Consider the following 288,358-nt stretch of genomic DNA (forward strand, 5'->3'; position numbering starts at 1 on the left):
TTACTGTGCATAAAGGGGACTTAAAACACCAAATCAACCAACTTACTATACAATGCAAGTGTAGGTTGGAATTTATTCTCGGTGAGGCGAGGTACACGACTGAAATCCACCCCTCCCAACTGTAACGTCGATATCCACCACTGGTGTATATTGCATTTTACGAAAGGTGACCGTCTTCACGCTTACCACCATGGTACCTGACCCCTTTCTGTCTCAGTTGCAAAAATAAATTTACAACCGTGATGCAACCTGAGAACACGTACCTTCTGATGATCCTTTGCTGTGTTTTCAAAGTCGTCAAGCGCCTCACTAAAAGTCTACCTTGGTAACCACAACACCATGAAGGTCAACTAAGAGTCAAGGGAAGGAATGAAGAGAAACACTCCAAGAAGAAAATATTCAAGGGTTTTAGTTTTTTTTTAGCAGTTTGTAATATGAGGCAACTGGTTGTGAGATTTTGCGTAACAGCTAAATCGTCTGGGAAGAAATTGTCAAGGACACTTGCCTGCGCTCGCTGATATTTGGTGCTTTTTTTTCTTCCTGGTGAATTGCTGCTGTCGGCACGCAATGTGGTTGATTCCCACTTAATGTTCCTTTGTTTACAAATTTTCAAGAACATCAAGATGGGAAGCGAGTGAGTGGCTTACATTAAGGAAAAATGTGTGTGTCAATGTGGATAGCGTAGAGAGATAGACACACTGGTATTAAGAATTCTACCTTCGGAACTATTTGAAATCAGGTTACATTTTATGTAACACAAGTATTGCTAAAATAACATTAATTTCATATATTGATTGATTGATTGATTTTGTGTTTTAAGTCAACTTTATGCACAGTAAGGCTAATCGGGACTGGACCTACAGTTTAAAGTGGGATCTGAACCACTATGAGCCTCCACCGGGTATCGAAGTCTGGATCCCTTGATTACAAGGCGATGACGCTACCACTGCGCCATCGGGAAGACCTTATGTATTGATTGATTGAAATACATTTTTGGATGCGTCAACACTTGGGTTATTTGCACCCGTCACATTATACCTGCCCAGACCCTTACCGTAACTAAACTCAACATTTTTCAATAACGACAAGCATAGCTATTTAACTCATCTTCAGGCACTCGCGCTAATTTCTGTCACACGAGTGCATTACGACACTCACTATTTTAAATCATACAATTGTACTTCTTCAATAAAGTAGTATTTTCTTTATTTTCGTAATATTTATTAATGCTTCTTACACTAATTCTATTAATCACCAATACTAGTAATCATTGAATAAAATATAAAGGTGACTCTTGGGGATGGAATTGAAGAAAGAACACAAGAGTACTCACGCGTTAAAAAAGTGCAACAAAGACACATTCTCTGCTTTATTCTTCTCTTGCAACTAAACGAGTGACTAATAAAACCAATTATTTAGCATTAACTATGAGGATGAAACAACACACGAATACGTTGGTGGAATCCATTGTTGGGGACGAAGGTTTTTTTAACTTCTAAAAATTATACATTGTTGTACTTTTTACAACAGCGCGAGTGCCGGAAGGTTAAAAGCTTGGGCAGTCAACACACAACAAAACAAAACCCTACAGGGGATTATAATAGCCGTAGGTCAAGACGACAGAACCTCGTTGGCCTGCAAGATTGCGGTTATTGGGGCATACTACGAGGATGTGAGGGCGACGTTTGGTTCAATGCTTACACCCCGAAAGTATGATATATTTATGATACGTGGGAGTGTACATGTATGTTCAGTCTAGAATTAAGTAATTTTAGCTGTAGATTTAAATCTACATGTGCTGCATATACAGGGTGTCCATAAAGTCTTCTCCCATCCTGGGTATGGTGAGAACGGCTGTAAATAGGAAGAAATGGCGAAACACGTGTTCCATGATGTTCAGGGAGAAACGTTTTGAGACCAAACATTCCCTACCCACCTCTCCGCCACAAGGGGTATGCTGAGGTCGACTCAACTTTTTCAAATAGCATTGGATGTCGAAGAATATATCGTTTCATATGCCTTATCATAACAACAATAATACAGCAAATCCGGGCTCTCTACGTAGATCCAATTGACAATTCCGTGAAATCAAATGTGGAACATGACCAGCATTGGACAGGATTTCAACTCCTACAGTAGTAATCCTAGACAACAGTGTTAGCTGAAAAAATGTTCCTACACTGTATCATGATTCGGAGATATCCTGTATCATGATTCGGACCGACATGCAAAATCGCAACTCAAGTCAAATGGTGAAGGAGGCACGTAGTTACATGTGCAATGTCAACTGAAGGCAAAGGGAGGGGGGTGATTACAAGATGTTACAACACGTACACCACTAAAAGTCAAATTGAGCTTACCTACTATTTACAGAAGATGTTCGAAATGAGCCCCATTCACTTCTTTGAAGGAGAATGCAGACGGAGTATCGAACCAGACCAAGTAATCAGAGTTATTACCGCGATGAAGATTCAACAGGACAATTCTGCTTGTGTTCCCATAAGCAAGCAGACCGGACCGCAAAAGTTCGAAGTGACTTTGAAATACTTGAAGTAGAAGAGTTGTAGTGTCGTACACACTGTGTTCTACTAACGTGTTTCCTGTATCTTCCGTTACCATGGTTCTGTTTGTGTGTGTGTTGTGTGTTGGTGGTTAAAGTGTTTGCAACGACGAGAAAAATTAATTGTGCCGGAAGGTCGCGTTCTGGCGCAGACAAAGTAGAAATTATCTTTCTTTTCGGTGAATGTGTCAGAAACTACTGTGCCACTGCTAGACGATTTAACGAATTGTATCCCCAACGCCCTAGTATTGACCATAAGTATGTTTGAGACCTTGTAAAAAAATTCCGTGAAACGCAAAGCGTCAATGACAGGCGATGTCCAGGACAACCTCACATTGATGAGGCAACAGTGTTGGAAGTTAGAGGACGCGTGACTCTAAACCCCGAAACATCTCTCAGACAAATAGAAGAAGCAAGTTACATTCCATGGAGTTCTATCAGTAAGGTGTTAAAATTACACAAATATCATCCTTACAAAATGCAGATAAAGCAAGAACTAGGAGATGGTGATTTCGATAGACGAATTGCGTTCTGCGAAATTATGTGTGACAGGATTGCTAACAACGAGAACTTCTTACACAACATCTGTTTGAGTGACGATTTTTTTTCCTAAATGGCTCTGTTAATAAACAAAATGTTCGAGTATGGGCAGATGTTAATCCCCATGTTGTGAGGGAAGGTCATACGCAAAGACCTGAGAAGGTTAATGTGTGGACAGGTATTTTAGGAAACCACATAATTGGACCCCTATTTCTTAATGCCAATTTAAACGGTAACCTGTACCTGCATATTCTACGTGACACAGTGGATTCCTTGGTAACGGACCTTGTAGAAAACTCAGTGGATGTCAAGGGTTTGCCTGAATTTGATGCGGACAATATCGTTTCTCAGCAAGATGGATGTCCTGCACACTACAGGACTCTAAAGGACAGGATTCTACATGTGACAAACACAATCAAAACATTTTAATTTTAGGCAGATCCTGCATCTGTTTTAGTTTTGGGAAAAGAAAATGTGGGTTGAAATGGTCATCCAAATTCCTGGAAAATTGCGTTCAAATCTATCTTCAGTTATGAAACAAGTGGGGTCATCAGAATTAACATAGCGTGGTTTAAAATTATACTGGCCTGAGAGGACAAGGTATTCACTTTCTACACAAGTATCAACCAGGACATAACAGTGCGGTATAACAGTGAACATTATGTTACTGTTGATCGTTTTACACATAGCTTGAACTTCCAAAGAACATTCAGACATGGTTGAAGCAGCATCGGAACGAACAAATAACACCAATAAGAAATCAATTTAAAAAAAAAAAATAGGACAATATACAGGTTGTCATCTTAACCTTAAAGGAGCAAGATATGTTCCAATTTCCAAGAAAATATGACACTTTACAATCAGACTACTTGAATGTCAAATATGAAAAAAAGTTACATAAGAATTGTAAATTCCTGTTGCAACGTTGACATTTTTTTGTATCCTGAGAGATACAAAGTTCCTTTGTGGAAAATTTTGACAACGTAGAGGATACAACAAGAGAATATATATTTGTTTATATTTATTCACAAAATGAAAATTTGGATTTTGTCTTATTATTATATGCTATTGTCATAAGAAAAATGGCACGGTAGCTCAGTCAGTACGGCATCTCACTACCATGCTAGACGCCCGGTTTCAAACCCCGGCGAGGGAGAACCGGGTTTTTTCCCCACCCGTTCAAGTAGTTCCGGTGCCCACCCAGTATGTTTGTCCTTTTGGGCAGTTTCTACATATACCCCTAGTGCTCTATTTTGTCCTTTTGGGAAGTGTTTGTATCTATCCATCCCTTTGCACCCCATCCCCTCATGATCTAGATATCATCCTATCGGATATTAGTCAGTGAGCAAGTGGTCTCAAAACAAAAGTGGTTGTGGTTCATATTCTATTTGGCGGTGATGGATCATCTTCAAGAGATTGGTAGACACTTTTCCTCCTGTGTTCAATTTTGGTTGAAACATCATTAGTGGTCCATGGCAACTGACTTCCAAATAATGAAACAAGGGGTCAACTAATATAGGATCTCAGTCATTTGCAGTATCTTCACCTTCACTTGAAGACCTTCCCAAGTCAGAAATTCTATATCAGGTGGAATGATACTCATAATTGTTTCTGGCTTCTAAGAGTCTCATAAAACATGCAAAGTTGAAATTTCTAAAAAATATATAATATAATGAATAATTCGAATTTGAAAAGTATTTGTGTACACATGTATGGTAATATACAAAATCTGCCATTTCTGTAAGCATGTCCATAGAGGTGTCAACTCACTATCTTGCCATTAAAGGTTCTGGATTCGAATCCCAGTCAGACACATGTGATCTTTTGAGAGTGGCATTTTCTAAATTGCATCTAATCATGAATCAAATTCAGCACCATAATTAGCCAACATTGTTTCATTTTCCTTAACTTTTCCAACAAATAACAGAAGAGTGAATTATGAAGTAATGGTATCAATTTCTAATGTTTTAGTAATACAGAAAAGCTTATAAATTGTATACCATAAGTTAAATTATGTATAGAATATATTCCCGGATCATAAAATAGAGGTTTTAAGTAACTATTATTGAAAGATAGTGAAAAGATAATATTAAATGTGAACAATATCACATATATGCATTACATGTATCTTCTCGGATACGTTCAATTTGCATTCCCTAAATTTAGCGAAATATAATAGATGCGGCTATATTTTTTATCTCTTATGTTTTACAACACATTTTTGTTAAATATTCAACAAAAAAATAAATGAATATAGTATATGGAAATTGCAAATAAATAAACCTACATACATGCTGCAGCATGCCTTATTGTTGTACGCCATCTTGCAGCAAATAGTATTCAATACTTCCTCATGTGTTCTACAGAAACTCAAAATATTGCACCACTCAGTAATATGAAACTCTACAAGTATCTTGCACTACAACCCATTGCCCCTCCTTCGAGAAATTGCATTAAACTGGCGCTATAGAGGCTTTTATATTATATGTATCTTGAGTTAATGGCGCCCAAGGGCCACAGAAACGTATGGAGGACATCAAAACAAACAACTTTTGTCAGTTACATTTTTCTCTTTGGGGCGTCGTTTCGGCAGTATAGTGGCTCAAAAAAGCCCGTTTTGCTGCCTGAATGATGATAACCCGGTGCAGAAGTTATCAGCAGCATGTCTTGAGTTTTCTTTTAATTCTTGAAGCTCTTATCGGGTCCAATAAATTACAGGAACATGGTGATGGACAATTTGCACGGTAATACTCATGGATCCCACTCTACAACGACAACTACAGTAACAACCTAATGATGAATAAGTAGCAAATATACTGCCATGTTTACAGTTGCAAACTGGAGTATTACATGTCTATGCGGTGCGTAGATAAACACAGTCAACGGAGAGTTTGTTCTACTACTACATATATCACCATTTCTTGTCAATTGTCTCATAATGCCCTGAATATACATTATGTTATCTGTTACTTACCTTTGGAAATTTTAAATCTTTCATCTCTTTTTGTCAACTATTCGGTGTGTCACAGACAACTAGTATCAGATCGAATAAGTGTATAAACTGAACTGTAGATATGAACTTGGCAACGAGATTTGAAAATCCGATATTACCACTTCCTTTTGAATACGTTGTTTTTCTACATCTTTCGTTGGTTCACTTGTTGGGGTTACTGGACGCGTTTCCTTGCTTTGTTTTACGTTACATAATGTGGCTATGTCATTTTTAAAGAATATGTGTGTTCTTGGCAGGCGTGGCACGCACCGCTTCACGACAGGAAATGACTTCTCAAATGCAAGCAAATGTCTTGTTGGGTTACCAGCATTCAGGCGGCGAAATCGGCTTTTCTAAACGACTTTCGCGCCAAAATGACGAACGATCTAGAAAAATGTTACCGACGAAAGTTGTTTGTTTTGATGTCGTCTATACTTTTCTGTGATCCGTTGGCTAGATTAAAATTACACCCTGTACATCTTGTTGAAAATAGATTGACCATCAACTGTTGTCAGCTTCTTGGAAGATACAAAACGTTCAGCTGGGACATCTTTATCATCACCGAAGGGCCGTACTACTGACGTCTTTAAAATGATTATTATTTATTTATTTACATTAATGAACTTAATAGGCTGACGTTTATGTTACATAATGGATAAGAGATACAGGTTTTCATACATGCTTCAGTGAGCGTTATTTGATAGTTTTTCATTACAGTGTTTTTAAATTGCATATAAGACATACAGAATAAATCAATGTTTCTGTTACGCTTTTCAAAGGCATTGTAGAATTTGAATTTGAATTTAAAATTGTGGGTTCGTCAACACTTAGGCTATTTTGCACCCGTCACATTATAAGGGGTCCAGTTCTTACCGTAACTAAAATAGCATAACTGCAATGTCGTGTTACTAAAATATTAAAATATTCTGACTTTCGTTAGTAGCTGAGGCTGTAAAGGGGCACAGGACAACACACACAAAATTATACTGGCCATAGTGCCAGTCGCCAGAGCCTCGTTCGTCTGCACAAAGCAGTCCAGGGTGTATTACTTTTGGGCGTCTTAGCAGAAGGTCGTCCCTTACACCTCTAATGCATTGTAGAGAACACTCATTCTCCAGATAGGGGATTTCTTGACAACGTTTGTTCAAGCTCTATTCAAAAGAAAATATTTGTTCATTAGCTCGTGTCTTATTGTTAGGAGCGCATAATTTAAATTGTGAGATCCAAAGAGGAGAGTGAAGTTCCCCTGTAAATATTTTCCAGAGCAGTAGCAAGTCGCGGACTGTCCTTCGTTCGTCAAGCCTGTGTATTCGGAGCTCGTCTATTAGATTACTGTACGAATCAAATCTGGGATAAGTACCTTCAAGTTTATACTTCATGTAACGTAACATTTACTAGCATTAACAACGTAACATTATTTTGGTAGTCTGTACTTTGTGTCAATGTTCCATACAACAGACCCGAATTCAAGATTTGAGCGTACTAATGAGTAATATAACACCTTAAGTGTTTAGGTGTCTCGAAAGCTTCAGCCCATTCTAATAATGAACCCAATAAGTTTGTAAGCGTCGCATATTACTTTCTTAATATGGTGAGTGAAAGTTAGCTTAGAGTCAAAGTAGATTCCTAGGTCCTTAGCCGTTTCCGATTTTTTAAGATTGATATTATTAATTTTATATTGAAAATTTAAGACCGTTCTTTGTTTAGAACAAGTAACGGAATAGCATTTTCCTGCATTCAAAGAAAGACCGTACACAATCTATTTATAAGGGCTCTCCGATGGTGCAGTGGTAACGTCGTCGCCTAATAATCAATGGGTCACGCGTGCGTGGATCCTAACGGTGACAACTAAGCGCACAGCCCAATTCAAAATTACACGTACCCCGGACGTACGTTCTCGTTCGCCTGCCGGACGAGAGGGCTCTGAAGCTCCAATCTCCCTCGGGGAAAGTGCCGGTCGCCGGCTTCCCAGTTGCATCAAGCTTGGTACCCGAAAAATCTCCGACTCTCTGATACCGAGGTATTTCCTTTTCAGGATTGCCAAAGTTAAGAGAAACTTAGCGAAAGAACGATTTGTCCATCGAAATTGTCTGAAAGTGCAGGATGTCCTTCTTAGGGCTGAAAGCACTCGTCGCTCAACGGCAAAAACGGCCCTTTTGAGGACCAAGAAGCCGAAATCTCCGATATTCCTTAGGGAAAAAGAAAAAACGGGACCAAGTGCAACTGACGATAGAGTTTTTCCCCCTCCTTCTCAGGAGGGGGGGATATCTCGAAAAACCGGTAGCCGAAAACTCAACCGGGGGAGAAAGGAGTGCGTGGACCTGGGCAAAGAAGCGGATGCGGAGGAAAAGGACAGCGGACAGCAAAGGCAGATCAAAACCGACCGGGTTGGTGGCCCTCAAAAGGGCCTTTCCACCCAAAAGTCTGTCGGGGAGTAGTGACCCCCGGCAGCACCCCCCGACTGCTGTGCGCTTTCGGGCGTAGGGGACCATGTGTTCTGTCGCGTCATCGGTTTTTGTTTGGTTTGGCCGGTGATAATTACCCCGACTCGGAAATGGACCTAAGGGGTATAGGCAGGCACATGGGCACAAAGGTGGTTCCCCCGTAGCAGCAGTCACCCACACTGCAATGACGTTAAGCTCTGGGTGTGGTTATTACCGATACCCCGCAAGGGGACAGATTTCAGACCGACCTCGGCCGTCGGACTGGCCCTACGAGAAGTCACTCGCCCCTAAGGCAATGAAAAGCCAATGCTGTCTTAAATCCCGATCTGAAGCAAAAGAAACAATGCCCGGAGAAACAGACGAGTTCTCTCTAACGGACAGACACCCCAAGCAACGACTTCTCCTCTCTTTCACGCAGACGTCTTTGGCAGTTAACTTCCGATGCGGCTTTTTTCGGCTTTAATTCAAAATTCATTTTCGATATTTGTCTCAAATAAGGTTGTAAGTCGGAATGAGTAGGTCCAACTAACACACAGATTTGCAGAGAGCCTTCGGGCTTTACCTACCTGCCCTTCCAAATTCCCGACTCCATCCTCCCCGTAAGGATAGGAACCAATAGGGTGTGTGTTTTTTGCCCCCCTTCAACGTGGGTTTTTTTCACACACCAGTATCTAGATGAAGCTGTTATTCCAAGACATCCGATGTTTTGTCTGCTTGCAGAATTTTATCCTCGGGAGCTTCCCTTCTATTTCTCTTTTTTGTCTCTTGTAGTTTTTTCTGTCTGTCTAATTTTCGCCGTCTGGTAAAAATCCTCTTTCCATAGGGTTGAAACCAGATTTAGTTAAAGTATTCGATGTCCCACGTAGGTAGATTTGCATACTAGTGCATGCCTGCATGGAATGGAGGTTTCCCAGAGGGAGAAATCCGGCTGGACTGGATCTATCCCGAAGGGAAGATTGTACCTAGGCAAAAGACCGAACATGAGGCTATAATGTGCTTGGAGAGTGCATTAGTGTTTCAGGCGAGGTCTGCGCCTTTCGGTATGGTTGCCGGTTGACTTAGGTCGGGCACCACTCACCCCCGGGAGTAGGGCAGTTTAGCCGGTTCACAAACCTCTTTTGAGGAGCTGAAGTGAGGAGCAGTGTTGCCAGCTCCTCACTCGAAAAAATCACCAAGGTTTTTGTTTTTGGGTCTAACCTAACCTAAAGCAAGGAGCTGGCAACCTTGCTTGAGGTATTTTCTCGCAGTGTTGCCAACTCCTCACTCGAAAAAAATCACCAATGTTTTTTTTTGGGTCTAACCTAGCCTAAAGCAAGGAGCTGGCAACCTTGCTTGAGGCTTGCCTTACAGCGCATAAAGCAAGGTTGCCAACCCACTGGTACTTTTGCCATAGCCTTTTACAAGAAAAAAAAGAGAAAGGGAAGAGTTAAACAACCAACAGCTTACCCACAGCCTTTTTTGGTCTAACCTAACCTAAAGCAAGGAGCTGGCAACTTTGCTTGTGCAATCAACCCGGTTGACCGCCCTCAAGTGGAGATCAGCGTTGCCAACTCCTCACTCGAAAAAAAAATCACCAAGATTTTTTTTGGTCTATCCTAACCAAAAGCAAGGAGCTGGCAATTTTGCTTGTGCAATCAACCCGGTTGACCGCCCTCAAGTGGAGATCAGCGTTGCCAACTCCTCACTCGAAAAAAAATCACCAAGATTTTTTTTTGGTCTAACCTAACCTAAAGCAAGGAGCTGGCAACTTTGCTTGAGGCTTGCCTTACAGCGCATAAAGCAATTTTTGCCAACGTGCACACACTGGGCAAGGAGAGCCGGCACTGCTGTAAAAGAGAGAGAGATGGGTGGATGGCAACGCAGTATGTGTGTGCGTATGTGTGTATAATATGTAGCATTATTAACTAGAGTGTGTTGGAAACCCACTTACAACTAAAAAAAAAATAGAGATGCCAACGTTGGTGTAAGATGAAGAGAGAGAGACCCATGGCTGGCAACAGTGGTGAGCGAATGCGCCATATCGTAATTTTCCAACTCCGTATATCGTGACCTTTGTAAACCTCTCTCGGGGGAACGATGTGCCACACACACGCGCGCACACACCTGTATTGTGACGCAAGCAAACAAACAAAATAATAATTGTTGTCTTTTAGGATACCTGGCCCCTATAACCTCGCGAGGGTGCGTGGTGCCCAACACAGTTCTAATGGCCACGGCTAACAAAGTCATGCCTCTGTAGAGTTTCACGTGTTTTTTTTTTCCCCCAAACTTCCATGAAACCCTACAGAGGACCTCCGTAATGCATGCAACGTGTACTAACGACTCTAGTGTTATTTGATGTTGTGATATTTTTGGATATAGAGTTTTATTGTGAGATATAGATAAAAATAATTATGTTTATTATAATATTTTCTTGATGAAGATGAAGAATGTATGTGTGTGTTACAAATAAAGTTGCATGTTTTTTTCTAGTGTGTGTGTATGTGTTTTTGATGTTTCGACAGCATCTGAAACGATAAAAAAGAAATTTTATTGTTAATTTTCACGTGTAAAAACAACAATTTTTTTTTTGTGCAAATTTTCTGATTGTCTCGTGCTATAGTGCAAAAAAGATATTGTAACTGATAACTAATGAAATTGACATTTGTAACTGATCTGAACTAGTGAATTTCGTATTGTGCCATTGTAACTGATTGTGCTAGTGCAGAAAATTTCTTATTGTGCAAGAAAAGATGTTAAAAAACTTGTTAAAACTGCTCCGTGACCCTCTCGTTCTTCACGTCGTAGGCGAAGGACTTCTCTGCAATCAGGATGACACTGCATAGGGTATCCTCGGGCAAGGCATCGTGAAACTCGCAGACGACCTTGATGTTGGTTCGATCGTTGACCACAACCTTCTTTCTCTTAGATGTGTTGATGACGGTCATGGGTCTCCGTGCTTTGAACTCGTTGGGCGTGTAGTACATGTCCACGCTTCCCTCGGTCACGCGTTTGTAAGCCGAGAACGCTTCGTAAAGTTTTAGGTAATCGTCTTTGGTCACGTCGAGGTTGTAATTCTCGCGCGGGAACACTTCGTTGCGTCCATTCTTCAGATAAACGTTCTTGATCTTGCAGTCGTCGAACTTGCTGGAATCTTTTTCCTGATTCTTGTCCCTCCCGGTCTGAAAGAGCACTACGACGAAATCTGGCATGTCGAACTGTATGTTGTTGAACTGCGTCGTCACGTCGAATTCCATGTGACTTCCCGAGGCCATCTTCTGCACGCACTGGTAACCGTGAAAGTGAATCGGCACCTGCGGACTTTTCAAGATCTCCGCTTTGTACTTGAGGGCGTAGTTCGTTTCGTATTCCACCACCGGCATTCTCAATTCCATGCTCCGGATGACGCACTTGGCTGCTTCGGGTAAAGTGTTGGCTATCGGCGTGGTGCCGTCCGGACCCAAAGTAGAGTATCGCATCAGTGCGTCGTTGTCGTTGGCCGCTCTTCGAAACGTAACGCACAGTCCCCCCTTCCACATGATCTCCTTGTAGTCCGAGAAGAAACCAGGCAGCAGACGCATGGGAAAGAGCACCGTGTGACTTTTCGTCGATATTTTGGTCCCGGCTTCGAATCCTCCCGCTTGATAGTACGCTGCGTCCGTTTTGGATAATTTCAACGTTTTAAATTTTTTTACAGGGTTTATTAAAGTACATATTTGAGGAAAAAAAACGCCACCCATATATAAATAAACCCCCTTAAACTAACACTAATTAGAATTATCCTACAAAATTTTTCTCGTAAGGCATTTTTTTTGTAAACACTCTACCACCAACAGATCACATATAAATAAACATACCCCCCCAAAAAAATGCGCTCCATGAAAAGTTGTCCTGTGTGCAAGATAACCATATCAAGCCAAAATTTTGCAAGACATCGTCGCACCTGCGTGCCAGGCAAGCGTGTAACCGCTAAAAAATCATGTCCCAGGTGCGATGAACATATTACCATTAATAATTTGAAGAGGCATATATCATCATGCAAAGTTGTCGTCGGAGCACCTGTTCCACAACCGTCGACCAGCTCGACCAAGAGGAAAGCGGAAGCCGACTCGCCACCATCCGCCAAACGCGTCAAGCCTGTGGCGAAAGCGAACCAGTCTGCTTTCCAGCGTTTGTTAGAGGACTTTGTCATCACTTCGGAGGGCTCATGCGACGTGCGTAGTTTTTTGGAGAACGTGCAAGCCATAATCATTTCCATCCTCGGCGATGCGCTTGCAACGCACTCCACCAAATTCTACGCATCGCTACGTTGCCAGTACAAGAACCCGTCTGACGAAATTTACAGCTTCTGCCACAACACCAAGGCGAAAACGCTGCATCTGGCGGATGTCGACAACCTCGAGGCCATCTACAACCAGTTTGCCGATGAGCTGGTGGCAAAACAGGAGGAACATCAAGCTAAAGGCTCGGGGGGTTCGCTGTGTGGCGAGCCTCACGAACTGTGCGTCAAACTTTGTAAGTTCGTGCCTCTCTCCGCCTCCAGCTACGTCCCCTTACCACCTACCATTGCGGCAAAGAAGGCTGTCCTGAACATTCAGAACAGTGACGCCAAGTGCTTTCTCTGGTCGGTGCTTGCAGCGTTGCACCCTGTCCACTGGAAAAACCAACCACGCCGAGTTAGCCACTACCTACCCTACGAGTCAGAGCTGGAAGTTGCGATGGCTGGGATCGACTACCCGGTGGCGCTTTCGGACATTCGAAAATTCGAGGCTCGTACGCGGTTGGCTATCAACGTTTACGGTCTCACTGACGAAAATGCGGTGTACCCCATCAGGGTGAGCGACGTAAACGTTGATGGTGCGCAGGAAATTCACCTTCTGCTCATCAAGGACGAGACCCATCACCACTACACCCTTATCCGTTCGCTCTCCCGGTTGGTGTCGAGCCAAACAAGCAAACACGAACACCACATAGAAGTTTGTCGCAGGTGCCTGTTCACTTTTGACAATCAAAAACAGCAGGATTATCAGCACATCAAAGGTTCCAACATCGCTGTCGAGAAGCTCGCTCGCCACAAGTTCTACTGTAGTAACAACGAGCCTGGTGTGGCAGTCTTGCCCAAACCTGGCACCGTGGAGCGTTTCCACATCACGGTGCCATGGTGGAGCATCCCGCTATCATCATCGCGGATTTCGAGGCCTTCCTCAAACCCCTGTCCACTTGCGATCCAGATCCCGAAGTTTCCTCCACCACCCCTTACCAACTCCACGAGGCTTCGAGTTATGCATACGTTGTGGTGCGACGTGACCAGCACATCGCCCCCGAGCCCTACGTGTACCGTGGTCCCGACGCAGCCAAACACTTCCTCGAGAGGATGGTTGTCGAGGCCAACGAGATAGGGAAGGTACTGTTGGCCCCCAAGTCTATGCTCCCACTGTCCCCCGACGATCAATGCAGACACGACGAGGCCATCGCTTGCCCTGTCTGCGTCAAGGAGTACACCACCAACAACCGTAAAGTCCAACACCATGATCACTTTAACGGTAGGTATGTTGGTCCATGGTGCAACGGATGCAATTTCATGGCCCGGGACCCGCGCTTCATCCCTGTGTTTTTTCATAATGGCTCGGGATACGACTTCCACCATCTGGTGCCTCACTTTGGCTACGACGACATGCGAATCAACGTCCTGGCGCAGAACGAGGAGCGTTACATTAGCTTGAGCAAGTGGGTGCGAATCTCAGGATCACACTCTACCGTCGAGCTTCGCTTCCTCGACTCCCTGAGGTTCCTCCCGGCCAGCCTCGATGCTCTCGCAGGGAAGCTTAGCGACCTGCAAATGCTCATCACCTCCGGAAACTTTCCGAACTTGGACGCAGGTCTCTTCAAGCGTAAGGGTGTCTATCCCTACGAATACATCACAGACACTTCCAAGTTCGCAGAGACGTCGCTACCTCCTCGAGCAAACTTCTACAGCAAGCTGCGAGGCTCGAACATCATCGACGAGGAATATCACCATGCCCAGTCCATGTGGCGCGAGCTGGGCTGTCGAACTCTCGGGGACTACCACGACGCCTACCTCAGACTTGATGTAACGCTCCTCGCCGACATGTTCCAGACGTTCCGTGCGACCGCCATGAAGATCTACAAGCTGGACCCTGCCTACTTCTACAGTCTCCCCGGACTAGCGTGGTCAGCCATGTTTCTGGTGACGAAGATCGAGCTGGAGCTTCTTTCGGACGTGGACATGGTGCTGTTTGTGGAACGTGCCGTGCGGGGTGGAATGGTCCAGGTGTCGCAGCGACACTCGCGCGCCAACAATCACCACATGGCCACCGGCTACGACCCCTCACAACCGTCCAGCTACATCATGTACACGGACGTCAATAACCTTTAAGGAACACTCCATGATGCAGCCACTCCCTTTTAGAGGCTTCGAGTGGGCTGACCCTTCCAACTTCGACGTCGAAAGCTTCGACGATTCGGAACATGGGTTCTTCGCCGAGGTGGACCTTGAGTTCTCCGAGAAGCTGCAGGATTTGTTCAGCGATCTTCCCCCTGCACCCGAGTTCAAGTGTCCACCCGATTCCAACCAGAAGAAGCTCGTCATGGATTTCGAGTCCAAAGAGCGTTATGTCCTGCACTACCAGAATCTCCGGTGGTTGATGCAGCGAGGGGTCGCGGTCCACGCAGTTCACCACATCCTCAAGTTCGAGCATTCTCCATGGTTGAAGCCATACATCGAGCTCTACTTGAAGTCTGATGTGTATTCAAGCGATAAATATGGGAATGAAATACTTTTTCTTCAATAATTTCAACTTGTAAGGTGGACTTACAAGTCTTATGTGGGCACTACGCCGCTGTTACATGCTGCGATCACACAACGTGATGTAAAATTTGCGTGATCAAGGAAAAGGTGGCAAATATATCATATATAAAGAGTAACGTGTATTAAGTACAGTTTGATATGAGTCACGTGACAAAGAAAGTAAACGAGTAAAGAGTATTTTAAAGAGTATTTTAATCAGTGGCATGCATGCAAGGTAATTGATATTTTTCACCCGGGTCATGCTGATGTATCGAAACGAGTCATTATAATTGTTTCATAAGGTATTGCAGTAATGTGAAATCTCTCTGTGTGTTATATTACTTTATGCTGTAAAATCATTCAGTGTGGTGGTTAGATAAATATATATAAATATTGAAATTTGATTCCTGAGCCAAATTGGTATTTAAATTAATAGCGTAGAAAGGTTATATCTGAAAGTATAAAGGGAGGGAACTTGTTTGCAAAATATTCTTGAATTTGTGATTGTGTTTGCTAATAGTAATGAAGGATGAATAACAAGAAGTACATTTTCTGCTCGTTAAGTTTGTGTTAATTTATCATTGAGTTCAGAAGTGTAACGATGAGTCAGTCATTTGTGGTATATTTAAGTTTTTTACTTTCTTTTTATCTGAATAAATTCATATCTCATAAACCACCACAGTATTGCGATTTCGTTTGTTATCTAGATCTCTGGTGTAATTAGTGACATGGTTCACCTAATTTGATGTGCAATAATCTGAAATTCCTTTTCAGCAAGGGAAGCTCATGTTCGAGTCTGCTCTTCTGGGTTGGGGCGTACTGTAAGCTAGCACCTCCGCCCCTTTTAAGTCAAATATTTGGTCTTCTTTAATTATTCGAATTTCATTTATCAATAAAGATTAGTTTTTCCCCTTGAGACTGCGGGAATTTAAATTAAATGTTCAGCCAAGGGGTGATCTAAAATTCAATCCCAGGGTGATTGATTATTCTTACCGGTTGAGTCAATATATATATATATATATATATATATATATATATATATATATATATATAGTGTTCGACGTTGATTTTTTTTTACTTGAAGCTTTAATGGTATAAGTTCGCGAGAACAATTGCAATGCTGCGTGACCGTGCGTTGCCTGACGGGTGTGTCCAAATTAGAAGGGTTCAGAAATTAGTTAGAGTTTAGGGTTGGGAACATTGTAGAGCGAGTGTATATGGACATATAGGGACGAGGAAGCCTCGTCAGCCTTGTCTCGTCATACTGCAGGTCCAGTCCCGATTAGCCTTACTGTGCATAAAGGGGACTTAAAACACCAAATCAACCAACTTACTATACAATGCAAGTGTAGGTTGGAATTTATTCTCGGTGAGGCGAGGTACACGACTGAAATCCACCCCTCCCAACTGTAACGTCGATATCCACCACTGGTGTATATTGCATTTTACGAAAGGTGACCGTCTTCACGCTTACCACCATGGTACCTGACCCCTTTCTGTCTCAGTTGCAAAAATAAATTTACAACCGTGATGCAACCTGAGAACACGTACCTTCTGATGATCCTTTGCTGTGTTTTCAAAGTCGTCAAGCGCCTCACTAAAAGTCTACCTTGGTAACCACAACACCATGAAGGTCAACTAAGAGTCAAGGGAAGGAATGAAGAGAAACACTCCAAGAAGAAAATATTCAAGGGTTTTAGTTTTTTTTTAGCAGTTTGTAATATGAGGCAACTGGTTGTGAGATTTTGCGTAACAGCTAAATCGTCTGGGAAGAAATTGTCAAGGACACTTGCCTGCGCTCGCTGATATTTGGTGCTTTTTTTTCTTCCTGGTGAATTGCTGCTGTCGGCACGCAATGTGGTTGATTCCCACTTAATGTTCCTTTGTTTACAAATTTTCAAGAACATCAAGATGGGAAGCGAGTGAGTGGCTTACATTAAGGAAAAATGTGTGTGTCAATGTGGATAGCGTAGAGAGATAGACACACTGGTATTAAGAATTCTACCTTCGGAACTATTTGAAATCAGGTTACATTTTATGTAACACAAGTATTGCTAAAATAACATTAATTTCATATATTGATTGATTGATTGATTTTGTGTTTTAAGTCAACTTTATGCACAGTAAGGCTAATCGGGACTGGACCTACAGTTTAAAGTGGGATCTGAACCACTATGAGCCTCCACCGGGTATCGAAGTCTGGATCCCTTGATTACAAGGCGATGACGCTACCACTGCGCCATCGGGAAGACCTTATGTATTGATTGATTGAAATACATTTTTGGATGCGTCAACACTTGGGTTATTTGCACCCGTCACATTATACCTGCCCAGACCCTTACCGTAACTAAACTCAACATTTTTCAATAACGACAAGCATAGCTATTTAACTCATCTTCAGGCACTCGCGCTAATTTCTGTCACACGAGTGCATTACGACACTCACTATTTTAAATCATACAATTGTACTTCTTCAATAAAGTAGTATTTTCTTTATTTTCGTAATATTTATTAATGCTTCTTACACTAATTCTATTAATCACCAATACTAGTAATCATTGAATAAAATATAAAGGTGACTCTTGGGGATGGAATTGAAGAAAGAACACAAGAGTACTCACGCGTTAAAAAAGTGCAACAAAGACACATTCTCTGCTTTATTCTTCTCTTGCAACTAAACGAGTGACTAATAAAACCAATTATTTAGCATTAACTATGAGGATGAAACAACACACGAATACGTTGGTGGAATCCATTGTTGGGGACGAAGGTTTTTTTAACTTCTAAAAATTATACATTGTTGTACTTTTTACAACAGCGCGAGTGCCGGAAGGTTAAAAGCTTGGGCAGTCAACACACAACAAAACAAAACCCTACAGGGGATTATAATAGCCGTAGGTCAAGACGACAGAACCTCGTTGGCCTGCAAGATTGCGGTTATTGGGGCATACTACGAGGATGTGAGGGCGACGTTTGGTTCAATGCTTACACCCCGAAAGTATGATATATTTATGATACGTGGGAGTGTACATGTATGTTCAGTCTAGAATTAAGTAATTTTAGCTGTAGATTTAAATCTACATGTGCTGCATATACAGGGTGTCCATAAAGTCTTCTCCCATCCTGGGTATGGTGAGAACGGCTGTAAATAGGAAGAAATGGCGAAACACGTGTTCCATGATGTTCAGGGAGAAACGTTTTGAGACCAAACATTCCCTACCCACCTCTCCGCCACAAGGGGTATGCTGAGGTCGACTCAACTTTTTCAAATAGCATTGGATGTCGAAGAATATATCGTTTCATATGCCTTATCATAACAACAATAATACAGCAAATCCGGGCTCTCTACGTAGATCCAATTGACAATTCCGTGAAATCAAATGTGGAACATGACCAGCATTGGACAGGATTTCAACTCCTACAGTAGTAATCCTAGACAACAGTGTTAGCTGAAAAAATGTTCCTACACTGTATCATGATTCGGAGATATCCTGTATCATGATTCGGACCGACATGCAAAATCGCAACTCAAGTCAAATGGTGAAGGAGGCACGTAGTTACATGTGCAATGTCAACTGAAGGCAAAGGGAGGGGGGTGATTACAAGATGTTACAACACGTACACCACTAAAAGTCAAATTGAGCTTACCTACTATTTACAGAAGATGTTCGAAATGAGCCCCATTCACTTCTTTGAAGGAGAATGCAGACGGAGTATCGAACCAGACCAAGTAATCAGAGTTATTACCGCGATGAAGATTCAACAGGACAATTCTGCTTGTGTTCCCATAAGCAAGCAGACCGGACCGCAAAAGTTCGAAGTGACTTTGAAATACTTGAAGTAGAAGAGTTGTAGTGTCGTACACACTGTGTTCTACTAACGTGTTTCCTGTATCTTCCGTTACCATGGTTCTGTTTGTGTGTGTGTTGTGTGTTGGTGGTTAAAGTGTTTGCAACGACGAGAAAAATTAATTGTGCCGGAAGGTCGCGTTCTGGCGCAGACAAAGTAGAAATTATCTTTCTTTTCGGTGAATGTGTCAGAAACTACTGTGCCACTGCTAGACGATTTAACGAATTGTATCCCCAACGCCCTAGTATTGACCATAAGTATGTTTGAGACCTTGTAAAAAAATTCCGTGAAACGCAAAGCGTCAATGACAGGCGATGTCCAGGACAACCTCACATTGATGAGGCAACAGTGTTGGAAGTTAGAGGACGCGTGACTCTAAACCCCGAAACATCTCTCAGACAAATAGAAGAAGCAAGTTACATTCCATGGAGTTCTATCAGTAAGGTGTTAAAATTACACAAATATCATCCTTACAAAATGCAGATAAAGCAAGAACTAGGAGATGGTGATTTCGATAGACGAATTGCGTTCTGCGAAATTATGTGTGACAGGATTGCTAACAACGAGAACTTCTTACACAACATCTGTTTGAGTGACGATTTTTTTTCCTAAATGGCTCTGTTAATAAACAAAATGTTCGAGTATGGGCAGATGTTAATCCCCATGTTGTGAGGGAAGGTCATACGCAAAGACCTGAGAAGGTTAATGTGTGGACAGGTATTTTAGGAAACCACATAATTGGACCCCTATTTCTTAATGCCAATTTAAACGGTAACCTGTACCTGCATATTCTACGTGACACAGTGGATTCCTTGGTAACGGACCTTGTAGAAAACTCAGTGGATGTCAAGGGTTTGCCTGAATTTGATGCGGACAATATCGTTTCTCAGCAAGATGGATGTCCTGCACACTACAGGACTCTAAAGGACAGGATTCTACATGTGACAAACACAATCAAAACATTTTAATTTTAGGCAGATCCTGCATCTGTTTTAGTTTTGGGAAAAGAAAATGTGGGTTGAAATGGTCATCCAAATTCCTGGAAAATTGCGTTCAAATCTATCTTCAGTTATGAAACAAGTGGGGTCATCAGAATTAACATAGCGTGGTTTAAAATTATACTGGCCTGAGAGGACAAGGTATTCACTTTCTACACAAGTATCAACCAGGACATAACAGTGCGGTATAACAGTGAACATTATGTTACTGTTGATCGTTTTACACATAGCTTGAACTTCCAAAGAACATTCAGACATGGTTGAAGCAGCATCGGAACGAACAAATAACACCAATAAGAAATCAATTTAAAAAAAAAAAATAGGACAATATACAGGTTGTCATCTTAACCTTAAAGGAGCAAGATATGTTCCAATTTCCAAGAAAATATGACACTTTACAATCAGACTACTTGAATGTCAAATATGAAAAAAAGTTACATAAGAATTGTAAATTCCTGTTGCAACGTTGACATTTTTTTGTATCCTGAGAGATACAAAGTTCCTTTGTGGAAAATTTTGACAACGTAGAGGATACAACAAGAGAATATATATTTGTTTATATTTATTCACAAAATGAAAATTTGGATTTTGTCTTATTATTATATGCTATTGTCATAAGAAAAATGGCACGGTAGCTCAGTCAGTACGGCATCTCACTACCATGCTAGACGCCCGGTTTCAAACCCCGGCGAGGGAGAACCGGGTTTTTTCCCCACCCGTTCAAGTAGTTCCGGTGCCCACCCAGTATGTTTGTCCTTTTGGGCAGTTTCTACATATACCCCTAGTGCTCTATTTTGTCCTTTTGGGAAGTGTTTGTATCTATCCATCCCTTTGCACCCCATCCCCTCATGATCTAGATATCATCCTATCGGATATTAGTCAGTGAGCAAGTGGTCTCAAAACAAAAGTGGTTGTGGTTCATATTCTATTTGGCGGTGATGGATCATCTTCAAGAGATTGGTAGACACTTTTCCTCCTGTGTTCAATTTTGGTTGAAACATCATTAGTGGTCCATGGCAACTGACTTCCAAATAATGAAACAAGGGGTCAACTAATATAGGATCTCAGTCATTTGCAGTATCTTCACCTTCACTTGAAGACCTTCCCAAGTCAGAAATTCTATATCAGGTGGAATGATACTCATAATTGTTTCTGGCTTCTAAGAGTCTCATAAAACATGCAAAGTTGAAATTTCTAAAAAATATATAATATAATGAATAATTCGAATTTGAAAAGTATTTGTGTACACATGTATGGTAATATACAAAATCTGCCATTTCTGTAAGCATGTCCATAGAGGTGTCAACTCACTATCTTGCCATTAAAGGTTCTGGATTCGAATCCCAGTCAGACACATGTGATCTTTTGAGAGTGGCATTTTCTAAATTGCATCTAATCATGAATCAAATTCAGCACCATAATTAGCCAACATTGTTTCATTTTCCTTAACTTTTCCAACAAATAACAGAAGAGTGAATTATGAAGTAATGGTATCAATTTCTAATGTTTTAGTAATACAGAAAAGCTTATAAATTGTATACCATAAGTTAAATTATGTATAGAATATATTCCCGGATCATAAAATAGAGGTTTTAAGTAACTATTATTGAAAGATAGTGAAAAGATAATATTAAATGTGAACAATATCACATATATGCATTACATGTATCTTCTCGGATACGTTCAATTTGCATTCCCTAAATTTAGCGAAATATAATAGATGCGGCTATATTTTTTATCTCTTATGTTTTACAACACATTTTTGTTAAATATTCAACAAAAAAATAAATGAATATAGTATATGGAAATTGCAAATAAATAAACCTACATACATGCTGCAGCATGCCTTATTGTTGTACGCCATCTTGCAGCAAATAGTATTCAATACTTCCTCATGTGTTCTACAGAAACTCAAAATATTGCACCACTCAGTAATATGAAACTCTACAAGTATCTTGCACTACAACCCATTGCCCCTCCTTCGAGAAATTGCATTAAACTGGCGCTATAGAGGCTTTTATATTATATGTATCTTGAGTTAATGGCGCCCAAGGGCCACAGAAACGTATGGAGGACATCAAAACAAACAACTTTTGTCAGTTACATTTTTCTCTTTGGGGCGTCGTTTCGGCAGTATAGTGGCTCAAAAAAGCCCGTTTTGCTGCCTGAATGATGATAACCCGGTGCAGAAGTTATCAGCAGCATGTCTTGAGTTTTCTTTTAATTCTTGAAGCTCTTATCGGGTCCAATAAATTACAGGAACATGGTGATGGACAATTTGCACGGTAATACTCATGGATCCCACTCTACAACGACAACTACAGTAACAACCTAATGATGAATAAGTAGCAAATATACTGCCATGTTTACAGTTGCAAACTGGAGTATTACATGTCTATGCGGTGCGTAGATAAACACAGTCAACGGAGAGTTTGTTCTACTACTACATATATCACCATTTCTTGTCAATTGTCTCATAATGCCCTGAATATACATTATGTTATCTGTTACTTACCTTTGGAAATTTTAAATCTTTCATCTCTTTTTGTCAACTATTCGGTGTGTCACAGACAACTAGTATCAGATCGAATAAGTGTATAAACTGAACTGTAGATATGAACTTGGCAACGAGATTTGAAAATCCGATATTACCACTTCCTTTTGAATACGTTGTTTTTCTACATCTTTCGTTGGTTCACTTGTTGGGGTTACTGGACGCGTTTCCTTGCTTTGTTTTACGTTACATAATGTGGCTATGTCATTTTTAAAGAATATGTGTGTTCTTGGCAGGCGTGGCACGCACCGCTTCACGACAGGAAATGACTTCTCAAATGCAAGCAAATGTCTTGTTGGGTTACCAGCATTCAGGCGGCGAAATCGGCTTTTCTAAACGACTTTCGCGCCAAAATGACGAACGATCTAGAAAAATGTTACCGACGAAAGTTGTTTGTTTTGATGTCGTCTATACTTTTCTGTGATCCGTTGGCTAGATTAAAATTACACCCTGTACATCTTGTTGAAAATAGATTGACCATCAACTGTTGTCAGCTTCTTGGAAGATACAAAACGTTCAGCTGGGACATCTTTATCATCACCGAAGGGCCGTACTACTGACGTCTTTAAAATGATTATTATTTATTTATTTACATTAATGAACTTAATAGGCTGACGTTTATGTTACATAATGGATAAGAGATACAGGTTTTCATACATGCTTCAGTGAGCGTTATTTGATAGTTTTTCATTACAGTGTTTTTAAATTGCATATAAGACATACAGAATAAATCAATGTTTCTGTTACGCTTTTCAAAGGCATTGTAGAATTTGAATTTGAATTTAAAATTGTGGGTTCGTCAACACTTAGGCTATTTTGCACCCGTCACATTATAAGGGGTCCAGTTCTTACCGTAACTAAAATAGCATAACTGCAATGTCGTGTTACTAAAATATTAAAATATTCTGACTTTCGTTAGTAGCTGAGGCTGTAAAGGGGCACAGGACAACACACACAAAATTATACTGGCCATAGTGCCAGTCGCCAGAGCCTCGTTCGTCTGCACAAAGCAGTCCAGGGTGTATTACTTTTGGGCGTCTTAGCAGAAGGTCGTCCCTTACACCTCTAATGCATTGTAGAGAACACTCATTCTCCAGATAGGGGATTTCTTGACAACGTTTGTTCAAGCTCTATTCAAAAGAAAATATTTGTTCATTAGCTCGTGTCTTATTGTTAGGAGCGCATAATTTAAATTGTGAGATCCAAAGAGGAGAGTGAAGTTCCCCTGTAAATATTTTCCAGAGCAGTAGCAAGTCGCGGACTGTCCTTCGTTCGTCAAGCCTGTGTATTCGGAGCTCGTCTATTAGATTACTGTACGAATCAAATCTGGGATAAGTACCTTCAAGTTTATACTTCATGTAACGTAACATTTACTAGCATTAACAACGTAACATTATTTTGGTAGTCTGTACTTTGTGTCAATGTTCCATACAACAGACCCGAATTCAAGATTTGAGCGTACTAATGAGTAATATAACACCTTAAGTGTTTAGGTGTCTCGAAAGCTTCAGCCCATTCTAATAATGAACCCAATAAGTTTGTAAGCGTCGCATATTACTTTCTTAATATGGTGAGTGAAAGTTAGCTTAGAGTCAAAGTAGATTCCTAGGTCCTTAGCCGTTTCCGATTTTTTAAGATTGATATTATTAATTTTATATTGAAAATTTAAGACCGTTCTTTGTTTAGAACAAGTAACGGAATAGCATTTTCCTGCATTCAAAGAAAGACCGTACACAATCTATTTATAAGGGCTCTCCGATGGTGCAGTGGTAACGTCGTCGCCTAATAATCAATGGGTCACGCGTGCGTGGATCCTAACGGTGACAACTAAGCGCACAGCCCAATTCAAAATTACACGTACCCCGGACGTACGTTCTCGTTCGCCTGCCGGACGAGAGGGCTCTGAAGCTCCAATCTCCCTCGGGGAAAGTGCCGGTCGCCGGCTTCCCAGTTGCATCAAGCTTGGTACCCGAAAAATCTCCGACTCTCTGATACCGAGGTATTTCCTTTTCAGGATTGCCAAAGTTAAGAGAAACTTAGCGAAAGAACGATTTGTCCATCGAAATTGTCTGAAAGTGCAGGATGTCCTTCTTAGGGCTGAAAGCACTCGTCGCTCAACGGCAAAAACGGCCCTTTTGAGGACCAAGAAGCCGAAATCTCCGATATTCCTTAGGGAAAAAGAAAAAACGGGACCAAGTGCAACTGACGATAGAGTTTTTCCCCCTCCTTCTCAGGAGGGGGGGATATCTCGAAAAACCGGTAGCCGAAAACTCAACCGGGGGAGAAAGGAGTGCGTGGACCTGGGCAAAGAAGCGGATGCGGAGGAAAAGGACAGCGGACAGCAAAGGCAGATCAAAACCGACCGGGTTGGTGGCCCTCAAAAGGGCCTTTCCACCCAAAAGTCTGTCGGGGAGTAGTGACCCCCGGCAGCACCCCCCGACTGCTGTGCGCTTTCGGGCGTAGGGGACCATGTGTTCTGTCGCGTCATCGGTTTTTGTTTGGTTTGGCCGGTGATAATTACCCCGACTCGGAAATGGACCTAAGGGGTATAGGCAGGCACATGGGCACAAAGGTGGTTCCCCCGTAGCAGCAGTCACCCACACTGCAATGACGTTAAGCTCTGGGTGTGGTTATTACCGATACCCCGCAAGGGGACAGATTTCAGACCGACCTCGGCCGTCGGACTGGCCCTACGAGAAGTCACTCGCCCCTAAGGCAATGAAAAGCCAATGCTGTCTTAAATCCCGATCTGAAGCAAAAGAAACAATGCCCGGAGAAACAGACGAGTTCTCTCTAACGGACAGACACCCCAAGCAACGACTTCTCCTCTCTTTCACGCAGACGTCTTTGGCAGTTAACTTCCGATGCGGCTTTTTTCGGCTTTAATTCAAAATTCATTTTCGATATTTGTCTCAAATAAGGTTGTAAGTCGGAATGAGTAGGTCCAACTAACACACAGATTTGCAGAGAGCCTTCGGGCTTTACCTACCTGCCCTTCCAAATTCCCGACTCCATCCTCCCCGTAAGGATAGGAACCAATAGGGTGTGTGTTTTTTGCCCCCCTTCAACGTGGGTTTTTTTCACACACCAGTATCTAGATGAAGCTGTTATTCCAAGACATCCGATGTTTTGTCTGCTTGCAGAATTTTATCCTCGGGAGCTTCCCTTCTATTTCTCTTTTTTGTCTCTTGTAGTTTTTTCTGTCTGTCTAATTTTCGCCGTCTGGTAAAAATCCTCTTTCCATAGGGTTGAAACCAGATTTAGTTAAAGTATTCGATGTCCCACGTAGGTAGATTTGCATACTAGTGCATGCCTGCATGGAATGGAGGTTTCCCAGAGGGAGAAATCCGGCTGGACTGGATCTATCCCGAAGGGAAGATTGTACCTAGGCAAAAGACCGAACATGAGGCTATAATGTGCTTGGAGAGTGCATTAGTGTTTCAGGCGAGGTCTGCGCCTTTCGGTATGGTTGCCGGTTGACTTAGGTCGGGCACCACTCACCCCCGGGAGTAGGGCAGTTTAGCCGGTTCACAAACCTCTTTTGAGGAGCTGAAGTGAGGAGCAGTGTTGCCAGCTCCTCACTCGAAAAAATCACCAAGGTTTTTGTTTTTGGGTCTAACCTAACCTAAAGCAAGGAGCTGGCAACCTTGCTTGAGGTATTTTCTCGCAGTGTTGCCAACTCCTCACTCGAAAAAAATCACCAATGTTTTTTTTTTGGGTCTAACCTAGCCTAAAGCAAGGAGCTGGCAACCTTGCTTGAGGCTTGCCTTACAGCGCATAAAGCAAGGTTGCCAACCCACTGGTACTTTTGCCATAGCCTTTTACAAGAAAAAAAAAGAGAAAGGGAAGAGTTAAACAACCGACAGCTTACCCACAGCCTTTTTTGGTCTAACCTAACCTAAAGCAAGGAGCTGGCAACTTTGCTTGTGCAATCAACCCGGTTGACCGCCCTCAAGTGGAGATCAGCGTTGCCAACTCCTCACTCGAAAAAAAAATCACCAAGATTTTTTTTGGTCTATCCTAACCAAAAGCAAGGAGCTGGCAATTTTGCTTGTGCAATCAACCCGGTTGACCGCCCTCAAGTGGAGATCAGCGTTGCCAACTCCTCACTCGAAAAAAAATCACCAAGATTTTTTTTTGGTCTAACCTAACCTAAAGCAAGGAGCTGGCAACTTTGCTTGAGGCTTGCCTTACAGCGCATAAAGCAATTTTTGCCAACGTGCACACACTGGGCAAGGAGAGCCGGCACTGCTGTAAAAGAGAGAGAGATGGGTGGATGGCAACGCAGTATGTGTGTGCGTATGTGTGTATAATATGTAGCATTATTAACTAGAGTGTGTTGGAAACCCACTTACAACTAAAAAAAAAAATAGAGATGCCAACGTTGGTGTAAGATGAAGAGAGAGAGACCCATGGCTGGCAACAGTGGTGAGCGAATGCGCCATATCGTAATTTTCCAACTCCGTATATCGTGACCTTTGTAAACCTCTCTCGGGGGAACGATGTGCCACACACACGCGCGCACACACCTGTATTGTGACGCAAGCAAACAAACAAAATAATAATTGTTGTCTTTTAGGATACCTGGCCCCTATAACCTCGCGAGGGTGCGTGGTGCCCAACACAGTTCTAATGGCCACGGCTAACAAAGTCATGCCTCTGTAGAGTTTCACGTGTTTTTTTTTTCCCCCAAACTTCCATGAAACCCTACAGAGGACCTCCGTAATGCATGCAACGTGTACTAACGACTCTAGTGTTATTTGATGTTGTGATATTTTTGGATATAGAGTTTTATTGTGAGATATAGATAAAAATAATTATGTTTATTATAATATTTTCTTGATGAAGATGAAGAATGTATGTGTGTGTTACAAATAAAGTTGCATGTTTTTTTCTAGTGTGTGTGTATGTGTTTTTGATGTTTCGACAGCATCTGAAACGATAAAAAAGAAATTTTATTGTTAATTTTCACGTGTAAAAACAACAATTTTTTTTTTGTGCAAATTTTCTGATTGTCTCGTGCTATAGTGCAAAAAAGATATTGTAACTGATAACTAATGAAATTGACATTTGTAACTGATCTGAACTAGTGAATTTCGTATTGTGCCATTGTAACTGATTGTGCTAGTGCAGAAAATTTCTTATTGTGCAAGAAAAGATGTTAAAAAACTTGTTAAAACTGCTCCGTGACCCTCTCGTTCTTCACGTCGTAGGCGAAGGACTTCTCTGCAATCAGGATGACACTGCATAGGGTATCCTCGGGCAAGGCATCGTGAAACTCGCAGACGACCTTGATGTTGGTTCGATCGTTGACCACAACCTTCTTTCTCTTAGATGTGTTGATGACGGTCATGGGTCTCCGTGCTTTGAACTCGTTGGGCGTGTAGTACATGTCCACGCTTCCCTCGGTCACGCGTTTGTAAGCCGAGAACGCTTCGTAAAGTTTTAGGTAATCGTCTTTGGTCACGTCGAGGTTGTAATTCTCGCGCGGGAACACTTCGTTGCGTCCATTCTTCAGATAAACGTTCTTGATCTTGCAGTCGTCGAACTTGCTGGAATCTTTTTCCTGATTCTTGTCCCTCCCGGTCTGAAAGAGCACTACGACGAAATCTGGCATGTCGAACTGTATGTTGTTGAACTGCGTCGTCACGTCGAATTCCATGTGACTTCCCGAGGCCATCTTCTGCACGCACTGGTAACCGTGAAAGTGAATCGGCACCTGCGGACTTTTCAAGATCTCCGCTTTGTACTTGAGGGCGTAGTTCGTTTCGTATTCCACCACCGGCATTCTCAATTCCATGCTCCGGATGACGCACTTGGCTGCTTCGGGTAAAGTGTTGGCTATCGGCGTGGTGCCGTCCGGACCCAAAGTAGAGTATCGCATCAGTGCGTCGTTGTCGTTGGCCGCTCTTCGAAACGTAACGCGCAGTCCCCCCTTCCACATGATCTCCTTGTAGTCCGAGAAGAAACCAGGCAGCAGACGCATGGGAAAGAGCACCGTGTGACTTTTCGTCGATATTTTGGTCCCGGCTTCGAATCCTCCCGCTTGATAGTACGCTGCGTCCGTTTTGGATAATTTCAACGTTTTAAATTTTTTTACAGGGTTTATTAAAGTACATATTTGAGGAAAAAAAACGCCACCCATATATAAATAAACCCCCTTAAACTAACACTAATTAGAATTATCCTACAAAATTTTTCTCGTAAGGCATTTTTTTTGTAAACACTCTACCACCAACAGATCACATATAAATAAACATACCCCCCCAAAAAAATGCGCTCCATGAAAAGTTGTCCTGTGTGCAAGATAACCATATCAAGCCAAAATTTTGCAAGACATCGTCGCACCTGCGTGCCAGGCAAGCGTGTAACCGCTAAAAAATCATGTCCCAGGTGCGATGAACATATTACCATTAATAATTTGAAGAGGCATATAACATCATGCAAAGTTGTCGTCGGAGCACCTGTTCCACAACCGTCGACCAGCTCGACCAAGAGGAAAGCGGAAGCCGACTCGCCACCATCCGCCAAACGCGTCAAGCCTGTGGCGAAAGCGAACCAGTCTGCTTTCCAGCGTTTGTTAGAGGACTTTGTCATCACTTCGGAGGGCTCATGCGACGTGCGTAGTTTTTTGGAGAACGTGCAAGCCATAATCATTTCCATCCTCGGCGATGCGCTTGCAACGCACTCCACCAAATTCTACGCATCGCTACGTTGCCAGTACAAGAACCCGTCTGACGAAATTTACAGCTTCTGCCACAACACCAAGGCGAAAACGCTGCATCTGGCGGATGTCGACAACCTCGAGGCCATCTACAACCAGTTTGCCGATGAGCTGGTGGCAAAACAGGAGGAACATCAAGCTAAAGGCTCGGGGGGTTCGCTGTGTGGCGAGCCTCACGAACTGTGCGTCAAACTTTGTAAGTTCGTGCCTCTCTCCGCCTCCAGCTACGTCCCCTTACCACCTACCATTGCGGCAAAGAAGGCTGTCCTGAACATTCAGAACAGTGACGCCAAGTGCTTTCTCTGGTCGGTGCTTGCAGCGTTGCACCCTGTCCACTGGAAAAACCAACCACGCCGAGTTAGCCACTACCTACCCTACGAGTCAGAGCTGGAAGTTGCGATGGCTGGGATCGACTACCCGGTGGCGCTTTCGGACATTCGAAAATTCGAGGCTCGTACGCGGTTGGCTATCAACGTTTACGGTCTCACTGACGAAAATGCGGTGTACCCCATCAGGGTGAGCGACGTAAACGTTGATGGTGCGCAGGAAATTCACCTTCTGCTCATCAAGGACGAGACCCATCACCACTACACCCTTATCCGTTCGCTCTCCCGGTTGGTGTCGAGCCAAACAAGCAAACACGAACACCACATAGAAGTTTGTCGCAGGTGCCTGTTCACTTTTGACAATCAAAAACAGCAGGATTATCAGCACATCAAAGGTTCCAACATCGCTGTCGAGAAGCTCGCTCGCCACAAGTTCTACTGTAGTAACAACGAGCCTGGTGTGGCAGTCTTGCCCAAACCTGGCACCGTGGAGCGTTTCCACATCACGGTGCCATGGTGGAGCATCCCGCTATCATCATCGCGGATTTCGAGGCCTTCCTCAAACCCCTGTCCACTTGCGATCCAGATCCCGAAGTTTCCTCCACCACCCCTTACCAACTCCACGAGGCTTCGAGTTATGCATACGTTGTGGTGCGACGTGACCAGCACATCGCCCCCGAGCCCTACGTGTACCGTGGTCCCGACGCAGCCAAACACTTCCTCGAGAGGATGGTTGTCGAGGCCAACGAGATAGGGAAGGTACTGTTGGCCCCCAAGTCTATGCTCCCACTGTCCCCCGACGATCAATGCAGACACGACGAGGCCATCGCTTGCCCTGTCTGCGTCAAGGAGTACACCACCAACAACCGTAAAGTCCAACACCATGATCACTTTAACGGTAGGTATGTTGGTCCATGGTGCAACGGATGCAATTTCATGGCCCGGGACCCGCGCTTCATCCCTGTGTTTTTTCATAATGGCTCGGGATACGACTTCCACCATCTGGTGCCTCACTTTGGCTACGACGACATGCGAATCAACGTCCTGGCGCAGAACGAGGAGCGTTACATTAGCTTGAGCAAGTGGGTGCGAATCTCAGGATCACACTCTACCGTCGAGCTTCGCTTCCTCGACTCCCTGAGGTTCCTCCCGGCCAGCCTCGATGCTCTCGCAGGGAAGCTTAGCGACCTGCAAATGCTCATCACCTCCGGAAACTTTCCGAACTTGGACGCAGGTCTCTTCAAGCGTAAGGGTGTCTATCCCTACGAATACATCACAGACACTTCCAAGTTCGCAGAGACGTCGCTACCTCCTCGAGCAAACTTCTACAGCAAGCTGCGAGGCTCGAACATCATCGACGAGGAATATCACCATGCCCAGTCCATGTGGCGCGAGCTGGGCTGTCGAACTCTCGGGGACTACCACGACGCCTACCTCAGACTTGATGTAACGCTCCTCGCCGACATGTTCCAGACGTTCCGTGCGACCGCCATGAAGATCTACAAGCTGGACCCTGCCTACTTCTACAGTCTCCCCGGACTAGCGTGGTCAGCCATGTTTCTGGTGACGAAGATCGAGCTGGAGCTTCTTTCGGACGTGGACATGGTGCTGTTTGTGGAACGTGCCGTGCGGGGTGGAATGGTCCAGGTGTCGCAGCGACACTCGCGCGCCAACAATCACCACATGGCCACCGGCTACGACCCCTCACAACCGTCCAGCTACATCATGTACACGGACGTCAATAACCTTTAAGGAACACTCCATGATGCAGCCACTCCCTTTTAGAGGCTTCGAGTGGGCTGACCCTTCCAACTTCGACGTCGAAAGCTTCGACGATTCGGAACATGGGTTCTTCGCCGAGGTGGACCTTGAGTTCTCCGAGAAGCTGCAGGATTTGTTCAGCGATCTTCCCCCTGCACCCGAGTTCAAGTGTCCACCCGATTCCAACCAGAAGAAGCTCGTCATGGATTTCGAGTCCAAAGAGCGTTATGTCCTGCACTACCAGAATCTCCGGTGGTTGATGCAGCGAGGGGTCGCGGTCCACGCAGTTCACCACATCCTCAAGTTCGAGCATTCTCCATGGTTGAAGCCATACATCGAGCTCAACACCGAACATCGCACAGTCGCCACTTCTGATTTTGATCGCGATTTCTTCAAGTTAATGAATAATGCGGTGTTTGGCAAAACTATGGAGAATGTACGGAATCGCATGGACATAAAATTGGTAACGAGGAAAGCACAATGTCGCAGGCTCGTAGCAAACCCATTATTTAAATCGAGGACCATTTATAATGAGCAGCTTGCTCTGGTGCATATGAGGAAGAGTGAGGTGAGGCTCGACAAGCCAATTTATGTTGGTGCCTCAGTATTAGACCTGAGCAAGCTGCACATGTTCGAGACGTACTACGACATATTACGTCCACATTATAGCCACAACATCTCGCTTCTCTACACGGACACGGACAGCTTGGTGTACCAAGTCCACTCAGCCGATGCATACAGGGATATAGTCACGGTACCATCTTTGGTCAACCTCTTCGACACCTCGGGCTATCCCCAGCCGAACCAGTACGGCATCCTGCCCCGAAACAAAAAAGTGCCTGGCAAACTCAAAGACGAGAAGGACGGTGATGTAATTCTCGAGTTTGCGGGTCTTCGCGCCAAGGCCTATGCCATCAAAGCCGAGGGCAGCGTTACCAAGAAGGCCAAGGGTGTCGGCAGACAGGTGGTTCGGGAGCATCTCGCATTCGAGGACTTTGTCGATTGCCTCAAGACCAGGTCGTCGGTTCTAAGAGAAGAACAGCGCATCCAGAGCGTCGACCATGTGTTGACCACAAACAAAGTTAGAAAAATTGCCCTGGATCCCAACGACGATAAGAGGTGCGTTCTCGAGTGTGGTATTCACACATTGCCGTGGGGGCACTATCGCTTAGCAGAAAGCAAAACCTGCAACATATGTCCATCTTCAACAGAAGATTCATAAAAACAAAACAAAACAAAAAAAAAAAAAACATTGACTGTCATTACAAGAAACTTTGACTGTATTCTTAAATAACCAGCATGCCTATGAATTTGTTCGGTTTCAAAAAACAGATCATTATGGAAACCATACCAGATCATGAAGTCTTACCTTCCGTGTTACCTAAACTCAACGGTCTGTTGATCATTCACCTCAACAGCATTTGGACGAAACTGAATGACGATGTGGGCAAGATGTTTTATGTTTTTAATAACAATTTACATTTCTACGAAATTCCGATCGACGGGAAACTTCAAATCACCGTGAATCCGGAAAACGCAGGCCAAATCAAAATTTCTACCGGCAAGAACATTTTTCGAATCAAGCACGACAAGATGCTTTCTAACATTACGTACGATGTTTCTGCAGGAGATTATCTTTACGTGGAACTCCTCGGAGATTACGACAAACTTATTCCTCTCTTCGTAGAATTACGAATCGTCTATCCTATTATAAATAACCGTTAACCAAAAATGCCTAACGACATTTTCGGCAACACCAAGCGTGTAGACCACGCAGAAGAGATTCTCATGTTGGACATTCGAGTTAAGAAGTTGAGGACCGATTTGATCGCTTTGCAGGAAACCTTAAACAAAAGTTTAGAGTCGGAAATCGCTACGCTCCAAACGCAATGTCTCGACCCCATTCTGAAAATCGATTCCGAACTGAAAACGCTGATAAAAAATTATGTCGACGTACCTTCTTACGACAGCGTTCAAAATATACAGTTGAGCGTGGATTCGCTTCAAAATGATTTGGCCAAATTACAGCAATTTCAATCGAAAAATGAAGATTTGGAAAAATTGAAACTCGAAATCGAAGAACGAACTTCCGCAATAGAAGAGAATTTCTCCGAACTTCAAACCGTCGTGAGCGATATAGACGCAGAACGCTTGCATGTCGTCGTTTCCAAATTACAAGAAGAATTCACCAGCACGTTGGAAGAAATTAAATCCAAGTTGCAGACTTTGGAAGATACCATGACGAACCTACCATCGTCGGACGAACTGCAGGTCATCGGTAAAAGCGTCGCGAACATAAAAATTAAATTGGAGGCCTATCAAGATTTCGAACACATTCAAACCACCATCGCTACGCTTCAGGCGTCCTTGGAATTGATCAACGAAGAAATTAAAAATATTCACGCTGAAGCGAGAGCGTTGACGAGCATTCAAGACACGTTGAGCACGGTTCAGCAGAAGATCGAATATTTAGAAAATTTGAACGTCGAAACGAATCTCGCTCATTTTCATCACGTACTCGACAACATACAGGGTGACTTGGAATCATTACGGACGAGCGTGCCTTGGAGCGAAGATTTGGAAAAATTGAAAACGGCGGTGACGGCACTATCCGAATCGAGCGACATCAAAAGTTCGTTGAGCGATCTCGAGAGTAAAGTGGCCAATCTCCCCACCTCCAAAGAATTGCACGCTTTGAAAAGAAACATATCTCGAATGCTGAAACGACTGGAAACGGAAACGGCGAACGTGGAAGAGATTCGAGACGAAATTAGTTCGCTGGTGTCGACGCTGCCCACTTCGCAGAGCGTCGCCGATCTTCACACGCAGTTTACAGAGATGCGAAGCATCGTGAACGATCTTACCGAGAAGAGCTCGAAATTGAATCAAGTCGAGAACCTTCAGAATATCGTCGTCAACATCAGAGATCAAGTCGGAGTGCTGGAATCCACGCAGGAATCGACGCTGACCTCTTTCGGTGCCAAGTTGCAAGAACTCAACGAAAACTACAAGCAGTTGAACGTGGAAGTGAAAATCAAACCGTCGTTTTCTGCCGTAGCGGATACCATAATCGAGCATTTGCTGCCCATCGAAAATAAACTCGGACAAGTTCACAGTAATCTGCTCGGCGTCGACACTAAATTCGCTAAACTGCATTCTCTGCAAGCCATCGAAATCAACAGCGTTCCCAATCAACAGAGAATCTCCACGTTCGTCGAAGGTAACAAACTGTACATGTTGCATCCTTATCATCCGTACTACAAGTTTCTCCTCGATGGCACGATTCAGATAAACGAATTTTCGTACTGGTCTCACGGTAGAAAAGTTAGCGTTCCCACCATGACTTTGATATCGAATCGTGGTGTCCAGAAAGCAGGAAACATTCCTCTGGCACGTTGGAACGAAACGCGCAACATATATGAAATACACGAAGACGAAGATCTTACCGTTTTCGACGTGAGTGCCGGCGATAAGCTGATCATTCAAAACACGAACGAAGTGCCACCCTCTTTGAATCCCATCACGCTTGTGCTTCTCTTGAAACGTAATCTCTAAAAAAATGTCTAGGCAAGCCATCGTCGAAGAATTGCATAAACCTGCACGCCGTAACTACGAACGTTTGCCTGTGGTAACCAAGGGCATCGACGACCTCTGGCAAAGCGACCTCGTGGAGATGAGCAGTGGCAATTTGAAAAACGTTCATAAATTGAACAAGGGCAACAAGTACCTTCTCACCGTCATAGACACGTTTTCGAAATTCGCATGGGCTCTACCTTTGAAGGCGAAAACGGGATCGTGCGTCACGGAAGCATTCAAATTAATTTTTCGCGAAAGCGGTGGCAGACGACCACGGTTTCTGCAAACGGACAACGGTAAGGAATTTTACAACGCTGTATTCCAAAAGTTTATTCAAAAACATGACGTTCGACATTATTCGACCTTCAGTCACATCAAAGCCAGCATCGTGGAAAGATTCAATCGAACCTTGAAAACACACATGTGGAAACGATTCACGCTTCGGGGAAATTACAAATGGGTCGACATCCTGCCGGAACTCGTCGACACCTATAATCACACGGTACACAGAACGATAGGCATGAAGCCAGTTGACGTTACCAAGTCCGACGAGCAGCGTTTAATTTCTACAGTTTACTGTCCAAAGTACACTCCCACGACAAAAAAAGCTAAATACAAAATTGGAGACCGGGTGAGGATCAGCAAATTCAAACGCACCTTCGAGAAGGGATTCACAAAAATTGGAGCACGGAACTCTTTACGGTGGTTCGAGTTCTACCCGGAAACCGACACACGTATATAATAAAAGAGAGTAGCGGCGAGATTTTGAAAGAAAGATTTTACGAAGAGGAACTCTCTAAAACGAAACACCCCGACACGTACCTCATCGAGAAAGTATTGCGTAGGAAAGGTGACAAACTGTTTGTCAAATGGCTGGGACTTCCGGAAAAGAGTTGGATCGACGCGGACGAAGTGATCTTGTGAGTACGTGGAACGTGGTGAAGCGTCTACCGGATCCGGAAAGTCAAACGAAGAAAAAGAACGGTGAGTTGCTTCCCGACAGCATCCGCTGTCTGATCGTAGGTCCTTCGGGGTGTGGGAAAACGACACTGCTCGTGGACAATTTTCTCCTCGCACAGAATTGGTTAAATTGGAAAAACAGGCACCTGTACGTGTTCTCGAAAAGTTTGGAGCAATCTAAATACCAGCAACTGATGAAACTGTACGATGGTCTGGACATTGCAACGTTCGCCTCGGAAATAAAACCACTCGACGATTGTCGTGAAAATTCAGTCGTCGTGTTCGACGACGCCATCCTGGAAAATCAAAATGAAATTCGCAACTTTTTCACGCAAGGTCGTCACAAAGGAACGGATTGTTTTTACCTACCTCAAACGTTTTCCAAAATTCCAAAACAGTTAGTGCGCGACAACGCTAATTTCATATGTTTGTTTCGTCAAGATCACACCAACCTCAAGCACGCGTACGATGACTACGTAGGCGGAGACATGAACTACAATCAATTTTCGGAACGCTGCTGCTCTACTTGCTGGAACGGAGACGATTTCGGATTCGCGACGATCGACATGACGAGGAAACCCAACGACGGAAAATACAGAAACAAAATCAACGACTTTCTAAACGTTGCAACGTTGTGAGAAACGACGTATATAAATAACGTCATGACGAAACGAAAAATCGAAGACGAAAATCTCAAGCTTCGCGATTACCTCGCGAAACGCTTCAAAGGTTGGAAATCCGAGAATCGCGGATTCTACGAAGAGAAGAAACGTCAGGATCAACCTGTGATCGATGCCATCAGCGGTCTAGGTAAAGAAATTAAAAGTGTCACGGAACAAAATAAAAATTTGATTAATGAACTCGTACCGCTCGCAGCTAAAAGTTACGCCGTACCCACGCCCATTTCAAGCATTCCTTCGACGCCGTTCGAACTGAAGGATGCACCGGCGCGACGTCGAGCCATAGGCAGCACGTCGTCGTCTTCGGATAAAATCGAGTTGGGACCTTTGGCACGAGACTACCTGAGTACAGGGTAATTCGACAAGGATGAAGTGTTCGGATTGTATCCCAGCATGGAAACCAGCGAAGGCGGCGGTGTGGTGTGGAAGATTGGGAAATCGAAGGTGACCTTCGAAGGCAACGACATTAAAGTCAATTTAGGCGACAAGGATAGTTGGAACAGGTATCCGGGTACGGTGGGACTGTGGGAACTCGTTGCCAAAAAGCAGCCGAAAGATTACACCGACGAAGATTACCAAAGTTACAAGGAAATTCTGATCATGACGGATGCCTTGTACCAGAACAACGACGCCTCGCAGAATAGGGTGAAATCGAGCAGCGGCGAGAAGTACAGGAATCTCATCAAACCGATTTGGAACCAGGTCAAAACAGGCAGCGGCGTCAAACGCTACAACACGTTACCCAAAGAATTCGTTTGGGTGGACGACGTGAGGAAACTCGTGGACCGATTGTTGGTGATAGCCGGCGAAGAGAATGCAGGCAACCGTAATTTCTACAACGAGAAGGTTGGCATCGTGGACATGATCAGCACGAAACTTTCCAACTTCATCGTTAACGACGACAAGGGCATAGGTTACCTAATCAAAATCATCAACACGCTGCCTCCGAAATTTTGGAACGTGGCCGAAGGAAAGGGACTTGTGAACGACATCATCAACAAGTTACCTTTCGAGATGCATCTACCTGGCTACCAGTACTGCGGACCGGGAACCAAACTCGAGAAAAGATTGGAGAGAGGAGACAAGGGTGTGAATCCGTTGGACGCCGCATGCAAAGATCACGACATCGCTTACAACACCACGCAGACGGATCTGGACGCACGTCACAAAGCAGACAAAAAATTGGAACATGTAGCTTTCGAAAGGTTCGTGAGCAGAGACGCATCGCTGGGTGAACGGGTCGCCGCACTGGGTACCACCATCGCCATGAACACGAAACAAAAATTGGGGTGGGGTATATAAATAACATACAGTAAAAAAAACAACATGGCTTGCATAACTGATTTGCCGCACGAACTACTATCTAAAATATTCAAAAAGGTAGTTAACGGAGATGTTAATAAACTTGTGATCATAGCTAAAACGACGCCGGCATTTCACATGGTATGCGAAATAGTTCTCAAGGACCATCTTCGGGAGATCAGCGGCCTGAGGTGCGGTGATCTCAACATTCTGCTTTTGGCCGCAGGGGAAAAATTAAACGATAGGTTAGATGAATTGCACGAGGCAAGGCAGGGAAGAAGACGGTACACAGTAGATTGGTGTAAGTCTAAGCAGGAGACGGAAGATATCATTACGCTCATCATTGCGTTTTCGGAAGCACGGACTTTCTTCCTCTAACACACACAAAAATCTTCGATACAAAAATCTCATGAAAAAAAGTATATATAAATAACACACATCGTGAAAAAAATAAATTTCTCTCTAACACTCTGAAATTTTTCTTTGATATGACGACTGAAAAAATGAGTGATCTCCAAGCATTAAAACAAATGCTAAATTTGTCAGTCGAGTATGTAAAAATTCAGGAATTGGAAGTCGACAAACCTTACACGATAACTTCCGGTTCAATCGTTTCTACCCAGTATGGTCCCAAGGTATGCCTGTTGCTCAACGCACAATACAGTCTATTTTTACCAGATCGATACGCTAACATGTTATCCGACGAGAAGCTATCTATTTTAATCGAGAACAAAACTCGAATCGTGTACAAGGGGACAAAGGAACTTCTTGGCAAGAAAACGAAGCACGTAATAGAATTTGTGTAACGACTGCGAGGCCTTGAAAATATATAAATAACATACCGTAAAAAAACTACACAAGAAAAAATCTCAGAATATATATATAAATAACATACCGTGAAAATAACACATAGAGCATCAACATGAAGCCCAAGGGTGTCGTGTACCAGATACCATATTCGAATCTAAAAAATCTAGGTACCCTCGATGGGTTACTCACCAAGAAACAACGCGAGAAGAAACGTTCTTGCTTGTCGAAAGGGCACGGAATGAAATTACTGCTCAGCACACCTCAATTGAAAAGATTGCAGCGTTCGCGGAAACAGCAAAAGATCGGAGGTTTCATATTCAGCATCCCCGCCATCCTGGCGGCATTGGGGGCCGTTGGAAGTTTGGCCGGCGGAAGTGCCGCCATCGCGAAAACCGTCATCGACTCGAAGAAGAACAAGGCCGAGTTGGAAGAACAGAAACGTCACAACCTGGCCATGGAGAAGAAAAAGGGGGAGGGCGTGATGAAAAAGTTTAAAAAAAAGAAACAGAAGCACTCACCAACCGAGACATTGAATCTCTGATCGAACCGTTACAAATCAAACACTTCAGAGGAGTTTTCATGTCCGACTCGTTACCTTCAAGCGTTAAAAGAAGAGAATGCGGAGTAGTCAACTTGGACGGTCAAGAAAATCCAGGCACGCATTGGATATGTTGCCACAAAAACGACAATGATAAAGCATTCGTTTTCGATTCTTTCGGAGGTGTTCCACCTACAAATTTAATTCATTATCTGAAAACAAACAAAACCTCTATATACTACAACGACGAACGCATTCAAAATTTCGGAGACGTGAACTGCGGTCATCTCTGCCTCTCCGTGCTCGCGTTTCTCTCTAAAATAAATAACCCTACGATCGAGGATTTCCAGAAAGCATTGTGGAACCTCAAACAGCATCACTAGGATGGGCGTGTTCCATCTCACGAGCGAATCTTCAATCTTGAAACTCACGCTGCACGACGACATCGTCTATCCTAAATCCATGGCTCTGCGTGCATTCTACAGCATGTACCTCATACCTAACGTCACGCAGCACAACAACAAAATTAGCGTCGGAAGCGAACATATCGTCGTCACGCCAGGACAATACAATCTTTCCACTTTGCAAGCTCAATTACCCAAAGGCACATACCTTTCTCAAAATTCGGTCACGCACAGAGTGGAAATCCTGTCGGCGACGGAGACCGTGGACCTGGGCACCATGGGAGAACTTTTAGGTTTCGTGAACGACACAAAACTCGAAGCTGGCATCAAGCACGTAGCAACCAACATTCCTAAATTTTTGGCCATAGAGACTCTGAACGTACACTGCAACGTGGCGGAAGGCATGATCACGAAATCTTCGGACGGATTAGGAAGTCACAAGCAGACGGGAATCATAGCCACTTTCAAACCAAGTTCCGAATTCATGGAACCGATCATCTACACGCCCTGTTCGCCGATCTATTTTCCAGTATGTCGCAACCGCATAGACGACATAGAGTTGGTGGTGACGAACGAGAAAGGAGACGTGGTGGATTTCGCAGGTGCAACAACTACTGCCATCGTGGAGATCAACGTATAATAAATAACCATACATAGTGAAAATGGAGCAAATCGAAAGTTACGAATTGCAATCTTTCCCTCCCAACCGTCGCACGTTTGCCAATCTCAACGAAGCGAACAGGGAGATCGAATACGACGTGGACGTAGGCGACGGGTTCATTCATCCTCACAGAGCGGACCTCTACCTTCAATTCGACGTAGTGAAGAAAGAAAGCGGAGACGCGTTTCCTGCAGCAGCAAACTTGATACTCGTGGACAACTTCGTGCCTCACCTGTTCTCCCAGGTGGAGGTGAGGAAACACAACACCGTCATCGACAGAATAGATTATCCAGGCATCACGTCGACGGCGGTGGGAAAGTTGAAATTATCCAAAACGGACGCAGCATACTACCAGGCCGGGGGATTCGAAGCCGGGACCAAAATATCGACGAAAAGTCACACGGTGCTCTTTCCCATGCGTCTGCTGCCTGGTTTCTTCTCGGACTACAAGGAGATCATGTGGAAGGGAGGACTGCGCGTTACGTTTCGAAGAGCGGCCAACGACAACGACGTACTGATGCGATACTCTACTTTGGGTCCGGACGGCACCACGCCGATAGCCAACACTTTACCCGAAGCAGCGAAATGCGTCATCCGGAGCATGGAATTGAGAATGCCGGTGGTGGAATACGAAACGAACTACGCCCTCAAGTACAAAGCGGAGATCTTGAAAAGTCCGCAGGTGCCGATTCACTTTCACGGTTACCAGTGCGTGCAGAAGATGGCGTCGGGAAGTCACATGGAATTCGACGTGACGACGCAGTTCAACAACATACAGTTCGACATGCCAGATTTCGTCGTAGTGCTCTTTCAGACCGGGAGGGACAAGAATCAGGAAAAAGATTCCAGCAAGTTCTACGACTGCAAGATCAAGAACGTTTATCTGAAGAATGGACGCAACGAAGTGTTCCCTCGCGAGAATTACAACCTCGACGTGACCAAAGACGATTACCTCAAACTTTACGAAGCGTTCTCGGCTTACAAACGCGTGACCGAGGGAAGCGTGGACATGTACTACACGCCCAGCGAGTTCAAAGCACGGAGACCCATGACCGTCATCAACACATCTAAGAGAAAGAAGGTTGTGGTCAACGATCGAACCAACATCAAGGTCGTCTGCGAGTTCCACGATGCCTTGCCCGAGGATACCCTATGCAGTGTCATCCTGATTGCAGAGAAGTCCTTCGCCTACAACGTGAAGAACGAGAGGGTCACAGAGCAGTTTTAACAAGTTTTTTAACATCTTTTCTTGCACAATAAGAAATTTTCTGCACTAGCACAATCAGTTACAATGGCACAATACGAATTTCACTAGTTCAGATCAGTTACAAATATCAATTTCATTAGTTATCAGTTACAATATCTTTTTTGTACTATAGCACGAGACAATCAGAAAATTTGCACAAAAAAATTTGTTGTTGTTTTTACACGTGAAAATTAACAATAAAATTTCTTTTTTTATCGTTTCAGATGCTGTCGAAACATCAAAAACACATACACACACACTAGAAAAAAGCATGCAACTTTATTTGTAACACGCACATATTCTCCATCTTCATCAAGAATATATTATAATAAACATAATTATTTTTATCTATATCTCACAATAAAACTCTATATCCAAAAATATCACAACATCAAATAACACTAGAGTCGTTAGTACACGTTGCATGCATTACGGAAGTCCTCTGTAGGGTTTCATAGAAGTTTGGGGGAAAAAAAAACACGTGAAACTCTACAGAGGTGCGGTAATCTATAACCGCAGCCATTAGAACTGTGTTGGGCACCACGCACCCTCGCGAGGTTATAGGGGCCAGGTATCCTAAAAGACAACAATTATTATTTTGTTTGTTTGCTTGCGTCACAATACAGGTGTGTGCGCGCGTGTGTGTGGCACATCGTTCCCCCGAGAGAGGTTTACAAAGGTCACGATATACGGAGTTGGAAAATTACGATATGGCGCATTCGCTCACCACTGTTGCCAGCCACGGGTCTCTCTCTCTTCATCTTACACCAACGTTGGCATCTCTATTTTTTTTTAGTTGTAAGTAAATTGCCAACACACTCTAGTTAATAATGCTACATATTATACACACACACGCACACACATACTGCGTTGCCATCCACCCATCTCTCTCTCTTTTACAGCAGTGCCGGCTCTCCTTGCCCAGTGTGTGCAGGTTGGCAACCTTGCTTTATGCGCTGTAAGGCAAGCCTCAAGCAAAATTGCCACCTCCTTGCTTTAGGTTAGGTTAGACCCAAAAAAAACCTTGGTGATTTTTTTTTTCGAGTGAGGAGTTGGCAACGCTGATCTCCACTTGAGGGCGGTCAACCGGGTTGATTGCACAAGCAAAATTGCCAGCTCCTTGCTTTAGGTTAGGTTAGACCAAAAAAAATCTTGGTGATTTTTTTTTCGAGTGAGGAGTTGGCAACGCTGATCTCCACTTGAGGGCGGTCAACCGGGTTGATTGCACAAGCAAAGTTGCCAGCTCCTTGCTTTAGGTTAGGTTAGACCAAAAAAGGCTGTGGGTAAGCTGTCGGTTGTTTAACTCTTCCCTTTCTCTTTTTTTTTCTTGTAAAAGGCTATGGCAAAAGTACCAGTGGGTTGGCAACCTTGCTTTATGCGCTGTAAGGCAAGCCTCAAGCAAGGTTGCCAGCTCCTTGCTTTAGGCTAGGTTAGACCCAAAAAAAAAACATTGGTGATTTTTTCGAGTGAGGAGTTGGCAACACTGCGAGAAAATACCTCAAGCAAGGTTGCCAGCTCCTTGCTTTAGGTTAGGTTAGACCCAAAAACAAAAACCTTGGTGATTTTTTCGAGTGAGGAGCTGGCAACACTGCTCCTCACTTCAGCTCCTCAAAAGAGGTTTGTGAACCGGCTAAACTGCCCTACTCCCGGGAGCTCCTTTGGGGGCGGGTTTTTTTTCTTTCTTTCTTTTTTTTTTTCGGAGCTTAGTCGACTGTCAGATTCCGACTGCGAAAGACATGGTTCCCAAATCTAGTCTGGATGTTTCCCCTACCGGGATCCAATAGCTTCCTTGAGAAGGGAGGAGAAGAATAAGAAAAGCAGATTACGTACCTACTTTGTCTGCCCCATAAGAGCTTGGTGTGCTACCCTTAGGTCGTGGCGGACCAAGCCCAAGTCTCCTGGGTGCTCCCAGACCTTCCCTTTGTACCTTGCCGTCTCTTGCTACTGACTGGACATACCAAGGAACCGAACCGTTCCCTTGCAGTAGCTGGATTAACTTTGCGGCGTTCTTTCATACCAACACCTTTGTGAAACCGCGGGCCCCTTGGCCCGTCCCTCGCAATTGATTGGACGCATTCGCATGTTGTCCCCAGACGGCGTGGCACGTGACTACTACCAAGGTTCCTATTGGTTACCTTCACTAGTTGGTTCCCCCTTAATTAGATAAGGTTACTAACACTGCCCAGGTACCTCACTGAGAGGAAATAAAAGCGTATGTGCTAAACAGGTTATTTACATGCGTGTATAAATATAAATAAACTTTTACTAGTTGAATTTTGACCTTTGCATACTAAACCCCGCAAGCCCTGAGATACTTTGAGTTCACGTCTTCGGCTGGCTATAAGCTAGCATATATGGGTACACTTTTGCACCGCTTCATGGTGTAGTGTGCAGTGCTCCGGTGCGAACGTTGCATGGTTTCCTGGCAAAGAATTCACACATGAAGGAATTCATGGAGGAATAAACATTGACGGAAACTACAACTAAAATACCTAGAATATGGCAACATTTTAGATTTTGTTTTAGTTGTATAGTTTCTTGTCGTGGGCTTCATGTAATCCACGACACACTAATTTTCGTAGCGGCAAAATGTATTTTTTGGCTTGGGTTCAAGAAACCTGTCTACGTGAGTGGTAGTAAGAAGCATGGCACTTTTGATCCTCATGGAAACAATACTAGCTATTGCGATGATATCAAAAATCCGGATTCTGAGGAACACAGAGACTTGCTTCAATTTGAAAGCATCACTGTGGGTGTTTCTAGCAAGGGTTTATTCGGAATTTCCCACCTGAAGGGGGTGTAAGTTAGTATTTTTGGGGACTGCAAGGGCATGTTTGGAGCTGAAGTGAAGAGAAATTGTGTCTTTGTGAAAATTTTTCGGATGTGTTGTGTAAATTGTGTAGGGATGGGACGATATGTTTAGGGTGAACGAATAAATCACTGAATTCTTGGTTATTGCATTTCAGTGCACGAAATCAAGTGCAGGAAATAAATATAGTGAATATTATTTTAAATAATGATTCGAATGAATGCGGTCTCTCAGGCTCATGATATGTTATACGAGCGCATAAGTAAAAAAAGAAAATACAATAATGTCCGACCAAGACCAAGTAAGAAATTATACATAATTTCATGAAATGAGTAAGATGTCTTAGATGTCAGATCAAATCAAACGTCTAGAGTCAAAAATTGTTAACTAATAAAAATTTCTTCACTCTAGAGGACTTCCCAAATCCGTCCATACCTGTACAGGTATACAACACACCAGTGGCGGCGATTGGGTTCCAAAACTGGTAGTGTGCAGGGGGAAAGTGCCAAAACAAAGAGGGGCAAAATAGGGGAATTCCCTTAGCAGATAAGTTTTAGCATTGTTTGGGAGCACCGCCACTGCGAACACACATAAACAACGTAGGGAAGTAAATATTTTACGATCTACGTGTATCTTAATTGTCACTGTTAACTCCATGTGTGTTTCGAATAAAACAACACTGATGCCTATTATTTTTGTCTCGGTGTTCAACAATGAATCTATTTTGATATTTTCTCATAATAGTGCATCAATAACTTTTATAATGTATTCTGTACTGTGAGATTTTTTTCTCATTTTCACTATTTTGTCCATGAAAAATCCTTTATTGACATATTGCTTATACACCCACTTATGAATTAGTGAAGAAATGTTAGGGATTGTTTCAAATTTAAGTTTGGTATTTCCATTTATATTATTTTTTCTTAATGATTCAAGATGTCTCAGACGTTTAGCCTTGCATGGTGTTTAGGCTATAAAACTCCTTTGCTTCTTGAACCTGACCACTCCTGTCTGCTATAAAAAATTCCCTGCAACAATATTATTACCAACAATGATATTTATTGAAAGATTTTTAAGAGGAAAATAGTTGATAGAAGATGGCTGTAAGGGGTGCTCTTTCCACGTAGTGTACCCAATAGTAAACCTCACTTAAACGTAGTACACTAACAAGGCTCTGTCGACTGGCCCTATGGCCAATATAATTTTGTTTGTGTTGTCCTGTGTTTTGCCCTTATTTGTGCTGAGTGCTCCTTTACAGCCTCAGCTTTTAAGGAAAGTCAGAAGATTTTAATATTTTATGATTTTAATTATGCAACGTGAGAGTTATTATGTGTAACGATAAGGGGCTGGACACCGTATAAAGTGACGGGTGCAAAATAGCCTTAGTGCTGACGCACCCAAAAATTTTAAATTCAAATTATCAAATTATGTATGAGTTGATACAAGAGTATAATGTTATTTGCAGATCATTTAGGAGTAACATTAAGATATATTAGGCTTTTCAGAGTAAATATTTTATTAGAAATATGTGGAAATGAGTCTATTTTGGAAATATCGAACAGAAATTACATACATGTACAAAATATATACTTGTTCTCCATATCATTTATCATATCCATAACTGTGCAAATCTGAAAAACAAGAAAAATGGAATCGTTAAATATACTGAGGTATATTCACAACTGAAACATATATAATATGTTATTTAACAATTGTTACTTCTATTTCCATGGTTCATAATTGATTAATGTTACATATCATACGAAGAATTTATATCTTTAAAGTATGTATATCCAAAACTCATGTGAAGAATTCACATAAAGACGGTCGAATACCTTAACCAGTTTTCTCGTGGACGGTCCTATATTTTCACGAATATTTTGATTTTTTCAAAGTTCAATGTAAACTTCACCAGTCATTTTTCTAGATAACGAAAGAGATCGCATTGCAAATCACGTTCAGGTGTAAAAACCTGGAAGGGAAGCAAGTTTGACAGTATTCTGTTTTCTGTTGAACGATTCATGTGGACGTGGCTACTCGCATATGAATTGAATTGCAATAAATTAAAAAAATATATATATGAAATTGACTTTTTGTTTACTTGCGATTTAATTTGATTGCTATGATTGTTCTAATTAGCTTCGCGTTTCTGCCACTTCGGCTACTAGCCAGATTGAGGATGAGTGATGATATCTTACATATTGATGAAGGGACAGTCATATAGAACAACAATGCCCAGGCGTGGATTCGAACACGGGACACCTGGCGTCGTAGCGCACCGTGCTAAGAACTCTGCCACGGAGTACGGCTTTCACGTACGAACATGAAACGTATGAACATTAGAAAAAATAGACAATTTGTTCAATACTTAACTCACCCGTTAATTTGCCTTCCCTTTGTGCAATGTAATCCTCAATGTCTTCAAATGCTTCTGATTCGTCTAAGAGTCCACCCAAATCCTTTGGTAAAATGGCTGGGTCCAGATGCTCGTGCAATCCTGCTACGTTTCTATAGTGGAAAATGATCTGAAAGATATGCAAGGGAGAAATAATTTTATTTCATGTACTTACTTACTCCATACAGGAGTAATCACGTTAAAGATTCCCAAACATCCATATTAGCCTATGCACAGTCACACATGATATTAAACTTTAAAACAAAGGCTGATTAAATGCTTTGAAATTATGCTTCATGCTTCCCCTCTCATTAAGGTATGTATAGATTTTCAGTTCAGAATATTTAATACCTAATATCAACTAATATCTCTTCTTGTATGTTCCTATAATAGCTTTATGATAAACTAATTTTACCTCTAAGAACATGTTTCAACACTTAATTGAAATAAAAATGTAATTTCATTATTTGATTGATTGATTTAGTTAGTGTTTTATGCATAGAAAGGCTTCCCGGAACTGGAAGTGGAGTTAAAGGTGGGATTCGAACCACTATGTGCCTCCACCTGGTATAAAACCCGGGACTTTTGATTACGAGGCGACGATGCTACTACCACTACAGCATCGGGGAGGCAAGTACTTTCTTTGAATATGGGAGCCTGTTAATTTGGGAAATTCACCCTGAAATGTTCATTTCTTTTGTTTTGGTTATTTTTTACTTCTTTTTATAATTCTTATATTATGTTATATTATATATTTTTTAATTCTCGTGTTTCAATTGATATGTTAATATTCGCTTCATATTCAGCATATTATTAACCTGGTTGTGGTGAAAATGTTCCACATTTAATTTAGGGAATTTCAATTTACTTAATAAAATTACTAATTTGAAAACTTAATTAAGGAATGGGTGTTACTTTTCTCTTCATATAATGTTATCTTCTCGTTTACTATCTAATAATCTGAATGTTCAAGTATACAAAAGTGTAATCTTGACTGTAGTTATATATAGATGTGAAACTTGGTCCATTACATTAAAAAAGGAACATTGAAACCAACATCCTTACAAACATATTTGGACCTAAAATATATGAGAAGACTGGTGATTGGAGGCTGTTCTATAATTTGGAACTGCATTTTTTCATGGCCAGATATTATTATAATAATTCAATCATGGAGACTTGTGTGTGCAGGCCATGTGGCACGAATGAGAGGGCAAAGAAGAGTTTACAGGGTTCTTGTCTGGAAACCTGATGGTAAGTAATCTCTGAGAAGGCCGAGACGAAGATGGACGTATCACGTTGAGATAGTCTTAAAATAAATCGATAAAGATGTAAACGGTTGCATTGATCTTTCCCAGGATATGGTCAAATTGAAGGCTTGTGTTGCTGCAGTCATAGATCTTCGGGTTTAAGAAGGCAAGAGAGAGTCAGTTTATGTGTGTGTTTGGGGGGGGGGCTTAATTTAGATTATAGTTTGTACGTTATAGTTTATACGTGGTAGACTTTTCATGTCGGACCCCAGTTACTGTTATTTTAGTGTCTTGATATGCGAATACAAGAAAGGCATAATTTTAGCAGCATATGGGATGGTAAATAATAATTATATTGAATATAATAAATTATGTGTTTATTTGTTTTTGGCAGTGTGTATAAAGTATTTAATAAAATAGATACTGTGAAATACAATAAATTATTTACTAATTAACAAATTATGATTAATAATTAATTACAATGATTAGATTATGGCGGGGCATTTTAGTTAGAGGAGGATTGAGCATGAAATTGAGATGGTATCCAATTCTTGTGTATTACCATTGTTTTGGATTGTTGCGGAAATTCTGGTGTGGAGACAAAGTTATTTTCTTGGAGGAGGCAATATCCACTCTTAAATATCAACAGTGAGTCTAAAATTGGCATGGAAATTTTGGTGGTAGGAAAGAGTATTACATTTGAAAGGGGAGATAGGAAGCTCTTGATAAAGTGTTAAATCGTAGATTGTCAAGGGATTTCTGTAGTGGAGATAGAGTTCGAACATTAAATGTTTGAGACTGTTTTACCAATATGGAATCCACACGTCTTCGACCCCGAACGTTCCAAAAGAGAACATGGAAAATACGAAATATCTCGGGATCCTAAGAAAGTATTGACTCCCCTGTAAATACAGTTTTGTAAAAATTTCTTATTCAATGGTGTCTTGTGAGAATGTATCTTTGCCGCTTTAATGAAGTGAATGTAAAGATTTATACTATAGTTGCATTACAAGACATAAGTGATATTCTCGATATTTATTAATAACATCACTTCTTAAATGCTTAGTGTTGGTATACTTCTTAATTCAAAGCAGGTGCATTATTGTCGAATTCGCATTTTTAACTTTTTGTCACAATAATTATGTGGATTATATTTTCAGTGCAAATTTAACTTGTTACAGTACAAAATAATTATATTTTCTCCACGAAAACGATAGTGGGGGAGGGAGGGAGTTATTTGAAAGAGTATAACGGTATTATATTATCCTCCCAGCTTAAGAATTTGTAGCTAGGATTCTGTAATGTCTCGTGAAACAATAATTGAATCAGTCATACGGCTTGGAGCATGTTATTTGGTTTGCCAGGGATGAATTTTTTATCTATATCTTAAATTGTGTAACAATTTGTGTTAAAAACTGAATTTTTTTATAAACCCACTCACAAACTATATTTATATACATATTTACATAAATTTATTTACTACATTTATCCAATCAATGTGCTAGCTTTAAGTTATGTTCAAAAATAGAACAATTAAAAATATGTACAGTTTAACAGAGTATTTCATTCAAATAGACATCAATTATTACGTATTCGTCCAAACTATTTCCGGGAATTATCATGAACGCTTTTAGGATCGTGAGTAATAGAACCCCTGTTTAGGGAGGAGAGGCAGATCAAGTATAGAGTTCAGTATAGCTAAAAAGAGTTTTTTTTTCGATAGACGCGCTTTCGTAATTAAATACTTTGTGGGGATTACGATATGGTTTAAAAATGTGAATGATATGATTTGGTGGGACGCATGGCGTGACTTTTGGGGGATGCGCCATTGGTCTTGTTGGAAGATGGACACCTCTGTGTAGCAGAATAATTGCATAGGAGAACTGCACTTCACTAAGTGACTTTCATTGTTTCTAATGCTTAAGAAAACTAATTTATTTCAACGTTATATTTATTTTGCAAGAAAATTCTACTCTTCGAAACATTTTTTCGTCATTTATATTATTTTTCTTATAACTTGAATATTTATATAAGTAGTCTCATCTCAAGAAGGGATCTCTCCGATGGCGAAGTGATAGCGTCTTCGCCTTGCATACAATGGGTCCAGGTTCGATTCCCTTTGGAGGCACATTTATGACACCAACACAACCAATCATCTCAAGAAAGACGATGAATTATAAAATTGTAAGTGAAAAATAAAAAAAAAACATTTTTGACCATTTTGTAACTCTATTCCAATACTGAAATTAGAAACAATGCAACTTGCGGCAGTTACCACTAATAAAAGAGGAATTAATGCCTTTATTGGTTGGTTGGTTAATTTAGTGCTTTAAGTTCACTTGATGCACAGTATGGCTAATCGGGACTAAACCTATAGTTTAAAGTGGAATCCGTATCAGTATGTGCCTCCACCAGATCAACAACTGCGACATTGTGGAGGCCTTTTAATGCCTTTCTTAAGACGAATTAATTAAAGATAAAATCGTAATCTGGAACTAAAGTTAGGCAGTAAACGTCCACACTATATAAAGGAAAAACACAAAATACCATACATGAATAAAATAATAATAATAGTAAGTGTTTTTATTATATATTTGAACTCACACACAAACACACACACACATATGTATATATGTGTGTGTGTGGGTGTGTATGTGTGTGGGTGTGTGTGTGTGTGTATGTATGTATATGTATATATATATATATATATATATATATATATATATATATATATATATACAGGGTGGCTCAATAAGTCACTTAACACCCCCAGAACAACGTCACTGCGGCATGGAACGTGAAAATGGCGATAACCAATCGTTATCAGGCCAAGGGGGAACCACACTGACGTCACCCGTCACCCGCATGGTCGGCAGCCATCTTGATGTCCGCCATCTTGAATTCAACTTCAGAAATTTAAATAGGAAGGGGGTCGTGCGACATATCAAAATGGGCTAGAATTTCACCAGGAAAACAACTGTGACATTTGTTTTCACCTAACTTTAATTGTTATAAAGTTAGCAATATCACAAACTTATGGCTCAATAAGTCACTTAACACCCCCATACAAGGCCACTGCGGCATGGGACGTAAAAATGGCGATGACCAATCGTTGCCTGGCAAAGGGGGACCACACTGACGTCACCTGCATGGTCAGCAGCCATCTTGATGTCCGCCATCTTGAATTCAACTTCAGAATTTTAAATGGGAAGGGGGTCGTGCGACATATCAAAATGGGCTAGAATTTCACCAGGAAAACAACTGTGACATTTGTTTTCACCTAACTTTAAATTTAAGGGCGATTTCCGCATGGGAGAGTGACACGTCCTTTCCTTTTTGCTTAAATGTTTATTGTTCAAATAATCGTTAGTATGTGATTATGTGGTATTTATTGTTAGACCAATCACTGAAAATGTCCGGATATTGACTTACCGGTATGTACATATCTTGTAGTATTGGTTGGCATGGGAATTACGATTGTGTTTTGTCTTTACATAAAAGTTTAAAAGAGTGATGATGTGAATTGATCGTGTCAAGAGTAGCATATTTCCTTTTTCACTGATCTGAATGAAAATGCCACTAACACGTGATGAACGTATTGCCATCATATTGATGTCAGGGGAGAGAAGTACGCGTGACATTGCCGCAGACTTCAATAACCGCAATCCTGCAAGACAACCGGTGTCACATGTGGCCGTCAGCCAGTTGCTGGCAAATTTCCAAGATACTGGATCTGTGGATGACAACCCGCGACATGGACGTCCGAAAACAGCCACGGATGAGGGTACTGCTGTAGCGGTGTTGGCATCATTTGCTAAGTCCCCAACCCGTAGCACACAGAGACTGGCGCTGGAAAGCGGTGTCAACAGGAGTTTAATTCAAAGGATTTTACGTAACCACCACTGGCATCCATATAAGATACAGCTGCAGCAGCACCTTAGTGAGGACGATCCAGACAGGCGTTTGCAGTTTTGTGAGTGGGCTATAGCACAACTGCAACGTGACCCTGCCGTCGGTAACAAGATTCTGTTCAGTGATGAGGCTAATTTTTATGTGTCGGGAGAGGTGAATAAGCAAAATCTGCGGTACTGGTCACCCGAAAATCCACATTGGACAGATCCCAGCAAGGTGACGGGAGGCGGGAAGCTAATGGTGTGGTGTGGTACTTGGGGTTCCCGACTTGTTGGTTCATTTTTCATTGAGTGCAACTTAAATGCAGAGGGCTACTTGCTTCTGCTACGGGAGCAGATCTTACCGTCCTTACTGTCCGAGGATGGGAGCTATCCTGAATGGTTCCAGCAAGATGGTGCTCCACAGCAATATGGGATGATAGTCCGTCAGTACCTGGATCAACAATTCCCTCACCTCTGGATTGGTCGCCGAGGGACTGTGGAATGGCCTGCACGCTCACCTGACCTGACACCATTGGACTTTTACATCTGGGGACACCTGAAAGCCATGGTGTATGCTATGAAAATCAGGGATCTGGCCCACTTGCGCACACGCATTGTGGATGCCTGTACTGCAATAACTCCTGAGGTTCTTCAGAATGTGGTAAGGCCATGGGAGAGACGATTACACGTGTGTGTTGCGCAAGAGGGACGTCATATTGAGCATGTGTTATAACTTTGTGGTATCGTTAACTCTGCAACAATTAAAGTTAGGTGAAAACAAATGTCACAGTTGTTTTCCTGGTGAAATTCTAGCCCATTTTGATATGTCGCACGACCCCCTTCCCATTTAAATTTCTGAAGTTGAATTCAAGATGGCGGACATCAAGATGGCTGCCGACCATGCGGGTGACGGGTGACGTCAGTGTGGTTCCCCCTTGGCCTGATAACGATTGGTCATCGCCATTTTTACGTTCCATGCCGCAGTGGCCTTGTACTGGGGGTGTTAAGTGACTTATTGAGCCACCCTTTATATATACATATACAGGGTGTTGCAAAATACCTGTTACAACGATTGGGAGGTGATTCGACAAGTAAACACAAGGAAAAAATGCCATGTGAAAAAATGTCGAAATCGGCAACGTTTGCGAGAGACAGGCGTGCGAGAATCGCCTCACACCATGTGTAAAGCACAATAAATCAAGAAGGAAGAAAGATATCAATGTCGGAGTAAAAGAATACAAACAAAATCGTTCCTGACGAATACAATGGTGCAGCAATTGAGGCCCAGTGTACATTGCGCAAGGGAACTCTCAAAGAAAGTGTGGAATCCCCTGATGGAAAATATAGGAAATTTACTACTATTTATATCATAATGTTGAGATCGGAATGTAGGCAGTAAAGAATGACGACGTATGTCCACATGTCTCACTACTGCTGGGACACCGTCCCACACTCTGGAAATAGGAAATTCACCCAAAAATGACGCTGAGATTGATTTCAGCTAAGTGACACAGAAGGCCCCACTAGAGTCGCTAGAGTGTAGGTCACCTGTTACGTATTAGCGTTGGCGGATACTACGTAGAGAGTGTTGTCAACCGTTGCTCTTCCTGTCTGTTCTGCGTGTCGCAGCGTGGAGTTTAGTCTGGCGTGTGTGTGTGGTTGATTTGCGCCAAGGAATATTGTACGTAGAGTACGTATTCCCGTGTTCTTTCTCGGTTTGCAACAACTGCGTGGACACCGGTGTGACATTACGTGGGTGCTAATCACGGTAGTTGTGATCCGTCACTCGGAGGGATTGTTGATATTGCATGATACACGAAACACTCCGTGGTGATGTGGTTAGCACAGCTCGCTACGGCGCCAGGTGTCTCGGGTTTAAATCCTGGTCTGGATATTGGTGTAATTTGTTATTTCATCATTTCATCCTCATCTTTGCGATTAGCAAAAGTTGTCAGAAAAGCGAATTAAAATAAACCAAATCAATCAATCAATTATGAAGATATTTTAGAATGAGTAATCTTGAAATTCAGTTTTCCCATTATTTTTCTTGGTCAGTTTATAAATACTGTCAATGCTTCTTACAACATCGCAAGTATCATTAATGTTTTGGATTTTTCTCAGGCAAGACACCCAAGTTGTTGTTTTCAAGTCGTCTCTCTTAACGAGGAACGCTAGTGGCAACCCTGCAACGTGCCCCTTGTAGTTATGTCACAGCAAGCGTTTGCTGAGTTGGGTTGTATACGTACAGGATAGATTTTAAGCACTTATAGCGCAGAAACTAAGCGCTTTCGAGGTAAACTTTATAGGGAAAAGTTACTTATTTTTGTGATATCTACCAGCACCCAAGCGTTGTTGAAAGAGTTTTGCGACACCCTGTATATACAGGGTGTCATTTTAATGGCGCCCACGAACCACAGATTTGTATAGAGGACATAAAAACAAACAACTTTCTCAGTAACATTTTCTCGTTGCTGCGTCGATTCGACGCTACAGCCGTTCAAAAAAGACAGTTTTGCCGCCTGGATGCTGGCTACCCAACACAACATTTGATCGTATCTGTGACGTCATTTCCTGTTGCGAAACAGCGCACGGCAGTGCTGCAAGGAACACACAAATTTTCTGGAAAATGACAAACTACCAACCATATTACTAGCTGTAAAACGAAGCGAGAAACGCCTCCAGTAGACCGAACATCATAGCCTACCAGCCAGAAGATCAGCAGTCATCTCAGTGGAAGGGGGAAGTGAACCAACGATATGAGAAATTGTAAAAAAAAGTATTCAAAATGAAGTGTCAATATCGGATTTTGTTTTAGCCTATATGTCAAATATCAACAACAATAAATTTTATTGTACTTACTGCTTACATGTGGCTGTTTACGCCCAGCTGCTTGTCAAATATTTGCATATCTCGTTGCAAAGTTTATATCTACAGGTTTGTGTTCAGATACCTTGTGATACTTTTGGGCTGATAACGGAAGTATCCGGGGTTCACGTAGTTACATTACGGCTAAATCACATAAAACCACAGTAACAATCTAATGATGAATCAGTAGCGAATATACTGCCCTATTCACAGTTGCAAACTATTACATGTGTATCCGGTGCATTGATAAACGCAGTCGTCGGAGAGCTTGTATTACTACTACTTATATCCCTGTATTTTCAACCATATTTGTCACTTGCCTCATAATTTCCAGAATATAAATTATATTAACCAATGTGTTGCTTACCTTTTGAATTTTGAGTTCTTTCATTTCTATTTTGTGATCTGTTCAGTGTGTCATAGACAACTAGAATCAGAAGGACGAAGTGGATTGAAAAAATTGTAGAATCAAACTTGGTAACTAGATTTGTAAATATTTGACATGTAAGCTGAGACAAAATTCGATATGACCACTTCCACTTGAATTCTATTTTCTTTCTACCATTTTTCGTATCGTTTGTTTACTTCCTGTTAGGTTACAGAACGTGTTTTCTCGTTTTGTTTTACGGTACATAATGTGGCTGATTTAAGCTATGTCATTTTTCACAGAATATGTGTGTTTCTGGCAACCCTGGACATCAAGACAAGATATGACGTCTCAAATGCAATCAAATGTTGTGTGTGGTTGCCAGCATTCAGGCGGCAAAACGGGCTTTTTGAACGACTGTAGCGCCGAAACGATGCGCCAACGACAAAAAATGTTACTGGGAAAAGTTGTTTGTTTTGATGTCCGCTATACGTTTCCGTGGTCCGTGGGCGCCATTAAAATGACACCCTGTATATATGTGTGTGGGGGAGGGGTAGTGTTTTCGGGCGTCTCAATGTGACTGCCTCCTAAAATATTTTATCTCTCTCCCTCCGCCCTCCCCCACCCCTCGTCACTTTTCCCTGGCGACGTCAATGGGAGGAAATTATGAGATTTGCAATTTCATACCGCCAGAAATATTAAAAAGTATTACGAAGTTGTTGAAAGTCTTAATAGAGTCTCAGTTGTCCTTATTCCAATAAAGAATAATAGTTCTGAACATTGAGTTCATGGTAATCTGTCGTTCGTCCAGTGTGTCCCTTTCTCACCAGTAACAAAAGAAAAATATGTAAATAAAAATGCTTTTGTTGCCCAAATATGCATTTCCGTGTAATGCAACTGTCCTAAGGAAACTATTACAGCTTTCCCTAAGCCACCATTCTCATTTCTTCTGATGCTGTAAGTGCGCCTTCATGATATGGCCACAATGCAAAGGTTTTTTGACGCACTGAAATCCATTTAGAGAATTTACAGTGGATAGTATTACAGAGAAGGATACTAAACGAATAAGCCGATAAGATGGAGTTTCAATGCTAAACCTAGATGAACGTGATGGGAAGGTAGAACACGTGTAACGTATCTAGAGTATAAACCTCCAAAGCACGGTGTCATTAGAGAGAGATTAAAACATACAAGACCATTAAGTGCTAAGCTATGCATTTCGTATATGCTTTTACATGTAAGAAGTTTTGCGCAAGTCCTCGCAAATCAACAATATGTTCATCTTTTAAATCTGAATGTCCTGTAAAAATATTTAGATTTTCAAACAGAACTCTTACTTTTCAAACACAAAATAATGTCCACCACTTAAACGTTTAGTCATCACTCAAAAATAATACTAACCAAATTCCAAGGGTGTACTTACATTCTTCCCTATTTCCCAATTCTTGATCATCCTGTACAATATGTTGACCGGCCCCCGCAACAAAGGGCTTATGTCATATGAGTGAATGTGCTGCTGGTGAAAGGGAAAGGTCTGAAAAAAGAAAATTTGTATATTCGTCTCATACGTTGCGGAATTTTTCAAAGTATGTATAACTTGCAAACCTCTATGTCTCCGTATTTGTCTCATTGTATGGGATGAAAACCATTTTTGTGTTTAAACTCAAATGTACAACTTGAGTATGTAACGTTAATATTATTACACACCAAAATTCTTATTTAATTCTCCTGCTGTTTACCACAAACACCAAGGGAAAAAATATCAGATGGATAAATCATTCCGAACAATATTTGGTTGAAGGAATTATAAGTTCTATATAGTTATTTGAAAACAATATGCAAGAGCAAAAACAATCCTTAATCGATAGTTCTATGCGTTCAGGTCAGCAGTTACGCTATTTTGCACCTGTCACACTATACGAGGCCCAGCCCCTTACATAACAAGAATGAAACACATTTCTGAGGATTAAAGTATGCTTACCTTGGTAAAAACCTGAGGCTGTAAAAATACAATCAGCACATATAAAGAGAAAGACACAGAACAACACACCCACAGTCCTACGAAGATTATGCTGGTCGTAGGACAAGACGCCAGATCCTCGTTAGTATGCAAAATGAAGTCCAGTGTACTATATTTGGTAACAGTAGTATAAGCCGGAGACACATTAAACTAGTTTGTTTTCAAATAAAAATCATTGCTACGTACCTCATATGCATAGCGGAAGATTTTTCAAGCTGGGGATCACTTTTTTTTCAATGAAAAAAGCGTTATTTTTAACATTATAATCATTTATTGGTTGTTGCTAATTCGGCGGGCAAATTTTGACTCACATTGTCTATCGTCAGCTGATGTGCAGTGTTTCCAAACTTATGAACCGATAAATGGCGCACAAACTATTCACAAAAGGTTTTTAAGCGAAAATTGAGGCTAGACTCTACTTTACGTCCTTATCTGCATGGTGATTGCTTCTTTGTGTTCGTGGTGCGGCACCCGGCATCTCTTCGGGTAAGTACCTTTTTCTTTTTACACTTTCTGTTCACGATAGCCCCACTATCCATTCACGGGGTCGAGGTATGCCTACGAGGTTAGGTTAGGCCTGTTAGGTTAGGTTCCATTAGCACTCATTTCACCCCTAAATATGTGCTTCATCATCTAAAAAATTTCTCAGTACGTTCAATTGCGCATATCCGGACAACATCGGTTTTTCTCGATTTACTCCTTCAGGAAATTTTTGCTCGCTTTGGGATTTACATTGTACGTTGTTGAATTCCTTATAAAATAAACTTTCCAACGATATATTACACGTATTCCTTAGGAAAAGGACGTAAACTAGAGTCTTACCTTACATTGAAAAAAAAAACCGCTCACACGTCATCTTGTCAAACTTCCGCGTGGTTGCTACACTGTAAGGGGGTTACATAACCGAACGCACGGAACATTTGATTCACGTAGTCGACGGTAATGGCGGCACGAGCTATCGTACAACGGAGATGCATGATTGACGAAAAATACCTTATTTACAGGCAAAATACGTTGCATGATTCTAAAAAACAATTTCCCCGGCTTCAGAAAGTCCTCAAGAACGCAACTCCGTAAGTACTTTCTCGTCTTTTCTCCTGTAAATTTTGAGAAATCCGTCTCCGGCTTATACTATCGTTACCCTATATTTTATTAACAATAATAATTTCGAGTTTACATTTTTAAATTCAATTTGTAATTTAATATCTCAGTAAGGTCTACCTGGAATTTGTGGATATAGAAAGACATGTTTCGAGGTGTTGCCCATTTTATCACTTGCCACCTCAAACCGGAGCCAACAAATATGAGCACTCCCCCTCGAGCTTTCACGGTCTGTTCGTCCTCCAGGAAGAAGTGGCATACGATGTCATCGAAGATGGTCAGGTCCTCAATAGAGAGTGTAGACGGGTCGACATTTCCTGAAATGGGATAATACAAAATGTGTAATTCTATGCATATTGTAATTTAAATTTAGTAATCATAGTCGAGGAAAAACTCCACCTCATATCATCCCCTCTGGAAACGAATCGACGTTTCCCATGTAACCGTAGTACGCCCCTCTGATTACAACACCGGTCTCTACATTTGGACATGGGGCAATACATGGTGGCTAAAGAAGCGTTGTGCCCACAAAGCAAGTTCCAGTATGGCTTAGAGACAGAATATGTGTGAGACCACACGCTCACAGGTCCCATGTATGTACGTACCTTCATGGCGCGGCAAAATGCACAGGGAATAGCTTTATATTTTATAATCACTGAAAGTAGAAAGTTACAAAAAACAGTTCTAGTTCTAAACTGCAGGTCTCAGAAGGTTGGTGTGCATGTTTCGTAAAATTGTGATCTGTTTATTAATGAAGGAAGACTAAACAAAAACACTATCAACGGTAGACATATGTTGTTAAAAATATTTTATGAAGTAAAGAAATGGATTACATTTATACAATTCTTACATAAAATATACTGTAATATTCAAAATGTCTGACATTTTTATAAATTAAATTATTTGAAAAATGCTACATTTCTAAAAGTTCAATGTAATTATTTTCTTTACATCAACTAGGAAATTTGGATTGTTTTCAGACCCAGTTGTATCCATCTCTTTGCCTGTGTCAAATATTATTTTCTGAAAATCAACAAGAGCAACAGGTGTGAAATTCGCGACAAATAAATCGCATTGTTCGAGAAACGAGACACAGGGATCCAATCGATAAGTGGTAATTTAAAATAAGTCTACATGCTTTATATCTACTACAGTTGGAAACATTTCTGGTTTAATTTGACGCAAATGATCCCGAATAATCAATTCCTCTCTATTGCGTTAAACCCTGGCATCTGAAAAATGTATAACTTAATTCGGTATACAGGTTTCTTTGCAAGCGGGTGTATGCTTTTGGATACACCGCACTAAACTGTTGGTAAATTTAGAAAACCGCGAACGAACAAGCTGAATAAAGAAAAGAACAAACAATCTTTAATGCCAAATGAAGAAAAACAACAGACCCTGTAGATCTCGAATACAGGCGCTTCTCTAGGCTTGTCTATTGTATACAATAATAGCTGTCTCCCTTTAACATATGAAATTATATGTTCAGAGCAACGACACTTTTTTAATAGGTCGAAACTTGCATTAGCTTTAAACGTTGGTATGTGTTTTGGTTGTAAGTACGTTTTTAAAAATTCTTGAGGATGGAGGTGAGGAAGAAAATTAAGGAGTGGGCAAGCTCCCATTCTCACCCTCCCTGGCGCTGTCCTTGTTAGGTCCCGGCCTCGTACTTAAATATTAACGAAATACATTTGCTTCCTGCATGTGTTTAGTGGAGTGCAGAATATGTAATGTATACACTGCTACTTTGTTAGAACAATTACTCATATTAACGTTAGCCTTAAATCAATAAATGTGGTGTCCATGTTAATGGTTATTTCTTTATTTACAATATCAATTTTAAATGTACTTCTATCAAAACCATAAGATTCTACCTAATATTAAAGTTATTCGTTATAGTGTCTCAAAAACTAATTTTGTATCCTCTCACCTTGATAATATACCACAATGAGTCGGCCATCTTTATCTCTGTTTCTCAGGAGCCTGTAGATGTTTAACCCAAAAATATGTCGATACTTCATGGGCGATTCGTGACAAAGGTAAGACATGTAATCCAATCGAGTTTTGTAATAGAGCGTCATCTGTTACGAGGAAAAGAAAGATACGTTTAAACATAGAAAATATTCAAGGAATCATATTTGTTTTGAACATGTGCAGCAATTTATGTACGAAGCAAAGCATTGAATTTTATTATTTCATTTAGCTAAATCATTTCTCTTCTGGAAAGGAGTTATAAATAAAAAGTTAATTATTACCGTAGATTTTGAAAAACTCCCGATTTATACGTACAAGGTTGTTTCTATTTAATTTTCGTTCTGAAAATACAGAACAATTAATGCAATGTACATACCTTACCCACAAGATAATTTTACTTTAAGAAGTGAAATTGGCACTGAAGATAAAATCTAAGTAATTATTGTTATGGTAGTAGTTATAGAGCGGGCACGAGCGATCAACCACCCCAAAATCTAACAATTTCATAGTGAGCTCGCATAGTATAATTTAACTGAAAATTATGATTTTAGCTGATTTTCCAAGTGTAAAAAACTGAAAATTTGTTTCACGCAAGAACTTAAATTTCAATTTTATTGTACAAAGATTCTAAGATTTAGATAATTTCCCCTATGACATCCAATTTTTACGTAACACCCACACCCACCCACACCTACACCTACACCCACACCCTCCCACACCTACACCCACACCCATACAAACACCTATTTACTTCCGGTCTAATTCCGGTCCACTTGACAGACACCTGTGGGTTTTTCCAGTTTTTTTAAGTATATAAGTACATATATTTTAGGGGTTCAAACTCATACTTGGTACGAGTCCTATCATTTTTATTAATTTAAGCACAATGCTAAACCTATTATGATGATGTTTTTGTCGATTTTATACTATTGCAAATCTGCGTTTTTTCACCTCATACTTGGTACGAGTGTCATAATTTCTTTCGAGTTAAATTACGCAACATTACGCAACATTGCGATGGCTCGTAAGGTAAACTATTGCGCAATGTTTACGCAACAAGTTATTACGCAGACCCGTATCTAGCGTGTTGTTGGTTATGGCGTAATGGATGTTTTCTGATTGACTTACTGTTTCGGATGTTGTCATCCGCGCTTAGGTTACTTAAAGGGTTTTCGCATTACAGATCAGTCGGTATCGTGAGAGTGTTTTGAAGAGTATGGATGTGTTGTTGCAGTGTTAAAAGTTAAGTATTTAATTTATTTTAAAGCTGCATACTATTTATTACTTTAAGTTTAAAAAAGTGTATCAAGTTATATTGTTTCATAGTAATTTCGATTAGATTGAGTTTTGATGTTATCAGATGTTACTTGTTGTCTCCGGAAATTCTGTATAAATAACATAGCTGAAAATTTTATCGTAATAGCTACAATTATTTTATTTTGAAGGTGGTTCAAGTTGTTTTTCACAGAGATTGAATTTTGACTTGATTGTGTGTTTTGTATTTTTCCCCCGAGAAAATGTATATATAAATACCGATAAACTTCTATTTAAATAACACCTTGTAAAAATGACAACTCGTATAACCGATTTACCTCTCGAACTGCTGCACAAGATTTTTGCGTACACATTTGACGGAGGTGAGGATGTCGCAAGGCTCGTCGACTTAAGCAAAAATAGCGCCTGAATTTCGTCGCAAAATGAGCGGTATGAAAAACTTGCAGAATCCCGATTCTCTTTTTCGGGCTTCAGGCAAAAAAGTTGGCCGATAGGATGGACGAGCTTCATGAGGCGAGGCAAGGAAGGAGACGATATACAGACGATTGGTATGACTCAAACGCGGAAACAGACAGCATCATCACACAACTCATCGCATTGACTGAGATGCGAACTTTCTTCCTGTTACGTGAATTTTGTTGATTGGTTCGCGAAGGGGAATTTTCCCGATTAGTAAATTGAGGTTATAAATATAATATATTCTCACTACTTATGTGCGTCTAGTTTTTTTACACCACAGATAAACGGTTACACAGTGCAACATTAACTTGTCTATTTTGTTGAAAGAGGAACATAAATTGAGAGTATTTGAAAATAAGATTGTTAGGAAAATATTTGGACCCAAAAGGGATGAGAAGACAGGTTAGTGGAGAAGGTTACATAATTTAGAACTACATAATTTATATTCATGTACAGATATTATTAGAACAATTAAATAAATAAGACTAAGGTGTCAGGCTATGTGGTACGAATTGGAGAGGAAAGAGGAGTTTACAGAATTTTTGTTGGGAAACCTGATGGTAAGAGACTTGTAGCAAGGGCAAGACGAGGATGGAAGGACAGCATTGAGATACACCTAAAGGAAATCGGTAGGGATAGAAAAGAGTATATAGATTTTTTCAAGATAGGGACAGATCGAAGGCTTGTGTTGTTGCAGCTATGAACCTTAGGGTTTAAGAAGGCTAGAGAGTTAGTTAGTTATGAAAGCACATGTTACTCTATAAACTATAAAAATTACAATCCCTGGCATAAAATGATTTTTTTAAAAAGTGAAACTTATTTCCACATAATGAACTTCAACCTACAGTATTGTACATTTTTTTTTCATTCTGTAGTATTTAAATGAAACAGACTTAAATAAGAATTGTGAAGCACGTACATAATATAATGGAATTAACAGCTAAATAATGTATGAACCAAGAAAAAAGTAAGTAATGTTTCGCATATGTTCCTCTTTCAATATAATGGACCAAGTTTCACATCCATATAATACTACAGAGAAAATTACTGTTTTGTATATTTTAACTTTTAGTTTCTTAGAAAGAAGTAACATGCATTTACTGAATTAACCTTACAATTTATTTTATTTCCTCTTTAATACAATTTTCATTTGTTAATATTACTCCTAAATATTTGAATTTAGAAACTTGTTCAAACAAGTTTTTATCATGTGCTTTAATTAGATATAAAAGGTAAAAGGTAAAAAAAAGGTAAAGTGTTCCCCTGTGCATTGCACCACGCCATGAAGGCGTATAGGGGGTGTGGGGGTAACGCCCCACACTTTCTTGATCCGGTCGTGAGTGGGGGTGATGTGATCAGCATCACGCCCCTAACCGCCTTTACCCCCCAGGGTTTCCCCCGGGTACCCATGTTATTCGACGCTGGGTAGGCGCAATAGGTTGCTTCTTAAAAAAATAATCGTTAGTTCATATGATATTATTTCTTGTGATACATGTTTGTTGTCCGTGTTGATGTTTTTTTTGTTAGTTTTAACAGGATTCGAATTCTTGTAGGGAGGGAAGAGGGGGTTAAGTTTTTCGAGAATATCACGCATTCTATGTTTATAAGTAATTACATTTTTAATAGAAAGCGTATCTTTTATCAATATTTCATGAGATTTGGTCACCTGCAAAAGTTAATACTTTTATCTCCTTGTTCTATCGCAATAAAGAACTCAAAATGTAAAATTAGATATTAAAATTAGAATTTTTCAATTAAACGAAATAGGTTGCTTCTTAAAAAAATAATCGTTAGTTCATATGATATTATTTCTTGTGATACATGTTTGTTGTCCGTGTTGATGTTTTTTTTGTTAGTTTTAACAGGATTCGAATTCTTGTAGGGAGGGAAGAGGGGGTTAAGTTTTTCGAGAATATCACGCATTCTATGTTTATAAGTAATTACATTTTTAATAGAAAGCGTATCTTTTATCAATATTTCATGAGATTTGGTCACCTGCAAAAGTTAATACTTTTATCTCCTTGTTCTATCGCAATAAAGAACTCAAAATGTAAAATTTTCCTTATCCTCTGCTAACACATTTTCTCATTTTACACAATCTCTATCTCGATCAATTATATCCCTACCTCTTAGAAACATATTCCCTACCTTCTTTAAATGTACAACAGTCGCAGCAAGGGACAAAAAGCGAAGTAAAATAAAGCAATTTAATCAATTAAACACTATAAGAATAAATTTACGCTGTGTGTTTGTGTTAAAACTCTAAAAACATCCATAAACTCAAGTCACTTTCTTTGGAAAAATTATTGTAATTAAGAAATTATTAGTCCCGTCTAGTTCGCTACCCTTTTAGACATATGGTGGAGTGTAGATGCATCCCAGCGCCAGGCAAGTTCAGTAGAACTGTGTTCAACCAAATAGACGAATAGCTGTATTCAAGTTGAAAAAATTCAACAATTGCCTTTGCTTTAAACATTCATTTGTTTAGTTAGCTCGCATCATGTAACCATACACCACACACTACACTGCTCCAGAACGTAGCACTACACATGCAGACACCAAATACACTACTTAACACCAAACCAACAAAATAGACAAGTTAATGTTGCACTGTGTAACCGTTTATCTGTGGTGTAAAAAAAACTAGACGCACATAAGTAGTGAGAATATATTATATTTATAACCTCAATTTACTAATCGGGAAAATTCCCCTTCGCGAACCAATCAACACAATTCACGTAACAGGAAGAAAGTTCGCATCTCAGTCAATGCGATGAGTTGTGTGATGATACTGTCTGTTTCCGCGTTTGAGTCATACCAATCGTCAGTATATCGTCTCCTTCCTTGCCTCGCCTCATGAAGCTCGTCCATCCTATCGGCCAACTTTTTTGCCTGAAGCCCGAAAAAGAGAATCGGGATTCTGCAAGTTTTTCATACCGCTCATTTTGCGACGAAATTCAGACGCTATTTTTGTTTAAGTCGACGAGCCTTGCGACATCCTCACCTCCGTCGAATGTGTACGCAAAAATCTTGTGCAGCAGTTCGAGAGGTAAATCGGTTATACGAGTTGTCATTTTTACAAGGTGTTATTTAAATAGAAGTTTCTCGGTATTTATATATACATTTTCTCGGGGGAAAAATACAAAACGCACAATCAAGTCAAAATTCAATCTCTGTGAAAAACAACTTGAACCACTTTCAAAATATAATAATTGTAGCTATTACAATAAAATTTTCAGCTATGTTATTTATACAGAATTTCCGGAGACAACAAGTAACATCTGATCACATCAAAACTCAATCTAATCGAAATTACTATGAAACAATATAACTTGTATAGGAATGTGTTTCATTTATTCTTGTTGTCATTATTTGGTTTTGATGATGTGAGTTAAATTATTTTTGTTGTCAAGAGATGGCGTATGTAGTCCAAGTATCAGCTGATTGCGTGGGCGCCAAGCAAAGAGAACGGTTAGTGAGTGAGAAGCAACATGGCGCGAATCGTGGTGACATGCAGCTGGACATTACTAAGAACATTCATCGTCTGAAGTGATCAGAATTGCCTTTCAGTTATACTTCATTGTAGTTAGTGCTTTACAGGTAGAATATAGATATCTTAAAAGAATCAGCGTGTGCATTTGTGATTGTGTATTCTTCAGAGAATCAACGCAACTCCCTACATTTTAATGGTCCTCCGGGCCGGATGTCTTATCTCTACCTGTTTTTGTGAACAGTGAACATTGTGGTGAAGAAAACGTGCAACGGTGCGTTCTCGTTTTATGTTGACATTACGTGGTCCAGTTGTGTAGATTCGTATCTCGAAACCAACATTGAAGTAACGGACGGCTAGATATATTTTGCAGCAGACAAAATATGGCAGTGATATTCGTGCGTGCCAACAAACGCGAGAAGTATAACGTTCATTTTGATTTTCGTTGGGACAATAATAAGCTATAGCATTAGTTTTGTGTTGCTGTAAAGACAGTGTCGTGAATTGTGTATATGTACAATAATCGATAGAGTACATATCACGTTACAAACAGAACATTGCGTACGGGTAGCAGAAAGGACATTCCGGAATCTCTATACTAAATTTATTGCGCAGCAAGAATATGCAGAAGGCGGGGAAGGAAATCAGCTGATTCTTCGTGCGAGGAGTGCAGCAGTGTTTCCAACCGGCGAGACGATTGTGTGTCCAACATCGGCAGCGCTGACTTTTGCAGGTAATCGGGCTCATTTCAGTACCATTTCCTTTTCCTTTCTTTACATTACATTACGTTCATTAATTGCATTATTGTGAAACCTTATCAGTTATCCTTTCACCATGACAGAGGCAGAGATTAAACGTTTAAAAGTTGTGCGAGGAAGCTACAAAGGGCAATTGACCCGTATGAAAGCATTCGTCGATGCATTTGACATTAATATACAGAGTGTTCAGGAAATTAGACTGAGATTAAGTCACTTGACTGAGATGTGGGACAAATTCAATGACGTTCAAATCAGTTTGGAACTTCAATCGGAAGCAACCGAAGAGGAAGTTCACAGAATAGAATTTGAAGAAAGGTACTACAGCATTAGGTCTCAAATGGAGACAATAGTGATGCGGCAAAAGCAAATGAATCAGCCCAGTGTTAGTACTAGTTCTGTTACGTCAGTTCAGTCGCAACTTAGACTTCCAAAGATTTCCATACCCTCATTTGATGGAAATTATGAAAACTGGCTTCCATTCAAGGACAATTTTCAAGTGTTGGTCCATGATAACAATACATTACCAGCAATACAAAAATTTCATTATTTGCGTTCCTCTTTAAAGGGACAAGCCAGTAAGCTCATTTCAAACTTGCAAGTCAGTGAGGCAAATTATACAGTAGCATGGAACTTGCTCACTGAAAGATATGATAATAGCAGGCTTATTGCATCACATTACGTTAGTGAACTATTACACATAAAGTCGATGCGTAAAGAAGATGCTAGTGAATTGAGACATTTTGTAAATACAGCAACCTCAAATATGAATGCTTCAAAGGCTTTTAAACTTGAAGTGCCTTTGGATGAAGTCATTTTATCACAACATTTTGTATCTCATTTGGATCACAATACTCGTAAGGAATTTGAATTATCACAAGAGCATGATTACTTTCCTACCTTGTCAGAATTATTTGCATTTGTAGAGCGCAGGTGTCAAGCTTTAGAAAACACGAAACCGACACATAATCACACCAATGCTAAGCAGTTTCAATCACATGATAAACAAGGTAAATTCATGAAACAAAGCAACACGTATTTAGCAACATCCGCTAACATTCAGTGCATGTACTGTTCCGCAAATCATACTTTGTACGAATGTGAGACTTTCTTACAGGCAAGTTATAAACAGAAGCAAGAATTCGTGAAGAAGAAAGGTCTTTGTTTTAATTGTTTATCTTCAAAACATGCAGTGAAATTTTGTAAATCTGGAAATTGCAAAATTTGTAATTTGAAACATAATACTCTCTTGCACAGGGATACATCTGAAAGACCAAGATTGTCGAGTGTCAGTAACTATTCAAACAATGGACAACAATTGAATTCCAATGTGTCTCCTCAAGAAATCAACAATGTGGCAAGAGATGAAGCACCTCAGTCTTCATATTGAACAGTCAAAGAAAGACACACTTCACAAGTTTTATTGTCAAATGCCTTAGTGAAGGTAAAGGGCAACAATGGACAATTTCATTATTGCAGAGTTCTCTTAGACAGTGGGAGTCAGTCAAATTTTGTAACCACATCATTAGTGCAAAAACTACGACTGAAGAAAGAAAACTATGTTGTTCCAGTCCAGGGAATAAACAATTCGTGTCTTGAAACTAAACATTGTGTAGATGTTGTAATCCAGTCAATAACATCTAATTATACAACGACAGTGAAGTGTCTTGTGTTACCAAAAATCACAGGCGACTTGCCTACGCAGGCAATCGATTGCAGTACTTGGAATCTTCCAAAGGATATTCAGCTTGTTGATCCTTCATTTCATCAGCCAGGCAGCATAGATTTGTTGATTGGATCTGAACTATTTTTCTTGCTACTACGTTCAGATAGAAGAACAAGAATAGGAAATTATCCTGTACTTCAAGATACAGAGTTAGGATACATTTTAGCAGGAGCTATGCCTCAACAATATGAAGAACCTACAACAGTTACTTCATGTTTTGTACGTACTGAAGATAGCCTTCAATTACAATTACAGAGGTTTTTTGAGTTAGAAGAAGTATTCATAAAGACCAAGAGCAAAGAAGAAATGGATTGTGAAAGGTATTTTCAAGAAACAACCATCAGACAGAAGGATGGTAGATTTATGGTTAGGCTACCATTTAAACCAAATCATACTGAATTAGGGAATTCGTTTCAACAAGCAGACAAAAGATTTCATCAGTTGGAAAGAAGATTAACAGCACAGCCAACACTCAGGCAGAACTATCGTGAATTCATGAACAATTATGAATCAGTAGGCCACATGAAGCAAATTAAAACTACTGATGAAGAGAACAAGGAGTCATATTACCTACCGCATCATGCTATTATTAGAGAAAGTACTACAACACCTGTGAGTGTTGTATTTGATGGATCATCGAAAACAGACAGTGGACTATTCCTTAACGATGTTCTAATGTCAGGGCCTACAGTCCAAGAAGATCTATACTCTATTGTACTGAGGTTCAGAACGCACAAGATAGTTTTTACAGCAGATATAGCACAGATGTTTCGCAACATTAGAGTCCATCCTGATGACACTAAATATCAAAGAATATTGTGGAGAAAATCACCAAACGAAGAAATACAAACTTACGAATTATTAACTGTAACTTACGGCTTAACCTCATCGCCGTACCAAGCTGTTGCAGCATTACAAATGCTTGCAAGACAGGAAAACGAAAACTTTCCCAATGCATCCAGCATATTATTAATGAATTTTTATTGTGACAATGTAGCATCAGGAGGTGATAACATTGAAACTATGCTCAATTTACAGTCTGAGCTGAATGAACTATTGAAACGAGGTGGATTTTTTTACGCAAATGGTGCTCCAATTGTGAGGAATTGGTGCAAGCAGTACCAGAAGAACACAGAGAAGTTCATTTACCATTTCAGTTCAACAATGAAGCAGAAATAAACACATTAGGTCTTATCTGGCAACCATCAACAGACAAATTTTTAATTTCGTGCAAAGTAGCGAAAGATGGAGACTTTTGTTCACCATTAACGAACGTAACCAAACGACAAGTTGTGTCAATTGTTAGCTCCATATTTGATCCACTGGGACTTATCAGTCCAACTGTCATTTTATACAAGATGTTTTTGCAGAAACTCTGGAGTTGTAAATTGGAGTGGGATGAACAATTAGATTCAGATTTAAGAAACCAATGGATAAATTTGTATCAACAACTACCGGATATAATTCACATCCAAATAGAGAGATTTGTACTGACAACAGAAAAGACAAATGACATTCAGATACATGGGTTCTGCGACGCAGCAGAAGGAGCTTATGGTTGTTGCATTTATATCAGATCAAGAGATGAGTCAGGAAGAATCAATGTTAAATTACGGTGCGCAAAGTCAAGAGTAGCGCCAATCAAAAAAGTTACTTTGCCACGACTAGAATTGTGCGGTGCTCTTCTATTAGCTAAACTAGTTAAGAAAACAACACCAATTTTGAGAATTCCAATTGACAGTACATATTTTTGGACAGATTCTAAAATAGTACTTGGGTGGCTAGCAGCGTCCCCCACTCGATGGAAAACCTTCGTAGGTAATCGTGTTGCACAGATCCAGGAACTTTCTGTGATTAACCAATGGCATCATGTCACATCTAAGTGCAATCCAGCAGATTTGATAACAAGGGGAGTAGAACCAAGAGCACTCAAGGATTCGGAAATTTGGTGGAATGGACCTACGTGGTTAAAAGAATATACTTGGCCATTACATGTTATGGAAAATAGCGAACTTGAAGAATGCATAACAGAACAAAGGAAGATTGTTACATCAATGTTTAGCAAGATACATGGAACAGAAGCAGATTTCATGCTGAGATTTTCCACATTACAGAGATTGCTTCGTGTAGTAGCAACATACTACAGATTCATTCACAATGTTAAGAATCCTGCTTCGAAGAGAACAGGAAGATTTTCTTATGTTGAATTACGTGCAGTACTGATGAAATGTATATTAATTGTGCAACGCATTTCATTTCCACAAGAAATTCATGACTTAGAAGAAGGAAAGCAAGTATCTAAAATAGTCCTATCAAGGATCTTCATCCATTTATTGATGACAGACAGCTGTTACGAGTTGGTGGAAGACTCGAAAATTCAGAATTGCCATATGAGAGCAAATATCAATTAATTTTGCCTACCAAACATCATCTGACGCAACTCATAATTGAATCAGAACATCGTCATTTATTACATGCAGGGCCTCAATTGCTGATAAGCTCTTTAAGACAGGAATACTGGATTCCACATATCAGACAAACAGTAAGATCTGTCTTGCATAAATGCTTAATATGTTTTAAGTTACAAGCCAAAGCGTCACATCAACTCATGGGACAATTACCAAGCCCAAGAGTCAAACCATCACGTCCATTTTTAAATACAGCAGTAGATTATGCTGGTCCTTGCATCATAAGAACAAACAGAAGAAGCAGAATCACTACCAAGGGATATGTAGCTATATTTGTGTGCATGGCTACTAAAGCAGTGCATATTGAAGCAGTTATTTCCTTAACATCAGAAGCATTTATCGCTGCTCTACGCAGATTTGTTTCTAGGAGAGGAAAATGTCAAAACATATACAGTGACAACGGAACTAATTTTGTTGGAGCTAATAGAGAACTGAGAGAGCTCAGTCAACTCTTCAAAGCAGAACAACTAAAAGGTGGACTTGAAGATTTAGCAATAAAAGATGGAATCAACTGGTACTTCATTCCAGCTAACGCGCCCCACTTTGCAGGATTGTGCGAAGCCGCTGTAAAGTCCATGAAATATCACTTCAAGAGAATAGTGGGAAATGCTACTTTGACGTACGAAGAGCTTTCAACATTGTTAACGCAAATTGAAGCATGCCTCAATTCCCGACCCCTGACCTCAATATCTGATAATCCCAGTGACACCTTTTACTTAACACCTGGTCACTTTCTTATAGGGTCACCTCTCATGTCCATACCTGAGCCTGATTTAACTAACTTGCCCCAAAACAGTCTTTCTAGATGGCAACACATTCAGCAATTACAACAACATTTTTGGAAGAGATGGTCGAAGGATTATCTGCACGAATTACAACAGCGCCGTAAATGGACGGCTTCAACAGAAAATCTTCAACCAGGCATGGTGGTTCTGGTCAAAGACGACAACGCACCTCCACTTACATGGAAGATGGCAGTAGTGGAAGAGACGTTTCCTGGTAAAGACGGTGCAGTGCGTGTGGCAAAAATTAGATCAAAAACTGGTTTTACTAAAAGACCAGTGAACAAACTAATTCCCTTACCTAATGACAATTGAATTATCAAATCTGTTGATTGGAATTTATCCAATCAAGAGGGGGGAATATGTATAGGAATGTGTTTCATTTATTATTGTTTTCATTATTTGGTTTTGATGATGTGAGTTAAATTATTTTTGTTGTCAAGAGATGGCGTATGTAGTCCAAGTATCAGCTGATTGCGTGGGCGCCAAGCAAAGAGAACGGTTAGTGAGTGAGAAGCAACATGGCGCGAATCGTGGTGACATGCAGCTGGACATTACTAAGAACATTCGTCGTGTGAAGTGATCAGAATTGCCTTTCAGTTATACTTCATTGTAGTTAGTGCTTTACAGGTAGAATATAGATATCTTAAAAGAATCAGCGTGTTCATTTGTGATTGTGTTTTCTTCAGAGAATCAACGCAACTCCCTACATAACTTGATACACTTTTTTAAACTTAAAGTAATAAATAGTATGCAGCTTTAAAATAAATTAAATACTTAACTTTTAACACTGCAATAACACATCCATACTCTTCAAAACACTCTCACGATACCGACTGATCTGTAATGCGAAAACCCTTTAAGTAACCTAAGCGCGGATGAAAACATCCGAAACAGTAAGTCAATCAGAAGACATCCATTACGCCATAACCAACAACACGCTAGATACGGGTCTGCGTAATAACTTGTTGCGTAAACATTGCGCAATAGTTTACCTTACGAGCCATCGCAATGTTGCGTAATGTTGCGTAATTTAACTCGAAAGAAATTATGACACTCGTACCAAGTATGAGGTGAAAAAACACAGATTTGCAATAGTATAAAATCGACAAAAACATCATCAAAATAGGTTTAGCATTGTGCTTAAATTAATAAAAATGATAGGACTCGTACCAAGTATGAGTTTAAACCCCTAAAATATATGTACTTATATACTTAAAAAAACTGGAAAAACCCACAGGTGTCTGTCAAGTGGACCGGAAGTAGACCGGAAGTGGACCGGTGTTTGTGTGGGTGTGGGTGTAGGTGTGGGAGGGTGTGGGTGTAGGTGTAGGTGTGGGTGGGTGTGGGTGTTACGTAAAAATTGGATGTCATAGGGGAAATTATCTAAATCTTAGAACTTTTGTACAATAAAATTGAAATTTAAGTTCTTGCGTAAAACAAATTTTCAGTTTTTTACACTTGGAAAATCAGCTAAAATCATAATTTTCAGTTAAATTACACTATGCGAGCTCACTATGAAATTGTTAGATTTTGGGAGGTTGATCGCTCGTGCCCGCTCTATAACTACTGGAATATTAAATTAATTATATTTACCTCAAGCAGAGCGGTCAAGATCTTTGAAGGAGGGACCGTATTATATTATCACCCCGAGTCTAGGAATTTCTTGCTAGGGTTCTGTAATGTTTCGTGAAAAAATAATTGAATGGGTCCCATGGCTATAAAAAGTCATTTGTCAGGGTTGAATTTTTTATCTTAAGTTGTGTACTAATTTGATATAAATAATCAAATTGTGGGTTTTATAAATCTTATTCTCCACTCACAAGCACTGTTTAAATGCGTAATTTAATTTATTACATGTAATCAATCAATATGCTGGCTTTAGATTATTTCGGACATTTCATACATAAAAAAACATGGTATCATATTCAAATACACAGAAATTAGTACGTATTTCTCCAAAAGTTTTTGGAATGAAATCGTTCATCATATACGATAAACAATTTTGAGGATGATTTCACTTGATTGGTTTGCTTTATAGACTCTTGCTAATTTTGCCAGTTGTGGCTAATTTGCGAATATGAGGATGAATGATTATGATATGATGAAATTGATCAATGTACATTCACAAACATCCATGCCCAGGCCGGAATTCTAACCCGGGACTCTGGCATTGTAGCTCGATATGCTAATCAGTCCGTCATGGGGACGGCATTTTGTGGAGGAAATGCATGGTCTTTGGGTGATGGGCATCCCTGTTCAGGAAGGAGGGGCAAATCAAGTGCATTGTTTATTTATTATTTATTTATTAATTTGTGCCTTGTTTTAAATGGCGGAGTTAAGGCCGTACAAAGCCTTTTCTTCCACTCAACCATACATTTAAAATTATACATTATTATATTATACACAAAGTACACTAAGTCATTTCACATAGGTCCACACACACACATTAAACTCATACACACAAGTCTTAAAGCCCTGAATATAACACACAAAATACAAAATATATAATACACAAAAAACTAAATGTGGAATGAAAGAATGCAAAATTTAAAATTGTATTTAAGTAACTTCAAGGTATTTTAAGAATTCGTTCACTTGCACATGCTTTTTAGTCTGCTTGACAGGAGAAGATCTAACGACTACTCTGAAGAGAGTGGCGAACACGTCTGCTAAAGGAACCGACGGAACTTACTGCTCTAGTGCTTTCTGGCAACTGATTCCATAGTCTTACAGCCGATACGGAGAAAGAGTTGGAGAAGAAGTTTGATCTGTGGACGGGGATAGAGAGAACTGAGGAGCTGCGTGATCTGGTGTCGCGATCGTGAAATTCGTGAAGAAATTGGAAGCGAGAGAGGAGATAGGAAGGTGACTTGAGGTTGAGAACTTTGTAAAGTAAAATCAGAGTGTGCAGCGTTCGTCTTTCTTGCATACGTAGCCACCCCAATTTGAGAAAATAAGGTGATAGGTGGTCCCAATATTTTAAATTAAAAATGTATCGTACGCAGGCATTTTGAACACTCTGCAGACGTCTAGCTGACTCACCTGTTAAGCCGGAATACGCTACGTCACAATAATCTAAATGGCATAAAACTAGGGACTGACATAGTTTGTCCTTGATAGAGGTGGGGAGGAACTTGCCCATGCGTCTTATAGAATACAGAGATGCGAAAGCTTTTCTACACGCCGAACTTGTGTGATGTGACCATGATAAATTTCCGTCTAATACAATTCCCAAATCTTTAACAGTTTGGTTAAATGGAATGCGAGTCGAATCTACAAGAATGGAAGGCAGAATATTAAGATCTACGTAACGTTTCAGTTTATCGGAAGCAATCAAAATTGCTTGTGTTTTATTAGGGTTAATATACATGACATTGTCTAGCGACCAGTTAACAATCCTCTCTATATCTTCGTTAACCTTGGAAATACCATCGCTTAACATTACTGGGGGTGCAGAATAGTACAACTGGAGGTCATCGGCATACAGGTGATAACGGCAGTGTTTCAAGATATTTGGCAGGTCATTAATGTATAAAGAAAAGAATAAAGGGCCGAGTACACTTCCTTGCGGAACGCCACAAGTGATCTCAGATAGCGCCGAGCACTTGCCATCATAAACCACCCTTTGTTTACATCCAGTTAAGTAGGATTTGACCCAGTCCGTTGCAGAGGTGGTAAAATTAAAAAATGATTTTAGCTTGGAAATGAGAATATCATGGTCGAGTGACTGGAAAGCTTTCGTGTAGTCCAATAAAACTAAAACTGTCGCCTGTCTGCAGTCCATTGCTTGTCTGACGTCGTCGGTTATGTGAGTCATGGCGGTGCTAGTGCTGTGATTATGTCTAAATCCCGACTGAAACGGAGCCAGAACTTCATTTGTATGTCGGCTGATTTGCTCGTGAGCAATGTATTCTAATGCTTTCGATAGCGCGGGAAGAATACTGATAGGTCGGAAGTTGTCAACGGAAGTGGCGGGGTCAGTCTTGGCGAGAGGAAGAACGTGTGCTATTTTCCACTTATCTGGAAAAATACCAGAGCGCAGAGAAAGATTAAAAATGTCGGTGATGTATGGCAATACATGAGGTAAAATCAGCTTTATTAGTCGCAATGGGAGGTTGTCGGCTCCTTCAGAACCAGATTTGATCCGACCGATTGCAGTTGCAACTTGGAACTCATAGACTGGGTTAAAATTAAACTCTATCATTTTTGTTTTGTGGTTTGCTATAGCTCTAATAGTAACATTTTTAGCATCGTTATTCATTGAATTAGAGAGAGAGAAATGTGTATTTAATTCATCAAGGGACGAAACACAAGTAGGATCTACGTTACGTTTCTCTCCTAGCCCTAGATTTCTTAAGTTATTCCACAGCATTCGGGGGTTCAGTAAAGCTAAGGAAAAAGTTACGTTCAGTAGACTCGTTGTCGTAACTAAATACTTTATGAGGATGCTGATGACTTAGTTTGAGGTACCTAATATCATTATTTAGGAAAACGATTGATAGTATGATTTAGGGGGACACATGGCATGATTTATGTGGATCGCCATTATACTTGGGGATGGACACCACTGAGTGGAAGTGTTGGGTGAATCAGTCTTATTTAAGAAGGAGTGTCTTGACCCTGCATTAGATTTTAAAATCAGCTTAGGCGCTAGAATCTTTAGATACCGCCACTGGTGTACGCAGGGGGGAACTGATGGGACTACAGCACCTTCCAAAATTTTCAAGTGAAAACAGTAAAGAATTCCGGAAACAAATGCAAACTCCCCTTACAATGACTCCAGGTAACCATTATGTTTTTGAAAACAAATTACAAATGAAATATTTTATTTTGTATCCTTCTCCCTATAGTTACACCTTTACAATTCCAGCCCTTCGGAACAAATCCTACGTAGGCCAGTGGATTTCGAATGTAATCTTTTGCCTCAAAATATAAACTATACACATATTGCATATTTTATATTACTAGCATCTTTGCGCTTGCAAGTACGAATCCACTGGTGGCAAAACGATAAATCCTTTGGAAATAATTGAACAAATATTTGATGTTTGTATCTTTCGACATACGAATGTCAGCAATAGCAGACGCTAGAAGTATTATTACTTGATCATTAGTGCATTTATAAGCAAAATACAACTTTCCTATATGTTAAGCAATGTCGTTAAGGAATATGCTGCTTGATGGTTTCGAAAAAAAGTCGTATCAACCTTCATAATTTAATCTGGCAAAATATGAATCATAATTTTGATAGTGTTATATGTTGAAAGAAAAAAATAAATACTCTTTCATGACACAACAGAAAAAAAGTAAAATATCTCAGTTGAGCGATTGAGTTCTAAGACATCATTCTATTTTAGAAATGATTTGATTCTAATTTCACAAGTGTGTAATATTATAATTTTTGACGATTCAATAAATATTGATCATTTTCAAATTCACTATACCAATCATGAAAAAAAAATATAAATGATCACCTAATTATTTTCAACAGTTCGAACAGATTTTAAAATTTGTTGAACGAAACGATGCTCCATGTATTGTACGTAAATGTCATGTTGTTCTATAATATTAGTGATCAATATAATCAGAATAAACCAAATTTAAAAAATGAAAATAAAAATGCTACCTTAATCTATCTTACAACCTTCAGATTGCAATGCGAAAACGATACGAAAGATAAATGAGTTGTGAATCATACAAGTAGCTAATTTCTATTGTTTTTAGGTTTGAACTAGTTATCAAAACTTACCTCTATATATATCTATACCTCTCTAAAAACCTTTAAATATTTTTAGTAATTACGAACCATAAATCATCTGGCATAACAAGATATAAGCATTTCTGGGGTTTGTTTCAAATTTCACTTTGTGCTTTTTCTTGGTATGTGGATAACGCAACACTTTTAGGTGAACTTTCAGAAGTTGGATTCACACTTTCAAAGGATTCGCCATAAGGTCGCATGCATTTTTAATAAACACGCTTACGACCAAATCTTTCATCAATTGCATCATTTCATCGCTCATCCCCATCTTCGCAAATTAGCCAAGAGGCACAAAACGCGAAGTAAAATAAACTAAATCAATCAATCAATCAATCTTCGCAGTTGACCCCCAAAGTGGCACAAAAGCGAAGTAAAATAAACCAAATCAGTCAACTAAACTAAAAGTGACCTACATTTGTATTTATCAAATGTTACAGGCGGGCAGGGGGTCAATATATATTTTTGTACGTACTTTTTAAGTATAAAATTGATTTCTGCAATTAATAAATCTTAACATAAGTATGGGCATGTGCAAACTGCATATCATTTTAGTGTAAGCGCTGGTGAGGAGGGAGGGAAGATTTTTGAATACATGAGTTGAGTGCCTTAGTATTTCCATGAATCTGTACAGTCTTCGCTAATAATAACTCAGTTATGTGACCAGCATAATATGAGAAATAGAAATGAATGATTGAAGGTGTGTATAGCAGGTCACGTATTGGCACATGTGGGTAGAACATTTATTCCTCTTAGAGTTCAGATTAGCTATCCGTATTACACTTGTAAGGATGAGAATGTTCAGTGCAAATATTGAGGCTCGGTGGGCGGGAGGATGGCGACTGAATATCTTGGAATGAATGAAAGGTGGAGATTCAGTTGCGTTGCTATTTCATTGTTCCTTTTACACTTGACGTCAGGAGCGGGAAGTAGGGATTGCATAATACGAGTATGTCGCAGATGTTCTTTCACAATCAAACTGAAATCCAATTCATTCTACAAGGCGTTATCAAAAAGTTTCGAGACTATCTCTGTTTAAAACAAAGTACTTGATGTATCTACGTTTACACACTATCACCTTCAAAATAGTCCCCTTGCACAGTGATAGAGCGCTCCCTGCGTTTCTGCCATTTCTGGAATGTGTCCTGGAAGTTTTCTTCTCGAAGCGTGTCAAGCAGCTAAAGCGATTCGAGCTGGATCTCCGCAATGGAGTCAAAACGATACCCTTTGAGCTGGATACAAAAAGTGGACTTAGAACAACAGTTCAAACAAACAAATTTCATCGGACACAATTTCCTTGTCAAGTGCTGGCATGATGATGTGAAACGTGCCAACAAACGGAAATTATACAGAGGGGCAGCAAGTTGCACCTTCGTCTTTGTACATATAGGTCCTCAAGTAAAACTAGTGCGAGTTCAACTCAAGACAACTTCCAATGGAAAAACCCTCACTCAAAGCACACCAGAGGTCCTCTGAGGATAGTTGTAGATTTTGTGGACGTACTTACTTACTTACTTTTCATCTGGTTAATAACATTACCCCACACCCCCTATATGCCTTCATGGCGTGGTGCTATGCACAGGGGAGCACTTTACCTTTTTAATAACATTGAACACAATGTCAGACATGTAATGTCTGGTTCCAAGAGATTTGTGTTTGAGAAAAGACATTGCACAAGTTGCGTTTGCACGATGCAGATTTGTTCCGTGAAATAATCATTATTTGTATTGAACACATGTGTACACAATTCCATTCATGGATGTCTTGATTGTGCGTATTTGTTGTCCAATTTCGATTATTTTGCATTAAGCACGGTACATTACTTAAGAAGAGCAATACAAGTCCATGGTTTGTACTTAATTCTACTGGGTGATTATCTTGTACATTCTCACCCTCCATTCGTTCGCAGTCAAGCTGATAGTTGTGACTCTGAACGAAAGAGTTTGTGAAGCATTTATTGTAACAATATATAAACTATTTGCATTCTTGCAGAAATATTTCATGCTGTGTTAGAGGAAATATAATGGAATCAACTTTGTGTACTTTTTTATTTTTCTTCTAGGGTACTTCAACCAGGAACTGAAAATGTAAACCGTTCAGTTATTCTGCACCTAACTCTAACAGTTGGGGAATCGTACAGATGAATTGCTCATTTCAAGTCACACAAACCTATTACTTTCCAACAACTGTGTTTGGAGACAGATACACGCAGATGAAGAAACTGAGATAATTTCTCTCTGCTCCTGTAGTCAGCATCATGGGAAATCCAAAGGTCTGTATTAGACCCATATCAGGGGGCATAAAAATCGACTCAAACCACCGGATAATAAAATGATAATACTTTAGTTATTATATAGTTTCCGTACATTTCACACCAAACAGTGGTAGTGATAAGTACACAACATTTTATGATTTCTTTGAAAATAATGAAGAATTGCAAGGTATTAATGTAATAATTGCTGGGGATTCCAATATCCCATTAACAAGTGATTGATTCTTCATACGAACTTAAAAAAGGGGGCCTTGTTACAGAGAATTAGGTATTTTTAATTTATACTCTTTACACTCTATTAATGATGTTAGAAATGTTAAGAATATAACATTAGATTTAGTACTAAATAATGATGATAATACCATGGTAGTAAGTAAAGAGGATCTACCCCTTGTTAAAGATGATCTACACCATCCAGCTCTAATCATGAAATTAAATCTAAGAGAAAGAGGAAATAATACAAAAAATGAAGTGGTATTGGATTATAATTTTTGTAAGGCTAATTTTCCAAAATTGTATGAAATGCTGCGCGATACAGATTGGAGTTCACTATATAAATTAAAGGATGTTGAAACAGTTAATTTATTTATTTTATGATAGAATAAACATTGTATTTGATTCAACTATAGCAGAAAGAAAATTTTACGGCAATATTAATAAATATCCCTGTTGGTTTACAAAATATATTATAGAAACATTAAAATTAAAAGAGTATTATAGGAAACGTGTGAAAGACACTGGGAAATCCATGAAATGCATTGAAGAAAGTAACATGTTATATAAAGAATCAAGAAAAATAGTTAAAACAATGATATGAAGGCCTAATTCTACGTATGTTAAAGAAACCGAAGAAAATATGAAAAAAATATAAGATCTTTCTGGAACTTAATTCAAAATAGAAGAGTAAGATATAACTACTAAACATACTATGTTTTTTGAAAATAGAAAATTAGAAACAAGTCAAAGTCTAGCAAATAATTTTGCATCTTTTTTCAAATCTGTATATGCGAATGGTATAAGCTCATGTGATAGTCATGATGATGTTAAAATGAATGTATCATATTCTATATCAAATCATATAATTACTGATAAATTAATTTTGATGCTCTAAAGAAATTGAATCCTAAGAGAGTTAGTGGTTCTGATAAAATTCCACCCTATTTAATAAAGACATGTTCAGACATATTAAAGAAGCCACTCTGTTTTATATACAATTTAGTTCTGAAATATTAAACTTTTCTGAATATCTGGAAAACAACTCGAGTTTGTCCAATCATTAAGTTTTCTTATAAGAAATACGAGGAATCTAACTAATGTAGACAGTATTTCTCTCTTGTATAATACGTTAGTTAGAAGTAAGCTTGAATATAGTTCTAATATTTGGTTTACATATTATAAAACACAGGAGTTGGTAATTGAAAGAATTCATAAAAGATTTTTAAGATGTTTGTATTACAAAATGTAGAATGTACCATCATATTATAACTTATCATACAATGACCTACTTAATGAGTTTAATTATGAAAGTCTTATTAATACAAGGGAAATAACACAACAAATATTTCTGTACAGAATAATGGCTGGCATCATACGGCGAGTCACATAATTATTCGGACAGATAATATTTCTGAATATTTACTGACGTAGTCGTGATATAATACGATGATAAATGTTTAATATTTATTTAACAAAGAAAACACAATATGAGCACACTGTTAATTATGTTCAATTATGTTTAATATAATATATTAGTAAAATATTTTCATTAAACAAAACAAATATTTTTTTGTGGGTTAAACAAAATTATTCGGACGCATGGAAGGAGAAACAGGAAAACACGCTTGAAAAGCAACGAACAGAAATGTCAGTATCTGGTAGGCATCCCTTTCATTTTTAACACCTATGAAAAACGATTTGGCATACTTTTTACCAATTTTCTGGTGTACACTGGCGATATGTTGGCCCATTCATGTTGAAGTCTCTCCTTGAGGTCTGCCTACGAGGTTATAGGTGTTTTCCTCATTTCTTTTTCCAACTTACACCAGAGGTGCTCAATGACGTTCAATTATTCGGACGCATGGAAGGAGAAACAGGAAAACACGCTTGAAAAGCAACGAACAGAAATGTCAGTATCTGGTAGGCATCCCTTTCATTTTTAACACCTATGAAAAACAACTTCCAATGGAAAAACCCTCACTCAAAGCACACCAGAGGTCCTCTGAGGATAGTTGTAGATTTTGTGGACGTACTTACTTACTTACTTTTCATCTGGTTAATAACATTACCCCACACCCCCTATATGCCTTCATGGCGTGGTGCTATGCACAGGGGAGCACTTTACCTTTTTAATAACATTGAACACAATGTCAGACATGTAATGTCTGGTTCCAAGAGATTTGTGTTTGAGAAAAGACATTGCACAAGTTGCGTTTGCACGATGCAGATTTGTTCCGTGAAATAATCATTATTTGTATTGAACACATGTGTACACAATTCCATTCATGGATGTCTTGATTGTGCGTATTTGTTGTCCAATTTCGATTATTTTGCATTAAGCACGGTACATTACTTAAGAAGAGCAATACAAGTCCATGGTTTGTACTTAATTCTACTGGGTGATTATCTTGTACATTCTCACCCTCCATTCGTTCGCAGTCAAGCTGATAGTTGTGACTCTGAACGAAAGAGTTTGTGAAGCATTTATTGTAACAATATATAAACTATTTGCATTCTTGCAGAAATATTTCATGCTGTGTTAGAGGAAATATAATGGAATCAACTTTGTGTACTTTTTTATTTTTCTTCTAGGGTACTTCAACCAGGAACTGAAAATGTAAACCGTTCAGTTATTCTGCACCTAACTCTAACAGTTGGGGAATCGTACAGATGAATTGCTCATTTCAAGTCACACAAACCTATTACTTTCCAACAACTGTGTTTGGAGACAGATACACGCAGATGAAGAAACTGAGATAATTTCTCTCTGCTCCTGTAGTCAGCATCATGGGAAATCCAAAGGTCTGTATTAGACCCATATCAGGGGGCATAAAAATCGACTCAAACCACCGGATAATAAAATGATAATACTTTAGTTATTATATAGTTTCCGTACATTTCACACCAAACAGTGGTAGTGATAAGTACACAACATTTTATGATTTCTTTGAAAATAATGAAGAATTGCAAGGTATTAATGTAATAATTGCTGGGGATTCCAATATCCCATTAACAAGTGATTGATTCTTCATACGAACTTAAAAAAGGGGGCCTTGTTACAGAGAATTAGGTATTTTTAATTTATACTCTTTACACTCTATTAATGATGTTAGAAATGTTAAGAATATAACATTAGATTTAGTACTAAATAATGATGATAATACCATGGTAGTAAGTAAAGAGGATCTACCCCTTGTTAAAGATGATCTACACCATCCAGCTCTAATCATGAAATTAAATCTAAGAGAAAGAGGAAATAATACAAAAAATGAAGTGGTATTGGATTATAATTTTTGTAAGGCTAATTTTCCAAAATTGTATGAAATGCTGCGCGATACAGATTGGAGTTCACTATATAAATTAAAGGATGTTGAAACAGTTAATTTATTTATTTTATGATAGAATAAACATTGTATTTGATTCAACTATAGCAGAAAGAAAATTTTACGGCAATATTAATAAATATCCCTGTTGGTTTACAAAATATATTATAGAAACATTAAAATTAAAAGAGTATTATAGGAAACGTGTGAAAGACACTGGGAAATCCATGAAATGCATTGAAGAAAGTAACATGTTATATAAAGAATCAAGAAAAATAGTTAAAACAATGATATGAAGGCCTAATTCTACGTATGTTAAAGAAACCGAAGAAAATATGAAAAAGATATAAGATCTTTCTGGAACTTAATTCAAAATAGAAGAGTAAGATATAACTACTAAACATACTATGTTTTTTGAAAATAGAAAATTAGAAACAAGTCAAAGTCTAGCAAATAATTTTGCGTCTTTTTTCAAATCTGTATATGCGAATGGTATAAGCTCATGTGATAGTCATGATGATGTTAAAATGAATGTATCATATTCTATATCAAATCATATAATTACTGATAAATTAATTTTGATGCTCTAAAGAAATTGAATCCTAAGAGAGTTAGTGGTTCTGATAAAATTCCACCCTATTTAATAAAGACATGTTCAGACATATTAAAGAAGCCACTCTGTTTTATATACAATTTAGTTCTGAAATATTAAACTTTTCTGAATATCTGGAAAACAACTCGAGTTTGTCCAATCATTAAGTTTTCTTATAAGAAATACGAGGAATCTAACTAATGTAGACAGTATTTCTCTCTTGTATAATACGTTAGTTAGAAGTAAGCTTGAATATAGTTCTAATATTTGGTTTACATATTATAAAACACAGGAGTTGGTAATTGAAAGAATTCATAAAAGATTTTTAAGATGTTTGTATTACAAAATGTAGAATGTACCATCATATTATAACTTATCATACAATGACCTACTTAATGAGTTTAATTATGAAAGTCTTATTAATACAAGGGAAATAACACAACAAATATTTCTGTACAGAATAATGGCTGGCATCATACGGCGAGTCACATAATTATTCGGACAGATAATATTTCTGAATATTTACTGACGTAGTCGTGATATAATACGATGATAAATGTTTAATATTTATTTAACAAAGAAAACACAATATGAGCACACTGTTAATTATGTTCAATTATGTTTAATATAATATATTAGTAAAATATTTTCATTAAACAAAACAAATATTTTTTTGTGGGTTAAACAAAATTATTCGGACGCATGGAAGGAGAAACAGGAAAACACGCTTGAAAAGCAACGAACAGAAATGTCAGTATCTGGTAGGCATCCCTTTCATTTTTAACACCTATGAAAAACGATTTGGCATACTTTTTACCAATTTTCTGGTGTACACTGGCGATATGTTGGCCCATTCATGTTGAAGTCTCTCCTTGAGGTCTGCCTACGAGGTTATAGGTGTTTTCCTCATTTCTTTTTCCAACTTACACCAGAGGTGCTCAATGACGTTCAATTATTCGGACGCATGGAAGGAGAAACAGGAAAACACGCTTGAAAAGCAACGAACAGAAATGTCAGTATCTGGTAGGCATCCCTTTCATTTTTAACACCTATGAAAAACGATTTGGCAAACTTTCTACCAATTTTCTGGTGTACACTGGCGATATGTTGGCCCATTCATGTTGAAGTCTCTCCTTGAGGTCTGCCTACGAGATTATATGTGTTTTCCTCATTTCTTTTTCCAACTTACACCAGAGGTGCTCAATGACGTTCAAGTCTTGAGGCTGCGGTGAAGAATGGAGCACTTTTGGGCAGTTGTACAATAACCATTCTCGCACTACGCGGGAAGTGTGCTTCGGGTCATTATCTTGATAAAACATAAAGTTACAAAGAATGCCCATCATTTCAGCACTAGTCTTTAGATTTTACTTCAGAATGTCAAGGTAACGGTACCTGACCATTGTCTGTTCGATGAAAGCCAATTTACCAATGCCTTGTGCCGACATGCAGCCCCAAAACATTACGTGACCACCCCCGTGCTTCACTGTTGCTTGCAAATTTTTCCCTCGGAGCTCCTCATTTGGTTTACGCCACACTGTTACCTCCCATCTGACTCACAAATATAGAATTTACTCTCGTCAGTGAAAATTACCCGATTCCACCATGTCTGATCCTTTCCTAAGTCTTCCTTTGGGAACACCAGTCTTTTTGTCCTGTTTGGCTTACTTACAAATGGCTTTCTCCTGGCTACACGGCCATGATAGTTTGCCCTTCTGAGCACTCTTCGTATAGTTTCAGGATGACTATGTTTTCCACACTCCTCAGCTACCTCAGCACACACCATTGGAGCACTCATTTTTTTTTAAATTTTCCTCACGATTACTGTCTCTTCTCTGGGGGAAAAAATTCTTGGTCTCCCTGTATGACCGTGGGACTCGATCCTGTCTTCATCTTTAAATCGCTTAATAATATCTGCAACTGTACTTTTTTTCATTTTCAACATTGAGGCAATTGCACGGTACGTTTTACCCTTAGCGTGGTGCCATATCACTAACTGACGTTGTTCAAATGAACTTTCCTTTCTCTTCGCCCCTTTTCTACATAGAAAATGTTCTTATATGACAACTTTGTTAAACAAAACGCGATCGTAATTGCTATAGAAACCTACAGGGAACCAGAGTTAATACATATGAACAGATTATACATACATCAATCAATCAGTAAATAGAAATTGTCACTGTATCGCAAACTTAAATTAACATTTACTATGTGTCCGAATAATTTTGTCACACTATTTTTGCAACGGTACGGATTCATCCTTCGTTATATTGTTGCTGATGTTCGTTTTTTAACTTTTTATCGTCCAATTTTGTGCTAAACATGACATTTTTTAAACGAAAATCAACTTCAACGCTGTACACAGATTTCACTCCCTTCTCGCTCTTAAACGTCAGAAATTTACTGTGTGTCCAAATAATTATGTGACTCACTGTAGATAACCCTACTTATCTCCAAAAGATATGTTTCAAACCAAGGAAATGTGGCTTAAGGCTGCGACAATTGATGTTTTATGATATTCCTCAAACAGAAATATTCAAGAATTCACCATTATTTAGAATGTCTTCTGCGTACAACAAAATATCTATATTGCAATGTAATCTTGATTTTAGTATCTCAATCAATGAGTACAAAAGAATATCAAGACAAGTGTTTACAACATAAATTATCAGATTTAGTGTTATACTTAGCAATCTATTTTACTGCATATGAATAAAAATGACATCTTGTTGTTTTGTTGCGGGGGGGGGGGGTTGTTTTGAATTGTTTTGGATGAAGCGCTTCTAAATTGCTAATTGGGTGTTATATTATTCTATAGTATAGTTTAGTTTGTGTATGTGTTCTACCTGTGTTATGTCTCACTGTATTATATTTTGTGTTTTTTGTTTTTTTCTTTTCTTTTTGGCAACCTTCTGTAAAAGGAGATAATTTCTTTGTTGAAGGAAAAAATAAATAAATGAATATAGGTTGATATAGATTTATTATGGGAAGTGAGCTTAAGTTTAGAAAAAGCACGATACTGACGAACGGGGTATTTACTCACTTATCGCGGTAACGTCTGGTACATAGATATTAAGTATCCGCCTGAGATCGCCTTTATGAACTTTACTCAGTATAAAGACCTGCGGGGTGTGAGTCCACTCAACATTAGGTCTGTAAACAGACCCATGCAGGTGCGGATGTTAAGAATCCACTCCTTTAGCAAAGAAAATTTGGCGTATTCATATCTGCGTTCTATAGTCTCGAACCCCTGTCTAGCATGTTATGAAGACATAATCTTTCTTAAATTTGTAGTTTATACACCATAAGCTTTGTAAAATCATTTAATATATATCTTTCAGAGTTAACAAATATGTGTAAATTTAAAGATATAAATTTTTAAACATTCCGCCATTAGTTACATTCATAATGGTTATTATATAAACATCTTTGGAATTTTTATTTGGAGTTCATTCATTTACGTCATAATACTCGTACATATGAACAATCAAATCTACTCTTTTGGTCATGACAAATCTTTTAGTTTTCAACTGTTAAACTTTGTACCTTATCATTTTTTATATATTTATTGAAATGAGAACGATTTTTCATGGTGGTATCGTTTGGATTCTGTGTGAATAGCGTGTTGAATTGTTTGTTTTTCTAGTTTGGGATCTAATTAATTGAAGTTTGATTTGAGAATAATAGTTCTAGAGTTACAAGATTAAATCTCTCTATACATTTTACATTTGATATGTGAAAGAGAAAAGCGAAATAAAAACGCTTGTGATTTCCAAAGATGGCTCAGGATGTGAAGATTAATGAAGAAAATTTAATGCAAGCAATCCAGAGTGATATGAATGTGATTGTACCTGAACAGTTAGCGGAAATGGAAGTTAGTGATAAGACTTCTTTCAAAAGAGGTCGATCTAATGAAGAATGCACGGAACCTGAAGTTGAGAAAAACCCAAAAAATCCGAAAGTAAGTGCAAGTACAAAAGCTGGTGTTGCTAAATATAGAAATGAGGCATATGATATGTCTTTATATTATGAGGGACATCAAGGCCCATATATCGTGTTGGTGGACAGTACATTACCTGGATCACAGAGCTTGAATACGGTAAAATTAGGTTATAATTTGTGTAAGGAGAAGGTTGATGTTGAATTCGTTAAACAAAGTGGTTTGAAGCAGGCAAAATTGACATTTTGCACAGCATATGATGCAAATAAATTTGCTAAAAATGAATTCATCAAGGAAAAATACCATTTAGAAGCCAGAATTCCTAAAGGTCTTTTAGTGAGAGAAGGATTAATATATGGTGTACCTACCGACATCCCAATAGACGAGATAATCCAAGACATTAGAGCTGAAGTTCCAATAATAGATGTAATAAGGATGAACAAAACTTTTTTCAATGAAGAGGGGGAAGTAAGGCAAGAACCTACTAAACTAATTAGTGTAAGATTTCAATCTCAACAGTTACCAAAAGAAGTGAAGTTGTGGAGACAAATATTTGAAGTGAAGCCAAAAGTAAGATCTGTGATTTTATGCAAGAAATGTTTCCGTTTCTCACACACACAAACACAGTGTAAATCCTCTCCCGTGTGTTACAGATGCGGTCAAGCGGAACATGGAATCTTCAATGGCAGTCCTAAATGTATTAATTGCAAGGGAAACCACTTATCTACCGATAAGTCTTGTGTAAGATGGGAGCAAGAGAGAGAAATACAAAGGCTGATTGCTTATAACAACATCTCCTTTCAAGATGCAAGGAAACAAGTACTTTTTGGAATTGATCCACGAAATGAACAGCGAACATATGCGACCTCTGCTAAAGACTTTCCTAAATTGCTAGAGATAAGAAAGGAATCAATAAACAAGGAAAGCCCTTGCACATCAGAAAGTCCTACTACGATCAGATTAAATTCTGTTACACATTTGGAAAATAGAAGAAATGACACATATCTGAGTAACCTCTGTTGGAAGAAAGTGCCACCAGAATCTGACCGGTCTTATGAAAGTTTTAAAAAACAGCACGGGGAAAATTTTAGACTGCATTATGCTTCACAATTGAAGAAAACAATTAAACCTGTTTTGATAAAGGACAAAAATAAACACAAGGATCCACAAATTGCGTCAACATCATCAGCAGTAGCTAATACAAGTCAACCTGTGAGCACGACGTGTTCCTCTAAGGAACAGGATAGAAAATCAGATTCGATTGGACGCCGGCAACAGCGGAGAGTCCTTCTCAGAAAGAATCGATAGTAAATCTGCTACATCTAATAGCTGAACTTACCAGAACAATTTCAGTGAGTGATGATTTATTATATATTAGGAAAATAATATTAAAATGTAACGAAATTTCTGTACAAATTTTAAAACTAATTCAAGACTTACAAGATTTCGCGGACACTCCTTAATTTAAAACAACAATGTTTTACCAGCAAAGAAAATACTTGCCATTAATAATACAATGGAATTTAAGATCCTTCTCTGCAAGGAAACTTCAATTAATTAAATTAATAGATGAGTGTCACCCGTTAATTATTTGCGTTAGTGAGGTATGGGGTTTAAAATCAGAAAATATTCATATTGCTCACTATCATAGTATATTAAATGATTATAATGTGGGAAATAAGGGTGTGGGAATTTTTGTTCATGAAAGTGTACCATTTCAACAAATTCAGTTTAATTCAACACATGATTTATTTTCTAAATTTAATGTAGAAGTGGTCGGTATAAAAATTCAGTTAAACAACTTACTTTATAATATTATTAGCTTGTATATTCCATCTCATTATACTTCGCAACAAATACAGAGCTCTCATCTAAATTCTCTTATATCTGGCTTTCAACATCCCTTTATCATAACAGGAGATTTTAATTGTCATAATACATTGTGGGGTGATCATAGAATTGATACTTTGGGAAAGACAGTTGAAGATTGGATGGATTATAATAACTTGACAGTTATAAATGATGGATCTCCAACACATGTTCCACCAAATGGAAATAATATGTACTCTATTGATCTAACTTTAATATCTGATAATCAGTGTTTTGATTTTGTGTGGGAAATAGACTTTGATTTACGAACTAGTGATCATTTTCCATGTTTCATCAAGTAGTATAAAATACAATAGGATGAGCACACTTATAGCGTACAAATGAAGAGGTTATTTGATTAAACAGCCCGATTTGGCTACACTTAGAATTATGTCAAGATGCCCATATGTCCCAATTGCTCAGGTGTGATATGCTCTCAATCCCAAGAATCTTGAATCCTAGTGTACAAATGAAGAACCCTCAACAGACAGATTTGGTTACACTTAAAATTATGTCAAGTACCCATATGATCTTATTGTTTATAGCGTGCCACTCTGTCAAAATCCCAAGAATCCTGAATTCTAGTGTACAAATGAAGAACCCCCCTCAGATTGATTTGTCCATGTGTGCAAAGGCTGAATCTGCCAGATTGTTGTCCATAAGCTTGTCAAAAATATGCCCCCCTTGATATTGTTTTGGCTACACGTAAAACTAAGCCAAAATGCTTATATCCTCATGCTCTAACAATTTATAGATCTAATTCAATATAGGATTACCTTGGACAAAGGCAGTTGCAAATTGAATTGTTACGTGCTTTTTTTCTAATCTTTGATCAGTTTCATTGCCCGGGGTAAGCAATTACTTAGCTCAGAAATTCATCAATTTTCCCGAACAAAACTATCTGACAGACTAATGTATTGCTGAGCTAAGCAATTACTACCCCGGGCAATAAATTATGCACGCCTAGGGGCTTTCATCATTATTGCTAGCATGCATGGGATATAATCTACACAGCTAAAAGGGGGCATTATTGATATTTCTGTGCCCTTTCAGGGAAAATTCCCTTTGCATGATAGCATGTATGGGCCTGCATGCCATTGACTCCAATTCACTGGAAGAGCATAAAACTTCAATTAATATTTCTGTATAATAGAAGGAAATTCTTAGTAAAAGAACATTAGGCTCTTGCAAGTTGTCATGTATGCCTGAATCCAATTCAGGTTTTGCCTTGCTCTGATAATATATACACGAGTGAGATATTGAGAATATTCATTGCACAGTTAAAATCCAATTTTGACTGTATTTAGCTGATATATAGCTTATAACTCCTGGATTCTGATACTCAGTAGAATGTGGACATAGTCCCATGGCTTATATGGTTTATAATCAAAGGCTTCTGGGTTTAAGACCTCTCCATGGAGAAGTGCTAGTCTTGCTGCCTTGTAATCAAGAGGCCCCCCAGGTCTGAAACCTGGTAGAGTGTGTGGGCCTCCCTGATGGCAAAGTGTTGGTATTATTGCCTTGTAATCAAGATGCTCCCGGGTTTGAGCCCTGGTAAGATGTGTGAGATTGAAATACATGTGGCAGAATAATATCCCCACACATGAGATTTTGAGAATATTCACTGCTAGCTGATATACAGCTGAGGTTTGATGCCTGGTAAAGTGTGTTATACAACAGCATAATAGAGCAAAATTATTTTATATTGGGATCACCAGAACCTAGTTTCTGCTGTTGTCTGGGTATAAAAGCACCAGCTCAGCCACTAACTGCTGTTATAATTGTTTTGGCATATTATCCATAGTTCTGTTTTTTTGGACCAAGAAATTTTATATAAACAAACAATAAAAATGCCAAACTTGAAATATTGCAATCAATGCAATAAAAATATATCTAGTTCTTATTGGGCTAGGCACCGGTTTAATTGTGACCCTAAGAAATGCAGAAAGGCTACTAAATTGTGCCCAAGATGCCATAAAATATTAAGCAAGGCATATTACAAAAGCCATAAGTGTACTTGTTATGTACAGTCATCAACATTGCCCTCATAGCCATCTACATCTGGTCTGAAAAGGAAGCATGAAGCACCTGTTAATGCTAGAGCAGCAAAGCAGCTACGCTATGAACCACCTATTCATAGCAGTTTTGCTTACCAACTTAGGGATTACCGGTTTGTATCAGAGCAAAAATGTGATATTAAGAATTTTTTGAACAGTATAAATCCTGATGTGCAGGCAATTCTAAACGCACAAAATGGCTCTTATAAGCTGTCCCTCAAATTGTTTACACAATATAAGAAACCAAATGGCACGAAATTTACACAGCCCCACATAACAGAAACTGTAGCTGTATATTCAAATGCAAATTTAGACAAAATAATAAGCAGTTTGATAGAGCAATTGAATATTAAACACTCTGAATTTGCAGCAAAAGAATCAGGATGGAGCCTATGCGGAACTTCACACAAGTTCTATATTAATATTTCTGAATTCAGCCCATTACAAGGTTCCACATATGTGCCTTTACCTGCCAATATTAAAAAAAAAAGAGCCGTGGTTAACATAGAAAATAATGATGAGAAATGTTTTCTGTGGTGTATTTTAGCTGCTTTGTATCCAGTTTTAAGGAATCCTCAGAGAATAATTTATTATAAACAATATGAACACAATTTTGATGAAGCAATGGAGGGCTTAGAATATCCAATGTCAGTTCAGAATATTGATAAATTTGAAAAAAAGGCCAGGGATATCAATGGTAAACAATTATCTATTAATGTATATATTTGTTCTACTGGCCGTGGCAATTGCTTGATAGCACCTCTCAGAATCAAAACACTTGATGATGATTCTACTGTTCCGATTGATCTGCTCTTAATTGAAGAGGATGGCACACACCATTACACTCTGATACATAATCTTGAAGCTTTAGTTAGAACACAACTAGACAAATCTAAGACAATATTCAAGTTGTGTAGAAGATGTTTGACTGTATTTGATGGTCAAAAAATAATAAATGGGATCGTGAAGTGAATACAGAAATTGCTAAAAACAAGTTAATTGAACATTTAAAATACTGTGGCAATCATAAACCTGTTCATATGCTTATGCCTAACCCAAGTGAAAATGCCAAATTCAAAAAATGTGAAGCCTTGTTGGAACACCCAGCATATATAGTCTGTGATTTTGAATCAAATCTCAAACCCCTTGCATTCTGCAGCCCAGATCCTGATGAATCTTCAATTACATCATACTAGTTACATGAACCTTCTAGTTTTTATTATGTGATTGTACAGGATGGTGTTGTTAGTAAAGAATATTTATACATGGGAGCAGATGATATCAAAGAATTTGCACATAGAATAGAAAATGAGTGCCATGACATAGCATCTAATGTCTTATTAAAATCAAAACCTATATTGCCTTTAACAAAGGATCAGATTGAAGATTTCAACAATGCAGAAAAATGCCCGGTATGTGATTCTGAATTTTCACATACAAATATCAAGGTGAAACACCATTCTCATACAGATGGTAAATTCAAAATGGCCCTGTGTAATAGCTGTAATATTAAGATCCAGAGACCAAAATTTGTCCCAATATTTTGCCATGGTGCATCTAATTATGATTTTCATCATTTGATAAAGTACGAGGGGTTTGACAAGCAGAATTTAAATATTTTAGCAGAAAATGATGAGAAATATATTGCTATTAGCAAGATAATTAAAGTTAATGGTGTTCCTATTCACTTAAGTTTTCTTGATTCATACAGAATTCTGTCTGCTAGATTGGCTACACTGGCCAGTCAATTATCTGATGATCAATTCAAAATCACATGTGCTTTGTTTCCAAATCAGGACCTGAAATTAATTAGGCGGAAGGGTGTATATCCATATGACCATGTTACAGATTTTTCTAAATTTGATGAGTGTGCTCTGCCACCACAACAAGAGTTCTACAGCAAACTCAGAGCATCTGGAATCACTGATGATGATTATCACCATGCCCAGTTGATGTGGAACAATTTAAAATGCCAGACATTTGGTGATTATCACAAGGCATATTTAAAACTTTATGTGACCCTCTTAGCTGATATACTTCAGGCATTTAGAAAATCTTCCATGCAAAATTATAAGCTGGATCCAATGTATTTTTACAGTGCACCAGGCCCAGCATGGTCTGCAATGTTTTTAAACACTAAAATGCAATTGGATCTGATCCAGGATCAGGATATGTATTTGTTTATGGAACAATGTATAAGAGGAGGCATTGTGCAATGCTCTCAGAGATATGCCAGAGCAAATAACAAGTATATTCTCAATTATCATCCAGCACTGCCATCAAATTATATACTGTATGTAGATGCCAATAGCCTCTATGGTTATGCTATGATGAAAAAACTGCCATATGCAGGGCTTGAGTGGGTTGAAGATTTCAATATTGAAGATCTTCAGGATTTTGATGACAGTAACTATGGCCTGTTCTTAGAGGTTGATCTGACAATTCCTGATGATTTTCACAAAACATTTTCTGATCTGCCCCCAATTCCTGAGGTTAAGTGTTCACCTGGCTCTAAACAGAAGAAGCTCATGATGACTCTAGAGCCAAAACAGGATTATGTCATATATTACAAAAACCTCCAGTTTCTAATGAATCATGGTGTTCAAGTGACCAAAGTTGGCAAAGTTTTGAGGTTCAGGCACTCAAGATGGTTGAAACCATATATTGATACAAACACAGAGCTTCGAACATCTGCAATGAGCCAATTTGATAAGACCTTGTATAAATTAATGGTAAATTCAGTGTATGGCAAAACCATAGAAAATGTCAGAAAACATACTGATGTTAAAATAATTACTGACCCCAGCCTGAGCAAAAAATTGATTGCAAAGCTTAATTTCAATTATAGAAGAATTTATGATGAGGATATGGCACTTTTTAATATGAAAAAAACAAAGAATAAGTTTGATAAGCCTATTTATGTAGGGGCTGTGATATTGGAATTGGCCAAATTACACATGTTAAAGCTCTATTATGATGTGTTGAAGCCTATTTATGGTGATCGTGTAAAACTGATGTACATGGACACAGATGGCTTTATTCTTGATATCCAGACAGAAGATGTTTATCAAGATATGTCACAGCCTGCATTGCTTGAATATTTTGATACCAGTGAACATACAAAGATTCAACCCCACAACAAAAAGGTGTCTGGCAAGTTAAAACATGAGACACTTGGTGATGTTATTGTGGCATTTGCTGGGTTAAGTGCCAAGATGTACAGTTTTGAAACATGTAGTGGTGTTGTTGCCAAAAAGGCCAAGGGCATTGGCAGAGTAACTGTGGACAAAGAGCTTAAATTTGAAGATTATGAAGATTGTCTCAAAACCCAGAGTTTAATCAGAACTTAAGAATGCAGAATTCAGAGTGTGGATCACTTGTTGACTACAAATGTTGTAAGAAAAGTGGCTCTGGACCCAAATGATGATAAGAGATGTATTTTATCATGTGGCATACATACTCTACCATGGGGTCATTGTGATTTGAAAAATGGTAATCAATGTCCAAACACAGAGCATGATTTGAAATAAATAAACATGCCTATGAACTTATTTGGGTTCAAAAAACAGGCTATTATGGACCTGCCAACACCAGCACCCTCTTCTGATATACAATCTGTAATATCTAAACTAAGTGGTTTATTAATTATTCATCTGAACAGCATACTTACAGATGTTGATGATAAAACAGGTAAAACATTGTACATATTTAACAATAATTTAAATCATTACCAATTACCTGTAGGTGGTCAATTACAATTTATTACAACCCCCGAGGGTAATGTCAAGATTTCAATAGAGAGAAATATTTATAGAATTAAGCACTCAAACATGATTTCTGGCACTGTATATACTGTTTCTGCTGGTGACTGCTTATATATTGAGGTCCCGGGATCCTATGACAAGCTTATACCTTTTTTTATAGAATTAAGAATTAGATATTCAATAATAAATAACCACTAAATCAAAATGCCTAATGATATATTTGGCCATACAAGACATGAAGATCACAGTGATGAGATTCTGATGCTTGATGTCAGAGTCAAAAAATTAAGAAGTGATTTACAAGCTTTACAAATCACACTCAATGCCAGTCTTCAACTAGAAATTACAAATTTACAATCACAATGCATGGACCCTCTTCTTAAAATTGACTCAGAACTCAAATTGCTGCTTCAAAAATATACTGATTTAGCCACATTGGATAATTTTCGAAGTTTAGAGGAGGCTGTAGCAGCTCTTCAAGCCAAATTTAAGACTCAGGCCACCAACTCTGAGCAATTGAAACAACAATTAGAAGAACAGATTAATAATGTCCAGACACAGCTCCAAACAATTGTCAAATAGCATAAAATCACAAGAAGATTTTGATCTAGTGATTTCCACTCTAAAGGAACAGATTCAATCACTGGAGATTCCTAATCTGGGCCCTCTAAACAATGCCATAGCCGAGGTTAAAGAAAAAATTGAGACACTTGAAAATTTTATGAACAACTTGCCATCCTCTGATGCTTTGAGTGCTATAACTCGGAGTGTTGCCAACATCAAGCTTCAACTTGAAACATATGAAGTTTTTGGAAAAATTCTGAGCACCATAACCCATCTTGAGGATACAATAGAAGCAGTGCAAAGTGATCTGACAAATGTACAAGAATCTCTAGAATCTCGCTTGCCTGGTATTGTAAACACCCTTGTCAGTGTCCAGCAACAGATCACAAAACTTGAAAACCTCAAGACTGAATCTGAGCTATTTCATTTTCATCACTTGATCGATAATATCCTAACAAAGCTTGAAATTTTACAACAATCAACACCCACTCAGGCAGACATAACCCTGCTTCAAGATGCTATGCAAAGTGTGGCTGATGCTTCTGAATTAAACAATGTGAAATTGGCACTTGAATCTTTGCAGAATACTGTATCAAATCTGCCTACATCACAAGAACTTAAAAATATTAAGAGGGCAGTGAATCGCATATTGAAATCAGAAGATATCAAGAATATCCAAACAGAGATCACTCTACCAACTAATCAACATATTAATGAACTGCATGCCCTGTTTGAGGATATCAGAAGACAAGTCCATGATCTTACAGCTCAAAATTCAAAATTGGCAGTTGTTGAAAATCTACAGCAAATTGTAGCTAATATCAAGCAACAGCTAGGGACCAAGGAATCCAATCAAGCAAATGCTCTGTCTGTTTTTGCCACCCAGCTACAAGAGATTGTGCAACAACACAAAAAACTTGTTGTGGACATAAAGATCAAGCCAGGCCATGATTATGTTGTTAGGACTATCAATGAGCACCTTGAATCTGTAACAAGTAGATTGCTTACAGCAGAAAAAGAAATAACTGGCCTAATCGAGAATCCTAAGCATACAGTAATCCTTGAATTGTACAGTATCCCCAACAAAGAATATGATTCACCATTTACACCAGGTGGCAAAATATATATGCTGTCCCCTGCACAATTTTATTACCAGTTTTTTGTTGGGGGCACACTTAGACCAATCAAGATCAAATATTGGTTACAACCACAGGCACACCACTACCCGACCTTATCAATAACAAATGCTGACAACAAAGCAAAAATCACCAGTGTAGAGTTAGAGGATTTTACAGACCCCAATACATTAGAGACATCTTATGCTGAAGATGATGGCTCTCTGGAATTTTATATACAAATAGGAGACAAACTCTATTTAGAAAATCCTGTAGTATCAGCTGCTGAACACCCTATAGTTGCAATATTCTTGTTTACTTATTATGTCTAGACAAATTATTGTTGATGAATTACACAGACAAGCCAGACATAATTATAAGAGACTGCCAGTGGTCACAAAAGGCATAGATGATTTATGGCAGTGTGACTTGGTTGAGATGGCAAGTGGACAGCTGAAAACTTAGACAAAATCAACAAGGGCTACACGTATCTACTCACTGTCGTAGATACATTTTCAAAATTTGCCTGGGCTGTGCCACTCAAATCCAAGACTGGAAAATGTGTTACAGAAGCCTTCAGGACAATTATCAATCAGAGTGGAAGATCACCGCGCTATTTGAAAACAGATAATGGCAAAGAATTCTATAATTCTGTGTTCCAACAATTTATTAAAAGCCAGTCAATACAACATTTCTCGAGTTACAGTGATCTCAAGGCCTCAATTGTAGAAAGATTCAACAAAACCCTAAAAAATCATATGTATAAACAATTTACACTTCAAGGTAATTATAAATGGCTTAATATTCTTCCAGAACTTTTAGATAGATATAACAACTCGGTTCATTCCACAATGAACATGAAGCCCTCTGAGGTAACTTCATCTGAAGAGCAAAAATTTATCAGTACTGTTTATTATCCTAGATACCAGCCAACAACAAAAAAATCCAAATACAAGGTTGGTGATCAAGTAAGAATCAGCAAATATAAGTACTTATTCAAAAGAGGCTTTACCAGAAACTGGAGCACTGAATTATTTACAGTGGTTCAAGTTAAACCTGGGACCCGATACACATATATAATAAAAGATCACCGAGGAGAAATTCTCAAACGCAGGTTTTATGAAGAAGAACTCAGCAAAACTAAGCAGCCTGACACATATCTCATAGAGAAAATCATCCGCAGAAAAGGCAACAAGATACTTGTCAAATGGCTAGGACTTCCAGAACACAGCTGGATCGAGGCAGACAAGGTGATACTATGAACACCTGGGATGTTATAAAAAGGCTGCCAGAGCCTGAACAGCAGAATAAGAGAAATGGAATGCTGCTGCCTGATAATATTAGATGTCTTATTGTTGGGCCATCGGCTTGAGGTAAAACTACACTAACGATTGATAATTTTTTATTGGCACCCAACTGGTTAGACTGGAAAAACAGGCACTTGTATGTTTTCTCTAAGAACTTGGAACAATTAAAATATCAGCAGCTGATGAAGCTATATGATGGACTGGATATAGCCACTTTTGAATCAGATGTTAAGCCACTCCATGAATGTCTTGATAACTCTGTGTTGTGTTTGATGACATTATACTGGATAATCAAATCAAGGTTAGAAATTTCTTTACACAGGGCCGACACAAAAACATTGATTGCTTCTACCTGGCACAGACTTTTTCAAAAATACCGAAGCAGCTGATCCGAGACAACAGCAATTTTATATGTGTGTTTCATCAAGATCATACCAACCTCAAACACATACATGATGAATATGTAGGTGGGGACTTGAGCTACAATGATTTTTCTAAGTTTTGCAGTAGGTGCTGGAATCAGGACAGCTACGGGTTTGTCACAATTGATATGACAAGGAAACCCAATAGTGGCAAATACAGAAATAAAATCAACAATTTTCTAGACATTGAAACATATATAAATAACCATGAAAAGGCCAATTATTGATGATCTTAAATTAAGAGATTATCTTGTAAAAATATTTAAGGGATGGAAATCAGAGAACCGAGGAATCTATGAAAAACACAAGCAAACAGAACAAACTATTATTGATGCTATTAGTGAATTAGGTAAAAATATCAAAACTGTTACAGAGCAAAATCAAAATTTGATCACAGAGCTTGTACCTGTAGCTGCTAGGAACATATTAGATTATCCAATTACCCCACTTTCTAGTATTCATACACCTAGTCCTGTTGCTCCTCGAAGAATTGAAGCTACTCAGGATCCTATTGAATTGGGTCTTCTTGCTCAAAAATATTTAAGCACACCTAAAGACAACAAAGATGAGGTCTTTGGCTTATATGCTGACACAGAGCGTGATGGTAGCATCATACATAGAATTGGCAATTTCAGAGTAACATTTATGGGAGATGATCTGATTGTATATTCAGAATCTCATCTTGGAGAAAGAGGTGCTTTTGTTAAGTATCCCGGCACACCTGGATTGTGGGAACTGATGACTAGGAAGAGACCTGGCAGCTATACAGATCAAGATTATGAGCATTACAAAGAAATATTAATAAAATCAGATGCTCTATACCAAAAGAATGATCCCAAACAAAAAAGAGCCAAGTCTAGCAGTGGAGCAAAATACAACAACTTAATCAAGCCCATATGGTCTCAGATCAAGACTGGTAGTGGAATCAAACAATACAACACCCTGCCTAAAGAATTTGTGTGGGTTGATGATGTCAGGAAACTTGTAGATAGGTTGCTGGTGATAGCTGGGGAGGAAAATGCTGGCAACCACAATTTTTACAATGAAAAGGTTGGAATTATGGACATGATAAGTACCAAATTGTCTAATTTTATAGTGAATGACACTAAGGGGATTGGATATCTAATAAAAATTATTATTACTCAACCGCCTAAATTTTGGAATATCTCTGAGGGTCGTGGGCTGGTTAATGACATCATAAACAAGCTGCCATTTGAACTACACATTCCAGGCAATCAGTATTGTGGTCCCGGTAAAAATTGGACCATAGATTAAACAGAGGGGACCCAGGTGTTAATCCCCTAGATGCTGCTTGTAGAGACCATGACATAGCATACAACACACATTCTGATATTGACAAGAAACATGTTGCAGACAAGAAATTAGAAGAGGCTGCATTTGGTAGATTTGTAAGCAAAGATGCTTCTTTGAGTGAGAGAATAGCAGCATTGGGGACCACCATATGTATGAACACCAAACAAAAACTGGGGTGGGGGCTGTGAATATATATATATAATAAACCTAGGATGAAGGCCAAGGGTGTTATGTATTAGATACCTTATGCAGGTCTTAAATCATTTAAAACTATTGATAGTCTTTTAACCAAAAAGCAGCGCAAGAAAAAAATTCTTGTCTTGCCAAGGGCCATGGTATGAAATTATTACTTAGTAAGCCCCAATTAAAAAAATTACAATAATCTAGAAAAAAATCACATGTGGGTGGCTTCATATTTACTATCCCGGCCATCTTAGCAGCACTTGGGGCTGTTGGGAGCTTGGCTGGGGGATCAGTTGCTATAGAAAAAAAAGTAATAGATGCCAAGAAGAATAAGGCAGAATTAGATGAAATGAAGCGCCATAACCTGCCCATGGAGAAACAAGGCAAAGGTGTTAAGAGAGCCATGAATAAGTTTAAAGAAAACAAGAGCCGCTTACAAACCAAGATATTGAAGCTTTAATCAAGCCACTGGGCATCAAAAATTTTAGAGGTGTGTACATGTCTGATTCTTTACCAGAACAACCACTCAACAAAGAGTGTGGCATAGTTAATTTGGATAAGTACAAAAATCAGGGCACTCACTGGATCTGTTATCTTAAATATTTAAAAGATGAGGCATTTGTGTTTCATTCATTTGGAGGTGTTCCACCTGAAAATTTAATAAAATATCTAAAATCAACTAATCTTTATTACAATAATGCCCGTGTTCAAAACTTCAAAGATGTTAATTGTGGACATCTGTGTTTATCTGTTCTTAGATACTAACTAACTAACTCTCTAGCCTTCTTAAACCCGAAGGTTCATGGCTGCAGCAACACAGGCCTTCCATCTGTCCCTATCTTGAGCAAGATCTATATACTCTTTTCCATCCCTACCGATTTCCCTTAGGTCCATCTCGACGTTGTTCCTCCATCTTCGTCTTGGCCTTCCTACTGGTCTCTTACCATCAGGTTTCCCAACAAGAATCCTGAAAACTCCTCTTTCCTCTCCCATTCGTGCCACATGGCCTGCCCACCTAAGTCTTCTTGATTTAATTATTCTAATAATGTCTGGACATGAATACAAATTATGTAGTTCTAAATTATGTAACCTTCTCCACTCACCTGTCTCCTCATCCCTTTTAGGTCCAAATATGTCTTAGATATATGTCTCAAATAAATAAACCATCAATTGAAAATTTTCAAAAAGCCCTGTGGTATCTGAAACATCATGGGGATATTCCATCTCACCAGCCAAAATTCAATATTGAAACTTAGATTACATGATGATATAGTGTATCCCAAAACAATAGCTCTCAGAGCATTTTATGGCATGTACTTGATCCCTAATATTACACACCACAACAACACAATTGCAGTTGGTGATCAAAAAATTGTTATCACTCCAGGGCAATATAATCTATCTACTCTAAATGCTCAGTTACCCAGAGGTATAGTGTTAACTCAAAATTCTGTCACTCACAGAGTAGAGATTGTGTCTGCTACAAAAACAGTGGATCTGGGTACTATAGGAGAGCTGTTAGGCTTTGAGAACAACACAATACTTGAACCAGCCATCAAACACACTGCTATTAATATACCCAAATTCTTAGCCATAGAGACTCTGAATATTCACTGTAATGTGGCCGAGGGTATGATCACCAAATCAGATGGCATAGGCACTCACAAACAAACTGGCATCATCGCAACATTCAAACCTAACTCTGAAATTATGGAGCCCATCATCTACACTCCATCACCAACATTATATTTTCCTGTATGCCATAATAGAATAGATTACATTGAGTTGATGGTCACTAATGAAAAAGAAGAATTAGTTGATTTTGCTGGAGCCACAACAACTGCAATCATAGAAATTAATATTTAAATAAAAATACATACAAAAAAAATGGAAAATATTGAGAGTTATGAGCTACAATCATTCCCCCCAAACAGGAGGACATTTGCAAATTTAAATCAACCCAAAACAGAGATTGAGGTTGATCTTGATGTAGGGGATGGCTTTATACACTCCCACAGATCAGATCTATACATCAAATTTGATGTTGTAAAGCTCGATGGTACAGATTATCCGGCAAATTCAAATATAAGATTGGTAGACAATTTTGTGCCACATCTGTTCTCTGAAATTGAGATCAGAAAACATGGTGTTGTTATAAACAGAGTAGATTACCATGGCATTACCTCTACAGCTTTGGCCACATTAAAATTATCCAAAGCCGAGGCTTCTTACTACAAAATAGGTGCATTTGAGGCTGGTGATCAGATATTATCTAAGAACCACACAGTATTGTTTCCTATGCGCCTGTTGCCAGGATTCTTCTCAGATTACAAAGATATTATGTGGAAGGGTGGTTTAAGAATTACATTTAGAAGAGCTGCCAATGATAATAATGCTTTGATGAGGTACAGTACATTAAATTCTACTGGGGAAGCTCTGCCTAATATCCTAACGGATGATGGCAAGTGCCTTATTCAGACTATGGAACTAAGAATCCCGGTTGTTGAATATGAGGCCAGTTATGCCCTTAAATACAAAGCAGATATCCTAAAAAATCCACAGGTGCCTTTACAATTTTATACATATCAATGTGTACAGAAGCCTGCCACTGGTAGCTATTATGAATTTGATGCTACAAACTCATTCTCCAGTATACAATATGACATGCCGGATTTTGTGGTGGTACTGTTTCAGACTGGAAGACACAATAATCAAGAAAAAAATTCAAGTAAGTTTGATAGCTGCAACATCAAGAACATATATCTTAAAAATAGCAGAAATGAGGTGTTCCGTAGAGAAAATTATAATTTAAACATGTCCAAGGATGATTTTCTTAAATTATATGAGGCATTTACAGCATACAAAAGGGTCACTACTGGCAATACTGACATGTATTACACACCAGATGAATTTAAAACACAGAGACCCATGTTTGTCATCAACACTTCAAAAAGGAAACAAGTTGTGGTTAATGACAGGACAAACATTAAAATTATCTGTGAATTCCATGATACACTTCCTGATGACACTATATGTAGTGTTATTCTTATAGGTGAAAAATCATATATTTATGATGTAAGAAATGAGAGAGTCACAGAGCAATTCTAGAAAGCCTCTGCATATTACCGGACCAGAAGTAAATATATGTGGGTGTGGGTTTTATGAGCATCTTGGCTTAATTTTAAGTGTAGCCAAAAAGAATATCAAGAGGGGCATATTTTTGACAAGCTTATCGACAAAAATCTGGCAGATGCAGCTTTTGTAAGTGTAGCCAAATCAATCTGAGGGGGGTCATACTTTCACGGGAAATTCCCGAAGGCATTTTTACAAAAATCTTGGATTAGACAGGGTGCCACACTTGAGCAAAAAGCTCATATGGGCATGTTGAGCTAGTTTTAAGTGTAGCCAAATCTGCCTTTGGGGGGCTCATACTTTATCGGGTTTATAATATTGTATTTTGCACTACTTCATCACGCTAACATTATCTCAAAACTTTCCAAAATTAATAAAACAAAAAACAATTCGTAAGTGGAGCGTAAAGAGGGCAGATTGGATGAAATATAATTCAGTTTTAGACTTAAAATTTTCAGCTAAAGAATATCAAAACCAGTATTCTGTACAATATGAAAAATTTGTGGATATAATAACTCAAGTTATGGGTTATGCCTGTCCCCGACTAAAACCGCAATATGATCGAAATTTTCCTAAAATAGATTGGTGGAATGAAGAATGTTTTCAAGCAAAAAGGAAGCGAATAGAAGCATTGAAACAATTTGTAAGTGCTCCTTCACCTGCAACTTTGATAAATTTGAAACGAACTACTGCAAAATCTAGAAAAGTATATATAAAGGCTAAGAGATTTTCATGGCAAAAATATTGCGAAGAAATAAACCCTAACACAAAATTAGACGTCATATGTCGCAAGTTCAGATCACTTAGAAAAGCACATGTAAGTCGGACTTTACCTTTGTCCACTGAATGGAAAACCGATTTTATTAATAAAGTCATTCCTACACCCTTTACATCAGCCTGTGAACCTCCTAATATATTCTACACGTTCTCATCTACATCAAAATACTCAAAGGGGTTCACATCCTCTATCACTGTAAATGAAATTCATGAAATTCTTCAAGGGTCTAAAGATTCTGCTCCTGGCATTGATGGAATTACGTATTCTATGGTACGAAATCTTCCACAGAATGCACTAAGCATGTTATGTAAAATTTTCAATCAAATATTCCTATCGGGTAAAATTCCCGTTGCATGGACCTCTCAAATTATTATACCAATTCTAAAACCAGGGAAAAACACTTCGTTGGGTCAGTCATATCGCCCAATAGCTCTAAGTTCCGTACTGGCAAAAATTTTCGAGAAGCTTTTATTAAAAAGATTAGAGTGGTTTATGGAAAGTCAAAAGGTATTTTCTTCCAGACAAATGGGATTTTGTAAAGGTTATGGAACCCAGGAACATTATCTTCTCATATTTATAGCGTTATTAAAAGAAACCAATCAGTACTTTCAGCCTTTATTGATATTCAAAGTGCATATGACAACGTAGATATTACTGTTCTATTGAGACAACTACAATTACTAAAAGTGCCACATTGTATACTCATAATGACATGGAAATTGTTATCTAAAAGACAACTTTATTTTCATTTTGGTTCAGAAATGGTAGGTCCAATATATATTGGACAAGGACTACCACAGGGAAGTCCTCTTAGCCCATTATTATTTAATGTTTATTTATCAGATATTAAAACAATAATAGATTCCCCATTTCAGTTTCTACAATATGCTGATGATGTATGTATATATTTAGACTCAAACAATCACTTAAAAGATTTTTAAATGTTTGAATATAAATTAAGAGAATTTAACGAATGGTTAAAGCAGAAAAAATTATCAATATCTTTAGAAAAGTCCAAAATAGTAGTATTTAAGCATAAGGGTCTTCAAAATATTTTCAACATTATTCCTAGGAGATTACAAATTTCAATTGTTTCACACGTAAAATATCTAGGTGTATACTTTGATGCTTCATTATCATGGCAGTATCAAATAAATATGATGAAAAATAGATCCGATAAAATATTTCATTTATTTAAAGCTATGGCGAATACCAAATGGGGAGCACATCCTACCAGCATTCTCATGTTTTATTATCGAGCAGTATTAGATTATGGATTAATGGTCTTGTGTAATCTTCCAGTAACAAAACTTTCTCCACTAGAAGTCCAGCAACGAAAAATTCTAAAAAGATGTTTGGGATTAATGAACAGTACTCCTAATGTAGTGGTATATATGGAGTCAGTAGAATGTTCGGTTTCTGTGAGGATAAAGTTAATCGCTATAAAAATGTTATTTAAAATTCAACATTCACCTTGTCATCCTTTCAATGATGTTTTATTAAATCTTTTAGAGCTGCATGATTCAGGAATAACCAATGATATATCAGCTACGCTTTGGGTACAACTATTTAGTAAATAGCATCATGAATGTAGTCAAGTACTCATAGCAAGAACATTGCCAGTGTACTCGTTAGAATTTCCCACACAACCAATTCAAAAAATATATTTCCCGAAATATAATCATACAGCTGAGTTTAGAGAATCTTGGGAAGACTTTTATCACATATATACAGATAGCTCTAAAACTGAAAGTGGAGTAGGAGCAGCTCTACATGATACTGAAAGAAATATATCAAAAATGTTTAGGTTACCACTGGAGGCATCCATATTTACAGCAGAAATATATGCGGTATATCAAGCTTTGATTTATATTGGTACAGTTCCTGAACAGAAATTTCTAATACTAGTTGATTCCAAAAGTGTTTTACAAGCAATACAATCTAGTTATAAAAACTTATTTAAAATATCACCATATGTCATCAATTGTATTCGTGCAACTAATAGCTTAATAAGCAATGGAAAAGTAATTCATTATGTGTGGGTAAAATCACACATTAATATTTACGGAAATGAACAAGCAGACAGATATGCAAAACAAGCTGCTCAATTGAATGAAACAATCCAGTTACCATTGCATTACACAGATCTTTTGCCGAGGGTTAAGAAGAAAATTTTTGAAGAATGGAACTTATGGTGTAATAATTCATTACAAAGTGTTGCTGAAAGTTATCGTCCTTATGTTGATTATACTAGGAAAAAACCTTGGTTTTATAATTGCAAAGGTTCAAGAAATGCAATTGTTTTAATAAATAGACTAAGAAGTGGTCACGGGAGAACATATCATCATTTATTTAAAATACACATTTTGAAATCTCCGAATTGTGACTGTGGTGATTTAAGGGGTGATGCTCATCATATTATTTTGGAATGTCCATTTCACTCAGAGAAAAGAAAGACCTTATATAAAACTTTGTCAAAAATTAATGTTCCTTTTCCCATTAATGTGACTTCAATGTTGTATGCTCCAGATGTTAGAATTGGATATGTTATACTTGGTTTTTTGAGAAAAGCTGATATAAAATTATAATATATTTTTGTTACTGAATGAGTTAATGTAGTTATATAAAATTGTATTTAAGAGCGTTTATGAACTTTGTGTGTAAAAGTTATATTAAAAATGTATCTTATGTACTTATAATGTATGCTGGGCATAAACAGCCACCTGTAAGCTGTAAGTCCAATAAATCTTAGTTGAGTTGAGTTATATATTTCTTTCTAATTGTTTTACAAAATTTATCAAATAAAGCTAGGACGTAAAGAAACATTGTTTTATCGTGTAGGCGCATAAGCAGGCTGATAACAGGGGGAAAAAATCCTTGATAAAATTTCAATCGTTTAAAGAAAATACTCATTTCATCTCACTGTTTCAATGTATTGATGGTATGGAACAGGACATATATTAAGCGTGTCCATACTGACCGAAAATCACACTTAATTAAAATAATTCAAACTTTCGTGGAACCAATGATCTTTACCCACTTTATTTCCCCCCTTTGCAGTTCTGAGACTATTTTACATATAAATATGATTCCGTACAGAATATTCCAAACAACTACACATAATTTTTTCACTTCAAACAATGACAGCAAGTAGAGGGGCGTAAGGGGGAGGGATAGGGAGCATATTTGTTTAATAACGGTATTAAGATTCTAAATTCTAAGATAGAGTATTAGGGGGACAACTGCCCCTCTTAGCCTCCTCCGTGCGAACGCCTTTAAATAACATTTCCTGTACGACCGAAACGGTGACGGTCGTACAGGAAATGTAAGTATATTAATAAATAGACTGAGGTCTGTAAATTTATGTACTAAACAATATTTATTCAGAATTGCTGTAACAAATAATAAGAGATGTGACAATAACTGGGAAAGAGAGGAAGTGTACCATATAATGGACTGTAATGTCCAAAATATAAATAAATAAAGATGAAACTTATCGACATAACTGTGGCTTATTTTGTGTGTGATAGAGAATGGAAGAGGAAGAGAAGAGGAGAGAAGAAGAAGGGGGAGAAAGATAGAGAGAGAGAGAGAAAGATTTATAATGACAAAAGAAAAACAATTAAGAAGGTTAAAATAGAGATTGTTTCAAACACCGTAGTAATATATGAAAATTACTGTGGTATACAGGTTTAATACAGATTTATGTTTAAATTTGCTAGAAGTTACCATTTTCATTTGAAAAGAAGATACCAATAGAATACTGTACTAATAATAAAAGCATCAATGCATATTATTCTTTGTTAAGAATCACCTAAATGTCACTTCTCAAAAGATCAACAATTCTAACGGAGTCACTTCGTGTTACAAAAAATAGGTTTTCATTTCTAGGGATACTGAGTAACTTTTAATTTACACCATTACACTTCAATTCACTATTTATTAGATATCACAATGGACACTTAAAGTGCCGCCAATTGAGACATATCCTCCTTCTCCATCGGCAATATATTCAGTGTGTTGAGTTTGTTTCTACTTTCTGTTTTGTTTTGTCGGAGGTCGGTTTTGAGTCCACTTTATACACAGTGAGACTAGTCGGGACTGGTACCATAGATTAAATTACTTTTTTTTTTTAAAAAAAAATGCTTGATTATACGTCGTATTTTGTGCCACATTTGGCTAATTTGCGAAGATGGGAATGGGTATTGATGTGATGAAATTGAATATATTGAATATATTGCCTCCAATACCTCCATTCACTGGCATACACATGTGATTTATCGTCTCCATTTTTTAAAAAATCAGTTTTTTAAAAGAGAAAATCAGTTCGAACACCTTCTCGTAGGAAAACGTATTGACTTATTTGTTGAAAACTCTGTCGAAATCTATTCTGTGTGTAAGGAACAGCCCAATACATATAATACCTTCATGTCTAGCACTGGACAAGACCACGAATGCCATGGAAATATTACTACGTTGTCAGATGCATTGTTAGTATAAAGTACAAACCTTGCCTTTATCCTTCAGAATTCATTAACCACCTAACACATGAGGCACAAGTGGTTCGGACCCCACTTTAAACTGTAGGTCCAGTCCCGATTAGCCTTACTGTGCATAAAGTGGACCTAAAACAACAAATCAATCAATCAATCAAACCACCTCACACACATATGGACGGGTTGAAGTTACAGTGCTGTAAGTCACTTTTTTTTTTTTTAAAAAAAAAAGAGAGTCTGACTCACAGCACTTTAACTGAAATAAGCTAAAAAAAAAAGAACAGTAGAAAGTGCATTAAATCTCCGCTTATAGTGAAAAAACACGTTTATTATGGTGTATTTAAAGGGCATAGGCCTAAATACACTATACACTACAGTAAAATGTAAAGTAGTATGACAATGTGTACATTCGCGATACTCATATTATGATTATATTCCCGCCGAACTTAAAACCTTTTTTTCTTGTTTATTTTCTTTGCCTTGTCCCTGTCCGGATTAAGCGAAGTCCGGCTTATCGGAGTCCGGATTAATTTACACTTTACACGAAATTGTCGTTAGAACTATTTTAATATGAGGCCAAGTTCTTTCTCTAGGGTAGGTGAATCAAAGGTGGCCGTAGATTCCAGGACAATTTACAAACCTCTAATGAGAGATACATTTCTTAAGTTAAAATAAATAACTCCTATTACTAATTAAAAACTTGTATGAAATTGACATTTTGTAAAATTGCCCTATAACGAAAAGGAATTAAGTACAAACCGTTCAATCAGTTCTCAAGGTTGGGTTCCCAAGGTGGGCAACGTCTTATAAAGGGTGTTTTCGTTTTTGAATCCTCCCTCTGGGGCCATTCGCACATTACGGAGAAATGAGATATATCGCAAACGCTTGGCAATGTTGTTAAATATTTAGTTGAGAAGGATTGCTTTACGGGGCAGCAACGTGCTTTTGGTGTTGGTGCATTTATAAAAATAATGATTGTTATGTTGTTGTACATCGTTTGTACCGGCATCAATATGACCTGGCAGGAATGAGAGACGTCGCTGGAAGCACTGTGACGAGGAAACCGCCGGACGTCGAAGGTCATGAAGATCGAACCATTCTGCACCACTCTGTGCACCACGTGCAATACTTCGGCGAGTGATCGAAAACTTTACTTCAATATTAATTGAATGTGAAAACATCAACGGTCAACATTTGTCCAATACTCTTTTCCGCAAAAAAATAATAACAATGTTTAAGCTTTCTTTTCGTACTAAATGTTTCTTTTTTTTTAAAAAAAAAAAAAATAAGTATTTATTTTAATAGTTTTAAAAATGAAAATGTTTCTGAGACACCCATTAGTTGCTTGGAAGATTATGCTTGTGTTCAAGTAAACATATTCATTCTTCTTTAGGGGTGTAAGGGGTGACCTTTCACGTAGTACACCCAAATGTCAACCTCACTTCCACGTTAGTACACCCTGGACTGAAGACTAACGAGGCTCTGGCGACTGGCCCCATGGCCAGTATAATTTTGTTTGTATTGACCTGTTGTCCTTATGTTTGCTGAGTGCCCCTTTACAGCCTCAGCTTTTAACAGAAGTCAAAACATTTTAAGATTTTTAATTACGCAACGTTAGAGTTGTTCTTTGTAATGATAAGGGGCTGGCCCCCGTATAATGTGACGGGAGCAAAATAGCCTAAGTGCTGACGCTCCCAAAATTTTAAAATCAAATCATTCTTCTTTATTCACGTTTCTACAATTCATTAGACAAAAACTTTTTGTCTTAAACTTTTGGTTGTTGACAGTAAGCGCGAATAGCCGATCTCCGTGGTGGAGTGGTTGGCACCGTGTGCTACCATGCCAGGGATCCTGTGTTCGATTCGTTTTCAACATTTCTCATTCTCTTCGTCACGATTAGCCCAAAGTGCCAGAAAACGAAGTAAAGGAAACAAAACTCGCTTCTGGACCACATTCTTAAACAAAAATAGGTATCGTTGCTTTCACACAAAATCATTTTTACAATGTAACTACTTGACCAAAAATATAATTATATGAATTTCAAAATGTGTATAATACATGAACATTCGTTAATTTCAATGATGTAAAAACACATATTTCATTCTTACCTGATAATAACAACGATGAATAATTTATATGCTCTCCAACACAATACCTTACATAAAATGGCTGCTGGCAGCCCAACATAGTTGATTTTCATCATAGTACACCAGAAGATGACTGGATACATTATGAAGTGCCATTTTTGGGTGTGTTAAATATTTTTGTGATTTTCGTAAAGTGAGCCACCTTCCGAGGAAGGGGTGGGCTACCTTTGGCTCACCTAGCTTATTAGGTGAATTAATTATTAGAGTAAGTCTATCGACACTACCAGGGTATCCCCGATGGCGCAGTGGAAGCGTCGCCTTGTAGTCAAGAGGTCCCGGGTTCCATACCCGGTGGAACTACATAGTGCTTCGGATCCCACTTTAAACTGTAGGTCAGGCCCGTAGCCAGAACTGATCTCCAGGGGGGGCGGGGTGGTCCAGGGTTATCAGGGGGTTTTGTAAATCAAGACCATTTTTCAAAAGTTTGTATTAAATGAAGGTAAACTATGTGTGTGGAGGACGGAGGGTCATTAAGTTACATAAAGTTTAGAAAAATCACCCAAATACTACATTTTGTATATATTTTAAAATATCACTTAAAGTGTTAATTGGCTGCCATTGAAATCATACACACTCCATACTACGTTTGATGATACCGATATTTATATTACCCAAAAAAAGATGGACAATATTCGATCATAGTGACTTCCGTACATTCCACTCCCCAGCCGAAACAATAAAACTCCCCTTCGTTCCCAAAACTTGGGAGCTGTTAACCCTTGACGCAGGTGCGAAGGAAATTTGCATATTGACATCAAAAGTCACAGATTTCTGTATAAATGGGAGGTCGCAACAGGGGCAACGAAGGTACAGTTAAAGAAGGTCCCCTATGAAGAAACGTTCTGAAGTCTAGAGAAGAGAATCTCCTAAATACTTACCGCTACTTAAGACTTCTTCTGATTAATAAGATGAACGTATGTAATAGCTGCTGTTCATGTTCCCTGAATTTATCCTTCACCAAAGTTGTGAGCAAAATAATTTTAGCTGTCTACATTTTCACTTTTCACTGCAAACAAATTACACAAAATAGTTTTACCTAATGTCAAGGGGACTGACCTCAGTGCCAGGGGGCTGACGGTAGTTCCAGGGGGGAATCAGCCCCCCTGGCCCCTGCTTGGCTACGGGCCTGCTGCAGGTCCAGTCCCGATTAGCCTTACTGTGCATAAAGTGGACTTGAAATACCAATTCAATCAATCAATCGATAATATCCTTGTATTTCTCTGAGTTATTGCAAAGAAGTCACACGACTAAGCAGAAAGAAAGAATGTTGAATTTTACCTTTTCGAAGGCTTTCTCAGGATTTAAATTATTGACCCACAAAAACGTCATCAAAAATTGCTCGTCGAATCCCACCTTCAGGTTCTTTTCTCCTAGAAGAACAAAATAACCTTAATAGTTATATTTGCCTATAAGAAACAATATATATTTATCATTATTAAATATAAGTTTAATGTTATGAAAATGCGCATATTATTAGACGTATGGCTTATCAAAAGCCTGTTATACCATAATTGAACCACCTTACCTCTAGAAAGCGTTATGGAATATGATCGGATTTTTTCTCAAATTTATTACATGTATATATGCAATTGGTCTGGGGTGCCTACGTGTGTAATGTAGTTCTCATTGCTCATATTAATGTTCGAAGTTTGTTGCGAGCCACAGTGATGCAGAGTTTAATTAACGTGGAATCGCACCCGAATTCGCCTGATTACAAGGTGACACCGTTACCTCCATCACCACCTAGAAGGCCCTACAAACTTATATTGTACTAAATTAAGACAGACGTAATTATTGACATGAACTCTAATTTCTAATACGTTCTGGTATTGTACAACAGTAATGTTTCGTAATGTTATGCTGCTCATTTATTACATCTTGACAGCGTGGCCTGAATTTCATGATTTGCTTTTGGATTATTGATTTCGACGTTTTCTTTCATCTGATGAACATTACTATAGATTCACAATTACTCATTATGCTAACAGTATAAACACAGCTTGTACGAATCAGCTACTTTTAAATATTGTAGTATAATATATATACAGGGTGTTTCAGAGCGACCCAAACACTATCTTTTTCTCGAGAACGGGAGATCGTATCAAGTTGAAACAAAAAAAATGCAGCACTAAGTTGGGTCCAAATAATCCTTATAAAGTATTTGCAACAGACCCAAAGCCACCCTTTTTGGTTTTATTGTGGGACACATGCCCGTTCGTGAGATTTTAAAATGAGAAGGATATGTTTGATTCGGAAAGGCAGGGAAAAAATACAATTGTCATATGAAACATTTGTCTGTACCACCTACCGTTTTCCGTGTAGTAAATGTTTTTTTTTTTTAGAAAAAAAAAAGAAGGTGAGCCAAATCGTGTATACCGAACTTAACAATTAAGATAAGTGCAGCACCATAACAGTTTCGGAAAGTGCAGGACACAAGCTTTCCAACGATATGCTACATAATGATTGCGGGACTAAAAAAGGATGAAACCGAGTGATCCAAAAAAGGGGATCGATCTAAAGTTAGGGAAGAACTCGAAAATTTCAAATGTCAAGGGGGGTCAAGTAATTACTCGTTTAAAAGGTCACAGAAAACGTGAAAAGGATGCGAACATGATTTTGTAATCCACTGAGCAGTCTCAAAATGGCGACCAAAACAATTCCGACCCCTCAAGTTGATGTTCCAAAGTGAGGAATTAAGTACGTAAGTAGCAAAACACAAACACTGGACAGAGTACATAAGATCCTGTATAAACAATTATGGTAATGGGTCCGCTCTTCAAACACCGTACTACTGTAAGCTTTGTTTGAGCTGTAACATTGACCGCCTATCACACTTTCTTCAAGCTTAGGAGTGGCAACGAATGGTTTACTGTCACACACAATAAGGCATTTGTTGGCGTCTTTAACGGCTGCTTCGCCAACGAAAAAGGTCTTTTACTCACAATTGATTGCCAAACCATTGTTTGACAAGAGAAATAGGCCTTACTGAAATGATGATAACAGAAACAAAAGAGTAATCAGAAACCAATGAATAATGAAAACGAGAAGAATAAGTAAAGCACCCAGTGTGGTGCACATTTACCAACTTACAGTAGATGTTCGAAATGTCTTCCCTCGGTCTCAATGCATTTCTGCACACGGACACTGAAATCCTTCCGTGCTGCAATAACTTCTGTCTCACTAATCTGCCTGCATGCAGCAACTACGCTCTCGATCATGTCGTCCCACGTTGTAGGGCTATTTTGGTAAACTATTTATTTCAGTCGTCCCCTGAGGTAATGATCTAAACATATTAAATCTGGTGACCTAGGAGGCCAGGGCACGGGCCCACCTCTACCTGCCCAGCGACCACGAAACATTCCATTCACCTGATTCCTCGCTGTTAGCTCATAATGTGCTGGGCAGCCATCTTGTTGTAGCCACATGTGTGTTCTGACGTGTAAGGGGACGTCTTCGAGAAGACTGGGCAGTTGTTCTTCAAGAAATGTGCGGTACAGAACACCCGTAAGCCATGCTTGAAAAAAATGAGGTACAATTATTCGTCCGCCGGTGATTCCACATCACACATTCACAGACCATCTACGTTGATGATCAACCTCTTGCATCCACCGTGGGTTTTCGGCGGCCCAGTAATACATGTTGTGTCGATTTACCTGACCATCACTTTTAAATGTAGCCTCGTCATACCACAACATTTCGTCAAAGAATCGAACAGTTGCATTCACTTGAGCTTAAGACCACATGCAAAAGTCTAGCCTGCTTTGAAAATCAGTTCCGTGCAGCTCTTGATGCAAGGACACGTGCTACGGATGAAATCTGTGGTGCTTTAAAATCCTTCTCACTGTACTTGCGCTGACACCAGAATCACGAGCAACTTGCCTGATACACACGTGAGGATTGAGATGGAAGGATACAAGTATACCAGCAGACCTCTCATCTCGAACAGGCCGAGCAATGCGTTCATGTTTGCGACTGCTAGAAAGCTGAACATTGTCCCTTCTGCGTACACAATCGGCAAGGGTGTGAAAAACATGTCTTGAACGATGTTCCCGATCGGGATACCTTGAAGCATACACACGAGTAGCAGCAGAACTATTTCGTTGTCACTCACCCAACACCATGAGCATATCAAATGCTTCTTCTTTCGTGAAAGGCATTATTAGTTCACATTCAACAATTTGCCACTGCGAATTAAGTACAGGAATGCACACTACCCGCGAGGAATGCACTTTAGAACTTCCTGAGGTACCACACAATGCCTTCGACGATGCAACCACTTGTAAAAGACAACAGTGAATGAGACCAAGATTGGAGGGGCGTATTCGCGTATCAGTGGAAGCACATTGGAACCGACTGCTATGCAAGACAGCTCGTCACGCCTCGAGCCGTGGCACTTTCCGATTGCGTTTGTTGAACCGGGCAGTGGGAACATCGTACGTGCAGTCAAATTTAACTGGACGCAGCGGCAATTGACATACTTTGTAATATGTCGACTGGGCCAGCATACTGTGTTGTGTACTGTAGCCTACACAACAAGTGGGCTTATGCTTATTCCTACTCGTACACAATGGACCTGAAGTTCTACTCACTGCATGCTGTACACTCACAGAGGCATGTACTAATACGAAACCGCAAACCTCTAACCCGGACGTTCAGTACACTGACGTTGCATATGACGGTTGGCATAGTATGACAATGGTAGCGAACCAGTAACCATTTAGAAACCTTGTCACGAATAAACAGCTGTTCCGCTGGCATTCTCTGCACAGGATCTCTTTGTCCAGTGTTTGTGTTTTGCTATTTACGTCTATTTACAACTTCAGGGGTCGGAATTGTTTATGTCTCCATTTTGAGCCCGGTCAGTGGATTACAAAATCATGTTCGCATCCTTTTCACCTTTTCTGTGACCTTTACAACGAGGTATTACTCGACCCCCTTGCCATTTGAAATTTTCGAGTCCTTCCCTAACTTTAGACTCCCGTTTTGGGGTCACGCGGTTTCATCCTTTTTTAGTCCCGCAGTCATTATGTGGCATATCGTTGGAAAGCTTGTGTCCTGTACTTTCCGAAACTGTTATGGTGCTGCACTTATCTTAATTGTTAAGCTCGGTATACTCGATTCGGCTCACCTTCCTTTTTTTCAAAACCATTTTCTACACGGAAAACGGTAGGTTGTACAGACAAATGTTTCATATGACAATCGTTTTTTTCCCCCTGCCTTTCCGAATCTGCATTCCAAACATACCCTTCCCATTTGATAATCGCACGAACGGGGCATGTACCCCCACTAAAACCAAAAGGGTGGCTTTGGGTATGTTGCAAATACTTTATAAGGATTATTTGGGCCCAACTTAGTGGTGCATTTTTTTGTTTCAACTTGATACGATCTCCCGTTCTCGAGAAAAATGTAGTGTCTGGGTCGCTCTGAAACACCCTGTATATATATGTGTGTGTGTGTGTGTGTATATATATATATATATATATATATATATATATATATGTGTGTGTGTGGGGGGGGGGTGTTTACTATATATAGTCATAGTTTATGTTAAAAAGCAGAATGTAAAATCTTGCGGAAATGGGGAATTTCAACCCACCAACAATTTTGTCCTACGAAAATTCAGTTGCTATAGGAAATGGTTTGCTACTTTATAAGTACCTGATATGTATAAGTATGTGTGTATTATTATATACATATGTGTATATACACACAAACATACACATCAGGTATTCATAAACGAACACACCAATTCGTTTACCAACTGGATTTTTGCAGGACAAAATTGTTTGTAGGGGGAAGTCCACCCCCCATGTCCCCAGGATTTCACGCTTCTTAATATTTTTAATAATAATAATTCCAACAAAATAACCTTTACTGCCAACAAGTTGATTTGGTTGATGGTACCAAGCATCTTGTTCAGAGAACTGGACCCAATTAGATACAACAAACAGATGATTTGGTTGGATGAACAAGATTAAGTCAATCAAATAATTTTGTACTATGAACTTTCACTTTTTGCTCGCATATAACAAACAAGAAATTTGGTTGCTGTAACTAGGATTTGTTGCAGCCAACCAAGCTTTTTTCTCAGTGTACCCCCGGAAAGTCAATGAGGGCCATTGCAAAGGATCTCAAGGTGTCGGAGAGCACAATTCGACCATTGGTTCATGAAGACATTCGATACAAGTCGTATGCAATGAGGAAAGGTAAATTCATGTCTGCAAGAACAAAAGAGAATCGTCTCATCCGTGCACAACGGTTACTCACTAAAGTCAAAAACCCTGAGAAACATGGCATGCTGTGGTTTTTCTCTGAAGAGAAAGACTTTGATCAATACCAAAAGGTTAATCGCCGAAATGACAGATGGTTATGTAAGGATTCTTCTGAAGTTCCCAGAGTTATGAATACCAAGTTTCCAGCAACTCTGATGGTTTTAGAAGTTGTGACAACGGACACGTCATTCCACCCCACTTCTTTCCACATGGACTTCGAGTTAATGCTACATTGAGGTTCTGCAGAGTGTTGTTAAGCACTGGATAGACAGTGTACGCAATTGAAGAACGTACTTATTTCATCAGGACTCTGCTCCTTCTCTTAAGGCTCACATTACCCAAGTATACAAATGTCAGACAATCTCCATGATTATGTCACACCCAACTTATGGCCCCCCTAGCTCTCCAAATCTTAATCCCTTGGACTATTATGTGTGGAGCGTAGTAGATATATAGCTTCGTTCTGGAACATTTATTTTGTATTTATTCATTTTTCCCCGATTTCAGCTAATATTGTAAGAGAAAAATATCTAAATAATCCAAATGTTACCATTTTTTAGTGCAAAAAATAATTATGTTTTTTTTTTATCAAAGCTCAATCACTCATTTCTATAGGGCAAAATTCACAAAAATCGCAAGATTTGGATAATTTCCCCTTATTTTTTTAGAAATTTCGCTTTCATTAATAATTAAAGCGAAATATATTTGTTTTTCTAAGTGTAAAATAAATAATTGAACCCATTCACTTATGTGATTCAAATTCAATTTTTTTTGCAAAATACCCCAGTATCAATTCGGTCCATTTATCTGAACCGAAGATACTGCACCTGCATATTTCCATATTTCCATATGTACTACTTTATCTTTTTACACTGTTTGTGCTTGAAACTAATCTGTATCATAATGGCGGTATGAGAAATATACAAGTGGAAAGGTATTTTAGCAATTTGCGACGTCTAGCAATTAGCTATGTGAACTCAAGAGCGCTCTAGGGGTGTAAGGGGTGACCTTCCACGTAGTACACCCTGTACTGCAGACTAACGAGGCTCTGGTGACTGGACCCATGGCCAGTATAATTTTGTTTGTGTTGTCCTGTTCTTTTGTTCTTATGTGTGCTGAGTGCCCCTTTACAGCCTCAGCTTTTAACGAAAGTAAGAATATTTTATGATTTTAGTTCTGCAACGTTAGAGTTGTTACGTGTAATGGTAAGGGACTGGACCCCGTATAATGTGACGGTTGCAAAACAGCCTTAGTGCTGACGCACACAAAATTTTAAATTACAATCAAATCAAATCAAATCAGGAGCGCTCTATTCTATGTCTTCAGCTAATCGTATTGCTACCGGAAGATATATAAAATTATTGAATAATGAATTTTTTTCCAACAAGTACATTTCTTTGCAAATAGATGGCAGCGTTTAGTGATACTTAGTGCTTTCATGTTCTCTAAGTACAGTTATTTGCAACTAGATGGCATTGGGGATATATACCTAAATCACTGTGAAGCGGCGTTACACCATTAAAACACCTGGCGTAACTTTCCCAAGTCCAGGAGTGTGTTGATCTCGTGTTGGGTTAAAGAATGATGTCTCTCATAGTTCATGAACACAACTATATATTATAATAACGGATATTATATACAAAGACACAGGTTATACGACGACGAAGTACCACCACTTGTGGTCGCGTCGCGCTCGCTCACACACACACACGCGAAGACAAAGACACTCGAGTTCAGTCAGTCCTATTGCGTCCTGCATATGACACGTACTTCACGTGGCAGACCTCCCTGCCATCTAGCGAGCAACTCTAACATCATTTTTAAATTTTAATTATATTACAGTACTGAACATCCTTCCCCACCTTGAAATATCCATTTCAACATATTTTTAACCTTTAACACAATGAATATAAGATTGAAATTACAATGTAGACTAAACATATAGATTTCTCAAGTTTACTTCTCTACTTCAAATGGTAGCAATGATAATTTCACGATTGGTCTTTACTGTTGCTGATCGCACTCTTCCATCTCGTCCGGCATGAACCTCTACCACTCTCCCCAGTTTCCATTCTTGTGGAGGGATGTTATCTTCTCGTACAATGACCATGTCGCCCTCTCCGAAGTCTCGATGTTTCGAGAACCATTTGGGACGCTGCTGATGTCTGTACAGATATTCCCTTGACCACCTCTGCCAAAAATGTTGCTTAAGCTTCTGCATTAGCTGCCACCTTGATAGTCGATTAAGAAGAGTCTTGTTGAAGTCCCTTTCTGGTGCCGCCACTAAAGAATCTCCAACGAGGAAATGACCTGGGGTTAAGGCTTTCAAGTCATTTAGATCCTCCGACATTGTGGATATTGGTCGTGAGTTGAGGCACGCCTCAATCTGCGTGAGAACAGTGTACATTTCTTCGAATGTGAGAATTGTGTTTCCAACTACTCTCCTCAAATGGTGCTTTACAGACTTTACACCTGCTTCCCAAAGTCCACCCATATGAGGAGCTCCTGGTGGATTAAAATGCCACTCGATCCCACTGGATGCAATGAAATGCGATGTGGTTTCATCACGTTCTGCTCGTTTTGTCACTTCACATAGCTCCTTCAGTTCCCTACTTGCTCCAACAAAGTTAGTACCACAGTCGCTATACATATCACTAGGTTTACCGCGACGTGAGATGAATCTCTTGAGGGCCGCTAGGAAAGCCGCTGTAGATGCATTGGACACCAGCTCTAAGTGGATAGTCTTAGTGCTGAAACAAACAAGTAAAGCTACGTACCCCTTGTACTTTCGAGCATTTCTTCCAACCATATACTTCAACTGAATTGGGCCAGCATAGTCTATACCACAGTGTAAAAACGGTCGACTAACAGTCACTCTTGGCGGTGGCAAATTACTCATTATCTGTTGTGATGTCACGGAAGCATATCTGTGGCAGATGACACAGCTTCGCAGCACTTGACGAACCTTGTCTCGGCCATTTATTATCCAAAATGTTTGTCGCAGTGTTGACAGGACAAGCTGCGGAGCTGCATGTAAGTTAATGATGTGCTCGTGTGTGATTAACAGCTCTGTTAATTTGTGTGATTTTGGAAGCACAATTGGATGTTTGACGTTATGCGGAAGGTTACTAGTAGGGGCAAATAGAGAGTTCTGAATCATCATTTGGGGCTCGGTGGGGCAGAGCACAGTTTGGTTGCACATATTCACTTTCCCGGCACACAAGTACGACAGTGTCTTTGAAAATGTTGTAGTACAAGTGGCCCGGTACTGAATTTTCATTTGGGGCTCGTGGGGCTCGTCGTAGCCTTTTATGATGTATATTTTGAGGGGCACAGAGTTGGCGACACTGTGGGTTTTTACTGTAGCCTTTTATGAGGGGGGTTTATTGCTTTTTTGTTTACATCTGGTAACACTGCCGTAGTTTGACAGTGTTGTTAACCTACTGGGTTTTTTCACTGAGGCTCGAATCATCATGTGGGGCTCATCGTAGCCTTTTATGATGTATATTTTGAGGGGCACAGAGTTGGCGATACTGTGGGGGGCACTGTAGTTTTTTATGAGGGGGGGTTTATTGCCCTCTGTTTACATCTGGCAACACTACCGTAGATTTTTTGACAGTGTTGTTAACCTACTGGGTTTTTCACTGTAAATTTTTATCAAAGGACCTGAGGGGTCCATGTATTTTTTATGTCTGGCAACACTGTTGGGGGCCTAGTGTTGGCGACACTGTGGGTTTTTACTGTAGCCTTTTATGAGGGGGGTCTATTGCCCTCTGTTTACATCTGGCAACACTACCACTATTCATACTTTTTCTCACATATAGGTGTACGTGATGAATCACCAAACAGATTTTTCCTAAGTCATGAATTGGAGGGTTCTATGACAACCTATATTAATTCTCGTAAGAGAACAGAAAACACACACACACAAAAAAAAAAACAATACTGTGGTCACTACAACAAATAGTCTTCTTCAACCCCAATCCAACAACCCAAAAATCATCCTAACTAGAACCATGTAACTATCTGCCATCTGTTAGAGGTTTTGTGAACTATGTGGTGTTTTGTTTGTGTGTAAAAAAAAATGAAATGCTTTTTGCACTTGGTTATCATCACCTAACATGTTATTAATTGTTTTTTAAAATTAATTACAACTGAAAACTAATAATTAATATTATCTAAAGTTACTAATTAATATTATACAAATAATTGATATATTTTTTTTTGTTCTTGTTGCTAGTGTTGGGTAATTACAGTTGTTGCAAAATATTAGCTCTCGCGTATGGCAGTTTCTGAGTTTTGTTGGGTATATATAGACGAATCGAAATTTTACTTATGTTAAATTGTATGTTAGGGTACATGGTAGGAGAAATCATTGTATATTAGAGCGCTCTTTTAATGATTTGCCTATAACTGCATACAGGCAGCCGTAAATTTAGCATAAAATATCCTGATCCTGTTTCTTCTAGCATGTGCGACGTTTGTTGTGGTGGGCTTCTTGGGGGAAATGTGATTCTCCCATGATGTCATCTGACTTACTAGTATATGCGATACGAAGAACAGGTGTGTATGTGGCTTACTAGGATTAGGCTCATGGTAATGAGGTCCTAGTAGCTGAAACGTTGTCGGGGTATTTTGCAAAAATTTTCCTTAAACAGTTAACAAATATAATATATATTTTTTTTAAATTCAGACATTAGATGGATTTTACAAATATATTTTTAAAAAAATAGGTTAGGTAATTGTGGATTCTACAGCTCGCCAAGCAGGGTGCTCTTGCATAAGCTCTTATCAGTCTGTAAGTCAGCAACAAGCAACCTGCGCTAGAGGTAGATGCTCTTGACATCATGAAAAATGAAAGCTTTTTCACTGTAAATTTTCATAAAAGGACCTGAGGGGCCTATGTATTTTTTTATGTCTGGCAATACTGTTGGGGGCCTAGTGTTGGCGACACTGTGGGGGTACTGTAGCTTTTTATGAGGGGGGGGTGTTTATTGCCCCCTTTTTATATTTGGCAATTTTATTGGATGTTCCTTTTTTGAGGCTCGAAATTATTATTTGAGGCTTGAAATCATTATTTGATGCTCGTCGGTGTTGCCAACCCACTCTACAAAAATTCTACTATATGATCTTTCACTGGCTAACCTAACCTAACCTAACCTAACCTTACCTAACCTAACCTACTCTAACCTAACCTAACCTAACCTAACCTACTCAAACCTAACCTAACCTAACCTAACCTAACCTACTCTAACCTACTCTAACCTAACCTAACCTAACCTAACCTAAACTAACCTACTCTAACCTAACCTACTCTAACCTAACCTAACCTAACCTAACCTAACCTAACCTACTCTAACCTAACCTAACCTACTCAAACCTAACCTAACCTAACCTACTCTAACCTAACCTAACCTAACCTAACCTAACCTAACCTACTCTAACCTAACCTAACCTAACCTAACCTAACCTAACCTACTCAAACCTAACCTAACCTAACCTAACCTACTCTAACCTAACCTAACCTAACCTAACCTAACCCACCCTAACCTAACCTAGCCTAAAGCAAGGAGCTGGCAACCTTGCTTGAGGCTTGCCTTACAGTGCATAAAGCAAGGTTGCTAACCTACTGGTATTTTTGCCATAACTTCTTACAAAAAAAGAGAGAGGAGAGAGAGAGATGGAAGAGTTAAACAACCGACAGCCCACCTACAGCTTTTTTTTCTGTGTTATTTCCGCATGTATGCAACATTTGCTTTCAATAGACAGAAGGAATGTTAGTATAGCAGGCTCCGAGTTTACAATTTATTAAATTAAACAATAATTTATGTAAGAATATACTTGTACTTACCGAACACAAAATAATAAAAAGCACATGTGAATGTTTGCGTGTACAAAATGCTAATTAGCGAGAGTTAATTAAGCAAGGCAAGTAAAAGAAGCAAAATAGAACAACATATGGCGGCGTGAAAATATGTAAAAAATTCGATTCAGAGGTGGATCGAATTAAAGTTGGGGGATATTTTGCATTTTTTCCCTATAATGTACAAAACATTTACCGTACATAATCTTTTCCATTTACAACAGTATAAAATAAGAGGAATGTGTGACAATATCCATATTAATTAGGAAAGTATGTTGTATGCTAGGTTAGCTAATTGTGTCTTCTACAGCTTCACTGTATAGAGGGAAGATGGAAAAAGAGAGCTCTACGGAAACTGACGCTCTTAACAATATTGTACGCCCGTGAAAATTATATATAAATAAGGCATAAGCGTATTATCTGTTTTCATGTCAGATTTTACCAACCTGTGAGCTGTAGTGTTTAGGTGACAAGCGACCCGCTCAAATATAATACTGTTGACAATATTGAACGCCCCGTGAAAATTACATATAAATAAAACTTAAGCGTATTATCTGCTTTCATGTCAGATTTTCCCAACCTGTGAGCTGTAGTGTTTAGGTGACAAGCGACCTGCTCAAATATAATACTGTTGACAATATTGAACGCCCCGTGAAAATTATATATAAATAAGGCATAAGCGTATTATCTGCTTTCATGTCAGATTTTCCCAACCTGTGAGCTGTAGTGTTTAGGTGACAAGCGACCTGCTCAAATATAACACTGTTGACAATATTGAACGCCCCGTGAAAATTATATATAAATAAGGCATAAGCGTATTATCTGCTTTCATGTCAGATTTTCCCAACCTGTGAGCTGTAGTGTTTAGGTGACAAGCGACCTGCTCAAATATGATACTGTTGACAATATTGTACGTATATTGTATTGTATAGGAGACTAGAAGCATATAATTTGGCGAAAAAAAAACCAAGTAAGGTCATAGAAAATAGTTAAAAAAAAATAAACAATTATATTTTGCATTGCACAGCATTAGGTATTAAATAACATACCCCCAAAAAATCTCTGCATTATGCGTTCTGAAAAAAATTGCCCTACGTGCCAAATTACTATGTCAAGTAAACATTTTCAAAGACACTGTCGTACTTGTGTGCCGGGAAAGCGAATATGTGCGACCAAACTGTGCTCTAAGTGTGGAAACAATTTTTCTATTGATAACTTCAAGCGACACCAGCTTACTTGCAAGAGCACTGGAACATCTCTACCGCAACCTTCCAAGCGAAAGGTAGAAGTAACCTCCCTCGATACATCGCCACCTGCCAAACGCGTCAAGCTGGCGAAGAAAGCAGACCGAATTGCGTTTGAGCATTTATTAGAAGACTTTAACATAACATCAGACAGCTTCTGCGATGTGCGTAGTTTTCTGGAGAGCGAGCGAGCTAAGATAATATCCATCCTCAACGATGCATTGGCTACATACTCCACTAAATTCTATGCTGTGCTATGCTGCAAGTATCAGAAACCGTCTGATGAAATATATAAATTCTTCCATGCGACAAAACCAAAAACACTGCATCAGGCAGATGTCACTGACCTCGACAGCATCTACGACAAGTTTGTCGAGGAGTTTGTGGCAAAGCATGAGGAGCATCGGGCTAAAGGCTCGGGCGGTTCGCTGTGTGGCGACCCCCACGAACTTTGTCTGAAACTTAGCAAGTCCCTGCCACTGGCAGGGTCTAGCTATATTGCCCTGCCGCCCGAGGTTGAAGCAAGGAAAGCTGTTCTCAATATTCAGAACAAAGACACCAAATGCTTCCTCTGGTCGGTGCTGGCAGCATTACACCCTATACCTAGGGAAAACAGTCCATGCCGTGTTAACCACTACAAGCAGTATGAGTCGGAACTGGAGAATGCAATGGCCGGGATTGCCTACCCTGTAGAAGTCTTGCATATTCGTAAGTTTGAGGTTCGTGCTCGTGACTTGTTGGGCCTACAATTAGCCATCAATGTTTACGGTCTCACCGAGAACAAAAATGAGGTCCACCCCATCCGGGTGAGCAACGTGGGCAACAACAACGAGGTACGAGAAATCAACCTCCTGCTCATAAAGGACGAAACCCATCACCATTAAACCCTTATTCGCTCTCTTTCCAGACTTGTTTCAAATCAGAAAAATAGACATAATGGTCACATCGTGGTGTGTCGCAGGTGCCTGTCCACTTTCGACAACCAAAACCATTATAAATTCAAACACTCTCGAGGTCCCAACATTGCTGCTGAGAAGCTAGCTCGCCACATGTTCTACTGTGGTACCAACGAGCCTGCACGAACTATCCTGCCCGAACCTGGTACAGTAGAGTGCTTTCGCATGCACAGTGCTATGGTGAAGCATCCTGCCTATATTGTAGCAGACTTCGAGGCCTTTCTTCAACCTCTGTCTAACTGCGAGCCCAACCCCGAAACATCCTCTACCATTCCTTTCCAAATCCACGAGGCCTCGAGTTACTCCTATGTTGTGGTGTGGCGAGACCAACATATTGCCTCCGAGCCCTATGTGTATCGCGGTCCCGACCCGGTCAAACACTTCCTGGAGAGAATGCAACAGGAAGCCATCAAGATAGGGAAGGTGCTGTTGGCCCCCAAGCCCATGCTGCCTCTGTCTCCGGAAGACAAGCATCAGCACGAAATGGCTCTAAATTGTCCTGTTTGCAACTCGGTCTTCACTGACGATAACAAAAAGGTCCACCACCATGACCATTATGGGAGCGGAAGCTACATTGGCCCGTGGTGCAACAGATGTAACTTGAGAGCCAGGGACCCGCGCTTCATACCGGTCTTTTTTCACAATGGCTCGGGATATGATTTCCATCACTTGGTTACACATCTAGGGTACGACAATGCGAGAATCAATGTCCTGGCACAGAACGAGGAGCGTTATATTAGCATCAGCAAGTGGGTGCCGATCCCCAACTCAAGCAACAGCATCGAGCTTCGGTTCCTCGACTCTCTGAGGTTCCTCCAGGCAAGCCTCGATGCTCTTGCTGGGAAGCTCAGAGACGACCAACTAGCCATTACTACATCAAGTTTCCCGAACTTAGATGTCGCACTCATCAGGTGTAAAGGGGTCTACCCCTACGAATACGTCACAGACCCTTCCAAGTTCGAAGAAGAGTTGCTGCCTCCCCAGGATAAGTTCTACAGCCAGCTGAGAGGTTCAGGTATTACCGACGAGGAGTACAAGCATGCTCAGTCTATGTGGGTCGAGTTGGGTTGCCGAACTTTCGGTGATTACCACGATGCATACCTGAAGCTTGATGTGACGCTTCTTGCCGATGTGTTCCAGGCGTTTCGGGCGACTGCGATAAACATTTACAACCTGGACCCTGTATATTTTTACAGCCTTCCTGGACTGGCATGGTCGGCCATGCTCCTGCTGACTAAAGTTAAACTTTCACTTATCTCCGATAATGATATCATGCTTTTCATCGAGAGAGCTATCCGGGGCGGCATGGTCCAAGTGTCGCAACGCTTCGCACACGCCAACAATCACCACATGGCCACTGGTTACGACCCCTCCCAACCATCAAGCTACATCATGTACACTGACGTGAATAATCTTTACGGGCACTCCATGATGCAGCCACTCCCAACAGGACAGTTTAAGTGGGTTGATCCTTTATACCACGACATCGAAAAAGAGTGCGACGAGTTTGGGTTTTTTGCCGAGGTGGACCTTGACTTCCCCGAGAAGCTGCAGGATACATTCTGTGACCTCTCGCCTGCTCCGGAATTGAAGTGCCCACCTGGCTCGGATCAACCGAAGCTCGTCATGGACTTGGAGCCCAAAAAGCGTTATGTGCTACACTACCGGAACCTCCAGTGGTTAATGCAGCAAGGGGTCTCGGTCAAAGCAGTTTACCACGTGCTCTTGTTCAGGCAGTCTCCATGGTTGAAGCCGTACATCGAACTGAACACCAACCATCGCACTGCTGCCACTTCGGAACTTGATCGCGATTTTTTCAAATTAATGAACAATGCGGTATTTGGGAAGACCATGGAGAATGTGCGAAATCGCGTTGATGTGAGGTTGGTGACGAAGAAAACACAGTGTCGTCGACTTGTTGCAAGCCCGCTGTTCAGGTCTCGAACAATTTACAACGAACAGATGTCTCTGATTCACATGAACCGGGGCAAGGTGCTACTCAACAAGCCCATCTATGTGGGAGCTGCAGTTTTGGATCTGAGCAAGTTGTGCATGTTCGAGACATATTACGGCATACTACGTGCACACTACAACCACAATATCTCGCTCCTCTACACAGACACAGACAGCTTGGTGTACCATGTTCGCACGGCCGATGCGTATGGTGATATAGCCAAAGTTCCAGCTCTTGTCAAGCTCTTCGACACATCGGGCTATCCCCAGCTAAACCGGTATGGAATTCTGCCCCGGAACAAAAAAATACCCGGCAAACTCAAGGACGAGAAAGACGGGGATGTGATTGTGGAGTTTGCTGGACTTCGTGCCAAAGCCTATGCGATCCGGGCTGAGGGTTCTGTAACAAAAAAGGCAAAGGGTGTAAGCAGGCAAGTGGTTCGGGAGCACCTCAAGTTTGAGGATTACCTCGAGTGCCTCAGAACAAAATCGCCCATTCTACAAACAGAGCATCGTATCCAAAGCGTCGATCATGTGCTTACAACTAATATTGTCAGGAAAGTTGCTCTGGATGCACACGACGACAAGAGGTGTATTCTTGAATGTGGGGTCCATACACTTCCGTGGGGCCACTATCGCCTCCAAACTAGTAAGACCTGCCCAGAGTGTAACAAAAAGTAATAGGCAATGCGAAAAAAAACAATTTTAATTTACTTCCACTTCCTCGATTACATGCATGCATGGCACAGCAAAATTAAACTTCTGGAAACTGCTAATTGCAATTTGTACTTATATATATAAAATTCCACATTTCTTATTGTGTGCTATTTTTTTCTTATTTATTTAAAACTGTTCAGTCACTCTTTCATTCTTGACGTCATACACAAATGTTTTCTCTGCAATAAGAATGACACTGCACAGAGTATCTGCAGGCAAGGCATCGTGGAACTCGCATACAATCTTGATGTTGGTACGATCGTTGACCACCACTTGCTTCCTCTTAGATGTGTTGATGACGGTCATGGGTCTCCGTGCTTTGAATTCGCTGGGCGCGTAGTACACGTCCACGCTTCCCTCGGTCACGCGTTTGTAAGCCGTGTAAGCTTCGTAAAGTTTGAGGTAATCGTCTTTGGTCATGTCGAGGTTGTAATTCTCGCGCGGGAACACTTGATCTTGCAGTCGTCGAACTTGCTGGAATCTTTTTCCTGATTCTTGTCCCTCCCGGTCTGAAAAAGCACTACGACGAAATCTGGCATGTCGAACTGTATGTTGTTGAACTGCGTCGTCACGTCGAATTCCATGTGACTTCCCGACGCCATCTTCTGCACGCACTGGTAACCGTGAAAGTGAATCGGCACCTGCGGACTTTTCAAGATCTCCGCTTTGTACTTGAGGGCGTAGTTCGTTTCGTATTCCACCACCGGCATTCTCAATTCCATGCTCCGGATGACGCATTTCGCCGCTTCGGGTAAAGTGTTGGCTATCGGCGTGGTGCCGTCCGGACCCAAAGTAGCGTATCGCATCAGTGCGTCGTTGTCGTTGGCCGCTCTTCGAAACGTGATCCTCAGTCCTCCCTTCCACATGATCTCCTTGTAGTCCGAGAAGAAACCAGGCAGCAGACGCATGGGAAAGAGCACCGTGTGACTTTTCGTCGATATTTTGGTCCCGGCTTCGAATCCCCCGGCCTGGTAGTATGCTGCGTCCGTTTTGGATAATTTCAACGTTCCCATTGCCGTCGACGTGATGCCTGGATAATCTATTCTGTCGATGACGGTGTTGTGTTTCCTCACCTCCACCTGCGAGAACAGGTGAGGCACGAAGTTGTCCACGAGTATCAAGTTTGCTGCTGCGGGAAACGCGTCTCCGCTTTCCTTGTTCACCACGTCGAATTGAAGGTAGAGGTCCGCTCTGTGAGGATGAACGAACCCGTCGCCTACGTCCACGTCGTATTCGATCTCCCTGTTCGCTTCGTTCAGATTGGCGAACGTGCGACGGTTGGGAGGGAAAGATTGCAATTCGTAACTTTCGATTTGCTCCATTTTACATGTATGGTTATTTATTATACATTGATCTCCACGATGGCCGTCGTAGTGGCACCTGCGAAATCTACCACCTCTCCTTTCTCGTTCGTCACCACCAACTCTATGTCGTCTATGCGGTTGCGACATACTGGAAAATAGATCGGCGAAGAGGGCGTGTAGATGATCGGTTCCATGAACTCGGAACTTGGTTTGAAAGTGGCTATGATTCCCGTCTGCTTGTGACTTCCTAACAATCCGTCCGAAGATTTCGTGATCATACCTTCCGCCACGTTACAGTGTACGTTCAGAGTCTCTATGGCCAAGAATTTAGGAATGTTGGTTGCTACGTGCTTGATGCCAGCTTCGAGTTTGGTGTCGTTCTCGAAACCTAAAAGTTCTCCCATGGTGCCCAGGTCCACGGTCTCCGTCGCGGATAGGATTTCCACTCTGTGCGTGACCGAATTTTGAGAAAGGTATGTGCCTTTGGGTAATTGAGCTTGCAAAGTGGAAAGATTGTATTGTCCTGGCGTGACGACGATGTGTTCGCTTCCGACGCTAATTTTGTTGTTGTGCTGCGTAACATTAGGTATGAGGTACATGCTGTAGAATGCACGCAGAGCCACGGATTTAGGATAGACGATGTCGTCGTGCAGCGTGAGTTTCAAGATTGAAGATTCGCTCGTGAGATGGACCACGCCCATCCTAGTGATGCTGTTTGAGGTTCCACAATGCTTTCTGGAAATCCTCGATCGTAGGGTTATTTATTTTAGAGAGAAACGCGAGCACGGAGAGGCAGAGATGACCGCAGTTCACGTCTCCGAAATTTTGAATGCGTTCGTCGTTGTAGTATATAGAGGTTTTGTTCGTTTTCAGATAATGAATTAAATTTGTAGGTGGAACACCTCCGAAAGAATCGAAAACGAATGCTTTATCATTGTCGTTTTTGTGGTAACATATCCAATGCGTGCCTGGATTTTCTTGACCGTCCAAGTTGACTACTCCGCATTCTCTTCTTTTAACGCTTGAAGGTAACGAGTCGGACATGAAAACTCCTCTGAAGTGTTTGATTTGTAACGGTTCGATCAGAGATTCAATGTCTCGGTTGGTGAGTGCTTCTGTTTCTTTTTTTTAAACTTTCTCATCACGCCCTTTCCTCCTTTCTTCTCCATGGCCAGGTTGTGACGTTTCTGTTCTTCCAACTCGGCCTTGTTCTTCTTCGAGTCGATGACGGTTTTCGCGATGGCGGCACTTCCGCCGGCCAAACTTCCAACGGCCCCCAATGCTGCTAGGATGGCCGGGATGCTGAATATGAAACCTCCGATCTTTTGCTGTTTCCGCGAACGCTGCAATCTTTTCAATTGAGGTGTGCTGAGCAGCAATTTCATTCCGTGTCCTTTAGACAAGCAAGAACGTTTCTTCTCGCGTTGTTTCTTGGTGAGTAACCCATCGAGGGCACCTAGATTTTTAAGATTGGAGTATGGTATCTGGTACACGACACCCTTGGGCTTCATGTTGATGCTCTATGTGTTATTTTCACGGTATGTTATTTATATATATATTCTGAGATTTTTCTTGTGTAGTTTTTTTACGGTATGTTATTTATATACCCCACCCCAATTTTTGTTTCGTGTTCATGGCGATGGTGGTACCCAGTGCGGCGACCCGTTCACCCAGCGATGCGTCTCTGCTCACGAACCTTTCGAAAGCTGCATGTTCCAATTTTTTGTCTGCTTCGTGACGTGCGTTCAGATCCGTCTGCGTGGTGTTGTAGGCGATGTCGTGATCTTTGCATGCGGCGTCCAACGGATTCACACCCTTGTCTCCTCTCTCCAATCTTTTCTCGAGTTTGGTACCCGGTCCGCAGTACTGGTAGCCAGGTAGATTCATCTCGAAAGGTAACTTGTTGATGATGTCGTTCACGAGTCCTTTTCCTTCGGCCACGTTCCAGAATTTCGGAGGCAGCGTGTTGATGATTTTGATCAGGTAACCTATGCCCTTGTCGTCGTTCACGATGAAGTTGGAAAGTTTCGTGCTGATCATGTCCACGATGCCAACCTTCTCGTTGTAGAAATTACGGTTGCCTGCATTCTCTTCGCCGGCTATCACCAACAATCGGTCCACGAGTTTCCTAACGTCGTCCACCCAAACGAATTCTTTGGGAAACGTGTTGTAGCGTTTGACGCCGCTGCCTGTTTTGACCTGGTTCCAAATCGGTTTGATGAGATTCCTGTACTTCTCGCCGCTGCTCGATTTCACCCTATTCTGCGAGGCGTCGTTGTTCTGGTACAAGGCATCCGTCATGATCAGGATTTCCTTGTAACTTTGGTAATCTTCGTCGGTGTAATCTTTCGGCTGCTTTTTGGCGACGAGTTCCCACAGTCCCACCGTACCCGGATACCTGTTCCAACTATCCTTGTCGCCTAAATTGACTTTAATATCGTTGCCTTCGAAGGTCACCTTCGATTTCCCAATCTTCCACACCACACCGCCGCCTTCGCTGGTTTCCATGCTAGGATACAATCCGAACACTTCATCCTTGTCGAATTTCCCCGTGCTCAGGTAGTCTCGTGCCAAAGGTCCCAACTCGATTTTATCCGAAGACGTGCTGCCTATGGCACGACGTCGTGCCGGTGCATCCTTCAGTTCGAACGGCGTCGAAGGAATGCTCGAAATGGGTGTGGGTACGGCGTAACTTTTAGCTGCGAGCGGTACGAGTTCGTTGATCAAATTTTTATTTTGTTCCGTGACACTTTTAATTTCTTTACCTAGACTGCTGATGGCATCGATCACAGGTTGATCCTGACGTTTCTTCTCTTCGTAGAATCCGCGATTCTCGGATTTCCAACCTTTGAAGCGTTTCGCGAGGTAATCGCGAAGCTTGAGATTTTCGTCTTCGATTTTTCGTTTCGTCATGACGTTATTTATACACGTCGTTTCTCACAACGTTGCAACGTTTAGAAAGTCGTTGATTTTGTTTCTGTATTTTCCGTCGTTGGGTTTCCTCGTCATGTCGATCGTAGCGAATCCGAAATCGTCACCGTTCCAGCAAGTAGAGCAGCAGCGTTCCGAAAATTGATTGTAGTTCATGTCTCCGCCTACGTAGTCATCGTACGCGTGCTTGAGGTTGGTGTGATCTTGACGAAACAAACATATGAAATTAGCGTTGTCGCGAACTAACTGTTTTGGAATTTTGGAAAACGTTTGAGCTAGGTAAAAGCAATCCATTTCTTTGTGACGACCTTGCGTGAAAAAGTTGCGAATTTCATTTTGATTTTCCAGGATGGCGTCGTCGAACACAACGACTGAATTTTCACGACAATCGTCGAGTGGTTTTATTTCCGAGGCGAACGTTGCAATGTCCAGACCATCGTACAGTTTCATCAGTTGCTGGTATTTGGATTGCTCCAAACTTTTCGAGAACACGTACAGGTGCCTGTTCTTCCAATCTAACCAATTCGGTGCGAGGAGAAAATTGTCCACGAGCAGTGTCGTTTTCCCACATCCCGAAGGACCTACGATCAGACAGCGGATGCTGTCGGGAAGCAACTCGCCGTTTTTTTTTCTCGTTTGACTTTCCAGATCCGGTAGACGCTTCACCACGTTCCACGTACTCACAAGATCACTTCGTTCGCGTCGATCCAACTCTTTTCCGGAAGTCCCAGCCATTTGACAAACAGTTTGTCACCTTTCCTACGCAATACTTTCTCGATGAGGTACGTGTCGGGGTGTTTCGTTTTAGAGAGTTCCTCTTCGTAAAATCTTCCTTTCAAAATCTCGCCGCTACTATCTTTTATTATATACGTGTGTCGGTTTCCGGGTAGAACTCGAACCACCGTAAAGAGTTCCGTGCTCCAATTTTTTGTGAATCCCTTCTCGAAGGTGCGTTTGAATTTGCTGATCCTCACCTGGTCTCCAATTTTGTATTTAGCTTTTTTTGTCGTGGGTGTGTACTTTGGACAGTAAACTGTAGAAATTAAACGCTGCTCGTCGGACTTGGTAACGTCGGCTGGCTTCATGCCTATCGTTCTGTGTACCGTATCATTATAGGTGTCGACGAGTTCCGGCAGGATGTCGACCCATTTGTAATTTCCCCGAAGCGTGAATCGTTTCCACATGTGTGTTTTCAAGGTTCGATTGAATCTTTCCACGATGCTGGCTTTGATGTGACTGAAGCTCGAATAATGTCGAATCTTGTGTTTTTGAATAAATTTTTGGAATACGGCGTTGTAAAATTCTTTACCGTTGTCCGTTTGCAGAAACCGTGGTCGTCTGCCACCGCTTTCGCGAAAAATTAATTTGAATGCTTCCGTGACGCATGTTCCCGTTTTCGCCTTCAAAGGTAGAGCCCATGCGAATTTCGAAAATGTGTCTATGACGGTGAGGAGGTACTTGTTGCCCTTGTTCAATTTATGTACGTTTTTCAAATTGCCGCTACTCATCTCCACGAGGTCGCTTTGCCAGAGGTCGTCGATGCCCTTGGTTACCACAGCCAAACGTTCGTAGTTGCGGCGTGCAGGTTTATGCAATTCTTCGACGATGGCTTGCCTAGACATTTTTTCTTAGAGATTACGTTTCAAGAGAAGCACAAGCGTGATGGGATTCAAAGAGGGTGGTACTTCGCTCGTGTTTTGAATGATCAGCTTATCGCCGGCACTCACGTCGAAAACGGTGAGATCTTCGTCTTCGTGTATTTCATATATGTTGCGCGTTTCGTTCCAACGTGCCAGAGGAATGTTTCCTGCTTTCTGGACACCACGATTCGATATCAAAGTCATGGTGGGAACGCTAGCTTTTCTACCGTGAGACCAGTACGAAAATTCGTTTATCTGAATCGTGCCATTGAGGAGAAACTTGTAGTACGGATGATAAGGATGCAACATGTACAGTTTGTTACCTTCGACAAACGTGGAGATTCTTTGTTGATTGGGAATGCTGTTGATTTCGATGGCTTGCAAGGTGAACAATTTGGCGAATTTAGTGTCGACGCCGAGCAGATTACTGTGAACTTGTCTGAGTTTATTTTCGATGGGCAGCAAATGCTCGATTATGGCATCCGTTACGGCAGAAAACGACGGTTTGATTTTCACTTCCACGTTCAACTGCTTGTAGTTTTCGTTGAGTTCTTGCAACTTGGCACCGAAAGAGGCCAGCGTCGATTCCTGCGTGGATTCCAGCACTCCGACTTGATCTCTGATGTTGACGACGATGTTCTGAAGGTTCTCGACTTGATTCAATTTCGAGCTCTTCTCGGTAAGATCGTTTACGATCCTTCGCATCTCTGTAAACTGCGTGTGAAGGTCGGCGACGCTCTGGGAAGTGGGCAGCGTCGACACCAGCGAACTAATTTCGTCTCGAATCTCTTCCACGTTCGCCGTTTCCGTTTCTAGTCGTTTCAGCATTCGAGATATGTTTCTTTTCAAAGCGTGCAATTCTTTGGAGGTGGGGAGATTGGCCACCCTACTCTCGAGATCGCTTAATGAACTTTTGATGTCGTTCGAATCGGATAGTGCCGTCACCGCCGTTTTCAATTTTTCCAAATCTTCGCTCGAAGGCACGCTCGTCCGTAACGATTCCAAGTCACCCTGTATGTTGTCGAGTACGTGATGAAAATGAGCGAGATTCGTTTCGACGTTTAAATTTTCTAAATATTCGATCTTCTGCTGAACCGTGCTTAACGTGTCTTGAATGCTCGTCAACGCTCTCGCTTCAGCGTGAATATTTTTAATTTCTTCGTTGATCAATTCCAAGGACGCCTGAAGCGTGGCGATGGTGGTTTGAATGTGTTCGAAATCTTGATAGGCCTCCAATTGAATTTTTATGTTCGCGACGCTTTTACCGATGACCTGCAGTTCGTCCGACGATGGTAGGTTCGTCATTGTATCTTCCAAAGTCTGCAACTTGGATTTAATTTCTTCCAACGTGCTGGTGAATTCTTCTTGTAATTTGGAAACAACGACATGCAAGCGTTCTGCGTCTATATCGTTCACGACGGTTTGAAGTTCAGAGAAATTCTTTTCTATTGCGGAAGTTCGTTCTTCGATTTCGAGTTTCAATTTTTCCAAATCTTCATTTTTCGATTGAAATTGCTGTAATTTGGCCAAATCATTTTGAAGCGAATCCACGCTCAACTGTATATTTTGAACGCTGTCGTAAGAAGGTACGTCGACATAATTTTTTATGAGCGTTTTCAGTTCGGAATCGATTTTCAGAATGGGGTCGAGACATTGCGTTTGGAGCGTAGCGATTTCCGACTCTAAACTTTTGTTTAAGGTCTCCTGCAAAGCAATCAAATCGGTCCTCAACTTCTTAACTCGAATGTCCAACATGAGAATCTCTTCTGCGTGGTCTACACGCTTGGTGTTGCCGAAAATGTCGTTAGGCATTTTTGGTTAACGGTTATTTATAATAGGATAGACGATTCGTAATTCTACAAAAAGAGGAATGAGTTTGTCGTAATCTCCGAGAAGTTCCATGTAAAGATAATCTCCTGCAGAAACATCGTACGTAATGTTAGAAAGCATCTTGTCGTGCTTGATTCGAAAAATATTCTTGCCGGTAGAAATTTTGATTTCGCCTGCGTTTTCCGGATTCACGGTGATTTGAAGTTTCCCGTCGATCGGAATTTCGTAGAAATGTAAATTGTTATTAAAAACATAAAACATCTTGCCCACATCGTCATTCAGTTTCGTCCAAATGCTGTTGAGATGAACAATCAGTAAACCATTGAGTTTAGATAATACGGAAGGTAAGAGGTTATTGGAATTTGGTGGTGCAGTCTCCATGTTGATCTGTTTGCGGAAGCCAAAAAGATTCATTGTCTTTGTTAGTTATTTAAGAATACGGTCAAAGTTTTTTTTGTAATGACGCGCAAAGTTTTTTTTTGTTTGCTTGCGTCACAATACAGGCACGCGCGCGCACGTGTGTGTGTGCGACACATTGTTCCCGAAAGAGGTTTACAAAAGTCACGATATATAAACATTTGGTCCCACAGTTGGAAAATTACGATAAGTTGCATTCAAAAGTTTCAAAATATCATATAGTAGAATTTTTGTAGAGTGGGTAGGCAACACCGACGAGCCTCAAATAATAATTCAAGACTCGTCGGTGTTACCAATTCCTATTTGTAGGTTAGCTTAGCCAGTGAAAGATCATATAGTGGAATTTTCTTCGGATGGGTTGGCAAAACCCAAGCCTCAAAAAAGGAACATCCAATAGAGTTGCCAAATATAAAAAAAAGGCAATAGACCCCCCTCATAAAAGGCTACAGTAAAAACCCACAGGTCGCCAACTCTGTGCCCCTCAAAATATACATCATAAAAGGCTACGATGAGCCCCACATGATGATTCGAGCCTCAGTGAAAAAAACCCAGTAGGTTAACAACACTGTCAAACTACGGCAGTGTTACCAGATGTAAACAAAAAAGCAATAAACCCCCCTCATAAAAGGCTACAGTAAAAACCCACAGTGTCGCCAACTCTGTGCCCCTCAAAATATACATCATAAAAGGCTACGACGAGCCCCACGAGCCCCAAATGAAAATTCAGTACCGGGCCACTTGTACTACAACATTTTCAAAGACACTGTCGTACTTGTGTGCCGGGAAAGTGAATATGTGCAACCAAACTGTGCTCTGCCCCACCGAGCCCCAAATGATGATTCAGAACTCTCTATTTGCCCCTACTGTTACTATGCTCCATTCTTCCTCCTGCTCTAATAACACCCATTTCATTACAAATGGATTCAAGTATTGTAATTTGCTCTTTGAAGGTAAGACCGCCCCTTTCTTGAGGGCGTGAATCTCACACGAAAATTCTTCTTGTTGGCCTACTTTTACTAATGCAACCAATGCTATCCACAGCTCTGATGCGCTCAATGGACCACGAAGCTTGTCGTCCCTATGCTTGGCGTTGAATGCAAAGCGCCTACACCATGCTGCAACCCGCTGCAATTTACTCACCGACGAGTAATTCTGAAATAATGTATCTTCTGCTGTCCTCACCATGGCTGCAAATGACTGTCTCTGCTCTGATGTCACTTCATCAGTATCACATGTGTAAGACTGCTCTACTGGCAACACTGATTTTTTTAAGAATGGGGGGGCCAGTCCACCATAATGGATGATTAAATAAAGCCGAAGTCGAGATTCCACGGCTCGCATAGTCTGCTGGATTTTCCTTGCTAGCAACGTACGCCCACTGTAGTTCTCCTTCTTCCTGTATCTTCGCCGCACGGTTTCCCGCGAAAGTTTTCTTCGCGTCTTCTCCATTGAATTCGAACTGCAGATTTGTTACACAATGATGTGGAATGTAATAAGATGTGTGGGGTACCTTGGGGCCCCTCATCCTCCGCCACTGGTGTCATGTGTTGCAAGGTGAGATATTCTCGCATAAATGCTTGGTATTGTTGTTGTTTTACTGGATCTTTCTGTAATCTTTGCTCTTGTGATAACAAACACTTTCTTGCTCTCTCTTTAGAGTACCCCAATTCTTCCCAATTGCTCTGAAATGGCAAACTTACGATGTAACATCCATCTGTTTTGCGACGATGTGTAGTTTCAAAATGCTCTTCGCATAAGCGATCTTCTTCTGTTACGAACTCTCTCTGCGGCAATTCTTCAATCTCAAAGAATTTTCTTAATGACAGGTTTACTTTATTTTCTTCAACTGACACATGAAAAGAGGTGAATGAATGTTTTGAAGTTTGTTGCTTTACTCCTCCGCAAATAACCCAACCTAAGCGAGTTTGAATGGCAATCGGTTCTCCTTCCTTGCCTTCTCGTTTTCCTCTCATTAGCAGAGAAAAAGAACTCCCCAGTGTTAAGTATAAATTTAATAGGGAAAGTAATGAAAACTTACATCAATGAGTACATATCATGAAAGAGGATTCCTTCAAGTTTTGTTCAATGTTAGTACACCTCAACGTGGGATCCATTTGTTGTCCTGCACACGTCGAGACGATATTCCACTTCTCGCCACGTATTCACCAACATTTCAGGTGTAACTGTCCCAACCGCGGCGACGATTCTTTGCCGTAAATGATTGATGTCTCTGATCCTAGCACTGTAAACAACATTTTTTATGTGGCCCCAAAAGAAAATGTCCAGTGGGGTTAAGTCTGGGCTTCGTGGTGGCCAAGGTATTGGGCGAGCCCTGCCTATCCACCATCCTGGAAAGCGAGTGTTAAGAACCTGTTTACTGTAATGAGACGGGGCCCCCATCTTGTTGGAAAAACACAAGTCCCTTTTCCGCCTCAATATCGTCCATTTGGGGAAAGACGTACTCTGTCAACATGTCATGGTAAACGTCCCCGTTTATTGCTTTTTCTACAAAAATGAAAGGACCAACCACACGATCTTCCATCAAACCGCACCAAACATTAAGTTTGGGAGAGTCACGCGATGATGCTGAATAACTTCATGTGGATGCTCTGCCCCCCAAATTCTACAATTATGACGATTAACTGTTCCACTGACATGAAATGTAGCCTCGTCAGAAAAGAGAATCTTTGGTAAAAAATTGTCATCATCATCAATTCTGTGTAGAAAGTCAACAGCAAACTCATACCTTTGGATTTTATCATGTAACAGTTGCAATTTGTAGGCGCGCAACTTTAGTATTTTACGAACAACATCTTAACACTGTACCTTTAGGCACTCCTAATTGTAGACTACGTCTGGCCAATGACTTCTTCGGGCTCCGAACACACGAAACACGGATCTGTTCAACAACACCTTTGGAAGTTCTCGGTCTACCTGGTGATTTACCTTTTAAAACACTACCGGTTTCCTTGAAAAACTTTAGCCAATGACGGACAGTTTTTGCTGTAGGTGGTTCACCACCATACTGACGTCTAAAATTACGTTGCACTGTTATAACTGACTAAGTTTTCACAAACCAAATAATACACTGCACTTTCTGTTGCGGAGTACACATTGTTGCTGAGTTGCTCTGCACTACACGAACGCCGGAACTGAACTGAGGGAACAATGGAAAAAACACAGCACTGGTGCAGTCTCAAGGTCAAGCAGACCTACCAACTGCAAGGGTGCCAAACTTGGAGAGTTGATGAATCAAACACCACAAACTAGAATACTGTATGTCACTTTGTACATATTCTAGGACACATTAAAACTAGGGAGTTCTTTTTCAAACACGCTGTAGGTCAATGTTTCTCCCCTTGTATGAAATGTGGGATCAGCAAAGTCAAGTCCACTTAAGTGACTCCAGCTCCCGGTGTTTTGAATAGTCACATGTGGCTTGCAACGGTATTGGGAAGGGTCACGTGTTCAAACTTCAGACGATTTTTGTTAATCTGCTAAGGCCCAGGGTGTACGGATATTACTACGAAAATTTGTAAAGAAGAAGAGGCAATTTTGACTAATGGCAACGATGAGGATGAATGATGATAATTATGATGAAATTGATGTGTGGCACTTAGAAAACAAAACTTCAAAGATTATTGAAACAATAGCTACAATTGTCCCCCCATCCCCCCACACAAGGTAGTTAACAGATGTGCACTTTTTTTGGTTTACGACTCTGACGGCTTAAGTTACTATGTTCACCTATAGCTGTACATATTAAAAAAATGATCTGAGCAATAAAATATAATAATACCGATTCTGGCTTTTTGACAGATGACGTAGTGGTAATGTTGTTGCAATCACAGTTCTGATGGTGTATAAACTTAAATGTTTTGCATAACATGAAATACTGTTAATGGAAATGTGTTGTTTCTAATATTCTATATAGAAAGCAGATAACAAGAAAAAGAAGAAAAGAAATGTTGCAGGCAGATACGAAGCTTCAACCCAAACACATATATAATCAGACAGGATGTCAACGATGCGTTTATAACTAACATGTGATTATTCAAAATTCTAATAGTGCAGTGGGAAACAACTAACTAACTAACTCTCTAGACTTTTTAAACCCGAAGAGAGCAAATACAAGCACAAGTGTAAATAATTAAATAAGTTACAAGGGGCTGAGACATGGTTCGAATCTTTCGATCTAAGTATGGATGCAGGCAGGCACTAAGTTTTGTGTGTGGACACAATTCATAATGGAAAAATCCATTTCAACACAATAACATAGTGGTAATATTGGTCTTGCTTTGTTCCCATTGATAACATAGTGGTTACATGAAAGAAAGAAATAAAAAATTAAAAACACATGTCCCTTATTAAGAAATACTTCTTGAAATTATTCAACTACTTTTTTCTCTTCCTATCTTCGTAACTAAAAAAATGTTTTGTCAAACGTTTGGATGACTATGAAAATATTGAAACATATGATGTAATAATAAAATGTTGTTGCATTGTAATCAAATGAATTCGTTGAATGTGTAGAATATGGTAGGATATATCTTAAAATTTTAGAAGCAATTTGTTATGGTATTCTCTCTCTCTCTCTCCTTCTCTCTACCCTTTCTTAAATTCTCATCCTCATAGTTAAAATTAATCCAAGAGAAAAATATATATTTGTGTTGACATGAGAAACATGCATTAAAAATGCATGATTAATAGTCAAGATCAAAAGCTGAATAAACAGTGAGGGTGATACACGCAAGCTTCCAGGCATGTGATTTGCACAGAATTAAATACAAAATTGAGAGATGGAAGGCTTTTGTTGATAAACCTTCGGGTGTAAGAAGGCAAGAGAATTAGTTGGTTAATACGGAGCTAATTAGAAACTGCCATCCTCAAGTCTTCATGATGTAAGCCTCGCCTTCTACAAGTTTATTTTCGACATGATTCTTGCTCTTGTTATGCTTTTTACAGATAACATCAAAAGTTGTTACATGCGATTTTCTGGCTCTTCTACTTACAACACAGACACTCATGTTTTTTTTTTACATCGCAACGATGAGGATAGTTAGTATTATATCGGTTTTGGTGAGTCTCATACCTCCAGGAAAAATAAACTCCTGTACGATTTTTTTGTGTAGTAGTGAGACATGCTAGCACCGTAAATTGAACAGCACATAACTTAGATTTTATTGAAAAGCAAGCGGAAGCCGTTGGAAGCAGTTTGAAGACTGAAATGGCTATGCAACGATACTTATTATAATGTAAATATTTTAGTATAATGTTTTGGGAATTGCTTCTCGATAATGTTTGGTATTTAATTTAATCTATTGTTAGATAAAATACATAATTATTAGAATTTAAGGACGGAAAATATGAACAGCAAATGAATGCTGCGTTTGACTAATCCTGAAGATGAGGATGACAGAACGTTCCATTGTTCTTATATAAACGTTTCAACGTTTGTTGTTGAAACAACTGTTAGGTCTTTTATCCCCTGTACAAATTGAATCACTTTTCCTCTGCGCACCTCACGGTTTCCTGACATTTCGAAGGTCGAACCGATTCTCTGCAGTAGTTTGGCCAATTTCAGTCCCTCCAACCATTATTCCATACCGAAACTCACCTTCGCCGTGGAGTGCACTGTTATCTCAAACCGATATGTCGAACTGTTTTCCCCGAAACTGGTTTCTGAAATGGTGCACACCGGAATGCTCTTGCATGAGGAGCTTGAGTTTCGGTTCGTCTGGGCCGGAGTTGAAATCGCCAGCGTCAATTCCAGTCCGAGTTATATATCCGATTTCTGTCTGCAGCGCCGGAACAGAACTGGTAAAGCGAGGAGTGATTCAGTCTGACCCGAACGAGAACTGGATCTCAAAGGAATTTCAGTTGCAATCCTGCTCTTGAGAGAGGCAAGATGTCCCTGTATAGGCGGGACACTACATTCATTATAATCCCTTTCCCGACATTTTTCGAACTGTACACATTATGCGCACTGGTGTACGGAGGATTTTTTTCGAAAGGGGAGGTTGGACTTGTAAAATTGCATCGTGCATAACAGCGTTCAGTAGCTTAGGAATATTTTTCATTTGTGTGTAACAAATAATATGTGTTATATATATACTTGTATACGCACATATAATGTAGTAACACGGAAATTCCATTTTAGAATACAACACACAGATTTCGTTTTTTAGTGAAAAGATTACATGAATGAATCTTATTTATTTTTTAAGATTTAAGGCTATTTTAAAACAGTTAGTTCCAAAATATATTATTATTATTATTAAAAATTATAATATTTTCCTTAATAGAAAATTAAGGTTCAATTTTCACTACGCAGCACAACTGACGTGACTCCCACTGTATGATTAGACTGTGTGCAGATAGTGTCCATTCTGTTTGATTACAACGACATCTCTCGGAAATGTTCTGTCTTGTAAACAAAGGGCAAACCTCGGACCGTGCAAAGAGCAAAGCACTCGGTGTTTACAAAATGCAATCAGTGGCGGCTTCTACCCACACATTATTAGCATTTTACCAAGTAGGACGACGTTTACAAACAATAAAGTCAGTGGCGGCTTTTAATCACAGATTCGCGAACGGCTCGTTTGCAGACACATGTTTACAAAGACTTTTTTGCTTCTATTATTGTGGATTTTCATCTGTACTTACGAGATGTCCTGTACATGGCATTTAGATGATTGTGCACGTGTGTTTTAAGGTGACATGTCAGGTGAACTTGAATATAACCGAAAGCGTCATTACGTAAAGGTTTTCTGAGCTAGAGAAAATTCAAAACACATATCCACCTAAGTCAAAGATGACGTGAATTCAGTCGAAATTTTGCCAATATCTACAGCTGAATGTGAACCCGGGTTAGGTAGGTACAATAAATCTGACCTTTATATTGTTGTAAATCAATATCGATGACAGCTCCTGTTACCATTTTAAACCATTGTTTTACAAATTATTTAAAAACAAAAATTGTTATCGGGGGTCTTTTTAAGCGTGGTTTGCTTATACCACAGTAGGCTTTTCCGACTTTTTCACAGTTTAATTTGATTTTTTTAAATTTAAAATATAGCCCCTTCAGCCCCCGCCCTATGCATACGCCGTTGGTGATGTCAAAATATGAATTTTTTTGGATAATTGGCTTCCATGGTACCTTTCTGGCAAAAAAACAATGTGTAAAAATTAGAGGCGAAAATAACTGCTCTCGCATATTTGTTTAACCTCATTCCCTACAATATTCTTTAAGTGGTGTAAGGCTCGAAGAACAAAATAGCCGTAATAGATATTTGCCCCAAATAGAACAATATAATTATCATAGATATATGTTTATGCTATGGAATTGTGCATGTTATTACAAGTAATTACTTGAAACAATAACAACAGTAAAAAATAAATCATATGTGCGTATTGTTGAATTCTATACGGTATAGGATGTCTCAATATTCTCCCGTTTCCCTATATTCGCTTCTCATCAAGGAACCATCAAGAGTCCATTGCTCCTCTAGCTGAGGATTAACGTTGCTTTGATGGGCTAAACTTCACGAAACCGTTGTGCAGTAGTGTAAGTGATACTACAACCAGCACGAGAAATGATGAACCCCTCTCAGGCAGATTTGGCTACACTTAAAACTTGCTCAACATGCCCATATGAGCTTTTTGCTCAAGTGTGGAACCCTGTCTAATCCAAGATTTTTGTAAAAATGCCCTCGGGAAGTTCCTGTGAAATGATGACCCCCCTCAGATTGATTTGCCTACACTTACAAAAGGCACTTCTGTCAGATTGTTGTCCATAAGCTTGTTAAAAATATGCCCCTCTTGATATTTTTTTTGGCTACACTTAAAACTAAGCTACACACACCCACACACACACCCACACATATTTACTTCCGGTCCACTTCCGGTCCACTTCCGGTTTGCCTACTTCCGGTCCACTTGTGGCCTATTTTCTGGTTTATTTATATTGCATCATGTTTTGCAACAGTAGTGTAAGTGTATTGTTTCTACGCAGTACTTAGTAGGTATGCATTTGTAGCCTCTGTTTTTTACCAATCGAATATCAGTTTTTGACATATTTTGAAAATTTTTTGTCGATGTTTTAGCGTTTAGCGATGTTTTAGTAAAATTTCCCTTTTTTCCCACTCGTACTTGGTAGGTATGTATTTGTAGCCCTTTTTTTATCAATTGAATATCAGTTTTTGACATATTTTGACAATTTTTTGTCGATGTTTTAGCGTTTAGAGATGTTTTAGTAAAATTTCCCTTTTTTCCCCCACTCACACTTGGTAGGTATATCACGATCTTACGTGATATAACTTAACCTATGCTTTTTTTTATTACGTGCTAAACTACACGAGAGCCTCTACATGCTTTGACCTACTTTAGAGTAGTACAATAAGCCCGTTTGAACGTCATCAAGTGGGGATCAAAAAAACCTCAAAAACTCACTTTCTCTCCACGTTCCGCGCCTCATTTATTGCGCTGTCGATGTTTCACAGCGATGAAAACAGCACCAAAACATCAAAAACTCACTTTACTCATTTGGGGATCACCAAAACCTCAAAAAAAACTCACCTTCTCTCCACGTTCCGTGCCTCATTTATTGCGCAGACGATGTTTCACAGCGATGAAAACAGCATCAAAAAACTTAAAAAAAAAACTCATTTTCTTTCCACGTTCCGCGCCTCATTTATTGCGCTGACACAGCGTGATGAGTAAATGCACTGTTTCATCCTTGAAGGATGAATGCACCTTATCATAATTTTTTCCAAGTCCGGGACCAATGTTTATATATCGTGACCTTTTGTAAACCTCTCTGTCGCACACACACATATGCGCGCGTGCCTGTATTTTGATGGAAGCAAACAAACAAAAATAATAATTTTTTTTTAGTAGACCTAAATGGAGAGTGTTCACCAACCGAAAGTGAGGCTCGGTGAGGCTCGCCTTAATGGTTTTTTTTCTTGTAAGGCATAAGCCTCATTTTCTCGCAGTGTTGCCAACACCTCACACGATCACGATCTTACGTGATATAACTTAACCTATCTTACGATTTTTTTACGATCTTCAGTGATATAACTTAACCTATCATTTATTCTTTTTATTTGCACACCGAACTGTAGTAGACCCAAATGGGGAGAGAGAGAGTTCACCAACCGAAAATGCGGCTCGACTTAATGGTTTGCTCTTGTAAGACACAAGCCTTATTTTCTCGCAATGTTGCCAACATCTTACTCGATCACGATCTTACGTGATATAACTTAACCTATCTTACGATTTTTTTTTTACGATCTTCAGTGACCTATCATTTTTTTTTATTTGCAGCATCGACATCGGACGACGATCTATACCAGGCACGGCATTTTTGGCATATTCTGTAATTGTTCGTGATGGGTTGCAACGAGGAAGGTTCGGTGCCTACGAGTATAACTTTCAAATCCGAAGAAATGAGCGTCGGGGTTGTGTTGGTCAGCGTTTGCAGGAAACACATCGTGTGGCAAAATTCGCAGCACGAGTCCGGTACGTCGCAGCAGGAGAATTCGATGCGGATGTTACCCGGGATGAAATGGAGCAGGCACGCTTTGTTCTCCTGCTGGTCGATCTGGTCGAGGATCAAGCTGAATCCCAACTTTGGAGAAACGACCGCTTTCACGGTGTTGTTCGCCTCGGTTCCAAATAATTGCCAGGCTCCGAAATTGCGATCTTTCATGTGAAAATAAGAAAAAAGCGTTCGCACGACTTCAACCCACGGTGCAGGGACCTTCACCCAGTTCACGCGCTCGATACGCTCCCGAACGAACGCGGAATCCTTTTTGGGAAAATAACGTTCTTTGCTCGCGTCCAGGTTGAGAGAATCGATGTACCCGGCCCACGACCACACTTGGTGGTGGTGCTGCTGCTGCTCGCTGCCACCCTCCACGATCTGGTGGAAACGAAAATTATCGGGCGGGATCGTCCGTTCGAAGGTTTTGTACTGATTCGATATTCTTTTTTCCGTCCTCAGGAGGCGCAGAAATTGAGTTTTGAAAGCGTCAGTTTCGGTTACGTCCTGGTACAAATCTTTCAGGACGTTCAACTTGTTTTCCAAAACAGTATAATGCAACACCAGGTAATTGATGTTGCAGTGTATGATGAAGAACGTTGGGATGATGCAGCAGAATCGATATATAAGACCCCAGCCGAGAAAGTAATGCGTGTGGAAACGATGCTGGGTCGTCCACGTGAATTCGTTGAGAACGTGGCCGTCGCAGACGGTGTTCGGAAAAATCGTTCGCAGGTACTTCGCCGGATCCTTTCCGAAAACCTTCTCGAAAACGTGACGCCAAGCCAGAGCGTTGATGCAGTCGCTTTTGAAACTAGCCAGCTGGGGGCTGACAGATCGAGCTTCCTCCCCAGATCGAATTGAGTCGCGTGCCTTTCCACGAACTCCAAGTAAGCCTTCGCCGTAGGCCACACGATGCTCGTGACGATCTGATCGACCGAGTCCGTGGTTCGATATCCCGTGTCGAAGTATTCGCCCCACGCTTTCTTCAAGATTGTAAGTAAAAAATTCCTCTCTCGCACGTCTATGGCGGTCCTCAACCCTTTAAATTGCACCTCGTCGTTGTCGGCCAGCTGCACGACGTATTTTTTCTTGGTCAGCGCGAAAAATTTTTTCAACACGAATTCGACCTTCACCCGCAAGTTCGGGAAATTCTATATAAAATAACATACCTGCAAATTGTATTCACAGTATAGATTGAATTCTTGATTTTTTTTTTGTATTCGCACCAAAGAAATTCTATATAAAATAACATACCTGAAATTCTATTTACAGTATAGATTGAATTTTTGAGTTTTGTATTCACACCCAAGAAATTCTATATAAAATAACATACCTGAAAATTGTATCGCTATTATATACTAGACACTTTTTGATTTCTGTGATTTTGGAGAAAGCATAATGGCATCCACCACCAGTTTTTCAATCTTAAAAAATAATAAAACTGAATGTGTTACTTGTGGGAAGCTAATCTCAAGGAACAATTTATCGGTACACAGGGCAAGATGTAGCGAAACAGGTTCGAGAATTAATCGTTCGTCACCTTCTAAGTCTTGTGCTCGATGCGGAAAGATGATCAGCATTACACATTTAAGTAAACACCTGAAAATTTGCAAACCATCGATCGAACGAGGAACATTGAAAAGAAAAATCGATGATCCAGAAACGGAAGCTTCCACTTCCAAACAAGTTAAATTATCTAATGAACGCAAACCAATTAGATCTGCATTTAACCGTCATATTCAGGATTTCTCTTTTACTTCGGAACCAGGCTGCGACATTCTTAGTTTCTTGAGTGAAACGAAAACATCCGTAATAAATATTCTAAAAAATAAATTGGAAAATAATTCCGTAAAAGTATACGTTGATCTATTTTCCGAATACGAAAAAGTCGACGGTACAACAATTATTTTTTATCATCGAGCAAAAAACCAGGCTCTTCATTTGGTGGACGTCGATAATTTGGACGAATTTTATTCCGATCTTTCAAATGAGCTGGTTAAGAAACACGACGATTTCGAGGCTAAAGCGTCGGGATGGTCTCTGTGTGGAAGTCCTCACACGTTAACCGTTTACGTGAACCGATTCTCGCCTCTTCGCTCTTCCAGCTACGTTCCTCTTCCACCGAACATTCAACACAAGAGGGCTGTGTTAAATATACAGAACAGCGATAACAAGTGTTTTCTCTGGTATGTGTTGGCGGAACTTCACCCGATTCATTGGTCAAATCATCCAGAACAGGTTTATCATTACAAGCAGCATGAACCTGAACTGGAAAATGCAATGGCTGGCATCGAATACCCGGTGACCATTTCTGATATATCAAAATTCGAAACACGAGCACGAGATGCAGAAGGAAAACGCTTAATCATCAACGTGTATTCCTATACGTTGGATAAACATGTCGTGCATCCCGTCAGGATAAGCGATGTCGACGATGACGATGCTCGTGTGATTAATCTTCTTCTAATTTCAAACGACAGTGTTCACCATTACTGTCCCATTCGTTCACTATCACGCTTGGTCAGAAGTCAATCAACCAAGTATGCAAACAACATCGAAGTTTGCCCGAGATGTCTAACCACGTTCAACGATCGACAACAATCCGATTATCGAAAATACACCGGACGTCAGATTGCTATCGATAAACTTGTTCAACATAAAATATATTGCGGCAACAACAGACCGGTTCGAATGTTGATGCCCGAAAAGAACGAAGTGGAAGAATTCAGGATGCACAAGGCGTTGTTGGAACATCCGGCCATCATCGTTGCTGATTTCGATGCGTTCCTCAAACCACTCTCATACTGCGATCCGGATCCCGAACTTTCTTCCACCACACCTTACCAGCTTCACGAACCAAACAGTTTCGGTTACGTTGTCGTGCGACAGGATAAAATAGATGAACCGTACGTATACCGAGGACCCGATGCAATCGAACGCTTCTTCGAAAAGATGATCGAGGAGGTTGGGAAAATTGGATGCATGCTGCAAACATCGAAACCGATGCTTCCGTTATCTGCTATCGAACTTCAAAATTACTATGACACCGTCAAGTGTCCTGTGTGCGATAACCACTTCACAGACGACAATCGTAAAGTGTTTCACCATTCGCATACGGACGGTCGCTTCATAAGCGGAATCTGTAATGCATGCAACCTCAAAATCCAAAAACCAAAATTCGTCCCCATATTCTTTCACAATGGTTCTAATTACGACTTTCATCCCTTAATTAGGAAACTCGGATACGACACACAAAAAATAGATATTCTTGCTCAAAACGAAGAACGATACATCTCTATAAGTAAGAAAGTTATGATTCCCGAGACTAAAAATACCATCGAGATGAGGTTTCTGGATTCGTACAGATTTCTTTCTGCCAGCCTGGACGCTCTTGCCAGCAAACTTCTAGACGAACAATTCAAAATTACAAGAGCTAGTTTTCCCAACGTAGACATAGAACTCGTTAGACGTAAAGGGATTTATCCTTACGAATATGTTAGTGATAATTCTAAATTGAACGACGGCGCTCTCCCACTTCAAAGAGAATTTTACAGCAGACTCAGAGAGAAAGGAATCACGGACGAAGAATACCAACACGCGCAACTCATGTGGGAGAAATTAGAATGTAGGACACTCGGAGACTACCACGACGCATACTTAAAATTAGACGTGACGATACTCGCGGATGTTTTTCAAGCGTTCAGGAAAACGGCAACGAATATTTACAAATTAGATCCAGCGTATTTCTACAGTCTACCGGGATTAGCGTGGTCGGCAATGTTATTCCAGACAAAGGTCAAGCTGGAACTGATATCGGACGTGGACATGTTACTTTTCATCGAGACGGGGATTCGGGGCGGGATGGTACAATGTGTACAGAGATATGCAAAAGCCAACAACGTGCACATGAAAGAAGATTATGATTCAAATCGAGCTTCGAATTACATCTTCTACGCCGACGTTAATAATCTCTACGGACATGCCATGGTACAGAAACTTCCTTACTGGGGATTCGAATGGGCATCAATAGATGTAGAAAATTTCGAAGATAGTGAGTTTGGCTTCTTCGCAGAGGTGGATATCGAATTCCCCGACCATTTACACGATCTGTTCAGCGATTTACCACCGGCATCCGAGTTCAAATCTTCGCCTCATTCTAATCAATGCAAGCTTTTATTGACTCTAGAGGGGAAAAAGAGATATGTTGTTCATTACTCGAATCTCCGATTCTTGATCGGGAAGGGTGCTAAGGTAGCGAATGTTAGAAGAGTCCTCAGGTTTAAACATTCCGAGTGGCTCAAACCGTACATTGAAACAAACACGCAACATAGGACGGTTGCCACTTCCGATTTAGACAAGGACTTCTTTATATTAATGAACAATGCGCTGTACGGAAAGACCATGGAGAATGTTAGAAAGCACGTAGACGTGAAATGAATTTCCGATAAGAATAAATGTCGGAAGTGGATAGCCGATCCTAGATTCAAGTCGAGAAAAATTTACAACGAGAATTTGGCACTTTTCAATCTAGATATAAAATTGATGAAATTCAGAAAACCAATTTACATTGGCGCAACGGTTCTCGACTTGTCGAAACTTTACATGTTCGAATTTCATTATGACGTGATGAAACCCTTCTACAATGATAAAATATCACTTTTGTACACGGACACCGACAGCTTTATTTACAGCATACAAACATCTAACCTATACGAAGACATAAAAAATCCTTCCATGCTTGAGTATTTCGATACTTCTGTGTATCCTCAACCCAACAGATTTGGAATTCCATCTCGTAACAAAAAAGTCCTAGGTAAACTGAAAGATGAATGTAACGGTGATATTATTGTCGAGTTCGCGGGTTTGCGTTCGAAGATGTATGCCATGAGAACAGAGAGTAGCGTCACGAAGAAAGCAAAAGGTGTGGGCAAAAATACGGTGGAGAACAAACTCACCTTCCACGATTACATCGATTGCCTTTGCTCACAATCGACGATACTAAGTATAGAACAAAGAATCCAAAGTGTAGACCACGTGATTACAACAAACAAAGTTAGGAAAGTAGCATTAGATACGCATGACGATAAAAGATGTATTTTGTCTTGTGGAATCCACACGTTGCCTTGGGGACACTATCGTTTAGAAATTAGTAAAAATTGTAGGCAATGCAATTGAAAAAAAAAATTAACTGTCTCACATACACAATAAAATAAATAGCAAGGACAATGAATCATTTTGGTTTTCGAAAACAGACCATCATGGAAACTACACCACCAAATTCCAATAACCTCTTACCTTCCGTGTTATCTAAACTCAATGGTCTCTTGATAGTACACCTCAACAGTATCTGGACGAAATTGGATAACGATGTGGGCAAGATGTTTTACGTCTTCAACAACAATTTACATTTTTACGAAATTCCGATCGACGGGAAACTTCAAATCACCGTGAATCCGGAGAACGAAGGACGAAATATTAAAATTTCTAGCGGCAAGAACATTTTTCGAATGAAGCACGACAAGGTGCTTTCTAACATGGCGTACGATGAGTCTGCAGGAGATTTACTTTACGTGGAACTCCTAGGAGATTACGACAAACTCGTTCTTCTCTTCGTAGAATTACGAATCGTCTATCCTATTATAAATAACCGTTAACAAAATGCCTAAAGACATTTTCGGCAACACCAAGCCTGTAGACCACGCAGAAAGATTCTCATGTTGGATGTCCGAATTAAAAAATTGAGGAGCGATTTGATCGCTTTGCAGGAGACCTTAAACAAAAGTTTAGAGTCGGAGATCGCTACGCTCCAAACGCAATGTCTCGACCCCATTCTGAAAATCGATTCCGAACTGAAAACGCTCATAAAAAATTATGTCGACGTACCTTCCTACGACAACGTTCAAAATATACAGTTGAGCGTTGATTCGCTTCAAAATGATTTGGCCAAATTACAGCAATTTCAATCGAAAAATGAAGATTTGGAAAAATTGAAACTCGAAATCGAAGAACGAACTTCCGCAACCGAAAAGAATTTCTCTGAACTTCAAACCGTCGTGAACGATATCGATGGAGAACGCTTGCACGTCGTTGTTTCCAAATTACAAGAAGAATTCACCGGCACGTTGGAAGAAATCAAATCCAAGTTGCAGACTTTGGAAGATACCACGACGAACCTACCATCGTCAGACGAACTGCAGGTTATCGGTAAAAGCGTCGCGAACATAAAAATTCAACTGGAGGCTTACCAAGATTTTGAACACATTCAAACCACCATCGCTACGCTTCAGGCGTCTCTGGAATTGATCAACGAAGAAATTAAAAATATTCACGTTCAAGCGAGTGCGTTGACAAGCATTCAAGACACGTTGAGCACGGTTCAGCAGAAGATCGACTACCTGGAAAATTTGAACGTCGAATCCAATCTCGCTCGTTACGGACGAGCGTGCCTTCGAGCGAAGATTTGGAAAAATTGAAAACGGCGGTGACGGCATTATCCGATTCGAGCGACATCAAAAGTTCGTTGAGCGATCTCGAGAGTAGGGTGGCCAATCTCCCCACCTCCAAAGAATTACACGCTTTGAAAAGGAACATATCACGTATGCTGAAACGACTGGAAACTGAAACGGCGAACGTGGAACAGATTCGAGATGAAATTAGTTCGCTGGTGTCGACGCTGCCCACTTCGCAGAGCGTCGCGGATCTTCACACGCAGTTTACAGAGATGCGAAGCATCGTGAACGATCTTTCCGAGAAAAGTTCGAAATTGAATCAAGTCAAGAACCTTCAGAACATTGTCGTCAACATCAGAGATCAAGTTGGAGTGCTGGAATCCACGCAGGAATCGACGCTGGCCTCTTTCGGTGCCAAGTTGCAAGAACTCAACGAGAACTACAAGCAGTTGAACGTGGAAGTGAAAATCAAACCGTCATTTTCTGCCGTAACGGATACCATAGTCGAGCATTTGCTGCCCATCGAAAATAAACTCGGACACGTTCACAGTAATCTGCTCGGCGTCGACACTAAATTTGCCAAATTGTTCACCTTGCAAGCCATCGAAATCAACAGCGTACCCAATCAACAGAGAATCTCCAAGTTCGTCGAAGGTAACAAACTGTACATGTTACATCCTTATCATCCGTACTACAAGTTTCTCCTCGATGGCTCGATTCAGATAAACGAATTTTCGTACTGGTCTCACGGCAGAAAAGCTAGCGTTCCCACCATGACGTTGATATCGAATCGTGGTGTCCAGAAAGCAGGAAACATTCCTCTGGCACGTTGGAACGAAACGCGCAACATATATAAAATACACGAAGACGAAGATCTTACCGTTTTCGACGTGAGTGCCGGCGATAAGCTGATCGTTCAAAACACGAGCGAGGTGCCACCCTCTTTGAATCCCATCACGCTGGTGCTTCTCTTCAAACGTAATCTCTAAAAAAAAAATGTCTAGGCAAGCCATCGTCCAAGAATTGCATAAACCTGCACGCCGCAACTACGGACGTTTCGCGGTGGTATCCAAGGGCATCGATGACCTCTGGGAAAGCAACCTCGTGGAGGTGAGTAGCGGCAAGTTAAAAAAACGTACATAAATTGAACAAGGGCAACAAGTACCTCCTCACCGTCATAGACACATTTTCGAAATTCGCGTGGGCTCTACCTTTGAAGGCGAAAACAGGAACATGCGTCACGGAAGCATTCAAGACAATTTTTCGCGAAAGCGGCGGCAGATGACCTCGGTTTCTGCACACGGACAAGGGGAAGGAATTTTACAATGCCGTATTCCAAAAGTTTATTCGGAAACACGACGTTCATCATTACTCGACCTTCAGTGACGTCAAGGCCAGCATCGTGGAAAGATTTAATCGCACTCTGAAATCGCGCATGTGGTCACGCTTTACGCTTCAGGGAAGCTACAAGTGGGTCACCATTCTTCCGGAACTCGTTAACGACTATAATCACACGGTGCACAGAACGATAGGCATGAAGCCAGCTGACTTTACCAAGTCCGACGAGCAACGTTTAATTTCTAGCGTTTACTGTCCAAAGTACACACCCACGACAAAGAAACCTAAATACAAAATTGGAGACCAGGTGAGGGTCAGTAAATTGAAGAGAACGTTTGACAGGGGTTTCACACGAAACTGGAGCACGGAACTTTTTACCGTGGTTCGAGTTTTACCCGGGAACCGCCACACGTATATAATAAAGGACAGTGGCGGTGAAATTTTATTGGGGCGCTTCTACGAGGAGGAACTCTCGAAAACTAAATACCCCGACACGTACCTTATCAAAAAAGTTTTGCGTAAGAGAGGCGACAAATTTTTGGTGAAATGCCTGGGACTTCCGGGAACGAGTTGGATCGATTCAAACGAAGTGATTCTATGAGTACGTGGAATGTCGTGAAACGTCTACCTGATTCTGAAAGTCAAACGAAAAAAAGGAACGGCGAATTGCTCCCCGATAGCATACGGTGTCTGATCGTAGGACCTTCGGGGTGCGGAAAAACGACACTGCTCATTGATAATTTTATCCTCGCACCCAATTGGTTAGACTGGGAAAACAGACACCTCTACGTATTTTCGAAAAGTCTCGAACAAGCGAAATACCAGCAACTTATGAAACTGTACGGTCCTCCGTAGTCGAGCGGGTTAAGGCGTTCACTCGTCTTGAGTTCGTTCGCTGCGGGACGGCGTAGGTTCGAATCCGGCTCTGGTCGGAATTTATTCGGCCTACGTATAGGGCCGGTGGCAACCCACCATCGTGAGGAAGTTGGGGAGCTCCGAGCGAGTGAGCGTAATCCGGTCGAGAAGACCTACTATAACGGCTGGGGATACGTCGGGCCGACCCCCCGACTATTCCAATACTGGTTGAAGATCTCCACGCTTAGAGGAAGATCTCCACGAAGGAAAGTGTGGAAGGGAGACCGGCAGTCGGTAGGTATGCGTAGGTATGCCTAGGCCCTTCATGGGCTGTTGCGCAACGGATTATTATTATTATTATTATGAAACTGTACGAGGGACTGGGCATTGCAACTTTCGCATCTGAAATCATTCCACTGGACGATTGTCTCGAGAATTCCGTTGTGGTGTTCGACGACATGATCTTGGAAAATCAAAACGAGATTCGTAGTTTTTTCACTCGAGGACGTCACAAAGGATTGGATTGTTTCTACCTGGCACAAACTTTTTCCAAGGTTCCGAAACAACTGCTACGCGACAACGCTAATTTCATATGTTTGTTTCGACAAGACCACACCAATTTAAAACATGCACACGATGATTACGTAGGGGCTGACATGAATTACAATCTATTTTCTAAATTCTGCTCCCACTGTTGGAACAGCGGTGATTTCGGATTCGTGACCATTGACATGACTCGAAAAGCAAACCATGGAAAATATAGAAATAAAATAAACGTTTATCTAGACGTCTCAAAAGCTAACAAGAGGACGATTTCGGATTTGCAACAAGAAGAAAAAAATCCAAAAAAAATCAAAAGTCGAGAATCTAAAAAATAAAATTTGAAAAAACGTTCTTTTTTTTCAATCGTCTGACAACCATATATAAAATAACCATTACAACAAAAAGTGAGTGTTGGAAAAAGTGGCTAGTCTCAAGCGGGTGACAGCAGAAAACTACGAGAACCGAACGTATAGGCTGAGAATTCGACGTTTCAGAAACGTTTCAACGTATGTAGCAAAATGTCAAAACGTCAATTTCAAGAAGAGGACAATCTCAAGTTGCGGGAATATCTAGTGAAACGCTTCAAAGGTTGGAAATCCGAGAATCGCGGATCCTACGAAGAGAAGAAACGTCAGGATCAACCTGTGATTGACGCCATCAGCGGTCTAGGTAAAGAAATTAAAAGTGTCACGGAACAAAATAAAAATTTGATCAACGAACTCGTTCCACTCGCAGCTAAAAGTTACGCTGTACCCACGCCCATTTCGAGCATTCCTTCGACGCCGTTCGAACTGAAGGACGTACCGGCACGACGTCGAGCCATAGGTAGCACGTCTTCGGATAAAATCGAGTTGGGACCTTTGGCACGAGACTACCTGAGCACGGGGAAGTTCGACAAGGATGAAGTGTTTGGATTGTATCCGAGCATGGAGAGCAACGAAGGCGGTGTGGTGTGGAAGATTGGGAAATCGAAGGTGACCTTCGAAGGCAACGACATTAAAGTCAATTTAGGCGATAAGGATAGTTGGACCAGGTATCCGGGTACGGTGGGACTGTGGGAACTCGTTGCCAAAAAGCAGCCGAAAGATTACACGGACGAAGATTACCAGAGTTACAGGGAAATTCTAATCATGACGGATGCCATGTACCAGAACAACGACGCCTCGCAGAATAGGGTGAAATCGAGCAGCGGTGAGAAGTACAGGAATCTCATCAAACCGATTTGGAACGAGGTGAAAAGTGGAAGCGGCGTCAAACGCTACAACACGTTACCCAAAGAATTCGTTTGGGTGGACACCGTGAGAAAACTCATCGACAGATTGTTGGTGATAGCCGGTGAAGAGAATGCAGGCAATCGTAATTTTTACAACGAGAAGGTTGGCATCGTGGACATGATCAGCACGAAACTTTCCAACTTCATCGTGAACGACGACAAGGGTATAGGTTACTTGATCAAAATTATCAACACGCTGCCTCCGAGATTCTGGAAAGTGGCCGAAGGAAAGGGACTCGTGAACGACATCATCAACAAGTTACCTTTCGAGATGCATTTACCTGGCTACCAGTACTGCGGACCGGGTACCAAACTCGAGAAAAGATTGGAGAGAGGAGACAAGGGTGTGAATCCGTTGGACGCGGCATGCAAAGATCACGACATTGCTTACAACACCACTCGCACGGATCTGGATGCACGTCACGAAGCAGACAGAAAGTTAGAGCACGCAGCTTTCGAAAGATTCGTCAGCAGAGACGCTTCTTTGGGAGAAAGAGTTGCAGCACTGGGCACCACCATAGCCATGAACACGAAACAAAAATTTGGGTGGGGTATATAAATAACATACAGTAAAAAAACATGTCTCGTATAACTGACTTACCACCCGAACTGCTATATAAAATATTCAAACATGTAGTAAACGGAGATGTTAATAAACTTTTAATCATAGCGAGATCAACGCCGGATTTTCGCATCCCTTGTGAAATGGTTGTCAAGGACCGTCTTCGGGAGATCAGTGGCATGAGGTGCGGTGATCTCGACACTCTTCTTTCGGCCGCAGGGGAAAAATTAAACGAGAGAATGGACGAACTGCACGAGGCGAGGCAGGGGAGAAGACGATACACAGATGATTGTCGCAAGTCTAAGCAGGAGACTGAAGATATTATTACGCACATCATCGCGTTGTCGGAAGCACGGACTTTCTTCCTTCGTGAAAAATAATAATAATAATATACATGTAAAAAAATGTGCAAGTCAAAAAAAAACTTGATATATAAATAACACACATCGTGAAAAAAAATATATCTTCGGTATATATAAATAACACACATTGTGAAAAAAAAATTCTCTAACACTCTGAAATTTCTCCTTCGATATGACTGAAAAAAAATGAGTGACCTCCAAGCATTAAAACAAATGCTAAATTTGTCAGTCGAATATGTAAAAATTCAGGAATTGGAAGTGGACAAACCTTACACGATAACTTCCGGTTCAATTGTTTCTACACAGTATGGTCCCAAGGTACGTCTGTTGCTCAACGGACAATACAGTCTATTTTTACCAGATCGATACGCTAACATGTTATCAGACGAGAAGCTATCTATTTTAATCGAGAACAAAACTCGAATCGTGTACAAGGGGACAAAGGAACTTCTTGGTAAGAAAACGAAGCACGTAATAGAATTTGTGTAACGGGGCTGCGCGGAGTATATATAAAATAACATACCTTGAAAAAAAAATTACACTAAACAACAAATAAAAATCTCAGAACATATATATAAATAACATAGTGTAAAAAAAAATTACACGAGAGGGAAACCAAAAAATCTCAGAACATTTATATATATAAATAACATACCGTGAAAAAAAAAATATAATATAGAGCATCAACATGAAGCCCAAGGGTGTCGTGTACCAGATACCATATTCGAATCTTAAAAATCTAGGTGCCCTCGATGGGTTACTCACCAAGAAACAACGCGAGAAGAAACGTTCTTGCTTGACGAAAGGACATGGAATGAAATTACTTCTCAGCACTCCACAATTGAGACGCTTGCAGCGTTCGCGGAAACAGCAAAAGATCGGAGGTTTCATATTCAGCATCCCGGCCATCCTGGCAGCATTGGGGGCCGTTGGAAGTTTGGCCGGCGGAAGCGCCGCCATCGCTAAAACCGTCATCGACTCGAAGAAGAACAAGGCGGAATTGGAAGAACAGAAACGTCACAACCTGGCCATGGAGAAGAAAGGGGGGAAGGGCGTAATGAAAAAGTTTAAAAAAAGAAACAGCACTCACCAACCGAGACATTGAATCTCTGATCCAACCGCTACAAATCAAACACTTCAGAGGAGTTTTCATGTCCGACTCGTTACCTTCAACCGTTAAAAGAAGAGAATGTGGAGTAGTCAACTTGGACAGTCAAGAAAATCCAGGCACGCATTGGATATGTTACCACAAAAATGATGATAAAGCATTCGTTTTCGATTCTTTCGGAGGTGTTCCACCTACAAATTTAGTTCATTATCTGAAAACAAACAATCCTATATACTACAACGACGAACGCATTCAAAATTTCGGAGACGTGAACTGCGATCATCTCTGCCTCTCCATGCTCGCGTTTCTCTCTAAAATAAATAAGCCGCCGCAGGTGGAAGATTTCCAGAAAGCATTGTGGAACCTGAAACAGCATCACGATGGGCGTGTTCCATCTCACGAGCGAATCTTCGATCTTGAAACTCACGCTGCACGACGACATCGTCTATCCTAAATCCGTAGCTCTGCGTGCATTCTACAGCATGTACCTCATACCTAACGTCACGCAGCACAACAACAAAATTAGCGTCGGAAGCGAACATATCGTCGTCACGCCAGGCCAATACAACCTTTCTACTTTGCAAGCTCAATTACCCAAAAGCAGGTACCTTTCTCAAAATTCGGTCACGCACAGAGTGGAAATCGTGTCCGCGACGGAGACGGTGGACCTGGGCACCATGGGAGAACTTTTAGGTTTCGAGAACGACACAAAACTCGAAGCTGGCATCAAGCACGTAGCAACCAACATTCCTAAATTCTTGGCCATCGAAACTCTGAACGTTCACTGCAACGTGGCCGAAGGCATGATCACGAAATCCGACGGGGGGTTGCTGGGAAGTCACAAGCAGACGGGAATCAGAGCCAGTTCCGAATTCATGGAACCGATCATCTACACACCCTCTTCGCCGATCTATTTTCCAGTATGTCGCAACCGCATAGACGACATAGAGTTGGTGGTGACGAACGAGAAAGGAGACGTGGTGGATTTCGCAGGTGCAACGACCACTGCCATCGTGGAGATCAACGTATAATAAATAACCATACATCATGGAGCAAATCGAAAGTTACGAGTAGCAATCTTTTCCTCCCAACCGTCTCACCTTCGAGAATTTGAACGAAGCGATCCGGGAGATCGAATACGACGTGGACGTAGGGGATGGGTTCGTTCATCCTCACAGAGCGGACCTCTACCTTCAATTCGACGTGGTGAAGAAGGAAAGCGGAGACGCGTTTCCCGCAGCAGCAAATTTAAAACTCGTGGACAACTTCGTGCCTCACCTGTTCTCGCAGGTGGAGGTAAGGAAACACAACACCGTCATCGACAGAATAGATTATCCAGGCATCACGTCGACGGCAGTGGGAACATTGAAATTATCCAAAACGGACGCAGCGTACTATCAAGCGGGAGGGTTCGAAGCGGGGAACAAAATATCGACGAGAAGTCACACGGTGCTCTTTCCCATGCGTCTGCTTCCGGGATTCTTCTCGGACTACAAGGAGATCATGTGGAAGGGAGGACTGAGGATCAGCTTTCGAAGAGCGGCCGACGACAACGACGCACTTATGCGATACGCTACTTTGGGTCCGGACGGCACCACGCCGCTGCCCAACACTTTACCCGAAGCTGCCAAGTGCGTCATCCGGAGCATGGAGTTGAGAATGCCGGTGGTGGAATACGAGACGAACTACGCCCTCAAGTACAAAGCGGAGATCTTGAAAAGTCCGCAGGTACCGATTCACTTTCACGGTTACCAGTGCGTGCAGAAGTTAGCGTCGGAAAGTCACATGGAATTCGACGTGACGACGCAGTTCAACAACATACAGTTCGACATGCCAGATTTCGTCGTAGTGCTCTTTCAGACCGGACGCGATAACAATCAGGAAAAAGATTCCAGCAAGTTCGACGACTGCAAGATCAAGAACGTTTATCTCAAGAACGGGAGGAACGAAGTGTTCCCGCGCGAGAATTACAACCTCGACATGACCAAAGATGATTACCTAAAACTTTACGAAGCTTACACGGCTTACAAACGCGTGACCGAGGACATGTACTACGCGCCCAGCGAATTCAAAACCCACAGACCGATGTCCGTCATCAACACCACGAAGCGGAAGCAGGTGGTGGTCAACGATCGAACCAACATCAAGATCGTCTGCGAGTTCCACGACGCGCTGCCTGCCGATACTCTATGCAGCGTCATCCTGATCGCAGAGAAGTCCTTCGCGTACGACGTGAAGAACGAGAGGGTGACGGAACAGTTTTAAAATTCATAAAAAAATTGCCACATACTAAAAAAAATCAACAAGGTTATATAAAATATAATGTAAGTTAGTTCGGTGTGCAAATAAAAGAAAATGATAGGTCACTGAAGATCGTAAAAAAAAATCGTAAGATAGGTTAAGTTATATCACGTAAGATCGTGATCGAGTAAGATGTTGGCAACATTGCGAGAAAATAAGGCTTGTGTCTTACAAGAGCAAACCATTAAGTCGAGCCCCACTTTCGGTTGGTGAACTCTCTCTCTCTCCATTTGGGTCTACTACAGTTCGGTGTGCAAATAAAAAGAATAAATGATAGGTTAAGTTATATCACTGAAGATCGTAAAAAAAATCGTAAGATAGGTTAAGTTATATCACGTAAGATCGTGATCGAGTGAGGTGTTGGCAACACTGCGAGAAAATGAGGCTTATGCCTTACAAGAAAAAAAACCATTAAGGCGAGCCTCACCGAGCCTCACTTTCGGTTGGTGAACTCTCTCCATTTGGGTCTACTAAAAAAACAATTATTATTTTTGTTTGTTTGCTTCCATCACAATACAGGCACGCGCGCATATGTGTGTGTGCGACAGAGAGGTTTACAAAAGGTCACGATATATAAACATTGGTCCCGGACTTGGAAAAAAATTATGATAAGGTGCATTCATCCTTCAAGGATGAAACAGTGCATTTACTCATCACGCTGTGTCAGCGCAATAAATGAGGCGCGGAACGTGGAAAGAAAATGAGTTTTTTTTAAAGTTTTTTGATGCTGTTTTCATCGCTGTGAAACATCGTCTGCGCAATAAATGAGGCACGGAACGTGGAGAGAAGGTGAGTTTTTTTTTGAGGTTTTGGTGATCCCCAAATGAGTAAAGTGAGTTTTTGATGTTTTGGTGCTGTTTTCATCGCTGTGAAACATCGTCAGCGCAATAAATGAGGCGCGGAACGTGGAGAGAAAGTGAGTTTTTGAGGGTTTTTTTATCCCCACTTGATGACGTTCAAACGGGCTTATTGTACTACTCTAAAGTAGGTCAAAGCATGTAGAGGCTCTCGTGTAGTTTAGCACGTAATAAAAAAAAGGATAGGTTAAGTTATATCACGTAAGATCGTGATATACCTACCAAGTGTGAGTGGGGGAAAAAGGGAAATTTTACTAAAACATCTCTAAACGCTAAAACATCGACAAAAAATTGTCAAAATATGTCAAAAACTGATATTCAATTGATAAAAAAAGGGCTACAAATGCATACCTACCAAGTACGAGTGGGAAAAATGGGAAATTTTACTAAAACATCGCTAAACGCTAAAACATCGACAAAAAATTGTCAAAAAATGTCAAAAACTGATATTCGATTGGTAAAAAACAGAGGCTACAAATGCATACCTACTAAGTACTGCGTAGAAACAATACACTTACACTACTTGCAACAAATTATTACCCAATATTATGCAACAAATTATTAGACATGTGTTGTTTTCTGATTGGTTGGTTATGACATAATGTGATGATGTGTTATATTCTGATTGGCTTATTGATTCAGATGTTTTCAATGCGGTCTGTGCTTAGGCTATATAAAGAGATTTTGCATTGCATATCAGCCAGTATTGTGAGAGTTGTTGAAGAGTAAGGGTGTGTTGTTGCAGTGCTGCTCATATTTTTTAAACACAAAAATATTGCAGATTTGTATAAATTGAATTACAAATCTATTTGATTTAATATACAGAATTTTTGACAACCTGTCATAGGTTTATTAAGTATAAAGTTTTGATTTGGACCCCAAGAAATTTTATATATATAGCAAAGCCAAAAATATTAACACCCACACCCACACACACACACACACACACACACACACACACACACACACACACACACACAAATCACACTGCTGAACCCAACTGATATTTTTTATTAAGCATAGAATTTTGATTTGGACCCCAGGAAATCTTATATAATAAACAACAAAAAAAATGCCAAATCAAAAATATTTTAATCAATGCAAAAAGAATATAACCAGCCCCAATTGGGCCAGGCATCAAAGGAATTGTAATCCAGACAAATGCAGAACTCCCACAAAAATATGCCCTAAATGCCATAGAAAATATAATCTGGAATATTTCACATATAAACATAAAGGTACTTGCTCTGCACAGTCATCAACATTGCCCCCACAACCATCTACATCTGCTCTGAAAAGGAAGCATGAAACACCTGTTAATGCTGGACCAGCAAAGCAGCCACGCTATGAACCCATCCATAGCAGTTTTGCTGGCCAATTAAGGGATTACCGGTTTGTATCAGAGCCAAGATGTGGTATTAAGAATTTTTTGAACAGTTTAAATCCTGATGTGCAGGCAATTCTAAATGCACAAAATGGCTCTTATAAGCTGTCCCTCAAATTGTTACACAATATAAGAAGCCAAATGGCACAAAATGTACACAGCCCCACATAACAGAAACTGTACCTGTATATTCAAATACAAATTCAGACAAAATAATAAGCAGTTTGATAGATCAATTGATTATTAAACACTCTGAATTTGCTGCAAAAGAGTCTGGATGGAGCCTATGCGGATCTCCACACAAGCTCTATGTTAATATTTCTGAATTCAGCCCATTACAAGGATCTACATATTTGCCATTACCTGCCAATATTAAAAACAAACAAGCCGTGGTTAATATAAAAAATAATGATGAGAAATGCTTTTTGTGGTGTATTTTAGCTGCTATGTATCCAGTTTCAAGGAATCCTGATAGAATAACTTATTATAGACAACATGAAAATGATTTTGATGAGGCAATGGAGGGTTTAGAATATCCAATGTCTGTACAGAATATTGATAAATTTGAAAAAAAGGCCAGGAATATCAATGGTAAACAATTATCTATTAATGTATTTACTTGTTCTACTGGCCGTGGCAATTGCTTGATAGCATCTCTCAGAATCAGTGCATTTGATGATGATTCTGCTGTTCCGATTGATCTGCTCTTAATTGAAGAGGATGGCACATATCATTACACTTTGATACATAATCTTGAAGCTTTAGTCAGAACACAACTAGACAAACCCAATACAATATTCAAGTTGTGCAGAAGATGTTTAATTGTATTTGATGGTAGAAAAATGGTGAATGGTGTTTGGGAAAAAAATGCAGAAATTGCTAAAAACAAGTTAATTGAGCATCTGAAATACTGTGGCAACCATAAACCTGTTCATATGCTTATGCCTAACCCAAATGAAAATGCCAAATTCAAAAAATTTGAAGCCTTGCCGGAACACCCAGCATATATAGTCTGTGATTTTGAATCAAATCTCAAACCTCTTGCATTCTGTAGCCCAGATCCTGATGAACCTTCAATTACATCATACCAGTTACATGAACCTTCTAGTTTTTATTATGTGATTGTACAGGATGGTGTTGTTAGTAAAGAAAATTTATACATGGGAGCAGATGCCATCAAAAAATTTGCAGATGAAATAGAAAATGAGTGCCATGACATAGCATCTAATGTATTATTAAAATCAAAACCTATGTTGCCTTTAACAGAGGAACAGATTGAAGATTTCAACAATGCAGAAAAATGCCCGGTATGTGATTCTGAATTTTCAGATACAAATATCAAGGTGAAACACCATTCCCATACAGATGGTAAATTCTTAATGGCCCTGTGTAATAGCTGTAATATTAAGATCCAGAGACCAAAATTTGTCCCCATATTTTGCCATGGTGCATCCAATTATGATTTTCATCATTTGATCAGGTACGAGGGGTTTGACAAGCCGAATTTAAATATTTTAGCTGAAAATAATGAAAAATATATTGCCATTAGCAAAATAATTAAAGTTAATGGTGTTCCTATTCACTTAAGATTTCTTGATTCATACAGAATTTTATCGGCTAGCCTGGCTACACTGGCCACTCAATTATCTGATGATCAATTCAAAATCACATGTGCTTTGTTTCCAAATCAGGAGCTGAAATTAATTAGGCGGAAGGGTGTATATCCATATGATTATGTTACAGATTTTTCTAAATTTGATGAGTGTTCTCTGCCACCACAACAAGAGTTTTACAGCAAAATCAGAGGATCTGGAATCACTGATGAAGATTATCACCATGCCCAGTTGATGTGGAACAATTTAAAATGCCAGACATTTGGTGATTATCACAAGGCTTATTTAAAACTTGAGGTGACCCTTTTAGCTGATATACTGCAGGCATTTAGAAAATCTTCCATGCAAAATTATAAGCTGGATCCAATGTATTTTTACAGTGCTCCTGGCCTAGCATGGTCTGCAATGTTTTTTAAGCACTAAAATGCAATTGGATCTGATCCAGGATCAAGATATGTATCTGTTTATGGAACAATGTATAAGAGGAGGCATGGTGCAATGTTCTCAGAGATATGCGAGAGCAAAAACAAAATATATTCCTGATTATGATCCAGCACTGCCATCAAATTATATACTGTATGTAGATGCCAACAGCCTCTATGGTTATGCCATGATGAAAAAACTGCCATATGCAGGGCTTGAGTGGGTCGAAGATTTCAACATTGAAGATCTTCATGATTTTGATGACAGTAACTATGGTCTATTCTTAGAGGTTGATCTGACAATTCCTGATAATTTACACAACACATTTTCTGATCTGCCCCCAATTCCCGAGGTTAAGTGTTCACCTGGCTCTAAACAGAAGAAATTGATGATGACTCTAGAGCCGAAACAGGATTATGTCATATATTACAAAAATCTCCAGTTCCTGATGAAACATGGTGTTCAAGTGACCAAAATTGGAAAGGTTTTGAGGTTCAGGCACTCAAGATGGTTGAAGCCATATATTGATACAAACACAGAGCTTCGAACATCTGCAATGAGCCAATTTGATAAGACCTTGTTTAAATTGATGGTCAATTCTGTGTATGGCAAAACAATTGAAAATGTGAGAAAACATATTGATGTTAAAATAATTACTGCCCCAGCCGGAGCAAAAAATTGATTGCAAAGCCAAACTTCAATTACAGAAGAATTTATGATGAGAATATGGCACTTTTCAACATGAAAAAAAACAAAGATTAAGTTTGATAAGCCTATTTATGTAGGGGCTGTGATATTGGAATTGGCCAAATTACACATGTTAAAATTGTTTTATCATGTGTTGAAACCTTTTTATAAGGATCGTGTAAAACTGATGTACATGGACACAGATAGTTTTGTTCTTGATATTCAAACAGAAGATGTTTATCAAGATATAGCACAGCCTGAATTGTTTAAATATTTTGATACCAGTGAACATACAGAGATTCAACACCACAACAAAAAGGTGCCTGGCAAGTTAAAAGATGAGACACTTGGTGATGTTATTGTGGCATTTGCTGGGTTAAGGGCCAAGATGTACAGTTTTGAAACATGTAGTGGCGCTGTTGCCAAAAAGGCCAAGGGCATTGGCAAAGTGACTGTAGACAAAGAGCGTGAATTTGAAGATTACAAAAATTGCCTCAAATCATGTAGCACAATCAGAACATCAGAAAATAGAATTCAGAGTGGGGATCACTTGTTGGCTACAAATATTGTAAGAAAAGTGGCTCTGGACCCACATGATGATAAGAGATGCATTTTATCATGTGGCATACATACTTTACCATGGGGTCATTGTGATTTGAAAAGTGGCAAACAATGCCCAATTACAGAGCATGATTTGAAATAAATAAACATGCCTATGAACTTATTTGGGTTCAAAAAACAGGCTATTATAGACCTGCCAACACCACAACCCTCTTCTGATATGATATCTAAACTAAGTGATTTGTTAATTATTCATCTGAACAGCATATTTACAGATGTTGATGATGAAACAGGTAAAACATTGTACATATTTAACAATAATTTAAATCATTACCAATTACCTGTAGGTGGTCAATTGCAATTTATTACAACCCCTGAGGGTAAATGTCAAGATTTCAGTAGGGAGAAATATTTATAGAATTAAGCACTCAAACATGATTTCTGGCACTGTATATACTGTTTCTGCTGGTGACTGCTTATATATTGAGGTCCCGGGATCATATGACAAGCTTATACCTTTTTTTATAGAATTAAGAATCAGATATTCAATAATAAATAACCACTAAAACAAAATGCCTAATGATATATTTGGCCATACAAGGCATGAAGATCACAGTGATGAGATTCTGATGCTTGATGTCAGAGTCAAGAAATTAAGAAGTGATTTACAAGCTTTACAAACCACACTCAATGCCAGTCTTCAACTAGAAATTACAAATTTACAATCACAATGCATGGACCCTCTTCTTAAAATTGACTCAGAACTCAAAGTGGTGCTTCAGAAATATACTGATTTGGCCACATTAGATAATTTTCAAAGTTTAGAAGAATCTGTAGCAGCTCTTCAAGCCAAATTTAAGACCCAGGCCACCAACTCTGAGCAATTAAAACACCAATTGGAAGAGCAGATAAATAATGTCCAGGCACAGCTCCAAACAATTGTCAAAAGCATAAAATCACAAGAAGATTTTGATCTAGTGATTTCCACTCTAAAAGAACAGATTCAATCACTCCAGATACCTAATCTGTACCCCTTGAACAATGCCATAGCCGAGGTTAAAGAAAAAATTGAGACACTTGAAAATTTTATGAACAACTTGCCATCTTCTGATGCTTTGAGTGCAATAACTCGGAGTGTTGCCAACATTAAGCTGCAACTTGAAACATATGAAGATTTTGGAAAAATTCAAAGTACCATAACCCATCTTGAGGGTACAATAGCAGCAGTGCAAAGTGATTTGACAAATGTACAAGAATCTCTAGAATCCCGCCTGCCTGGTATTGTAGACACACTTGTCAGTGTCCAGCAACAGATCACAAAGCTTGAAAACCTCAACACTGATTCTGAACTATCTCATTTTCATCACTTGATCGATGATATCCAAACAAAGCTTGAAATTTTACAACAATCAACACCCACTCAGGCAGATATAGCCCTGCTCCAAAATGCTATGCAAAATGTGGCTGATGCATCTGAATTAAATAATGTGAAATTGGCACTTGAATCTTTGCAAAATACTGTATCAAATCTGCCTACATCACAGGAACTTAAAAATATAAAGAGGGCAGTGAATCGCATATTGAAATCAGAAGATATCAAGAATATCCAGACAGAGATCAAGCAACTCACTCAAACAGTGGCCACTCTACCAACTAATCAACATATTAATGAACTGCATGCCCTGTTTGAGGATATCAGAAGACAGGTCCATGATCTTACTGCTCAAAATTCAAAATTGGCAGTTATTGAAAATTTGCAACAAATTGTAGCTAATATCAAGCAACAGCTAGGGACCATGGAATCCAATCAAGCAAATGCCCTGTCTGTTTTTGCCACCCAGCTTCAAGAGATTGTGCAACAATACAAGAAACTTGTTGTGGACATAAAGATCAAGCCAGGCCATGATGATGTTGTTAGGACTATCAATGAGCACCTTGAATCTGTAACAAGCAAATTGCTTACAGCAGAAAAAGAAATAACAGGCATAATCGAGAATCCAAAACATACAGTAATTCTTGAATTGTACAGCATCCCCAACAAAGAATATGATTCACCATTTACACCAGGTGGTAAAATATATATGCTGTCCCCTGCACAATTTTATTACAAGTTTTTTGTTGGGGGCACACTGAGACCAATCAAGATCAAATATTGGCTTCAACCACAGGGACACCACTACCCCACCTTATCAATAACAAATGCTGACAACAAACCAAAAATCACCAGTGTAGAGTTACAGGATTTTACAGATCCCAATACATTAGAAACATCTTTTGCTGAAGATGATGGCTCTCTGGAATTTCATATACAAATAGGAGACAAATTATATTTAGAAAATCCTGTAGTATCAGCTGCTGAACACCCCATAGTTGCAATATTCTTGTTTTCATATTATGTCTAGACAAATTATTGTTGATGAATTACACAGACAAGCCAGACATAATTATAAGAGACTGCCAGTAGTCACAAAAGGCATAGATGATTTATGGCAGAGCGACTTGATTGAGATGGCAAGTGGACAGCTGAAAAACTTAGACAAAATCAACAAGGGCTACACGTATCTACTTACTGTAATAGACACATTTTCAAAATTTGCCTGGGCTGCGCCACTCAAATCCAAGACTGGAAAATGTGTTACAGAAGCCTTCAGGACAATCATCAATCAGAGTGGAAGATCACCGCGCTATTTGCAAACAGATAATGGCAAAGAATTTTATAATTCTGTGTTCCAACAATTTATTAAAAGCCAGTCAATAAAACATTACTCGAGTTACAGTGATCTCAAAGCCTCAATTGTAGAGAGATTCAACAAAACCCTAAAAAATCTTATGTATAAACAATTTACACTTCAAGGTAATTATAAATGGATTAATATTCTTCCAGAACTTCTACATGAATATAACAACTCGGTCCATTCCACAATCAACATGAAACCCTCTGAAGTAACTTCATCTGATCAGCAAAAATTGATCAGGACTGTTTATTATCCTAGATACCAGCCAACAACAAGAAAGGCCAAATACAAGGTGGGTGATCAAGTAAGAATCAGCAAATATAAGCACTTATTCAAAAGAGGCTTTACAAGAAACTGGAGCACTGAATTATTTACAGTGGTTCAAATTAAACCTGGGACCCTTAACACATATATAATAAAAGATCACCGAGGAGAAATTCTCAAAGGCAGGTTCTATGAAGAAGAACTCAGCAAAACTAAACAGCCTGGCACATATCTCATAGAAAAAATCATCCGCAGAAAAGGCAACAAGTTATTTGTCAAATGGCTAGGACTTCCAGAACACAGCTGGATCGATGCAGACAAAGTGATAATATGAGCACCTGGGATGTTATAAAAAGGCTGCCAGAACCTGAACAGCAGATTAAGAGAAATGGCAAGTTGCTGCCTGAAAATATTAGATGTCTTATTGTTTGGCCATCGGCTTGTGGTAAAACTCCACTAATGATTGATAATTTTTTATTGGCACCCAACTGGTTAGACTGGAAAAACAGGCACTTGTATGTCTTCTCTAAGAGCTTGGAACAATTAAAATATAAGCAGCTGATGAAGCTATATGATGGATTGGATATTGCCACTTTTGAATCAGATGTTAAGCCACTCCATGAATGTTTCGATAATTCTGTTGTTGTGTTTGATGACATTATACTGGATAATCAAAACAAGGTTAGAAATTTCTTTACACAGGGCCGACACAAAAACATTGATTGCTTCAACCTGGCACAGACTTTTTCAAAAATACCGAAGCAGCTGATCCGAGACAACATAAATTTTATATGTGTGTTTCATCAAGATCATACCAACCTCAAACACATACATGATGAATATGTAGGTGGGGACTTGAGCTACAATGATTTTTCCAAGTTTTGCAGTAGGTGCTGGAATCAAAAGAGTTATGGGTTTGTCACAATTGATATGACAAGAAAACCCAATAGTGGCAAATACAGAAATAAAATCAACAATTTTCTAGACATTGAAACATATATAAATAACCATGAAAAGGCCAATCATTGATGATCTTAAATTAAGAGATTATCTTGTAAAAAGATTTAAGGGATGGAAATCACAGAACCGAGGAATTTATGAACAACACAAACAAACAGAACAGCCTATTATTGATGCTATTAGTGAATTAGGTAAAAATATCAAAACTGTTACAGAGCAAAATCAAAATTTGATCACAGAGCTTGTACCTGTAGCTGCTAGGAACATATTAGATTATCCAATCACCCCACTTTCCAGTATTCATACACCTAGTCCTGTTGCTCCTCGAAGAATTGAAGCTATTCTGGATCCTATTGAATTGCGTCTTCTTGCTCAAATATATTTAAGCACACCTAAAGACAATAATGATGAGGTCTTTGGCTTATATGCTGACACAGAGCGTGATGGTAGCATCATACATAGAATTGGCAATTTCAGAGTAACATTTATGGGAGATAATCTCATTGTATATTCAGAATCTCATCTTGGAGAAAAAGGTGCTTTTGTTAAATATCCCGGCACACCTGGATTGTGGGAACTGATGACTCGGAAAAGGCCTGGCAGCTCTACAGATCAAGATTATGAGCACTACAAGGAAATATTAATAAAATCAGATGCTCGATACCAGAACAATAATCCCACACAAAAAAGAGTCAAGTCTAGCAGTGGAGCAAAATACAACAATTTATCAAGCCCATATGGTCACAAATTAAGACAGGCAGTGGAATCAAACAATACAACACCCTGCCTAAAGAATTTGTCTGGGTTGATGATGTCAGGAAACTTGTAGATAGGTTATTGGTGATAGCTGGGGAGGAAAATGCTGGCAACCACAATTTTTACAATGAAAAAGTTGGAATTATGGACATGATAAGCACAAAATTGTCTAATTTTATAGTGAATGACACTAAGGGGATTGGATATCTTATAAAAATTATTAATACTCTACCACCTAAATTTTGGAATATTTCTGAGGGTCGGGGGCTGGTTAATGACATTATACACAAGCTGCCATTTGAACTACATATTCCAGGCTATCAGTATTGTGGTCCCGGTACAAAATTGGACCATAAATTAAACAGAGGTGATCCTGGTGTTAATCCCCTAGATGCTGCTTGTAGAGACCATGACATAGCATACAACACACATACTGATCTTGACAAGAGACATGTTGCAGACAAGAAATTAGAAGAGGCTGCATTTGGTAGATTTGTAAGCAAAGATGCTTCTTTGAGTGAAAAAATAGCAGCATTGGGAACCACCATAGCTATGAACACCAAGCAAAAACTGGGGTGGGGGCTGTGAATATGTATATAATAAACCTACAATTAAGGCCAAGGGTGTTATGTATCAAATACCTTATGCAGGTCTTAAATCTCTTAAAACTATTGATAGTCTTTTAACCAAAAAGCAGCGCAAGAAAAAAAGCTCTTGTCTTGCCAAGGGCCATGGTATGAAATTGTTGCTTAGTACCCCCCAATTAAAAAAATTACAACAATCTAGAAAAAAATCACATGTGGGGGGTTTCATATTTACTATCCCGGCCATCTTAGCAGCACTTGGGGCTGTTGGGAGCTTGGCTGGGGGATCAGCTGCCATAGCAAAAACAGTAATAGATGCCAAAAAGAATAGGGCAGAATTAGATGAATTGAAGCGCCATAACCTGGCCATGGAGAAACAAGGCAAAGGTGTTAAGAGAGCCATGAATAAGTTTAAAAAAAACAAATGCCGCCCTCAAACCAAGATATTGAAGCTTTAATCAAGCCACTGGGCATCAAAAATTTTAGAGGTGTGTACATGTCTGATTCTTTACCAGAACAACCACTCAACAAAGAGTGTGGCATTGTTAATTTCGATAAGTACAAAAATCAGGGCACTCACTGGATTTGTTATCTTAAATATTTAAAAGATGAGGCATTTGTGTTTGATTCATTTGGAGGTGTTCCACCTGAAAATTTAATAAAATATCTAAAATCAGCTAATCTTTATTACAATAATGCCCGTGTTCAAAATTTCAAAGAAGTTAATTGTGGACATTTGTGTTTATCTGTTCTTAGATATATGTCTCAAATAAATAAACCATCAATTGAAGATTTTCAAAAAGCCTTGTGGTATTTAAAACATCATGGGGGTATTCCATCTCACCAGCCAAAATTCAATATTGAAACTCAAATTGCATGATGATATAGTGTATCCCAAAACAATAGCTCTCAGAGCATTTTATGGCATGTACTTGATCCCTAATATTACACACCACAACAACAAAATTGCAGTAGGGGATCAAAAAATTGTCATCACTCCAGGGCAGTATAATCTGTCCACTCTAAATGCTCAATTACCCAGAGGTATAGTCTTAACTCAAAATTCTGTCACTCACAGAGTAGAGATTGTATCTGCTACAGAAACAGTGGATCTGGGTACTATAGGAGAGCTGTTAGGCTTTGAGAACAACACAAAACTTGAACCGGCCATCAAACACACTGATATTAATATACCTAAATTCTTAGCCATAGAGACTCTGAATATTCACTGTAATGTGGCCGAGGGTATGATCACCAAATCAAATGGCATAGGCACTCACAAACAAACTGGCATCATTGCAACATTCAAACCTAATTCTGAATTTATGGAGCCCATCATCTACACTCCATCCCCAACATTATATTTTCCTGTGTGCCATAATAGAATAGATAACATTGAGTTGATGGTCACTAATGAAAAAGAAGAATTAGTTGATTTTGCTGGAGCCACAACAACTGCTATCATAGAGATTAATATTTAAATAAAAATACATACAAGAAAAAAATGGAAAATATTGAGAGTTATGAGCTACAATCATTCCCCTCAAACAGGAGGACATTTGCAAATTTAAATCAACCCAACACAGAGATTGAGGTTGATCTTGATGTAGGGGATGGCTTTATACACCCCCACAGAGCAGATATATACATCAAATTTGATGTTGTAAAGCTCGATGGAACAGATTATCCGGCAAATTCAAATATAAGATTGGTAGACAATTTTGTGCCGCATCTGTTCTCTGAAATTGAGATCAGAAAGCATGGTGTTGTTATAAACAGAGTGGATTATCCCGGCATTACCTCCACAGCTTTGGCCACACTAAAATTATCCAAAACCGAGGCATCATACTACAAAATAGGTGGATTTGAGGCTGGTGATAAAATATTATCTAAGAGCCACACAGTGCTGTTCCCTATGCGCCTGTTGCCAGGATTCTTCTCAGATTACAAAGACATTATGTGGAAGGGTGGTTTAAGAATCACATTTAGAAGAGCTGCCAATGATAATAATGCTTTGATGAGGTACAGCACATTAAACTCTACAGGGGAAGCTCTGCCCAATACCCTACCTGATGAAGGCAAATGCATTATTCAGACTATGGAGCTAAGAATCCCAGTTGTTGAATATGAAGCCAGTTATGCTCTTAAATACAAAGCAGATATAATAAAAAATCCACAGATTCCTTTACAATTTTATACATATCAATGTGTACAGAAGCCTGCCGCTGGTACTTATTATGAGTTTGATGCTACAAATTCATTCTCCAGTATACAATATGACATGCCGAATTTTGTGGTGGTATTGTTTCAGACTGGAAGACACAATAATCAGGAAAAAAATTCAAGTAGATTTGATAACTGCAACATCAAGAACATATATCTTAAAAATGGCAGAAATGAGGTATTTCCAAGAGAAAATTATAATTTAGACATGTCCAAGGATGATTTCCTCAAATTATATGAAGCATTTACAGCATACAAAAGGGTTACTACTGGCAATACTGACATGTATTACACACCAGATGAATTCAAAGCACAGAGACCAATGTTTGTCATCAACACTTCAAAAAGGAAATAAGTTGTGGTTAATGACAGGACAAACATTAAAATTATCTGTGAATTCCACAATACACTCCCTGATGACACTATATGTAGTGTTATTCTTATAGGTGAAAAATCATATGTTTATGATGTAAGAAATGAGAGAGTCACAGAGCAATTCTAAAAGATCTTTGCATATTATATTGTTTTAATATTAGATAAACAAATTGAACCTGGTATCCAATTGAACTTAAACCGGAAGTAAATATGTGTGTGTGTGTGTGTGGGTGTGGGTGTGTGTGTGGGTGTGGGTGTGGGTGTGGGTGTGTGTAGCTTAGTTTTAAGTGTAGCCAAAAAAAATATGAAGAGGGGCATATTTTTAACAAGCTTATGGACAACAATCTGACAGAAGTGCCTTTTGTAAGTGTGGACAAATCAATCTGAGGGGGCTCATCATTTCACAGGAACTTCCCGAGGGCATTTTTACAAAAATCTTGGATTAGACAGGGTTCCACACTTGAGCAAAAAGCTCATATGGGCATGTTGAGCAAGTTTTAAGTGTAGCCAAATCTGCCTGAGAGGGGTTCATCATTTCTCGTGCTGGTTGTAGTATCAATTACACTACTTTGTGCGTATCATGACTTCGCCTTTTGAGAACAGAGGTTTTTCTTTTTAGAAAATCTAATAGTGTTTCTAGTACATTTCCGGCATATATGCAAATTCAACTTGCGATGAAATGTTCGATCTGAAATATATTGACTGGTCAAGAAATATGTCAGTACATGATAAAAGTCCAGAAACTGACCTTTAATCATTTCCTTGAATTTGCTCAAAGCCTCCTTTGTGCTCTCTTTTTGTAGAGCCTCGTCGTAGGCTTCGGCGGGAGAGAGCTTTTTCTCAGGGACTTCTTCACTCTGCGACATCCTCGCTGGCTTGTGTTGCTGAAAAGAGAAAGACTCATGGCTCTCAAAGGAATTTGCACAGATAAAAGAAATTACATTCAAACAATATCTAAGTAAATCAAATCTTAGAAGCCCATTCACCACATAAACCGTTTTATCACAGATTAACGTATTCTCACTGATTTCTGAAACAGTTCTTCGAAGTGTTTAGCTGAAGTCAAAACATCTCATTTTCGGGCAGTTAGTTGGTCACCTTACTGAAACAGCCGCTTCACTTTGGCCGTTCCATGCTTCCACAATGAAACACTACACCACTAGATGGTTTGTGTTTTTCTTTGGGTGTTTGGAGATGTGTATAAATATTTGCAGCTGATAGTGGAACTCCCATTTCATAAGGCACATCCAGGTGTTCATGTTCTGTACAGGGCTGAAAGATGCAATTAACAACGAAGCTATGTTTTCTAGGAATAGGCTAAAGTGAAATAAAAAAGCTAGTTGTAACAAAACCTTTCCCCGTGCCGGTTTGACAGTACTTTATACTATCTCTGGTGGGTTCTTCTTCTGTGCATAAATTAGACGTTATGAATATGCCTAGCACAACTATAGTGTATTTTCAACCATATTATCTATTTTCAACCATATATTCATGATAATGGAATGCACTGATAACAACTAACATCTACACTTCAGTCCAATCGTGTAAATTTACCAAAGATTTTTTTTAAAAAAATGCCGATTATAAATATTTATAATTACTGCTTAAACACAAGATAATATTTTAAAGATTCTTTTTACCCTAACAAAACACCTTTTTACTGTTCGGTCTTTCAGTTCAGATAAAGACGCAAACATAAAAATAAACACCAAGATTTTGAATATCTACATGACTTTCATTAGTCCACGCGATTATAGCAGACTTGTAGACCCTTAGAAAGCAATTGGAGGAATATGTCGTCTGTGCTCTTTTTCTTTGCTAAGTGGGCAGATGTAGCACCGCTGAAATGTTTGAGATTCATGTACTTCAACCTCTTGATAAAATGGATCTTTAGAAGACTTTGCAACAATTTATTATCTTTTCATGCAGGAAAGAGAGTTTTTTTTAAAGATTTTGACATCCAGAGTTCGAATTTGGAATTAACTTTCCTATCAATGATAACACCATTTAGCCTTGTTTCCATGATAACAGTAACTAAATAAGCTGACCAAGGCAGAGATTTATTTTATTTTAAAACAGAAACTGAACGTTACGTTCAGGGACGTCGGAACTTATTTCGGAGTGGGGGGCAAGTTCTTAAATCCACCAATATTTTTTCTAAATATCTTTTCATATATGTACGTGTATATATATATAAATTATATTAATAATTATATATTTTATATTTTTATATAGTCATGTAATTTATATTACATTCTAGATTAAGTTAGAGATGCTGTTCCCGTCGTCCAATCCGCTCTAGGTAATATAATTGCACAAACAAGCTGTAATAAATACATTTACCAGCCAATGGATGCTATGTTGACGTATTTAAACCCATTTATTCTTACTCTTTGCTAATCTGTGATAGTATGTATACATTGGGGCAATACCAGCTTCATTGAGGTCACATCACGATCTAGAAGAGATGCTCCTTAATATATCAAACTTCTTAAATCAAGACATTTCTTTTTTAATCATATAATTCAAATATAGAAAATTACCAATGGCTAGAACAAAGTTAGAAGAACGAAATGACTGAGAATAGAAACCAACCTTTTGAGAAGCCCTTGCATCGCATGTTTGGGGTGTCCTTATAAAGTATACTGTTCTGGTTTCAACACGCTTATCGGAAGTGAGCTCCCTACAAAGACTAAGACCCATAAAGCTTTCTTAGAATCTCCAGAGCTAAGGAGGAACTCAGCACACGTAAGAACAACACATAACCCCACAGAGGATTATACTGGCTGTGGGTTCATGGCGCCAGAGTCCTGATGGGTAAAGTACAGTAGAACCAAAGGCAACGCAGACCTGCGAGTTCTGTGCATCGTACTCCCGCTTTGAGGGGACGGGCAGACTGAAGCATGCTTTGACAACTGTTCAGCAAAACTGAAAACTTTTCTCAGATAAAGAGTACAATTAAGAAAGTCCTCTTTTCAACTGCGACTAGAAGATCACTTGCTTCGAATGGTTCACTGGGATAGCTCTGCTTAACTGACAAGGTTGAAGAAATTTAACAAAAACATGAAGTGAATCATGTTTGTCTAGAAATCGAGTTTCACATATTGACAATAGTTGTTTTATATTAATTTCTAGCACATAATGCAATGTATTTGTTTTTAGTATTTCACCCCTGCATATATTATTTTTAAAAAAAACACATCTACTTCACTTACTGTACTAAAACAGTTTATTTGAAAAAAAAATTGTGGATGTTATTTTCAGAATCCACAAAAAAAACTAAGGAATTTGGGGAGGGAGCCGAACCCCCTGGATACACCCTTGCGAGGAAAGAGGGTTGAGTGTACCCTCACTCCTGATGTTTTGCGGGATCATACATGCATACTATTGTAGTGATATAAATATCCATAAATAGGGGTAACCCAGATGTATCCACTAACTCACAAACTTTTTATGTGCAGAGCCAGTAACTATTTGAGCGATTGATTGCAGGATATTGAACCATACTTAGCAAAATATATTGCATAATTTGCATAATGTACTAGTTATTTTTTTATTATGAACAAAGATGAACCAGACGAGGGACGCGGGCAGTAGTTTGGATGTGAACTGATTAGTTAAAACAATGTAAGGGACATTGCATCTCGTAAACATTTCATGTTGTAACACGAGTATATGTGTAACGGGGAACAAAAATCTCGGGGTCGCAGATTCAAACCTAGTAACCAGCCATCCTATCACATTTTCTACAGTTGTTATTCCTGTAAGAGGTTAGTGCTGATGTTGCACCTTTAATAATTAATAGACAGGAACATTTCTCTCCAGCTTTATTGTCAGTTTTTCATCAGTGAAAACTCCAGGAGTAAATAACCTGGTAGTGAACTTTTGTCTTTAAAAGAGAAATGTGCATACCACTACACTGTCATAGGTGAACAGCCAGTTTTTGTAATGTTAAGTTATTCTCGGAATCGTAACTAAATGATAGCACAAAACAGTTAAAATATCATAAAAAACATTAAAAATATTCTTAATGCTCCTTAACACTAGAAGCGCCAGGATTTTTTTACTACCTAGAAGCGCCACCTCCGGTCAAAATAACCGGTATTTAAAATTTGACTATTTCTCAAAATGGATTTTGCCAAAAATCATCTTATTACTAATAAAACAAAATATTTTGTAAGAGAATACAAAAATATCATGAAACCCATGAAATTTCCATGCACTAATTACAACACTAAACATTCATTTTCTTCAAGGAAATAAGTTTCCGTCATGAAATTTCACATATTACATTTTTTGCATTTCAGTATCTTTTGTACACCAGAAACACATTTTCCGCAAACATATTTGTTGCACATTGAACAAATGTCACTTGTATTGTTTTTATTGCAGAATGCCACTTGGCATTGGCGCCTCTTTCTGGAAAAAGAGCCACTTATATTCCGTGCATGTGATATTGATGTTGACAATATTTTATTGGGCTTTGCATTCAAATGTCCTTCTCTCAGTTCTCAGCTAATTCTATCAAAAAGTTATGTCTGGTAACGTTCCTCCTGGTGACTGACTTGTAAACTACCCATGCATTTATTGCTGCCAGATCTAAGATATTGTAAAACACATGTACCGGCCATTTACGTGATGAAGCACGGACTGAATATTTGCGTGCCATCAACACCGCATTTAGTTTTTTTGTAATACATGATTGTTTCTGGGAGTTTCTTCTGGCTTTGCAAATCTACTTCTACATCTGAATGCACGGCGCTTAGGAGTAGAACATTTTTGTTTGATTTAGCTTGGTATGCACACAATGTAATGTCCCCCTTTTTTAGCAAACATGTTTCATACACTTGTGTTCTAATGTTCACAATTTCTTTAGGAACCTCCTTTCTATTTTTCTTCATAGTGCCAATTAGGCTTGTCTTCTTCTCCTTTAGCTTCTCAGCGAGTTTTAACGATGTGAAATAATTGTAAGTATTTACATTTCTACCCGCATTTAGATAAGGTGAAGTAATTCTCAATACAACATTTTCAGGTACAGTAACATTATCATTCCTTGATTCATCTTTCCTAAGGTATGGAAAGGCATTGCACATGTATTTGGAATGTACGTCTACTAGCATCCAAAATTTTATACCAAATTTTATTGGTTTGTTTGGCATGTACTGTGTACAGCTACACCTCGCTTTCGAAGGAAACAATTGTTCGTCAAATGTCAGATTTTCTCCTGGAGTGTCCCCTGAGGACACATTGTCTAGAAAACCTTTCTTACAAACTGTAGTGTTCAATCCAAACTGAGTCTTCACTTTCTCCTTCTTATCAGCTTCGACAATACGCCAACATAAAAGAGAAAGGAAGAATAGGGGTGGAAACTATAAGTGCAACGTTCCAATCCAGAAGTGGTTTTCCATTGAAATACATTAGCAGCCAAAATGACCGGCAACGGCGTTTCTAGGTAGAAACACAGATATTTCCGTTAGTATTATTTTTTTTGTAAATAACGCATAGCAGTAATAATGTACTGCAAATTTTAGGAAAAGTCACAAAATTTCAAAGCACGAAAAAAAAGGTTTCTGTACAAAGCAGAAAATGCAATTTGAAAAACGGTCAAAATGACCGGCTTGGCGCTTCTAGTGTTAAAACAATTTTGTTTTTCAGAATTTAAATTAGCGAAATGATTCTTGGAAAGTCAGGCAAAGAAAATATTACCCCCTGGCTGGGCCTAGGTGGGGACAATACAATATACTCAGGGCCTGTAACCAAAATATTTTCAGAATTCTGAAAAGTCGAAGATGTTTGTTCCTTAGTCTAAAGTATAGTGTTCTATACAATCGCAATTCTCTACTACAACCTTGGTGACAATGAAGTTCGACCAGAAAGGAATACGTGATTAAATGCACAGAGGCATAGGCGGTGGAATGGGTGACCCGCAGAAGTGACGCATGTGTGTAAGAGGAGGCGTGTGAGCAGGCAGGAATCGTGATCCCAGCATGTTGCACCCAAGGTCACGTAAAGAACGAAAACGGGGAACATTACGCGTGACATTGAACTTCGACCAGGCACCAGACCCATACGGAAAATTCCAGATAGTGGCGCATTCGACGGAAGCATGACGTCACGAACACGATAAGGGAGTCCGCCGTATATAAGCGCGTGCTGTGTACCGAGGAACCGCAGTGCATCATCACCATGGCCAGGGGAAAATCTATTGACAACACCGTGAGGAGAAGAGTGGTGGAGTTGCAACGGGATGGACTCAGTGAACGGAAATAGGGCGCCAACTGAACTTACCCAAGTCAACCGTCCACTGCATCATCAAACACCACCAAAATACGGATACTACAGAGCCAGGTAAGGCCCCCGGTCGAAAACGCCTGCTGAGCGTGCGTGACCTACGGATATTTAGGCGCTATATCCAGACCAACAATCATGTTTCTGTGGCCGAATTACGACTGTGGACTCGAGAACGCTTTCACATTGAAGTGTCAACCAGAACCATTCGCCGTTACCTACAGCGATGCGGTTACCGAGTGTACAAGGCGAAACGTAAACCCTTCCTTTCCATGTTGAACAAAGGCAATCGACTACGGTGGGCACGAATGTGCCGGGGATGGACATTTCGGCAGTGGAACAGGGTTTTGTGGACGGACGAATCCATTTTCAATGTTGTGTACGGGAAAATACGGAAAACAGTCATTTGTCGGAAGGAGGAACAGAATGAAGCAAAATGTTATGCACGTCGGGTACAGAAACCTGCGTCAGTGATGGTATGGGGATGCATGACGGCATCTGGGGTTGACCCACTACACGTCTGTGAGGGCATTGTGAATGCACACGCCTATACACGCATACTGGAGCGGCATCTTCCCACAGTGCGAAGGCACCTGTTCCACAGGCGGCGTCTCATCTTTCAACACGACAATGCCAGGCCTCATACAGCGCGGCTGACAAGAGAATGGTTGACTCGCCATCACGTGCGAACTCTGCCATGGCCACCATCGAGTCCCGACCTCTCGCCCATTGAGAATGTGTGGCGTGTTCTTAAGCGACGTGTGCAACAGAGGGGACCCACGACAGTGGCTGCTCTTATCGCCTGCCTGCAGGAGGAATGGCACCGCATCGATGTGGAATACCTTGAACGACTCGTCCGCAGCATGCCCCGACGCATTGCCACAGTTATTCACCGACGGGGCGGCGTCACACCATGGTAAACAGGATCTCCTCTAACAGTGGTCGAACTTCAATGTCACGTGTAGATGGACGAAAATGTTTTATTTTGTGTGGACACCATACATTGCTGCGTTGCAGCGGAAATTTATGTTTTCCTTTGTTCCATGTAGCCTGCTGAATAAAATATGTTCAGCATATGCATGTGTTCTCCTTCTTTCACAACGCACTCCTATATTTGTGACTGGTCGAACTTCATTGTCACTAAGGTTGTATTACGTAAGACCAATATGCAGACAGAACAAACCAAGAAATAATTTGAGGTTCTAAATTGGTGTTTTTTTTCATGGTTAAACCTTCATTATATTTCATTTTGACGCGCTGTGGTGAATTTACATTGTTTCATGTAAGATAATATTACCATGTCCTGATTTTATAATTAAATTAATAGTGCATATGTGCTATTTTTGATTGAAATATTTGAGCACGATTTTTATTTAGTACTTGTTTAAAATATGATTTCTATAATCTGAGATACTTTTAGTGTGTCAAAAGAATCATGTAGTTATAAAAAATCAGATTAGTTGCTTCATTGGAACCACCAGGGACAAATAAACCCACAATACAATCAATTATTTTTATCTGGCACCCAGCATCCTGAAGCGCTGGGTGAGTGCCCTAGTTGCACCTCCCCGGGTCGGCTCTGCCCCCTCGCCCCCATCCACCCACGAAAAGCCAGAGAGAGACGAAATGTGGTGCTATGTGTTACCGTGCGATCAATATTTACGTTCAGTTTTAAATGTATACGTTCAAACAGAGGCAATTACCGTTGAAGATGTAACAGATTATTGTGCAATAGCTAAAGAATATTATGATGATAGTCATGAATAAAAGATTCATGTATGTGCTTCATTGGAAATTGAGCATCTTGTCTTTAAGCTTTTAATTTTGACAGATTTACAAATCCACAATAGCTTCATCTTATGTAAATTATCAAGAAAAATTTTATTTTACTGCTTGCATCCAAAAAGACGTATTTTGTGCTGGTTGACCTTCACTCTTCCCCTGCAACCACATTTTCAGAAGCACATTTGAAGTGTTAGTAATGATACGACGCGGTGGTCGACGAACTCATTGTTATTCTCAAGTTTCCGATTCAACCGATAACTGACTACTGACTTGTGGTTTATGGGCTGGCCAACCCAACACCAAACTTCAACTGATAAGTTCAAGTCAAAGCGAGGGAGAACTCAATCATCTTTTGAAAATCCCATCTGGACAAAGCTTTCGGGAAAAGAAGGTTGTGGACATGCTACTGCAGGAGCATGCAGAGAGAGTGAGGCCAGGAATTTTTCATAGGATATTTTTTTCCTCCACAACAACTGTTTCGCGGAAATATGTTGATGTGGATTTACCTCGGAACTGCAGACCGTTCCTATCTGAGTGCACCGACCTCTCCCCCTCCCACCTCTCCCTGGAGCATTGTAACGAGCGAGGGCATCTGTAGAAAACCTGGTGGAACAGCAAGTAGGAACAGAGAAATTCCTAGGAGGGACAATTCACGTTTGCATTTGCTTTGAAAAGACGAAACTGCCATTCGTAATCTCCATAGAGATCTGTCAGTCAAGTACTTCTTTTCTTATGCATTAAATTAGGCACACACAGGACATGTAGTATGTAGATTTTCAGCGAAAAATGCAGGCTAGATCAGGACTCGAACCCGAGTCTCTGGCATACGTGCCATTGCTCTACCACTGAGCTACCGAGCCGACCTGGCTTCGCCTACATTTTCGCTGGCGCTGTTTTACCTGTGTGAAATCGTCTCTGCAAGTGCTACATACTTCTTTTCTTGTTCTCGCTTTTAGCGGAAACTTTAGCCAATGTTCATTTGACGAATGCAAAAATATTTTCTCAAATTTTATTCAAAACAAAAAATGAGCAGAATAAATTAGTACAATTTTTCATGGCGCCACTGGGGGGAAAAGACAATATTGCCCCTCCCCTCGATGATGAATGAGAGGGCATGATGCCCCCTTGCCCCCGGTTCCGACGTCCCTGGTTAAGTTTCAACCTTCTAGCAAGATCTTCTTCAGATTCTGTACCAAGCACAAATGTAAAAAGGTACAAAATAGGAAGATATATGTACACAAAAATAACTTCCCTCCAGACACAAGAATATTAGAAAGTTGTTTATCTGGAACATTCATTTCCGAGTGTTCCAGTAGGTGGCCTTCTCCTGTCAACTGTTGTTTCACCTGACAGGCGATTTAGATAAACACTTCCTTTCATCTGGAACTTGGTTGGACTCCTTATCTCATACTCGTTTTCCTTATACTTTGTTTCTTCATTCCTATTTCATCATTTCTTCTCCTTGGCCCTTGTCGTTTCCACTCTATCTAACACCTTCTTCCAATCTTTGTTTATCTTCAGTCTCCCATTCCAGTTCATTGTGTCTTCCTCCCTTTCTTCTCTATGTCCTTGACCTCCTTCCATTTTCTTACTAGTACTTTCTTCTACCTTCCTATCTGCTTAGCATCATCCCACTCCATATCATGTCCTGTTTCTCTGGTGTGCTTAAATATCGCATTTCTCTTACTCTCTTAAGTCGTACAACATCGCTATGTTCTTCCAAACTGTCTTTCGGCCTCTATTTTGTTTCTCCTATCTACACACTCTGACATTCTTTACACTTCATTTCGTATATAAAACCTTCCTCTTCCTCTTCTCTGTTTTCCGTTTCCTTGCTTGAATTCCTTGCTATTCTTAAGATGCTTCTTCCTACTTCCTGTAAGTTTTAATGCTCGCTTTCTATGGAAAGGGCTGGAAAAGAATGGCTACGAGAAGGAGGAGAGACTGCAAATAAACAGAAGAGGGAAGAAAAGTGTGAGAAGAGAAGAGAAAGAGAAAGAAAAAAGGAAGAGAAAGGAAAAGAGAGGTTGTTTGGAATAAGGAGTATCGGCAAGACCTCAAAAAAGATATGCAAAGTACTTGGGAAAGCGGGTATTAAAACTTTCAGGAAGGGAGGACGAAGCATATTAAGAATAGCGAAGAATGCAAACAAGAAAAAGAAGAACAGAGAAGGGGAAGAGGAAGGGGTTATCTACGAATTGATGTGTAGAGAATGTTAGAGTGTGTACATAGGAGAGACAAAAAGAGGCTGAAATACAGGTTAAAACAACATAGGGATGATACACGACTTAAGAGAGAGAAATGCTGTATTTAAGCACGCAAGAGAAACAGGACATGATATGGAGTGGGATGAGGCTAAGCAGATAGGAAGGGTGAAGATAGTACTAGTGAGAAAATGGAAGGAGGTCAAGGCAATAGAGGAGAAAGGGGAGGAAGACGCAATGAACTGGAATGGGGGACTGAAGATAAACAAAGATTGGAAGAAGGTGTTAGATAGAGTAGAAACGACAAGGGCCAAGGAGAAGAAATGATGAAATAGGAATGAAGAAACAAAGTATAAGGAAAACGAGTATGAGATAAGGAGTCCAACCAAGTTCCAGATGAAAGGAAGTGTTTATCTTAATCGCCTGTCAGGTGAAACAACAGTTGACAGGAGAAGGCCACCTACTGCAACACTCGGAAATGAATGTTCCAGATAAACAACTTTCTAATAATCTTGTGTATGGAGGGGAGTGATTTTTGTGTATATAAATCTTACTGTTTTGTACCTTATTTCATTTGTGTTTGGTACAGAGTCTGAAGAAGACCTTGCTAGAAGGTTGGAACATAACGTTTAGTTTATGTTTTTATTAAAATAAATTACTGCCTTGGTCAGCACATTTATATTTTTTCATAATCATGGAAACAAGGCTTAATGGTGTTATATGTTCTTTTAGATTTACCATATTCTCGATTAATGACATACTTACTAAAGGGACAGTGCAAGGAAATTTAAATATGAAAGCAACGCTAACAAATGCATTTAAATTTCACGAAACAACAGGGAGAGAGGAAAGATGCAAGAGAGTAACCTCAAACAATAAAATAAAATAAATTTGTGACTTGGTCAGCAAATTTAGTTATTGCTAATTTTCTTGTGTTACATAAAGGTTTTTCTGATATATTGCAATTCTGAAATGTAACTCTGACCATGACATTCGTCCATATAAGCCTTTCAAGCAAAACGATAAAACGAATCTCTTGTGATTATCACCCTAAAATTTTTAATGTTAAAATCAGAATTTGTAAAAAATTGAGTTTACTGTAAGCCATACATTTCACAAGTGTTATTGGATTGATTGAGTTTGTGTTTTGAGGCCACTTAATGCTCAGTAAGGCTAATATGTAGTGGACCTACAGTTTAAAGTAGGATCCGAACCCTTATGTGCCTCCACCGGGTGTCGAACGAGGAACCCCTTGTTATCGGGGAAGATAAAGGTCGTTAGAGGCTAGGTGTTTCAGATAATCTGAGAAGTGCATGATGGAAATACACAGAGGAGCTGGGGAAAGTGACCCTATATTTTATTCTTTCATGTTTACTTAATTGCTTCTCTTCGCATCAAAATTAATGTAACACACTAAAAGGATGCATATCTCTGAAGCCTTGTGGAAAATTGCCTTTTCAGACAAGTTCTAATTTTTAAGAGCTTTGCTGGTTTATCTATAATCAACTGTTTTTCTCTAATAACACACACACTAAGCAAATAGATGTGCAGGCTTGGATGATATCTGTACTAAAAGCAATTAAACATTAATGACCGTAAATGAATGAAGTGTTAAGAGGAACTTGGTAACCCATTCAGTCTTTTGTCTTCTCTTCAGATGAAAACATCACCTTCACCTAAGTAAATGTTTCCAATATCAAATGTATTGGATGAATCTATGAAAAGAAATCAGTCTTTTAACTTGCTTATATCCCAATGCTGCCATCAAACTAGCAACATCTCAGCATAAAAAAAACCATCAGAACAAGATATGTTTATGGTCTCTCTCGCCTTAAAATGCGTTGTGTATGGCCTTTAAAATTCTCCACAAGGTTTGATGTCAGCCAAAGGTAAAATTAATTCAGATACCTTCAGATCATGGGTGTATTTAAGGGGAATTCAACGGGTTCTAACCCCCCCCCCTCCTATGGATCAATAAAATTACCAGATTACCTGTTCTATCCACTTGTTCATAAAAATTTATTCGGCCTTATTTTATTCTCCTAACTTCGATCGAGACGTATAGGATGGGATACGGATGGGAAGAAAATTTCGTAATTTCACACACTAGATGGGACAGCAGACCAAATGTCTACAATTTCCTGATAGTTTCTGAATTTCTGCAATAACAAACTGCATTGGGACTGTCAAATCATTCATATGTTTTTCCTTTGCGTTTTCTTAAAGAATTTGGTTTCGAAAAACACAGTGCGAGAAAACCAGGAAAGACCGTTACATTCTCAAGTTGTTTGACACAAGATGAACAGAAAATCATCAATACTAACTAGCGTGGTTTGTGGAGTTGTATTCACTAATTATAGAATCTACCGATCTGGTCAAGAATATTTATGAGTGGCCATTCATCAATTTCATCATAATATCACTCATTCCCATTTTCGCAAAATAGCCAAAAATGGCACAAAATGGGAAGTAAAATAAAATCAATCAATCAAATGCTCGGAGGTAAAGGTTTGGCACATTTCAGAGAAACGCACGCCTATGTCAATGATATACTTCGAAATAGATTTCTGTTAAGAAGTGTAAAGAACATGATAATAGATAATATACACACAACTTTGTCGGGTCCAGCAACCCCCCCCCCCCCCGAACAAACTTCAGGTCAGCCGTGAAATATGAAATATGCAAACCCTAATCATAACAAAAGTTGAACCTCCCCCTTACGTGAACTACCTATATACACATCCATGCCTAGATCCACTTACCTTAGTAGCAATCACCCCGAGAATCGACGTGTGCATGAGTAGGCCCTACTTTGTAGTATCCAGCATGAATTTAGAAATCGCTTGCTATTTTATGATTTTACTACAGCGCATGGCGTTGCCATTTGGCTACATCAATTTTACTGCATCGTAGTTTTGTCATCTAATCGCTAGATGGCAGTTGTGTGGCTTCTTTTTATTCTCTGAAATATGAGTTTGCCGTTTGTAGCACTAGATGTCATGAATTGAACCTAAAGGCTTATTAATGTTAAATAATGTACTATGACCGCGTTAGTCAAGGTCATGGTTATTTTACGTATTATTTAGTATTTTTATGTACAATAAAATGATAATTTCTTCTTTCCCAAAAAATACACAAAATAATTTGAAGGTTTCAAGTTCACTTTATGTGACTGTATATGTAGCAACAATTCATTTGGTTGCTATTGTTACGATAATAACCTTGTTTCCAAATGGCAACATTATGCAGTCAGGACCTTTTACAGTTCCAATATACTTGTTGCCAATTGGCAACATGATGCAAGAAGCAAGAAGTGGCAGCTGTAGCTAGCCACAGTAAGTAAAGCATTGTAGCACAATGTACTGCTTCCTGTAAGAATCAAATGTGGTGTCATCGCGTGATTTGTAGTTTTGGGAGTTTGTTGAAGATTGGAGCTGTGTGTGTTAAAGGATAATAGAGCAAAGTGTTCACAATACGAGGGAAGTCTGATAAGTATTGAGTCTTGCAAATCTTTGTCCCTTTAGGTCTATTTTCCAGATGGGGGAACAGATAATAGTCAAATGGAGCCAGGTCAGCGAATAGGGTGTATGGGGCAACACTTGAAAGCCTAAAAAGGGCTGTGTCGCCACTGTTTCACCTGCAGTGTGTGGTGGGGCATTGTCATGCAACAGGATGACGTCTTTGCAGGGTTTTTCTGTAGGTGCTGCCATTTTCACATTGGACATGAAATACAAAGGGAAGTTAAAATTATAGAAAGTCGATTTTTGCAGCATTACATATAGAGGAATTGACGAGTACACCCTGCAAATTTCAGCCTCCTAGCTCAATATTTTCTGGGTAAGGCTCCATACTTTTCAACACCCCTTCGTATATGCTTTGTGGATGCCAACTGGAGTGTGAGGTCATTGAAACAAAGCATTATACTAAAAATTCCGAGTGGTAGCGAATTGGATCTTGATTTCGACGACAGTGACTTGAACACAACTTTTAATCCGAAATGTATATGGCTGGGCACAAAAATTGGACATTCACAAACTATTATTTTATCCACATTCGCCCATTCCACTATTTTCCCCATCTGGTCACGTCACGTCACTCCTCCCCGTACCTGCTCATGTTCTTGTTTCTAGAGCACATTAATTTAGGTTTCAGGAGAAAGTTTTGTTTCAGACAAAGTGATATGAGGTGGGCCAGTTTTTCGTGGACAACCCTGTATAATATTGCAATTTGTATCTTATAATAATTATAAAGTAACTCAATGCATGATGTTGCCATTTGTCACATGAAAATTGTGCACAATATTAATGTTTTTTTTTACTATTTTTCAAATAAAACTTCATTTGTGTATGTTTTATGTTGAAATTTGTATATTAAAAGAATAATAAATAACACTAGGGAACAAATGAAATATTTTGTTTTGCCTCCAGAGCGAAATAAGTTGCCTCTTATGGAAACAAGTGTGCTGAATTCAAAAATAACAAAAAAAAATGCTCTAACACGCAAGATTTTATTTTTACAGGTAGATTTCAGTATACATGGAAATATGCGTAACAAATGTACAGAACCATGAATTGCACATCATGTAAGTACATGTAAATAATATAAAGTATTATTTTATAAGGAAATTAGTAATCAACCACTAGTCAAAAGTAATTGGCTTGCTATAGATAAGGAAATTTGAACAATACAAAAGCATACGTTTACTTGAGAATAGGTCAAAAATGACTACCTTTCAATGAAGGTGTCTTATATTCAGTGCTACTTTCTCGTTTCATATTCCAACAGTAATCTCCTAACATGGCTGGGTCCCATCGTCCTTGGTAACGACGTTCCATGTCAGAAATGTCCTGATGGAACCTTTTCCCCTGTTTATCACTTACATCACCTAAATTCTGTGGAAAATATTCAAGATATTCAAGATGAAAATGTAGAAGATGAATTTTTAATGACATTCGGCAACCCATTTCTTTGTAACACCTCAGTAGCTCTGAAACTAGAAATTCATAGTTCTCTTCTTTTTTGTTTCCCAGGAATCCATTCACCACAGCTTTGAAGAAACGCCACGCTGCCAGCTCGACGTCTTGGAGCTTTGATTAAAAAATTTTGTCTTTCAGGAGTTATCTAATTTGTGGTCCCACAAAAATACTTTCCTTCAATTTTGCTTGTTGTCTAGTTCGAGGAAAGGTCTTGGAGGTAACGAAATCCATTGCCATATTTATTCAAGGCTTTCACGAAGTTCTTCATCAATTCTAATTTAATATGTAGTGGTGGGAGAAGAATCTTCTTTGGATCAACAAGCACCACATATTTCACATTTTTTCTCCAATTTGGTATTCATCCTTCATTCCCCAATAGTGTTGCCCACGGGACGACACGGGACAGGCTTTTAAAAATTCGAGACGAGACGAGATTGATCATGTGTCCCTTTGACAAACGAATATTTTCGACACGAGACAGAATTTCACAGCATTTCCACGAGACGAGACAGGCCAAAGTCTCGTCTCATGGGCAACACTATTCCCCAATCTTTAACTACAAAATGACGATATGTGTCGCAACTGTCCCACAGGCACAAAAAGCAGCAATGTTTCGTAAAACCTCCCTGTAATCCTGTGAGCAAAGCAATAACCTTGAGATCAGCACAGATTTCCCATTCATATTTATTATAATTTACAGCTGCTAACAAAGCAGACATTGTTTCGTATGTTTCCTTCGTATTTAGAGCATGGAATAAAGGAATTGATGGTAAACATTGCCATTATGTAGCAATACAGCTTTCATACTTAATTTTAAGGAGTCTATGAACAGTCTCCAATCGGGTACTGAATGTCGAACACCGAACTCATTCATTAAGGAAACGATATCTACACAGAAGCACATATTTTCTTTCATTGTGAAATACTTGGAAAATTTTTGTCTCTTTCGTAAGGAGTTTCCACTGCTGAAGTCTTGAACCAAGAATCTCTACTTCTTTTTTTCCCCAAAATTTAAATCGCGAATAAGATCACTTAGCTCATCATGCATAATGAGGTGCACATTATCATCTTGTTCGACAATGGTATCCTACGTCGATTGAAGTTGACGGCTCATCTGCTGTATCTTCATCTGGTGCTTGCACATCCTATGTACGTTGGGGTTTTGGAACTGGTAGTTACTCGCTGTGGTGTACTGGTCTCTTATATATACATTTACATAACAACTTTTAGAATCAAATAATTCTTTCATTTCTTTTCCAGGTAAACATATAGCCTTATTTTCCAATGTTATACCTTAAATTTTATTTTATTAGAAATTGACATTATGAAAAAAAATTACGTGTAGGAGAATTTTGAGAATTAGTTTCGCTTACTACACTACAAAACACATTAGAAACAGTCATTACTTTCACGGGGGCAAAAATCATGTTCCCTAGTGTAATCACAACTAAATGTATGATGTTGCCATTTGACACATTTATGGAAATTGTTCATAAAATTAATATTTTTCACTTTTGATTTTTTAAAACTTTTTTCATGTGTATATATTTTCTAGGGAACATAATATATTTTTTTCATTTCATTATAAAAAATCATGCGCTGTAGGGTTAAGTTTAAAAGATATAGCATATCATTTTTTTGGTGGCCCTCCAGCCAATGTTAAACGCCTACTCAAACAAGATACGTTGCTTGTATCTTACTCATTTTAATAAATATACATCGTTGTGCCCCTGTGCTCTTTGTTTTTGAAATTACGAAGATAGAGGCAACATAACTGCACTATGCAAATATTTCACAAATAAAACACTTTATTTTGGCCTCCAAATTTATTTTAATGCTTTGGGAACTTCTAACCGTAACATAGAAGGGAGCAGCAAGACCCTGCAAATGCACTTCAGCTATTGATGGGGAACAGTTAATGTTTAAACAAAAACTAAAAAAAATTACAAGGATTTTGAGCACATCTTCCATGCAGTTGAGAAACATGATCTTGAGCCGATGTCATGTACTATAAAAGAAAAACGATCACGCATGCGATATACGGGTATTGCCGAGTCTTTCCTTCAGGATGACCATACAGTCTATTTTAGAATTGAATATTTTGAATTGTTGGATACAACATACTGAAACTGAAAGGGGGTTCAGTGGAAATCAAACAAGAATACAGACAGAATTTCCTTATACATTATCTTCCAGTAAGTAAAATTGTACACATGAATTAACATTAATATAAAATATTGATAAATAAAAATCTGACATAATTATTTAAGATTAATAGTTCGATTTCGTCTAGTCTTGTGGACAAGAATTTAAAAAAATATTGATGCCGCAACGGTAACGTCGTCACATTGTAATCAATTGGTCATGTGTTCGATACCTAGTGCAGGTACAGTGTCTCTCAAAAGTTTTAGGACAACGACATTTTAAACTAGGCAACCCAATTTACACAAGGCGTTGGTGGGTTGCGTGTAGAGTTAGGCTCAATTTCATGGTTGCCACATGCACAATAGATATTTATAAAATACGCGAGAGAAATAAAAACAAGTATTATTGTATAAAATTATTAAAAATATCACTATTATATCGCAAGGGACAAAATTCTTTCTCAAAAAAAAAAATAGGTCCTCAAGTATTTCATCGCTGATGAATCTCCAGAAAGGAAAAGAGGTGAGATAAAACGAGAGGTGAGAGAAAACGAGAGGTGAGAAAGAACAAGAGAAAGAGAAAGCGAAAGGAGAAGAGGAAAAGTAGAGGAGAGAAGAAAGAGAGGATGGACGAGGAGAGGAGATGTAGTGAGGAGGATGGAAGAAGATTATAGGAGAGATGAAGAAAAAGGAGCAAAGAAGAGAAAAGAGGAGGAAAACGAGATGGGAGAAGAGGAGACGAGAAGAGGGGAGTGGAGAGTAGAGTAAAGGAGAGAAGAACGAAAAGAAGAGGAGAAGAGTACAGTGGAGTCGGAAATCCAAGACAGGAAAGGAGATACGAGGAGTGGAGATGAGTGGGATGGAGATAAGATGCGAGAAAAGTAGGGAAGGCGATATGAGATAAAAGCAGAGCAGAAGTCGGGGAGAGAAGAAGGAGAAGAGAAGAACAGAAGGGACTGAAGAGAATAGGTAGTTGCAAAGAATATCGTCTCAGCGTCAAGAATTGATGCATTGGTCAAATTATCGACATGAAACATTCAATAACATTTTGAAATGTATTGGAGAATGTATTAGATCGGTTCAAAATGACTTTTGGCTTAGTTCAGACCAAAATAAAATCTTCCATGTAAGATCTTTGATTTTACCTGCGATTGTATCACTAAAAATATGAATATTTATAAGAATTATCCAATTTTTGTTCACTTCTCGGTTCGTTGAAATGGAGATTTTGTAATTTAATATTTCCCCTCCCCCCCATCGTTAATTCCAAACTGAATCATTCCGTTTCACACTGCGTGGACAATGAACACAATTGGATAGGTCTAAAACTTACGAAAATTTTCTGCCACCGGGAGGGTTTGAACCTACGACCATCAGATTGACAGTCCTGAACGGCAAACACTACCCTACAAGCTTTCGCTTCTGAAAGTAAGTAGAAGGAGCTGACCAATGTGAAATGTAAATGCAACTCTCCTCCTACATGTAATGTGCAAACAATACTTGTTTGTAACAAAGAAAACGAAGGTAGTACGACTCGGCGAAAACATTTAATGGAGAATTACTCATGAAGAGAACTTTTCATTCGATATTTGCGGAGGAATCCTTGCATTAAACTCGAGTGGGAAAAGGGGTAAAATTAGTATGTCCTGAATTGCCACAAATATAAATAGTTATTTCATTTATATTTGTCAATGTCTTTGAAGCAGTACACAATTATCGTTAGAGTAACATAATTCACGATCTTATACATGGAAATATCCCTTTGAAGGTGTGTCATTTATTTGTTTATTTTTTATATATTCCATATGCAGAACAATGTAGTCACTATACACTGCTATTACAAATAATGTTACCATGCTCTTGTTTAATAGAAGGGGATTTAAAAAAAAGAAAAAAAGAACACCTAGTATGGAGGATCGAACGTGGGACCGCAACCAATGCTTTCAAGAACTCTAACCAATACACTACGCCCTTTGCTTCCCTTGGAGCAACAGTTCTTAAGTATTCTGTCGCGTCAATATTGTAAACGTTATCCTGTAAAAAGAAGTTCAATACTCTGATATAGCTCTGTACTTATAGAATTACTCTACATACACATGATACATATACATTACTCTGTATACACACGCATTTGAAATTTAACTCTGAATTTATTTCTTCGTTGTTAGTATATCTAAGCTTGTGAATATATTTTATTTGTATTTTTATAACGGTTAAATGAACATCTACGAAATAGTTCCTTATCTGTAATAACCCCCGGTTGACCAAGATGCCAAGGTTTCTTGTTTGTCAGAAATTATCACTTAAACTATTGCATGTTGAGCTAGTGCCCACCTAGCCGCCTCTGATGAAATCTATCATTCTTCAGATTCTCTTTAAAATTCGACTCTGGTCACTTGTAACTTGCTGGGTGCAGACACTATGCGTGTTTTGCGATAAGAAGCGCCCTTGAATAGCGTGAGTGAGTCACTTTGAACGCGAGCAAGCTACGCTACCAAGCTTGTGTGCCTTTCTTTTTCACCGTTTCCGAACGCGATTGCTATTGTAGAAGTATATATTCTCTCAAAAGAGCAAGAAAGGAAATTCGACCAATGTTCTCCCGTCGTCTAAAACCAAATATTATCTATTAAACGAAAAGTTCAGGATTGTCAATAAACCTATCTGAGCATAAGGTGGATTTAAATAATAAATGTAATAGAAAGATTCTTCAAAATTTCTCTCCCACTGTCTACGTCAGGCCAGTACCCAGGGGGGGGGGGTATGCGGGCCATGCCCCCTCGAATCCTGAAATATTTAAATGTGAACCAATCAATAACTAAGAAAATAACATCGTCGATTTTAGAAATGTGTAAAAATTTCAATTTTGTTCTTACAAAAATTAATCTGTTTCTTGCGCAAAAGACTTCAGTCTGTAATATTGGATGGTTTTAGTTTTATAATGCAAGGCTAGCAGACGTCCGATCCACCGATTTAGTCAGGACAGTGCGTTACTTTCAATCCTTGTCCCGACTTTTTCGAACTGCAATCGTGATGCGAGAATGTCTCTTTATTATTGTTTTTTCTTAACTCACAATTAGACATGTTCTTTATTGTAATAATAATTCCTAGTATGCAACATTTAATTTATAAATATATTATTTTCTAAACATAGAATTATCATGACTTTTCAATGGCGCTTGCACTATTTGAACTATTTTGTAATATCTGTCTCTCGCTCTCTTATATATATATATAAATTTGGGTCTGGCCTCTCCCTCAAAGAAATCCTTCGTACGGGCCTGGTCTACGTCAATGACAGAAATGCAAGCAATATTTTTATTTATTTTTAACCCAAGTAAAGGAATGTGGAAGAATTTAAAAGAAATCAGAAAGAGCGGAACGACTGTTGCTCTACTTTAAAAATTGTTGTTCGTCGAGGAAGAAAAATAAGAAGGATTTAGTCCAGCACCTTAACAGTGTGTCCCACGAGTCTCTCTTGACTAATACTGTCAAATGTGACGAATAAAATTTTCCGCCTGTTTACGTCTAACGTTGCGCAGATTTGGTAGTTCGCAAATGGTGTAATTATTTCGTGTTACGTTACGCAACAGCAAATACATTTCATAAGACTGTTCTGAACACGACACTTGCGTCAGCAAACAAGCATTTCGTCTGTTGTAGTATCACAGGAGAAGAATATAGTCCTGCAATGTTCAAGCCTCTAGATATTTTTCATTAATAATGTCTAATCACAATAATAAGTTAGAAGAAATATCTCGCATTTTCACAAGTTCGTACCAAAATTCTCGTTTTTCTCATTACTTTGAAAGTAATTTCTCGAACATATCTGCTATACTACACTAAAGCAATTCAAAATTAAAGTAAAAGTTCAACTACATGTATACCCAACGACATTTACAATATTGGAGGGACAGAATACTTAAAAATTGTTGTTTTAATCGAAGGTAAGGGCGTGGTGTAGAGGTTAGAGTTCTCGATTGGGCTGCTAGCGATCCCGGGTTCGATCCTCCATACTAGGTGTTCTTTTTTTCTTTTTTTTAAATCCCCTTCTATTAAACAAGAGCATGATAACATCATTTGTAATAGCAGTGTATAGTGACTACATTGTTCTGCATATGGAATATATAAAAAATAAACAAATAAATGACACACCTTCAAAGGGATATTTCCATGTATAAGATCGTGAATTATGTTACTCTAACGATAATTGTGTACTGCTTCAAAGACATTGACAAATATAAATGAAATAACTATTTATATTTGTGGCAATTCAGGACATACTAATTTTACCCCTTTTCCCACTCGAGTTTAATGCAAGGATTCCTCCGCAAATATCGAATGAAAAGTTCTCTTCATGAGTAATTCTCCATTAAATGTTTTCGCCGAGTCGTACTACCTTCGTTTTCTTTGTTACAAACAAGTATTGTTTGCACATTACATGTAGGAGGAGAGTTGCATTTACATTTCACATTGGTCAGCTCCTTCTACTTACTTTCAGAAGCGAAAGCTTGTAGGGTAGTGTTTACCGTTCAGGACTGTCAATCTGATGGTCGTAGGTTCAAACCCTCTCGGTGGCAGAAAATTTTCGTAAGTTTTAGACCTATCCAATTGTGTTCATTGTCCACGCAGTGTGAAACGGAATGATTCAGTTTGGAATTAACGATGGGGGGGAGGGGAAATATTAAATTACAAAATCTCCATTTCAACGAACCGAGAAGTGAACAAAAATTGGATAATTCTTATAAATATTCAAATTACATTCATGTTTTTAGTGGTATAATCGCAGGTAAAATCAAAGATCTTACATGGAAGATTTTACCTTGCTCTGAACTAAGCCAAAAGGCATTTCTAACCGATCTAATACATTCTCCAATACATTTCAAAATGTTATTGAATGTTTCATGTCGATAATTTGACCAATGCATCAATTCTTGACGCTGAGACGATATTTTCTGCAACTACCACTTCTCTTCAGTCCCTTCTGTTCTCCTCTTCTACTTCTCCTCTCCCCTCCTTCTGCTCGCTCTGCTTTTATCTCATATCGCCTTCCCTACTTTTCTCGCATCTTATCTCCATCCCACTCACCTCAATTCCTCGTATCTCCTCTCCTGTCTTAGATTTCCGACTCCACTGTACTCTTCTCTTCTTCTTTTCGTTCTTCTCTTTTTCTCTCCTTTACTTTACTCTCCACTCCCCTCTTCTCGTCTCCTCTCCTCCTCTTCTCTCTTCTTTGCTCCATTTTCCTGATCTCTCCTAGAATCTTTTTCCATTCTCCTCACTACATCTCCTCTCCTCGTCTATCCTCTCTTTCTTCTCTCCCCTACTTTTCCTCTTCTCCTTTCGCTTTCTCTTTCTCCTCTCCTTTATCACCTTTCGTTTTGTCTCACCTCTTTTCCTTTCTGGAGACTCATCAGCGATGAAATACTAGAAAACCTATTTTCTTTTCTTTCAGAAAGAATTTTGTCATTTGCGATATAATAGTGATATTTTTAATAATTTTATACAATAATACTTGTTTTTATTCCTTTCACGTATTTTATAAATATATATTGTACATGTGGCAACCCTGAAATTGAGCCTAACTCTACACGCAACCCACCAACGCCTTGTGTAATTTGGGTTGCCTAGGTTAAAATGTCGTTGTCCTAAAACTTTTGAGAGACACTGTACATAGTAGTACGGACACGACTGTATATTTAGTCTCGACTAGTCCATTTCTGCATGAAAAGGAATTAAAACAAAAACTCACTCAAATATGAAATTTGGATTATGTTATTTGCCAACCACTTTCAGCAAGACCTCTCGTCGCCCAGTATAATTAATGGGTTGTCGTCAGGCAAAAGCACTTACGTCACAAACTGCGATTCTCTGTTTCTTCTATTTAAGTCACGCTGAAGTAATAAAAGAAAATATGAGGAGTATAATTTTATGTTCGTCCTGTGGAAAGATTCTTATCAGTGATCATACAACATGTAGATCATGTCTGTAATGTTTGCCATTCACATAATTAACATAAATAACTGCTTGCAGTAACATTTGCTTTTTCCCTAACAACCTAGAATTCACATCAGGGCTTTGCGGCTGAAAAACATTGCACAAAAGTATGTTACCACTATAACGTATCTACTTTGGATTAACTTGCCTCCAAATGTTGACTGTTTCAAACAAAACCTATCACAACAAAAATAATCATAACACGGCCTCTTTACATGATGTTGAAGGTAAATTACAACATATAACTGACCAAGGCAAAAGAACGTTGTGTTTACATCTTCAAACAGCGTACATATTGATAATTTATATTTTAAGGACTCCGGTTGACCTCCCTCTCTTCTAGAGTTTAAATGTAGCTCGTTTGGATGAAACTTTCACTGCTAATGCGCGAAAAACAAAGTGAGGTAACACAATGCACGGTATTGAGAAAACGCCCCAGTCCGAGTTACACGCAAGCGACAAGCAGTGCGTCCAGCTTATCGTGTCTTCGGTTCGAAAAGTTTCATTGATTATCGAGAGTTCGCTTTGAAACAACATGTGTCGATCCTCGTTTGTCGCTTGTCGATCGTCCCTTCGCTGTGAAAAATCCCTGAGAGAGAGAGCATTTGTGAATATATTAAACTCTAATAAAGGATAGTAGGAATAAGTATTATAAACAAAATGCAATAATGAAATTTTCAATCAGAAGTTACGTATTATGTTGTGCTATGAAAAAAAAGAGGTCCTTACTACTGAAAGAACCTTGCCATGCACCCTCTAGAAGAAAAGTAACCCCGATTTCCGTTTTACTTAGCTTTACCCCATATTAAGTTTTCGCCCTCAGAAAAACAACAATTTGGCTCCTGTGGAACAATAAAAACTTCAAATGTTTTCATGTACATTTAGAATCTGACGTGTTAAATACACAACTCGATGAGGGAACGCATTATATATATGCCACTCTGAAACCTACATATTTTTATCAACATAAAACTAGATTCCAATATTAATATTTCTTGTATTCATAACTTAGATATGGTACATAACTTTTACAAACTGTTTACTATATTCGATAGTCATTTGTTTCATTTTGAACACGTACGTTGATAAATTCACATTACAAACTCATCATAACTCAACATAACACATGACGTACGTTCATAAATTCACATTACAAACTCATCATAACTCAACATAACACAACATTGTAACTATTGTGCTTGTCACAATATAATCCCCTCTCTTAGGAAACATTTTCTGCATGAGACAATTATTCAATATACTTTAAATTGTCGAACAAGAAGAAAATTTACAATAAAAGGGGCATATTACAAACTGCTTTCTACAAACACTAACTCAATACAAATATTTGCGTTCAAGCATGCCATTCATACATAATTCAGGCAATTTTCTTTGTCATATTCTCTTTATACACAGAAGCAAAATTTATGACTTTCATAAATATACACAAATATTTAATTGAGAACACAGAAAATAAACACATTATACACAATAATCATTTGGGTTATACATTTTTTGTTTTCAATAACTCTGTTCTCTTTTCTTCTGTACAATTAAAAAGTTTAAGATTTGTTAAGTTCTGCTTTTGTCCCTTTGCTGGCGTCGACAATGATATTAAATGTGCTTGGTTATTCTTAACTTCCTTGACTTGATAAGGACCAACATACAAGCTGAAACATTTGTGAATGCTATCACTAATAGCTTTGCTTTTAAGATGGTTTCTAACAAGAACCAGGTCACCAGATTTTATCGGATGCTTAGGTTCATTAAAATCCCTTTTATTCTTTTGGTTTTTCTGTTTTATACAGTGCGATCGAAAAGTCCCCACACTCACTTTTTAAGAATTTATTGTGTAGAAAGTAATACACATGGGAACGAAAGGAATACATATATAACTGCTTTAGTCCTTGTACTACACAGAAAAATAAATGTAAACCAAAAGTGAGGTATACTGTAATGGCAACGGTCGGTAAAACACAAACAAGATGACATATAACTGTAAGCGCATGATGAAAAAGTTTCCAAAACACAAACATAATGCAACACAAACAGAACATAATCACATAAACACACAATGGAGGTTATGCTGCACTCTCTATGGACATTGCAAAGTAGTGTTTGGTTTCCAGTTCATAGGAAGTGTTGAAAATGGCCACCATGTTCCTGTAAACACATGTCTACACGCTTACACATGTTCCGCGACACCTTCCTCAATGTTTCCGCTGGAATTGCAGCAATAGTGTCAGAAATTGCTTGTTGGAGTTCATCCAATGTGCGAGGGTTGTGTGTATAAACTCTTTCTTTCAGGAACCCCCAAAGAAAGAAATCAGGGGACATGAGATCGGGGGAACGAGGGGGCCACAAATTTTTGAAGATGATGCGGTTCCCGAAAAACTTGCGCAACATAGCCATTGTGTCGTTTGCAGTATGGCACGTTGCCCCATCTTGTTGGAACCAACATTCACGCTCATCCTCTTCCAACATAGCCACGAATTGTTGCACCAAATCCCTGTACACATCGCTATCCACTGTGTTCTCAAAGAACAGGGGTCCAACAATCCTTCGTCGCGAAATGGCGCACCAGACACCGATCTTTGCAGAATGTAGCGGTACTTCATGCAGGGCATGTGGGTTTACAGTTGCCCACATTCGGCTGTTTTGTGAGTTGATGTATCCACTGAGATGAAACCATGCTTCGTCGGTAAAAAAAGTTTTATCGAGAATATCCACATTGTTGCATGTGAAAGCACAGAACCACCGGCAGTACTTGATACGCTTATCTTTATCTAACGCTTTCAGCTCCTGGACGACTTTCACACGATATGGGTGAAACTTGGCTACTTTCAGTGCCTTCTGTGTGGATCCATATGATACTCCAACTTCTTGTGACAAACGTCGTATAGATTTTCTTGGAGATTGCACCATTCGCTGACTCACGTTCTCTAGGAATTCGTGTGTGACGACCTTGGGTCTTCCACTTCGTTGTCGATCATGCACTGAGCCTGTTTCACGAAATCGGCGAACAAGATCATACACTGCACTTTTTCCTGGCACCGGATCATCAGGGAATAGACGTCTCCATTTCTCCACACAACCTCTGTATGTCTTACACTCAAAATATGCTTCTAACAAAGCGATTCGCTGCGCTTGCTTAAAAGGCATTGTCGACGGACTGCACAATAATGACTCACACCACTGACTGTAATAGCAGTGCAGCTCTCGCGGGACGTTATCACATTCTTCAAGGTCATACCAGTGACTACTAACAATGTTGCCAACTCATGTTGCCTACTGACCTCGTAGCATATTTTCAAAGTATGAGTGCGGGGACTTTTCGATCGCACTGTATTTGCTTCAGCTATTACACTTTGTCTTCCAGGGTAAATGTTTCAAGTCATCTGGCCAACTTATTTTGTCTATTATTTCATCGTGATAATCAACATGCATAAAAAGTTCAGATGGTGTGAAACCGGTTGTTTCCGATTTTGAATTATTCAATAGATGAACGATAATATTCACATAATTAAACCAAAGTTTATGGTTATACTTGCAAAACATTCTCAATATTCTCACCAGCTCTTTATTGTAACGTTCGACAGGATTGGCAAAAGGTGCATATGGTGAAGTTAACACATGTTTAATACTCACAGAATCCAAATAACTTTTAAATTCAGTTGACTTAAATTGCGAACCATTGTCGGTGAGAATTACCTTACACTTTGGGTAATGATTAAAGTAAATTCCAAATTTGTTAATTATTTCCTTTGAGGTTGCACGTCAAAGACAATAAACCATCACAAATTTACTCATTACATCTACAATTACTAATATATGTTGGAAACTTTTAGACAAAGGTAATGGACCAATTAAGTCGGCTGAAAGTAAGTAGTGAGGTTTGGTTGAATACACATGTAATTCTTCCTTTGAAATTTTAAAGGTGCATTGCTTATCCCTTGCACATGAAAGACAGTTTCTTAAATAGTCCTTAATACATTTACGCATTTTAGGCCAATAATAAAACCTTTTACAAAAATCATAAATTTTAAAATAACCAAAATGTCCCTTTAAATCATGCTGTTTATACAAAACATCTCCAACTAAAGCACTAGGAACTATTATCTTCCAATTATCATCTACATAAGGTTTGAAAAATAGTATGCCATCATGAACGGAATACTTCCTTTTAATTATCAAATTTACTTCTTGAGACTCCAATTTTCTTCTTAATGACGAACAAAGCGGATCTTTCTCTTGTGCACTTCGCCAGAAATTGGGTTCTATATCAGAGATTACATGATTTATGTACATTTCTTTAATCGTAGTCACTGGTGATTTACTAATAGGAAAACGACTTAACGTATCAGCAACTGGATTTTGAGAACCAGATACATGTTCGATTGTAAAGTTGTATGATTGTATCTTAAGTACCCATCGGTTCAACCTAGGGTTCAATGTCCTTACTGATTCAAGCCAGCACAACGATTTGTGGTCACTGTAGATTGTAAAATGTCTTTCAGTAATATACACTGTAAACTTTTCCACGGCATAAAGAATAGTAAGGCATTCTATTTCATGTGTACTGTACGTGGTTTCAACTCCTTTCAAAGTTCGACTGACATACTGAATGACATTTACATTTCCATCTTCATCAGGTTGCCAAAGTACTGCTCCTACGCCGATCTTAGAACCATCAACATTAATACAGAATTCCTTATTAAAATCAGGTTGTCCTAATGATGAAGATGATAAGATTAATTTCTTTAGGTTATTAAAGGACTGCTGAATGATCTTCCGTCCAGCACCAGTTTGAGTTTCCTTTCAGTAATTGATACAAAGGAGCTGCAGCAGTTGCAAAATTTCGCACAAATTTTCTCCTCCAGTTAGCCAAAACCAGAAAACGACGAACATCCTTCTTACATTTTGGAACTGGAAATTCGGAGATTGCCTTATTGCTCTCTGGATCTACTTTTATTTCGGTGCCAGATATTATATGTCCTAGAAATTTAATTTCAGTCCTAATGAACCTGCACTTAGACAATTTTACAGACATATTTACCTTATGAAGTGTCTCTAGCACGTATTTCAATTACTCATAATGAGAAGACAAATCAGGTGAAAATATAAGAAGATCATCTATGTAACAGATTAGGAACGAACTTGTAGATGGATTAAAAATCTGATTCATTCTTTCCACAAAAACAGATACAGCTGACGTTATGCCAAACGGCAAGAATTTAAAAACGTACTGTCGGCCTCTGTATGAAAATGCTGTATACTTGTAAGACCACTCTCTAAGTGGTATTTGGAAATAACCCGATGATAAATCCAAGGTTGGAAACACTGTAGCTCCTTGGAATCTCTGAAGTAGTTCATAAAGCGGTTCCACACGAACTAGAGGAGATATCACATGTTTATTTAAACGACGAAAACAACAACTGGCCGCCACTGTCCACCAGCTTTTGGTACTATATGTAGCGGATTTAAATAAGGTGAAGCCGATTCTTGAATGACTCCCCAAGACTTCCATTTAGTGAGTTCCTTCTCCTTTAGTGGTAACCCAGGTGGCTCAGTCGGTAACGCGTCTGACTACCATGCTAAAGGTCCCAGGTTCGATCCCCGGCCGGTTCAAATCCGGGAACTTTTCTAACGATGGAAGCGGCCCCGGTCAGGTGCGTGATGCTGATCACGTCACCCCCACTCACGACCGGATCAAGAAAGTGTGGGGCGTTACCCCCACACCCCCTATACGCCTTCATGGCGTGGTGCTATGCACAGGGGAGCACTTTACCTTTTTTTTACCTTCTCCAAATCATCTCTTCGAGCTATAGGTATAGGATATATGGGAGCCACAATTGTTTCTGTTGTATTTAATTTAATCTAGTAAGGCTCTACTTTAGCTTGCCTTGGTTTATCAGAAAACAATGTTCTGAAACGTAACAATAACTTAAAAACTAAATCATACATTTCATCAGTAGCAATCAACAAACTATTATCAGCTAAAGAAGCTTTAAGATCGCTTTCTGATGCTAAGTAGTTTTCATCCTCTTCTTCCTCAGAATTCTTAGCAAATGTTACAAAGTTACTTTGAAGAGAACATTAAGGGAATGTGTCAGTCGTTTCTAAAACATAATTAGATTGAACTCCCTTATCACTTGATAATGTGATATGTTGCTTGTTGAAATCAATTATTGCTCCGAAGCGCCAAAAAAATTGCAATCCTAATATTACTTCGGCATGTAACTGCTTAATAACATATAACTCTATATGAAAGTGCTCTGAAGCTATTATTAAACTAATATTCTTAGAACCAATAACTCTAAATCTTTTGTCACCAGCAAAAGAAAATAATTTAACATTATCCACTGAATCTAATCTAGCAGTAGGAATAAACAGTTTTCAATTTTAACCAAGTTGCATAATCCATTAAATTTGCTTGACTCCCACAATCAATAATACAGTTAATGGTTAAATCAAAAATTTGACCTGGCAACACAATAACTCTTCTGTTTGAAACAAGAACACCGTCATCGTGCTTTACCCATTCTGGTTCAGCTTCATACCAATCAAAGTACAAAGTTTATAGTAAGAACTTCCTTTTCCGAATGGTTGGGAACAATAAATGTGTTGCACTGAAAATTGAGATTATCTTCAATTGATGTTGGAGTATAGTGATGAATATGCTCCTTGTAATTAACTGAACAGAGGAACCGGAGCTCATTACTCTGCCTTACATGTTTAAGGATGAGTGTTCACTTGTATTAGCAGTCGTTCCTGTTAAATTGCACACTCCACTACTCGAAGGTACTTGACTTTGGGTCACGTTACTGCTAGTCCCGGGTTGTGGTAACAAATTGGAACTATTACCATACCATAAAGACTTATTCGCTGGATATATACTTGGCTGAGTTACTGTAGTACTGCAAGAAGTAAATGGTGTAGTCCAGGGAGAGAATATCCACGGTTGAGTCGGATTTTGCACCATGGAATTTAAATTATTTGCATTCCACTGAGGTGAAAGTATAGATGAATTCACCTGTATACTCTGCGAAGGCCTTAACCAAGGTTCAGCTAAAGAAGGTTGAGATTGTTGTTTAGATTGTTCACTGTTGTTTCGTACTGTGTTCCAATTACATCTACCCCGTTGGTTCCTTACTGGACGTTTTGTTATAACCACTTTGTGTATTTGGTTGAACACTATTCGGAGATGAAAAGCCTTCATGGATTTGATTGCTGAACGTTGCTCGAAATTTTACTTGCACCACCAATTGTTGTAGGTTCGGTATTTTGGGAAGATGTAAATTTTTTGTCTTACGAAAATCTTGCGTTTTGACATAAACTTTGTAACGGTATATTTTGTGCTTTTAAACTGATTCTCAGCAACATACTCAATATACATTACCATACATTTTTGAATCCTTGTCCCGAGGTTCAAAACTTGCAGTACCTGAAGTTCTGTGGATGCTAGTTTAGGCAATGGACACGTACCTCTTCAAATTACAAACTTAACGCCCATTTCCTTTTAGATATACACTCTGTAAAAAAAAAATGGCATCACTGTATTCTTATTACGGATGTTGACAATTTTGAGTTTCGCATGCATGCATCTTTCCTGCACAACTTGAAATCAATTGATTGAAGCATTGGTCTGGTATCACTGCATAGTGTGGTGGTATTCTTTTGTTGATTTAGTGCTTGGAGTGTCCGCTAGAGGGTGTTGCAATCAGTTACTGCTGCAAGGCTTTGTAATCAATTGTCAGAAATCTGTAAAACGATTGTTAGTAGTGCAACTTGTGACGTGTTTTATGTTGCAACTACATGTTCATTATTGACAGTTCGGATACGTTATCATATTTGTGAAGTGTTCTGGTGGTGTGTAGTGTATTTGAGCGTGTTTTCTCAAAATAAATTGGCAGAAAGTGTGACATTTCACCACGTAAGCAAGGAATGGTTCTTGCTTTGCATATGGATGGTCATTCTCAGAGAGAAATTGGTCGACAACTTCAACTGCATCAATCCACAGTTAGCAGCTGCCTGCAAAAGTAACAAGAACATGGAAAATCATCACTGAGAAATCACTGTGGCAGAAAGAAAAATACATCACCTTGACTGGATCGTATGATAAAGGACGTGGCACTGAAGAACAGAGGAATGAGTTCACGCCAAATTACACATAATCTTCAAAATGAGGTGGGAGTTAATCTTACTCATGCTACTGTAGTATCCCGACTAAAGAAACAGGGTGTTTCTAAACACGTCCCACGTAAAAAACCAGACTAACTGACGCACATGCAAAAGCTAGACGAGAGTTTTTCACACGTTATGGCGCATGGAATGATACAGATTGGGAACATGTGATATTTTCTGATGAAAAACGATTTAAATTGCTGGGAAATGACAGCTCAGTTAAACTGTGGATGCGGAAGGGAGAAGAACTTGCAAAATCTTGTATTTTAGAAACTCAAAAGTTTTGTGGCAGTGTTATGATTTGGGCATGTTTCTCTGCAAAAGGGATTGGCAGGATGCATATTTGCACATGGACCGTTAAGGCTCATCAATATCTGGAAATCCTGAATCGGAAAGTTCTACAAACTGCAGGAGATCATTTTTCTGGACAGAATTTGGACTACTTTATTTTTCAAGACGATAATGAAACCTGTCACCGTGCTCAGGTGGTGAATAACTGGTTTCATGATATGAATATTGAAAGACTTTGGTGGCCGCCCAACTCTCCAGACATGAATCCTATAGAAAACCTGTGGGCTATTACGTGCAAAAAACTTGGTAATCAGACGTACAGGTTAAAAGAGGAACTTGTGACAGCAAATGTACATGTTTGGAATGAAATTGAGGTCGAATATTGTCAAAATCTCATTCATAGCATTCCTCGAACGTTGGAAGCACTTAGAAAGGCCAGGGGTGGCCACACTAAGTACTAGTCAATGTATTTACTTACTATCATTTCAAATTGACATATCATGATGCATTTAAAACCTTTGTTCAATCTTTTTACTTGTAAAAATTGTCTTTGTGCAAAAACGTTCCACAAGCTATATTTGCAATAATTTTGTTATTAGTTCTGTCAAGTACATTATGTAAGTAACTATGACTTAAATAATAAAAATATATTGTACAGATATAGTGTTTTATATATTTGTTAGGAAAACAAATCAACAAGTCGAATTAAATTAATAAAACAACTGATAATTCACGAGCGAAATGCTGACGACCAAAAATAATGAAGTGATGCTATTTTTATTTTACAGAGTGTATATAGGTTTATTCATATTATATTCACAGAAGTTAATTCTTGGCTATTATTCACAACATTACATTCCGGTGTACCCTGTCCCCCCTTCCCGAAGAGAGTGTGTAGACTCGCGTAGCCACTGGCTCCACGAGTAAAAAAAAAATATAACCCTCAGTACCAAAAAAGGTGGCTGAAGGTATGTCTGTTGTGTACCCGGTTTCCCACATTAAATAAACTATTGGAATAATGTGAAAAGAGCAAGTGTGTGTACTAAAAGAAAGAGAGAAAGTTAAAGTATCCGTCTATTCATATTATCAAGAAAAGTCTTCGTTTCGCCCCATAGAGAAGAGACACCTCTTTACCTCGCCGTATCGCAGCAAAACATCTGAGGCCGACTGCTGCCTTCCCTTCCTTTTATAGGCCCCGCTAATGACCTAAACCGTTACTGGAAACTTACCGCTCCCCAACGGCCAAGAACTCAAACGTACAGGACATAGACATAGGCATACACAATTTATAACATAAAAAAGGATCCAGTAATGATTGCATCATTACATAGTCCCCCCTTCCTGAAGAGAGAAAAATCAAAGTTCTGTAACCTAGAAAAATAATAATAATATACACAAAGCACTTGTCCGCAGTTTCTGTTCACTACTAACACACTTTCATTAGATCACACGACACTGACAGTCAATGTTCACCCTAATTTTGTCCACAAGTGTACTTCGAGATCCGCGATCTTCCCTCAGCACTGGAGCTGGTTACCCCACGTCGATTCTTACCCACTCAGCATCTCTTCCATCCTTCCTCCTGCACCAATGAGAGGCAGTCTCCTGGAAATCCATCCAAGTCACCAAGGCTGCTGGTTCGACTCCCGGCAACGCCACCGAACTGCGGCTTCTCGATGAAATTACACGGTAAAAGAATACGAACTAACTTTGCGTTACTTTTCTCGATGAAATTGACTACGGAACGACACTTTTGTATGAGTACTGTATGAGGTAGAGAAAATAAGTGAAGGATAGAATAAAGAAAAGATAGATAAATCCCTATGTACAATATTTACAAAAAATCTCCCTTTGAAATTAGACTAGAATCTGTTTCTCAGCTTGTAACGCATCCGGGATATATCTTCGTCTTGCTCCTGCTGCCGAAGTTATGTGCGCTCTCTTTGCTGGATTGGGTTCGGCTACTTTCCTTCCAAAATCAGGTGGCGAGGAATAAGGCTTTAACTGGTCACTGTTGGCTCTCAATATTCTTCCGTCCTCGCTGCGTTTCATTTTGAAAGTATTTGCCGAAGTTTGCTCCATAATTGCGTGTGATCCAGAGGACTTCCCCGAGAATTTACTGGTTACTCTGCGGGCCTTACCAGAGATAGGATGTTCCTTAAGCCAAGCTTTATCCCCCACCTCAAACGTGCATTTGCGGCGTTTCTTATCACAAGCTTTCTTCTTGGCGTCTTCCATCCTGAATTTCGTTTCCTCCTTACTTGACATGAAATCTTGCTTATTCCTGTCATCTTTTAATACGCAGCATGGCTGGCACGACTTCCAATACTGGATAACGTCTTTAGTTAGGCCTATCCAAAGTGTATTGTTCCCTAACCTTCGCTAACGTTTTCAATCTCCCAGGATGACAAGCGAATGCATTATCATGCAACGACACGAGAATTTGCGAAGGTAGAGAAGTAGGTGCCCATATTTTCCCTTTTCCCTTCTCTTTGTACTTTTCCGTAGGCAAATTTCTCCTCGTTGTCGAAATACGAAGATTTGGCCTGGGTCTTCACCTTTTCCTTGTACTTCTTCGTTCCTTCCACCTCCTCATTCCTTGTAACCCTCGCTACGTCAGCAAGAAACTTGTCTCTCATTTGCTCGGAAATGAGGGAGGCTGTGTCCAGAAGCCTACGTGGCTCCTCAGAATTGTATTCTTCATTTCCCTCAGTGGCAGAGAATGGCAACAATGAAGAATCTTCCATATCTTTACTTCCAGAGAGACGAAGCATGGGCAGTTTTGTGCTCCGAAGCAAATTTTCCCTCTGTTTCTTCCTCCTTTGCTTCGCACTTTCTGCAGTACACAAAGCGCTGAAATCTGCAACTGATTTCTGCACAGTGTCAGTCGAACATTCGACACGGTCAATCATGTCCTCAGTTTCGGGGTGTGGTTTGCAATTTCCCATCGTCGCGGTTGCTTCAGTAACAGTTTCATTTTCTTTCCATCGTCGCAGTCATCGTCGCGGTTAGCCCAGCTTCAGCTTCCACAGTCGACGTTCTCCCCTGCTGCGAGAACGGAAGCCTCTTTCCCACTTCCCTCTTCTCCGCAGAAAAAAAATGAATGACGTTACTGTTCACAAAACTGTAGCCTCCCTGCTTCAAATGTAGCGATATGCCGGCCTTCCTTATGAACCCACGACCTGCGATAAATCCCGTGAAACAATTGCGCAGAACTACGAATTTATGCTTAAATTTCATCCCATTCAAATGCACAGTAAGATACATTTCCCCACATGATTGCACAGAGCCTACTGCCAAAGAAATATTAATACGTTTATTGTTAATCTTATTTCCTTGTTTTTCCAGTTCTCTTGCGATCTCAACAGACACGGTGCTCACACAAGCACCAGAATCCAAATATAGCGAGAAGTCCTTTCCCTGAACCTTACAGGTGACTAACGGTTTTTTGTCACCAGAAGTGAAATTTCTGCAGTTGCGTATTTCCCTATTCCTTCCCCTGTTTTGCTTTCCTTCTACGTGTGCAAGAACCGGAGTTATCTGTTCTGGTCTAACGGTATCTTTAGAAACGGTACAGGTGGGGCCTTTCTGCGGACCATCATACACCTTTCTCCTCGCCTGTTCTTCTGCTCTCGACGGGGTTCCAATATTCCCGGAAAGGCTCAAGCGGTTGAAAAGACCCGGGTTTATGGCACTCATTGATACTTCTGTTCCCACGCGCCCGAAAGGGTTTGTTGTTCCCGCAGCTACTAATTGCCTTGCGACACTCCCTGAAGTTGACGCTAGTGGTAAACTGCTATCTTTTAGTTCAGGACAATAATACAGAGCTTCTGAATACAATCTCTTTTGAATGTCCATAGAATGGGTTTCCAAATCTTTGATTGTTGCGAATGTTCTGTTGTACAAGTGTGTTCTGAATTTAGGATGGGAAAATTTCAAAACATGCTGGATGACCTCTTCTTCTGTCCCCCGTTTCTCCCTCATTGCAAAAAGCTTCCTGGTGTGTCGAATAAATGCAAGAAGAGACTGGTCTGGTGACTGGTAATTGTTCTGAATGATCCTTGCTATTTCCGAATCATAATCGACACTAAAGTATTCCTCAAGAAAAGCCTTCTCGAATTCCCTAAAAGTGCCGAAAGGTCTCGAAAATCTGAACCAATCTGCAGCGATTTCCTTCAACGAAAGCGGCAAGATTCTATCTAAGAGAAAAGTATCCCCAATTTCCATGATTTCCTGATACTTGCGTAATTCATACAAATAAACGTGTGGACTTACATCGCCGACGTTTCCCTTAAAGATCGGAATGTTAATGTTGCTTTTTTCCAAGATTTTGCTCATTTTTTCCTCGCCGGTCCTTATCGAAGTTCCTTGTGTAACATTTAGAGAAAGTCTCTCAAGTTCCCCCACAGTATCTTCCTCAGGCCTTCATTCCAAGTTCGCATTGCCTAGCAATTTGCTAATGAGCTCCCTGTCTATTTGAATTGCCATTTTGTCTTCTATTATTTTCTTTCCACATCACAATAACTGATGCCTTCAGTACTTTTCACAAAAAAATATCCCTACTCCGAGCCCCCAGTCTGTAACGGTATATTTTGTGCTTTTAAGCTGATTCTCAGCAACATACACAATATACACTACCATACATTTTTGAATCCTTGTCCCGAGGTTCAAAACTTGCAGTACCTGAAGTTCTGTGGATGCTAGTTTAGGCAATAGACACGTACCTCTTCAAATTACAACTTAACGCCCATTTCCTTTTTAGATATATATAGGTTTATTCATATTATATTTACAGAAGTTAATTCTTGGCCGTTATTCACAACATTACATTCCGGTGTACCCTGTCCCTCCTTCCCGAAGAGAGTGTGTAGACTCGCGTAGCCACTGGCTCCACGAGTAAAAAAAAATATAACCCTCAGTACCAAAAAAGGTGGCTGAAGGTATGTGTGTTGTGTGCCCGGTTTCCCACATGAAATAAACTATTGGAATAATGTGAAAAGAGCAAGTGTGTGTACTAAAAGAAAGTGAGAAAGTTAAAGTATGCGCCTATTCATATTATCAAGAAAAGTCTTTCGTTTCGCCCCATAGAGAAGAGACACCTCTTTACCTCGCCGTATCGCAGCAAAACATCTGAGGCCGACTGCTGCCTTCCCTTCCTGTTATAGGCCCCGCTAATGACCTAAACCGTTACTGGAAACTTACCGCTCCCCAACGGCCAAGAACTCAAACGTACAGGACATAGACATAGGCATACACAATTTATAACATAAAAAAGGATCCAGTAATGATTGCATCATTACAAATTTGTCCAACATTGAATGATTGTTTGGATTTGTTGTTCAGAAATTTGGTTTTCTTATTTCTTCTCATAAATTCTTCCTGGTCCTCTGGAACTCTAAAAGATTTGTTTTTTCCCGAATGAACCAAACCAATTCTGTCTACAATAGATATCAGTCTGTCCATACTTGGTATGTCATGACATGACATATATTCTGACACATTTCTCGGTATTTGTCACAACACTAACTTAATCATATCAGATTCAGATGGGTTTTCTTCCAAATTTGAATAGGCAGAATAGAGTTTTAATGCAAAAGTAGCTAAGTTTTCATCAACATTAGGATCATATTTTCTTGTTCGTAGAGCTGCCAATTGTGCTTGTACTACTTGTTCAGAAGCATAATGATGCAAAAACTTTCCTACGAAATCCTTAAAACATGAAAATCTCTTCTTATGAGAATTATACCATATCAATGCCTTGCCGTAAAAACACTTATATATACTATTCAGCCTATATTCCTCCGGAACTCCCATTAGATTGAATGTTGAAACTAACTGATCAATATAGTCTCTAGGACTTTGTTTCTCTAAATTTCCCCCGAACTTTGGGAGTAGGTTCAAGTCACTCACTTTTAATATGCGTTGCATAGTCTCATTACAGCCAGTTATAACAACTGGCTGTAATGTGAATAACTTACATTAAGTTACATTTAACTTCGTTGAATAACCGTCCTTGTGAAGGACGGTTATTCAACGAAGTCATCGAATTCTGAAGACGAGGTGTCATTGGGTCAAACGGTACTGTAGTTACTACTGTGCTATCCTGATTATTCGGACTTATGAAGTGTACATTACTTCTGGCAGTACCAAAACCTCTGCCGCGATTATATGTAGCTTTAATTCGTTCAGAATTTTTGTCTAACACACAACTATTTCTGCAAACTGTTAACGGGCAGGAATTGGTATGAATGCTACAGTTAATAGAATCCGTAGTCATACCATTTGTTGAACAGCCCGGGAAACAAGCATGGACATTGCTAGTGCAATTGTCAGGCGAGTTGTGAACAGAACCTGTGTTAAATTGCCCTTGAAACGAATTATCACAACCGCACAAATTTCGTGTGACATATGAATTAGTGAAAGAAGCACTTGCACACTGTTTAAAATTAACATTATTGATGGCCGGATGACGCTCCCTAACTAATCTGCTTCTCTTCGTTCTCTTGCCCTTGTACGTTTGCTTTACATGCGTAGTATTCGAATCTTCACTCCCAAAATCTGTTACATCTGTATCGGAGAAAGTTGCGTTTGTTGTTTTGCCTTTAAAAGAAACAAATGTCTTCTTTCTCTCAACATGGTTTCTAGTTAAAGCTGTTATTGGAGTAGTTTGTGCAGTTTGAGAATTTACATCGACTTGATTGGCTTCAGACACGTCAGATATTTTATCAACGGTTGGTGCTTTATCATTCTCAGGAGCTAACACTTTTGTACTACTAATGTACCCTATTTTAGTTTTAATATCACCAATCTCATCTTCTAAGCGAGAAATAGATACTTTGTTGTTCATTTAGTGTAATTTTAACAGCACTTATATTGCAGACCTGTTCTCCCGCTTGTGTCGTTAGTTCGACGAGTTGTTCCTGATGAGAAGACGTCTTTGCAATAAGTGATTCTATATTAAACTGCACACCACTTAATTCCTCTTTAACATCATTTTTAAGAGCATTAGTATTTATTTTTCAAGCATCAGCCACCTGTTTTATTTCTTCTCGGATTTCAGCGCGAAAAGTATCAAGAGACTGATTGAAACTTTCTGAAAGAGTCGCTGTTATTAACTCCTGACTTTCAGAAAACTTTTTCATTTGATCAGTGAGTTGCTGTTTCATCTGATCTTGGCTGTCTGTAAGCTGCTGTTTCATCTGCGCTTGGCTGTCTGTAAGCTGCTGTTTCATCTGCGCTTGGCTGTCTGTAAGCTGCTGTTTCATCTGCGCTTGGCTGTCTGTAAGCTGCTGTTTCATCTGCGCTTGGCTGTCTGTAAGCTGCTGTTTCATCTGCCCTTGGATGTCTGTAAGCTGTTTCATCTGCGCTTGACTTTCTGTAAACTGCAACTGAACGTCATCCATTTTATGAATTATTGTCTCCAATAATGCATTGAAATTAGTATCTTTATTGTGTTCAGTCCTATGATGGCCAAACATCGGATCGCATACTTTGCACAAGTACTGATCAAATGTATCAGAATTACTGGAATGTAACGCTGCTAACTGTAGACATTTATGGTGATATAACTTTCCACATTTGCGACAAGTTATACACTTAGCATTCTTATCTGGATCCTTACAACAACCCAAATTTTCAACATTGATTTCCGCATTGTCAGAAATCAAGCTTTTATCAATCGTTTGTCCTTTTCGTGTTGATCTTTTCCCTTCATCTGTCATTATTTAACTATATTATTAAGAAAAACGTATAGCTAAACACTTACTAATTCGAATCCTGGAAACTGGGTCGCCAAATATTTGAAACCTACATATTTTTATCAACATAAAACTATAGATTCCAATATTAATATTTCTTGTATTCATAACTTAGATATGGTACATAATTTTTACAAACTGTTTACTATATTCGATAGTCATTTGTTTCATTTTGAGCACGTACGTTGATAAATTCACACTACAAACTCATCATAACTCAACATAACACATCACGTACGTTCATAAAATCACATTACAAACTCATCATAACTCAACTTAACACAACATTGTAACTATTGTATTTGTCACAACTCTCAACCGCAGAACTAGGATATTATAAGGTGAAAGTATCCGTTCTCCTACCCAACGTTAAATCAAACAAGAATACGACCTAACCTAACGCGACGTAAGGAAACGACAATCATATCCTGTTGGAATTTCCACTGCAAGCACTTGTTCATTCTCATTTGAAGAAACAGGTTTCAGAACTACAGTGGTGTAGTACAACAGTTCGCCCTATCAAAAGTTTTCGAGAAGCTTCTAGAATGGCAACGAAGGACAGGACGGTGAGGGATAATCTTGCACCATGACAATGCGTTCCGTCCACACACCCAACTTCATAATTCAGTTCCTGAGTCCACTGAGGTTAAACGTTTGACGCATCTACCTTACAGACCTAACCTAGCAGCATGTGATAATTTCCTGTTCTCTGCAGTTAAAAATCGCATACATGAAGAAAGGTTGTGGCCGCGGTGGCTCAGTTGTCGACCTCCGTGGCGAAGTGGTTAGCAGAGCGCGCTACAACGCCAGGGGTTCCGGGTTCGAGTCCCGGGTAAGGCATGGGTATTTGTGATTGTCTGTCCTGAAAAAGTCCTGAAATAGAAATGTGAATGAAATGATATGAGTGAATGTGATGGGGAAAGCTTCCGCTTAGGGGGCTTTCCTTTAAAAAAAAAAAAAAAAAAAAAAAAAGTCGGTAACGCGTCTGACTACCATGCTTAAGGTCCCGGGTTCGATCCCCGGCCGGTTCAAATCCGGGAACTTTTCTAACGGTGGAAGCGGCCCCGGCGCCTACCCAGCGTCGAATAACATGGGTACCTGGGGGAAACCCTGGGGGGTAAAGGCGGTCAGGGGCGTGATGCTGATCACATCACCCCCACTCACGACCGGATCAAGAAAGTGTGGGGCGTTACCCCCACACCCCCTATACGCCTTCATGGCGTGGTGCTAAGCACAGGGGAACACTTTACCTTTTTTTATGAAGAAAGGTTATTCAACCTTGAACAAGCTGTTTACTACTATGAATGTGAACTTAAAGCACTCGACGACAACGAAAACGAGTGGGAAAATATATGTTTTCGAAAATGTTTTACAAGAATTCAAAAGTGCATAGTATGTCGTCGTGGCGAGTACTTTTAGAAAATATGGTAATGAAATTATTATTATTATTATTTTGTTATTGTGTGGGATGCTCGTGTTTTTCAAAGACATTGAGTCCCACCTACCCAAAACAATTGTTCCCGTCACGTACCTTCCAATACTCTGGAAATAGAATTTGAGAGACTCACCTTGTGATGTTGAAGTACGTAACACCATAAGAGCTCAAATCAAGCTAAGGGGAAAGCCAGACAAACTATTCCAACATACACATTTCCATACAAACACACGTTGTGAGTGAGACTTGCAATCACCTGGGAAAGAATCACATCAAATAATAGGTAGTGCGGAAACTGTTCCAGTGAATGTCGTGTCCTCTGTTGAGAAATGGGTATTCACGGCATTTCAAGGCCTTCACATCGTTCAACGTTCGCACGATTCCTAATGAGCTAGCTGCGCCATTTACGATAGTAGAAGTTAAGACGTAATTAAACAGGAAAAGAACATGAAGTGGATGCTCCAACAAATACTTGTTCGAAATTTCGTTAAACCATCACCTAACGCGTGAATCAGGAAAAGAGGAAATTCCAAACAAAAATAGATTTTGGAGGAACACACAAGTTTAAGGGGGAATGATTCACCAAAGATTACTTTATTTGACTTTAACAAGGCAGAAAGTTCTAAATAATATTATTATACTATAATATCATCTTCAAATACTGGTCATGGAGAGTTTTACTGACCACAAAATATACGCCTCCCTTGTTTGTTGCAGTAAGTTTGAGATAAATGGAATTTTATGTACTTCGTTCCAGAACTTCTGTTCCATTTTTTACATAATAAAAAAATTGATAAATCAATAAGAGACCTTATCGACCTTGCTATAAAATTAACATATTTTTTGCAGAAAGTAAGAAAGTGAGTTACACTAAATTACTAAACCCAGGATTTATACACATTTCTCTAACCCCCCCCCCCCCTTTACCCGTGATGACGAAGTGGTTTCATTGATTGAATGATTGATTTAGTTTATTTTACTTCGCGTTTTGTGCCTCTTGGCTAATTTTCGAAAATGGGGATCAGTGATGAAATGATGAAATTGATGAATGGACATTCAGAAACAACCAAGTCTGAGCGGGATTCGAACCCAGAACCCTTGGCGTCGCATCGTGATGTGCTAACCACTCGGCCACACGGTCCGGCTGATGACGTAGTGGAAAGGGGTCCCGGGTTAAATAACTCGTGAAGGCACATAGTAGTTCTGAATCCACTTTAATCAGTGGGTGCAACCCTGTTAGTCTTTCTGTGCAGAAAGTGTACTGAAGACTAACGGAAAGTGAAAATGATTACGTAGCATAAAAGTGAGCAAATAATTTTAATGGGGAAATCATATACAATGGTTTTACTGTTTGGAAGCAGGGAACGTTTTCTTCATAAATTTGGCACGCGAAATCCAAAAATGAAGTTCAACCACGAGAACTGCTATATACAGACCCTTCATCTAGTAGCAGCGAAAGCAATGACACGGAGTTCGGAATGGATGAAAGCACTGAAGCAAGGATCCAGTTCCTGCATTCGCTCTCAGACAGTTTTATTTCCTAACATGACTGAACTAAGTGCAAAACACGTTAAACGATTTCACCGAGAGTGGCATGGCGTGCTGGTTCCATGGACGTTGGAATACAAAAGTGATGGCGGATTACTGTTGTACGCTGGTAGTGAGGATTCAACGAGGTACATACAAAAGGAAATCTGGTTTTGGAGCATCCAAGCGAAAGGCAGAAACGGACTTGAGTTACGCATGTTTCACCAATGGTATTTTGAATTTATTGTGAAAAATCACGTTCTTTTTCAAGATACATCCAGCTGCTAGCGCACGCAAATGGCGAATGTAAATATCTATATTTGGAATTTATTTTTACAATTTGTGATAAATCTGACGTGATTGGAGAATATGAATTACATAATCGTAATCAAATTCCTGCACAAATGTTAAATAACCCTCTCATTTGCAAAACAGCTCCGAACAAGTTTCATTTTGTAGATTAGTGTAATGAATAGTCTATAATTCGGAATATTTCGTGTGGATGTCAATACTGCCATAACATTATCCGCAGTAATTTCATAATAGAGGAGGAGAATATTTTACAATTTTATATTAATAATGTTAACTACACATTTTTGAAACAGAGCAATCTATAATATTACATGTGTTACCAAATACCATTCATATGAAACTCGTGATTAATTTTCTTTTGCTTTTATTAAATTTTTGCCCTGAAGAAATAATGTTTAATTCATAAAAAAATCTATTCATTGTTAAGACTTCAAAAGTTAGCTTTTCTTTTTTTAAATATCTATATTTTTCTCAACTCCTTTGTTATATGTCTTTGAAATAATATATCTATTAACATATATATGATATGCTACGCACTGGTATTTTATTGTGGCATATTTTGTTTATTTATGAAGTATACCATGGTTTAGGGCCCCAGATTTAATGTTTTAGGTTTTTGGATTATTCTCAGTTCTCATTGGCTAGATATTTATTTATTTATTTATTTATTTATCGAACTCAACAGGTACATACCTAATTACAGAGCCCATGTGAAGGATACATAGTGAATACAATTACATATATTTCTGTAATATATATATATATATATATATATATATATATAGACACCTACATAAAATACATTAAAATTATTTCCTATATATATATATACACACACACACTTGATCACATATTATTTCATTAGGAAATTATGTGTTTAAGCTTAGGTTATTGTGTTAATAGTGGCTTTACTGAGGTCCCTTAGGTTCATAGAAAAGATGTCAATGGTGTTATTCTTGATTAGCAATTTATTGTAACTGGTGCACATTCTCCACAATGGAGATTTCTTTTTAATTTCCGATCCAGCCTTCTTTATAAGAAAAATTTCGTTCTTGAGTCTAGTTTTCGACGACGGGATTCGAACATTTATCTGGCAGAGTAGATGTTCAGCATCTACCTCGTTATTTAACAACTTCCACAAGAATACTATTTCCTGTAACGTTCTTCTATGGCACAGCTTTGTAAACCGACTTTCATATATTAGGTTGTCGTAGTGTTCAAATGTGGGGTAAACTTTCTGAAATTTGTATTTTAAAAATCTTAGAAATCGTGATTGGACTCTTTCAATTGCTTCACTGTACTTTGCTGTGTCTGTATTCCATATAACAGATGCATATTCGAGTTTTGGTCTTACATACGAATAATACAAAACTTTTAGTGTCTCTATATTCTTGAAATCCCTCCCATGGACTTGGGTCGAAAACGACCCGCGGGCCAAATATGCTAGCAAGAAACTAATAAGCTGATGGTTAATATATTATATTGCTTTCTTAATGATACTTTAGAAAAACCTTCGCCACTGCATTTCTCGTGAGATTCTAGCCTGGTTTGATGTATCACATCAGCCCGTTTCCAATGAAAACGTTTGAGTTGAATTTACTATGTCTCCAACAATATGGCGGACCTCCGCTTGACACACACAATTATTATTCTTTCTGGGCCTAACATGTTTTCATTATGACCAAATGTAATCAGCATAACTCCTTTACATATTAAAGGAGATGTAAGAGAACCTTTCACTAACCCTAATACATTGTTATGGAACCCTTATCAGTCACGTTGCTACAAATATTATTTTATATCTTCTGATCGTATTGCAGTCCCAGTTTGATTTTTCTTATGTTTTAAAATATACGTGTGCCAAATATATTTTTCACGAATTTTGGCGATGACATGTTTTGAGATATTCAAGGTCAAAAGTCAAGGTCAGGTGGCACGGTTTTATTTTTATCCAAAGGTAGTCTAGTTACATATCATTGGAAAGCTTGTTCCATTCCCTGCACAAAAAAACTGGATTTCAGCTTCCTACGTCAAAAAGGAGCAGAGTTACAGCACATTTAGTATAGCTAAACGAGATCAGAAAGGGGAATTTAAGCGAAATTTTACCTTCAAGAATTTTACAATTACATGACAAACGAGGATCAAGATTGTTACAGTTACTAAAGTTCCATGCATACTTTTAACTCCTCAAATTTCATGATAATCGGAGATGGTCAGGTTGGGAGGTGTGTTGATTTCGTATGGAATGACTCCTAAATGAAAGACGTATTTGCAGTTTCTGTGGATCTGGAGAGAGCCAATTGGGAACAATGAATCGATTTTTATATGAATTAAACATTATTTTTTCAGGGCAAAAATTTAATGAAAGCAAAAGAAAATTAATCACGAGTTTCATATGAATGGTATTTGGGAACACATGTAATATTATAGATTGCTCTGTTTCAAAAATGTGTAATTAATATTATTAATATAAAATTGTAAAATATTCTCCTCCTCTGTTATGAAATTACTGCGGATAATGTTATGGCAGTATTGACATCCTCATGAAATATTCCGAATTATAGACTATTCATTACACTAATCTACAAAATGAAACTTGTCCAATTTACTCTATATCATACGCATTGACGGGCTGCGGTGAGGAAATACTGTTGAGAATAGCAGTGGCAAGAGATTTATTTAATAAAAGAAAAAGTGGGTAACTTTGATCAAAGAACTAAGGAAACGACTAATGTTTTATTTCTTTATGTGTGTGTCGAGTTATACCGTTGTATGGTGCAAAAACCTGAACACTGTGAAGAAATGAAGAAGAGCGACTAGAAGCTTTAGAAATGTGACTATGGCGGTGAATGGAGTATGTGAAATAGATAGATGAAATAAGAAATGAAAGCGCGTGGATGGAGTTCGTGTTAGAAGAGCAATGATGGAAATGTTGAAGAAAAGGAAAGACATTGGTGTGGCAACTGACTAGAAAGGAACAGTTAATGAAACACTAACTAAGAGACCTCACGTACTGAGACTCGGGGAAACACTAAAAGCAGGCAACAGAACTTTTGTTCTCTGCTTCTATTGAAATCAAGTGGTGTAACGCCAACTACTGCAAAATGTGCGCAACCAAAGCACGGAATTTCCGGCCACATGTCTGAGGGTTCCTACGGTGGAAATTTTCCATGATTGAGTTGTCAGCTACTCTCTCGTGTAATTTCGCGCCTCTTGGTTTAGCTCCGACAAGAGTCACCCTAGGCTTAGCTGTAGCGTATAACACCCGGTATCCACTTGGTTCACACCAGCTTATCGTATCCCCGTTCCGTATCAATTTATTCGAAAAAACTTTCAGAGCTCCGTTTCAATATGTGAGAAAGATACGCAAGGGACCTGATCGCTCGTTTGGCGGTTTTTACACGTCACATCAAAGGATGGATACGATGCGCCGTGGAGGGTCAGTGTAGACGTTCATGCGCGGGTTCTGTTGCCTCATCCTTCAGTGCGTAGTGAGCTCTGTAAATGACAGTACGTCCCATTGCCAAAGTATTTTCTTAGTTTTCTTTTTAAGGAGTGGGATAAGGAAAATACTATTGCATTTATTATATATGCATCCGACTAAAGTTTTTGTATAATCCGCTGATCTGCTGGAACCGCAAGTTTGCCAATAAACTGCTTCCACTATACAGTAGGCCTACATGTTTGTAATCCACCAACATGGTGACTTGCGTTTTCTTTCTTTTTCGTTAAAACATAATTAATGAAAATATATGCGACTGCTGCCACTTGCTGCGGTGTACTCATCGTCATTTGATAGCAGACTTTGAAAAAAAAAAAAAAGGATAGGACCTCCGTATCAATCATGCTACAGGTTGGATGATGCGGAACGCAGTGATGGTAAGATGGGGTTCGTATCGTATCAAAGATTGATGCGGAAAGGGATACGATACACTGGTTTGCAACAAGCGGATACCGGGAGCAACAGGTGAGGATGTTGTGTGGTGATGCAGTGGTGTTTCCACGGGGGAGGGGGGGTGGCCACCGTCAATTTATTTGTGCTCTATTAAATCAATGTTCTTTTCAGTTTTCAAGAAATTGGATCGCTCGCAATATACATGTAAATTCCACACTTAAAATATAAAGAATTGCATTCGTCGTGTATTTTCTATATTTTTAAAAGATACAGTCTGTGTGCATGATTTCAATTATTAGCTCATGTGAAACTGAAGTTATTGAAATAAAATATTTGATTGATTGATTGATTGATTTAGTTTTTTTTACTTCGCGTTTTGTGCCTCTTGGCTAATTTGGGGATGAGTGATGAAATGATGAAAATGATGAATGGACATTCACAAACAACCATGTGCTAACCACTCGAGCTCCAGGGTCCGGCATAAAATATTTGAAATCTTTTGTTCCGACACTATTGCTTTAGCGTCAACTTCTTCCATCTACTTGCGTGATTTACGTGGATAATGTGTTTAATATTGCTACCAGTACTACTGTCATTATAATTATTAATATTATTATTATTGTTATTGGCGTGTTTATCCTGGTCTCCCGCCCCTTCTCAGACAAAAATTCGTGGTTGCTCCTTTGGTGTGGTGCATTCATCTTTTGCTTCGGTAAGTACGTGATTGAACTACAATTTAACAGGGTGAATAGCATGTTGTTTATATGTGCGTTTGTAAAATGATGTTTTTGTTAATAAGAAGAAATGTAAAAAGGACTAATATTTACTTCGTACTTCGATAAATGCAGGGCCACTTACAGTAGGGCGGGGCAAATAGGGCATTATTTCCTCAATCACTCGATTCAAAGGGATCCCCACAACTCTCAACGTTTTCTTCGTTTCCACAATAGTTAGCTAATGTACGAAAGTAGAAAATCTGCAGTCCCAACAGCTAAGGGGTCTCCCAGTTTTGTATTTTATCTGATGTCCTACGGTTCTGACGTTCTGAACACATCACCTCCACTGTGAGCGATATCGGGAATGTTTGGAGCCTTACCCCAATATCCTCTGTATGCCTGCATAGCAATGTGAAATTCACAGACGATATCTTTTCTTTTCTCTTTTGCTTTTAGTCGGTTATAGCTTAAAACTAAGTGAGAAGGTTGTTTTGTGATAATAATGTACATCTGTTTAATGAAAGTTAGTTTCTTTCCTTAACGTTTCTCTCATTCTCCTGTTTGTTTTGTTTTGTTGTTTAGAACAAAAATAATTAAAGTGCAATGAAGATTAAAGAAAATAGGTTAAAAAATATAGAAAGTTAACGTGGCACGAATATAATTTCCAACAAATATTTGTGAGTTACAATATTGTTTTTAATTGTCTGAACTCATATAGGACCAATTCCAACACTCCCAGTTTATATTTCTATACGGGGAATAATATCTGAACTAAAAGATACGGCAAGTCTTTCTTCACATGGTTCGAATCGGCGAAGTGTGGTATTTTGAAGCTTTTTGAAAGGCTTACCTATGTTCACGACTTCATAGAATTTTTATTGGGACATTCAAAAATACTTAAAAATGTATTTAGCAGAGAATTCCAAATATAGTTTTGGCCATTTTTCATTGGAATGTAATAACAATGGAAATAACAAAAAAATAACAATGGAAGTAACAATAAATAATAATACCATAAACTAAAATATCTAATTTTTCCGCTTGATACTTGGCGTTTGTGCATACATACATATGAGATAAAGTAGATTACATGTTGCTACACAGCACATTTTTAAAACATGACTGGTTTTCTACGATCTGACCATAGATTAGGAAACAAATGATGGAACTCTACGTAAATTTCCCTTTATTCATTTATATTATGAACCCACACCTCTCTGTACACTTTTCTTCTTCTTCACTAGCAAGGAGTGCAGCAGTCAACAACAAGTCTTCGGCTGCCTTCGCGCTCATCCTGAAGACAAGTGAACCGCAATCACTGCTCTCTCTGTTTCGGCGAGGTACATGTGCAAAGTAATCGCGGTAAGGAAAATTGAAGTTTCCACTCCGAGGTTCCGGGTAACGCGGTTGCGGCGTCTCAGTGTGCGACAAGCTTAAGATTAACTCCATCAGCCAATGAATATGCAAAATTAGTTTCTGACGTCGTTGAAATTGTCTCTCACTTCAGTCCCTAAAATTTCCGAGTGGATGATAAACTTACTCTCTTCAAAATATTCGGCAAAACGGGAATTCGCGTTTGTCGAAAATTTTGTTTGAGTTATTGATGTACGAGGCATTCGGCTAAAAGGAATTCGGCGAAATAGGAGTAAAACCAGGGTGTTATCCATAATTTTCCATCTTGAGGGTGTGTAAGTTAGTATTTAAGGAGACTGTAAACGCATAATTGGAGCTGAAGTGAACAGAAATGTGATGTTTGTGAAACGTTTTAGGGGGTGTTGAGTAAATTTCGAAGGATGTTAGGGGCTGTTGGGTGTGAATGCTTAAATTCCTGATTTCATGTTTATTGTGTTTCATGAGTATTCATTTAAATAATGATTAAAATTAATACTGGTTTCCCAGGCAGATGTTATGTACTAATGGGATATAAGTGGGAAAAATACCATAATCTCCGACAAATATCAAGTAAGATACAATTACTTTAATGAAATGGGTAAGATGGTTTTGTTCTTAGATGTCAGATGAAATCAGTTGTTAAATATCAAGAATAGTTGGCTCATAAAATGTTCTGTACTGTGCAGGCTTCCCAGACACATGTAGCCTATGCATCAGAAAGTTACTAGGAAGACCGTCCAGAGATGTAGAGTTATGCAACACACATAAAATAAGGCAGGGAAGCAAATATCTCAGGAAACAAGTATATACATATATATATTTTTGTTTCGGTTTACTCTATTGATGTTTCGAGGAAAAAAACTGTTATGTCTATTATTTTTGGTTCCGTATTCAGCAATTTCTCTATTTTGATTTTGCCTCTTGTGGCTTTTTCTCGTATATTCTTAGATAAATTTGTTTTTCTTTCTCGTTTTTACGATTTTGTGCATGCTAGGTAATTACCAAACTTCTTCTTTCAGAACGATAATCGAATAAATGTTATTCACACATTGCATATTGTACATCTCACGTATGAATTGTTTGTGATTATATCATGATATTAATGAAGGGACACTCACAAAGAACACCCCTGCCTTGGCTGGGATTCAAACTCGGGACCCTTGGCGTCGTAAGAGTTCTAATCATTATTTTTTAAAGGAAAACCTCTGAGCTCTAGTTTCTCCCATTTCTCTGTTTTTACATATATATAATTTTTTACTCCATTGGGACAATTACTCTTGTTTTTGAAAAACACAAACACATGTCTTACCGGAAAATCAAACCCTGGATCCCTGGCATCGTAGCGCTCTGTGCTAACCACTCCGCCATGATGGTTGGCATTTTACGAACGAAACTTAGACTTATCAACAAAAAAAAACGAAGACATTTTGTTCAATACTTAACTCACCAGCTAGTCTGCTTTCACTTTGGGCAATGTACTCCCCTATGTCTGCAAATGATTCTAATTCATACAACGGACCACCGAAGTCCATTGCTAAAATGGCTGGGTCCAGATCCTCGAGCCATTTTGCTATGTTTGTGTAATGGAAAAATATCTGAAAGAGATACAAGAGAGGAATGTATTTTGTTTATGTATTTACTTACTCTCTTTACTAGGACCCATCTTAATCAGGTTATAGATTCCCCAACATCCATATTAGCCTATGTACAGTAACACATGATATTAAACTTTAAAACAACGATTGCTTAAATCCTATGAAGTTATGCTACGTGCTTCCCTTCTTATTAAGGTATGTATATATTTTGCCTTCGGCAGATTTAATATCTAATATAAACAAATATATCTCTTCTCATACCAAGTACAATATTTATATTCCTATAAAAGTTTCAAGATAAACTAATTTTGCATTTGAGAACATGTTTTATCACTTAATTAAAATAAGATATATAATAACATTATCTGTATTCGGAAGCCTGTTGATTTGGGAAATTCACCCTGAAATGTTTTTACTTCTTTTTAGAGTATCGTAATTCTCCTGTTTCAACGGGGATGTTAATAATATTCGATCACATTTGTATTGAGCAAATTATTAAGCTGTTTGAGGTGAAATGGTTCTATATAAAATTGAGGAAATTTTAATTCACTTAAATAAAACACTAATTTAAAAACCTAATTGAGGAAATGGGTGTTACTTTTCTCTTCACAATTTTTTATCTTCTCGCAATAATAAACTAAAAGTTCAAATATACAAAAATGTAAATTCGATCATAGTTTCACTTGGACATTAAAAACTTCGTTCCTTACATTAAGAGAGGAAAGTAAATTAAGAGCATTTGAAAATGAAATCCTTAGAAACGTATTTGGATCTAAAAGGTATGAGAATACAGGTGAGTGGAGAAAGTTATATAATTTAGTACTGCATTTGTATTCATGTCCACATATCATTTGAATAACTAAATGAAGAGGACTTAAGTGAGCAGGTCATGTGGCACGATTGGGAGAGGAAAGAATTGTTTACAGGATTCTTATTTGGAAATCTGATGATGAGAGACCAGTAGGAAAGCCAAGTCGAAGAAGGAGAGATATCGTTGAGATGGACTTAAAGGAAATCGGTAACGATGGACAATACTGGATTGAATTTGCTCAAGATGGATACCAGATGGAAGGCTTGAGATGCAGCAGCCATAAACCTTCGGCTTTAACCCTGGAACTCCAGGTAAAATTTTAAACCATCTAGAACCAGTCGGCTCCATTGGGCCCAGGTAGATTTGTTTTACATATTCTGTAATAAAAAAACGTTTTGAACAATGTAACATGCACATTTTGTATGTACATAGATCCAGTGAACTTAGTCACCTTAGATGGGTGCGGTTCACAACAGGAAGGATTGTGGATTGCATTATCGAAAGTCATCACTGTCTACGTGCATTCTATAGCCTTGCCAGAAGTAAGGTCAGTAACGACAGGAAGCTGTGGTCTCTACCGAAGGTTGTTGCAGCTGTTATCATGAGCGATGATAATGTAACGGTCAGCTGGGGTTTGAAGACCTCCAAGTCAACCGTTAGGGTAACGTAGCTCAGACGTAAGGGGTTTTGCTGTAAGAGAACATATTAGGTACTAAGGTAAAGACTTAATTCTAAAGTGATGATACCTGTAAGGCGTAGATATAATGAAACAGTTTATAAATAATAACAATGGTTTATAAATATAAAAGCGCGTAGTTGATATGATGGGGGAAATCTCAACCTAAGAGTTAAAGGCAAGGAATCACTTGGAGGAAAGGGATAAGAGATTAGCGATACTTATAAGTTGTAGAGCAGTTCCATCTTCCATTAGCGTGTAGACAGCCTGGTCACGGCTGGGCGGTTAGCCATCTACAGAGTGTCCGAAAAGTCACGCAACCCGGTGTTTACGACCGTATATCGGAATAGCAAAACGGATTGAGAAGAAACGCTTTCTGCCAAGAGAATGCCCTGTATATTGGGAAAATTTAGAGAGACAAACATATGTAAGAACATGCATGTTTTAATAACAAATAAGCAAAGTGTTGCCAAAGGCGGAAAAAAATATTTGCAAATCGTGTATATTGATGCACAGAACTCACTGAGGTAAATGATTGCAACATTTCACAATACCAACGAACAATTTGGATGGCCATCTAATGAATTTGACAGAAAAAGAACTTTGACGAAGTTTCAAAAGCATTGCAGAAGGGAATAAATGGCTGTTCCAAAAATCGATGTTTTCACAATATTACGACGGACACTGGCAACACTGTTGGTGTCACGTGTCACTAACAGACGTGTTTCATCTCAGGCTATCACACTATGTTACTTTTAACGACAAAGGAGAAAGTTGGTTATTCCCGAACATATGCAATAAATTACATACACTTTGCAACCCTGAAATGTGGTTTCAATTGGATAGGTATGTCAACAGCCAAAATTCCAGGCATTGGTCGACAGAAAACCCACATCAGTTGCATGAACTACCCTTGCACTCTCCGAAAATCGGTGTATGGTGTGGAATATCGCGACGTCGTATTGTAGGACCGTTACTCTTTGAGACAACAGTGGATACTGCTGTGTACGGGGATCTCATAATGCAATTCGTTGCTCTCCTCGAAGAAGGCGAACGTGATGTTTGGCTATAACAAGATGGAGCAACTTGCCATACATCTAATGAATGTCTTCGTATGCTGAGAGAATTTTTTGGTGATCGTCTAATATCCAAGGATTTATGGCCCAGTCGCTCGCCCGATTTAACATCTGGAGCTTATTTTCTGTGGGGTTACTTAAAGGGGAAAGTATACCAAACGGGACCCAGAACATTGGAGGATCTGAAACGAAACATTACACAGGAAATTAATAATATCGGTGCTGCAACCCTCAGGAAGGTATCTGAGAACATGATCAAGCGAACCAACTTATGTATCCAAGAAAATGGTGGACACTTCAAACATTTGCTTTAATTTGTAGTGATACCCACATTTCAGGGTTGCAAGGTGTATGTAATTTATTGCATATGTTCGAGAATAACCAATTTTCTCCTTTGTCGTTAAAAGTGCCTTAGTGTGATAGCCTGAGGTGAAACACGTGTGTTAGTGACACGTGACACCAACAGTGTTGCCAGTGTCCCTCGCAAAATTGTGAAAACATCGATTTTTGGAACAGCACATTTATTCCCTTCTGCAATGTTTTTGAAACTTCGTCAAAGTTCTTTTTCTGCCAAATTCATTAGATGGCCATCCAAATTGTTCGTTGGTATTGTGAAATGTTGCAATAATTTATCTCAGTGAGTTCTGTGCATCAATATACACGATTTGCAAATATTTTTTTTCCGCCTTTGGCAACACTTTGCTTATTTGTTATTAAAACATGCATGTTCTTACATATGTTTGTCTCTCTAAATTTTCCCAATATACAGGGCATTCTCTTGGCAGAAAGCGTTTCTTCTCATTCCGTTTCGCTATTCCGTTATACGGTCGTAAACACCGGGTTGCGTGACTTTTTGGACACTCTGTAGGTGTGGAGAATGGACTGGCAGCACCTCTGGCTACACCTCAGATCTATCACTTTACTTCCACACCTCTGGTCTTGCGACTAGGGTATTTATTCGTCGGGTGTGGTCTTTGTAACTTTGTTCAGGGCTACTGTCCTCATCTTGCATCAGCCTGGGTATTTTTACTCGTCGAGGCTAAGGTCAGCCTCAGGAAGTCTGGAAGGCCAAGGTTGGACGATCGTATCAGGTGGCCTTGGCATTGAGTGATCAAGGCTGCAGGGAGTGACATCACTCATAGTAACAGCTGAGCTCATGGCCACAGGGAGTCACATCGCTCATGATAACAGCTGCAACAACCTTCGGTAATAATAATAATAATAATAATAAATTTTCTTTATTCAGCGGGCGAGGTTCAGCCAAGGGCTGCTCTGCCACCTAACCCTTGTCAATATGAGAATACATATGAGATGATTATAAACTTATGGAGCAGTAAGCTAAACGTAAAATAATAATAATAATAAAATAAAAAATGAATAAAGAAAAACATACATAGGAATTAGTTGCATACAAAAAAAGTGCAACTAGAAATAAAACAGACAATAGAAATAATAATACAATAATACAATTCCTTATAGTGAGTGACTTGATACCTTCAGTATCTGCCATTGTTCCATTAACAGCAGATCTTTTATTTTACCTTTAAAATATAATGGGTTGTTTACACTAGCGATATTTGCAGGCAATGCATTCCATGCTTTGGGAGACGAAAAGGAGAAAGAGGATTTGTAGGCCGTGGTAGAGTGATGGGGTAAATCGAAGTTGTTCGGCTTACGGGTAACATACTGATGGATTTCCCTACGGGAATGCATCTTCTCAAATAGGTACTGCGGTTTACCTTCTGTCAGTATGCGGCGTATAAAACAGAGATAGTGCAACTTCCTTCTGTTTGCCATGGTAAGAACCTGATTATTATTTAAGAATGGAAGAATATGATCGGATCATTTTGCTTGAAAAATGTATCGGAAGCAGGCATTTTGCACCATTTGTATTTTTTTACTGAGCGTTTACGAGATTTGAGGGCCGTAAACATTATCACAATAGTCGAACAATGGGTAGATTAATGCTTGGACGAGTCTTAGCTTGCATTCCGCAGGGAGGAAGTCACGGAAACGATTCAGATTCCTAAGTGTTCCATAAGCTTTCCTGCATTGCGTCTTTACATGTTCTGTCCAATCACAAACTTCGTCAAAAATCAGACCAAGATTTTTAGCAGTGTTATTCCTGACAATGGGAAAATTGTTTATTTTGAGCTTTAACTTAATATTTTTAATTACCCACCTTGAATAATTAGAACCAATGATTATGAAAGTGGATTTTTCTGGATTTATTTTAAGACCGTTTGATACACACCAGTTACTGACGATGTTCAAGTCAGAATTTAGTGACTGAAGCTTATGTTCCAACGAAGCGTAATGATCTGAGAAATATAACTGGGTATCGTCTGCGTAAAAATGTGGAGTGAAGAATTTTATAACTTGCTGCAAATCTGCAGTGTAAAGGGTGAAGAGGAGGGGGCCTAATATCGATCCTTGCGGCACGCCTGCTTTCAGCGTTATAGGTTGAGACACGTGAGATGGTGAATTATGTAATACGACCCTTTGACGTCTGTTAAATAGATATGTTTGAAACCAGTTTAATGTTGAAGGAGAAAACTTGTAATATTTAAGTTTGGCTAATAATAAATCATGCTGCACAGTGTCAAAAGCCTTACTGAGATCCAGAAGTACTAAAATAGTGACTTGCTGTTTATCAATGGCATAGAGAATATCATCCACAACTTTAGCAAGAGCAGTGGCTGTGCTGTGTTTCTCACGAAATCCGGATTGCAGCGGGGGCAGTAAATTATTCGTGTTAACGTAGTTTAACGTCTGCGAATGCACTATTTTCTCGAGTACTTTAGATAGCACAGGCAAAAGACTGATAGGCCTAAAGTCATTGTAAGAAGTGGCGATCTGCTTTTTCTGAAGTGGCAGGATTCGTGCTTCTTTCCACATTTCGGGAAAGACGGCACTGGAAAGAGAGGAGTTAATGACGTGCGTTAGCGGAGATAAAACATAAGGCAAAGAAAGTTTGAGCATTTTAGTGCTGATACCATCTACTTCAAAACTATTTGACCGTATGCTATAAATAGTTCTATGTACATCTTTTTCAGTTACCTCAGTAAAGTTAAAATACTGTTCAGCGGTGGAACAGGTTTTGTTCTCGAAATGCTTTATTTGCTGAGCCTTAAGTGGAGGAGGAATTTCAGATTCATTGCAAATTTTACCAAAATGGTCATTAACAGCATCTAAATCTTCAGTGGTACTTATGAGAGAGAATGTATTATCGTGAGACTTTTTATTGTTAACAATACCCAATTGTTTCAACTCATTCCATGTTTCTCTCCGGTTTAAATTTTTCCCGCCATATTTGAAGTAAGATAACATTTCTTTTCTTGTCTTATGACAGTTGTTGTAAAGTTCCGGAGTTCTTTATATTGTTGCCAGTCGCTTGGATTGTTCGAACGTTTGAACTTTCGTAGCGCGTTATCTCTGATTCTCATCAACAATTTAACATTACTGGTGATCCACGGTGCATTTTTCTTATTGTGCTTTACGATTTTTAGAGGTGCGTGCGTGTCAAAAACATTTTGTATATTTGAGGTCAAAAACTCCACTTTATTATTACATGTAACATCATCAAGTGAGTAAAGCTTTGACGAATCTACATCAGTTATATCTTTTGCAAAAAATTCTTCGTTGAAGGTATTAAAATTTCTACAATAAACGTAACTCGCTTGAGGTTCATGTTTCTGCAACAAGAAATCAGCGTACGCAACACAGTGGTCTGATTTACCGATGGGGACAGTGACGTCAGTTTTAAACAGTAATTCTGTATTGTCGACGGCTATGATGTCAAACAGCGTTTTACTTTTTGGGTGATACGGGTTGGTTTATTAACTATTTGCGTTAGACCAAATGAATCGAAAATCGATCTTAAAAACCGTGTTTCTGGTTTATTCGGGGTGACATAATCGCAGTTTACATCTCCTAACAGGAAGAGATTATCAACTAGTGGATAGATTTCGGACATTAATTCTTCGAACAATGTAAGTTTTGTGTACGGGACATTGGGCGGTCTGTATATGGAACATACGCCAAACTGTTTATTCATGTACTTCAGAATCAAAGTTAATGTTTCGATGCCTTCACTCTATTGTTCGAACAGTTAAGTTAGATTTATGAAAAACTACAATTCCGCCACAGTTTCTCTTGGTTCTATTTTTTGTTAGCGTTTCATAACCCTGTATACTAATTAGAGATAGTGGTGTTCCGTCCTTTATCCAGCTTTCTGTAATGACAATCAAATCGAAGTCTCCCTCTTTTACAACAAGCCTCAGCTCGTCCATTTTCAGAACTAGCGATCTGACATTCGCCAGAGCGGCACGGAAGAATGAGTCATTGCTTGGCCCTCCCCTTCCCAGCAGCTGTTCATTACCTCGGGGGTTAACGGGAACCTTCCTCACATTTGAGCCCTTGCAAGGAATGCAGTGAAAAACGTTGGCTGTTTTCAGGCTTACCAACTATTGAATACTTGCTATTAAAGAGTAAAGGCTTACCTTGTCTCGTGGAACAAATGACAGGTCGGGCAGGTTGATATTTGGACACTGAGGTAACACGATTACACACATTTTCTTCATTACGTCACTCTTAATAGGACAAGGAAATATATATATATATATATATATATATATATATATATATATATATATAAAAAAAAGAATATGTTGAATATATATGCGAAAAAAATGAAGCAAAAAGAAAAAACAAAAAAAACGAGCGCACACGCAATCACTTTTGTTGCTAAATCAGATTCAATAATAATAATATGATATAGTGAAGAACTTAATGTACGTGTTATTATTATGCGGCAACGGATTAGATAAGCACAATATTTAGTTCAGGTGAATGCAGTCCATGTGTATTTGATCTTGGGTCACTTCGGGGAGGAGGGGAGACTACGATGACAGCTGCTCCAGATCTCGCATGCGGGTGACGGTATGTTTCCTGCCATTCTCCGTGCGTACGATGATACGCCCATCCTCTGTGTAGCAAGAGCGCCGGCCAAATCTGTCTTTAGCCACTCGCAGGATCTCTTGGCGAGTGGCCGTGAGGGACTCCGTGATGAAATAGGGGCACCCGGCGTCCCTTAGCATCCTCTTCGAAGACCAAACCAGGTGGCGTATTTTGTAAGTGGAGAATTTCACAATAATACATCGGTAGAGACCACAGCTTCCTGTCGTTACTGACCTTACTTCTGGCAAGGCTATAGAATGCACGTAGATAGTGATGACTTTCGATGATGCAATCCACAATGCTTCCTGTTGTGAACCGCACCCATCTATGGTGACTATGTTCACTGGATCTACGTACATGCAAAATGTGCATGTTACATAACTCCCCATCTTATCTTAGATGGCCTCCATCTAAGCAGATGTTGAGGAACAACCTTCCATGAGTAGGTTCATAGTGCTCTAGAGATGTATCATAACTATATCATCCAATATTGATGACCTGGACTTTAGAGTTACATCCCACGTATAGCGTTGAAAAATCACATGATGATAACTGTATTTTAACGTTGTAGCATCTTGAAGCATCTCGAAGTGAGGTATAGGGAAACGAGGGTACTAACCTATCATTAACTTAAGGAATTGGAATCAAGGTGTATTAGCGAGTGTTAATGGTTAACCCTAAGATAAGCTAAAGATAAATCCCCACATATCAAGATAGTTTGTACATAATTGATGAAGATGTTTAAAATATATATATTTTTTTGGTAGATTTTCACTTAATTGTTCACTTTGACAGTTCATCGTTTAGTATTCACAATTCAGAGTTTCGTTGAGTTATTTGATGGAATTTAACAAGTCTTTTAAAGAGAGAGGAGTCTTAGGATTACAGCAGAAAACACCAGGCGACCAACACACATGAACACACACAAGGACAGACATGGTTACACATGGCAACATCTTTCAAGGAGTAGACAAGGGTAAAAGACATTCAGTACTCATGCACCAAGTACAAGAATAGGAAATCTGTAATATAAAACAAGCATTAATTCACAGCAATAAGATTTCACAATACTAATCATACATCTAAATCCTGTAATTGGTAGAACAGCTTAATTACATTAATTAATTAATATGTTCTTATTCTAACTTTTCCTAACTCAACATTTAAATTTATTTCGTTCATTTAATCTACTACTTTATTTGAGACTTGACTAGAATACGAGAATCCGTTGCTCCATGTGGTATACTATTTATTTTCACTTAAAATAAAAATTTTCTTCGTTGTGGTGATACTCTGTTAGTATTAATTACCTAAGTAACGCTTATGTTTTAAGCGTGTGTTACATTCAGACAACAACTGAGGTACTTACTAAAATGGTATGCCTTCTTTGCATATTGTTTCCATGTATGATTGATGGAACAAATAACATTCTTCCATGACCACATAATATTAATATTAATTATATTTACTACCTTTGTGGGATACTAATAACTATCGGACTATACCAATGTCCCAGATTTGTTGAAAATGCTCAACATCTTTAATCATTAATTACTGAATAACTGACACATTTCAGTATATTTCTCTCATGAATCCATCAAGGATTAAGTTAAATCATTAATATAGTCTTCTCTTATTTTACTTAATTATCATTATTAATTAATAATTATTAGTGATATTATTAGGCATGTTGCAACTATTATCTTATATCTATTAACTTGCCAGTAATACACTTATTTATTTACTAACTGAACATCAAATTTGAAGTATTGACCTAGTTTACATTTAAATCGCCTGTGCAGAACGAAGGAAGAACTTGAAGAAGAGGAACAAGCATTTCAGCAGTGAAACATAGATAAGATATCATGTCCCTGATAAGACGTCACACTCTATGTATTACGTCACTAGACTTCCGAGCATGGATAGTTCCTGTACACTTCCTAATCTTCCCTTTTTCTTCCCGACTAAAAATTGCAATTGTCCCTAATTGGAAGCGGGACAGTAAAATAAAAGAGTCAACACTATGGGAAAGGGATAGAAAAAAAGTACGTAGAACAACAAATACTGGAGCCAACCAATTGAACATATTACAATGTGTTCAGAAAAAAAACGTGACCGTAATAAGTATCCACATCAAGGAGTAACCAAAGAAGCAGAAGTCTACAAGAATACAGAGGAATCAAACTACAAGTATACAATATTTTAAAAGAATAATTACACATTGTTGTTATCTGCCACAGAAGATAGAGACTTAGGAAATACGTTACTATGCTAGTCTGGCATCGAACCAAGTCACTCAGGACTAAAATACTGAAAATAAGGGTAACTTAATGAAAGTTAATTTTGAAAATGGGTAATCCTTTGGCCTAAACACATAATAGCAGTGGCTAATCCAATTTTCTGTAGCGTATGCAACTATCAATATAGCACTATTTGTAGTAGACACTTATCCCTGAAATTAGCAACAATCGGCCAAGCACTACAGCAATGGACCCTATGAATGTTACAACTAAGAGCGGGGTCCGTAACATTATTAACGCAACAAGATAACAGATACCGTGGCACAAATCGCTTCTTAGGACTAATTCCATGAAGTAAGCATTTACACGTACGTTGGGTGTATCTAGAAAACCCAAGTACTACACTGTACGTACCCTGAGTACAGGAACACGGCATTGTAATAAGTAGGTTACCGTATGCAATAAATGAACCATATACGATTACCTATTGTAAAAATCCCTGTTGAATCCTACGAGCATGAAGCGACCATCATGAAAATATGGAACGGGAGTCGAACCGTTGCCTCAATAGCAACCGAAAATAATATACACTTGGACATAACATCACTTGTGTCCACTCACACTGGGCAAAATAAATACTGCATACATCTACCTGTGCACACATTAACGACTTGAACAACTTATAGTATGTAGGTATTATTCATTAAGCGCTGAACTAATGCTGCTTATCAGCATTAGAGAAATATAATATATTGTAGCTACAAATAAAACGTGGCCTTCACATTGGCACACAGTTATCGCTCCTTCATGAGCACAACATGCATTCCGAGCATGAACTACAACTATTGCCCTCCCAAGGCAAAATAACAGGCGAGTTTCCTACTATCGCCAACATCTGAGGACTCCTTTGACACTAAATATATAACTCAATGTCAACTACACAATTCGTCAATCGTACGTTATGCTTCAAAATATACGTAAAAGCATCTGCATGTCAGCGTGCAGGAAAACAAAGCCGCTCCAACAGCACTTGTGCCTTATGAATCCAAAATTTACATTTTCAAAGTAATCTTACCGTTATTCTATTGGGGCTAATAAAATCACTGCAATTTTGGACTGCCGAATTAGCACTTGCAAATGTCACCGCAAAAGGGGGGCACAAAGCTCCACATGTGTCCGGTAACCAACTAACTACCACAACAATTTAAGAATGTACCTAAACTACAGTAACCAGTAAAGTGAAACTTAATGTTTTTCATTATGAGGAAAGACATCAAATATGTGGCAACATTACGTAATGAAAGATAAACTACTCATACTAGGTCAATATGCGTAATACTTATATATAGTCTAATATGTTTCACTTAAATGTTGCCTCTTTAATGGGCCATAGGAATTTGCACAATTTTGAAATGGAATGGAACTACTGCTACTACTACTAGATCTTCTATCGCAAGACAGAATAACGAGCCACGCTTCTTTCAAGAAGCTTCCATATCGCAACCCACATCCTGTTGAACGCTATTGGAACGAGATAAGCACGTCCTTACAGCAATTCAGTACAAAGAATTTCCAAGCGAGCTAGAAATAAATATTCAACTAAAGACAGAACTAAACTTTAATCTACTGTTCCAATCAACTAATCATACGGGCAACAATAAGGTGTAAAACAGTTCAATACAAGGGAAAGCGACCTAGGGCATTACAGCAAGAATTAGATAATACTCTATTTAATAAAACAAGGGAAACAGACATGTATCTCCTCAGCATTTGCTTCGAGTTCCTGTGGATAAAGAAAATGTGTACCACGATAATAATACAATACTACAATAATCAAGTTTCGAACCAGCGGACACTACAACGAATAAAACCCAAGCGGAACCAGTACAACGCAAAGCGACAAAAGAGAATTAACACCTTCGAATTCAAGACCACCAAGACAACACAAGAGACAACATTGCATCATGAATTAAAGTACCAATTTCTGGGGGAACTGGGATCGACCCTCCGCTGTAAAAAGCAGAGATCGCACCTCATGCAATTTATTAATCCTATTTTAGTGCCAGAAATTAAAATTACATTGATTCTTTCATTTGCAGACGGAAAGCGATTTTGTCATATAAGTTTTCGTATAAAATGTAAAATTGAAGTAAGTTTCAATATTTCGGCACAAATATATTGTTTCGGAAAAAAAATCTATTCATTTCATGATAGAGTCTTTAGTACAAGAAAAAAAATTACAATACCAAAATATTATTTCAAACAGGAAAACACTATGTTATACATTTCTATCCATGTTTTAGTGCAAAAATACTAAATTACAGTACCTTTCAAAATTGCAATCAACATGTTTTCTTTAGAGCAAAAAGTACAATTTTCCAAACTACTAAACATAATTTAGTACAATAAATCTACATTGCAACACGTTTCAATTTTAACCGAAACCATTTTCACACACAACGTTGCTGTGCTCAGAAAAAAACAACATGAATTTTACATTTGCTGCAGCTGGTTCTTTTCTTGCGGTCTTTCTTTGAAGAGGAGATCCCGCGTAAAGTTTTCACTGTAGGTGTTTTCTCCTCCGTAGGCTGCTTGCTTTCTTGTGGATTTTGTTCTCCAATGTTGGTAAATGTTTTCCAAGGAAAACTAAAAAAAGTTCCAGACTTGAATTTTCTTATTCCTGTCTCCCTCTTGCATAGACAGCCGGACAATATTTTGCACTAGCATCAACAATATTGTAAGACACAGCCATGTTTCGTCTTCTTGTCATTCGTTTTGTGCTGTAACCATCGGCCATTTGGCCCATAGTGTCAACACCTGACTTCGTTTGGTTGTAATAGAGGATTATTTGTAGTTTTTCTCAGTTGTAGAGTTTCCAGCTCAGGTTCATATTGCAATGTTTGAGAAATATCTGAGTCAATGGCACAAAATAAGGACTTAATCAAATTTTAAAAAATGATGTACCATGACATGTGGACATTTATCGAAACTATATAAATCACTGTAAAATGACTAGTAGTTTAACTCTAATTGTAGTAAAATATTTACAAGTGCCCAGCACACGTTAGTCTGTGAAGCATATATTGAACAACTGCTAATGGTTTTATAAATTCTGCACAAAATATATACACGGGTCCAATGGAACCAGTTGGGACTTCAAAGCTATATTTTTGTGTAGGTAAAAGTACTTTAAAAAATAATTACTTTTCAAAAATATAGTAACAGAGAAGTACAATAGAGAAAATGTCACAAAATGCTAGTATTCGGTAATTCTAGTTTTGGTATGATTATCAATCAAAAGTCGATTCGGGTCCAATGAGCCCAATCTGGCTTCCCAGGATTAAGAAGGCTAGCGAGGCTAAGTTTATGTGTGTGTGAGTGTAATCAGATCAAAATTATGCTACAACATACCATGTAAGAAACTGAATAATGTATAAAATCTCAACATAATTGTGCAATGTCTTAATTTATTTCTTTGTTCATGGTAGCAATCAAACAATTCGATATCTATAAATTACTCCGAAAATGTCATAGATATAAAGATAAACATTTTGTTGAGCCACGTGAAGTTGACCTGACCACATAAATTAAACAAAGAGAATGCATGCTAAGAATTAGTGCATAACTTGTATTAATTTGTGCCAGCAATCCCAAAATGTATGCACACAAAATTTGGCAAATATTTGTAACCTATAATGGTTCTGCCAACGGACAACAATTAGCTCTAATATTTAGTAGATAATTTATTCACGTTTTATTACAGTCTGCCGGAATTTGTTCACGCTCCCACAAGACATTAAGAGCATTAGAAAATCTAACATCGAAATCTCAAAGCACAGCAACGTGCTGTTTGGACCAAATTCAATTATTCATTCCAGATTTTGATATCTTTGAGCAAGTTCATATTGACAATATTTATTTTAAGTAACGTAAGGTGCAGAAGGGAACGGAATACGAACTGACATACTGAATACATTTACACACCATAGTATTTCCAATTATTAGTAGTTTTCTCTTTTGTAATATGAAAATCCCTTTTGTATCTGTGTCAGCCTACCGTTCTCGTCAAAAATATTGAATCCTAATTTTATATTCTTATAAAATTGTATTTCGCAGGAGAAGAAATTAAAATAAACCTCATTGAAAAGCTTCAAGTATTTGCCTGTTAATATGCGTTATCTGAAAATTTTTCTTCCTTCCATTTTCATATTATAACGAAAAAATTAGTAAAAATTGTAGTTCTTTCTTCCTTCTTGCAAAAACGGGGAACAGAACACCATACAGTTCATAATTATCTGTAGATATAATATTGAGATTTTGTGTTCTTAAAGTTGAATTACTTTTTCACCATGTGGAGAAATGTTTAAAGCAGATCTTTAAGAGTTACTTAAAAATTATACGTTTTTAGGCAAACATGCAAACTGAAAATGCATAATTGCAGATTCAATGACATTAGTATCCGTTAATTTAACGCATTTAATTCAAATCCAGAGGTTTGACGTATGCTTCTAAAATGTGACCATTATATCAATTATTATTTCTCTTCCAATTTATGGTAAATTGGCTGGTGAGGTATGGCCTGGTGCTGCCAATCTCAGACTCTGCCAGTGTAATATAATGAATGCAATATTTGTCATATTAAGTATGAAAGATATGCTATTGTGGTTTGTTTCATATTCTAACTTTAATCCAATCTTTACACAAATGTCGTTTTATGCCGCGTACTTGAGTACAACAATGAGCACGATTTTGCGAGGTGGATAAGAGATCCTATCAAAATATTGAACCCTATCTCTGGGTTCACAGTCTTTTGTTTATACAACAATAATACACCCACGATGTACAAAAACATCACAACAAAGCAAGGAAAAGTGTTTGCCAGGGATACAGGAATATAAATGCACACAAATTGCTCCAGAATTTGGGAAGTGTAAGGTATCTGGATTATGAACTGACCAAAGCTCGGTGCCATCGGAGAATAAAACACACAAGACCAAGGGCTAACAATGTTAGGAGATAAAACATCTACATGAATGTGATTTTCCTATATGTTCCTGCATGTAAGAACTATTCTGCACCATTCCTCGTTCTACAAATCAACAATAAAATGTTTAATTTTCTAACTTGAATGTCCTCTAACAACCTCAAATGCAAACAAACTCTTACTTTTGAAACACATAATAATATTCAGTAGTTTTGACATTTAGCAACAATTTAAAGTTTCTAAAGGTGTACTTACATTCTTCCCTATTTCCAAATGTTTGACCCTCCTGTATATTATGTTGACCGGCCCCCGCAACAAAGGTGTTATGCCATATGAGTGAGTGTGCTGCTGGTGAAAGTGAAACGTCTGAAATAACAAAATTGCACACTCTATGTGTCCTATTTGTCTAATATGTGTGGGATCTAAACCATGATTGTGTTTAAAATGAATATGTAACATTACTATTAGTACACACGAAAATTCCAAATTAAATAATTTCATATTAATTACATCTCCTCCGAATTAATCCCGAACCACATTCAGTTAAAGGAATTATAAGTTATTTGAGTTATTTGCAAATTATATATAAGAGCTATAAAATTCCTTTATCTTTAGTTCTGTGCGTCAAGGGCCGGTGATATCGGGGGGATGTGAAGGGGTTCTTGCAAACCTTTTAATTGGGTTTCCGCCCTACTTCTTCAAAATATATTTTCAACAGGAAACGCATATTAACTTCACATTGTCATATTACGTTATGAGATTAAGACTATGTCGTCACGTTCAAAATAGAATGATCAGTAATAACGTTGGACGGCTACTATTGTTTACAACGGACAAACCATTGAACTTACTCTGAATGAGATGCCGCATCTACTTTTCTGGACAGACGGCGTACTGTACAATCATCAGCAGATTCTCTCTCTCTTTCGTCAAGATTTTTGTTTGATTTTTTTTAAAATTTGTTTATTCACATAACCCGTATTTGGTTTTCGATAATTGTCTACAGTTTAGTGTGGAATGTTTTATGTCTTTTTTTAGATTAATGATACAAGAAAATCTTTAATTTTCTACCAATTGGTTACTTTATTAACTTAAAAAACAACGCAACAAAAATTTTAATTGTTTTCAAAATACCATCAGGTCATGCGCAGAAAATGATTTAAGGTTAATTGATATCGTAAAGCGTATTTGTTAAGTCTTTATATTAGCACACTTCTGCGTGACGTGTGTGCTAAATGTACCAATTCAGAGTTTCTATCATTGGTGGTTACAAAGAAAACCAAAATTAGTCAAGACGTGTTACAGTTCGAGGACGGTGCATCTTAAGATTTCAACAAGGTGTAGCATGTGTGGCAGGTGGAAGGAAGCTATATATGAATATTTTGTTCAGGGGAAAAACTAAGAGAAAATCAGGAAATTGAAACTGTTTAAACTTTACTTGAAAACTACACGAAAGTGAAGACATTATTTCGTAATTTGTATGTGTGTGTGCTTTCTTCCTAGAATATCCGAACTACAGGTGGGTAACCATATCCCTCTCTTGAAAATTTCATTCAAGAGATTCTTCTTCTTATTATTTGGTGCTACAACTCTTTATGAGTTTTGGCCTGCTCAACAATTTTCTTCCATTGAATTCTATCCTGGGCATCCTTCTTCCAATTTGAGATCTTCATTATTCTAATATCGTTTCTAACATCATCTTCCCATCTAACTTTAGGTCTACCTACTGGCCTCTTGACAAATGGTTTACATTTATATATCTTTTTGACTGTTCTCTCATTGGACAATCGTTCGATATGCCCTAACCAGCTTAATCTTTGGGCTTTTATGAATCGAATTATATTCTTATGCTTAATCAACTGGTCTAACTCGTCATTTGCCTTTATTCTCCAAGAGCCATCGCTTATTTAGAGGGGCCAAATATTTTTCTTAATATTATCCTTTCAAATATTATTAATTTTTGTATTAAGCTATCTATCAGGAGAAATCCCACGATAATTAATGCAGTTCATTTTATCACTTTTTGAAACACAGGAACAAATATCGATTCTTCCCAGCCTTGAGCGATTTCTTCTGCATTCCATTTTAAATAAATTAATTTATGAATTTGATATATAAATGAAGCAGACGTTTTTTTCTCAGTGCAGTCTAAGATGCAAATAAATTTGTCAAAATGGAAATTCTTGTTCATCAAGGAAAGTTAACCTTTAACATCACAAAATGCGTTTAGTCAGAAATGGATTAATTTAAGATATCTGTTGACATTTCAGTGATTATATAATTGAAGATATTAGAACTGAGGTACCAATAACAGCTGTAACACGAATGAAGAAGGCATTTTTCAGTGAACATGGGGAACTACATCAAGAAACAAATACATTTGTAAGTATTACGTTTTAGGGTAATAAGTTGACGAAAGAAATGATGTTGTGGTGTCACTTTTTTGTGTTTATTTTTAGGTGAAACTAAAAGTAAGATCTGTTGTCCAATGCAAAAAGTGTTTTCGATTTATTTTCTCTCTCTCAGTTACAGTGCAAATTCTCAGACAACCGGGATCGAGTCCTGGTAGAGTCTGCATTTTTCGCTGAAATTTCTGCCTGTGCTAAACAGTAAGAAAAATTGCTATGTTTGGAGAAACGAAACATCCTAAGCAATTCAAAATAATAACCTGCCATTGTAAATGCAACTTCCTATGGGAACCCAGAGTTGCTCAGACGTAAAAAGAGCGCACGCGATGTTATGGCTTCATGCATTATACATCTCGGAAATGAAGCTAATAATTGGAAGTGCAGGAGAATCCAACCGCTTTCGACAGCAAGGTTACCTGACGTCATAGTCATCCACGAAAGTGCATCTTCTGACTTCATATAAATATAGAAATACATGAAAATATTATAAGTAGGAACCTTGATTTTTCGGTTTTGAACTTTGTCAAAATCGTTGCTATTTCTATTACTTTTCGGTGTTATTTCTCTAGTTTTCCTTTTTATTTTAGCATACATTTCTGCGAAATATGCCTAAATTATATATTCAGTGAATGGGTAACTGGTACTATATGTTATTAGATTGGCAGCGCAAGAAGGTATTGTTGCTAGTAGTCATTCAAAGCGACATACGTTATGTTCGTTTACTATTTGCCAGAGACTAAGATTTCTCTATTAAATCTAAAGAATGCAAGAACTGTACTGAAGGAGCTCTAAATCAAAAGGTTTTGCAGACAACTAACTAACTAATTCTCTAGCCTTCTTAATCTCGAAGATTCATGGCTGAAGCAACACAGGCCTTCTATCTGTCCCTATCCTGCGCAAGATCTATATACTTCTTTCCATCTCTACCAATATCCTTTAGGTCCATTTCAACATTATTCCTCCATCTTCGTCTTGGTCTTCCTACTGGTCTCATACCATCAGGTTTCCAAACAAGAATTCTGTAAACTCTTCTACATGGCCTGCTCAATTAAGTTTTCTTGATTTCATTATTATAATGTATTTATGTTTGCCTTGTGAAGTATCGGTGATGTGTATGTATGTAACTTGTGTTGTAGTTGTACTGTCTAGTATGTTTGTGTAGTAGTTGTGCTGTCTAGTATGTTTGTTTTGTCTTGCGTAGTAGTTGTGCTGTCTAATTTGTTTGTGTGTGCCCTGCGTAGTAGTTGTGGTGTGTAGTTTGTTTATGTTTATATTGTGTAGTAGTTGTGGTGTGTTTGTGTTTATATTGTGTTATAGTTGCGATGTGTTTGTGTGTTCTTGTGTAGTAGTTGTGCTTTCTAATGTGTTTATGTTCGTCTTGCGTAGTAATTGTGCCGTCTAATGTGTTTGTGCTTGTTTTGTGTAGTAGTTCCTCCATTCATATTGGGGGTTAGGGGTAGAGCTGACAACTCTGCACTGTAAAAAAAATGTCAAGAAACAGCAATATAAGGCCATGGATGTTCCCAAGGTAAAATATTCCTGAGGTAAAATAGTCCCCCGTTCGGATCTCCGGGTGGGGACTACTTTGGGAGGTCCCTAGACTAAGGGTAAGATCTACGTTAGGAATAAGGATATTAAATTAGGCACCTGGAATGTTCTGAGCCTTTAACGACCTGGGGCATTTCAGTGTACAGTTAATGAGATACTTAAGTATAAATTAAATGTAGTAGCTGTCCCGGAAGTTAGGTGGCAAGGAGAAGGGAATTGTAAAACTAAAAATTATTTCTATGGTGGTACTGAAAATCATAATTTTGGAACAGGCTTTTTCATAAATAATAGAATTATCTCGGCTCTTAAAACAGTAGAATTTATTAATGATAGAATATCATATGCAGTTTTACAGGGTAGGTGGTGTAAAATTATTTTAATAAACATACATGTACCAACGGAAGAAAAAGATGATAATACTAAAGATGATTTTTATACAGAGTTAGAACAAGTCTTTGATAAATTTTCTCAGTATGATATGAAAATCCTGTTAGGTGACTGTAATGCACAGATTGGCAAAGAAGAGACATTTAAACCCACAGATTGGCAAAGAAGAGACATTTAAACCCACGATTGGTAAAGAAAGTCTTCATGAATTAAGTAATGATAATGGTATAAGATTGGTTACTTTTGAAACCTCAAAGAATTTAATTGTGAAAAGTACCACTTTTAAACATAAAGATATCCATAAATATACCTGGTCTTCTCCAGATGGTAAAGCTCATAATCAGATAGATCATATTCTCATTGATAAGAGAAGGCATACTAGTATAATTGACGTTCGTACACATAGAGGTGCTGACTGTGCCAGTGACCATTATTTAGTAATTGCTAAATTAAGAGAAAGACTCTCAGTGATAAATCATAAGCAACAAAATCTAAAAGTTATAAAATTTGAATCAGGAAAGTCTACCTATGAAAGAATTAAGAAATATTACCAAATTAAACTGTCAAATAGATTTCATGTTTTGCAGGATTTAAATGATGATGAAAATATAAATGAAACAGACGTAAATAAGAATTGGGAGCACATACGTAATTCAATAGAATCAGCAGCTAAAAGAAAGTATAGGATACCATAAACCGAGAAAAAGTAAGCTATGGTTTGATAGTGAATGTCATAATCTAATAGAAATAAGAAATCAGGCTAGACTTAGGTGATTAAATAACTCTGATGATACAAATCTAAACAATTATAATAGAATAAAGTGAGAAGTTAACCGCACCTTTATAAGTAAAAAAAGAGATTACTTGAAAAGCAAAATTAACGAAATTGAAACAAACAGCAAAAATAAAAATATCAGAGATTTATATAAAGGTGTAAATGTATTTAGAAAGGGGTGGCAACCTGAAGCAAACTTGATAAAAGATAAAGACGGTGATTTTCTAGCTGACCCAAGCGATATTCTAAATAGATGGAAGAACTACTTTAATGACCTTTTAAATGTCCATGTAGGAGATAAATCAGAAGTAAATGAAGTCCACACAGCAGAACCTTTAGTTCCAGAACCTACCTTGACTGAAGTTAAAGATGCTATTAAAAGGCTAAAGAATAACAAAGCACCTGGCATTGATTTAATACCAGCTGCGTTAATTAAATATGGTGGAAATTCATTAATATGTCAAATTCATAAATTAATTTGTTTAATATGGAATAAAGAAGAAATCCCTCAACAGTGGAAAGAATCCAAAATTGTTCCTGTGTTTAAAAATTGATAAAAAGAACTGCAATAATTACCGTGGAATTTCTCTACTCTCAACAACGTACAAAATATTGTGAAACATTATTTTAACAAGACTAACACCATATGTTAATGAAATTATAGGTGATTATCAATGTGCATTTAAAGCTAACAGATCAACTACAGATCAAGTTTTTCACATCAGACAGACACTTGAAAAAAAGTGGGAATATAATCAAAATGTCCATCAGCTATTCATTGGTTTCAAAAAAGCATATGATTCGGTGAAAAGAGATAAATTATATAATATATTAGTAGAGTTTGGAATACCTACAAAGCTTGTTAGTATGATAAAAATATGCACCAGTGAAACAGAAAGTAAAATTCGTGTGGGTATTAATATGTCTGACAAATTTTGCAATTCATGATTGGTTAAAACAAGGAGATGCATTATCTCCATTGCTCTTTACTTTTGCCTTAGAATATGCTGTTAGGAAGCTAAAAGAAACTAAGGCTGTGTCCGAAAGCTGCAAGACCATACTTGAAGCGAGCATACTTCGAGAGCATACTCGCAGTGCGGTCTTGAAGCCTGGAAGCGGAAAGCTTTCGAACTGCACTTCGACTGAAGCGCCAACACAAGTGAGGAATGCAACAATAGTTGCTTCGAAACTAAAATTATCAAACATCGACTGTATGTGCCACTCTGGTTTTCCGTGAACAACAGACACATGACTCGGCGTGCAGTTTATATAACACAGCACGTTATTAATTATAGAAATATGAAAGAAATTTGCTCTTTCAAATTAATTTTCACACATTCCGCAACATGGTTTACGATCGCGGGAAAAGAAATTGTTTTCTCACTTTTAAACACCTTCTCACTATAGAAGAAAGAAACCACGCATATATGAATAAAACCAATAAATAAAATTACGTAGTATTTTAAAAACTTGTTTACTTACATTTCCACACAATAGAAGAACTACAACTACCAGCTGATTGACTTCAGACGTCCATTTTTTTAACAAATGAAAAGCAAGCACAGATGGCAAGTGTGCACCGCTCGTGTGCTGCGTCCTCTGGTCTTGTACACTCGTTTGCTTGGCGCTTTCGAACTGCACTAGGTGACGTCACTTCCGTCAAGACTGTACTTCAAGTATGTACTTTGTACCTTTTGGACACAGCCTAAAGAAGGACTAAAATTAAATGGTGTGACTCAGATGTTAGCATATACAGATGATGCAGACTTACTGGGGGATGATGTGAGTACAATTAAGAATAATGCTAAAATATTTTTCAAAACTGCTAAAGAGATAGGTTTGGAAGTTAACAAAGAGAAAACTAAATATATGCTTACAGGCCGAAACCAAGTGTTAGGTAATAATCAAAATCTAATTATTGATAACAACTCGTTTGAACGAGTTTCCAAATTCAAATACTTAGGAGTAATATTAACAAATGAAAATTATATTAAAGAGGAAATAAAAAGTAGGCTTAATTCAGGAAATGCATGTTACTTCTCTCTTCATAAACTTTTGTCTTCTCGTTTAATATCTAAGAAACTAAAAGTTAAAATATACAAAACAGTAATTTTGCCTTTAGTATTATATGGATGTGAAACTTGGTCCCTTACATTGAAAGAGGAACATAATTTGAGAATATTTGAAAAAAGATCCTTAGGAAAATCTTTGGACCTAAAAGGGATGAGGAGACAGGTGAGTGGAGAAGGTTACATAATTTAGAAGTACATAATTTGTATTCATGTCCAGATATTATTAGAATAATTAAATCAAGAAGACTTAGGTGGGCAGGCCATGTTGCACGAATTGGAGAGAGACGCCCGACCCTGTGGTTGAGTGGTTACCACATCGCGCTGCGACGCCAAGGGTCACGGGTTCGAATCTCGGTCGGGTTTGGTTGTTTGTGAATGTCCATTTATCAATTTCATCATTTCATCACTCATCCCCATCTTCGCAAATTAGCCAAGAGGCACAAAACGCGAAGTAAAATAAACTAAATCAATTCAAATCAAAATCAAACGAATGGGAGAGGAAAGAGGAGTTTACGGGATTCTTGTTGGGAAACCTGATGGTAAGAGACCTGTCGGAATTTCAAGACGAAGATGGAGGGACAATGTTGAGATGGACCTATGTGAAATCGGTAGGGATGGAAAAGAGTATATAGATCTTGCACAAGATAGGGAAAGATGGAAGGCCTGTGTTGCTGCAGCCATGAACCTTCGGGTTTTAAAAGACTAGAGAGTTAGTTATTTAGTTAGTTAGCATAATGAATGATACTAAATGACTTTAAAAAATGCGTCACGAGCCCGCTGGTGACACAATTATGAACGCGCCCAGTAGGGATAGAAAGAGATTTCTGCATCAGAAAGTGGTGTTTTTTTGCAACCTTAACGGAAAATATCGTAAGGCAAACGCGAAAGTGGTGCGCTCGTGTACTTTTCTTTGTCTAACTTAACCTAAAGCAAGGAGCTGGCAACCTTGCTTCAGGCTTGCCTTATGTAGTTCCAGTGCATAAAGCAATGTTGCCAGTAGATGTAATTGACCGCTTCTGGAACATGAAGTGAGTCGCTGTGTTGCCAACACACCCCCAAGAAAATTTCACCATATGATATTTTACAGGCGACGATAACCTACAAATAGGAGTTGGCAACACTGACTAGTTGCTTCTCAGCGTCTTGGAAAACGTCTTAAGACAAATATCTTAATCTTTAAGAAAGTCGACTTCCGGTTTGTCAATTCCGGCTTCAAGAGGCTAACCTACAAATAGGAGTTGACGGCGTAATATATTGTAGCCTTCTAAGCCGCGCGTCAGGCTAAGTTTGCAGCAGGTTTTATGTATCAATCCGCGCGGGAACTGAGCACAGAATCTTCCGTGCCAGTCTTGCCTCAACCGCCGAGCTGCTTACATCGCAGACACTGAAAAAATCCACAGTATTGCCAACCGCACAACACATCAAAACCCGCATGCATGTCAAGCGGAATATATTTGTGTTTCTTTTTGTCTCCTGAAACATAACATTTTAGAAGTACTTTCGGCGCATAAATTATTTAAAAATATGTGTCATTACTTAATATAAATGCGAAATATCTTCGAAACATGAGAGTATTTTTCCCAGGGGGGAAAACAAGTCACATTTCCCCAAAAAGAGTGTAGTTCCCTAATAACATTGCTTAAATTTGAATTTATTGTGTTAATGCAATAATTAACACATATTATTGTGGCTAAAATGAAATTATATCTGTGAAATACATAATTTTTGGTTGACTTTCATTTTCCAGGGAGGGAACGGCCCCCTTGCCCCCTTCAGGTGCATTGTCTGCTGCTATGATTCTGGTTACAATTTATGAATCACTTCACTAAACCAGGATTCAAATCTTGGTCTGTCCATTTCTTGCTAATCATCCATCCCTTTCCTTGCACGGAACAGTAAATATATGCGCCTTCAACAAAGACGTCATTGCCGTCAGTGGGTGAAACAATAAGCCTCCCCCTTCCCCTCTCCCTATCTCGTCGGTTTCTTCAGCCCTGGCGGTGGTTTTGCATGGTGATATATATATAAAAAAAAATCAATATAACGCCCACGTCCCTCCCAGAGTTAAAGCACGTCTGCTCCAAATAATAAACATGTTTCTTCTCACGGGGATATCTTTTAATACCGGGGACATTCTTTTGTAGTCAAACAACAAACAATCGTTTCCGCTTCCTAAACTCAAACCGCAAATCATTCAAAACCCGGGATACAGTTCGTGCGCCCATTGACGGCAAATCACCTCACGCCCTGTTTTACTTTGATCTTGTTTCCGTAAGGAGGATTATGCATTTTAAACAACTTGCTTGATTTGAAGAGCTTTTCCCTTCGGATGAAGCCCACAATAACAATCGCTGAACAGGAGACCTTGCTTGATTCAGCCATTCTCGCCGCTGTATAGCACGATTATTAATCACAATAAACATAGGGTTAAAATAGTGGGATGTGCAACACTGGTATCACGGATTCCACGCGTTCTGCAACGTATTCAGTCTTGATCGACTCGCACTTGGGCTTCAGGGATTCCTCAGCTCAATACAAACTCCAGTTGGCGAATCTGCGGATCCAAGTTCGTCTGCACAGTGATTGCAACCGATCAAGTCCACACCTGCTAATGGATGTATTATTTTGTCTGTATTTTACAAATTAAATAACTGTTTTCTTGCAAATATGCAGTTGTGTCGGAATAGAACCCGTCTCAGTGGAACTATATTCTTGCACGCACGTTTAGATCTACATATGTGAAAACCTGCTGCAAGGTTAACCTGACGCTTGGCTTAAGATGATAAATATGCAGTAAGATGAAGAAGAGTTGGTGATGCTAACTGGCAATAGTGGTGGTGGTGCAGTGTTAATATCCCCCTCCTCCTCTATTTTTTTGTAGCATACTGATCTAATGCAAAGTAGTACAATGAGCCTGCTTCTAAGCTCTTAAGTGAGCCGCAGTGTTGCCAGCCCACCCGAAGAAAATTTCACCATATGATATTTTACAGCTGAAGCTAACCTACAAATAGGAGTTGGCAACACTGACTAGTTGCTTCTCAACGTCTTCGAAAACGTCTTAAGACAAATATCTTAATCCTTAAGAAAGTCTACTTCCGGTTTGTCAATTCCGGCCAGTCAAGAAAATTTTCTTAAGACAAAAATCTTAAGACGTTTTTCCAAGACATTGATTTTATTGGCTCCTAATTGAGCTAGGATGATGATTTGTTGGACAGGATTCGAGGAGAACTATTAGACTGGCAAATAAAATCGATTTTACCCCCCCCCCCTTTCTGCATTTTTCTAGCATATTGATCTATTGCATGCTAACCAAACCTCTTGGGAGGCAGGGGGCTCTTGTAACGACACGGGTCCTCCACATGTATGTACGTATGTATGTAATGCGATTTGTGGGGGAAGAGAGGGAGGCCAAATTTTAATCTTACGGCCAGAAATATTTCTATAAAATAACAATGCCTATGAACCTGTTTGGCTTCAGGAAGCAAGCTATGGAAGTGCCCGTCCAGCCTACGTCGTCGTCGAGTTTCAACGAACTCCTGCCTTCCATGCTATCTAATCTTAACGGTCTGTTAATTATACACTTGAATAGCATTTTGACCCAGTACGACGAGGATGTGGGCAAAACATTGTATGTATTCAACAACATCTTGAATTATTACCAGTTCCCCATCTCTGGCAAAGTTAAGTTCGATATGAATCCCGAGAACAAAGGGGAGGTCAAGGTTTCCTCAGGCAAGAACATCTATCGCTTCAAGTATGATAGGATGGATGCGACTACAACGTACGATGTGTCTGCTGGCGATCGCCTGTACGTGGAGCTCTGGAAAACTGTAGCTTGGGACGTTGTTGTGTGCTGGACAAGTTGAGACCTGTTTTGCTCGCACCAGTAGGCCGTTGTGAGGTGTGAAAGGTGCACGTGGTCGAGTAAAATAGTCGCAGGACGTTGGAGTGACGTCTGTTGCAGAACAAAGTCGAAAGTGAGTACATTAGAAATATTACTGCTAATGGTGCTAATAGCCAAGTATATGGTAACTGTGTTATTAGTCCTATAGTTTTGAGAAGTTACTGCCACGGGCGATGTTTTTTATATATAGCTGATGACCCTATGTCGGACCCCATCCTGTGTCCAATGTAGGACCCCTCAAAATAATAACGGGATCTATGTACTTGTATATATCAGTCATTACACATTAATCTGAGGGGTTGCAAGTTGTAAATATATAAGCAGTAATTAGCCTGCGCTAGAGGCGAATGCTTTTGATATTGTGTTTTCTGATTAATTAAAAAATACGTAATGTGATGATTCATATCTTCAAATTGCGCAACACTGCGGCAAGTTATTACGTAATGTGATGACTCATATCTTCTGATTGCGCAACAAATTATGACGTAATATGATGACTCATATCTAATGTGGTCTCTTCTGATTGGTGGGAAAATACGTCATACTTAACGTGGTCTCTTCTGATTGGAGGAAAAATACGTCATAAATAAACAGAGGTTATATAAGGGGATGCACATAGCAGTCAGTCACAGTCTGCGAGAGCAGCTTGAAGAGTGCGGACGTCCTGTCGCAGTGTTCCTCGTAGTTTTGCCTTACATGGTGAGTAGCAATTATTTTCTGTTTGATTTTTAGAAATTGTATTCACAGCGCAGTGTAGTTGAGTTTTTGTGAGACTGATTGAAGAGTAGTTATTTTTCTTGTAGTGCTTTTTTTGGGGGTATCTATTTGTGTAACACTCAGTACCTAATTGTACAATACTCTGTACCTAATTGTACTGCACTTTATACCTAATTGTACAACATTCTGTACCTAATTGTACAACTGTACGTGTGGATTCGACATCTAAAAAATCATACATCAGCATATCTACATATATAAATAAACACCTTCCAAAAATATGCGTCCTACGAAGATTTGTATTACATGAAAGAAAAATATTTCCAGTGCTCATTATGCACGACATAGTCGTACCTGTGTGCCTGGCAAGCATTTAACAGCAACTGAATTGTGTCCTAAGTGTAACAAACACTTTACAATTGCACATGTCAAAAAGCATATGCCTAATTTCAAGGGTACTGGAGACCCTGTGCTGCAACCATCGACCTCGGTCAAAAGGAAGGCTGAAGCAGATTTTTTTAACATATTACCATCTGCCAAACGCGTCAAGTCGGCAACAAAAGCAAGCCGGTTTGCTTTTGATCATATATTAGAGGATTTTGATTTTACCTCAGATAGCTTATGCGATGTACGTAGCTTCCTAGAGAGTGTGCGACCCAAGATAATTTATATCTTAAGTGATGTACTGGCTTTAAACTCTACTAAATTTTATGCATCGCTGGGATGCCAATACAAAAAAACCATCTGATGGGAAATACAGCTTTCACCATATTACGAAGGCAAAAATATTGCACTTGGCAGATGTTGCCAACCTCGAGAGAATCTACGACAAATTCTTGGAGGAGCTGGTTGCCAAACAGGAAGAACATCAGGCTGAAGGCTCGGGTGGTTCGTTGTGTGGTACTCCGCATAAACTTAAATTGAGTCTTAACAAGTTTGTTCCACTGTCTGGGTCTAGTTATGTTCCACTGCCGGCAATAATTGCAGTCAAGAAGGCTGTTCTAAACATCCAGAATAGCGATTCAAAATGTTTTCTTTGCTCGGTGCTGGCAGCACTGCATCGTATCCACCGGAAAGATAATCCGCATCGTGTTACCCACAAAATACCCTACGAATCAAAATTAGAAAATGCGATGGCTGGGATTACCTACCCAGTTCAGTTGTCGGACATAAACAAATTCGAGACCCGCGTACACAACTTAATAAACCTGCAACTAGCTATCAATGTTTACGGTCTTACTAAGAACACAAATATTGTATACCCTATTCGAGTGAGCAACATAGAAGGTGAAGCTGTACAAGAAATCAATTTGTTATTTATCAAGAACGAGACTTGCCATCATTACACGCTTATTCGCTCTCTCTCCCGGTTAGTTTCAGGTGAAAAAAACAAGCATAATGGTTGCATAGAAGTCTGTCGCAGGTGCTTGTCCACGTTCGATAATCAAAAACCACAAGATTACCAACACATTTAAGGTCTCGACATTGCTGCCCAGAAACTTGCGCACCACATGCGCAATTGTAACGACAACAGGCCTGGGGTTGCAGTCTTACCCGAGCCTGGTACTGTGGAGCAATTTCGGGCACATAGTGCTATGGGAGAGCACCCTGCTATTATTAATGCAGATTTAGAGGCCTTCCTTGAACCGCTGTCCACCTGTAAACCCAACCCAGAAGTTTCTTCTACCATGTCTTGTCAAATTCACAAGATCTCCAGTTTTGCCTATGTTGTGGTGCGACGAAATCAAATAATTGCCCCTGAGCCATATGTATATCGCGGTCCCGATGCAGCCAAACATTTTCTGGAGAGGATGATTGTAGAAGTGAACGAGATACGAGAAGTATTGTTAGATCCTATTGCTATGTGAGACTTAACTCCCGAAGAAAAGCGTAAACACGAAGAGGCTACACACTGTCCAGTTTGTAACGAAAAATTTATTGATAGTAGGAAAAAAATGGGGTTCGACACCACGATCACTTCACCGGAAGTTATATTGATTCTTGGTGTAACGGGTGCAATCTGAAGGCTAAGAACCCGCGCTTCGTCCCCGTATTCTTCCATAACGGCTCCGGGTACGATTTTCACCACCTTATCAGACATCTCGAATACGACGATGCGCTCATTAATATTGTAGCACAAAATGAGGAGCACTACATTTCCATCTCTAAATGGGTGCAACGCATAGAACTTCGGTTTCTCGATTCCCTGAGGTTTCTCCATGCTGGCCTGGATGCTCTTGTTGGGATGCTCAACAACAATCAACTAATTATTACCTCAGCCAAGTTCCCGAACTTGGATGCTAGTCTCTTCAGGTGTAAGGAGGTCTACACCTACGAGTATGTCAGCGACCTACCAAGTTCGAGGAGGAGTTGTTGCCTCCGCAGGGTAAGTTTCACAGCCGGTTGCGAGGTTCGGACATCAGCGATGAAGAATATCAGCATGTTCAGTCCATGTGGCTCAAGCTGGGTTGTCGAAATTTTGGACAATATCACGATGCCTACTTAAAACTCGATGTAACACCCCTCGCAGACGTCTTTCAAGCGTTTCGCGCAAATGCAATGCAAATCTACAAGTTGGACCCTGCATACTTCTACGGTCTCCCCGAGTTGGCATGGTCGGCCTCACTTTCAACCATTAAAATTGGTTGAAGCCATACATCGACCTCAATACCAAACATCGTACTGCTGCTACCTCGGAACTTGATCGCAATTTTTTTAAGGACATGAATAATATAATATTTGGCAAAACAATAGAAAACACGCGAAATCGTGAAGACATAAGGTTGCTTACTAGCGTCGACCGTTGTCGCAAACTTGTCGCAAGCCCACTGTTTAAATCTCGAACAATCTACAACAAACAGCTTGCTTTGGTACACATGAATCGTGGTGAGGCAAAGCTCAACAAACCGGTCTATGTTGGTGCCACAGTGTTAGAGTTAAGCAAGTTGCAAATGTTCGAGATATATTATGATATACTACGCTTGCACTATGGTAACAACATCAATCTTCTCTACACAGATACGGACAGTCTGGTATATCACGCCCACACTGCTAACGCATATAAAGATATAGCCACGATTCCAGCTCTCGTTAACTTGTTCGACACGTCGAGCTATCCCCAACCAAATCGATATGGAATCCTGGCTCGAAAGAAAAAAAGTACCTGGTAAACTAAATGACGAAAAAGATGGGGATATTATATTAAAGTTTGCTGGTCTTCGTGCCAAAGAATATGCAATATATGACCAATAAAGCTAAAGGCATAGGTAAGCAGGTGGTTCAGAGAAAACTGAAGTTTGAAGACTACGTCGAGCGCCTCGAAACCAAAAAGCCGATTCTGCGAAAAGAGTATCGCATCCAGAGTGTTAAACATATACTTACAACCAACACCGTCGGGAAAATTTCTCTGGATGCACGAGACAAGAGATGTGTTCTCGAATGTGGGATTCATACCCTGCCGTGGGGTCACTATCGCCTGAAACAGGTAAAACTTGCTCCGTGTGCCCAAAATAAAAAAAAAGAAATTTGATTTACTAGTGTTTTTTTCCCTCGAATGCAAAACGAGGGGGTGGAGGTGGGATTTTTTTTCAAAATATTAATATCGCAGTTTTTTTTTGTAATACATACTATATATTCAATCAAGAGAATTTTTTGTTGACCTACACAAAATAATACAAAAAATTAACAATATCTGTAAATATATAGTATGTATATTTTTTAACGGAAGTAACTCCCACCGTGTCCTACGGGACGAAAATTTGGGGCATGTGCAGGGCCAAAGGGGAAGTTTCTTTGCGCGTTCAAGCATGGCTTCTTTTTATTTCTTGTTATTTCCTATGCATATTTAAAACTGCTCTGTCACTCGCTCGTTCCTGACAGCATACACAAAAGTTTTCTCTGCAATAAGGATGACGCTGCACAGGGTGTCCGCAGGCAGAGCATTGTGGAACTCGCACACAATCTTGATGGTGCGATCGTTAACAACCACCTGCTTTCTCTTCGATGTGTTAATGACGAACATTGGTCTGCGAGCTATGAACTCATTGGGGTTGTAGTACACGTCCACATTGCCGGAGGTCACCCTCTTGTAAGCTGTGTATGCCTCGTACAGTTTCAGGTAGTCGTCGTTTGCAATGTTCAGGTTGTAGTTCTCACGCGGGAATATCTAGTTCCTGCCATTTTCGAGATAGATGTTCTTGATCTTGCAATTGTCGAACTGGCTCGAATCTTTTTCTTGGTTGTTGTCCTCCCCTGTTTGGAAGAGCACGACCACAAACTCTGGAATATCGTACCGGATGCTGTTAAACTGTGTGGTCACGTCAAATTCAAAATGGTTGCCGGAAGCAGGTTTCTGCACGCACTGGTAACCGTAAAATTGGATGGGTACTTGGGGATTCTTCAAAATGTCTGCTTTGTACTTGAGAGCGTAGTTAGTTTCGTATTCCACTACGGGCATGCGCAGCTCCATGGACTGGATGATGCACTTGGCAGGATCGGGTAATGTGTTGGGAAGTGCTGAACGGTCAGCACTCAAGGTGCTGTAACACATCAGTGCATTGTTGTCGTTTGCGCTTCTGCGAAAAGTGACGCGCAAACCACCCTTCCACATAATCTCTGTGTAGTCGGAGAAGAAGCCAGGAAGCAGGCGCATGGGAAACAGTACTGTGTGACTTTGAGTTTTGATTTTTGTACCTGCTTCGAATCCACCTGCCTGGTAGTATGCTGCATCGGTCTTGGAGAGTTTCAGTGTTCCCACAGCTGTAGAGGTAATCCCGAGGTAGTCAACCCTATCGATGGCTGTGCCATGCTCTCTAACTTCCACCTGCGAGAATAAGTACGGCACAAAACTATGTATAAGTCTTAAATTTGCATTGGCAAGGAATGCTTCGCCGTTGTCTCTCTTCACAACATCAAACTTGATATACCAATCAGCTCTGTGAGGGTGAATGAATCCATCCCCAACGTCCTCGTCGTATTCTATCTCTCGATTCGCTTCATTGAGGTTGGCAAACGTGCGACGATTGGGAGGGAAGGACTGCAACTCGTAACTTTCGATTTGCTCCATGATGGTTATTTATTATATGTTTATCTCCACGACGGCAGTGGTCGTGGCTCCTGCAAAATTATCCACCTCTCCCTTCTCGTTGGTAATTGCCAATTCTATGTTGTCTATGCGATTACGAGATACAGGAAAGTATATCGGTGGGGAGGGTGTGTAGATAATTGGCTCCATGAACTCAGAGTTTGGTTTGAACGTAGCGATAATACCTGTCTGCTTGTGACTCCCTGGGATGCCGTCCGAGGATTTGGTGATCATACCTTCTGCCACATTCCAATGTATATTCAGAGTCCCGATGGCTAGAAATTTAGGAATGTTAGCACCGATGTGCTTGATGCCAGGTTCGAGCTTTGTGTTGTTCTCGAATCCCAAAAGATCTCCGATGGTACCCAGGTCTACGGTTTCCGTAGCAGACACCAGTTCCACCCTGTGAGTTACAGAATTTTGCGACAGCAATACACTTCTTGGCAATTGAGCCTGCAAGGTAGACAGATTGTACTGGCCAGGGGTGATGCTGATTTTTTCGCTGCCAATTTTGATGGTATTGTTTTGTACCGTCACATTAGGTATCAGGTACATGCTGTAGAATGCACGAAGAGCAATAGATTTAGGATAGATGATATCGTCATGCAATGTGAGTTTCAGATGCGAAGTTTCGCTTGTGAGATGGAATACTCCCATAGTGCTTTAGGTGTCACAATGCTTTCTGGAAATCCTCGATTGTTGGGTTATTTAATTGTCGGGTTATACAAGCATGGAAACGCAAGGATGGCCACAGTTCACATCACTGAAACCCTGGATATGTTCGTTATTGTATTAGAGGTTGGCAACACTGAGATATTTTACCAACCCAGTAGGTGGTATGCCTCCGAATGAATCGAAAACAAATACTTTGTTGTTGTTGTTGTCCTTGAGGTAGCATATCCAATGTGTACCTGGATTTTCGTAACTGTCCAGGTTAACCATGCCACACTCTTTTTTCTTCACAACAGAAGGTAGAGAATCAGACATGAAAACGCCCCTGAAGTGCTTGACCCCCAACAATTCGATCAGAGATTCAATATCGAAGTTGGACAGGGGCTCTTCTTTTTTTTTTTAATTTTTTCAAAGCTTCGAGGTTGCTCTTTCGCTTTTTGGTCACACCTTTCCCCTTCTTCTCCATAGCCAGGTTGTGGCGTTTCTGCTCTTCTGACTCGGTCTTATTCTTTTTTGCATCGATGACGGTCTTGGCAATGGCGGCACTGCCTCCTGCCAAGCTGCCTACAGCAACCAATGCTGCCAAGATAGCCGGGATACTGAATATGAAGCCTCCAGTCTTCTGCTGCTTTCGCGAACCTTGTAACCTCCTCAACTGAGGAATACTAAGCAGCAACTTCATTCCATAACCTTTTGTCAAGCAGGAATGTTTCTTCTCGCGCTGCTTTTTGGTAAGCAATTTATCAAGAGCTCCAAGGGACTTGAGGTTTGCGTAGGGTATTTGGTAAACAACACCTTTGGGCTTCATGGTGATAGTATGTTATATATCGTGAAAAAGGTAAGGCTTTGCCCCCTAATGCAATGAAGTGATGATACGTTGGTTATACAAGTTGCTTTTTCTTTTTCACAAGGGTTATTTAGTTAAAGCCCCCACCCCAATTTTTGTTTTGTGTTCATGGCGATGGTCGTACCCAATGCAGCAACCCGTTCACCTAGCGAGACATCTCTGCTGACCAGTCTCCCGAAAGCTGCATGCTCCAACTTCCTGTCGGCATCGTGACGTACGTCAAGATCTGTGTGAGTATTGTAAACAATGTCGTGATCCTTGCATGCTGCGTCCAGTGGGTTCACTCCCTTGTCTCTTCTCTCCAGTCGCTGTTCGAGTTTCGTACCCGGACCGCAGTACTGGTAACCTGGCAGGTGCATCTCGAAGGGTAGCTTGTTGATAATATCGTTCACGAGACCTCGACCCTCGGCTACATTCCGGAATTTGGGAGGCAGGGTGTTGATGATTTTGATGAGGTTACCTATACCTTTGTTGTCGTTGACAATAAAGTTGGCAAGCTTGGTGCTAATCTAGTCCGTGATGCCCACCTTCTCGTTGTGTAAGTTGCGATTGCCTGCATTTTCTTCGCCTGCGATAACCAGCAATCGATCTACAAGCTTCCTTACGTCGTCTACCCAAACAAACTCTTTAGGTAGAGTATTGTAGAGTTTGACACCGCTGCCAGTCTTGAGCTGGGTCCATATTGGCGTGATGAGGTTCCTGTACTTTTCTGAACTGCTAGATTTCACGCGATTCTGTGTTGCATCGTTGTTTTGGTACAGGGCGTCCGTCATGACCAAAATTTCTGTGTAACTTTAGTAATCCTCGTCTGTATAATCTTTAGGTTGCGTCTTAGTGATAAGTTCCCACAGTCCCACCGTGCCGGGATACCTAGTCGAGCTGTTCTTCTCGCCTAAATTAACTTTCACGTCGTCACCCTCGAACGTGACTTTCGACTTTCCAATCTTCCAAACCACACCCTCGTTATGTTCCATGGTCGGATACAATCCGAATACCTCGTCTTTTTCGAATTTTCCGGTGCTTAGGTAATCCCTCGCCAACGGACCCAGCTCGACTAGCTTATCCAAAGAGGTACTGCCTAGGGCCTGGCGTCTCGGAGCCGGAGCAAGTTCGAACGGAGTAGTGTGAATGCTGGATATCGGTGTGGGTATGGTATAATTTTGAGCGGTGAGTGATACAAGCTCGTTGATTAACTCTTTGTTTTGCTCAGTGACATCTTTGATTTCTTTACCAAGTCCACTGATGGCATCGATGATAGGTTGGTCCTGACGCTTTTTCTCTTCGTAAATTCCACGATTCTCGGATTTCCAACCCTTTTGCCAGGTAGCTACGCAGCTTCAGGTTGTCGTCTGCAAGTTTGCGTTTCATTTTTTTTGTATGTAGTTATTTATAATAGATCAATACGTTTCTTGTAACGTTGCAACGTTTAGAAAATTATTAATTTTGTTTCTGTATTTTCCGTTATTGGTTTCCTCGTCATGTCTATTGTGACAAATCCGAAATCATCTTGGTTCCAGCATGTAGAGCCAAATTTGGAAAACTGATTGTAGTTTATGTCCCCACCTACATAATCATCGTAAGCGTGTTTTAAATTGGTGTAGTCTTGACGAAACAAACAAATGAAATTAGCATTGACTCGGAGTAGCTGCTTGATGATTTTGGAAAAAGTCTGAGCAAGGTAGAAGCAGTCCATGCCTCTGTGCCGACCCTGAGAAAAAAAGTTGCGAATTTCGTTCTGGTTCTCCAGGATCACATCGTCAAAAACCACCACCGAATTTTCGAGACTTCAGTCTAGTGGTATCACTTCAGAAGCAAATATAGCTATTGCTAGTCCCTCGTACAGTTTCGACAGCTGGCGATACTTCGATTTCTCCAAACTTTTGGAGAAAACATACAGGTGCCTGTTCTTCCAGTTTAACCAGTTGGGTGCAAGAAGAAAATTATCAATAAGTAACGTTGTTTTCCCACATCCAGAAGGTCCAACAATAAGACAGCGAATGTTGTCGGGTAGAAGCTCGCCATTTTTCCTATCCTGACGTTCCGATGGAATGTCTGGCAATCGTCGAACCACATCCAAAGCACCCGTTACACAATCACCTCGATTGCGTCTATCCAATTTTTTCCTCGAGTCCCAGCCATTTACCAACAGTTTGTCACCTTTTCTAAGTAATACTTTTTCAATAAGATACGTGTCGTAAAATCTTCCTTTCAGATTTTCGCCGCGATTATCTTTTATTATATACGTGTGACGATTTCGAACTACGGTGAAAAGTTCCGTACTACAATTTTTTGTGAAGCCTTTTTCGAACGCACGCTTAATTTTACTGATTCTCACCTGATCTCCAACTTTGTATTTCGGTTTCTTGCTTGTGAATTTGTACTTTGGACAATAAACCGTAGAAATTAAACGTCGCTCGTCAGATTTGTTGACGTCAGCTGGTTTCATGTTTATCGTGCGATGCAAACTGTGATTATAGCTGTTAACAAGTTCCGGAAGCATGTCGAGCCACTTGTAATTCCCCTGAAGCGTGAATTGTTTCCACATCCGTGTTTTGAGAGTTCGGATGAAACGTTCCACTTTGATGTGACTAAAAGTTGAGTAATGTTGAATATTTTGTTTTTGAATAAATTGTCGAAAGACAGAGTTCTAGAATTATTTTCCGTTGTCTGATTGAAGAAATCGAGTTCGCCTGCCACTTTCATCGAAAATAGTTTTGAATGCTTCCACTACACAGGATCCTGTTTTTGCCTTGAGGGGTAAAGCCCACGCAAATTTTGAAAATGTGTCTATAACAGTGAGAAGATACTTGTACCCCTTGTTGATTTTATGTAAAATTTTTAAATTGGCACTGCTCATTTCCACAAGGTCAGCTTCCCACAAGTCGTCTATGCCTTTGATCACTACCGCCAGTCGTTTGTAGTTTCGCCGTGCAGGTTTGTGCAGCTCGTTCACAATAGCCTGCCTAGATATTGCGCGAAAATAAGAATATAGCGTGGATGGGATATCTGGCTGCAGACAATGCCGGGTTTTCTATGTACAACTAATCACCTATTTCTATGTCGATAATTTGTGTAGCATCTTTGGCATAGGAAGTCTCGCGATTTTCGGGGTGGGTAAAATCGGCCAAGTCCACTCGTCTTATTTTAGGCTCGTCACTGACGTTCGTTACGATCATGGTTGGGTAGTGGGTTCCGTGAGGCAAAGACCAGTATGAAACCTTGACGAACTGAAGTGTGCCAACGATGAAAAACTGGTGATAGGCTTTGGCAGGAGTCAGCATGTAGAGTTTGGCACCCGAATGGAAGAGCGAGGAAAATTCCCTGTTTGGAATGCTGTACAGTTCGATGACAACGGTGGACCTGAGATTGTCGATGCTGGCATTCAGGGTGTTTACATTGGTTCGAACCTCGCTCTCCACATCCTCCAATCTACCGTTCACCGATTCCAGATGCTCCTCGATAGCACGGACCACAGTGTCGTAATCGGGTTTGATCTCCACATCGACAATTAGCCTCTTGAATTTTTCGTTGAACTCATGTAGTTGGGTACTGAAATTGGTTATGGCCGATTCCTGGCTCGCCTCGATGCTGCCAATTTGCTCCTTCACATTGGCGATAATCTGCTGCAGACTTTCTAAGAGTGTGAACTTGGAGCTATGGGTTGCGAGGTCGTGGACCTGGGTTCTAATTTCCGCAAACAACCCATATAGGTCGCTGATGTTCTGTTTGGTGGGTAAGGTTGCAACAGACTCCCGAAGCAATTCAATTTCGTTTTGGATGTTTTTGATGTCGTCGGATTTGAGTATCCGGTTGAGAGCCCTCTTCACGTTTTTCAGTTCCTGCGAGGTAGGCAGGGTGGCCACCGTTTTTGGAGCGACTCCGAAGCTTTTTTCATCGCGTCCAACTCTGAGGCAGCAGCAGCAGCGCGTATGCCTTCTTGTAATTGTGTTATGTCGTCCTGGGTGTGGGTGGATTGTTGCAAAGTTTCCAACTTAGCCTGTATGTCGTCGATCAAGTGATGAAAATGCGACAACTCTGATTCGGTGTTTAGATTTTCCAACTTGGTGATCTGCTGTTGGACGCTGGCCAGAGTATCCCTGATGCCAGGTAGTTTGGATTCCAGTGCTTCGTGTACGTTTATCAGATCATTTTTGATGACAGAAAGAGCATCCTCAATATGGGCTATGGTACCTTGCAGCTTCCCGAAATCCTCGTAGGTCTCAAGTTGGAGTTTTATGTTGGCCACGCTACGGGCAATGGTGTTCAGCTCGATGGACGAAAGTAGATTGTCGATAAAGTCCTGTAGCGTTTGGAGTTTAGTTTTGACTTCGTTGATGGCTGCATGCAAAGCGTCCGTTTGAAGCTCAGCCTTGATGCTTTCCAACGTAGAAATTTCGAACGATTGAAACTGTTCGTGCAATTCACGCAATTCACGCGATCGTAGTCATCTTGAGTCTTGATGCTCTGGATAATGTTTTGCAGTTCAGTCCGGATGGTGCTCGTTTGGTCCTGCTAGTGTCGCTTCAGCTGTTCCACATCGGAGGTCTGCGCTTGCTGCAGCTTCACAAGTTCGTTTTGGAACTTGCCTACCTACGCTCAGTGCCAAGTTGTCGAAGTTGTCTATTGACACGAGGTCGGTGTACTTTTTCAACAGCGATTTGAGTTCGGCGTCAATTTTGAGTACTGGGTCCAGGCACTGAGACTGCAGGGTGGCTATCTCTGACTGGAGGCTGGAGTTGAGCGTGGACTGCAGGGCCTGCAGGTCGCTTCGCAACTTCTTGACCCTGACGTCGAGCATGAGAAGCTCGTCGCCGTGGTCGTAGCGTTTCGTGTGACCAAAAATATCGTTAGGCATCGTTGCCACTGTGGTTATTTATTATAGGGTAGGTGATTTTCATTTCTATGAAAAGAGCGATGAGTTTATCGTAGTCGTCCAAGAGCTCCACGTAGAGGCGACCGCCAGCAGACACATCGTACGTTGTAGTCGCATCCATCCTATCATACTTGAAGCGATAGATGTTCTGGCCAGAGGAAACCTTGGCCTCCCCTTTGTTCTCGAGGTTCATGTCGAACTTAAGTTTGCCGGAGATGGGGAACTGTTAATAATTCAAGTTGTTGATGAATACATAGAAAGTTTTGCCCACATCCGCGTCCTACTGGGTCAGAATGCTATTCAAGTGTATAATTAACAGACCGTTAAGATTAGATAGCATGGAAGGCAGGAGTTCGTTGAAGCTCGACGACGTAGGCTGGACGGGCACTTCCATAGCTTGCTTCCTGAAGCCAAACAGGTTCATAGGCATTGTTATTTTATAGAAATATTTTTGGCCGTAAGATTAAAATTTGGCCTCCCCCTCTTCCCCCACAAATCGCATTACATACATATACATACATATCTGTATACATACATACATGTGGAGGATCCGTGTCGTTACAAGAGCCCCCTGCCTCCCAAGAGGTTTGGTTAGCATGCAATAGATCAGTATGCTAGAAATAAATAGAGGGGGGTGGGTAGAATCGATTTTATTTGCCGGTCTAATAGTTCCCGTCGAATCCTATCCAACAAAACTAAAATCATCATCCTAGCTCAAATAGAAGCCAAGAAAATCAATATCTTGGAAAAACGTCTTAAGATATTTGCCTTAAGAAAATTTTCTTGACAGACCGGAATTGACGTACCGGAAGTCGACTTTCTTAAAGATTAAGATATTTGTCTTATGACGTTTTCCAAGAAGTTGAGAAGCGACTAGTCAGTGTTGCAAACTCCTATTGGTAGGTAAGCTTCGCCTGTAAAATATCATATGGTGAAATTTTCTTCGGGTGGGCTGGCAACACTGCGGCTCACTTAATGGCTTAGAAGAAGGCTGATTGTCCTACTTGCAATAGATCAGTATGCTACAAAAAATAGAGGAGGAGGGGGATATTAACACAGCACTACCACCACTATTGCCAGTTAGCATCACCAGCTCTTCTTCATCTTACTGCATACTTATCATCTTAGAAGGCGACAATATATTACGCCGTCAACTCCTATTTGTAGGTTAGCCTCTTGAAGCCGGAATTGACAAACCGGAAATCGACTTTCTTAAAGATTAAGTTATTTGTCTTAAGACGTTTTGCAAGACGCTGAGAAGCAACTAGTCAGTGTTGCCAACTCCTATTTGTAGGTTATCGTCGCCTGTAAAATATCATATGGTGAAATTTTCTTGGGGGTGGGTTGGTAACACTACGGCTCACTTAATGTTCCAGAACCGGTCAATTACATCTACTGGCAACATTGCTTTATGCACTGGAACTACATAAGGCATGCCTAAAGCAAGGTTGCCAGCTCCTTGCTTTAGGTTAGGTTAGACTAAGAAAAGTACACGAGCGCACCACTTTCGCGTTTGCCTTACGATATTTTCCGTTAAGGTTGCAAAAAAAGCACCACTTTCTGATGCAGAACTGTCTTTTAATCCCTACTGCGCCCGCTAGAAGGTTAAGAATTTTCAGTTTCGGTTATCTTGCATTTTACCTGTAAATTAGAAGGTGATATATATATATATATATATATATATATATATATATATATATCATTTTAAGCTGTAACCAATGGCAAAGCTGAGTAAATAATTGGAAAGTATTATTTCAATAGGGAAGTCTCAATCATTATGTACGTGCAGAAAATTCTTCAGAATCACCGGGACCTCAATATAGTACGGGCATGAGATCAACGGTCGTGACATCATAACATTGGTCCGGTATATTTCATTTTCATAATATACCACTTGTCACTATGTAAGCGTAATATTTAGATTTCTCACTGGATTCATTCAGAATGTTATTTTTCACTCACAGGAACATTTCAAATTTTCTATAATATAAAAAATACATAAACAATATTAATGAATGTAAAATTCAATCTTGCGGTTCTGCATAATCCACGCACATTTATTTTTGAAATTACCAAAGGGATAAACGACTTTTCAAAAAATGTTTTAAACTTACTCTAAATTCATTAAGAATTATAGTCGTTCATCCCCCGCACAAACATATGTATATTGAACTGCTGTGTTATAACTTACGGGTTCGAGTTTCGTCACTAAGATAATTTTCTAAAATATTTGTGTGTTGGACGATGAGGAAAGAATTTGGAAGATTGGAATTTCTTATTAAATAAGCTTTTAAACATTAGGAACGTAATTCGCATTAATAATTTGCACATTTTCTTTAACTTTGGAGAAATCTGTTAAATGTATGCTAGTCCACGTTACCATGGATATATTATACAACTTTTTAAAAGAAGTCAAAGTTTATAGAAGTCATGATTAATGATCTGAATTTTGCGTACACACACGTTGTACGAACGTAGCTGACCAGCCTAACCTACTAGAAACACCTGGATGTAAAGAGTACAAAAATTAAATGACCTATTTTTAACCCTATTCGGTCACAAGGAAAATGAAACTCACCCATAGTATTGATGAAAACAGTTTACTTTAATTAGGAAATCCAAAGCTAAAACAGTCTACCCCTGCATTCCCTGAAATGTGCCTTGAAGGCACGATGCTAGGTGGGCGGGGAATTTTACCTTTAGCTCATAAAAAAATCAGAAGAAACTGCCATTTTTTGAGGAATTTTAGTTCTATAATCCCCATAATGTATATACCTTCTCTCGTCTGTAAGAACCCTTCGAACGGTTATAATAAAGACGCAATACATGACGCAAGTTGTTTTGTAGGGTATTGAGTAAGTTTTAGGAAAATCAGAATGTGTTTCATTTATTAATAACAATTATCAATTTGCATCTAACTGTACATGTAACTGTATCGTAATTTTGTTGTGTAAAATTGGTGTGTGTGTGTGTGTGTGTGTGTGTGTGTAAGGAAATAATAAATGATCACCCTGCAATCTAAACGAAGCCTCCCGATGGTGCGGTGGTAAAGTCGTCCCCTTGTAATCAAGGTGTTCAACATTCGATTCCGCTGTGGAGGCACTTCCCACTTTCAAATGTAGGTCCAGTCCCGGTTAGCCTTATTGTGCATAAAGTGGACTTTCAAGACACCAACTCAATCAAACAACCAAGCATTTTAAAACAATCTAATCTTGGGCGATGATACGAATTCTATGAATCGAATCGATAATATTTGAGTAGATATAACAATTCACTAACATATAAATTGACAAAAATTTTCTCCTTTGTACGTGCGACATTTAGAACAGGTTGATAAAATATCTCGGTCTCCTACTCTTTCATACGGAGCATAAATTAAAATTAATCTAATAGGATACATGAAATGGCATTGACCGAATTTAAAAACGAATTCGTTAAATAGAAAATATTCACTTCAGAAACTTGTCTACAGATATTCCTTTTACATTTCCAGATATTTTATAATGTTGGATTGTGATAATAGAACACATTGTTTTAAATATTTCACTAATTACAGCGGAAAAATTGAAGATATTTCTGTTTTGGAGAGCAATATTTTACACAGGGAGAGAAATATAAAATCCACAGAGTACAAAAGCACATACTCGTTCAAAGTAGGCTAATTAAGCTGAACGAAAGTAGTAGAGAAATAGGGCATTCACCGGACAAATCCGTTTGATACCATAGCCTATTTTGGCCAAAATTAAGCTATATTTTCATATCTTCTGGTGGATTTAGCTAATCTGTAGGTGTAGGAAAATACCCAACCATGCTAGTACCCCCAAACTAAGGTGAATAACAAGAGTTTCAAATTTTGAATATCTAGCTTTGGAATTCTACTCCTAGGATGATGTGATACTCTGTTGATTAGTTGTGAGTATACTTAGGGTTATGCTCCAAGCAGGTGGCTAGTTTTAGTTGAGAAAATATTTTTCTACCTAAAATAGTTCCTCAGTAATAATAAAAAAACTATTATATTTGCTTCCACTTAAAGTAGTTGATTAGATATTAAAAACTGACTACTTGTTTATTAATAGAGAAAATAGGTACTATTTTTAACACACCCTGTTTTTTATCCTAATTTGTTGTGAGTTATTATATAAAGAAAAATATATACTAATTTTTAATACACCCTGTTTGTTATCTTCATTTGCTGTGAGTGAACGTAGGTATAAATATATATAACTTTTGGGACATACAGTTTAGTATGATGTTGTGCATGTGCATGTATTGATCTAGTCTGGAATTTTCCTGCTAACAACATATAATGTTTGTATACTAGTGATAAATTACTCATGCACTCATGCAATAGGGTAATATCATTAATAACTTATCTTGTCTGTGACAACTAAGTGGCCTTGTATATATCTTTTAGTTCTCCTCCTATATGCCATTTGTGGATTTTTCCTCTACTTGCGGGGAACAAATGTATGAACTTTTTTATTTCAAGGTTGTTGCTAATAGTCTAAGGTATTTGTCATGAGATACGAATCATCTGTGCGTGTTTGTTAGTACAATGTTGATTGTTTTTTACGCAGTAGACAAAAGAGTTCGTTTAAATTCCTTCTGCCTATTCGAGAACGAGTTCAAGGTTATTGTTCGAACGTATTTGCTCTGAGATATTATAACCCGTGCATGCCTGCTGGATCAAGGTTCAACAAATGCATTTTTACTGGCAAAGCTTTGTGATTATACTATCTAAAGGGACTCTGCCACATTTAATCCTCTTTCTATTTTCCATTAACTGAAAAATCTTTAACGCAGCAAAAACAAAAAAAGTTTTATATATTAACAAATGCATTTTACTGTTAATCTGAACTTATATTATTATTTTGTCTCCTTTAAAAGATTCTCGGACTTAGAAAATTTTCATCCAGCACAATATTACAAGTATTGTATATTAACAGAACATATATATTATTATTTTCTCTGATTTGAGAGACTTTGATTTTTTTTTCATTAGCAGAATACTACAAGTATATATTATCAGAAACATTGTATACCTGATTTCAGAGAAAACTAAAGTAAAAATTTATCTTAAGATAAAACTGTTGAATACCAGGTTTATTAACATTTAACACGAGTTAAATTAGTATAAATGTTGCCTAATAAATTAGAGGAGTTTCTATTTTTTTTTCAAAAACTCAGTATTTTGAGTAGTCTAGAAATCTATTACATACTATTCTGATTAAATATAGTGTGTTCAGATTGGTTGAAGAGCTAGTATACAGAGTCTCAGTCACTGTATATTGCCAAAGTGGTCTGTATGGTCTCTCTCTCTCTCTCTCTCTCTCTCTCTCTCTCTCTATATATATATATATATATATATATATATATATATATAAATACTAATACCCAGCAAAATCTATATAATAACTACTATCCAAAATATTTTACTGTTCTTGACACACTTAAGCATAGATTAGTTTCTATTCAATTTTTAAAAATGTTTGTGATAAATGTATTATCTACAAGTGAGATTGAAATATTAATACACTCTTGAGTTAACAATGATAATGGTAATACTTGTAAAACTGAGTGCCACAAATGTGGTAAATTTATATCTCAAACAAATTTCTCAACACACTTGGCAATATGTTGTGGTCAACCCAAAAATTATAAATTACCAACCCAACCCTCTTCCTACTGTGCAAATCTTATTATCATACATATTAAAAAGAGTTGTGAATATCAACCAGCCAGACTAATTCTAGAAAAAGAAAAGCGATATAGCTCCAATTGATACACCCATTACCTTGTGGCCAAGATTACCTTCCGATTTATAAAAATCTCAACCATCAACCAGCCAGACTAATTCTAGAATACGAAAAGCAGATATAGCTCAAACTGATACACCCATTACCTTGTGACCAACATTACTTTCCGATTTATATGAATCTCAACCATCAACCAGCCAGACTAATCCTAGAAAAAGAAAAGCAGATATAGTTCCAACTGATATGCAAATATCAATCGTCAATCAGCCAGAATAATCCTATAAAAAGAAAAACAAATCTACTAGCTCCAAACATTACCATAGAGCCACTATTACAACCAAATATATTATTTGCGAATAAAAATAACAAATTAATCTAACACCCAGCAAAATCTATATAATAACAATACCCAAAATATTTTACTGTTCTTGACACACTTAAGCATAGATTAGTATATGTTCAATTTTTAAAAGTGCTTGTTCTAAATATATTATGTATAAATCAGATTGAAATACTAACACACTCTTGAGTTGTAGTATATCCAGAAAAAATTATATCTAAATACCAAATTAAAATAATGTTAAATCCTACTTGTAAAACTGAGTGCCACAAATGTGGTAAATTTACATCTCAAACAAGTTTGTCAAAACACTTGGCAATACGCACTGGCCAACCCAAAATTCCTAAATTACCAACCCTACCCTTTTCAGATTGTGGAAATCTTATCAACATACCTCATATGAGCAGACATAAGAAGATGAGTTGCAATTCTCAACCATCAACCAGCCAGACGAATCCTAGAAAAAGAGAAGCAGATTTAGCTCCAACTGGTGGTCCTGAATTAAAACAAAGTAGGTTTTTGGCTACACCTAATGCATCAACTTTTGGTGGTCGTCTAAATGATTACCTTTTTGAATCAGAGCCACACTGTTATATCAATAATTTCTTGAAGAACATACAATTTATAATAATAGAACACCTTAGGGAATGAACTTAATAATAAATCTATCAAGTTTTATATTACTCCATCCTCTGAATATGAGAAACCTAATGAAACATGTCATACATTTTGCCATTGTTCCAAGATTCAGACTCTAATTTTTAAGTGATATAGATAATTTGGTAGAAATTTATACCCAGCTTATGGACACATTACTCACAAAACATGAGGAATTTGACGCTAAAGGATCTGGTTGGAAATATTGTGTACTCCCACATAAACTGCAACTGAAATAAGTCAGACTCCACCTCTCTCTGCTTCTACTTATGTCCTTCTTCCAGTAGATATTCAGAACCAAAAAGCTATAGTCAATATAAACAATAAAGATAACAAGTGTTTTCTGTGGTGTGTCTTGCCAAAACTTTACCCAATTCATTGCAAAGATAATCCAGAGCTAGTTCATCATTATATACAACATGAGACAGAGTATAAACATATTATGTCAGTTTTTCAATATCCTGTTGCTATATCTGATATATCAAATTTTGCAAAACAAGCAAAAGAACGCTTAGCAATCAATGTGTATGACTATACTAAAAATAATTTTGTATATCCTCTCAGAATAAGTAATATTAATAATGATAATGCTACTGAGATTGATTTGTTACTTATTTCAGATGACAAGAATCTCTATTTCTGTCTTATTCGTAATCTCTCTCGTCTGGTTAGAAGCCAAATTACTAAACATTATGGGAAAATCAAGGTTTGTCGTAGGTGTTTGACTATATTTGATAATCGGAACTATGATGCTATCAAGAAACTTAAAGAACACAAAAAAATATTGTGGAGAGAACAAACCTGTGCGTATGATTTTGCCCAAAGCAAAAGAAGTTGAGAAATTCAAACAATACAAGGCCCTGTTGGAGCATCCAGCTATAATAATTGCAGATTTTGAGGTATTACTCAAACCATTTAACTATTCAGATCCTGATCCTGAAATATCTTCTACTACACCTCATCAACTTCATGTGGTTTGTGGTTATGGTCACATAGTTATGTGGGGAATTTCATTAATATCTAATGAGCCTTATGAATACAGAGGTCCTAATGCTGTCAAATAATTTTCCCAAAAATTAAAAGAAGATGTAAGAAAAATTGGTAAAATATTATCTGTGTCAAAACCAAGAGTGCTATTATCTGCTGCTAAAGAACAATTATATGATGCTACTGATATCTGCCTACAGTGTAATTTATATTTTACAAATGAAAATAAGAAATTTTACCACCATTGTCATTGCACAGGAATGAATTCTAAAATCTTGTATAACAGCTGTAATCTCAAAATACAAAGAGACAAATTTGTCCCCATATTCTTTCATATTGGCAGTCGCTATGACTTCCACTATTTAATTAAACATATCAGTTATTAAATCATGAGAGATACATTAGTCTTTGTAAAACAGTAAAAATTCCTGGTGGTGGTACTATTAAGATGAGATTTGTAGACTCTATGAGATTTCTCTCTGCTGGCCTGTATGCTCTTGCCAACAAATTATCTCATGAACAGTTCAAAATTACAACTACAACCTTAGTGACAATGAAGTTCGACCAGTCACAAATATAGGAGTGCGTTGTGAAAGAAGGAGAACACATGCATATGCTGAAGATATTTTATTCAGCAGGCTACATGGAACAAAGGAAAACATAAATTTCCGCTGCAACGCAGCAATGTATGGTGTCCACACAAAATAAAACATTTTCGTCCATCTACACGTGACATTGAAGTTCGACCACTGTTAGAGGAGATCCTGTTTACCATGGTGTGACGCCGCCCCGTCGGCGAATAACTGTGGCAATGCGTCGGGGCATGCTGCGGACGAGTCGTTCAAGGTATTCCACATCGATGCGGTGCCATTCCTCCTGCAGGCAGGCGATAAGAGCAACCACTGTCGTGGGTCCCCTCTGTTGCACACGTCGCTTAAGAACACGCCACACATTCTCAATGGGCGAGAGGTCGGGACTCGATGGTGGCCATGGCAGAGTTCGCACGTCATGGCGAGTCAACCATTCTCTTGTCAGCCGCGCTGTATGAGGCCTGGCATTGTCGTGTTGAAAGATGAGACGCCGCCTGTGGAACAGGTGCCTTCGCACTGTGGGAAGATGCCGCTCCAGTATGCGTGTATAGGTGTGTGCATTCACAATGCCCTCACAGACGTATAGTGGGCCAACCCCAGATGCCGTCATGCATCCCCATACCATCACTGACGCAGGTTTCTGTACCCGACGTGCATAACATTTTGCTTCATTCTGTTCCTCCTTCCGACAAATGACTGTTTTCCGTATTTTCCCGTACACAACATTGAAAATGGATTCGTCCATCCACAAAACCCTGTTCCACTGCCGAAATGTCCATCCCCGGTACATTCGTGCCCACCGTAGTCGATTGCCTTTCTTCAACATGGAAAGGAAGGGTTTTACGTTTCGCCTTGTACACTCGGTAACCGCATCGCTGTTAGGTAACGGCGAATGGTTCTGGTTGACACTTCAATGTGAAAGCGTTCTCGAGTCCACAGTCGTAATTCGGCCACAGAAACATGATTGTTGGTCTGGATATAGCGCCTAAATATAGGTCACGCACGCTCAGCAGGCGTTTTCGACCGGGGGGCTTACCTGGCTCTGTAGTACCCGTGTTTTGGTGGTGTTTGATGATGCAGTGGACGGTTGACTTGGGTAAGTTCAGTTGGCGCCCTATTTCCCGTTCACTGAGTCCATCCCGTTGCAACTCCACCACTCTTCTCCTCACGGTGTTGTCAATAGGTTTGCCCCTGGCCATGGTGATGATGCACTGCGGTTCCTCGGTGCACATCACGCGCTTATATACGGCGGACTCCCTTATCGTGTCCGTGACGTCATGCTTCCGTCGAATGCGCCACTATCTGGAATTTGCCGTATGGGTCTGGTGCCTGGTCGAAGTTCAATGTCACGCGTAATGTTCCCCGTTTTCGTTCTTTACGTGACCTTGGGTTTAACATGCTGGGATCACGATTCTTGCCTGCTCACACGCCTCCTCTTACACACATGCGTCACTTCTGCGGGTCACCCATTCCACCGCCTATGCCTCTGTGCATTTAATCACGTATTTCTTTCTGGCCGAACTTCATTGTCACCAAGGTTGTAATATTTTTCCTGGCTTAGGCATAGAACATATTAGACAAAAATTGGTCTCTCCATATGAATATATGGCCGCGGTGGCTCAGTCGGCAGTTCCTCGGTGGGTGCCGTTGGTGTTGGATGTGCTGATATCGTTCTCTGGTAGTGCGTTCCCCGAGTGCAGCTAGTGAGTCAAGTACGTCTGAAAAATTGGACTTGTGAAATAAGAGACCAATCGATAAACCAGTAAGTACTATAGTGGCAAGTAAGAATAACGAAATGTATGGGTTAAATACGATGAAGATAAGCTTTCCAGTGAATGCTACTAAACGGAGGGCAACGGATATACATGAATTTATTCACGGACAATTCCGTCTGCATCTTGACGAATTGTTGGGAATACAACTCCCGACCATTTTGCGTTGTGTGTATATTAAATTTTTGAGAGAGGCGACAATGAGAAAACTATTAGAACAACATGAGCCTGACATGGAGTTTCGTTACGCTGATGGCAATAGTGTGAAAGTGTCATTAGAAGATGCGGGAAGGGAAGTGAAATTTGTGATTGTCTTTAATCTCCCATTGGAAATGGACGATGATAGCGTGAAAGAGAAACTGCGAGAATTTGGAACTGTCGATAGTGTACACAAAGAACAATGGTCGGGGAACTTTCGATACCCAGTGTATAATGGAGTGCGAGTGGCAAAAATGGAAGTCAGAAAACCAATACCTTCATTTCTAGTAATCCGTTCGTTTCAGTGTCACGTTATCTATGATGGACAGCATCGGACGTGCCAGATTTGTCACCAGACTGGTCATGAATATAGGATGTGCGACTTTCGTCAACTCCCTGTCCTGAGAGTTCAGCTCAGGCACGGACGTGACTACAGTCAAGTTGCGCAACAACGAGAAGGAAACGTAGGAACCTCGGGACTATACCAAGAAGTACCATCCAGTGAAACACCTTCTACTAGCCTTGAGAATCAGCTGGAATCAACTGAAATACATACAGAAAGACACTCTAATCCCCATAAGGACATAACACGTACCAACCCCGTAGAAGACAACCCGAAGGAAGCAGAATTGGAAGCTGCGGGTTCGAAGATCCCAGACGAAGATGGTACATCATGTTTGGTAACTAAGGAAGAAAACTCCAAACCGAAATCAGTGAGAGATGTAGTAATAGAAGATGGCGTGGTACGCACCAATGATATTAAGAATCAGAAGACAGCAGAAAGACAGGAAGAGCAACAAGACGCAATGGATAGTGAGTTGATTACTGATGAAGATAGTGAGAATAGTAGTGTAAATATGAAAATGGTAGTGGAAAATTTAACTGGCACAAGAAACGGACTAAAAGTGCGGCGAAAGTTAGCGACATGAACTTTGCGAAAATAAGATATAGGCGCAGGGTAGATGATTTAAGTAAATCAAAAAAATAATTTAACAAATAATTGACCTTAATAATTGGTGTGAAATATTGCATATATAGCCAGAATAAGATTAAGGTAAAATGAATTGGAAAATAGTATTTTCATTATACATTCATAATATGTTTACCTATACAGTAGCTACTATTAATTATAATAAGTAATGTAGTAATATTAAGCAGGAAGCTTTACTAGACTTCCTTAAAAAAGCATATGTGGATATAGCCTTTTGCAAGAAATTGGAAATACATATTTAGAAGACGGTAACATATATGATGTGTATAATAATTTTACTCCACAAAATCATGGTACAGCTCTCAAAATTCGTAAAGGAATACCGATAAATCAGGTACAATGTTACTATTCAGGAAGAATAATTACAACAATATAAAATGGAATAAAACTTTGTAATATTTACACACCTTCTGGCTCACAAAACAGAACACAGCGGAACCACGTCTTTCTAGAAGACGTGTGGAGCAATTAGGTGGTAATATTACATCTATCATCTTAGGAGGTGATTTGAATTCAGCTCTAAGAACCATTGATCAGAAACCAGGTTACAACTACTCCCCAACTTTAAATGCATTATTAGATCGATTACAATTAGTAAATACATGGAAATATGTTAAAGGAAATTAAGAAGGTTATACGTACATCAAACAAAATCATGTCTCGCGCATTGATAGAATTTATGCATCTAATAATATTAAGCACCATTTTTTTTAAGGTGCAAACTTTCCCAATTTGCTTTAGAGACAATTTTGCATATATCGTTAGTATCAAAATAGATTCAGATAATATTTGTAGAAGACCAGGTTTCTGGCATTTAAATAATGCATTGATTCAACGCAAGGAACTCATAGTACGTTTTCAAGAAAAATTGAAGGCTTGCTCAACAAAAACTACTTATAAGACAAATCTTGTGAAGTGGTGGGATAGCGGCTTTAAAGTAGAATTCCAAAAACTTTGTAAAAACTATGGAGAACAAACATATCAAGACAGAAATAGTATGTACAATTTTTACTATAGTGTTTTCCATGAATTAAAATATCAAGTATTGCAAGGTAAGTCAGTACAAAATAAAATTAAGCATGTTAAGGCGATATTATTAAGATTCCATAGAAATAAAGTAAAAGGTATTCAAGTAAGAAGTAAGGTACAGCCCTTTGATCACGGAGAAACAAATTATATCATATAAAACAAGAACAAAACAGAGGCCAGAGAAAAATTATAAACAAAATTTAAAAACAAACATGAGAAAGAAATTATAATGCAATCTGAAATTCAGCAAGTAATAAAGGAACATTTTCAAGAAAATTCTGAAACAGAAACAATCGACATAATAGATAGCAACATAGTAATAAATAATATGCCCACAATACTTCAGGATGACGATAGAGATTTATTAGAAAAAGAGTTAACTCAGGATGTAAAAACGAAAGCGGTTTTCAGTTTACGTGTAAATGTATCACCGGGTATCGATGGTATTAGAAGTGAAGGTTATAAAAAGATTTGGCCTACTATAGGACCCACAGTAACTAAGTGGGTTCAAGAGACATTTCACAAAATTAAGATAGGAAAAAATTGTAGTACTGGAATGACTGTTTCAACATCTAAAGTAAAGAAACTGCTAGCAATTAATGATTACAGACCAATTAATCTAATGAATGTTGAGTATAAAATCTTAACAAAATTAATATGAAATAGGTTAAAACCATATATGTCGTTGTTAGTAGGTAACACACAATATGGAATGCCAAGTGTTGGCACCATACACCAAGCAATAATGACAACTAGAGATAATTTAGCAACATTTGAAGATAAAAATGACAATGACGCAGCTATTTTCACGCTTGACTTTGCATCTGCATATGATTATGTTAGACATAAATACTTAAAATTAGTTTTACAAAAACTTGGATTTGGCGACAAATTTATTAGTTGGGTACAACTATTAACTAGAAATATATATTTAGGTACTTGTTAATGGGTTCCTAACATCGACATTACAGGTGAAAAGAGGAGTCTTACAAGGTTCCCCGTTAAGTTCATATATCTTCATGTTATCGTTATCACCTTTAATGAACAAGATTCAAACAAAATTGTCATCTCTGAGATATTGTGAAAATAACTTACATGTATGTGGGTATATGGATGATGTAACAGCCTTCATTATCTCGAAGACTGATTAGGAGAGATTAGGAGGAAGTTATTGTCTGTCTAAATGAATACATGCAAATATCAGGAGCAAAAATTAATTATAAAAAATCGTATTTGTTGCCACTGGGAAAGCAAACAAACTTAACATATGGACGTGCAATTGTAACTAAAGATAAAGTAAGAATATTGGGGATAGTTTTTCAGAATAAATTTCAATCGACGATAAATATAAATTTTGAAACAATAATAAATAACATACAAGGTTTGATTAAAACCAATGTGTTGAGAAATGTATCGCTTATATCACGAGTGCATTGTTTAAACAGATACATATTCGCAAAAGTTTGGTTTGTTGCAGCACTCTTCCCTTTGCCAAGAATTTTTGCAACGCGTTTAGCATCGCTAGCTACGTATTTTTTGTGGCAAGGTCAGGTTTTCAGAGTAGCTTATAACACTGCAGTGCAACAGAGAACAGCAGGTGGATTGGGACTAATAGACGTGGAATGGAAAGCAGCGGCATTGTTCAACACGTGTAATCTACAGATACAGTACGATCGATCCTCAATAAAATTCCCTTGACCTTGCCAATGTAGACAGCAGCTATCCCGAAAAACTTTGCTTATCTTTTACCTATTCCAGAATGTGTGTACAGACAGAAGTACGATAGGGAACCTACAAGTCAATGACTTGTATCGCCAGGAACTTGACTTAAATACGAAGTTAACGAAAGTAGAGCAACAAACTCCTAATAAGGAATGGAACCTACTACGGACGAATATTTGGGAGAAACATTTAACTAACAAGGTTTAATCCTTATGGTATATACGTATTAGTACATGATAAATATGATACCAGAAGTAGAAGACATCGACTTCAATTCAGTGACAAGTAATTATGTAATATGTGCAATAAGTAAGATACAATAGAACACAGAATATCTAAATGTCGTTAGTACCATGTGGCAACAATTACGAAACATGTTAAGTAGAATATGTCGTACATCAAGATCTAATTATACGACACAGACTGTAATAGTACCAGATTTTAAGTATTATCCTAAAATCAAATGGAATGCAGTACAATGGCTTATTAGCAATTATATTTACTATACATTAAACTGAACAAATATTAAGTACACATGTAATTTTAAAGCTTTTTTCCTTACAATAAGAATTAATGCATAACACCATTGTTTATAACAGAAAGAATTATCCAAATTTCCTAAAGGTTATATATGAATAAAAAGAAGGTATCTAATTTTTAACCATGTTCATATAAAATGTAATTTGTAATAATAATAATAATAATAATAATAATAAGGCGGTTAAGGGCGTGGTGCTGATCACACCACCCCCTTTCACGACCGGATGAAGAAAGTGGTGGGTGTAACCCCCGCACCCCCTACACGCCTCCATGTCGTGATGCTAAGCATAGGGTAACACTTTACCTTTATAACTTTATATGAATATGTGACTGACCATAGTAAGTTTAATGATTAATCTCTTCCTCCTCTCAAGGAGTTCTACAGCCAACTCAGAGAAAATAATATTAAAGATAAAGATTACCATCATGCACAATAAATGTGGAAGAAATTAGGTTGTAAGCCTCTGGGAGATTATCATGATGCTTATCTAAAATTAGATGTGACAATTCTTGCTGACGTATATCAGGCTTTTAGAAAAAATGTCCATGGATATCTATGAATAGGACCCTGCTAATTTTTAGAGTGTGCCAACCTTAGCTTGGTCAGCTAGGTTGCTAAAACAAAAATTGAACTGAAGCTAATTTTAGGTGTGGAAATATTTATTTTCATAGAAGAGCTATACGTGGGGTCATGGTACAATGCACACAAAGATATGCAATGGCCAACTATATACATATGACAGAATATAATACAAATGAACCCTCTAGCTATATATTCTATGTTAATGTGAGTCATTTGTATTGTTATTTAATGATGCAGACACTCCCCTATTTTTATTTTGAGTAGATAGAACCTACATCAATAGATATACAAAATTTTGATGACACTAAGTATGTTTTCTCTGCTGAGGTGGATCTTGTTTTTCCTCATGAGTTACATAATCTGTTTTCTGATTTGCCACCAGCCCCTGAGTTCAAGTGTCCACCTGAATCAAAAGAAATGAAGCTTCTGATGACTCTTGAATCTAATGAGAGAAGTGTCATACACTCTAAAAATCTCTAATTTTTAATAGAGAAAAAGGTTAATATAGTACGAATTCGAAGAGTCCTCAGATTGAAGCATTCAGATAGGTTAAAGCCTTATATTGAAACTAACAAAAGCCACAGAACACTTGCTACATCAGATTTAGATAAGGATTTCTATAAATTGATTAATAATGCTGTCTATGGTAAAACCATGGAGAATATTATGAAGAATGTAGATGTAAGACTAGTCTCTAATTCAAAAAAGTGTAATAAATTAGTGGCAAATCCGAAATTTCAATTTCGTAAAATATATGATGAAAAATTGTCAGCTTTTCAAATGGAAAATCCATGGTTCAAATTTAACAAATCCATCTATGTGGGAGCTGCAGTTTTGGATATGACTAAGGTCTAGATATTGCAACTTCACTATGATACAATCAAGCCTTTTTTTTAAAAAATGACCTTTCTCTTCTGTATATAGACACAGATAGTTTTATATACCATATCAAAACACCTAATCTGTATGAAGATATAAAACATCCTAAGTTGGTTGATTATTTTGACTCATCCTCATACCCTCCTACTTTTGATATTCCGTCACCACAACAAAAAATGTGTGAGGTAAATTAAAAGATGAAAAAAGTAATGATATTATTAATAAATTTATTGGATTGAGAGCAAAGGTGTATGCAATTAGATCAGAAAAAGATATTATTAAAAAAAGCCAAGTGAGTAGGTAGAACCATAGAAGAGAATAAACTCTCCTTTGATGATTATGACAACTGTCTCAAAACTAAGCCTCCCAAACTAAGGGAAGAAAAAAGAGTTCAAAGTGTTGATCATATATTAACCAACAAAAAATAAGATAAATTGCCCTGGATTCAGAGGATGACAAGAGACAGATTCTCTCATTTGAAATACATACATTATCATGGGGTCATTGTTGCGTAGGAGATGACAACCAATGTAATAATTATTAAAAAAGTAACCATAAATCTAATTGGATTTAGAAAACAAGCTATAGAAGTGCCTCTTCAGTTAGCATCACCACATTTCACTAATTTCTTGTCTAACCTAAATGGACTACTAATTATCCAATTCACCAGAATCCTAACAGATATAATGATGATACTGGTAAAATATTTTATATTTTTAATAATAATCTAAATTACTACAAATTCCCCATTGGTGGGAAACTGCAATTCACCATAAATCCTGAGAACAAGGGTGAGATAAACATATTTACTGGGTATTAAATAAGATGGATACTTTCACTACATATGATATATCTGCAAATGTTTGTTTGTATATAGAGTTGCTGGGAGATCATGGCAAACTTATGCCTCTGTTTCTGGAGTTGAAAATTACTTATCCTATAATAAATAACCATTACCAAATTGCCTTATGATATTTTTGGTCATACAAAACACAATGATCACAGTGATGAAATTCTTGTACTTGATAATAGAGTCAAAAAATTACGTACTGATCTACGAATATTCCAGGAAACTCAACTCTAGTCTCCAATCTGAGATAGTAGCCTCCAGTCTCAGTGTCTGGATCCTATTTTCAAATTTGAAGCTGAACTCAAATCCTTACTCCAAAAATACACTAATTTAGCCTCAGTGGACAATGTTCAAAACTTAGAAGAGAGTGTAGGCAAATTAAAAAATGAGGTTGAGAAATTCAGACAAACTCAGACTACTAATGTAGAACAACTGAAACAACAATTAAATAACCAAACAAAGAGTATTCATACAGAACTATAAGCTATTATCCAGAATATTAAAACTCAAGAAGATTATGATAGTATAATTGCTGATTCGTGTAAGCAGTTTCAATCCTATGAGATTCCTACATTGGAAAATATAAAAGTTTAACTTCAAACAGATGAGCTGCACACTGCCATCACTGAAGTCCAAGCCAAACTTCAAATATTGCAAGATTTTATAAATAATCTACCTTCCTCCACTGAACTTAATGCTATTGCTCGTAATGTTACTAACATCAAACTCCAGCTTGAGACTTACGAGGATTTTGGGAAATTCAAAGTACCATAGCCCACATTGAGGATACTTTGACAACAATGAAAAATGAACTAATAAGTGTCCAGGAAATAGTGGAATCAAAATTACCTGGCATTACTGAAACTCTGAGTATAGTCCAAAAACAAATTACTAAACTGGAAAATCTGAACACTGAATCTGAATTATCTTATTTTCATAATTTGATAAATGAAATACAAAACAAATTAGAATCACTTCAGCCATCAACTCCTACACAAAATAACATAAGACAACTCCAAAATGCCTTAAGTAATGTAGCTAATGCTACTGAATTAAATGCTGTGAAAGAGCTTGTATGCTGATGTGCAGGACTTATTTGCATTTTCCATTGTGCGAGAGCGGTGAACTTGAAAGTTGTGTTCAACTCTTGTGACGGGTGAATCTTCTGCATCACTTCTAATGATGCTACTGTAGGGATCACAGGTATCTCATAGAGTCTCAGGATGGAGTAATTCTTCTGGAGGTAAGAAGAAGCTTATTTGTAGTTTCAAGTAACCCACAGGAGATTCTCGTGGAAGGATACGTACGTATGCTGGCTACACAACAAGAAGAAATCTGAATCAACTTTTGGATATTGGAAATTATTGCAAAATAATTATTTCATGTTTTGTTCATACTGTTTGAGAAACATTGGCGGCTATTATGGGAGGGTGAGGTGGCAGTTCCCCCCCCCCACATTTTGACACTTTTTAACCCGCACTGTTTCAAGGGAAAATGGACTGTCTTTGTCTCCAACGTTTTGCACCTTGGCCCATAGTTTTGGAATCCAATCGACGTCACTGTTAATAAATGAAGTCACTGGTGACAAAATTACCATTACTTTTAGTTGAAGAGTTTGTAAATAGTCAAATTCGGGGTGTAAGGGATGATGTATTCTCGAGATACCCAAATTTAAACCTCACTTCCATTTGTACACTCTGTAGTGCATTTTGCAGACTAACGAGTCTCTGGTGTGTATGCTCTTTTTTATGTTTTGTTTAAGTCAGACCTGGTTTTCAGGCACATATGATCATTGTTTTAATAGAAAGTTGAATTTATATTTAAGCTTTCATAGAGACCAAGAATAACGAACCTGTCGCTATAATTCAATAATTTATGAGGTTTTCAATTTTGAAATAGTCTGGAATTCTTCGTATAATTAATTATTTTTTTCGGTAAATATTTTCCTATGAATCGAAAGCATAGGCATAACTTGCATATTGCACAGTGTATTCCAGTGTATTCAGTTACAGTTGAATGATCTTTATCTGTAATGAGGCATCTGTAAATATGGCTAAGCTCAACACAGTGAACTATATATAACTAACCAAAGCTAACATTATTCATGCTCTTATCCATTACGAAAGTCATCATGGACATCCTCCTTGGGAAACAGGAGATTCACAGATCATCTTATCCAAAATAAATGGAATTGTGTTGATGTCGACCGTTGCTTTTACGAAAGGAATAAATATACTGTGATAGATGTTTGCAAATTTATTATGGAACACATGTTTTCTACTTTTGCAAAAAGAAGGCAAAATTTTAATGTCTTATAATTTATTGGTAATCTTGTGTTCTTGATAATGAAAAAAATATCATGCTACAAGGCAAAACATTGAGAAGCACTTGCGAGGACAACTTAGTTCTGTGGAAAGAACTAAGATATTACACAAATCACATAATTAATTGTCTATCGAAGTTGTATATAGTTCAATGGGTCAATATTAACCAAGACACTAATGAACAAAGAAAGGGAAAGGTTTCTTCAGGAATTTACGCAGACTTGGATAGACATTTATGTGATTTGAGTAATATCTTAGTTTTTCCACAAAACTAAGTTTTCCTCACAAGTGCTTTCAGTGCTCTGCCTTGCAGCATTATGATTTTTTTAATTACCAAGAACTCAGGATTATCCATAAATTATAAGGCATTAAAATTGTACCTTCTATGTGCAAAGAAGATGACATGTGTTCCATAATAGATTTGCAACCATCTATGACATTTCATAAAAGTAGCGCTCGACATAAACGAAACTACGCATATGATCCCGGCCTGGGCATAGATGTTTGTCAGTGTCCATTCATCATTTTCATCATTTTCATCATATCATCACTCATCGCAATTAGCCAAAAAGTGTCACAAAAGCAAAGTAAAATTAACCTAAAATATATCAAATCAATCAATTGCACGACATGTGAAGCACCTGTGTAATTATCAATTGTTTACAGACGTGCAGGGGGTTCAAATTTGATGAGCCCGCTATATAAAATTGCAAATAACGAAATAGAATCTTTGGGGCTATTATCTGCATTACAATATCGTGTACCTCAAATGATAACAAGACAGCAACCCGGGTTGTTTCATGTACCAAAATCTAAAACCAACTATGTAAAGATATCTCCGATGTGGAAAATGGGTAAAAATTATACTGAAGTGGTAGAAAATTATCCTAGCGTTGATATAAGCTATGTGTCACTTCATTCATTCAAGAGAACGTTACTGGCTCAGTGGAGGAAGATGTGAGGGGTTCGTCTATATAGTAATTAGTGAAACAATTTATGTTATGCACAAATATATGTAATGCACAAAATTTATATATGCCTCAATAGAACAATGTTCTGTGGCATCATTTGTTTATATATATATATATATATATATATATATATATCTTTTGTAAGTACTTCTTAAGTATACAATTGATTTCTGCAATTAATAAATTTTAACATAAAAATAGGCATGTGCAAACTGGGTATTATATTACTGTAAGCGCTGTTGAGGAGGTAGGGAAGATTTTTGAATACATGAGGTGAGTGCCTTAGTATTTCCATGAATCTGTACAGTCTTCTCTAATAATAACTCAGTTATGTGACCAGCATAATATGAGAAACAGAAATGAATGATTGAAGGTGTGTATAGCAGGTCACGTATTGGCACATGTGGTAGAACATTAATTCCTCTTAGAGTTCAGATTAGCTATCCGTATTACACGAAGGGAATGTTCAGTGCAAATATTGAGGCGCGGAGGTCGGGGAATGGCGACTGAATATCTTGGAATGAATTAAAGGGGGAGAATTCAATTGCGTTGCTATTTCATTGTTCCTTTTAGACTTTACTTAAATGTCAGGAGCGGGAAAGAGGGATTGCATAATATGTGGAGTCTTGCTTTCACAATTAAACTGACATCCAATTCATTATACGAGGTGATATGAAGAAGTTTTGAAAGTAGCTCTGTTTACGATATTTACAGACTATCACCTTCACAATAGTTTCGTTGCACAACAATACAGCGCTCCCAGCGTTCCTGCCACTTCTGGAATGTGCCCAAGAAGTCTTCTTTTTGAAGCGTGTCAAGCACCCTCTGCGATTCGAGCTGGATCTCGACAATGATTCAAGACGGTAACCTTTTTGCTGAATCTTTAACTTGGGAAGATGAATTCTGTGAATTGTTATCCGAAGATCCATCCTCACGCACAAGTTTCCGAATGGTTTCGACATTGTCGGGAGTTGCGCTTCTTTAAAGTTCTTTATCTCTTGTCGTCTTCCAGTAATATCCTTCCGCTCTTTAAGCGCGCGTCCCACTTAAAACATCTGGAATGACTAATTGCATCGTAGCCATAAACTTTCTGGATCATGTCAAGCGTTTCTGTTGCGGATTTGTACAGTTGCACGCAGAATTGCACGTCTGCTCTGTCCTAACTTGTTGTCTATGATGAAATCGCAGACGCAGTAACACACCTGGTCAGAATAGCACCAATTGCACAGCTCCCGATGTACACATAACGATGTATCTTGGCACACTGACTCACGAAGGAAGGTGCTCCATGTGAATCTGCATGAAGCCTTATGCTGCTCCCTCTTGGCGAATTACACAACAAGTCCACAAACTTTTTGCTACTACCTGGTATTTGTGGAAAGTCATAATCATCTGTAAATTAATTGTGTTCTGGTGCACTAGTAACGTGCTGTTGACAGCCGTATCATAACGTGGACCAGCATGTAAATACGTTTTTGTGTAGGTCCTTGTCGTTCAAGACTGCAAAGTGAAGGTGTGTAATGCGTCAATACCAAAGCAAATTACTATATCTTAAATCGGTTCAGTGCAAATTAATTTAATTATATCAATGGAAATTTAATTTTTCCATTAAGTTATGTAATGTACGGTTCGCTATTTTTTTTTTTTTTTTTTTTTTGTAATAGAAAGTAACAGTTCAGGCTCAATGAGAAAAATGAAACCACGCAGCGCCCGCCGAAAGAATAAAGAACAGACAGTTAAAAAAAAGGAATGATGGCAATTCAAATAAATTAGCAGGATCAGTTGATAAAGAGTGATGCACATATATATGAATCAAATTCTTACATGTAACAATTATTAATGTAATAATGTAAATTACAAAACCAATTTGGATTTGGTTACTACTTGTAGTTTGCTATTGGAGACCAAAAGAAATTAGTTCAGTAACTTTGCCCGAATATTATAATTATATAATAACGACTTATAATTGCTTGTAAAATTATGCTTGTGATCAAGGAAGCACTCTTTTCTTAGTTATTCACATTTCTACAATTTGTGAAAGAAAAATGTTACTCTCAAACTTTTGATTGTTCACATGAACCAAAAATAACCAATATCTCTGGCCCCTATGACCTCAGATATACCGGGTTCGTACCCCGGCCTGGCTATGATTGTCCCTTCATCGATTTTATCACATCATTCCTAATTATTTCCTTTGCGATTAGCGAAAAGTGTCAGAAAGCGAAATAAGATAAATCTAATCAGCCATGGCCACCTTTAGACTTCGCTTGTGGATCACCTTTTAAAACAAAAACAGGTATCGTAGCTTTGACACAAAAACGTATTTGCAATGTAACCACATGATAAAAATAATAGTTAAATGAACTTTCAATATGTGTATAATACATTAACGTTCGTTAATTTCAATGATGCAAAAATACATAATTTCTTTCTTGCCTGAAAATAACAACGATGACCAATTTACTCGCTCGACAACACAATAACTTACATAAATTGGCTGCTGACAGCCAGAGACAGGTCGTTTTCTGCATAGTGCACCAGAGGGGTACTGGGTACATTCGTGTAGTGTCACTCGTTAGTTATGTTAAACACATTGCGGACACGCGTTATCTTTGACTCACCTACGTTATTAAGTGAATTAGCTACAGCAACTTTATCGGTAATATCCTTGCATCTCTCTGTTATTGCGAGGAAGTCACATGACCAAGCAGAAAATGAAAATGTTCAATTTTACCTTCCCGTGATATCTCAGGATTTAAATTATTGATCTACAAAACTTCATCAGAAATTTCTCGTCAAGTCCCACCTTCAGGTTCTTTTCTCCTAGAACAAAATAACCGTAATAGAAATATTTGCGCTAATAGAAACAATATATGTCTCATAATTTTTACATTATAAGTGTAATGCTATGAGATGTGCATGTTATTAGAAGTATGGCATTTCAAAAGCCATACACTTAAAAAAACATCATACCTCTGGAAAGCGTTATGGAATACCATCGGAATATTTTCAAACTTATTACATGTATATATGCAATTGGTCAGGGGTGTCTATGTGTGTAGTGTAGTTCTCATTGATCATATTAATTTTGGAAGTTTGCTTCAAGTCAACGTGATGCAGAGTCTCATTAAAGTGGAATCTGAACCACGATATATATCCACCAAGGATCGAACCATAAGGATTACAAGATGACAACGTTACTCCTATCAACATCTAGAAGGCCCTACCAACTTATATTGTACTAAATCAAGTCTTCGTAATTATTGATATGAACTCTAATTTCTGATGAGTTTGTCACGGACGCAACCATACGGACGCAATGACGGGATCGCCAATTTTCACGGACGCAATGGCAGTCCAATTGCCAAGGACGACGTGACTTCCGGTCGGACGTAAGTTTGTATACCCAAATATACTGTAGACAAATGAGGCACAGGCGAAGAAAAACGCACAACCACTGATCGGTCGCACGGCAGCTGCTTAACTGGACGCGACGAACGTCTCGACGCTACTGTCAACTCAACCTCTTTCACAGCGAGCGCGGCTCCGCTCGTCTTACCTACCTGCGAGACTTACTATGGCCGTTACGTGCGCTTATTCACGCATGAGGGTTGACCTTAGCTTTATGTAAGACGCAATTCATCTGCGTAATATATATATGTATGTTCACATAACTATAAGTGTGTGTTATTTCACTCTCCACTATAGATAGCCTTTCAGTAACACGCACACAGAGAGCTGCAAATTATGGTAATCCTAGCCTGCCTCAATATTCCGAATACCTTATGTTCTAATTCCACCTCGGCTTAAACTCAGACGGTTAAATGGGATACTCTGACCCCTCTCAGGTGCGGGATTGGTGAATAAAGCATTGAGAACTTAAGGGTGTTGTTGGTGAATCATGAAATAAATGAACGACTCGTCTCAAATTTTAAGATTGGCAACTGCATCTTCTGGGAGGTTACTTTGACCTTTCTTTTCAATCATTTTTATCCAGGAGATGGTTTATTTCCAATACATACGAAAGCTTACATTACACTCAGTTACAATTTACAATCCATGAATATCCTTAAATTTAAAATAAATACAGAATCCCCTGTTCGTTAATATTAGATTCGATGAATCCAGAATTCTAATTTGCTGCATGTCTCCACGGGAAAGAAATCCAAATATGTATATGTACAGGGAATAGTTACGTGTGTATGTGTATCGCTAGGAGGAAGCCGTACCAGGGAAGAGAATCCTGTCGTTTTTGCAACCGTAGACGAAGCTTACGGCCTACCATTCAGTAGCAGACAAAAACTTTCGTACGTGCCCCTCCCTACAGTATTGCGACCAAAATGTGTCACGAGTATCGATGTTAATACAGGCAGGATTTAAGCAGAATAGAATCTACGGGCTCCACTGAGTACTTGGGATTGAGAAACGTTAGTAGGCAGAGCTTGCATCAAGATACACGCCAATGATGACATTTTTCATTGAAAAACGAGAGACATTGCATTACATGTCTAGTCTTGCTTACTTGCCCAAATAAGTCTGAGTTGAATAAATTTTGAAGAAAGCCAAAATAAAGTTCGAAGATCTGAAATTCTATCATTTATCCGTAAGAATGAGAATATATGGGTCAACAGTTACAAATACATGTCCAATAGGCAGGCGTCATTAACCTCGAAGGATTTCGATCGATCCTAACCTGTCGTCCCATAACAATATTTTCAAACTTATTACATGTATATATGCAATTGGTCAGGGGTGTCTATGTGTGTAGTGTAGTTCTCATTGATCATATTAATTTTGGAAGTTTGCTTCAAGTCAACGTGATGCAGAGTTTCATTAAAGTGGAATCTGAACCACGATATATATCCACCAAGGATCGAACCATAAGGATTACAAGATGACAACGTTACTCCTATCAACATCTAGAAGGCCCTACCAACTTATATTGTACTATATCAAGACTTCGTAATTATTGATACGAACTCTAATTTCTGATGAGTTCTTGTATTCTACAATAGTAATGCTTCATAATGTTATGCTGCTCACTCAATCTATCTTGACAACGTGTCCTCAATTTGATGACTTGGTTTTGTATTATTGATTTCGACGTTTTCTATTATCTGATGAACATTACTATAGATTTACAATTACCCGTATTGTAACAGTATAAACACAGGTTGTACGAATAAGCTGCTTTTCAAAATTGTAAAAAAAAATATCTATGTTGACTCATTTCTTCACTGTGTATGACTTCTGTGTAATTCTCTTCTACTGTAATCAGCCTTTTGTATGAGTAACCTCGTAGATCTTGTCTACTAATTGAATTTAGAGGGAAAATATTACCATTCTTTCAGGGGCGTTATTTATTCCTTCATTAACGTTGTTAACTTTAAGTGAATAGAGTACTATGTCCCACTGGCATACTTTGGTGTGGCGAAAGGGTCTTGCCTCTTAATTAATCTAAAGTCTGAGTCTATGCTTCAAGGTAAGGTGCAGAGGGTTAACCTGAGCAATAGCGACTAACAATTTATCAGTTAAGAGATGAGGGAATCTGTGATTTATTTACTTCTTTTCAGAACGATTTCCCACAATGACACAATGTCTCATGTTCAGGCCCATACCCAAGGAGGAAATCATTGAGTCCATCCCCCCTTCTCTGTTTCGTCCTTGCATAAATAAATGAACGGGTTGTTTCTGGATAGAGACATGGTCATGAAGACTGAAGTATGCAATATTTGGTACATTGAGTTTTATAACTATTGACGCAGGGATAGTAGATATCCCGATTAAGTGGGGGCCCTTTATACATTTTAATCCCCTTTTTCGACATCTTTTCCGAACTGCAGTCGCGATGCGAAAATATCCCTTTTCGTGAATTCATATTCAGATACCTTCTTCATTATAAAAATCATTGGCAGTATCAGCTATTAGAAGTTCGTTGGGAGCAGATTCCAATTTTTGCCCCCGAACTGTAGCCTCTTAATACTAAGCCTCTTCTACATTGAGAAAGTAAACTGTTCTTGGACCACCTCCTCCCTCCTCCTCACACCACGTTTTGACACTCAGTCGCCGCTAATGATAATTGGTAATACTTATCATTTAATATATAAATGCAGAATTATCATGGTTCAATGCTGCTTTTAAAAGACAAGGAAGTTTTCAAAA

The 288,358-nt window shown here is 38.9% G+C and overlaps 1 protein-coding gene across 2 annotated transcripts; it reads right to left on the minus strand.

The window, feature by feature from the left end:
- Positions 1-45,989: 45,989 nt before the first annotated feature.
- On the minus strand, positions 45,990-234,946 carry LOC145979550 (retinaldehyde-binding protein 1-like). Of its 2 annotated transcripts, XM_083112522.1 has the most exons (9): positions 234,813-234,946; positions 223,828-223,975; positions 174,229-174,364; positions 111,872-111,963; positions 60,346-60,496; positions 58,533-58,729; positions 56,715-56,825; positions 46,899-47,046; positions 45,990-46,152 (listed from the first exon to the last, which is right to left on the minus strand). In XM_083112522.1, exons 3-9 carry the CDS (start codon positions 174,344-174,346, stop codon positions 46,124-46,126), a joined length of 846 nt encoding a protein of 281 aa, XP_082968648.1. In that variant the 5' UTR covers positions 174,347-174,364; positions 223,828-223,975; positions 234,813-234,946; the 3' UTR covers positions 45,990-46,123. The 2 variants fall into 2 exon arrangements, with proteins under 2 accessions (XP_082968648.1, XP_082968649.1); XM_083112523.1 differs by lacking the exons at positions 223,828-223,975; positions 234,813-234,946 and adding an exon at positions 214,672-214,784.
- Positions 234,947-288,358: the final 53,412 nt, after the last annotated feature.

Source organism: Lepisma saccharinum, chromosome 26 (genome assembly GCF_977018435.1).
Source record: "Lepisma saccharinum chromosome 26, izLepSacc3.1, whole genome shotgun sequence".
NCBI lineage: Eukaryota > Metazoa > Arthropoda > Insecta > Zygentoma > Lepismatidae > Lepisma > Lepisma saccharinum.

Coding starts and splice junctions, on each gene's coding strand:
- LOC145979550 (XM_083112522.1), bottom strand. CDS start 174,346: ATGTCGCAGAGTGAAGAAGTCCCTGAGAAAAAGCTCTCTCCCGCCGAA. Junction 47,047..56,714: donor ATTGGGAAATAGGGAAGAAT/GTAAGTACACCC, acceptor CATATCTTTCAG/ATCATTTTCCACTATAGAAA. Junction 46,153..46,898: donor AAGGGAAGGCAAATTAACGG/GTGAGTTAAGTA, acceptor CTTGTTTTTCAG/ATTTGCACAGTTATGGATAT.